General features: G+C 42.2%; 3 protein-coding genes across 7 annotated transcripts; 2 read left to right on the forward strand and 1 right to left on the reverse strand.

The window, feature by feature from the left end:
- Positions 1 to 5771: 5771 nt before the first annotated feature.
- On the reverse strand, positions 5772 to 39474 carry mthfd1l (methylenetetrahydrofolate dehydrogenase (NADP+ dependent) 1 like; the record flags this gene model as incomplete). 2 transcript variants are annotated; one of them, XM_084001074.1, is made up of 27 exons in its annotated part: positions 5772 to 5861; positions 11498 to 11650; positions 11759 to 11866; positions 12942 to 13119; positions 13330 to 13433; positions 15378 to 15419; positions 16518 to 16657; positions 22624 to 22735; positions 25996 to 26064; positions 27370 to 27510; positions 28859 to 28935; positions 30746 to 30848; positions 31554 to 31628; positions 32149 to 32256; positions 32858 to 32904; positions 33355 to 33491; positions 33737 to 33910; positions 34003 to 34100; positions 34206 to 34273; positions 34646 to 34757; positions 35277 to 35413; positions 36590 to 36690; positions 37357 to 37481; positions 38119 to 38172; positions 38277 to 38327; positions 38444 to 38528; positions 39239 to 39474. In XM_084001074.1, 27 exons carry the CDS (start codon positions 39472 to 39474, stop codon positions 5772 to 5774), a joined length of 2925 nt encoding a protein of 974 aa, XP_083857200.1. The 2 variants fall into 2 exon arrangements, with proteins under 2 accessions (XP_083857200.1, XP_083857199.1); XM_084001073.1 differs by having other exon boundaries at positions 35253 to 35413.
- Positions 39475 to 43333: 3859 nt separating this feature from the next.
- stx11b.1 (syntaxin 11b, tandem duplicate 1) lies at positions 43334 to 47530 on the forward strand (the record flags this gene model as incomplete). Its single annotated transcript, XM_084000256.1, has 2 exons — positions 43334 to 44219; positions 46641 to 47530. 2 exons carry the CDS (start codon positions 43334 to 43336, stop codon positions 47528 to 47530), a joined length of 1776 nt encoding a protein of 591 aa, XP_083856382.1.
- Positions 47531 to 51937: 4407 nt separating this feature from the next.
- utrn (utrophin) lies at positions 51938 to 225502 on the forward strand. Of its 4 annotated transcripts, none has more exons than XM_084001333.1 (79): positions 51938 to 52069; positions 53919 to 54062; positions 70274 to 70335; positions 71303 to 71395; positions 72722 to 72799; positions 74162 to 74254; positions 75041 to 75213; positions 76793 to 76908; positions 77638 to 77804; positions 81046 to 81276; positions 82980 to 83161; positions 84201 to 84351; positions 84647 to 84766; positions 85070 to 85171; positions 85395 to 85502; positions 85705 to 85884; positions 87243 to 87406; positions 87499 to 87622; positions 87727 to 87814; positions 88513 to 88757; positions 89620 to 89788; positions 91027 to 91154; positions 92614 to 92751; positions 92846 to 92959; positions 93113 to 93268; positions 93484 to 93654; positions 93757 to 93948; positions 94793 to 94927; positions 96553 to 96702; positions 97685 to 97846; positions 98246 to 98377; positions 98641 to 98814; positions 98990 to 99145; positions 99264 to 99434; positions 99938 to 100117; positions 100833 to 100961; positions 101838 to 102008; positions 102110 to 102166; positions 102483 to 102647; positions 103418 to 103555; positions 103718 to 103813; positions 103928 to 104098; positions 104230 to 104402; positions 105422 to 105572; positions 106594 to 106769; positions 107145 to 107280; positions 107727 to 107876; positions 107995 to 108147; positions 108269 to 108370; positions 108604 to 108724; positions 109256 to 109473; positions 109583 to 109700; positions 109929 to 110134; positions 111041 to 111195; positions 111333 to 111522; positions 154625 to 154797; positions 156333 to 156489; positions 165519 to 165648; positions 168066 to 168334; positions 169568 to 169714; positions 173896 to 173974; positions 175361 to 175421; positions 182374 to 182435; positions 184046 to 184120; positions 186980 to 187181; positions 189517 to 189602; positions 191104 to 191261; positions 194587 to 194753; positions 197111 to 197222; positions 200635 to 200771; positions 205479 to 205517; positions 206034 to 206099; positions 208754 to 208819; positions 215799 to 215960; positions 217034 to 217271; positions 220940 to 221015; positions 221274 to 221357; positions 222912 to 222937; positions 224126 to 225502. In XM_084001333.1, the coding sequence occupies exons 2-79, from the start codon at positions 53990 to 53992 to the stop codon at positions 224132 to 224134; spliced, it is 10635 nt and encodes a 3544-aa protein (XP_083857459.1). In that variant the 5' UTR covers positions 51938 to 52069; positions 53919 to 53989; the 3' UTR covers positions 224135 to 225502. The 4 variants fall into 4 exon arrangements, with proteins under 4 accessions (XP_083857459.1, XP_083857461.1, XP_083857460.1 ...); XM_084001334.1 differs by having other exon boundaries at positions 51970 to 52379; XM_084001335.1 differs by lacking the exon at positions 205479 to 205517.
- The last annotated feature ends 40247 nt before the right edge of the window (positions 225503 to 265749 follow it).

Raw genomic sequence — 265749 nt, forward strand, 5'->3', positions numbered from 1 at the left:
CTCTCCATTGATGTTGAAGACGGTATCTCTGGTTTCAGTTTGTTCCAGTCAGCTTTGTAAATTAAATGTATACTCAAATATGTAATCTATCCCGTCATCTGATCTCGACCAAAATAATTGTACTATTATATGCTTGCTGATACAGTTTGCAATGGTCCACTGTACTTATAGTGGCTCATGAGGAGTGGGAGTGTGAAGCATCTCTACCTGCTTTGATGGGATGGGGGGGGTGGTGGGGGGTGTTCAAGTTTAAATGTTAATTGCAGGTTGGGCTGTGTATTTTGTTTGGAATTTGAGAACGCACAAATTACAGCTTTAACGCTCAAAGCCAAGTTCACACAGGCCGAGACTGAGGATCCCCGACGCTGAAACCAAAACCAGAATCCAAACACACGGATCAACACAAATTCAGAAGAACATCTTGGTGGTTTACAACATGAAAGGAACTTGACCTGCTTCAGAAGTAATTTCATCGAGACTATTTTTTTAAGGAGAAAAGGAAGCTGGGTGGCACAGTGATGCCTTTTTTTAATTTATTTTTTTAGCACTGTTACACACAGCAAGCAAGGTTTTGGGTTCGATTCCTCGTCCTGCAAGGGCCTGAGGCAGTTTGCTTGTGTGTTCTCTGGCATTTGCCTCTAAATTGCCCCTAGGTTTGAATGTGAGTGTTCGTTTCTATATGTGAGCCCTATAATCGACTGGAGACGTGTCCATGGTGTCGCCTGTGGATGGGAAAGGGAGTTCCTTCAAGCAGAGCTGGGGATTAACTCGTTTTCACATGTTCACGTGGCCATTTGAGCCAAATAACCTTGAGTGCAGTGCAATGGACTTGAGACATGAATCAGACTTTAGACATGTGATGTACTTGACTTGAGTGTTCACTTCACTGAAATTTGACTCATTATCATGTATCTTTTCACTCTTAGTTGGTTCAGTTAGTTAATTTGTTACAACAAAATGTGTTTGGCAGTCCCCTGTAGCAGCAAAAACAATTAAAAAGTTAAAAACATAAAGTGCACCAAGGGTCAATAAATAATTGAATATCAACAGTATTAAAACATAATATACAGCAGGCAATACCAATTGTGTGCATAAATAAAACCAATGGATGCTGATACTGTCTATTAGGTCAAATTTGAGGTGAGCAGGACCCGGTGACATAAAGCTTTCTGAGAATTTACTGTTGAATCTAATTCAGTACTCCCCTCAGCCTTTTAACTCCAAAAGAGTCTATAGCTCCCTCTATCTCTACAGTGTTGACTACATTAGTATCACTGGCTCATGAAAATCTAATTATATGTAACCTGTAATGCTATCATGTCAAACTAACCACAGACACATGATGAGCTAATAGGAGTATGGGATGCACACGATCAATGTCCAGGCAATATCCGAGAAACTCTCTGTTCACTATTTTCCCTTCATCTCTGATGTAATAGTTGGTCTGTTGATCTTGACATGTGCAGCTCTAAGTCAATGAGCCAATGAGCAAGCAGGCAGCAGCTGGCTCCTCTAAATATACCACAGGTAATAATCTGTTCAATATGAAAGGTTTTAGTTGCATTTGTGTTAACGCCCTGGTCCATTTTTTTCTTTTTTCTTTATTCAAAACCTGTTGTGTTTTGTAAACAACTAGGTTTTGGTTGGATCTCCTATTTTTTTTTTCTAAGTTAAGTTCATGATTCATGAGATGACTGAATTTCTCTGTTTGTTTAACAGTCAACTTCCTCAAACAGCTACAGCAGAAATTAACAAGAAAGTGCAAGTGTATGCAGATGACACCTTTGTTTACATTAGTGTCAGCAAATTTGGCAGGTCATCGATAGCTTCTGGAGTTATTTCATGAAATTACATTTACAAACACATATTTCAAGTGTGCTGGATGCAACCACATATAGCTACATTAAGATTATTATGTATGTGTGATATTTCCACAGGAATGTAACAGATAAAATAAAATGTTGTTGTAGTTACATCACTCTCACTTATAAGTCCACAAAGCAGCAAGTTTACAGTTTTAATTAAAGATGTAAATAGGTATTGGTCAATTGGTTAATATTTTATAGGACGCATCAGAAAGTCAAACACTGACAGCCTTTTAGCGATTCTTTTAAAATACGCTGAGATTTTGGACAACAAAAACTTGTCAATCTCAGGGAGTTAGCCTACTTCACACACAATGTATTTAAGTGTTAATAGGAGAATTGAAAGTACAGTCAATGTAACTCCACCGACTATTGTTAAGACTGCTCTCCGCTCCAAATCCTCATGAATAAAATGCCTTTGTGCCAACAGAATGATCTCAGGCTCCCAAAGTAGCATATTGATAATTCATTATTCAGTCTGCTCATGAAAAATTACAGTATAATTCCAAGCAGAGGAGAGTGAGCTAAGACTGGGAACCTCATTACAGTTGTACAGTACATGTAGATCGATGAGTTAGACAGTGACCTTCAGCATGGCGGGCCTGTCAGCAGTAATGCTGATGTCATCTGAAAGACAAGGGGGTGGGGATGGGGGAGAGGTGTAAGGTGGGGGAAGGAGGAGGTCCTCATTAAAGTGAAAGCCTTACTGGACAGGTCATGATCTCTATTCAATAAAACAGTGACGTAAGGGCACATTAAAGGCATGTTTATACACACACACACACACTTAGAGGCAGTGGTGTCACCGACCTTCACACACAGATACTTTATTTCTATCACGCTTACTGTTACCGACTAATCGCCTTCTGATGGGAATCACTTTGTCCAAACACAACTGGCCTATTATGCTCTGCTCATCACTGGCAATGAAATTAATTCAGAGAGCTTCCAGTCGATACTGTGACTGCACATTTAACAAAACAAGTGTAACAGTGAAATGTCGGGAATTGCTTGTGTTTTTCAGACAGACAGGGTTTGCACAAGAATGTGGCTCTCAGGGGCGGTTGATGTCTGGCGAGGGCAGCGTGCACGAGGGCCATACACAGATACTTTGTCACAAGGGCCCTACTCCAGAACAAAATGAGTGAAAAAAAAAAGACTGTTTCAATGGTTGTGATAATTGTTGAGACCAAATAAAACATTCACACAGACATTTTACCTAAAGATGGCTGAGAATACACTTTTTGAGAAAACATATATTTAAATTTTTCAGCTGAATGCTGTAGTTATCAGGTCCAAGGAATGTGAGGGGTGTTAGAAAAACTTTAAAAACGACAAGGAGCAAAAATGTAAACCTAGAATGTCACATGATAATATATGGTCACACATGTACTCATTTGGCCCAAGACAAGCAATTCACACCTATTAAGTAATAGCCCATCCCCCCCCCCCCAATACACAAGGCCAGGTTTCCTGTGTCAGTTTGTCTGTGATCATTTGATGAAATAAAACTTTATTTTGAAATAACTGACCATGTATAAAACATAAATAAGGCAACAATGTAATATGACAATATAATCAAATCAACAAAAAGCAAAATGAGACACCGATTCTGAGACGTTTTCTCACTTTGTATTCCAGCCTCGACTCATTGGAGCTATTTTCCAGCCAGAGTGACTCACACACATTCAAAGGGACCTGTCCTTGGTACTGAAATTAGCCAGTCTATTAAATATGAGTGCTAAAAGACAAACGCTTTAAGAACCCAAGGCTTCAAGCAGAGCGTGTCAGAAGCTCAACACAAACAACTCCGACATGACCAAACCCGGGACTTTCCAGCACATTACGGAGCAATGACGAAGCCCCCTCCTCATCAACACCACGTCTTCAAATCTGTCATCAGCTCAAAACAAGAGGATTCGCCCCCCCCCCCCCCCCCCTCTCTCTCTCTCTCTCTCTCTCTCTCTCTCTCTCTCTCTCTCTCTCTCCCTCCCTCTCACACACACAGTAAATATGCCGTTGCAGCTCCAGTGTATAAATGAGAGCATTCCTGCAGCCTTGACTGTAGTTAAAGCACCAGATCCTGCCTGGCGAACACAGGGAATAACAGACCGAGCAGGTGTGGAATGCCAGCTATGACAGACACACACATGTGCACACATGTACATTGGCTCCATGTTGCAAACCCAAACACTTCATAATGACAGATGCTGCACCCTGGGGTGCTGCACGGGGGCCCGATCATTGACTTTTGGGCACATTTCCAACACAGGGGCCGCCCCCCCCCTCTGCTTACAGGAATAAAGCCAAACTTGGGGGGAAAAAAACACAGGAAAATTAATAGGAAAATGAAAAGTTGTGATGTGGAGTGAGAATTAGACAGAGGAAGGTTTCTCTTTTCTCCTTTGAGATTCATGAGAAAACAGGAAAACAACATATGTCAAAGCAACAGATAGGCCGAGCCACAAGTCAGCTGCTGGGTGTAACAAAACAAAAACACTGTTTTGGAGTGAAAAAACGTTTTATTTGAAAGGCTGTTTGACCTCTGAACCAAAATGTTGAACATATTAGAGCAAACAGTGGTTACTTTCTGATCGAATGTTCAGTTAAAATCACAGTTTTGGTCATATTTGACATTTTACCTGTTGTTCATCTGTTGACAAAGCGGCCAGTTTGCATTGAAAGAGCGTTACATTCGGCAATCTGGATGCAAACCAGCCACAATGTCCGTGTAAGCAATGCACAAAGGTAACTGTATTAAGGCATATAATCTGTGTTTCTCACAGTTTTGACAGCAGAGGCCGGTGACCTCGCTTGAAATGAAGACAACCGCTTCTAACAGAATAAAAAAATTAGTAAACTTTCATGAAATAAAGCACCAACTTTAAGAGAAAAAAACAAACATGTGCTATATGCTATATGTAAAATAGCACATGCAACATATCAAATTAGTGTGGATACTGTTACTGGAATAAACCCTGCAATGCAAGTTGTGACCAATACAACATGCTGGATATATAGAAATATACCCACTGTATAAACTGTACTTATAGCATCACATAAATTGTTAAAACTAACAATTTCACAAAATGGCTTCAAAGATATGAATGTAACCTGTAGTGACTTTCACTTGGGCAGTGCAGCAGCTTGGACATTTAGCAGAAGGTTCGGACACTTGAGCAGTCGTACTCATAAGAAAGAGATGTAAACACCATAATGGCTTTTTGTGCGTACATCAGCAACGTAGTTAATAAATACACAAACTGAGCCCATTCCAGTTAAAAAAGATTGAGATGCATATAAATATTGCAGCACCGTATTAAGACATTGAACTTTTTTTCCACACGCAATCACATAAAAAAGACATAAAATTCATTATGATGAAACTAACTTTGTATATAAAGGTCAATATACAATAAACACCATATGGCTGTAGGAGGTTATCTTTGGCATATCACACACACATGTGCAAACACAGCATAAACTGGTTAATTGTTTGTTTTTCAGAACGCGTTGTTGTGACGTGGGGAGAGTGTGAGCTGCTGGGAAGGGCAGGACAACATTTCCCGTCAGCGTTGCAGCGGATGGATGCGTTTTATGATGCACACATGGAGATGGAGATCTTGGAAACAGAGCACAGAGCCTGCGAGGGGGAAAAACAAGATGATGGATTTGAGTGAGAGTGCGTGTGCGTGTGCCGCTTCGCAGACCAGAGCCTTGGCAGTGAGTGAATGTGAGGTAGTAAAGTGAAAACTCCAGGGAGGACATAAAGTTTCATGTAACAAGTTGTACAATAATAACTGCTTGTAAAACACGTCTAATGACTAAACGCCAACTCCTTTAGTAACTCTGATTGAATGTGTGTTTATGACAATACCAATATGGATTTCTTTAACTGGAGCGCGCTCAGAAGAGTCCAGTGATCTCCTCCGTGACCGGGTCAAGGTCAATGTCGTAGAAACAGGGTCGGGTTGGCAGCCCAGGCATGGTGCTCATCTGGGGGAAAACAGCAACAACAACAACAACAATGGAGGGTCAGAAGTTTGTTTAAAAGCTGAGAAATAGAAAGTAAAACCAAAAAAAAACAAGTTGCCTTTTCATTGCAAAACACGTATTTAATCCAGCTATTGTCACAGGTTGGTGCTGCCAGGATTAGCTGAACAATACTCGCAGCTGTTTCATAACTATTCCGATAATAATGCCAGTGACAACAGCGCTAAAAAAAGATTATAATGTATATAATAATAACTAAAAGCTCCATTTAAAGCCTTTACCACAACACAGCTGTTCTACACGGAGAGAGAACCCATTCAGATTTTGATTTTCATACTTCAACGTATACGGGAAAGACGGGAGTGAGATCAACGCCCTCAGGTTCAATGACTATAATCTAGACTCATTTAACCCCAGAGAGACAGATGAGCAACATGTTGACAACCTCCACTTTAAGCAGTGATGAATCTAGCCACAGACAAAAGTTGCCTTGTTCTTTTTTTTTGTCTGCAAAATATAGGAAACAAAGGCAGCCTTAAAGATATGAGGAGGTGTAGGCAGTGGTAATATCAGGAGGAGAGGGATTCATGCTCTTCTGGCTTTTTTAAGAATCACACTGAGTTTTGATTTTGTCCAGTAAGAAGCTTAACTTTGACATCCTGAGAGCTTTTGATCCAGCACAGACATCCCAGTGTACAATAACTTAACAGCAACTGGTGTCTAAAATTGTTTAAATTCACAGTGTTTGAGTTTGTTGAACTGACAAACAAAAAAAATATAATATAAAGTATTTCGTATATTTCCAAATTTGTCAATTAACGCTCCCTGTATGGACCAAACTGCAGACAAAACTTTAGTGTTCTCGTATAGACTGTTACATAACACCGACTCCATTCACAACAAATTTAAAAGGATGGCGTAATGGAGACTTGTCCCCGTGTTTTTTGTCCTCTACAGTTTCTGTCTGTCTGTGTGTGTGTGTGTGTGTGTGAGGGAGACAGAGATAATGCTATAGCCAGCTTCCATCAGGGAGAGAGCCATGTGCAGCTGATGGCGGAAATTCTCTGAAATGAAATTTGTGACTCGAACAGGATCGAGCATGTGAATGGAAGCTCACAGATAATGAGAGGGTCAGATATCGGCTGAAGGTTCCGTGAGTAACGTTGTAACGTTGTAATTAAAGTGTTTTCTTTCAAGTTTCACGCGCCAAAAAGAAATGTAAACCTAGATTTTCCAGTCAATAAATGTGTCGCTCCAGTGTTTGTTGTGTGACAGATTAGAAAGAAGGAAGTGGTTTGCTCACTACAATTGATCAAAGGCGACTGTGTGACTCATAAAAACACTTTCTTGTCCCAAAAACCCGGTCGTATCATCCCGTCTGACGCTGAAAAGTAAATTATCTTGCTCATTACACGGGGAGCGACATTCTTTGCGTGCCTCCTTGCCTCTGACCCAGGGCCAGTTTTATGGGCCCATTAGTGGAAATGAGACAGGAGGAAGTGACCAGCCAATTTCCTGTCCGAGGGAACGTGGCTGCGCAAGCAAATGAGGGGACAGAACGAGCGGTACATGCTCGGCCGGTGTGACAGAGCGGATGTTATCTGCTCATTGTGACTGAGGTTACATGACACTGAACTGACCGATGGGGCTGTAACCACAGATGACTCAGATGATGAGCGGAGTTAAATGAAGTCAGTATCACTGAATTACATTCTCTAATGTAATCAAATATAAACTGTTTTCATAACTACTTCATTTGGATATTTTAGCAGAATGATGTCCGTACAGTACGAACAGGAGTCTGTGATATAACAACTTGTTTTATAGGCAATCAATTTCCACAATTTCCACACTAACACTATGATACTAGCAGATTAACTTTTAGGATTGGATGCAAACACAGGATTTTTTTAGGAGTATTTAATTCGACTTTTCTTGTGGAAAATCCCATTTTTATACGTTTTGAAAAATCTCAAGGATCCTGTCCAACCTCCTAAACTCATGAGAATATTTTACATCGATGGAGTCTGTTCAAAGTCTTTCTCTAACCACAACAGCTTTTGTTATAGACTTCCAACTGATCTCTCCTGATTGAAATTTGCTTCATTGTTTAGATCCTCGCTCAGTAATTACATCATGTCCTTGTGACCCATACCTGTCAAGCCACTTTATGTCCAATAAGACTAGACTATGCATGGTATTTGTTATATATCATAAGTGTGTTAAATCCAAACCGCAAATTTAATTATTCATCATTATTTTCATCATTATTTCATAATGATGAAATCATCACATTTCATGTTGAAATTTGGTTGTAAAGCATGACCTGGTGTCTCTTATCTTTACACATCATTAATTACAGTAATAAACATCCATGTACAGTATCCATCCTAATAAAGAAAAGTACGGCTGCAAGTGAGAAGGATCTTCAACCGCTCCTCAATGAGATCACTTCAAATGCTAAAATGAAATGGACGAGGTTTACAAACTGACTCAAAACAAAAACATTCAGACTCACAAACAGCCTTTTTCTACACACCTCTTTATAAAATAAAATGTTAAGCTGCGTATTTAACTATGAAAAGATGCTAAAACATGAAGACAAACTGTCGAGGCTGTGAAAGCAACAAAAGCCGCTCTGTTCTGCTGGACCTCCTCTCAAGCCTGAGAACAAGTTGGCACTTGCAAAAAAACACATAACACTCCGTGGCTTAAGTTGGAAACTCCACTTGGCCAAATAAGTCCCCCCATTATGCCCACACACAATGTGCTTTTGTCGGGGAAAACCCTGGAGGAGACAATGTAGCTGGATTTCTACCCCCCGTCCGACTTCGGAGAAGAGTTGCGGTCAACAAAACGGCACAGTCGCTAAAGCTGAGGATTGAGGAGATTATGAAATCAAAGTCGTGAGTAGAGACTTTGAGCCATTTGAGATTAATGGCCCGTTTGACGGAGGGGAAAGTGTGAAATTAGGCAATTCAATCAAAAGTCAAAGTGACGCTTCTCATGTTGACTGTATTATCTAATGCAGACACATTCTTGGCTCCGACTCATCGATGGATAAACTGCCTGGTGACTTGAAAGGTGGAGCTGCAGGGATGAGACTGGAGAGTTCATGGGTTTATGCTGAACTCTCACCTGTGAGAGTCAAACAGCTTCCACCGAGGAAGCACTTTGAACTTCACAGTGACAAGCTGAAAACATTAGTCTGTTTTCTGAAAGACAAAAGTCGTGTTTAGGATGATAAGTGTAATTTAACCGTTATGTACACTGTGGAAAATTGACTTAAAGTAGGTATGAGATGTGAAGCTGCGGAGACGGAGACACCTGGTCACATGAACTGTACCCTGATGCCGTGTGAATTGTTACGCATTAGTTTTACTGTAACTTAGGATGAAAGCCTCCGAGATACAAAATAAGCCTGGGTTAACGGAGCTTGACACACTTGACTTTATTGACCAAAGTCAGGAAAAATAAACTAAGATCTTACTTTTATCTCATGTGTGCTTTCTTTCATATACAGAATCACCGCCCTTTAGCCAAATGTACAGCTTGTTAACCATTATCCAGCTGTGTGACCATGTGGAATAATCAGGAAGGGGCTTTTTATAAATCTGAGCTGGTGCAGTGGAGGTTGCTCTGACGGGATATGAACTCTACAGAGATCTATTGTTCTGCCTGCGACCCCTCCCTCACATATCTGAAGAGTGACATCAGCCCCTTCCTGATTCTTCACCCTGTAAAGACCCTTAACCCAGCCCTCCATCTACAGCCCCCCCTCCTCCCCTTGTACTCACGCATTCACCGCCTCAGGAGTTTTGCAGCTGAGCTCTTTCCACATCTTTGAGTTATATTAAGCATGACCTTTGGGTCTGTTACCAATATTTATTGATAAATGATGATATGAAATAGCAGCTACTATCATCACAGAGACACAAAGTATAAATGAAACCTTCAATCAAATCGACACTGCCTCCTCTGTGGCAGCTTCTCCTCCACTTGCTTCACATTTTCTCAAGGAGAGTTTTTCCTTTATTTGCATGTTCTACAATGAAACTTTGATACCTTATCATTTTAACCACATTTCTGGCTGCAGCTAGAGATGGGAGCAGCCCTGGATACTTGGCTCTCTCTAACTCTAAAATGGATCTGTGGATCAGTCTGCCAGACAAGAGGTTACAGCTAAAGAGTTCAAATAACTATTTGGAGACTCCCGTTTGGGTTATAAGTCACAGTTCAAGGGTCGTCAACGTGCCAGCGGCTCCGTGGGCCACAGCAGATCAAAGGCTCGGCGGGGAGGCACACCAGGACGCCGCTACCTCTTCCCAGCATGCCCCAGTGTTTGACAACGCAGCCTCAGCCTACCAGAGCCTCGCCCTCAGGGAACGCTGGTGAAACAGCGGGAGGCACGACGCTCAGGAAGTCGCTTCCTTCCTGTCCGGCCCATCATCATCAACCAAGAGGCTGCAGCGAGCCAAACTCGGCTCCACAATAATATGGTCTGCAGGAAAAAGCAGGGGACGGACTAAAACCATAAATACTGCTCAGAGGTGAACTCATGGGAAGGAAGAAGGATGAGGGGATGCAGCACCTGCAAGACCTAATGATCGTCTGTGGACAAACGGCCACAAAGCTGTCAGGAGTGATTGAAATAGCATTTCTGCAATGACATAACTCTGAAAATGTGCCTCAAATCAGACACAAACCTCCTCTCCTGCAGGATGCCTCAACCCCGCAGCAACAAACCACATCCACGTTTAACAGCACAGAGGTTGTGATTCATCCCAGAGCGTCGATTGGAGCTTTACATTAACTTTTCACCACGTGCAGCCGAGCTCAATTCCTGTCCACAGCCCCCAGCGATCAAAGAGAGTCGCAGGAGATATCAGTGTTTGAGCTTGATATTACAGTAACGAGGTAAAGGAAAGGGCGCCAGGTTGATTAGATTAGGTGAGGTAAATTAGATTTACCGTCTTGTGCAGTAAATAGCCGTTCATAGCTGCTTTGACACTTGGTCACTCAACTATATAGACGCAAAGTTTTAAACACACACTCACGGAAACACCCCAACAAACATCTGTCCATCCTTATCGACCAAGAAATTCTAATTGTATTTATCCTCAATTAATCCAGTTATCCTTATCAATATTTAAGGAAAACATGGGTGTAAAAAGAAACTAAAATAATTGGCTCGGAACTCGGAAAGAAATTAGTTTTGACTCATGGGAATTCATCCACAAATCATTTAGCCCTGCTCCTAATATTTGATTTGATATTGATCGTTAAATGTCTAAATGAATACAACCCTAAAATTATCCTGGGAATTTTGAAAAATGAATGAGTTATGCTTCAGAAATTCATAAAATATTGAGTACCGATATAACGACATAAATTAGGAGGTTGTAATCAAATGATCCAGTGAGTATTTGTAGAAAATGCAGGATACTTTGTTCCAGAGTGTGATTGAAGACTCAATAATGCTCTTGTTTCTATTTCTCACTCGACGGTAATGGCACAGACACTTGATTGTAAATCAAAGTATATTTTCAGATGAAACATGTGGAATGTGACCGTGACTTATGCACGGACAATGAAGTTAGCATTAGTCTGCACTTTCCGTGCTGTTGCACAACACATACCGTTCCCACGAGCGGGTAGATGAAGCCCGCCCCGACGCTGGCTCGCACGTCTCTGATGGGCAAAACGAATCCGGTGGGCGCACCCTTCTTGTCAGGCATGTGGGACAGGGACAGGTGGGTCTTGGCCATGCAGACGGGCAATGAAACATAGCCCTGGATATAGGGGGAAAATGATTTTAATGGTTGATGTGAGTGGGAGAGAACGGAGATAGAGCAGGATAATCCCTATCTTGCGTGAGACGGTCGCAGCAGTGATCTCACCTGTTGATTGTAATAGTCTATCTTGGATTTGGCTGCTGGAGACAGCTCGATGTCGTCAGCCCCGTACACTTTCTGGGCAATCGTTCTGATCTTCTCCTCTATTGGCATCTACAAGGCAGACAGTGCATCAGAGACAGGTGGAAACACATCAGCAGAGGGAGGGAAATGGGGGAAATTAGATTTAGCGAATACACATTCATGTGACTTAAGGGTTAAAAGAGTTTAACAGAGTAAATTGAATCACTCAACATGTTTAACTTGCACTCATTGACTCTTATCTGCGGTCAGACATCAGCAAGATCAGTCGCTTCAATGGAAACATGCCACGCTATATCTTTAGAGCCGCAAGATCATACACAATAGTATCTGCAGCCATGCCTCTCATCTGGACATCAAGAAAGCTGCAGTGTGCATGTGAGAGAAACAAAACACACAGCACACCCACCATCCCTTCACTACACACACTCACTGTCAGATATAATGCTGGCCAGAATGGTTGTGTATGTGTTTGTTGTGTATATATATATATTTGTTTGCATTTGTTGACACAGAGGCCACTGGCAATTTCGTTGTATTTTCTTTTACAATGACAAATAAAGCTTCTATTCTATTCTATATTCTATTCTATTCTATAATGGGAAATACAGCTGCTATTAAAACGCTATCACTCACTGTGCACCATTATTAAGGCAGGGTATTGCGACACCTTTCTAGGATCAACATGGTGTGCAACGCTGCACTTAGTAATTCTCTCAGTTCACTGAATCTGTTTAACTGGACCTCAGCTGGATTCATTAAATCAGACCTGGACCCGCTGCTCTCCACTTGTTGGATTCTTGGTATGCAGGCACATGCGTTCTGTCAATAGGTGCACATGAAGACGCGCACAAACGTACGTCAGTGTAACAGGATCAGTTCATTTACGTCACGCCTTCCCGAACTCACTAACTCAAACCAGCTGATGTTTTCTTTTTAACCTACACATTCTCAGGCTCGGCTCCTAAAAACAACATCGTCACTGACGGCAAAATAGCAAAGTCAGTAAAAAAAAAAAAAAAGAGAAAAAAAATGATGAATGCAGATACTGACCACTGCATGTCGCACAGGAATCAAACAAAGATATCAGATATGAAGGACACAAACACATAACATGCAGTTTTGAATTTACAGCACCAGCTCTCACCTCTGTGTTGTACAGGAACTGGAAGTTGCTGGTTCTGCTGGCGGCTTCGTTCACAGCCTGGGCCAACTTTAAAGACCCTCGCCCGCCCTGTGACCAGTGGTGACATGGCACGGCGTCCGATGCCCCACTCTCTTTTGCAATCTCACACACGAGGTCGATTTCAGCCTGGGTGTCCGTCCTGAAAAACAAAACAAAAACATAAGCAGTGCTTAGCAGCTATTTCATATTATATCGTGTGTATTTGCAGACTTAGCGGTGGAAATGTGAGAGTCCATTAGCTCATTGAACCGCATTGTTTGGTTCTATATATCAAATTACTGTATACTCAATATACTCTATATTGCAGAAGTACTGTGTTTTTGTGGATGTGTGTGTGCATGCATCTCACTTGAAGACATTGACAGCCACCACGACCGGTACCCCAAACAGATGTGCGATCTCGATCTGCTTCCTGAGATTGCTACGGCAGCCGCCTGCAACCAGACTCAAATTCTGGGAGGAGGAGGAGAGACGGAGGAAAAACAGACAGGGCAGAGGTCAGGAATGCATGATTGTAATTCAATTGAATTTTAAAAGACCTATAAAATATACTACAGCTGGCAGTCGGCCAAAGGCGTCCAACCATCAGCACATCATGATAAAAACTTGGACAGGGAACTGCAGCATCAGGATTCCTCCCACTTCATAATTCATTAATCATTACCGATAAATCAGCGCCACTTTTTCTCCCACCAGTTGACTCCTGTCACATCTCTACGGTCCAGGCACATAAATTCCCTTTAAGTTACTTAACATCTATAGAAGTTCCTCTTATATTGAACAATAAAATCTAAAATTCTTCAGTGTCACAATGAAAAAGGCAAATGCTACAGAAAGTGTTTTTACAGAAAAGCAGAACACTATTAAAAACCTCTTTTATTATAAAGAAAATACATTTACTGGAGATTTCTACTTTTGCTCTCACCGCTGAGTAGTTTGCAGAGATGTAATTTGGAGGGTATGACAGGAAATCCGTAATTCCAGTGAAAGGTTAGTTAAATTGACCTCATTTCCTATTTCCCCATTGAGTAGAAGCTGTCCAAATTAATGGTTCAATCCAAATATATGCCACCAACTACTTTGTAGTGTTAACTTAACAGCATCTTTTGATGTGGTTTGTTGTCGTCTTTGAAGTCATTGAACTTGGTCTGGTAATGTACTACACTATAGAATAAAGCTGTCACAGTATCCTGGTATGCACAGTTACTCATTAATCCTTCTCATATTTTAAACCACAACGTGCAGAACTGCAGTTACTCCAAAGCACATTAACAGCATATTCATTCAACTACTCTGAGATTGACCACAGTAATCCAATCTTAAAACCCGTGTGTGTATGTGAATGAGCGTGTGCGTTAGTGTGTGTGTGTGTGCAGCCGCAGGCTCAGAGCAGAAAGGCCATACAGGTCCCATAAATTCATTTCCCTGGCTCTGTTTTCTCCAGTACTTCTGGTTCTCATTATAAGCTACACAATTAACTTATACTGCTTCATTATTTACTCAGCTGAACCTGCCTCAGAGACCAGTGATTCTATCCAGATATGGACATATACATACACACACACACACACAGCGAAAGAATCCCACCTCCACTCAGCTCGGGCCCACATACCCGGAAGAGGTTTCTATTTGTGCTGTTAATCGAATGAACGCCCATAACCATGTTAGTGGGCGATGTATTTGTGCATATGGGTGGGGAATTAAATGTCAGCGAGAATACAGCTGGAGGCCCGAGGCAGAAAGACCGAATACAGTTTGAAACTTCCCTTTTATTGCATCACACGCTAATCTCTCGATACACGTGTCAAATCATGGCTCACTTCCCCAAGTTCGTCCTGACCCCGTACCGAACACACCACAAAGGATGCACTCACTATAAGAGATTTGATAAGTGAAATGTAATATTGTGCTCACTGTGTTGCTGCACTCCCACCTAACGGGCCGGCTCATGTCTTTACAGACCGTCAGGGCAAAGGAAACCCTCAGGGAATTCTGGGAATGTCCACGGCCACAAAGCTACATTAAAAGATGTGGTGTTGCCACCCATGGCTGTCCTTGTGGCTACCAGTTAACTCAAAAAGACAACACACAGACCCACCGACAAACAGCGTTATCTTAATGAACACATGATTGTCTTATAATTGATGTCTTGCTAGGGCCAATTAGTTTAAAGAGTTTTAATTGTCTAGCAAATGTCTTGTGCTTTACCGCTAAATGTAATAAAAACAGACAGAGCCAATTAGCATAAGTTGATTGGAAGTGATGACACAACTCACCAAATCCCCATCTTAAAATATTCTCCAACTTGTTTCTTTTTTATTTCAGTGAGTGTTTGTGCATGCTCTTATTGTTGTATATAGTGTCCATTAATGAGGCTTTACAGTATATGGCTCTTACCTCATCAATGTACTCTTTAGGAAGGGGTGCGCCTGCTGACACCTGAAAAAAAAGACAAATAATCACATACTTCAGAAAGGTTTCTTTGCCGTTTACTTTTTTTTTTATTGACAAGTCTATAAATAATTTCTTCTCTTCTTTTTTTAACGATTCAATAGAAAAGCCAGTAACTCCTGCTGTTACGTGTTGTGGCATTGATTCATTTCAGTGAACAAGATGCACGCTGGTAAATACCAAGAAATTTTAAGCAGATTTCTGTAATTGTTTTAATTTTATGAACGTGGTTGGTTTCATGGGGGAATGCAAAAAAACATCTGTAAGTCTCAAAATCAAACCAAAATATTTAATTGTCCCACATGTTTGCACTTGCGCAATGCACATACAGTATAGGCCTACTGTCCATATTGTTTAAATAGAGGAGCAGCTGGTCATCTGGTCTGTCAGCAGGTCTCTAATTGACAGATCTCAGTCCAGATCCATATAAAACCTATAATTTGTTAAGAATCATTACATTTCGACAGAGCATAATTCAACCAGCACAGCTTTTCTAGATCCTCACGACACTGGTCATGTGATGCTACTCAACCAATCGCTGCAACTCAAGTCAGACACACACTGTGAGACATGACATTGGAGAAATAAGGGAGGAGAGTGGGAAATATTAATTGTTTATCATATATAAAAAAAGCTGAGTGCTTGGTAACTGTAAAGAACAAAACAGAAAAGACAAATTATCTGTATATTACTATATAAATATATTATTGGACCTCTTTTAATGAAGTTTGAACACAAAAAATAACTTTAATTGACTGTATAAAATGTCTGTTTATTGAGTTTTCAATAAATTCAGCAGCTCTTGTGAGTGACCATTAAAAGTATGTTATGGGTTATGTGGGGTGATGTGATTGTTACTGTGATAATAGTGTCACATGCTTGTCTATGATGTTGAGCACATTAATGCGACCGATTAGTTAATTCCACTCCATGAGGGGTTATGTATGGCTCCACGTTGTGCTATTTTAAGACAGAATTACGGAGGGAAAAACACCAAGAGGAAGGCAAAGGTGGCCTTGTCCAGTATAATACATATACGTCAGTGAGTGCAGTGTATTATGGTATAAAAGCGTTGTGGGAACTTACATTCGGACCTCCTCCATGCATCTTCAGCGCACGGACGGTTGCGACCAGCACCACCACATTAGGCCTCAAACCTGACGCTCGACATTTGATGTTGAAGAATTTCTCCATCCCGATGTCGGCTCCAAAACCAGCTTCAGTCACTGAGGAAACAGACGAGATAAAAACACTATAATGCACATTCATATACTCACCAATATCTATTTATGCATTACGAGATGCTGCAACATGTAAACGTAAGTCAGTTTTAAATATATTATATTTGCAGCACCGCTGGCTCTAACTATTTAATGTATTTCAATGTCATGTTATGACTTCAGATGACCTCACAACACCTCTTTACACATGCGTGAGCTCAGTTCATGGGAATCATGGGAATAAGGAGTAGGTCTGACTGTGTTTGTGTCTGTACAGTAATGCTGTTTTTGAGTAATGGGTTCACTGTAAGGACTCTCAAGGAGACAGAGGGCCCCTGAAATGGACGGCCCTACACACAGGCCTCTTGAACATGCTCCAAACTAAGCAAATAGTCCACCTGGTATGACGGCCTTGTTAAGATAAGGTTTCCTGTTACTGTTGTTATGCATGTGTGTGTGTGTGTGTGTGTGTGTGTGTGTGTGTGTGTGTGTGTGTGTGTGTGTGTGGTGGGATTGTGAGTATGTGTGTGTGGCACCATTGTTCCCAAACTCTCGCTGGGGGCCAAAACGAGAATTTCAGAAAAAAGCCAAAGCTTAATGTCACATTTAATTTGTTTAGTGAGGTTTTAACGATTTCTGACGCATTTCCCATTTATTGCATTTACTGCCAGCTTAACCGGATGGGAACGCTGTCATTGGAGCCTGGTGAGGAAAAAAACAGACAAACTGTAAATATGTTTCCAGAGAAAAAGCTTTTAGTGCTCGTTTGGTGTTTGCTGTACAGAGATGAGACACTCATGTGACACCAAACTAATCTGAATAAACTTAACTACAACATCCCAATTTCTTCCTCTGGGCCACGATGGTGATAAATACTGAGTGGCAGATTGAAACAGTCTGAGCTTCATGAACTCTTTATGACCACCAGAGAAGACCAATAAAGCTGTCAAGTCCAGTCTGACTTGCTGTCAGACTGAGGAATAAAGTTTGTTTTTATATTTGCTAAATAATGTAGATGAGTTACTACTAGTCCAAATGACTCATGGTATATTGGTAACAGCTGAACCCGACGTGGTCGAGAGCTGAAATCTTTTGCTTTGCTACAAACTGAATGAAACAGACTCTTTATATGTGAATGAGTTTTTGTAACACTGTAAATCACACAATGTAATCTGTTTAAAAAATAAAACAATAAAAACACTTACGTACATGCCTTTAACCTTAACCTTGTGTGATTTATATATACTTCAAAAGCACAGAGAGGAAGAATCATAATAGGTAGATAATATTAAAGGAAAGAATCTGGGAGGTGGTTTGTTTAGAGGATGAGGTTTAGTACTGATATTGTGATTTTATTATTGTAATAAAGCTTGACTTGCTTTTAAGTTATATCCCACTTGGGAGGAAGGTCATAATGTTACTCACTCATCTTGTTATAAATTACAGACAGACAATCCTCCATGACTGTCTGTCTGTCTCTACTGGCAAAGGTGTCTGCTGTGCGTGGGCAGCCTGTTTACAGAACTCAGCGACCAGCAGTAAATTTGATTGAAAGGATGATAATGAAAGGAAGTCAGGAAACAAACAAAATTAAAGTGATAAATGATGCATTTGTCATTTTCATTTATGTGCATGGATGCACAGGTTTTTTTTTCTGTACAATAACTACACAGTGCATAAAGCATAGTTACACTCTCCCAGCTGCAGAAATAAATTGCATTAATTCTTTTCCATTTTTATCGATTCTAGATGTAAAAGAATTAAATTGAATGAAAGAAAATCTAATTAGATCATATTTCTATTGAAGCAAGTGGTCTGAAATAGAATTACTATGAAATTCAACAAACAAGAAAATGACTGAAAACATTCATTGTTTGACTACAAGAGAACATCATACATACGAAGCCTTTGGTAAGAAAATAACAGTTCATTAGAGCTTAAAGTGTGACACATGATAGATCACAAGTCTTTGAGGCTTCAGTAGGAAAACAACTGTTTCCATGCAGAAATGCTTGATTCCACTGTTTTTGCATTTCTGTATTACAATTCAATTTATTTCCCCAGAGACAAAATGTTAAAATGAAAAAAAAAAAAAGACTGTAAGGGAGAACAGAGGTAGAAACAGAGAGAGGAAATGGAAAAGTAAATTACAAACTTGAGAAATTCCTCTGGGGGTAAAAAAAAAAAAAAAAAGGATAAGTGAAAAATGAAAAAAACATAAATTTATTACTAGGCCGTAACAGTTTCTGCGATTGCAAAAGGCACTGTGAGGCAGAAAATGTGGTTTGAGGAGCCTTGGCTGCATCATCTCCATGATCCCAACAAGGCTTTCTGAGTAAAGAGCAACAAATAAAACCTGAGGGATGAGCACAAGAATGTAAGTCGACTTTGTTTGGCCACAGACCGCTGACAGAGTGTAGTGTTTCTCATTAGCACCACACTGGAGCTTTGGCTCTGTGTGCAGAAACCGCCTGCCAATAAAAACCAAAGTCTTAGACACACTGTTTGTGGATATTTCCATGAATTGTGTGATCACAGGCGTACACTCACACCACACCATGCAAATTGAGCCTGATCGGAGCACGTTCAGAGAAGTAACATTAACGACAGCAAAGACAATAAAAACACGGTTTCTTTCTCCCGCCACATTACACCCGGAGCAGGAGAGTGACCCCAGAGGATGTCATGAGGAAACACTTGCAAGCTTCCTGTTCTGCGTGACAACCTTGAACTGCCCAGAGAGCATGTGGGGGAGAAAAGGTCGATGTTGTTGGAAAATGGTTCCAGAGAGAAAGAGAGAAAGAGAAAGAGAGAGCTGAATGGTGTCAAAGAATTGGTACCAGCACCAGGGCCAAGAACAACAGTAACAGAAACGCTGGAAAGTAGGCTAGATCAACACCTACTTCCTGTTAAGAATTTTCCACAATAAGCTTCATGCTGTTCCTCGGAGTGAGGGCTACAACTCATGTTTCTTATTGTTATTGATTAATCTGTTGATTGTTTTTACAACAAATCATGGTTTATCTTTGCATGTTATGGTTTGTAATTGTTGGTCAGACAATTTACAATGTAAAAAAGTGATAAAACAGCAAATCTGTATATACAGTCGGTTCTTTCACCTTGACCTCCAGCTTTAATCATTAATTCGAAAAAGAAGTTATAAACGCCGCCTTTTCTTGTATGGTGGGAATTTAGAAGAAACAGCGATTCAGTATCAGTTAAGTTAGGCTAGTCCTTACCCCACAAATAATTAATATATACATGCACTCATTATGTGCCAACTCTGATTTACCTACCACACTGTAATTGTCAAATCCCAAAAGAGTTAATGACCAGTTGGACTAAAAGTATAACAGATACATTTTAAGATTTCCCTGGACTCATTTGGTAGTATTGCAAATGCAATTCACTATGTTGAAACACATGTTACAGCTGTGGCTGCGTTTTCACATCACTATGATTAAAAACAAAACTTCTGTGGTTGAAAATACTTGAGTAGCCTACGTGCTGAGTTCTCGCCATTTCTCAGCGGCCACTTTTCTAAAAGCCCAGAGGATTCGTCCGCTCTAGCTTGGGGAGGCTTTGCGGTGTGGGAAATCTTACACTAAGTCGGTATCAGGGGGGTTATCTGCGTTCAATACTCCAGACTGTTAATGATACAGGAATCCTTCACATCTGGTACGAGGAATTCATCCCCGACCAGCCCCCTCTCCGATAGCAGCGTTTCTCCATTTTAAAGTCCAGATTCCAAAGTGACTTGAAAAACCCCCACAATAATACCGAGCATGATGAAGCATGGCCCTGAGTATGTTCATACACACCCTGACAACCACTCACCGAGTTCATAAAGAGTTCATCTGCTTCCTTTGCCACATGAGAGGAGCTTTTTGACATAATTAAACTGAAGTGTACACTAATTGGGAAAACACTGTGAAGAGTGATTGGGTCTATTTTTTGTAATTTCACTGCCGTGTTCATTTCCATAAGAACATCATACTCATCAAGTTGAAATCTAGCAATGCGATCTACATCAAGAAAGAGTAAGATGGTGTCAGGAGACAGGAGCAATTGGTCTACGATACAAGATTTTTAGTGCGGAGAACAGGAAACCAGCTGTTGACACTCTATGGAAGTATCACCTTACAAAGTTGACAGGGAAAACAACTACATACCTCGTGAATACAAATCTGATACTTAGACACATTTTTTGCTATTGTTTGGTCTCCACCAACTGCTGGGAAAAACATGTGGCTCACTAACTCTAAATGCTGATCTGAGCATGTAGCCTGTACAGCATTTGGAAATTGGATGGTTGAGATCAGTGAGGGTGGGAAAAAAGACTTGCAAGAAGTCAAACTAGAACAATAAGAGGAATATCTTCAATATTAAAAAGTAATGTGTTCATATGAAAATACTGATTAAAGACGTTATAAACAAACCTCCACATTTGTTGAAGAAAACTAGTTGAACTGGGAAATAAAAAACAAAACCAAGTCCATTGTACATCTGTTACATGTATGTGTTTTCCTGGTTGAACTTGAACCTAAAGGACTCCCTAGAATAGTTTGTGCTAAGAAGAGCACAATACCTAACAACAACACACTACCAAGTTTCAGTTTTCCCCCATAAATATGGTAAATTATTTTAATGTTTTCTTTGTGTGAAATGGCAATTATGAATGTTTTTGGGGGGGACAAGTAGAAATTAAATCATAACATGGGCATAAAGCCCAACTTTAGATCACAATTATCATATATTATACCTTATTATATCATATCATATACAGTGCTGATTTTTCAGCACTCCTTTCACTGAATGAAATTAATTGATAACCTTTATATGGTGATATTATTTCTGGATTTTTTTTTGTTGATATTCTGTCTCTTTCTGTTAAAATAAACTTACATTAATACTATAGACCGGCCATATCTTCGTGGGGGAGTAAACTTACAAAATCAATCTTTATTACTAGTTAGTCATCAGTGGTTCCAACTAAGAGAAGGCAACGTCTGTAGCATCAGAGAAAAGAAATGAGGGAGTGTGAGACAGAGGGGGGGGGTCACGCATCCCAGCTGCCAGAGGAGGAAAAGGAGGGAGGCTGAGTTCCTGGCATACCTGAGAGTCAGGTAACAAACACACAGACTGGGAAGAGAGGGCAGGAGACAGACAGATGGAAAACAAGCAGGGTGGAGGTTTAAAAACACGTACGAGCCTCCCCGCTCCCCCTGCGCCAGTGTTGTGAAACCCAACTCTCTGCCCACGCTGCCTACACATTTACCCAACTCATAGATGACAGCCTGCGTTAATGTCACCCTGCTCCTTTTACCTGTTATTACGCACAGAAAACATGTCTCGCATAAATACCAGTCTCGGCGAGATTTGCATGGACATCGAATGCACTTGACAAACCCCACAAACCCGCACACATAACGCATTCCTACCATATTTCTGTTTCCAAAATAAAAGAAGACGGGGAGAGAGAGAGAGCAGCGGGACGGATGGACAGATAAAAGTGGAAATACTCAAGTATGCTTTGACGTTGAAGGGATTAGTGTGGTTTACTCTAAAGCATTCCACGGGCTCTTAAGATTATCAATCTGCTTCCTTCCTCTCGCCCGTGTTTTTTTATGCAATCTTTTCACCAGTTTCCTAGAAAGTTGCGCAGGAACAGGAGCAGCTGAGCGGTTAACCAGAGGCAGGTAGAACAGAACTAAGACGAATGTAGGCCAAAGGTTGCAACAGCAGGCGACCAAGATGAAGTTCATGACTGAATTAAATGGTAAATTATAGTTTAATCTGCCTTGCTGTGGAATCTCAAACCTTAAATCCTTCCACATCTGGCATTCCTTGACTGTGCACTTAACGTTTTGTTGTCCGTCATCCCCCGAAAGTTTTGCGGTTGTGCATCTGCCTTGGCTCATGTGTGTGTGTGTGTGTGTGTGTGATCTGTATGCACAGACGTGTGCTCTTACCCACAAAGCCTTCCCGTCCGACCAGCTTCAAGGCCAGCTTGTCTGCCAGCACAGAGGAGTTGCCATGGGCGATGTTGGCAAAGGGCCCGGCATGGACAAACACTGGCGTACCCTGCCACAATAAGAGGGGGCACACAAACATACAGGAGGAGGTGAGCAAACAGCTTAACCCACAGCAACCCACGCCGGCAAAGTTAAGTAAGGACCAACCACTTCTTTCATACTAAATTCAACATCTTTCAGTCAAACACCCAGGATAAATATTGAAGTGTGGATGCACTTTGGCTGGCACCGTGTTTGTCTAAACAGTAGGCACAAGTTAAGAGGCAGTGGACTGGCATGCCGACTTGACTGTGGGCCAGGCTTCCTTCCCCTGCTGCTCTGGATTACTCCCTAAGGGCCGGAGTGGACATACACACAAACTCAAAGAGCACTTCAAGTGCAGGTGTCTGTTAACTTGCAGACGCTCGGGGCAGCACAATTACTTCCAGTTTACATTCACAAAACGACTGACTCTGCAAGTATGAACATCGATATAACAGCAGGACAATGAGGAAAGTGACACATAGCACATGCTCATAAATGTAAATGTGAATCTATTATTATATCAAAAGTCGATCATTGATGATTTATAGACCTTGTCAAATTCTGTGAAGGCTTAAAGCTGTTTGCATTTGCATTAATACCTACTTAGAAAGATATATCTTGATCTCAAATATTTATTTTTGATGTTTTTTAATATATCATTTGAAGGTTTTTAACCAGTATAAACAAAGAAACTAAGGATAAATTGCAGTGATGACAACTCTGGTGAAATGTATTTTCAGTTTTATATCAAGAACATTAATATGTTTTTTTTTTTTTTTTCATTTCTTTCACATCTTGTGGGATGTCCTGTGAACCACGATAATATTGTTCCTTGGGTAAGTCAACTCTTGTGGACGGCCGCTGCACATGTTTTTATTGTTGGAGTTGTTTGTGTTACTATCCAAAGATATGCTACAGGGTGCACCCTTTACTGTGCATGAGATGAGGCCTCAAAGACGTTGAATCTGCTCCTGAATCACAATCCTTGCTGTATTCCTGAGACTTTAAAAAGGGAAATTACTGTGAAGAGTGCTCAAGAAGAAAATGGGGGGGAGCAACTGACCCATTGTTGCATTGCCTGCGAATTCCTTGAGAAGGAGGAAAAAGGAAGGATGGGAAGGCCTTGTGCGATTTTCTAAGCTTTTGTTTGCATACCTCTCCCTCTGGCTGCATAAACAGCCTCCCATTGGGGAGTAAAGCCAGCATTTCAACAAAGCCCTGTCAAATGTTGCCACTTGTATATTTGTCTTATGTGAAGCAGTAATATGGATTGGAGCAGCATCTAACTGCAAGAAAACACAGAAAATGTGTGAGAAAAAAAGGAAAGCAACGGAAGGATGGCACCACATAATGACAAAAGAAACATCCTTTTAGTACCGTTCAATAACAACTTTTCTCACCTCCAAAGGAAAGACAACACACGTCATTTATTACGTGTATTCCCACTACTGAACTTTAACTCGACCCCATATATATAGGATTCACTCTTTCCACATCCGTACATGAGGAGATAAATAAGCTGCAACAGGGTGATGACAGTGGAAATAAATGAAAAGTGGACAAGAGGATAATAAAGGCTGGGAAAGGGGATGAACAATAACAGGAAGATGGAGATTATTTCACTATTTCCTCTTCTAGTGGATCTCTTGTGCTGCTGCTGACCATCGTGCCAGCACAACAGAAGAGTGCCACATTAATAAAATACTCCCAGCTGAGATTTTCATTGAGCACAAGGACCCACGCCTGAAAGACTGGGCTGTCTAGACTATGCTCTACTCCCACTCCCCAGGAAAGATGCATTATGCCGTCGCTCTGTGGAACTCCACGTAGGCAGGATGTTTGAACGACGCGCAGAACGACTGATGTCGTCTTAATAGACACGTACACAGGGGGTTTGTGTTCAGAAACTGCTACGACTCCTCCAAACCCTGCTTCAGATGGGAGAACATAGAAACACACACTCTCTCTCTCTCTCTCTAACACACCAGCTTCTCTATTCCCGTCCATGTCCGTTCAACACGCACAGTCACAAGCGGAGAGAGGGCACAGAGAGCATGGGCGGTCAAGCTCCATGGAAAATTCTCATGGAGCTCTGAGGCCCCGTTGGTCGCGATACCAGTCCCCTGACCAAAATCACAGGAAACCCACACAGGAAACAGTTTCACACAACAGGGCCGCAATGCTTCCTCCGAAAAAACATAAAGTAACCAAATCTCAGCTGAATGCAACACTCCACCCCCACTACACCCTTGAAAAACACTAAATCTGGGACAGTCTATTTACTTTACCCACCCAATAGCCATGTAATCAAGCTTTCTGTTCAAAACCAACAAAGAACTAACAAACGCAAAATAGCTCTGCAACAACAAAAGAAAGACAAAACTGTTATCAGAAACATGATAACATTTTTTAAACTGACCCCCCAGTTTGGGAGCCACTGTCAATATAACATTTACACAAAATATGATGCAAAAGTAAATGAGGCGACATGCAAGTCTGTTCATAACTGAAACCTAAAGGTGTCAATATTTCATCTCTTAATCGTTGCATGTAAAGGCTACTCCTATTTACGCTCGCTAGCCGGCAGCAACATGATTGATTACTTTGAAGCCCACACTCTCATCCCTTAGTTAAGTAAGTTAATGGGCCAGCAGTTCATAAACTTGTTTCTTCCATTAATGGGGCTCCTGCTTAATAGAAAGCAGACGAGATGTTGCTGGTTAATGCAATAACCTTCAAACTCCGCTCCCCCTCCATTTCTCCATCCATCACACCTTGAGGGTTGGGTGTTTTCTTTCTAGTACAGGGGGACAGCCTAGGGTCAGCTATGTGTATGTGTGCGTTTTGTGCACATACAAGAACTGTTTATGTGCCTGTGTGATCACATGTCCGCTGGTCTCTCAGGCTAAATGAAAAGCAGATGCTGCGAGAGGCGGGCTTATGGTATAAGTTGTCACACCCAAATTGAACCGTTTCCTCGGGACAGTATGTATGAATTTGGGAGCGGGCGGCCTCCTGTCTCGGAGCTCCGTCTGCCCTCTGCACACTGCTAAACTGCTATTAAGATAAGGAGCCATGGGAGGAAAAGGTTAATCTATCATCCTTTCTTAAAAGCCATCAGTGAAGCACTTCTTCTGGCAGCAGAGGTAGAGCAAGGTTCAGTGCATGGCATGCTTTCTTCTTCCGCCTGGACTGGCAACCAATTAATCCTGACACATATTCCTCAGAAGACGCCACCTTGAGCAGGATAATGACTTTTTAATTGGGGTTATGTGCGTGTCTCACCTCAAGGGTCTGCATCAACGTGGGTTTGATGGCATCTTTCATTAACACCGCCAGAGCGCCGCTCACACCCTGACGGGAAGAGAGAAATATGAGGGTGGTGGCTGAAAACGAGAACAGGTCATCAAGATCCAAACAGAAAAATTAACCTCACTAATAAGAACAAATGATATCGATATAATAAAAGCTTAAATGGTTATAGATGATAAATGATAACCCTTTATAGGGCAACACTGCAAGTAAAGCTTGTGTTACCAAGAAACTGCCGTGTCAGCAATCTGGACCCACTTACACACATATATAATGTACACAAAGTCATACATTATATTCCCACTGGGTCTGGCTCTTGAGGTGTGGTGGCATTTTTACATCGTGACTAACCAGACTGATGTAAGTTAATAGGGGATCCTCCTGTGCAGCTCTGAAATAACACAGGCTGCAGTTTTCTGTAGGGAAACCACAGCCAGCTGACCCCACAGACGGACCAGGCAAGAGGTGCTAAAAGTCTGACGAACATCTTAATCACAGGTTACACCTAGATTAGACACCGTTTGGTAAGTGGGAAGTGAACAGTGTTTGGAGCAAGATTGGAAAGGGGGAATTTTGTAGGTTAAAAGGTTGTCACAAAATTGCAGAAAGGATAATAGATGAGGACTTTTTGTACACACACTGAAACACAAGATTTGTCCTGATCACTGCCTGTGTCTTTGTTACTCTCTAAAAATGTGTGACAAACTAATTTTGAAATAAAAAGCAAAGCAAGTAGACAAAACAAGTGCAAATTGAAAAAGGTGTTAATGGTCAAAACTAATTTAAGAAATAAATTCACCAATTTGCAAGGAGACAAATCTATTGCCTGTATGTTTTGTATTCATGTAAGTCATACTTGACATAACCTTAACACAATTAAGTTTGATACTATAACTACATACTGTATGTTTGGGCAGTTCTTTCATTATTATCAGAGAGATAAACGAATAAATATTGTTAGCCGTGTTGTAGTATGTTGGAATTGAGGGATTTTCACTAAAACTGGGTGAAAATGTTGCCGTTTAGCTGCTTCTGCCAACACCCTTTTATTATCAAATTAAATGTGATTTAATAAAAACTACTGAACCGACTCTCATCTCAAAATTCATAACAGCATATACGCTACAACTTTTAATATCAAAAATGTAGCGCGGGTCAATGCATAACAAGTAATCTTCACGCTTCTTTCTGTATTTTCATGGATCTGAACTTTAAAAAGATTAAGTGGAGCAGATTCAATATTTTTCTAGAAACTCTGAGATGTAGTGATGATAAGCCAACTGTGAGACTTGCCAGAGTTAAAATTCCCACACTTCCTGAATGAAAAGACCACACAGTTATACACACCAGGTCCTCTGTGGTGATGGGCTGTCCAGAGCGGCTGGTCCCCACCACCATGCGCGCCAGTCTGTTTCTCATGTCCTCCAGGCCGTCAGCCAGAGCCAGGATGGCCATGATCTCGCTGGCCACGGCAATGTCAAACCCAGTCTAGAGTGGGAGAAGAGGAAAATCATACACAATGTAAACCACAGGGAAAACAACAAGAACTTTTTGTGCCGTGCCGTGGCCACTGCAGCTGCTGGATCTACAAAAAAAAAATCAAATTTCACTTGAAATGAAATAGATAAGTAGAAATTCTGTAGTTTCATGGCTGTTACTGTGGGAGATCATGTGAAGGCTGGCACCTATTTTCCAAATAAAATAAATTAAATGAAATGTCTGACCTCTGAGTAACTCTTCAGACCACAGTGCTATAGTGATTGCACCATGTGAATACAAACTGGCAACTTTCCACAGGGACTGGCAGATGGAGGATAAACTGTACACAATAGTCACCAGATTTATGATCACATGGCCAAGAGAATACAAGTCTTATGAACACACGGAGAGTGATGATTTAAGGGGAGAAATTAAACTAAAAAACATGTTCAATTCATTTTTTTTGATGGGACCTTCCCTCTTGATTTACATCAAAATAACGGAAAGAGAAAGAGACAAACAAGAAATGAAAGAAAAGGAGTGAATGAGAGCTACCCACGGGGATGCGTATGGAAAACCAAAGAAGTCTCCATTCCACACCAAAAAAAGAAACATTAAGTTAAACCACATCAATCCACCAAGGAACACAACATTTCTATTCCCACTCCCTGTGATAATACCCTGAGGGGCTATAGTGTATCCAGTACTGGAGGAAGGTGGAGGACTCAGGAATGAAAGGGAAACAGAGTGGATGAACTGATGGCGGTAAATGTAAGCATATGCTGACCTAGCTTAGAGGTTCTTCCAGGTGTGTGTGTGCGTTGTGTGCGCGCATGTGTATGTGTATGTGTGTGTGTGGATGGGTGGGTCATTTTTCCCCTTCTTTAAACATTTGCTTTCACTAAGGCCTGCTAGCTTCCCATTGAGGTGAAGTGTTTATTTACAGGATTTCATTTAGCTGTCATTACAGACATGTGGGTAAAATACATCTGGGCTTTATCATGGGCACGAGGGAGGGAAACTGAGAGGAGCATGTGTGTGTGTGTGTGTCTGTGTATGTGTGTATGTGTGCATGTGTGTGTGCTTTCAGACACAACCCTTCATCATTTTACTGTACAACTATTGAAAAACACACATCTGATGCCATGTTAATAATAATTTTACACCCATGTTAAAGACACAGATCAGGAGAGCCTCTGCAGTGACTGTGGAGGCTTCAGTCCAGATCGGATACAGTGCTCATACTCAGTTTATCATATACAAATACACAAAACCAAGCATGTGAGTGAAACATATTTTTTAAATAATGTTGTAAATTCAGAGTTTTTGAGATTATAAAGGCATGGATGTTGCATACCTCTCTGATCTGTCCTTTTTCAGTGCTCGCCTGTCCAACTGTGATCTTCCTCAAGAAACGGTCGTTTGTGTCAACAACTGAAACACAAAGAGAAAAAGTCAGTTTCATTTCCTGCGACATTTCTCATAAAATCGTTGGCTTAAAGTTTTTATGACTGAATAATATGACCTGCTCTAGTGGTTAAACTGCCAAAACATACACAACAGACAAGACATGAGCCTTAAATAAAGTAGTAAAACTTAGTGTGATGTGCCAGACATGCACAAGATTTAGCAGCCTGAATGTGACAAACTGTAAAAATCAATTTCCACACGTTGTTAAATGGATAGAAATGCACATCCACAGGCTTCAACGCAAATAAAGCCAGTGACTGACAAAGGGAGAGATTCTTATCTGTTATTGTGAGTAGGTGGTGACACACACAAAGTGCTTATTGCTACAAGGGATTGGCTACTTTAAAAATTCTTTCACTCAGCACTGAACCTATTCTCAGATAACAAAGTTAGAAATCAGTTGTTCTGGGACTTTGCTGTCGTTACAACCATCCACGAAAACCACAACAGTCAAACATCATTCTCATGCTGGTTTGATAAAATGAAAGGGAGAGTGGAAAAACATGGTTTGTCTCATGAACACACAGACGCACAGTCAACGCCCACACAACATTAGGCGGTAAATCTGTTTTTAATCTCCAGGGTTCGTCTCTTAAGAATGCCCCGTGGAGCCCCCGGAGTAAATACCACATCAGTCATAGCAGCACCCGGCTGGTTGTTCTCACTAACAACTTTAAACCAACACGGCTACCACCGAGGTGGCTGTTCCCACTCATACCATACCAACATCTATCATCCCCTCACTTATAACTGCAGCGCTTCTACATACTATGTATTCATTCTACTATAACATAGCGACATAAAGGAGGTATCAATACCAATTTCCATTGATGACAAATCAAAAAATATGACAATACTCATTTCAGGACTGAAGAACATTACTTCTAATTTAAGACTGTATAATGTGACCTTCTTCACTAAGAGACTGACATTAGGGCTGTGTTTGTCTTTGATAAAAGCAAATTAGATTTGGTCAAAAGTCATGATTTATTATGTCAAAATGTCAGTTATGTCAAAATGTCATAAGTAAAAGAATGCTATATCAAAATGTAAAAAAAAGAAAAAACAAACGAAAATATTATGACATGATCTGCACACTACCTACTGCTGTAACATGTTATGTCAAATGTCATAAGTAAAATAATGTTATATCAAAATGTAAAAAAGCAAAAACAAAAGAAAAAGATTATGATATGATCTGATTATGAAAAAGATTTTATTCTGTGGGTAATGGGGGCGGGACTAGATAAGCTTTTGCTTCTCCCGCTTTCCCTTTCGGCCATGTGTATTGTATTACTCGAACTAAGATGAAGTGTGATGATGATGATTTAAATTGACATGCCCGAAATAAACAAATTGATTGATTGATTGATGATATATCAGTATTGAGTATGAGTAAAATTTGGCTCTCTTAAAGAGTCAATCTCATTCATATCACTGTCCCTGCAAAATCTCCATAATTGCAAAAGGTCAGTTTGTACCCGTTTAATTGTGAACCACATGGCATCTGTGCTTCAGTAAATAAATAAATATGTCACTCTGGCTGGTCTGTGTGACTGGTCCGCATACCCCAAATATCAAGGTGAGAAACAAAAGTAATACAATCTGCAATCTGTGATTTGAACATGTGTGAAGTTGCAGATGGAACAAAAACATTGACTGTCTGATGATTGATGACTGACTGGAAAAAAGGGGATTCAATAATTATGACACATAGAACTGTTTTTTAAAGTTTTGGATAAGGGGAAAGTGGTGATGTGTTTCACGTTATTACCTCTCTGCCAGGTGACCTTGGAAGGGTCAAGGTCAAGACGGACAAAGGCGCTGACTTCCTCTGGTGTCAGAGATGCTGGGTCTTTTTTATTGATGCCGAGACGCTGGAATCGAAGAGCAAAAAAAAAAAAGATCACTGAATTATTTCTAAGAGATTTTGGAGAAAATTATGCTTAAGTGCAATTTTGCCTTTTTGCCTCTGTCTCCAGATCTCAGTCCCAACTGTGGCCGTAATGCTAGACGCAGCAGTTTATTTGTCATCTTGTGATAATGGTGATACTTCAACCACTTCAAATCAAAGTTGGATGCACACCATTATCCAAGCATGCAAAAACAAATCCAGACCAAATGACTATGAGGCAATCAACCCACAGTCGGGTTCAAAAGGTTCACCAGGAGTGCTCTGTTTAAAGCCACAGCTCTTTATCTCTCAATTTGTCCATTAAGATCAATAAATATTTTATAGTCTTTTTAACTTCTCATTCCACAGACCGTTATCAAACAACACAGGAAAACAACAGAGATGACATATGTTGTATCTACTCCCTTTTTATCTATGTAGAAAAAGGTTTGTGTTTTATCTGTTAAGAATGATGTCACGCATTCTTCATCAACAATAAATAAAATGGCATTACTCACAGTCATGAACGGAGACAAGAGACATAAATATTTGGCAATGAGGAGGAGTGTGGAACCTTTTAGAGAGGCCAACTGAGGTCACATGGTGAAGATACAACGCGACAATCTTATTGGTCAGTAACTGCGGTTCGCACCTGTGGTTTTGGTACTGCAGAGTTTTAAAGACTTACATGAAGCCTGGAGATCTGAATGGGAGAAAATCTTCGGACTCCATTCACAGAGGGGACCAGTCTATTAAACAGAGCCTTGGAGGTATAAGAGAAAACAATTGCATTAGTGGAGGACAGTACATTTAACTGCATCTGGGAGGAAATTCAATTAGGTTCATTATTTGGATGCATCAAATTGAATACACAATCGTACCAAATGAAATTGTATTTATTGGTTAATAGTCATTGTATCTGTTCCATGTTTACGCTGTGAATATTTGTGACAATGACACGATAACATTGTTTTGTGTGCGCATACAGAGGATTGCTGACTGAGTTCATGTGTGGAGCAATAAGAACTAGTCATATACACCTGATCACTGAAATTGTACAATGTTCTTTACATATGATCGTTTAAATATTACGTTTCATCGGCTACCCTCTTCCTTCTTTTCTTTTGAGCTTTATTTATTTATTTGAGTGCAATACTCATTTACAGGCATTTTCCTTTTGTGTCCTTTTGTCTGTTTTTACAGTTTATAAATACTGTTGTGCATTTTTTTCACAGTGTGGCGTAAGAATATGTTTTCACAGAATGACATCATCACATGGTCACCTTGTCTGATTGCGTTGACTCATGGAGCATCCTGGCATCAATAGCTGCCGCCACCAGGTTGTTGGCAGCTGTGATGGCATGAATGTCCCCAGTCAGATGGAGGTTAAACTGAAGGACAAGGTGAGAGGAAAACGAAAGAACAAATTAAGAAAAGGAAAAGAAAGAAATGGAGGCAGCAGTAAACATGTGAAAGTTAACAGTGGAAATACTGTAAAACCATCTACAGCAAGAAGGCAGTAATTTTGGTATCACATGGTAAATGTGGCTTCAAACTAAATTATCCTCTAATAGTTTAGACTCTGTCCCTTTGGTCTTGGAGAATATCATAACTCATATTCTCTCCGTCTGGCAGGAGCCTTTTCGATTTAAAGGAAACAAAACATGATATCTTTTTACACAAGTGCAGGGAAAAGATGGAGGTAGAAGAAAAAAACTGAAGGAAAAAAAAGCTGGTGTTTTGATATGAGGAAAAAGAGTCTGGAGCTTTGAAACGCCTCTTGCCCCTCCCTCCCTCTCTCCTCTCTCTCTCTCTCTTTTTATGGACTGTGCCTTTAGTCACAGGCGATGTTATGCCACATCTCCAGGGGTTGTGAGTGCGCACATGTGTGTGTTTTTGTGCAAGCCGATGGGAGTCCCTGCACGTCTCAAGTCTTTGAAGCGAGTGCTAATCCTGGTAGGGGAGCACTGGGAGTCTGTCTGTGTGTCTTACCTCCTCCATAGGAATGACCTGGGCATATCCCCCTCCTGCAGCTCCCCCTAGGCACAGAGAAGTGGTAGCACAGTCAGAGGCAGACAACGGGACAGGGGACACACAGAGGAGGAATGCTGAGTGGTGGACTCTGGGTGAACTATTGCACCCCTGCACGGAATATATAGCAGGGTATGAAACGCTAGCCTCACACTGACAAACATATCTTATCACACAGTTATTGACACATTCCTAAATGCTACATTGGGCGCCGGTCTCTGGCCTTGGGTGTACAATAACATTCACTCTTTGAAACTGCTGGACATCTTTTCAGACTTGAAAATACAAGTCCTTCAAAGATTATGACTGCAGTAATAACAGTTTTCTCACAAAATAGACATTTGGAGAGTAACATAAGCTTTGGAGTGAACATCCTCAAAATGAGAGTATTGTACGGTATAGCACAGAGAGGTGAAGGTAAACGTTTAAGACAGGATATGGAAGTATTTGTTGCTGACCTTTAACCCCAAAGGTGGGACCCTGAGAAGGCTGTCGGAGGCAGGCGAAGGAGTTGAGTTTCAGATGGGCAGACAGAGCCTGGACTAGGCCAATGGTCACTGTGCTTTTACCTTCACCCAGTGGGGTGGGAGTTATGCTGCAAATACAGAAAAAGATAATGCTTTACAATTTCATATTTCTTCTTGTTGTGGGTAGTAATACATTTATAAATCTATATGCATTTACGTCACAGCCACAGTTATCCTGCAGCCAATGTGTAAGAATATATGAACCACAAGTCATAATTCATAGATAAATCACCACTGGTGATTCACCAGTGAGGAAATATGATAATCAAAGCAAAAATAAATAAATAAAGAGTAGATTGAGAGTGAAACTCACCCAGCAACCAGTACATATTTCCCATCAGGCTGTGCATGAAGGCGGTCCAACAGGGAGAGTCGGACCTTAGCTTTGGTCCTGCCATAGGCTTCAAGCTCTTCTGGGAGCAAACCAATTTCCTCGGCCAGCTGATCCACTGACTTGGGTATCTGAGCTCTGGAAATCTCTATATCACTGAAAAAACACAGAAAACATGACAAATCATTCATGATATATTTACACATACACATAAGGACAACATCGTGTAGATGGATGGTGGTCTCTACCTTGGTACAGGCATCAGGGGCTGGAGTTTGAGACTGCGCAGATGCCAGGGACGATACTGCTGCCCCTGGATCCACCGACTGCAGCTACGCACCACGTTCTAGTAGATCAACAGAGGAAACAATGAGAACAGCAATGGGAATGAAAAAGACAGATCATCATACAGAATTAGGGTGAGAGCGGAGGCAGAAACAAGGAGATGCACCTGTGCTCTGTAAGCTGCAGTGAGGGACCCCAATCCAGACCCTGAGGAGATCTCAATATCAGGTTCATCTATATGAAAAAAGATAAGATCAATATTCATGTTGAGCAAAAATATGCAGGTGGACAGAATTTGACCATTCAAAAAACACAAAACACATGCTGTGTCCCACCATATGGTATACAAACAACCTCACAACCACATCTAAATGATCATACAGCTAGCTACACTGTAAACAGCAAAGACTGCTGTAAAATCTACTCCTCCTATTAAAGACCTGGATGAATGCTTCCTGACAGGAAAGTAGCAAAGAGGTTTGAAGAAATAATTCATGTGCAGTTGTGAGGTTTACAGCAGTCAAGGGTACGATGGTGTTCCTTTAGACTACAGCTCAGATCCACACAGAGTGATTGTTAGGACTGTCACGATTCAGTCAACATTACCTGATGACAGGGTGAAGTCACAGTGAATGACAGCAGCCCCCGGTCTAAACCAGGTGGGTGGCACATCCGTATCCCCTCCCCCCAACAGGACCACGGCATCAGCCTGCATCACCTGGAAGAAGGGGAGTAAATATGAAGAGTTTAAAAAAGATTGATACAAGAATGGTAAAAAAGAAAAAGAAAAATCATCGAGATAGAGCCTGGGGTTTCAATCATATAGATGTGTGCTATGTATGATAGACATTATTATCTGTCATGAGTCATGACGCAAAAAAATCTCAGGAAAAATATATCTTGTTGGACTCAACTTTGTTACAGCTGGTCATATTTTATGACATTGCGTAGACTGACCCCATGTGGTGAACCAATAAAACTGCAGATACTTTAACTGATGTCACTAAATAATGACAGGAGATAGTTTAATACATAAGATAAGACTTAATTATATAAAAACAATGGTATTAATAGTATAGCAGACCCCTAAACAATCAAACTCAAGCCTCAAACGTTTTACCAATCAGGCCAACAGGAGGCAGGATGAGAATGATGCTTATACACTAAGGATGTAAAAGTGATAGAAAATGAAATGACAATATCACACACACACACACACACATGCATGCAAACACACCTGTCTCTGCAGGCTTTTAGGGTTCCAGTTACTCTTGAGAGCCACCATGCCACGTCTCTCAATCAGGCACTGCATGGCCAAGCTGAGGGGTCCGTCTCCTCCGACCAACAACACTGATTTTCCCTCTAAAGGAGCATCTGCAGAAATGTTTTAATTCAACTTTAGGAATTGAAAGTTTCTCAATTCATCAGGTGATCTGTGTCAAGCTCATGTGTTTATGGTTAGTAGTTAAATGCTCATCTTCTGGACATGGAGGACAATAAGGCCTTCAAAGTAAATCGCCACAGTCTTTATTTGATAATTTAACACCCTATTATTGCAACTACGTCATAATTTTAAGACATTATCATGTATGTTGAAAAACTGCACACTAAAGAATCTGCACTACTTGCATCAGGGACACTCAAAATAACTGTGACCCCATAGACGCTTACTCTTCTATGACATTTGACCCTTACCCTCTTAACCCCAGCATGCGTCTCAAATTGATTCCTAGTTCAGTAGTTAGACAGGTTAGGCAGCCATTTTCTTGGCTGATCTCTCTTTTAAAGTTTACAGCAAATGTGCTCATATAGACTGTGATGTTAATAACTTTAACAATAACTATTAAGTAGTAAGTAGCCTATCAAACCACGACCAGCAGCCTGGACTATTGACATGAAGCAGGTTAGACAGTTAGAATCCATTCAGTCGATGCGATTGGGACACGGTGACAATGTATCACTAGTTTTGGCAGCTGTAGATAATAAAAAATACTAGTAGGTTTTGCTGGGCTGCAATAACTTTTTTAACTAATTATTTCTTCCAGCTACAGCTGTGGTTCCCATGCTCTGATAGCTCTAAAGAGTCACCACAGATGTAAAAACCTGACGTTACATACAGACAAATAAAAAAATTACATGGAAAATGCAAAAAATAAATTGCGAAACAGGATGACAGTGCCCCCATGCATAGGTGCGAGGGATCACTGAGTGGTTTCATGAGTATGAATATCATGTGAATCAGATGATACTGCCTACACAGTCACCAGATCTCAACATCTAAGGCAGATCATGGTCCAGTGTGTCTGTGCTCCCCACCCCAATCATCAAGACACCAGATGAAGAGTTTAGAGACTTGTGGAATCAAAGCACCTGGGGGCTCATCGCATTACTGTGACACTTGGTTGTTTTTGCTTTATCTTGTCCCCTAAGTGTTTGTGTAGTTTGTCCTTTTTTTTGTTATGAGTCATGCCATTTTAAGGAGTTACAGTACAGCCATAAAAATTCAAAAACAACCAAACATGGGACCAATTTCCTTTAAAAGAGACTCACCATGTTTTTCCAGTAGATCCAGGACAGTGTTGGCTACAGGTGACACAAATCCTTTGCTCAAATCTCCTCGTACCAAACGACCTATATTCAAATCTGACATCCTATTGCAAGACAAAAATGGACATATATCTGTAAATATATCAAAATGAATTACTTAGTCATCTGCCAGAAAGCTAGTCACCTTTTATTGGTCTGTATATTGACATTATTTGTAAACTGGATAACAGGGTTGTGTACCATCAAAGACTTGGAATAAAAAAAGAATAAGCACCATTCATAGATCATTTATGCATTAGCAATTCAATTTAACATGTTAAATTATGTATTATAATTCACCTTAAAAAACATAAACCAACATAAACTAGCTTTCTGCAGTAAATTACAAGCACCATACTGTACATTTCAGCTTTTTTCTACATCAGAACCTAAACTAATTTGTATGAATGTGCCTTACAGATCGACCTCAGCTGAACCAGTTCTCTTCAATTCCTGATGATTGTGAGGGGTGCCTCGGTAATTTTCTCATTCACTTTGTCTTAATTCTCTGCAGCCCCTTTTGATTTGTGCAGAAATTTAAAGCACCACGAGAGTAAATGCATTTATCTCTGCAGAAACATACACTGCTGATGCTCTTTACCTCTCCAGCAGCTACATAAAATCATCCACTGAAACATTTGTTCCCATGAGGAAGTGATATACGTACTTCTAAGTGAAAACAGGAAACTTAGCTATCATATAGTTTCTCTATGACCTTATATGGCCTTTACCCGTCTATATCCTTCTCAGGTTTCAGAGTGTCAAGCACTCGGCTCGTGAGTGCCGCTGGAGGAAGGTGGAGGTAGACACCGTGCACCCTGGGATCCTCGTTCAGTTTCAACACCTCCTCTACAATCTGCATGAACACAGATAAAAAAAACAGATACAGACCATAAATTAAAGAGAGATTCAGTATAGAGCTTTTCTGCTGGCTGAGCAAGAATAAAGATGGAAATCCCAGAAGGATGAAAAAGAGAGGTGATTTTTGGGGGGAAAGGTGTGTGAAAGTAGAGCAGTAGATCAGTAGAGCAGGAGAGTCCTCCAAAGGTCGGGAACCGTAATGTAAATCTTTCACTGTCAGATGAAATTCCTGAGCCATTCCCAGCTGTTTCCGCTTTCTGTGAGCATCAAGAGTCAGCTTCCAGCTTGGAAAAGGAAGCCTACAGCTGAGATGGTGATTCCTATGTCCAGTTATAATGTGATGGAAAACATTTTTTAAAAACATAACCTATGAAGAATCTATGGAGTACACGAGTTGGGAAATGGAGGATTAGTCATGCAACAGTGGAGAAATACTGATTTACAGTTGAGTAATTGTTTAATGGAATAAAGCGTGTGTGAGACTCTGGATTATCTTGATTGTTCACACAACCACTGTGATCACATGTGGGGTTGACAAACTGCCAGAGGGAATCGGCAAATCATGCACTGACATGCTAAACAATCACAGGGTAGTAGGAGTTTGTATGAGTAAGAGAGGCAGTTTAACTTACTTCATCCTCACTGCATTCTTTACCCAGACAAATCTGAGTGACGTTCAACCCAATCTGTGGACATGTAAGCGGACATATGTTGAAGTGTTCGAATGGTTTGACAACACAGAAAAAAATAAGCAAACAAAACAAAAACACAGCAGGAGAGAGCAAATTACCTTTCCTGCTATTTTCTTATTGATCTCCAACAGGTTGTCGTCTTCACCTAACTTTGAGATTAAATCGGCACAATGAGAAAAACACACAAACCTGATCATACATGCTCCAATTATGTCAAATGGTAAAGTCAGTCACAAAAAAAAAAACTGTGGCCTTATCTGCATACCTGAATAATGGCCATCAAAGGTTGGATTGATGGACTTCGTCTCTGCAGGGCCACCATGGCCTCCTTGGTGCTCTGAACCACTTCCCTGTGACAGAAGTCAAGCCAAACAGATACATGAGGTCAAACACACAAGGGGATTTTACTATACTATTGTCACCACTGAAATTGTGGACTAACTGGCAGAGAAACATGAAATAAACAATTGTAAATTGAGCCCAAATCTCTCTCAATTGCTTCATGTAAATAAAATAACTGAAATTAGGACGTGGCCATCCACCCATAGGCCATCCCTGTGTCCACGTGACAAGATGAGGTGGAGTTAACATACTAACCTATTGTTCACAATGTAAACATGAACTACAATAAATCCAACTGTAGCAGCAACAACCACCACATGCAACACAAATGACATTAACATCTAATTCAGTGGAGTGTGACCCTCTTTAACAATCGCCCATTCATTCAAGAGTGTTTTAACCCAGTTCCCTACATATTCAGCCATATTTTTTACACATCGTATGTCTGGCAACAGCGACGTGAAGTTACATCAGCTGGCCGCAGACCCTCTGATGTTACCGGGGACACGTGCAGATCTGGCCGCTTGCCAAGAACCAAAACGCGGCAGAAAACCGACCATCGCTTTGTGTCAATTCAGCCAAAAATACTACTACTAAACAATGTAAAAAATGATAACAAAAATAACAAAAAAATGTGGAAAACAACACGTAGAGACAACGGTAACTGAGTGATGCATGATTTTTGAGGGATGTTCAACACTATTTTTTGCTGTCTTGCCTCAAAGAAGTGTCGCATTCAAAGGCATCCTCCTTCCGGGACTGTTTCCCAAAGTTGTCGGCCAGTTTTCGGCTGGTTCCTCGGTTGGTGGCGTCGCTCGCTGCCCGGAAAATCAACCGGCTACCGGCGGCTGCAGGACCAGCGGCGGGTAAGCATCTCCTGGACAAGCCGCTGACCCTGCTCCTTGGCTGCATCCGGAGATTGCTGCAAGCACTGCGGATTATAGACAACTTCATGATCGCTGTTGCTGTTGTTGTTGTTGTTGTTTTACTTCCAAGTTTGTCCTCTGTTTGTTTCTGTTGTTGCCGTAGCCGGTGAGGACGTAAACCCCCTGGGAGGAACAAAAAGAAAAGTTGTGTGTGGAAGAAGGCGACGGGGTCCTGGTGGTGGTGGTGGTGGTGAGGTGCGTTGACTTCAGGGACAGTCGGAAATGTGAACATTCAGAGGGGTTGGCGCTAGTTAAGTGAACAACCACCATAAATAGGCTGCAGAGAAGAAAGAGGCGGCATATGAAACATCCATGTGATGTTTTGGGGGGGTCAGAAAATGTGCATGTCACGTTCTTGAGATAAGACCTAGGCTACTAACTGATTTTAGCGATTAGCCTACACAAGAAAAACGCTGCTTTAACGTTTCCTTCTCGGTTAAAGGCCACAATTTAAAATACCCACCACCTTTTCACAGGGTCTATACCTTATTATTAAGTAGGGGCATGGAGATACTCGCTTCTAGTTGCCTATTACAGAGTCTCCTGAAGGACTGAATTTGTAAATCAGAGTTGCACTTGAACGCATCAGTCTCAAAGGATGGAAGCTGCACCAACATGCGCAGTCACGTGATACATTGACACAGAAAGAGGGTCAGTTCAGGACACCTGGGTTCACAGTATGACCTGCATTCATTTGGACTATGACCTTACAAAAGGCTATGTTTTTTACTACCTTGATATATTCGCCCAGCGTCAGATCCTCTAGTCTGATAATGTAGCCTGCGTGAGAAATGATGCAAAAAGGTTAGGGGCTGGCCCCACAGAGATAATTTAGGCTGAATTATTAACTTCTGGAAGGGGGTCCTTTGAGGATAAAGAGTGTTTACAAAGATCCTTGAGGCAAATATGTGATTTCTGCTTGGAATGCTTGGATCCATCTATTATCTGTACATGGTCATGGAAGGCTGGAGCCGACTCCAGCCGAATAAGACTCAGGACAGATTGCAGATTCAGCACAAGACCAAGATAAAAAAAAAAATAAACCACCCGACTCACTCACTTAAGAGTTGCCATTTTATGTAGCCTATTAAGGTGTCTTTGAGATGCAAACTTCACACAAGACGTCACTAGAGCATTCTCACTGTGAGGCCACAGTGCTAACCACCACATACTGAGCCACTCCTGATGCTGTGATAGATACATTTGACTCATGATTTGACTTTCCCTGATGTTAAAGGATGTATTCACTGTGTAAATAGTGGAAGAGAGACAACTGAAAGGGTGGGGTACTTTCCTGGAGGCCCAACAACCACAGTGCTTGCAGTAACAGAGTTTTGAGAATTGTAATGGGTTGTGATAAGAAATCTATGGAAAAATGTATCTTTAGAGGATTATATAAATGCCTAAGATTCATTCATCTATATGTAAATACTTAAAGATAAAATACTTAAAGTGTTTTTGTGTGTATGTGCTGTGTATTACAAGTATGTCTTTTTGTATTATTATCTGAACAAGTGTTGCATGAAGACACTTACCAAAAAATAAAAAATACTACATTTTCCACAATTACACTGCACAATCTCTGCTGTGCCCTGTTCAAGCTGAAAAGGGACAGCTTAAAAATACAAAGCAACAGTAAAACAGAGCAAGGCCACAGTGAAGAGGCTCACTATGGAGACAGACTGGGTCAACTAGAGGAGGAGGCCATGGGAGAGGACATCCAGCTTCTGATGCTGCATCCAGGTAGCTACATCACATCAGCTGTTCATTTTGACTGAAATATAACTCAATGTGTTGTTGAACTGTAGGTATTGCATTGCATTTGGGTTTCTATTATTATTTTTTGCCCACCCCATTTATAGGGATATAGGCTAATAAACAGAATGCAATAATGCGAAACAATTCAACAGCACCACAAACTACATACCGGTACTCCAAAATGATCAAATCAACACCTCTCTGAAACATTAAAACAAAACGGTATAGACTCTGTGCATGTAGACTGAAGTGCAAATCAAGTGTGTCCAGTTCCTACATTTTAAGATAACAAATAGCCTAATAATAGGCTACTTGCATTATATTTGGGTAAAAGGTTATTTATTTCAATTTACTTTATAAATCCATGTTACCAGTGGGATGTGGGCATATCTGGGGGATGTGGGCGTGGCATTAGAAAACTACACATCATGGCACCGCCTTGTCTCACTCTGCTCCTGAACAGTCAGGTATCTATTCTGTCTCAACACTCGGATAAACATGTCCTCAGCAGCGACTTTAGACCAGGGAACAAAGACGCTGTGATTGGTAATTGAAAGTCGTCATCATGATAACTTCACAGAGAGAAGTCTCCAACAAAGCACGTGTCCTGAGCTAAGCAATAACTACTTATTTTTTTCTACCCGTGTATAAAAAAGAAAGACATGGCCTGTGTGTTTAAATTGGCACTCACTCGACACGCACACACCCCAGCTGTTCACACCCCGTCTTGTCCAATTGAGACGCAGCGTCACTGCAGGGCCAAACCGACCGGGCCTCATTCCTGAAGTCACATCATTACATGGCGTGGCCCAACGCATCAACCTGACAAAGCCACTGTTGAACACGGGCTGTTGCTCCAAAGATAGCTGCGTTACGCATCTAGGGCCTCTAGTTTGTGCTCACCTGTGTATGATGGTGCTGCGGCCCCGCGGCCACCTTACATTCAAGGACAGCGTTTGATATCTGTGGACATCTGAGCGACACAGGTGAGGATCTATGCCTTAGTCATGCCGTCATGAATTAATTTGAGTAGACTTGATGAAACTTCAGCCAGCTGTTGATAGTAGCCACATGAACTGTTGGAAATGATCATGATGTTGATGTGTTGATGTTGCAAATCTGTAGAGAAGACAGACACAAGGCTATGACCTAAATATATAGTGAGCTAAACTTGTAAAAGAAAAGAAAAAAAGTAGAACCTTCTTTTGTAATTTCTTTCAAAATAACCCCAGAGGAGATAGCTTTTACCATATGTCCTGAATTTACTTCATCAAGTTGAAAGGTACCCACAAAATGCTTATATTGCCTGTTATACTCGTTTTTAATATTTTAACCATGAGACCATAAACAGTTAGCCCACAGGTCATCTGAGAAATGACTATAAAGGCATGAATGTTTTCCTAAGAGTACTAAGTTGTTAATGTTGCAGTAGTCTTGAACAGTGATTTCCAACATGTTGACTTACATCTGTGTATCAGAATTGGTCAATTCCAATGTTTTATCAAGTCGATTTTAACCCAATGAGGAACTGTTAATGGATTGTGTTATTGGCCAGCAAAAATAGCAAAATAAAACACCAACATTAGACAAGAGTTCCTTATGTTTGGTCTAAATAGCCTTTCAAATGCCTTCTAATGATGTCATTAGGCTCATTATTGCACATAGGAAAAGTTTTAGATAGATAGACGGATAGATAGATATCCAAAGTCTGACTTGTATTGTCCGATGCCCCGGTTAGAGATGAAGAGTTAAACTGGATGTGTGGGTGAAGACGTCAGACAGATCTAAAGTTAACAGAACTAGTTTGGTGAGAAGCAACACCTTGGACTATTCTTCAGGGAACCTGTTAGGCCACTGACTGGTACTGGGTGGGATGTATCTGAAGGAAGAAAGAACATACCTTTGAACAGGCAAGGCAGCTTGAAATAGACAGAGGAAATGTTTGTTTTGTAAATGCTGTCTGGATCTGGCTTTGATTTTGTTTCATTAATCTCTGCATAGCAAAAAGTCAATTCCAGCTCACTTTTATTTATCCATCTTTACTTTCGTGTGTTAGAAGAAAGATAAACAGACAGAAATCATCTCAACATCTGAATCTATTTTTTTTTACTTGTTCTCTAGCCCTAACCATGAGGGACAGACTGAGCCACCTGCAGGAAATGTCCAGCAGCTATGTGGAGCCGATGGAGTACGCAGAGTCCACCGTCTCCGACTCCTTCAGTAATGTGGACCTGGAGGAGGAGTTACCCCATGAGGCAGTAGTGTTTGACAACAGCCCTGCTCTGGTGGAGGTCTTTTCCCAGACACAAGAAATCCACAGAGAAATCCAACTCATCCGTTTGGAGGTGAAACGGCTCCGTGAGCAGAACGCCCGCATGCACCAGGGTGTCACCACCATGAGCACTATTAAAAGGGACTCCAACGCCATAGGTGCTGATATCAAGGCTCGGGCTGAGAATGTTCTAACACGTCTGAAGGACATGGACGGTACAGCCCACAAGCTAGAGGAAGCTCATGGTTCAAATTCTGCCATTACACGTATTGCTAGAACCCAGTATGCTTGTCTTAGTAATGGCTTCCGTGATGCTATGTTTGACTATAATGAGGTTGAGATGAGCCATCGGGACAACTGTAAATCCCAGATCCAAAGGCAGATGGAGATCGTTGGCCGCGAGGTGACAGGAGAGCAGCTAGATGACATGATAGAGAATGGCCAGTGGTACGTCTTTAATGACAACATGGTGGCTGAAGGTAAAACGGCTCGATCAGCTCTGACTCAGATTGAGAAACGTCACCAGGAGCTGGTGGAACTGGAGGCGCGTATCAACGGCATCCATGAGATTTTCCTGGACATTGCCTTGCTGGTTGAGCAGCAGGGTCCCATGCTGGACGCCATCCAAACTAACGTTCAGAAAACTGATGAACACTTACAAGTTGCCCTTGTCAAACTCGGCAAGGCCAAACGTCATGTCAGTAACAACCCATTTAGAAAGATGTTTTGCAGCTGTTTCCCATGTGTTGACTAATAATCATGCAGTATAGAGATGGAGAGAGGGATGGGAAGATATGCAAATTACTGTCCAGGTAAACAAAGACAGAACATCTTAAGGAAATACGTCATCTGTTTGTCACTAAGTATTTAACAGCATGCCATTTTTCCAGGAAGTAAAATAGAGAATGGAAAAAAAAAGTTAAATCAATGACGTCTACCTAGATTGAGAGACAAACACACTCAGATAAAATATTTTAAAATTATATTTAGGTACTCCCTCTGTAGTATATTTATGAAAGATTTGAGGCAGGTATCTCAAATCAGAACATACTCCCCTATGACTGAGTGATGCAAATGAAAATATTTTCAGCATTACCATATATAAATTATGAAATTCATGAGTTGATAGAAAATAGCCATTTTGTCCATTATTTTCTCATATTTATCATCTTTTCTGAGGATACTGGTGACTAACAGCATTTTGTCTTGAGATCTATTATCAGTCTTGATGTTGCGCATTCTGTCAATGTTCTGTTATGTATATAATCTGATTCTTCACTGCCTTTTTATCACTGTATGTCTTGTTTTGTCTATTTTTGTGGTGTCTTGTATACAACATAAACAACTGTATTAAAATACAGCATGAGCGTGTTTGTCCTTGTTGAAATCTACATCAATACATGAAAATAAAGACTTAAAGGAGACATATTATGCCCCCTTTCCACAAATTAAAATAGTTCTCAGGTGTCTTAAAGACATATCTGTGACATGCTTTGTTCAAAATACTCCAAGGATCAAACATCACATCTCTTTTGATACTCTCAAAACAGCCCTGTTCAGAACGGCTAGTTTCAACGCCTGTCCCTTTAAATGCAAATGAACCACTGCTTGCCCCACCCCACCCATTCTACCAGTCCCAGGTAGGGGTGGGATTATGCAAATTTGAATCCTAGTTACATCACTGGAAGACAACTGAGGGTACAGCTAGTAAAACCACGTGGATTTCAGCCTAGGGAGCCTGCACACAGATTTTTTTTTGTCAATTCTCACGTTTTGGGGGCCAGAAGGCAAGCCAAACACCCAAATAAAGAGCCAAATACCCAAATATATGTTAAAGAGCCTTCAAAAAGTTATATTTCCATAATATGTCCCCTTTAATGAGTTTCACTCTAATTGTATACTTAAATTTTAAATTCTCACTCTGATACACAGTCACACCAGGTTTACAACTAAAAATGTTGAATATGGTAAAAAACAAACAAACAAACATGCAGGGTCCCTTCATCTCAATTGACATCCCCATTGATCCAATGGTGGACTGTCAAAAAGTTTAATTTGTTAGATTTCCAATCAAAATTTTTCAGGAACTGACCTGGTCGCATAATTTGAAAGGAATGCCGTTGTACTTGTACTGACCCCTGTTTCCTTTAGTGAAAAGAATCTGGAGGAAGAAAGAAAAAGAAAAAATGCATCTCTCTTCAAGGAAGTACTCATGTCATGTCACAATGGGAGGGCCTATCTGTCACCTGGGAGTAGGAGGCGGCAGTCACACTCACGCAAACAGCCAGCTTCTTTTGTCAGAATAAAAAGATGCTTTCCTCAAACACATTGGACCAAATAAATGAGAGAAGGAAACACTGAAGGATTGTGTTCTGAAACTGTGGGAGCCAGTCTCAACAGGTGAGATCTTTTTTAATTTCAGGCCCGAGGTCCATTTTAGGTCCATGAGTGGCATTTGATTTTGTTGCTGCGGAGACAGCTGGTGACAAGTGGATAATTGATAGGGTTTGATTGATGCTACCACTGCTTAGACAGAATGCAAGGTTAGTATTGATTCAATGGCAATCATGACAAAGTTAAGACAAGGTTGAATTGTTTTGTCATGTTTTGAGACACCTTTCGAAAGGTTTCCTGATCTTTTACCAGTGTGAGGCATAAGGAATGAGGAAATGGCTTTTCTCTGTAAAGATTGTATGAGACTGTGTAAGAGGGTAAATGTCAATAATATAGGCAAGCCACACTACAATGTTGAACTTCTCATTCACCGTGAGACTGACAAAATTAATATCCCGTGACAATTCAGACAAACATATATCACACATGTCTTCTGGCATTATGTTTCTTTTGTCTAAGTTTCTAAGTGTCTTCCTTGTTCCTGGTTTTAATGACTACCTTCCACTCAGGTGCGAGAGCTCAGAGCTGTCATTGTTTTTCACCATAGACATAAAACCCACTACAAGTAAATATTGTGGGTTGTGGTTGTGCTACAGTTATACAGTTACTTGTACATAGTCAGCCAGTATAAATTGTTACCATATCAATTTCCATGTTGTGGGAAGTTGTGTATCTTAAAGTTAAATGCTTATGAAGATAATGCATGAAATCAAAAGTTAGAGTAAAAATGAGCCCAATAACAAACATTTGGTTTTCACTTGGTCTCTCAGGCAGAATGCGGGACTTGCTGGAGAGGCTTCAGACCATTAGTGAGGAGCAGGACAGCTGTGATGAGGAAGACGAAGAAAACATCATTCAGTCTCAACAGGCAGTGGTGTTTGAGAACTCCTCAGCTATTGAAGACATCCTGAAGGATGCCCATATCATACGCAAGGAAATCACTTTGCTCCGCTTAGAGGTTGAGCGTCTGAGTATACACAATGAACGCTTTGGGACCTCTGTGCGGCGCCTCACCCTTCTCAAAAAGGACTCTGACTGCATCGCCAGGGCGATCCAGCAACGTGGAGAGGCTCTTCATGTCCGCCTGCAAACTCTAGGTAAGGACAGCAAGCAGCTGGAAGAGCAAGAAGGTCCAAACTCAGCTGTTGGCCGCATTGCCAGAGCTCAGTACGACACACTTACCCGTGCCTTCCATGCTGTCATGAGAGACTACAATGAGGCTGAAGAGAAACAGAGGAGTACATGTCGGGGGAGGATCCAGAGGCAGGCATCCATTATGGGGTCTGATATCAATGATGAACAGCTGGATGATCTGGTGGACAAAAAAGGTGAGGGATGGAACGAGCTGTCCCAGAGTTTGCAGACACAAGGTGCACGCTCACACCGCTGGGCAATGTGTGAGATGAAAGGCAGACACAAGGAACTGGTGGAGCTGGAGGCCAGGATGAAGGACGTCCATGAACTGTTCCTGAATATGGCCATGCTGGTAGAAGAGCAGGGATGCATGCTCAATAACATTGAGAATAATGTGATCAGAACTGAAGAATATGTTGAAAAGATTAATGTTGACATGAAGAGGGCGCTTCAGTACAAGAGGAAAAATCCTTTTACTCAGTGTTGTCCCTGTCTGCCCTGTTGGAGACACAACCAATTATTTTAGACATGAATGTGGACATTTTATACGGATGATTTCAAATAGAAATCATTTCAAATATTAACCTGTGTAAAAACAACTGGCAAGAAGTGTTATGCAGTGTGTATTATTCATGGTAAATCTAACCTTTACAAGGACACTCAGTTTTTCCCTTTGCAAAAAGAGAAGCAAACTGTATCACTCTACCTGATGTAAGGTTTGATGTTACTAGCTGTCTGAAGTTTAATTTATAGTAAAATAACTCAATAAAATTAATCCTTTGTGATTGTGGGTGCCAGAGAGAGGCCTACATTTTGAGATGAAGTAACTTTAATTTATGGTGAAATAATTAACATTTTAAGCAGTATGGAAAATAAATTCTGTTTTGACAAATGAAAACCATGTTGTTGTCATTGGCAAAATGCCAGTTTAGTTGGATGGGTCATGCGGGAAAGAGTTTCAGAAGAATTGGAGTCATGAGAGTAGCAAGCAGCAAGAATGTAAGGAGAGTTGACAAAATGCAGTTAGTGGTGCAAAATGAGATGCATTTGTGGCAACTACGCAGAAATGCAGCAAAAAATAAATCAAAGTTATAAAGAAATGTCATGGTGCGGTGACCTATGGGCACACTTAAGCGGAAAACTTCTCCTGGACTATTGTACACTTAGAGGAAGGAATTTGAGGCAGACAGAAGTAAGAATGTGAAAGCTGATACTGCTAAAGATGGTAACAGGTGTGTCATGCTGGTTTTAAGACTAACCAGTTAGGTTTTATGATCAGATGGTTAGAGACACTGTTGTGGGCTGAGCAGGATATAGGCTAGGGATCTCAAAGAATAGCAATATGAAGTTTTTCTTTGGGTGCTAAAAATAGACACTGACACCTCATGGCCAGTTGGAGAAAGGGGGAAATTCAAATCAACTGGATCGTCCAGATTCTTAAGAGCCACACATGCTGTTAAGCTTTACCACCGGGGAATGCCATCTGATCCACTGATATTAGCTGATGTACACTGTAAAGTAAGACAGTTGTGGAGTCAGCACTGAGATGGCATGCCAGATTGTACTGTGATCCAACAGAAAGTGAAATTGGATCAACAGCTGTCGAGGTAGGTTCAGGGCGCCCAGATCCAGTAGTTTATGTAGTCTATTACGCCGTTTCTGTTTCTGTTTTAATTTGAAACTGCACTCGTAGCATGGAATTTATGTAATACATATGTATTAAAATGAATGAATGATGACTTGACTGCGTCTGTCTTGCATAACAGACTCTCTTCGACAGGCGCTGAAACATCTCGAAGCAGCGATAGGGTCACTTCAGGTTGTCAAAGTTTTTGCGGACTTTACTTGATCGCTTCTGACTCCGTTAATGACTACATACTGGTTCTAAAAACAAACCAATCCGAAACTATTGCTTCGCCATCGTGCATGGTGTAACGTAACGTTAGTGATAGCCGCACTCACCGTCATGTGTGGCTGAATCGTGCAGAGTCTCTAATCTGCTGAAACTTGTGCTGTATCACTTAGCATAATATGCTAACTACACGCTAATGTTATTAACGTTAGCTGCTGGTTCTAGTTAGTTATCTAGGTCAGCTGTTTATCTGTTGGCATTTTAACTATAGGAAGGGTTCTCGCAAGCCAATAAACTCGTTTGTGGTTTGTTTTACCACAGCCTTTTTATTTATATATATATAAAGGTAGTCCGGTAGTTTGTTGAAACGCTGCACCATTAGCAAGTGTGCTTCGGTGCTACTTACCAAGTTAGCAGCTAGCATTGCACTAGCGTCATAGTTGCCGTAGTTGCCATGGGGACACGGAACCACGACGAAGAACATTATGGGTCAGCGCAGTTGTTATTTGGTATTATGAAGATAAAATGTTTTCCACATAACCTAGATGAATGATTATTTTTTTGAAGGGAAAGAACGATAGGAAATGGTGTATGTACCAGGATGGCCGAGTGGTTAAGGCGTTGGACTTAAGATCCAATGGACATATGTCCGCGTGGGTTCGAACCCCACTCCTGGTAAACTGTTTTGATGCTGTCACCTTCATGCAAGAGCCGCAGGTAAACACAAGAAACATCTTTGTCGCAACGGCATGATAACACAGCAACACAAAGCTACGATTTGTGAGGTGAATGTAATCTGTAATGTATGCTGCAGACTCCCGTGAACCGCCACATGTATGGCAACAGCAAAAATACACACAATATAGGCTATGCATAAATCGACATAACACTGTCAAACTGTCTGTTGTGATACGAGGTATTTTCCCCTCTATTGCGTTGGACACTTTACAACACTGTAAACTGTTCTTTTATGTAACTGTTATATGTTTTACTAAATAAATGTGGTTAATGTTTTAGGGGTACTTGCATATATGGGACAGGAGAGGGCACTGCAAGCCCTTTTTGCGCTCTCTGGGCTGGAGTCCAGCACTGGCTCACTGGAGGCCCACACACTCTCATCCCTATAATTTCTCTGCAAGGGCGATGCCTTGGACTCATAGATACCCAGTCATCTGAGTCTGCCACTGGAAAAGCTTCTCAGAAAATAGCTGCAACAGCTCTTCTGAAGTAGCCTAGTTTTCAGAACCATAGCCTCATAGATAAAAAAGTTGTTGGGTAGAAAAGTTATCTTTTCAAGACTGTTGAAATTTCATAAAGGTCCTACAATGTTTGTATGTCACATATTAAGTAGTTTTGTCACAAAATGTATTGTTTTACCTTTTGTATGTCTGTGAATTTCAGGTTTAAGTTCCCACTTGTCTTGTTACTCCCTCTATTACAACCCCCAAACAAATATAGTGTCACTTGATCGGTGTTCGAAGCCTAAGAGAGCACTAATTTGTGAAACTGAGCTCCTTGTTTGTACTGTGTGTGGAAGTATCCACAAAGGAGCCTGACAACTGAGAGGAGGGAGGGAAAAGGATGAAGGCTTACAATGGAGGATCAACATCTCTGCATCTCCAAAGCCACAGAGACTCTTTCCAAGGTGCCTTAATCTATTATTCAGTCCCCTTATGTACTGGAAAAGTTGTTGCTTTTCAGGGAAACACACAACACAGTATAATAAAGGAAATCTGATTCAATTGAAGGGGTTTATGGAAATTGTAATTATTGTATTTTATATTGTAGTTATCTTTTTTTAATATGTTGTAATTCTGTTTTCCTATACCTTTAAACATATTTGTATTTCCAGTTGTCTGCTATTTAGGGGTTTTTACATTCTGTATGTGACTGAGATGTGATACATAAATAAAGTTCATTAATTTTAAAATAACTTAAATTACATAGAGTGGATTTATACATTCTGTATTGTATGCAAATCTGTGTCACTGATGTTCTATTGGACTAGTTTGCCATGGTATAAGAAACGTGAAGATTTTAGATTAAATCAAAACCCATTTTTAATGACCTATCTTTTGTTTGCCCAATAATTTACAAGACTTTCTGTTAAATAGTGTTGGAAAGTAACTCAGTATGCCAGATTTGTTTAAATGTACCATACATATACATTACATTAGACCAAAAAATACACAGCAGAAAGTGGTTAATCTGTTTTACCAACAGTATGAAGTAGGTCAAACTGGGCCACTGACCTGGACCAGCCACAGCATTGACCCTAAATACAGCTTACATGTTCATGCAAGAGTATTAACAATCCAATAATATAGGTCTATATAAGCCTACTAAAGTTACTGACAGGTTCTGTGTCTCTTACTACATGCAATTGAATGAGCACCATTTTGATGCTTTAACCAGTTTGCAGTACCTTTGCTAAGAGTTTTTTTCTTTTTCTTTTTGAAACACTGTGGCTTTGCTGCTTGTTTATAGTCAATTGTATTTATCATTCTGGTGAATACAACTTTACAAAAATATGACAATAAAACGCATGGTTTGGTGCAAACAATCAAATTATAGTGCGTTTATGAGGAAGAGTTTCAAAAATAAATCACTTGTCCTTATAAACAGCAGTTATTGTTCCACACAGTTTTTTTTTTTAAAGCTTTTTGTATCCCAGTGGGAATCACTGGTTTCGCTGGTGTTACGTCACGTGACGCCCACCGCGCCATGTTTCCATCTCCGCGTCAGGAAAACTTTTACAGCCAGAGGGAAAAGCTCAAGTCCACTGTCAAGTCACCCTGAGTGAGTGCTATGCTTCCGGTAAAAACCTTCAAAATAAATCTGACTGACGCGACGGTTTATTAAAAATAGGCAACAACAATAAGAAAAGAAGCCTCCATGTAATTAAAGTACTACATCACCGAACATGTTAACATATTGAAAAATTACACTACTTATCAGAAAAGCGGCTGATTTTGCCAGGGGGTTCAACTTCCTAGTGCCTTTTACTTTGAAAGGCACGTCGAAGCGTTTCCGCCATGTGTGGCTAACACCGCGACGCTTGACCGAACAAGCAGTGGAGAGAAAGAGTCAAGTAAGCAACAGGAACAAAGTTGTGGGACCTGAGTCCACGGGACCGCGGTGTTGACGCGTGAAATGTAATAACCATCTCTCCGTTTCCAGGAGGCAGCCTGCTGTCAGCTCCCCAACACTACGGTACTTGTGCTTTGTGCTTTTCGTGGCAAAAAAAAAGGCGTCTCAAAGCTTTTTTCCCTTTTTTTTTTCTTAATAGCACATTGTGGATACTGGATGCGCTTGAGGACGGTTGTCTTTAGTCAGCAGCGCGTTAGTTAAAACGAATGCCTCGTATTTCGTAGGAAAATGCCTTAAATTAAGCGAATTGATGTACTTTCTAAAGTTTTTCAACTTTTCCAAACACACTTGGCCGTATCTGTGTGTCCATACTCCACACGTTTTGGACTTGTTGTGAGTGAGCACGTCTCCTGACTCCTTGGTGACAGCAGAGGTGAGTCAGTGTGGGACTTGGATCCATGAAAGGCTTTAGACCTGTGAGTGAGTGTTGAGTATCTGATAGTCGGATTTTGGGTCCAAAATTAAGCTTTTTAGGAAACAAACAAAAAAGCAACTTAGAAATAAACTACAAAAATTAATCATAAATGTTTGTGCTGCACGTAGCTCTTCAGGTAAGCTCACATAGCCTACTGCAGTCATAGCCAAGTAATAAAACAATAACTATAACAAGGCCACTTTAGATTTACTGTTTTAATGTCCCTTTAAATGCTTTGTTGCAGGATCAGTGTGTGTTTTTTCTGTCTCTCAGGAAGGCGGTAACCCAGACAGAGATTAATACAATGTAGAAGTGTTTTAAATTCACTGAGCTCAAGCCAAGGCACTGACACCCAGGTATTGTTTTGTAGGCTGCTACACTGTGTGCTTGTGTAAATGCACTACAGCTTTAGAGTCAAGATTAAAGTGACTGTGTCTCTCCAGTTGTTTTGCCTTGGTTGTCAAAACCAGTCCTTTCACAGTGAGAGGAACCGAAATTGTAAAGACACCAGCATGATGGATCGGACTGCCTCTTCCCTTAGTTTACAGTTGTTATTTTTGGGTCTTGCATCATCCCTCAAGAACACTGCTTGATAAAAACTACACATAAACTCCTTTCATGGTCAAAGCGAGCTATTTTTGGGAAGTGAGGGTGATTGGGTCTGAATTGAAACTGGCCACAAGCACATGCATTGAGGCTACAGTAAAATGCATGTTTCAAAAACTGCAGCAATTATAATCCATAACAACTATAATCTACTGCTTTGGTCAAAATGATCATTTGGAGATTTGTTTCATTTGAGAGCTAACTGACAGTATCGTGTATAGGAACAACAGTACCGTTTGTACTGAAATCTAATTGTTCATTCATTCATTCCTTAAAGGAAACTCTCTTAACTTGCACCCGTTCAAAAGAAATCAATCAGAGAAGTGTCCAGGGTCTTAGATAAAAGAAACTTTTGTAAGAAAAAAAACAACAGACTTTCTATTTCCTTGCTTTGTGGGTGTTTCAGGCTCTTGAGATAATTGACCACTCTGTTCCTGAGCCTTACAAAAGTCTTTAGCAATAACTGTCAGCTTCAATTACTATGACAGGAGTCGTTTTACACATAAATCAGTGCTAAGGTTGTCATGGTGTGAAGCAGTTCCCCCATCACCTCTGAGTGGACATCGAGGTGTGTGAAGTCTCAAGCAGCTGTTAGTGTTTTAATGACCTATGTTGTTCCTCATCAAGTGCCAGGTCTTCCTGTGTGTGTGTGTGTGACCATGTTTGAATGGTTTGTGTGTGTGTGTGTGTGTGTGTGTGTGTGTAGCTCCAATGCATGTGACACCTCCACTTTCCAGGCCTCTCTATGAGATTAGTTTCCACAGCATAAGGTCATACTTTCAAGCAGAAAGGCGCCAGCAGAAGCAATGTGTTTTATCCTTATAAGTACTGATGGTAGGTAAGTATGGAAGAGAGGGATTTTGACTTTAAGTTTTCTATTCTTATTTACAGGTTCATCTTTGTCTCAAGAGGTCTGACGCTCTATCACACAATCGACACTAGCATTGGATTAATTGGGAATCATGGCATCACACGGAGACACTGCAGAGGGAGGAGTCAACGAAGAGTTCAATGACATCATCAAATGGAGATCTGGTATGTCTTTTTTTGCGAACTTTGTTCAAGTGCGTACGTCTGTGTGTGTAGGTGTCGTCACATTTCCTGGGATCTTTAACCAAGCTTGTCTCAGAGAGAGAACTGTATGCTGCTGTACGTGCACGAGAGCAGTCGGTGAAAGGAAACACTGACACAGCCAGAAATCCTGTTGTGCATAGTTAACCTCAGTTCCCATGGAGGCAAGTGGGGGGGGGAAAAGGGACAGAGGCAAGAGCAAGCGACAAAGGCACAGGGAGAGCAGGAGGTGGGTTGACTGACTTGACTGTAACACGTTCGCTCTGAGGAAGAGAAAGTAACAGGGACGGCGGCGACCAATGGCAGCAGAGAGAAAGGGAAGACAAGAATGCAAGGGACGGGTTTAGACGGCCGCACCCTGTGATCCCTTTCTCTGCGGATCACATCATTCCATAGGTTAATCCTTTGTGGACGGAGAGAGACACACAAACAAGTTGTTGTTATATCTAGCAGGAGGACAGTTGTAGATGAGCAGACCTTACACACTGAAGGTCAGGACACTGCGTAGAATCTGTACTTGTTATTCTGTGTCCATCCTCTGCCCAGAGCCATCCAAAAATAGTTTGTTTTATACTTTCAACCACCGACCTTCTTAACTCTCAGGACTTCAATCTGATAGCATACAAAGGTGTGTTTTACACTTGGTATTCAGTAAAACAACCTGAAGCTCTGTGCACTGAAATTTCGTCAATAGATTTTGTGAATTGATTGAAGTTCCAGCCTCTTTGACGAATTCTGCCTCTCACATCTTTTTTAAATTAATCAAAACAAATGTATGAATACTTTTATATCAGGCGGAATACATCAGTAAACAACACCATGTTTGCAAACCTGGGTGAATTTGAAAAGTGAGTTTGGTAGATAATGTGATAATGATGATAACGCTGATTTTTAATAGTCAATTGCTGAATTGAATTGAGTGTCGTCGACAAATCTCTGCCCGGCACATATGGGACTGTTTGCAGCACATACAGTAGCAACAGATGAGAGGCAAGCCAGCACATGGATACCATACTGTACCTGCCTAACCCAGCGTATTATAATCCACAAAGTAATTGTATGGAAACTTGAGTCATAAATCAAAGGAATGTGAAATCATGTAACCTCCATTAGTTCTGTCATGTTAACTGTTATGTGCAGGATGAATTCAGCAGCACACAAACCCAGGCCACCACATCCCACTCCCCCCCTTCCATGCTGCCTCCGTCTCCCTCCCTCCCCGTGTGTCATAAACTGTAAAATGCAGCAGAAAATGATATAAAGAAAAGTGAAGATATATATTATCCATCCTGTGCACAGTCCCGTGTGCCAGCTTTCCCCGCCCGCCTCAGCCTCAGAGCGCTGGCCGACTCCGTGCCAGGAATTCCACCGTGCCGATGGAGTTTGTAATTTACAACGCTTGTCTCCAGACCACAATGCTTTTCTTACAAAGATTCAGGTTTCCCTAGCAACCCCTAAAAGTAATGTTTTCTTTCATGGCGAAGAGGGGAAAATTTAGCACGTAACTCAGCCGCTCACTAAAACAACCCAACGAAATTCAGCAGAGCACATTAGTGTGGAGGTAACGCGCCGGCTGTGGCCCAAATGTTTCTTATCACCACTTTGAGGATGGATTTGAGTTCTGCGTGTGTGTAATTGGTGGGCTTATAGAAATATGGCTGAGCTTATGTGTGGTATTTCATAATGATGAAGAGTGTGTGAACTCTGTAAAACCCGGTTAAATCAGTGGAAACAGCTGCTAATGCCACAGCGATACAATTCATAGATTTGTAGCCTGTGAGAAGTGATTGACAAGCAGGTGAGTGTCTGTATGTGTGTGTGTGTGTGTGTATGGTGGGCAGGTGGAAGGATGTTTTCACAGCTGAGACAAGCCTTGCGAGAAAAGCGCACTGCTGCACTTGTTCCAGTGATCTCCAGGCTGGCTGTCATGATGAGGGTGTGTTCAAAACGGCTTGAGGAATTTATTGAAAACGCCGGCACGCCCTCTTTCTTCTGTCATCGTTACCAGCTGACAGAAAAAGTTATCACTCCTTTCCTGATCCTGCGTTTTACCGCTCCAGATGACTGAATTCAGCTGGTGTGTGTGTGGATCCCGTTGTGTCTACAGGCTGCAGTGACTGTAGAAGCAGGGGGTATGTGTGTGTGTGTGCATGTGTGTTGTGGATGTGTGATGGAGGTCAGGGAGCCAGACAGTCTCTCTCTCCCTTTCACAGACATATGCACTCTTATGCCTCTTGAGGGGCGTGGTGGTGGTGGTGGTGGTGGCGGTGGGGGGGTTAGCTCATGTTTTCCAGCGTGTCATGTTGTTATGCAAGTCTCCACAATGGACCAGGGTGGGGGAGGAAAAAGGTTGAGAGGAAAGATGCAGGGTAGAAGCATGTGAAGATGGTAAAAGTAGAGCATATGGAGATAAATGACTTTGGGCCTGCAATCTATCAATTTAAGTCATTGATAGGTTAAGTTTAAGCGTTACCACGTGACCAACATTTACATCTTTTCTCCACAGAAATGATCCTCGGCTATTGAACATTGGGTTGGTGGGATGTAGCATTTTTGTGAAGCCACTGAAAAAATGGGCTAAAAGGAGTTTTGACTCATCAGGAAATGATTCATCAACAAATTGGATTATAGATAACTGTGTCAGTCTGTCATACTTTGAAAAAAAAAAAACAGAAAAAAACTTGTTACTGCTGGACGACTGTTCCTTTTTTTTTTTTTTTTTGCCATTTTTAATCATTATAAATTGAATATCTTTGGGTTTTGGACTTTGGTCAGACAGAACAAGCTGTGATGGGCAAGATTATCTGACATTTAGTCGACTAGAAGATTATACATTTCATCAAAAGATATCATCTACAGACAATTGGTGTTAGCTGGCAGTCCCAACACTGACCCGATAAGCTACAATCTGTAAGGAAACCAGATGTGTGTGCTTTACAGCAGTTGTGAAGAGGCTGCTGTGCCTTCAAACAGTGTTCAACAAAGTTCTGGTTGGATTATCCTATAACTCCTCCTGAAGCCCTAGCCCACCTATCCTGCGCACTTCCCCCCTCCCCCATGTCCATTCCAGAGTGCAAACAAATGTGAAAGGTCAAATATCATCCACAGGGTTACAGGCTGTTGTTTAACAGCCATTACACAATAATGGACACTCACCTGACCTTTTCCCCCTCGCTGTTTATTTGTCATCTGAGAGCTCAGCGGTGGAAGAGCCTCCTCAAACCCCACACTTCTGCGGCTCTTGTTACCTGACCTGGTCTTGTTCTTGTTCTCCCATCTTTCTTTTCTCTGTTGTTTCTTGCCTTTTCTTCCCTCTCCGCTATTATTCAGTGTGTATTTGTGCTTTTTAGAGAATAACAGAGGCAGTCCGAACTAGCAACATACTAAATAAAGCCTTTGCTGGGTGATTTGCAGGTCTTTTCAAATCGGTTACCGGTGCTGAACCAGAACAATGAACCTTCTCAGCGTTACCTGTTGAGCTGACCACAGGAATCGTCTGCCTGAACCTTAGCTTTGGGCGTGACATGCTGAATAATAAAAGAAATATTGTTTTTATCTTGCATCAGGAATGCAACTGTCGCCAAAGAGAGAGGGTGTGGAGGGTGTGATTTGTCACCACACAAGCTAAGCTACATGTCATGAATCCTTAATTCTTGACTTGGCGTGTTGCAGCAGGGTGGACCGATGCACTTGGAGATAATTCAGCTGCTCAGTGTGTGGATGTGTGGAAGGAGATCGGATTACTCACTCAGAAATGATCAGATGAAACATTAAGGCCATCGGGACGGGAGTGATATTCACCGCCCTCACTGTGGCATGGTAGAAATGTTTTGTCAGACCGTCTGTAAAGCGCAGTGGCATGCAGCATTATGCACAAACATAATAATGGGTGTGTGCATCTGCTGATCTGCATGTGTGGGTAGCATCGAACACAAATCAAAACAAAAGGAGCTTTCACTGTGGCCGCCCCCTTCGTCCCAAGATGTCATGACCTGAATTTGTTTTTGTTTTTACTCCCCCTTCTCCTCTGATGTTCTAGCTTCGCTTTACTGAATGGGTATATACGCTCAGTGTGAGTTCTCAGGAGTGTGTTTCAATTTTAAGGATGGAACAAGTCCACGGGGAATGCCGCTGGGTGTGTCTTCAGGGGGAATAGGCTATATAGACACAAGTGTGTGTTTGTGAGTCTTTTTTTTTTTTCGCTTGTAGCTGTATTTGGCTTCCTGGGAAGTGGGAGGAGGAAACTAAAACTCTGCAAAATCCTGGCTGGAAATCTGGGAATGGAAGCAGTGGCCAAAACATCTCCCCTGGGTGCGGCTGTGTGTGGGACTCTTTTGCCTCTTTGGTCCATGTGCGAGTGTGTGTGTGTGCGTGTGTGTGTGTGTGCATCCATCAAGCAGCATTGCAGACACTCCACCCAGCCCATGCAACATTTAAACTCCTCTAGAGGAGGCTGGAAATGGCAGAAAATGATCAGTCTCTAACGGGCCTGTGGTTGTTAAGCACTATACAAACCAGTCTCCTCTTTCCGTGAATCTCCCTTTTCCAAAGCACTTTAAATCCCCCTCCTCGCCCCCTTCCCCTAGCTCATTAGGGCTACAAAGCCATGTTGCCCAATCTACCTTCTGACCCCTCGCATGACAGGATTTAATAAAACAAAAAAACAGACTGAGGCCCAGAGAGAGTTTAGCTTAACCCTTTAAAGCTACAGAGGTATTTCACTACCGAGTAAATAACTTGATGGAATTCATCCCTCTATTGAAATTCCCACGTTCCCATTGTGCTGACTTTTTTTTTTACATGCTATTTATTGGTTCAATTCATTCATTTATTGAACAGGGACAGTGCACATTAATTAACATGTCAGTTTTACCATCAATGTAAATGTGCTAGAGTTAGCCACAGTGGCTAATTTTCATTTATAATATTGTTCTAAGACGAGACATACTGCCAACATTTTAAAACTTTTGGTGCTGAAAGCGATATTGATATTAAAACCTCTTCTTTCAGATTATTACACTTAACTTTGATTGAATACTGTTCCACTGTTGCTGGTAGAGTTACAGACAGTACAGACTCAGGACTGGATGTTTGAAACGAGGCTCTACGTTCTGCACCTCTACAAAGATTTTGAGGGTTTAGATGTGGAAATCTACTTTTTCAAGGCCTTGGGTGGAGGCTTGGCTTGTGGCATTGTGGAGGGAAATGTGCAGTTTCCATTTCTTTCCCTTGGATGCTACTTGGACCACTGACTCATCTGCCCTTTATGGATGCATGTGTATGTGTGTGTGTGTGAATGAAGCCCATCCGTGACTGCCAAGATTGTTTCTGAATGGTATTTTTAATGGAAAAAAAATCCACATACAAAAGCAGTTCAATTCCATATTCTTTGAAATCTTGGTAAGCGACGTCGGGCTGAGAGAATAATCATTACACGTGTGATGATTGACATGGAAGTGGTAACCCCCCTCCAAAATGTACTAATGCCATGATGTGTTGCTGAAACAAAACATGTTGAAGTTTGATTAAGGCGTGGGACCCTCGCTGTTTCGTGACTAGTGAGGATAACAAACTGAAATCAACGGTAACTATCAGGAAGGAAGGCTAAAAGGAGGAGGGAACAGCAAAAAAAAAAGAAGTTAATTACAACATTTTAGCACAGAGTCCTGCAGCACACTGAGTGACAATACAGCACAAGTTTCCTTTAGCTACAGTGAAGTGAAGCTGACTAAAAAGGCACAGGCATGTGACCGACCTTCATTCTAAGTGATTAAGTTCATGTATGGACGGGCCTTCATGTGGTTTCATGGGTTTATGAGAGATGAAGCTTTGGTGGTCAGTCAGACCAGGACATCAATCTTTTCTTTCACGACCCACTCCATGGCAAATTTTTTTTTTTAATTTCCGTGAGGCTGTGTGGCACACGGAGTAGTTTCTCCTTTTCTCAGATAATCTTTAAGTGTTTATCTAACTAATTAGTGCAGTTCAAATACCAACCATGAAGTAAACAAACAGCTCCGAATGTCATGTAAACTCTGCCGATGTTTGTGGCGAGACGTGGAAATAAGAAGTTTCACTCATTTCTTCCAGCCATCCGTCAAGACGTTGGCTGCGGATTTGAAGAACTACCCTCGTCAAACAAAGTGTGTGTGTGTGTGTGTGCATGTGCGAGTGCCAGACAGATGTAAACGCACTCGCACGGCTTCATTCAGCTGGAGCTCGATGATGGACGCTCTCGGGGGGTGGTGCGCAAAAAACTAAATGACAGAGGCGCGGTGGGGGTGGGAGTGGGGTGGGGGTGGGGGTGTGGGGTTTGCCTTCCCTCGGGTTCATGACTGATGCAGCCCAGTGGAAAGTCCCTTTTTTTAGGCTCCGATTCCTTCAGTCGGTGCCAAGGCCGGCCTCGCCCACCCCGGCTCATTCCTCCTGAGTTGTGAGTGGACCAGCTGCTGCAAGTCTCCACGGAGAGGAAGTGGCTGTAATTCAGTCAGACTCTGGAAGCTGGTCACGGGTGGACCGGGGCTGGTATTCCTCCTCTACTTCCTCTTTGTGGAGGAAAGGAAGAGAGAAAACAAAACACAGGAAGGAGAACTTTCTCTCTATGTTTCCCCCCTCCCGCCCCCTCGACCCTCTTCCCTCTTCCCCCTCCACTCTCCACGCTCCGATCTCTCCTCTTTTCCCCCCTCTCTCGCTGTGGGAATACAGTTGTTTGCTCAGTTGGTCCTCATTGACTAAATATGTCAATGAGCAAATGGACTCGGGCCTTTACCCTGTTCGCTCTTCCACTGCGCCGCCCGGCTCACCGACCTGCATTAAATGTCAGGAGCGATGCCACAGTTTTGACTCTGATGTATCCTGTAATACGGCTGTGATTGTGTGCCTCTTTTTTAAATTTCTTTATTGTCATAGTTTCACTTTCATGTAAACATGAGCAAAGGAAGTGGCTGTTGTAGTCGGCAGCTTGTTTTATAGTGTAGGTCACTGTGGGTCATGTTTATCTGTTGCTTTCTTGCAACGTGGGAGAGCTGCTGGACTATTTGTTTTCAATGGGGTGAAATCAGCTGTCAGTTGCAGCCACACACACACACACACACACACACACACACACACACACACACACACACACACACACACACACACACACATTGACACACACACACACACACACTGACACACACATCTGTGTCACCTGTTGCTTCGATTTTAATTGACAAACCGAAACAATCCCTGCTCTTGTCACTCACTTTTGTCACCCTCCTATTGAGTGAGTGTGTGTGTGATGTCACATCAGACAAGTGCCGCCCCAGCACCCCAAATAAACACTCGCAGTGTACTCGATAAATGCTCTCGCACCTCTACTTCCTCTTTCTCTCTCTCTCTCGCTCTGCCACCACCTCCACCACCACCACCGCCACCATATTGTCTTCCTGTTCCGGATTTGTTGTTTTTTTCTGTCTCTCTTGTCGTCTTTTCTCTTTTTTAGTAAAAAAAACCCTCTAGTTCTCCGTCATGAATATAAGTAAGTGGATGTCGTGGAGGAAGCGTAACTTTTTCAGAAGGAAAGGGAAGCAGGAAAGCAGTCTTGATTTAGGTGAGTGGGGGAGCTCATCTGTAATACATCTGTGAAGGAATTTAACATCGAATTCTGAGAGTAATTACTGGAAAACTAAGCTGTTTAGGCACTTAGCTTACATATTGACCAACTGCTGTTTTACTAGTTGATGGGTAATTAAAACCAAACTCCAGATGATGCTCTGGCTATCTTCAGAAACTGAGACTAAACGTACCAGTTGGTGACTAAATCCCACCTGCAGCAGTAAAACTCTGCTTCTACTTTGCCTTGAGTCACATGTTTCATCCAAGCTGCTTTTTGTACTGTTGTTTTAGCATGCATTATTTCAGTCGACCTGCAGTGTATTGTTTTGTTTGCGTAAATGTGCTGTGCTGAACCTTGAGCATCACTGCTGTAGGTGGTTTACACAGTACATCCTGTTGTGCATCCATCATGGAGCAGCTTACGTCTTAACAACAGAGAGGTACCTATGGCACTGTATTGTATATGATTGAGGAAAGAGGCCCCGACTTTGTTGCAAAAGAAACTCAAGAGCCTGTTGTTGAAATGTAAAAATGCATGTGAAAGTGAAAGTGAAATATACTGTGGTGGAATACATCTGTCATAGGACTGTTGGTCCCAAGGTCTAGTTTCACAATTGTTTCATGTGTTTCTCTCTATTTTCCTCTTTAAGTTTTCTAGTCCAGGCCTTTTTTTTTTATCTCTATGTGTAGGTTCAGATTCAAATTCAGACATTTTATTGATATTCATTAAGAAAGAAAAATATGTTACAGATGAGCAGTTGCAACAGATGTACATAAAAGGGAGACCCAAAGAAGCAAAACATGCTTATAAATAGGGGACATGCTTGTGTCTTTTCAAACACAAGAGTGTGTGTGTATCTGTGTGTGCACACGTATGCACATCACTTAACAATAAAACCTTTCTCCCTTTCGCTGAATGTTTGATTGCTCTCATCAAGCTCCTGTGTAGGTGTCAGTATAAGATAGTGTATGTGGCGATGTGGATCAGATGAAGGTGGGCGTGTGTTGTGTTGTGTCCCAAACTTTGAGCTTGTTGTTGTAGATTTCCGGCTCACGCAGATGAGAGAGTTAAAGCCGACTCCCCACCGCATCGCTGCCACCATGGTCCTGTGTTGTTGTGTCTGATCTTTTCCTGATAGACTCTTCTTTATCTCTTTTTTTTCCCCCAATCTTGCGCTGGCATTTGGGTACCAAACAGTGTTTATCTCTGTTCGTCCCCTATTCCGTGATGCATTACGAACCCCCCGCACACCACCACCACCCCTCCCTGCTTGCCCTGTCCTGTTCTGCTCTGCCCCCAGTCTGTTTCCCTTTCATTGGCACTGTCCCTCTTTCCCTCCCCTCTCACTCTCTCTCTCTCTCTCTCTGTGCTGTTGCATTCTTCTGATCTTTTCCTCCCTCTCTGGTCAAGGAGCGACTGAGACAGAGGAGAGGAGAGAGGAGGAGAGAGGGAGCCAGGAATGTCAAATTCAGTTTTGTCCTGATACTCCTGGATTATCTCCTCTTCCCGTGCTTGTACTTTTTTTTTTTTTTTTTGCTTTTTTTTTTGGTCCAGTAAAAGATGGCACAGCATGGGCTCAAACTCAGAGGTAGGAAATTTGACAGGTGTGTGACACATGGCTCGGTGGCAGCTAAGTGTACCACAGTGGTGTGATTACAGATACTGGTGACAAATTTGATTGTGCTGCTTAATTTCCTACAAACTTCAGAGCTATAACTTTTTAAAGATGCTTTTATGACATTTCCAATAAGTTGTTGATAGATTCATTTTTAATTGTCATGTTCTGTCGTCTTTTATAGAGAAGTTTACAAAAATGCAACCTCTGTCTGTCTTCATACCGAAAACCAAAAGCATGTTCGTCTTTAACTAAGCCAAGCCAATAGCTGGATAGAGATGTTTCGGTTAAAGGCAACTCACCCTTAAAACACATGTAATGCCAAACAATGGTTTTACCGAGTTGTAAGAAATTGCCCACTCACATTTTCTTTATAGTTTTCTCTTCCCTCTTTTCTTTGCCCTCTCATTTTACAAGCTGCCACAGTGATTTACAGTTGGCGTGTTGTGTCTCTGGTTTGTGAGGTGACCTGACTTGCCGCTCGCTCACAGTTCATCTGTACGCTCTGACTTCACAAAATTCCACCACCTCTCACCTCGTCAGAGTTATTATTCACCCGGTAATTTCACCCAGCGCACGCACCTATATGCCCAATACAGGGGTGTTTTTTCAAACTGCTAAGTGGGGATATGGGCTAATCTTTCTGGACGTTTGCAGTGTTTTCCTTACAAATTCCCAGATCTTGGCAAGGGGAAAAGTGTCAACAAGGCTGTGCCGGCTGGGGCAAGCTTAGACAAGTGACCACTGGAGGGAGGAGGAAAGAATGCATAGGAATTCATAGGAATTCTATGCATTCCTCTCAACCTACACGGTCAAAATAATGCACATCTCCACCAGCGATCTGTGAATAGGGCCGAGTTGTGTACTTTTTTTTTGTGTGTGTGTGTGTGTACATATGCAAGGAAAGGAGAAAGTTTGTCCGAGAGCAGGTTAGTTGAGTGATACACAATGGTTGGCTTGAAGGCCCCATCAGTGCGATTGTTGTAGGGCTGTGTTGTGTATGTGTGTGTGTGTGTGTGTGTGTGTGTGTCCTGTTTAAGGATTACGGCCCTCCAATAGGCTGTGGGTGGTACGTTTACTGAAAGACAAGATAGCTAACAGCTGAGCCTCTTTCCAGACAGCCGTTAAGGTGAAGTTAACCCTGAGAAACGTATTTACGAGTGCAGCCTCATCTTGAGAGTGGTTTCGTTGCCAAGTCAAGTCAACCCTTAAAAATTCAGCTCCAAAGTCTAGTTGCTATATAAATAAATAAAGTATATAATAAAATATAAAAAAGTATCAAAACACTTAATCCACATGGAACAACAACAAACACAGTTCATAATGAGAAAGCATGCAGTAAAATGTGTCGTTAGGACTTCTGTAATTTTGTGATGTCACTATTATAGCCTCAGCACCGTCCACCCTTCAAGCTTTTTTGTTGTTGTGTCTTAACTTTGTTTACAACAGGATACCACACAATAATTCTGTTGCTAAGCTACGTGAGAGAAAAATCTTGCCAACAGATTATTGCACAGCCTTCCCAGGGATATTAATAGCAGAGATCAATGGCTAAAATGTTTTTGTTATGAAATACTGGAACATTTTAACCCACATTCAGCCATTGGTTTGCCTGAGTAATTTTCCTGCTCGCCGGCCATCACCACTCGCCTCTACTGGTGAGTTTTCACCAAGCTACAATCCTGGCCCTGTGGTTGGCTTGTGTGCATCACTCTGGAAATGGTCAGCCAATCAGACGAGAGCTCTGAGAACACAAAATGCCCTGTTTGTTTGCGTGTTGCTACTGTGAGTGATCACCTTGACAGCTTTTAGACACATCCCAGTTGGTATTCTGCCAATTAAATTTCCAGTCCTGCCGGTACCGGGACTGAATGTACCATCGATCGCATTAACTGCATTCAGTGGCCACACATGCTTTTAAAGCTTTAAACACTAACTTGGTCAAAGGTAATTGTTCCTCACTGGTTCAGGCAGCTAAACTTAAATATCTCTATTTGTCCAGCCTCTGAGCTCTTATGTTTACTGTGTGATGCTGCTGTGGAAACCCTGATGGTTTGTTTGATTTTCACCTCAGTGCCTCCCACTGCTCCCCCCTCTCTCCCCCTCTCTCTCCCCGCTGTGTGGTCACAGCCTCTCTCCACCTGTGAGATGGAGGGATGTACTGGGAGACCAGGGCTGTATATTTTAAGTGCCTGCTCTGTGTTCACAGCTGGCTACTCTGAGGAACATGAGTGTTTCCGTGAATTTTTTTTTTCTCCCTTTCTCACTTATGTCATGATTTGTTTGCGGTTCATTTTTCTCAGTTTCCTCAGTGCTGTTAACTCTTGGTTATGTAATGTTGGTCAAGGAATGTTAGCTTTTGACAGACGTTGGTTGTGTTTAAGAAAACATATTTTTTTCCTCCTCAAGGTCTGATGTTCATAGAAATCTCTAAACAGGCTGTGAACATAAATGTCACAGAAATACTCGTGGAAAAGTGAGTTTGTCCTGTTTGTCAGGAAATAAACCCTGCACACTTGTGACTTGAAACACAACACTCTGGTCCTCTCATCCTATGGAGCGAGAATGTGTGTGTGTGCGTGCAGTATATCGACAGCATGTGTGCGCTCACTGAGCTGTGTGAGGATACCAGTGGGATTTACTCTTCCTGATGTAATCACTACTTCCTGTTTGGCCCGTTGTGGAAGCAAAACGCGTGTTCCTCAGCACATTAACTGTACATGACTCGGCACTGTTTGCGCCAAGTGTCGTCCCTCTGCTCACACCGAGGTGTGTGAGCGCGTGCGGCTAGTTTATGTGGCGTATGATGACTGATTATCTGACGGGGGTTGAATGATTGTTCTGCAAACAAATGTGCCTGTGACTCTCTGCCTCACTGTGCTGCACGGTGCAGTTTGTTCACTTCTACTCACTGGGCTGATAGGATATCTTTATCATATGACCAAGTGACCTATAAAGACTGTTTTCCAGTAAAAGCCTGTCAGTATGACTTAACTGCAGCAAGTTGCCTTGAATAGAACCAGGAAAGATTTCTTTTTACATTTTTAATATTCGTGGAAGCTCACATTCTGTGGCGGCCATAAACACTGATCTTTTTTTGTTTGATTCAGTGATAAATTAAACAATATTTATATGATAATGCTTTCCCTACATACGACAACCAATGACCATGATTAACTGGTTTCCTCAGTAACATTGAAAGAGGAACTATGCATGATTTGCACCATGATTAAACAGCTTCTGAGTAATTGTGATGGTTAAATGACTTGTTACGGGGAGAATGGAGGCTCTCTGCCTTCCACCTAGCCTCTCTTGGCCGAAAAAACCAACCCCAGAGAAACATGGACTGCTTGACGGCACTATGACACACACACGCCCATTAATCTGTAATCTCTTGTTAACGTTACCCACCTCGCTCCATGGTTTGCCTTCTCTCCGGGTTCATTGAAAACAAATGCACATGGCCAGGGGGGGAAGGACGGGGGGGGGGGGGGTAGCGGTGAGTTTTTACGACAGTGAAAATATGCACTCTCACAAACTTTAGGGGGAGCTCCGTAGAGGAAAAAAAAGCGACCAAAATATTCACTATCTGTGCTGATACGTTCTTTTGGAATGAATTCACACCAGGCCAAGCACCAAGATAGAGCCACATTGTGTTTAGTTTGTTATCTGTAGCAGTTTACTCTTACAGGGGACCGGGGTCAAGGTTAGAGTAGTGACAAAACTCACTGTTGATCTTTTTTTTTTTTTCATTTCTGACTACTGGCATGTTGCAGAAAAAAGCTTAACCTCACTGTGGGAAAAATCAGTCAATATGTAGTTTTAAAATAAGACCTTTACCTGCAGTTATTGGACACCAAAGTGTGGACGTCCATGATCCTGCAGCTTTTATCTAATTCCAAAAAAGTAGCTTGACGCTAAAACATGTTGAATTCGAAGTTGAAACATATAAACCCCAATTACTGGTCACACAAACATCAATTTAGGACCACAGCTGATGTGACGGACATAGTTTATGTGTGTGTATGTTTTCACAGTTATATAAATGTCAGCATGAGTGGTACGTAGGACATATGGGACATCCATGACTGAAGTACTTGTGTGGCTGAGATGTAAATAGTTGTAAGCAAAGTGACATTAAGTGGACATGTAATGGTGTATAAGTGTGTGTGGTGTATATACTGACTTCCCTTGGTGAGGGTATTTTTTTTCTCTCTTGCTGGGTGCTGACACACAGTCTTGAACCCACTTGCGCACACACACACACACACACACAGAGCACCGTCGCTGCTTTGATCCATCCGGCAGTAAGACATTCCTGTGCTGTGGTGAGTAGGGGCAGCAGACAGATTGAGGGGGAGCTGCACGTATGAATCAGGTGTATTGTCCTGTTAAGGTGGTATGGTGGAGTGCCCCGGAGACCTGAGCCCACCGGGACCCTCCTCTCAGGGGCCTCTGAGGCCCTCCGCAGGGTGTCGATAAGACTGTACGGACAGGAGGCCTCCATATGGGGCTTTTTATGAAGGGAAAATTGATATTGTGTTGAAAGCACACCTGTACTATACCTGGCCGTCGGCCTCATTATTATTGTGTGCTGTTTTCTAAATGTTCCTGGCAGCAGGTTTCTCTCCCTGTGGCTGTGTTTCTGCATCTTTTTATTTTTTTATTTCATTTTGTGGTTTGCCTGTCTCTTGCCTTATCTGTCAGGACATGCTCAACCATTCCACCGTGATTGATTACCATCAGTTCTTGCCCCCCCCTCTCTCCCTCCCCCTGTCATGGCACCTACTCTTTGTCAGTCATGCTGTCGTTTTATTTTTCAACACAGCCCCTCTTTTTGTTTCCTGCATTCTTCCCTGTGTCGACTTCTTCATTCAGCACCACCTTCAACCGTCACCTTTTTGTCCTCTTCACCTCCTAAGCATGAATCCTGAGGCTATTACTGTTGCTCCCAAAGATTTATGTGGAAAAAATGTAGATTTATGTGGGTCAACATCAACATACTCTCAGGGGAGCATTTAACAGTCTTCTGGGTCAATGCACTTTAAAGACAGTGGCAAAGAGGAGGATCCAGTGCAAGTGTATATAAGTTAACCAGACCAGGTAACGACGCGTGTTTCCTGCTTTTTTCCACACACATAACTAAATACTTGTTGCTGTAGTCCCATCTCCATCTTCACGTGTGACATTTGTGGTAAATTAATAAAGTGCAGAAATGACGCATGTTCATTTCCTGAACAGAAAAGCTGGAGATGAAAACGTCCAAAGTATGAAACAATGTGATGAAATGGAAGTTGCAGAACCTTTATTCATACAGCTGAAATGTATTGGCTTTATAATCTGGACAACATACATACAACTTCAACCACCATTTAGCTCATCCCCTCACCTCTCACCCCCACCTCTGTACATTCTTGTTTTTATGCTCCTTCTCACCCAGCCAGCGGCTACACACACACACACACACACACACACATGCACACTCCACACATCCCAAACAAAGAAGCCGGCGACTGCTGGGGCTGGTGATCATAACCTTTGACCCTTTGTTCAGTTCATGGTGCTTTACACAGCGGCCACTTGAATGACAGTGGCAGTTAAACACTCATACACATGTGTACCACTTCTCTGCCCCTATGTATTACCGTCTTTGAATGCAGTCGTGTTGTCAAGAAGCAGATGTGAAACTCTGACTCATTCCCTCAGGTGCACAAACCTGAAACAGACTGATGACTCGATGAACTTGTCATTAAGGAGGCTACAGGAAGGGCATGAGAGAAAGAAGGTGTAGTTTGTAGGTTATGCAGTCTCTGTGTGTTTGCCTTCAGTCTTTTAGACTTCAGATAAACTTTGGTTGTGATTCACGAGTCTGATGAACCAAACTGTTTATCCTCTGTCTGTAATACGAATACCTTACAGAATCTCTGAAGGCCTGTCCTGCTTATTTCATTTAGTTTGAAGTCTTATAGCATCTTTTCTCATTGTTTTAGATTATTATTTGTCTTCACATTAAAAATGCATTTATTGTGAACCCATTGTGAGCAACAGCATAGTGCATCACAATTACCTAACCAGAGTAACTTAATGGTGCTTCACAGAAAAAGTCAAAAGAACTTAATGGGTATTTCTCGCATTTGAGAAGCTGTAACCAGTACATTTTTTTGAATCATTACTTTGCAAATTAGTTTTTATACATTCTGTTGATTAATCTAGTCTCTCCACTGATTGACTGTCTGATCATGATCGTATCAGATTTCTACCTTTTCAGTTATCATTGTGTACTCAACATCTGCAGAGGCCGCTAAACCTGATGGTCAATTATGGTTTACAAAACATTATGCTATACGTTTTATTAAAGTAACTTGTATAGATGGTTTTCCTCCTTAGTGAGGCAAAGTTCAAAGTAATTTTCTGAGTGAAGTGTAAGGTTTTGCATGAGCTGCCATGTTCATCACTCAGGCACATCAAAGCAGCTGAGGCACAATGAGGCCTTAGAAGACAGAGCCATGTTGGAGCGAAGGCAGGAGGAGCAGGGAGGGAAGAGGTCAGGTGGGATGAGAATGTGAAATATTTGTACAACAGGCTTCAGAAAAGCAGGGTAGCTACATGTGCAATTAGTGTTTTTCTTTTTTCTTTTGACAGAGTGTTGTGTTACCTTTATCCCCGACAACCTTTTTGACATTTTGTACCCCACAAATAACACCTGTTTTACCCACAATCTGTTGCTGTGATTTTCTGATGTTCCAGCCACATTGATCACGGGGGCTTTTAAGCAGCGGTGCCTCCAGCTACAATTATGTCATTGAGAGTGATTTTGCACAGTTCCTGGAATTAAACGAGTGGAAATGGCTTTTGATGGTTTACAATTTTCTGTGCTCATAACGAGGAAGGTACTGACTGTCGATGTTAGGTTTTTGATACACCTGTCAACCTTTCTGAAAGCCTCTTCTTTCTGTTCCACAGATGAGCACGATGCAGTACAGAAGAAAACGTTTACCAAATGGATAAATGCACAGTTCTCCAAGGTAATGTAAAGATTACTGGTTGGTAGCCACTTGTTAAAACACATGATAAGATGCAACTGTAATCTGAAATGTCAAGACGGAAAATGGGATGTTTCATCTGCCTAGAGGAGTAGACGAAACTGACTAAATATTCATTATCATTGTATAAATGTTGTAGCACTTGAAACTGCAGATGGCAGGAAAATTACACTTAATTTGTGAAAACAAGGCACAGAGCCTGATTGCAAATGATCAGAACAATGAGCTAACCAACACATTACTTTTCTTTTAATGCCTGTCTCAGTCCATTATTCCGCCCAGCAGCAGCTTCTGTCAGAGAGCTAATGGCTTTTATGTGTGTGGTCCCGTTTTCTTTTCTTTTTTTTTACATTTCACTGACTCAAAAACACACCACTCAGAGACTTGTGTTGAAATATCTTAGCTCCATTATGCTAACTGGTCCTGTTTAAATATTTGCAGAACCAACACAATCATTAAAGCTCTTCAATGCTTTTAGTTTCACTCTCAATTCTGTCTCATGTGAATGATGGCGGGTTTTTTTTTTTTTTCACAATCCGTCAAACTTTCTCTTCTTTCCTATATTTGACACTGTTTCTGGTTCCTGTCAAACAGCCATTAAAAGAAGCTGCATCATATTCTGCGTTAAGTCTGGACTGGGTTGTCACATACATTCACAAAATCCACGTTAGACTCGGAGAGAGTCACTGAGACAAAACCGACCTTTGTTGAACACTGATTTCAATATTATTTTTTGTAAATCTGAGTTGCTTACATGCATGCAAATATTTACATAACTGCCATAAATATATACAAGACGTTTAACACAGTATGAGCTTCTTTGTTGAGCACTTGTTTCAACAACATCTGGAGTACTGCTCCTGGGCTGCAGCCACACATCTTTGTGTTGTGTTATCAACAAACAAATCACAAAACCAAACTTACTCGTTGTACTGTTTTCTCCGATCAGACGGGGAAGACGCCCATCAAAGACATGTTCACTGACCTGAGGGATGGGAGGAAGCTGCTGGACCTCCTGGAGGGTCTCACTGGCTCTGTCCTGGTGAGTTTGCAAAACCTGCAGATTTTTTTTGTCACAGAAGTTAAACTTTTTTTTTTTTTTTTTACAATGGCCTTTAAAATTCCCAAGATATAATCAGCTTCAACACTGCCACATGCTATGAGGCAGAAAAACACGTTTGCCACACAAAACTTTAGGTTATTTACATAACCCCGGTTCTCTGAGTAATATGAGTGAGATGTCTCACTATGGGCTGCAGCGAGGCGTGCATCCCATAGTGAGACATCGAACGAAATATTATGAAAGAGAACCGACCTTAGTTGCACACTGATTTCAAGGATGGGTGGGGAAGATTATCGGCTATGCAAGTAATGAAATTACAGCAGTGTAGTGTTTTTAGAGCTGAAGGGTGACTGCTGCATCCCCTCAAGCCACATGCATTACCTCATTTAAACTCCACCTCCAAGCTAATGTAAACAAATGAGCCACTCGGGGGGCCTCAGCAGATGTTTTTGGGTCCCGTAATAGAAACTGTTCAATTGAAAACAAATGTTTTGCAAACACATCATATCATAGCTCCCATTTCGTTAATTATTCATACTTAAATGAGCTTATATTATTTAAACCATTGCTACTTTCTGTATCTTGGTATTTTGTGCATGTGTGTTGCTTCTAGTTTGTAGTTTGTTGTAGTTTTTCCTCTGCAATAGTTTTGCTTGGTTTAGTTGGTCAGATTAAAACAGCAACAACAGAAAAAAGTGAAGAGATAAATAATAAGATTACATTTGCGTTTTCACAGACGAACCACACTTATGTTTCACAGGATATGCTTTTTTTTTTTTTATCAGCGTCACCTTCCTGTCACCTCTTTAACAACACACACATACACACACACACACACACACACACACACCCTCTGTGATACCAAAATACTAATTCTATAATTGGGTGCTAATGGGTGGTTGAGCTATGAGAAGACTAAAGAAGGATTTGCAGCTGGCAGCTTTCCATCCTCTCATTCTTTCCATAAGTTGACCTGTGGGCACTGCTGATTGGGTAATGGGTGTGATGAATGTTTGGTGAGAAACACCCTGCTGAGTGATGACATACTGTATCTTGCTCACTTTCATTTTTGTACATTTTACCCCCTAGTTTGACAGAGGACAGATACTGAATGCTTGCAAATGAATATGTCACAGGGTTGTGGTTAACGTTAAAACCAGTTTCTTTGGAATCACTGAAAAACATTATACACATTACTGTGATGATTGTATGTCAAAACTGTCGAAGATTCCTGTAGCTTTATTCCAGGCTAATGAATGGCAAACGTGTGGTCAGGTGATCTCTGTTGTATTTCCTCTTCCTCAGACCAAAGAGCGAGGCTCCACCAGAGTGCACTCCCTCAACAATGTCAACAAAGTACTTCAAGTCCTGCATCAAAATAATGTGAGTACCTGGTCGTTTCTGCCATTTTGGTATCGTCAGCATCAGATGTGGTTTGGTGGATATCGCTGCATATCAGTGTTTTTTTTTTATCTGGTGTGATTGAGGCTAAGCAGTCTGCTGCATTTTTATGAGTACAGGACAGTCCAGTGAGAAAAAAGATATTGAACTGTCAGATTATCTGCTCTTGTGCTCTCTCCACAAATAGTTTGCCCACAAAACAATTTACATTATTCCCAGCTAAGGTAGCACTGGCTTGATCAAAGCAGAAACACTTCCTGAATCTATAACGGACTAGACATGCTCTCCTTTGGCTGTTAATCTGAATATGCCAGTTTGTCTACATTGTGTTCTGTATTTGTCTTTGTCTCTGTGCCTCCTTTGCTTCTTCCCTCTCTTTTCCCTCCTCCTCTCTGCGCACAATGGTTGCTCTTAATGCTTTGACCTTAACAGTGGGAGATAAGGGGCAGGACATGCTCATGGGAAGTAACAGAGGCTGCAGTTTGCATGCAGCCCCTGCTGGTTTCTCTCCTGCAGGAGCCAAAATCTGTCAGCTGGCTGTGAGGAACAAGGTTCCCATGAGCCTTTCTGCTGACTGTGGAAAATGAAATAAGGACTTAGTTTACTTTAGATAAGTAGAACTCATAAAATACATGATGTTTCCAATTTAAGTATAGAAACCACATTTATCATTGAAATGTGCTGGACTTTGAAGTTATGTTTAGCAGTGGAACAACTCTCCAGTGCACATTTAGCTTATAAATCTGTGTCCAAGGAGCAGCAGTAGCCACAGGATTGAACAATGTGATACTTTCAATGTTGCAATGCAAAACAATAAGTAATGTTTTTGGCTTCGGTGGTTGAAAACCACTTGGGTGGCACGGTCGTGGATTCCCTCTGCTCCGTCTCATGACCTGAAGTTACATTTGTGCCAAGGAGAATTGCTGCTTTTTTTGGGAACTCGGATGGAAAGAAAAAGAGTGGGAAGTGGTGTTGTGGTGGGGGATGAAGCTAATTGGAAACGGAGATACTCTTAAGGTCAAAGGTCATATGTGTGGCAGCCAAGACAAGTCACTTCATAGTTTGACCAGACGCTTGACCTCATGTTCCACTCTGTGCCCTGATCCTCTCCAAAATATTTATATGTAACCACACCACATTCAGCCTCACCTCATGGTAATTGCCTGACAAGCCTGCAGTCACACTTTATAGGCAATGGCATCTCTGGAAGGCCGTAGTTCAGATGGTGCTGGTTCATTAGAAACACAGCAACAGAGTGGTAACTCATTTGCTTTTGAAGCAATGTGATTTATAACAGTTCTGCTTGTCTTATTAAAGTATTCATCGTCTGCCCCTCTCTCTCAGGTTGATCTGGTAAACATAGGAGGGACAGACATCGTGGATGGGAACCACAAGCTGACTTTAGGCCTCATCTGGAGTATTATCCTTCACTGGCAGGTGAGCGCGCACACACACGCACACACACACACACACACACACACACACACACACACACACACACACACACACACACACACACACACACACACACACACACACACACACACACACATACACACACACACACACACACACACATACAGTCAGTCAAGTGCTGCTCCTTCTATCAACCCACACCTTGCACATGCACACACACGCACAAAGACTCATTAATGTTTGCTGACTGAAACTCACTGATGTTCCCCAGGGATCAGAAATACAGATGATGGAAAATCATTATTGTTGTGCACACATGCGTGTATGTAAACATCCTTATCATGCACTGCTCTGTGCTTGTGACCCGTTGAAAATTGAGGCAGCCACTTCAAATGTAAATAGAGGTTTGAGCACTGCCAGGTCTTTCAATATTAGTTTTTAATTATTCTTTCATTACTACTAGTTAACTTTAATGTCACTACTGTCGCTGCATGTAAAATGTGTGTGTGTGCGCGTGTTGTGCATGGTAAAAATATAAATCCTGCAGAATTTGCATATAATTATAGACCGCTGAAGTGATAGAGAGTACTTTTTGTCGCCTCATTTCTTTTCCATTGTGAACATCTGTGCCAATCACAGTGGGGATGAGGTTTTAGATGTACAGATATTGTGTACCAGATGACTTACACATTACTTGGCAGTTTAGTTTTGTGGAAAAAATATGAATTTTATTAAAGGTCTGCAAGTTTAAGTTCTTGTTTTTCACCGACATTGACGTGTGTTCCTCCATGTTCTTCCATTGTGCAGGTGAAGGACATCATGAAGGACATCATGTCCAACCTGCAACAGACAAACAGTGAGAAGATCTTACTGAGTTGGGTACGCCAGTGCACCCGCTCATACCCTCAAGTCAATGTGCTCAACTTCACGACCAGCTGGGCCGACGGCCTGGCTCTCAACGGCATCCTACACCACTTCAGGTGAGGAGGGGGAGGGGGAGGGGGGCACACCCAGGTGATGGGAGGTTGGGATAGAGGGGGAAGAGGAAGAAATGTGATCATGGTGATAACATTTTCACAGCTGTGACCTGTTACCTTTTTGCATTCGTGCTTTTGTTTTCAGGACATTGTGTTTGAATTGTGTTGTGTTGACTCATGCCGGCTTTTTGAGACTGTATTTTCCAAACTCTTACCTGCCATGTTGTGATATTACCTACGTGAGATGAAGCTTCTGCTTAAGGTCGACACTAGATATTTGACATGTGCCCTTTGACTCTGAATGTAAATCATACTGAGCACAATCTGAGACCTTCAAATGCTGTCAAAAACCCAAGGCCTGACATTTGTGTGTCAGAATCTTTCTGCGAGTGTGTGTGAGACTGAGCGGGAGAGACTGAGAGGATACCCAAGCTGCGTAAGTGGCGGAAGGTCAGGTTGACAGGTCACCGCCTACAGGGTCTGTGTACACTGCTTGACGTGGTCTGTTTACGCCTGTCATGTCACTGTTTGCACACGTTTGGTGTATGTGTGTGTGTGTGTGTTGTTGTGTGTGAAAGAAAGGGAAGGAGAGGAGTGTCAGGGGTGTTTTCCCCCCTCCGTAACCCCTTGTCCTTACTGGTGACATGTGTGCACAAGCACACACGCACATACACACACACACACAGGCCTGTGAGCTGTGAGAAAGGCCAGTGTTGGTTTAGACCTGGGCCAGGGTTTAGGTGGATCACTGAACACACACATTCCACACCCAACCGGCCTCAACACAAGTTCCCCTATGCACTAACTACTCAGGGACGAGTCGTCTATATGCAAGGGTCATATATGGGTCTCAAATGCAATCACATCTGTGGCAGAAGCTGTGGTACTAAAAATTATATTGAAATGAATCACTCAAACACCCAAGTAGAAATACACTGCCCGTCCAAAACAAAAGTCACCACTTGGATTTAACTAAGCTAATAGATAAGAGCCTCTCATTGGATAATTACTGTATGGATGATTATGTTTCAGCTGGCAACAACTTCTCTAACCCTAACTGATGGAGTCTCATTTCTTAAACAACCATATCGGAAGACACATCCTGTTGTCGTGGAAAATAAATATGTTAATCTGTTTCAGAAGGGTCAAATTATTGGCAACAAGCAAATAAAACATCTAAGGAGATTGCTGAAACTTCTAAAATTGGGTTAAGAACTGTCCAACACATTATTAAAAACTGGAAGGATAGTGGGGAACCATCATCTTCAAGGAAGAAATGTGGTCCAATGTGACCACAGAGTCCAGACCTTAACCCCATTGAGAATCTTTGAAAAATTAATGCAACTCTGGACGGAAATAAATGTTGTGACATTGCAGAAGCTTATCGAAACGATGCCACAGCAAATGCATGCTGTAATCAAAGCTAAAGGCGGTCCAACAAAATATTAGACTGTGTGGCTTTTTAGGGGGGACAGGCTGTGTAAGTTTGTTTGAATCAGTGGTGAGTGAATGATCTCATATGGGCTTCATTTTGAAAAACTGACCTTGCTGACCTCATCTCTTCTGTTCTCTGTGCTGTCAGGCCGAACGCCTTCAGCTGGGATCAGGTGGTCAGGCTGAGCCCTGTGGAAAGACTGGACCATGCCTTCACTGTAGCCAAAGACCAGTTGGCTATTGAGAGGCTACTGGATGCTGAAGGTACTGAAGCTGAGTCAATGTGAACACTTTCCCATTATTGCACACACACTGGTGTTTATCTTGGACTGAATGACTGTAAAAAAGTTTAATAAAAATGACAATTGGTGATAAATGAAGATGCATCAACTACCTTTTATAGTTGTACCATAAAAAGATCAAAGTTGGCTTTGGAACGACTTTTCTTTACGGTCCAAAATTCCCACATCTTTAAACACAGTCTGTGCTCATGAAGCCTACCTTCATGTCCTGCCAGCAGTTGGATAAACCCACCGTGGAGCAAATAACCTGGTGTTGTCTTTGGCTGGGGATTTGTAAGAAACTGTGCTGGCTCATTATGTTTTTCTACCTCATGAAGCACCTGTGGCTGCTCCGTGTGCACGTACTTGAGCTGTCTAAATCAGACACTTCTTGTTATGTCATGACCGAGGGGCAGTCACACCTGACCTGTGTCAAAGCCATGTATAATCAGTACAACCTGCCTCAACCTGCCTCTTTCATTCCCCACATAATCTCCCCCTGTCACCCTTTACTGCGTTCTCGCTTTATCTGCCATGCTTCTTTTCTCTTCACGCAATTTTCACCTCTTTACCCCCCCCCCCACCCCACTCATGCTTAATTTGTATCTTGGATCTTTCTGCCCCACATCCATCTCCATCCCACCATCTCACACCTAACCTCCTCTGTCTACTTCCCTCTCTCTCCCTCTCCCTCTCTCTCCTTCTCACTCAGATGTGGCGGTGCAGTTGCCAGACAAGAAGTCCATCATCATGTACGTGACATCGCTGTTTGCGGTGCTGCCCAAAGAAGTGAGCATGGAGGCCATCAGAGAGGTGGAGACCCTGCCGCGCAAATTCAAAGCGGAAGCTGAGGACTCGGGTCCAGGCCTCAGTGCTCAGGTAAAATATACAGTATAGTATGTTACATGTGATATGATACAGGAGGAAACAAGACTAGTTTTTAATTTTAGGGGGAAAAGAATAAGTTGGGCGTGTGGGTTTAGGCTGAAGGGAGATTCACCATGCGTTTCTCACAAGCTTTAAACCTACCTAAGGTGGCCACCGGAGTCTGCAGCTGCATCTGTTTTTCAAAGAATTCAAGGTGCTCTTTCATGTGCAAACTTCCACAGCTGGTAACCAGCAATGTAGACAGAAGCACAGTGGGTCCAAACTTCAGGAATTTATGATTGGAATTTAAAAGAGTCTTTCTTAGCAAATAGTTGTTTTTACTTTTTTGTAAGTTTGGAACCAGATGCAATTTAAAAACAAACTTAGGTTGTGGTTCAGGCTGTTTTTAGCCCAGCGGGGGAATGCATTCGGCATTTTCTTTCTATTTATTTGGAGAAAAAAAAACTTTAATACTTTTCCTTGATTATTTCAAGTAAAATATTTATCAGCAAAACAAGCAAAACATACAAACATCCCAGCTCCTTTTAAAACAACTAAAAAGCTCAGCTCGCACAAAAAAAACCCAACAGCAAAAAAAAACCAGATCACATTAACCCATAAATGCCTGAAGCTCTGCTGCTGTGCTGCGTTTCTGATAACATTCAGTTTGAAGGCCACAGACTCTGTTATGTGCAGGCATACGAAGTATTGCAAAGTGTCTCATTGTGTGTTGCCAGATAGAATGAGTCACTCCCACTCTGAAAAAGCCATCTCCTTCATTCTCTCCAGCACTGCTCATGAAAAGCACAGCAGGCGCAGGCAAATAGGGAGCAGAGCCATGACTCACCACTCTGACATTAGCCAACAGACCGAACTGCATGCTCCTGGAAACACAGAGCTGTAAAGGGGATGGAGGGAAATGAGGGAATAAATTGGTGAGAACGGGAGTGTGTGCATTGAGTTGACAGGGAAGGTTGTTTGAGCATTAAAGATGTCTATGTGCTGGTGGTGAACGAGTGGCTGCAGTATGTAACTTCTGTGCACACAGGGTGGTCTTTAAAGCTTCAACTTAACTGATATGCACTTACCTGCTGTCTGTGATTGTTATCTATGCACTATTTAGTTTCGTCCTGTTCATATTCTTACTATATACTTCATAATAACTCCAAGTCCAGAGCGTACCTTGTTCAAATCGATAAGAATTTAATGTGTGCACTTAAGGTTGTATGTATTAGATGCATTTGAAGCCTCTCCAAGCCCGCGGTGCTCGCAGCTTTCAGTTACATTGCCGTGGGGCAGCTCGTTTCGGAGGTTTTTAGTCAGAAGTCAGAAAATCCCCAAAAACCACCTCTTAAGTTTTTTATTGTCCATGGGCACATACTTCACACACCCTGGAACGAGTGCTGGAAAAGTCTTTTTTAAATAGTGCTCTGATTGGTCCAACACGGGGTTTACTTTCCTGGCACGCTTCCTCTCCCCATAGGAAGAGATGCTTAATGCTGAAACTTAGTGGAGGAAAAATAAAGGCTCTTTGTTTCGGATGCCTGTGTTCGGTTTCTCCCCTTAGGTTCACAGCACTGGTTTGTGAAGTTGTATAGGTGTTTTTTTTTTTTTAAATGCCGATTTTAGATAATGCTTTTAAAAATTCATGACAAGTTTGGTTTGAGGTGCAGTGAAATGTTCATTACCATCTCTAGGGTTGGAATATCACTGATGATAAGTGCACTGGTGTGTGCATTGTAGTAAATCATATGCCCCAGAATCACAGCTGCAAAAGTGATAAATGCACAGATTGAGTTGAGCAAATCATCTGGTGATAATAAAATGTTCTGTTGAGCCAGACCACAGCTATTTTACAGCCATTCAAGTCAATAAATAGACCAAGGCTGCAGTTTTCTCTCTCGCTTGTTCTCTCTCTCTCCCATGCCTCTCTGTCTTCCCTTGTCTGCCTCTGCCAGACAACACTGGTCTGACATAAGGACTTACAGTATTTTTGTGGCTTATTCCAAAATATCCAAAAGGTCGTTGAATATTTTCAGCAGGTGACCTTTCCCTGAGTTTGCTACACACACACACACAACTGCTTTGTGATTTCAGTCCGGTAAACAAAGGTCCATTTGACTTGTTGCACTGGTTCCTACACACCCATTAGCATTTCAGTCATCTTCGACTTGGCATGGCAGCCACAGCAGAGATTTTATCTGCTGTTCATTTCAGCTCCAGACAGATTTGTTGAGCTCCTTCAAGCCCCCCTTTTCTCCATTTCCATCACCAAATGGAAACCTGGAATAGTTGAGTGCTGTAGTCGACGAAGGACATCACACATCTACAATATGAGGTGTTTTTATTGATGATATCTCTGCTTTGTGTATTTCGTACGGGTTGGATTTTTGAAAAGCATGGTCAAAAGAAAGTCGATGAAGGTAACTGTACCATCAGGACGACTGTCACCACAGGAGAGGGTAGACTTCCGATATAAATCAAGTCTGTTGAGTCATTTTGAAGTCCAGTGTATGAAGTATGAGGTCAAAGAGACTTGATTCAACTTTAAACAACCCCCCTCCTCTCTCTGTAAAGTCAGAGTTGTCTCCTCAAATTCAGTTTTTGACTCCCTCCTGTCCTTTGAGCTGCTACCATCCATCTCTCTGAGTGCACACCCAACTTTCCCCTTGATACGGGGTTTGTTTCAAACTTACTGCTATTCCTAGAATGAGGATTGACCTGCGCAGCGTGCCAGGGGCACCTCCCAGCATCCCATAATAGGCCAGCAGTTGTTATTTTTTTCTCTTTCTCCACTGAGTGGGGCAGGTCGCTCTGCATGCTCCAGAGCAGCACAGGCCCCTCCTAGATGTCTGGTTCTATTTTAAAACTTGCCAGCTGATGTTAACAAATGAAATTCAGAGTAAAGGACAAGTGAAAGTTTTGGGGAAACATCATGTTTCAAAGATATTGTTGTGCTCACAGTTTTAGCATTTCAGTTTTGTGTTGTGAGTTTTGATACAATGCGAATGTGACATATTATAAAAAGAAAAAACATGTTTTCGTTCCAGTTTAAAACTTGGCCTTGTATAATAATAATAACAACGTTACAATGAAAGACTACATTCCTGCTGTACCTTGTTATCTATAAAGGTTAGGCTTTGTGAAGTACTTTCCTTTTTTAGTATTTTTTAAGAAATAAATACAGTGACGACCTCACAAGGCCTCTGAGTGTCTGTACCAGTGATCTCATCCTCTGCCTCATGTTTCTCAGCCTGCACAGACGGAGCGAAGAGGCAGCAGCCCCCGACCTGAGACCCCGAGCACCCTGACGGAGACAGAGGGGGAGATGGAGGGAGGCTTCATGGAGGTGGACCTGGACACCTACCAGACCACGCTGGAGGAGGTACTGACCTGGCTGCTGTCGGCCGAGGACGCACTACAGATTCAGGATGAGGTGTCGGACGACGTGGAGGAAGTCAAAGAGCAATTTCACACACACGAGGTAAGAGGAGAGTCAAGCACACACCCACATGTAAACAGAGGTTTCCAGAAATTCCTAACTGTGTAAAATCTTAGTGGCTTAATTAATTGTTTCCTAAATGAACATACACTGTATCAGCTGGGAATATGACATTATATTGAGAAGCCAAACATTTCCCACTCTTACAAGCACAATATCTCAGTGCCGCTGTGAAACAACCAAAACATGGCACGGACATTCGCAAGGACCCAAGGATGAACTGATGGGTGGGCAGGGTGATAACACTATTTTGGTTTCTGTATCTCTGTAACACCCTGAAAACATTTCTTCAAATTTGGTACAAACATTCACTCGGACTCAAGGACGAACTGATTACAAGGTCATGGTGACCTCATAAAACAAGATATTGGACTTGTGAACATCCCATCGCTCAAACTTGTCAAGTGAATCCTTTTAAATCTCACACACATCCACTTAGACCAAAGGATGAACTGATTAGACATAGTAGCCAAAAGTCAAAAGGTTAAGGTCAGGGTGACCTCTGAAAATACTTTTTTAGCTGTTAGTCAGGAATTTAGACAGAAATTATGACACAAATGGTTAGTATATGGCTCTGATGCATGATCGGTGGAGGCATAATGTAGTTTGTCTGTCACTGTCACGCTCCATGTTGGAGACTGACAAATGTTTCCCAAAGATAGAGGCCTCCCACGGCCAACAGTACATGCTCCGAACATGACGGGAATGCCAGGAATCCTGCTTAGAACAGTAGCGTAAAGCACCCTATGGTGTCCTGGCCCAGAACTCACTGGCTTGCTTGAGAGGGCGTATTTTCTGGGTCTGCGTTTTGTGTATGTGTGTAAAGGGGCTTTGGCTGGATTCCCTTGGCTGAAATGTGAATATTTGAGAAGTCTAATGTCTGGAATCCAGGTCAAAGCAGAAAGCTGGTAGTGAGACTGAGCGCAACAAGACCCAAAGCCTCTTTAACAGCCAGGCTTTTCAGGAGATCTAAAAAAAAAAAAAAAAAAAATCAGTCCAGTTTGTTTCTGCCTGGTTGTTCATGTACTTACTCCAGCTTCTCCGGCAAAGCCTCATCAAAAACAATGTGCTCAGAGGTGCCGTCAAAAATGCTTACTCATCCAGAGAGCTCACGGAGAAACAGACAATAACTCAGTTCATTGGCCTTCATGTCGCTGAGTCCAAGAACCAGTAAAAAGCACACAGGGTTCAGAAGCATCAAACTCCTTCAAATGTACTCTTTTTTTCTTTTTCTTTTTGAGTCATTTCTCCTCTCTTCTGTACAATTTGCCCCTGTTGAACACTCGACAAGACCTGCCCTTGAGTTTGTGTTCACAGCTTTGTCCTCACTAACACAATTAGGTGATGCTCAGTTTTTTTGCAAGATGTTCTCAAATGTTAAACCAGGTGAAATAAGAGGGAATCCAGATGTTAGTGTGTAGGTGCCAAGTGCCAGCACAGAGCCCAATATTATATAAACAACGGCAGGCCAGGGAGTTCGACTGGATCCTGATCATGTTTAAGGTCTTATACACTGCCCCCTTTAATTTAACTCACCTTTATTTTTATTCAAATAGATTATCCCATCTTTGTTTTGCTCTAGCACACAGCCTGTCACACACTCAAAGATTGACTGTGTCACTAACTGTAAGAGATTTCCTGTCAATCTCTATCATGACCATTTAACTCCTCTGCTCCCCCTGAAGGCCTTTATGATGGAGCTGACAGCACACCAGAGCAGCGTGGGTAACGTGCTACAAGCCGGTAACCAACTGATTGCCCAGGGGACCCTGACGGAGGAGGAGGAGGAGGAGATCCGGGAGCAGATGAGCCTCCTCAACTCCCGGTGGGAGAGCCTCCGAGTGGCGAGCATGGATCGCCAGGCCAGGTAGATACACACACACATATACACCTGCCTCAGTCCTGTGTGTGTCCTTGTATCGCATTGCCATTACTGTTACTATTAGGGCTGTGTTTAAAAAATAAATTTTCCGATTCATATCTATCTTCATTTAAAGGATTTGATATCGATTCATAAAATCCTTAGATCGATCTTTTAATGTATGTCACCCACAACCACACTGAAAAGTTGCACTGTTTACTTCTGTAGTGGGTCATATAGTTTAGTTATGTGAAAATCTCTGTCATAATTGAGCAAAATTGGTACTAAAACTGAAATTTCTCTAAATGAATCAATATCGAATTGGATCGGAAATTGGGTTAAATTGGGAACTTGTGAATTGGATTTGAATTTATTCAGTAAATCAATAGCAATACCCAATATTTGCAACTGGCAAATATTACCCATCAATTTGTGTGAAAAACAAGTAGCCTAATATAATCTTATTTATCCGTCTTTTTTTTTAACCTTTTAAGAAAAATACAGCTTAGAACTAGAACAGGTTTTAAAGTGTAGTCTGCAGGGATATCGGATCATGAGCCACAAATTATCCAGTAGAGGTAATTTTTCTTCGAGTGTCACTGTTTGACCCTACGCGTTTATGGGTCTTTCCTGTGAGGAATGTGCAAGGCTACACACTTGTGTGAAGGTGACACCTGATAAGACTCGTGTCTCCCGCGGCCTAAAAAATCTGATGCTTAATCTGTGTTATCAAGGTTTATGATGCTTCCGACACACACACATACACAAACACACATTTATGCAGTTGTTTGTATTTGGTATTCATAATGTCCACCAGAGTTTGTTTGTTGACCCTCATGTAAAAGTATATGTGTCTGTGTGCAATGACTTACCATTCATACCATCTCTATATAGCATTGTCCCTCTCTCCAGTGTCTGTGCTACTGTGGGGCGGTGAGATAACCAGCTGAACAGTTAAAGTTTATTCTACTGATAGCTGTCATCTCCTTTGTACCTCTACACACACACACACACACCCTTCACTGCTCTGCTTTTCTCTCTTCAGACTCCACGAGGTCCTGATGGATCTTCAGCAGCAGCAGTTACAGCAGCTCTCTGATTGGCTGACGCAGACCGAAGACCGGATCAAAAACATAGAAACAGAACCAGCAGCTAAGAGCCTGGAGGAGTACAAAGAAAAGATAGAGCAGCACAAAGTAAATACAACTCCCCATCCAAATATTTTCTATCTTCCGTGAATCTAGTCAGTGGAGAATGGATAATTGATTTGACATGGACAGGATTGGACATGAAAAAAGGCCGTCTTCTATGTTTAACCTGTTACTCATGTTTATCCAGGTTGATGCGACACTGCGTTTGTATGAATCAGATTAATATGTCATCCTGCAGTTTTTCTCGTCATCGAGCCGAGTGAATCTTTTTTCGCCGGCTCTAGTTAATGGGTAACAACATGTGACCTGCGCTTAATGCACAATTTGTGTTTCGCCTCAGACGCTTCAGAATGACCTGGAGACAGAGCAGGTGAAGGTCAACTCTCTGACACACATGGTGGTCGTGGTCGATGAGAACAGCGGTGAGAGCGCCACCGCCGCCCTGGAGGAGCAACTACAAGTAAGTTGTCAGCCCTTGTGAATGTGCTTGACTTGACTGAGGAAAGTTATATTCTACAGTAGTTCATGCAGTTGACCCTATACAGCTTTTATTTCTTACTCTAGATTAATAAAATAGGACATGTTTGCTAAATCATCATTGCACATACTGCTGCCATATGTCTTTATCTGGTAAATGCTGGCAGTTCGTAAGAGCCGACCTCATTTTGTGCCTTCTTTCCATCTCTCTGAGCTTTTATGTAAAAAGGTCCATTCACCAAACCTTTGCTTCTTGTATTAATTTCTGTCTTTATCTTGCCTTCAGTCGTTGGGTGAGCGCTGGGCAGCTGTGTGTCGGTGGACGGAGGAGAGGTGGCACAAGCTGCAGGAAGTCTTAATGGTGTGGCAACAGCTTCTGTCAGACCAGGTAGGACTGTCCTACAAACACATACAGACATATGCACAATAAATAACTGTCTCACTCTAATTCTGTCTTGTAGTCCCTACATAACCTCAAAGACCCTACTATTTGAGTTGGAAATGTGTCTGTCTCCGAATGTAGAGTTGGACCTGATCGCTACAACAAGACTTTGTTTTGTAATGTTTACTCAGTAATTCAACTTGATGCTGTTTTCCCACCTCTTCTACAGAGTGTGTTCAGAGAGTGGCTGGCAGAAAAAGAAGAGGCATTGAGTGAAGTACAGACCGGCAACTTTAAGGACCCAAGTGAAATGAATACTAATGTGCGCCGATTAGCAGTAAGTAGAGTGCCAGCCAGCTCTCTGTAGTTGCTCTGCTGCAATTATAGCGTTCACTGTGAAATATAATGTTGGTTGTTAATGCAGTGAATGACTTTACAGCCCCTTTACTCAAAGGGGAACTGTTTTACTCTTAGACAGTTCAATACCAGCTGTAACAGACACTTAAATACTTTGTTAAACCTGTCATTCAATCATTTAGATTTTAAAAGAAGACATGGAGAAGAAGAGGAGGACTCTGGACCAGTTGTCCGATGCTGGACAGGATGTGATATCGCTGCTGCAGAGCCCTGAGGCACAATCTAAGATCGAGGCAGACACAGAGGAGCTGGCACATAGATGGGACAACCTGGTGCAGAGGCTCGAGGATTGCTCCTTCCAGGTGTGTGTGTGTGTGTGTGTCAGGGGTTAACCAGTTATAGCAACAGAGGACATGTGAGCTGAAATGATTTTGCCAAAAGAACAAAGACAAAAAACACATGGCTGTCGAGGCTCACAAATTCAGCAGGTGCTACATTTCAGATCCCCCGGTCATTGTAATGGTAATAATAATAAGTAATTTGAAAGTCTTGGCTGAAAGCCACAAGGAAGAAGCTGAAGTACAGAAAAGCTCCTCTAATAAAATAAAGTTCAGTCGGCAGGAGTTGCTTAAAAACACGGCTCAGCTTCCTTTCTAAAGAAACCTTCAGACGGGTTCACATTGTCGAATGTGAATGTGTTATTTTAGCCTTTGCAGTGGCAGCACAAAAGACAAACAGGGGAAGCAGAGGGAGGTCCATTGGTTCGCTCAAGGCTCATTTGAGAGATTAATCAGAACAAGATCTAAAAAAAAAAAAAAAAAAAAAAAAAAAAAATCACCTGCATCTATAATAAAAATAGTTTGTAATTTTAGCTGACTGACAGACTGAGAACAAGCATTTGCAACTTGAATTTAGTCCAACAACCAAACTGTCCAAAGAACATTGTAAACTGTCAGCTAAATTTACTGCAGCATAGGGAGTGTGCAGAATTATTAAACACCAAATTGCAATGCTGATTTAAATGTATTTGTTTCTCACCGACCCATTCATCTGTAGCTTGTCTTCATAACTTGTTTTTTTTATCTGTAATACTCGCTCCAGCCTTAGAAATCTCAGTGGTATATTCGACCAAAACACCAATGCACTTGGACAAACACATCAAGCCCCTGTCCCGCTGTTTTCTTCACCTCAGAAATATCGCCAAACTCAGATCCATTGTCTCTAACTCGGAACACAAACTGGCTGTTCATGCTTTCCCCTCATCTAGACTGGATTGTTGTTTATTCAAGGTCCTGGAAACCACTTTCAATGCCCTGCATGGGGCCGCTTCCCCCCCATAAACCTCCGACCTCCTACAGCCCTACACCACCAGCCAGTCTCTAAGGTCTGGCTGGTGGTCTAAGTACTTAAGAGCCTCTGCCTCCGAGAACATCTTCAAGGCACAGCTAAAAACCAAACTGTTTGGGTTGGCATTTGAATAGCGAGATATTTTATCGTTACTTTTCCCACTGTCGCTCATATGTGATCATATGTATGGTGTTTTGTTTTATTACTGTTACCTTGTTATCCTGTGTCTCATGTATTCTCTGGAAGCACTTTGTGACTCTGCTGTAAAAGTGCTATTGAAATAAAGAAATATCATTATTATTATTATTTTATGGTTTAGTAATCGTCCTTGATTTCTATCCCATTCTCACTGATACTCTCACTCACTGCTAAGGTAATGGAGGCTGTCACAGACGCTGGGATGACTCAGGTGGAGGAACAAATGGTCGTGGACACAATCGCTGTGGCTGCGGCTGCTTCGATCACTGACCAGGACTTGGCCCCACCTGCTCCCCCTAAGAAACGACTGGTGGAGACGGACGCAGAAGTCAGACGAATGTAGGATATTGGACGCACGTGGACAGACTATGCATCCCTAAAAGACGGGCAAACACCTCACCAATACGCACGTTGTGTTCTTTGTTCTGCAGGTATGAAAATAAGATCTCTGACCTCCTGAGCTGGATTAAATCATGGAAGACGTCCGCTCAGGCGCTGGCCTCCTCACACCCTGAGACTACACCTGACACAGCTGACATGCAGGAGAAGCTAAAGGTAAACCTTCTGAAGATGAACCTTTAAAATAAACTAGTTTAACTTTATATTAACTATATATTTTGAGAATTGTGCATTAAAGATGCATTGACTGATCACTTTAGGGCTTGGAGTTGGACCTGACAGCCAAGGAAGCCACAGTACGTGAAGTTATCCAGGAAGGACGAGGCTTGATGGATATCTTGGAGAGAGGTAGGGGGAGAAATTACTAAACACAATAAACCTATTTCAAACAAATCCATCCAAATATTGTCAAACATCCTGCTTCTTCTTTTTGTCCTTCTTCATCTGAAGTGTCCTAAGACGCTCGCTCGGTTTTATCGTTTCTTAGAGGCTTTAACACAAATCTTCCCTTTCCCTGTTAAGCTGTGTTTGTCTTGTAAGGCTTTTACTACTTCTCTGCAGCAGCTTGGTATTGTCTGTGTGTTTATAAGTCAAAAATGTTATCATCATTCAGTTTTTAGAAGTCAGTTATCGGCAAACGTGTTCGTTTGTGTGTGTGGACTTGTAAAGCTCTGTCAGCCTGCAGGGTGGCTGACTTCATATAACTGCTCAATGAAATGAAGAGACACTCAGGAGTTTTATGAGTTTACACTGCTCTGGAGGCAGTGAGAGGTAGTGAAGCAACGCCACGCGCTAAAGTAGATTTGTTAAACTCAGCTTTGTTTTATTCCTTCGTATTTGCTGTTTTCTCACCCGTAGTGTCTGTTTTCCAGTTTTTATTTAACCATCAGTGTTTTAACGCTCTTCAGGGTCCCTTTCTTCCATCTAAAACTCCCAACACAGGCTGCGCACTTTCAGAATCAGTGATGTAAAAATGTAATAATTGTTAAAGTGCATTTACGGTGAGCCTTAACCTCTCCTCTGTTGGCCTGCGTGTCTCTCTGTAGAGGGTGTGTGTGTGGACTCTGTGAGGGCAGACATAGACCTGATCCAAACGGAGTCCGATGTGTGTGCGAGGGAGCTGCAGGCAGCCCGGGAGCGAGTTCACACCCAGACCCGGGTCAGAGCGGTGTTTGCAGAGCTAACAGACCTGGACCAGGTCTTGCAGGAGCAGGACCAGTGGCTGGATTCTTCCTCGGCTGTAGAAAAGCGCGACCAGGCCGAGCTGAGGAGCCTGAGCGGAGAATGTCAGGTAAGATTCATCGTCTCAGTACGAGTTTAGCCTGATCTCATGTGTGTGACTTTAATCCTGAATTTCACCTTCTAACCCTTTTGTCAATCCTCTTAGATTCAGCTCATGCAGTTGCAGTTACGTTGCAAGTATTTCATGCATAGATGAAACATTTTGATAGACAGTAATACATCAAAAAAAAAAAATCACGGGGACAAATGTGTGGGTTGTAGTAAATAGAAAAGAAGTTCAGAGTTGCCTCAAATACTTTGAAAGTCAGTGAAAAGTACACTGTGTAAGACGGATAAAACCCTTGCCGGTGTGTCCTGGAGTGTGAAGTTGAGATTTTTCAATTTGAGACTAATATGCTTGGAGCAGGCAGGGGAAACCTGTCAGTGTAAAGCATGACTCCATTCAGTAACCTGTGAATTTTCTCCAGACTAACTTGTATTGTTGCAGTGTGTGTGTGTGTTTGGTTCTTCAAGATGACACTGACTGTGCTTAATGGCACACATTGAATAAAGAACAAGCAAAACAAAATTGCTGAAACACACATTTTCCATTTTGTCTCATCATTCTGCATCATTAAAAAACAGAAGTCAATGAAATGTTCAAGAAAACCACTAATCATAGAGGCTGGAACTGTAGCCCCAGCTGCTTTCAGTTCATTTAACGTCATTATTCAGATTTAGCTGGCTCATTTTTAAGTCGAGGGAATAATTCGATAAAATTCCCCCTTTCTGCCCCCGAATGTACAATGATTGCAACAATGATCCCTGCTGAATTATCCATGCACAGTTATCTACTTCTTTCACTGGCATCGCAAATGTTGATAACCCCTCATTGCATCAGTGAACTTTCCCCTTCCTCTTGTCGTCCTCAGTCCCGACTTGCCCAGGTCACCGCGCTGAGCCTGCAGCTGGAGCAGCTCTCTGCAGAGGCAGGATCACTGGGAGCTGTGCCCGCTCTTAAAGACAACACGGTGGTGGTATCTGCACATCACGCCTCCACGCTGCAGCGGCTACAGAGTGCAGAACGAGAAGTCAACAGAGGTACTTCTGCTGATGTCATTTGTTATGTCATCACGAAAGGAAACCTGCTCCTAAAACCTGAGCAGGATCGTTTTGTATTAACAGAAGCATATGCCTGTTCCCGGGACCTGACAGCTGTGAGGCATTTTCTTATTCCAGACAGTTGCAGGACAAGAGATTTAAGCCTTCCTTAAGACAAAGACCAATTTCTCTCTCCTTGCTCATGGCACAAAGCTTTCAGGTTTATAGTGGGGGGCACAAAGAGTGATAGCTAAGTTCAGCAGAGCTCAGTCCCACAGCGGTTGTTTAAATTTGACATTAGCTTTTATATGAAACCTTGGCCAGCCACAAGTAATAGATGATGCCCTTTTATGGCCTCCAAAATCTCCCAGATACGTCAGTGTATGCGTGAGCGATTGTGTGTGTGAGATCGTGCCCCTCTGCCAGCTCCGTGTCTACCTGAGGACGTGACTTGGACCTGGAGCAGCCTTGAAAATCAGTCACCGTTTTACCTCTGGAATTTACACGCGCAGCTCTGGGCCAGAAACAAGCCTGTAAAGAGAGGCTTAAATGCACTTCTCCTTTCCTGGCCATAGGTGTGTGTTGGTGTCAGTGTTTTGCTGTGCCTCTTGGGCTTTTATGACTGTGAAGATTTGGATGAGAGCCAAGGAAAACCATTTTGTTTCTGCTTGAGGGCAGTTTACCTCTTGCCGGGGCCTCCCTCTACCCCCCCTCCACCCCCTCTTCTTCTCCTTCTTCTGCTCCATCTCTGCTCTTTGTGTATGTAAACACAGCCAGATTATGTAAGCATTAAATCACCTGGTAATTAAAACGCTGACTGAGAGGGAAAGGAGAAGGGAGACAGCTGAGGAGAAGAGCAAGGAACAGATATGAATGTAGCCGTTCTGCATAAATTAGATTGAAGCCGCTACAAAATTGACATTACTTAACTTTTATTGTACAATATATTAAAGCATGTATTTAGTGGTTCAGTTGAAAAGTATATTCAAAATATGTCTGGCATGATGATGGACACACATCTGTTGGTTAATGGAGCTAAACTGACTTAAAGAAACAAGCTGTCAAACACCAAGGATCCTCTTACAGTAAAACACACACATGCACAGAGTGAAATCCCAAACCAGCTCACTGCCCCCTTGTGGTAGAAAACTTGATGCTTCAGATAAGATGATGTGAAAGTTTTGACTCTCTTTTCTCTCCCCAATTCTACACAAATGCCCCCCCTTGTCTTATTCCAGCCTTGGCGTCCCTTGAGGCCGGTCAGATGGCACCATGTCCAGTGGAAGGTCTCGAGGCCCGACTGGCCACTCTGAGAGAAGGAATAGCAGACATCCCCACCACGGAGAGGGCGGTGGAGCGGGCACAGGTGAGCGATAACTGATAACTTATTTCATGGCTCTCATGGGTTCATGGTTAACTGTCTACAAACTTGCAACTACATTTAAATATGTGAAGTACACATACCCAGATTTTTTTTTTTTACAAATGACAAAAAAACAACAACATGAAGTCATATGTGGAGGTTACAACATGAAGGATGATCAGAAAGTCACATTGGTTATTTTTTGAAGGTGTTTAAGAATTATCTTGTTTGTTTTATGCTTTTATATTGTTTTTGAGGTTCCACTTGCAAAATATTTCCATTGAAACTGAAATATTTTCACTGAGTTTGCAGAATATGAATTGGCAAATCTCATCCCCTTGTTTTTTTATTCTTCATATTGTTTTGTTTGCCACATTGGTGTCTAAGTTTGGACTTGTTGCACATTTTGTGTTATCATAGTCTTAGTCAGTGTTTCATTATTGCTGCTGCCTGTATTGTCCAGCCAAGTATTTTTAATCCCAACATATCACAGAGTGTTAATATCTGTCTGCTGTCATTTTTTTTGCGGTGCACAATAGGCCCTTTATCAGCCAGTCACTTCCCTCCGCACTGTATCAGACCTCTTTGTAGAAGGAAAAGGGTGTGGGTGCGTGCGTGTTTTGGTATGTAGTTTTGAGATATGCGTGTTGTTGTGTTGGGTGTGTGTGTGTATGTATGTGTGTGTTATTGTGTGTGTGTTTGTGTGTGTTTCTCTCCTCCTCCTCCATCTTTGTTGGAATGTGGCTCAGTCCAGCTCTTGTTATCGTGGCAGATAGGGCACGGTGCCGGTGAGAGGAGGGAGGGAGGGTGGTGTGGGGTGGTGAGGGGGGGGTAGGACTTGGCACATTCTGGGCAGCGAGCCCATGCATGCAGCATGGAGCTCCCAACAGCTCAGTGTGGAGCTGCTCAACCAGTCAGTCAGCCTGACAGACACAACATACTCCCATGACAACATCCCTGAATCCTTTTAGCAATTAGCCTAATTATGGAAAATGATATTCATCCTCTTTAGGCTCAGTGTACACAAATGTGAATTGTTTTAAACGTGTGAAAATTGTTGCCTGGAGTACCGTTATTATCACGAATGTGTGTGTGAACCTGTGTGTAGATGTATGTATCAGTATGTACTCCACATGACCGAAATACTGTGACAGGATTTGATTGTATCCTTTAGCACACAGGTGATATAATATTTCATACTGAACAGTTTGTGCTGGTTACAGGTATGCAGACATTGATAATATTGAAGGAAATCGAATTTGTGGAGAAAAAGAGATATAGACATAATTGTCTTACTTTGATAACAAAGCCCCAGTGAATCAAAGACATTACGGATGACCTCTCCCCATTGTCAGTGTAAATTGTGCAGAGCAAATTCCTTTACTGGCAAAAAGAGTTTCTTTGGTTTATATACACACAGCTTAAATATGTCATTTTAAGCCTGAACTCTTGTTCACCTCAGGGCCTGTGTCTAGAAATTGAGCAAACACAGCAAGCCTCCGATCCTGCAGAACTACAAAGATGGAGTCAACTCTCCTCCAGGGCTCGTGAGGAGCTGGGCACTCTGCAATGCATCCTGGGTAGCATGAAGGACTATCAGGTGCAGTAGTTCAATATAAAATGATAAGGTTTATTTCTTTACTGTGTGAGTCATGAATGATAATAATAACGCACCTGTTTAATGCTGTTGTCAGGTGTGTTTGGTGCAAGTTGAACGTTGGTTAGATGCGGTTCAGGAGCTGTTGTCTCGTGATGCCACGGGTTCAGGTGACGCAGAGAGTCTACAGGAAGAGCTTAACCAGTGCAAGGTGAGAGGACAACAGATTAGAGCACGCTGACGAAGATAATATGATAATATACTGCTGTTTTTAAAACAGCAGAGTTTTGACAATAACCACAATCCTTTAAGTATTATTCCTTAAGGTGTTTCTACTTCTTTCTTCTTTCTCTCTGATAACAAGGAGTATGTGAGTGAGATGGAGTCAGTGGAAGGGTCGTTGAAGCAGATGGGAGAGGATGTGAGTGCTGTACAGGCAGCTACAATCCCAGGACTGGCCAAGTGGGGGCAGAATAAGTTTGACGAGTCCCGGGGCAAGTGGGACACACTCAGCAAACAGGTGAAGGAAACTCATCTTCATCTGAACATCTGTTTGTGTTCTTCACATAGTGTGTTGTTGTTGTTGTACATACATGTATTTATTCATATAGTTGCAATGATACATCATACATTTGAGGCTTAAACACAAGGCGACACAGGTCTTAGATTATAAAGTCTTATTTAGATTATTCTCATGCTTCTTTGACAAACCTGTTGGCATGTTCTTCCCTCCAGCTGTTGAGCAATCAGGAGCGTGTTGCAGAGAGTCAGGAGAAGCAGGTGAATCTGAGGAAGGACTTGGCGGAGATGCAGGAGTGGATGACCCAGGTGGACGAGGAGTTCCTCATGAGGGACTTTGAGTACAAGGGCCCCGAGGAACTGGAGGCTTCGCTGGAGGAGATGAAGGTTTGTGTTGTTGTGACTATTTGACTGTTGAGCACCTCGTTTCTGCACAGGGATGTGATGTCATCATCCAGCTCCTCTCACCTCTCCCCGTCTCTTACACAGAGGGCTAAAGAGGATGTGCTACAGAAGGAGGTGAAGGTAAAGATCCTGAAAGACAGCATCAACGTGTTGGTGTCCAGATCATCGCCACCCGGTGGCGGCCGCGGGCAGGAGCTCACGTCAGAGCTGGATGGGGTACTGGCCAACTACCATAAGCTTTGTGACCGCTTCAAGAGCAAGTGTCACACCCTGGAGGTAATGTGTGCGTGTGCGTGTGTGTGTGTGTGACGTTTTATAGTTTGCTTTTGAATATAGGCACCTCTGCTGTTGTTTTAATAATGTACTTGCCCCACAGCTTCACAGTTTTCATTATAGACAATGCAAAAAAAAAAAAGATGCGCCTGGTCATAGTGGATTAAAGCTGCCTTTGAGTTTAAGGTTAAAGTCCTTTTCTTGTATAAATAGTTGCTGTGACACATATTCACATAAAAATAATTCGTAATTTTATGCATGAATGGCCCAATTTGTTCGTCACCTTGCAGCTCCCATGGTTCAGCATCTGAATGACAAGTCTGTTTATATGGTGTGTCATTTCTTCAGCTCCCTTTTTGTTAGTTTTAATGCGAAGAACAAGAGAGGCTGGAAGGGAGTACTGGTGATTCTTACTTTCTGTGCTAATCTGTGAGTGTAAAATCATAGTTTGGGGCACTGTTTTTGATTATCATCCTCCAGACTTTGCAGGATAAAGGTCAGACAAATCACAGAGTAGTGCTTACGCTCGTGTATACTCTTTGCCTCAAATCCATTAGTCACTCACCACCCTGTCTTTGTCCTCAGAGTTCTGCTGTTTAATTCGTCCATAAGACTCTTTAACATTTTTTTTGTAAAGTGCCTCAGTGAATTTTCTTTTTCTTTTTTAAATGTGGTCCTTAATATGTCCAATACTGAAAATGAGGACACTGTCGATAGAGCTGTTACTTTTTAGGAACATAATTTGTGTTTCCCTGGCTGTGCATTTAAATACCTGTGTCCTTGTGCGTGCGTGTGTGTGTGTACGTGTGTGTGTGTGTGTGCGTGCGTGTTGGGATGTACTTTGTAGGAGGTTTGGTCCTGTTGGATGGAGTTGCTTCAGTATCTGGACATGGAGCAGACTTGGCTCAACACTGTGGAGGAGAAGGTCCAAGCTACTGAAAACCTACCAGAGAGCACTGAGACAGTCAATGAAGCTCTGGAGGTACACACACACACACACACACACACACACACACACACACACATACACACAGTGTAATCACATCAAATTCCCCACACTCCGTTTCCTTTATCACATTTTCCCTTCTTAGTTTTCTCACTCTTAAAGGGCAAAGGACTAAAGCTCTGTTGAAGCCTCCCTCTGGGCGCAGCCTGGGGGAATTTTAAGGGTGACATTAGTCATCTTAATTCCACTGCTGGATGCCTATGGGATCAGTAGCAGCAAAAAGGATAGAGGTTACACAGTCCTTTGATATATTGGCTACACAGTGAGTTATTTAGTTTGGGACAGCAGGACGAAACCCTCCTCACCAGTCGTTGAGAACTGAAGAAGCCTCTTGGACGTGAGGTGAAACATCTTAAAGCGCATCACGCTTTTCTTGGATCACCATTAGTTCATGTTCAACAAGATTATATGCAAAGTATCACACACTTTAACACAAATGCTATGGAGCTAACTACTCGTTAATGCATACTCACTATACCTTGCTGCAGGCGCCTGTCAACAGAAAGTAAATAATGAATTTGACTTATTTAAAGCAGCAGTCCATATCTGACTTGTTTTAAATTCATGCTTTATTTCTTTACTTATCTCTAAACCTTGGAAATGTAAGTAGCTGTGGCAAACTGTCACCCCATCACTAAATGTATAGTCAAAATGCTTTAAGAGAGGGGGTAAGTAACCCGATGGTCCGTTTAATATGTAACTAGATGTTAATAACCTCATTGTCTTTGACTTTGTCATCTAAATATCTTCTGCTTTCTTTTGCTCTGCTGCTATATCTGTAGACTGCCTCCAGCAAAACTGTCAAAGTCACTTTAATCACAGTGCAGCCTCTGTAACATCGCATAGTGATGAAGGAAATTGAAGACCCTTGAAGACAATGTTTCTCCTTCTCCTCTTTGTCCTTATGTGTTTTTTGAATGTTTTCTGCCGTCTCCACCCACTCTCTCTCTGTCTCTCTGTCTCTCTCTGTCTCTCTCACTTCATTCCCCTGAACCTCGTTCTCTCACCCTTCACCCTTCCCCAGTCTCCCAGTTTCCTAATCAGACTCACCCCTCTGGAGGGGGGCTGTCACACTGTCTGTCCGTTACCTCCGGGAAGGAAAAGCACATTTAATGACCCCGACATAAACAATCTCTGTTGGTTCCAAATAAGTGCCGTCGCTTGACAAGCCTCTCTCACTTGTCTCTCATTTCGCATCCCTGCTATCATCCTCTTTTTTGGTTTGCTTCCATCTGACACACCCAGCCCAGCAGTTTCTGCATCTGCGCTCCATCTGTTTGCTCAGCTTTTCGGTCCTTTCTCAATCTTTCACGCATATAAACACACACTTTTTGCTCATTTACTGGATTTCTTTTTTCCTATTTTGGGTTTTGGGTTTCTAGCTTTGATCTGTGTTTTTACTTTAGTTTCCGTGCTAACATTTTTGTACCTGTGAAGCTGCTCACCTTTCTTCTGGCTTTTCAAAAGGACTATTTTTTTTTTATTTGTCCTCACCTCATCTCTCCTTTCTTTCCCTTTTTTGTTTGATGCTTTTCAAATTCGTTGCGCAGATATTTACCTTCTTCTTCTTCTTCTTCTTCCATCCCTCTGTTCATCACCAGTCTTTGGAGAGTGTGCTTCGCCACCCCGGGGACAACCGCACGCAAATCAGAGAGCTGGGTCAGACGCTGATTGACGGGGGCATATTGGATGAACTCATTAGCGAAAAACTAGAGGCCTTTAATTCTCGTTACGAGCAACTCAACCACCAGGTCAGGACCTTGTCTTTGTGTGTTACATCTATACATTTTCTGTACGCTGTTTCAGTTTTTATTTTAGAATATGACTTATGTTAATAAGTGCCACAAATATGCCACAGTGTCATGTTTCTCTGACGTACTTGTGGGCTGTATTTGTGTATATCGTGTTGTGTGTTCATCATAATACCCAATACTTGATTGGGTTCATTATTTCTTTGTATTGATATTCATTCATTATTTTCAGTATTTTACATTTAATTTAGTTTAATTTTTATGATTCACTTTGACGATACAAGAAAAATACGATGGACAGTCATATCTTATTATAATAGGAGCTATGACTGCAGTTCGCCTTTAAGCAGCGTCTGCTCAGAATCAAAACAAGTTGTTAATGAGAAGAGGTGTTGATATACAGTACAGGCCAAAGGTTTGGACACACTCAATGCATTTCCTTTATTTTCATGACTATTTACATTGTAGATTCTCACTGAAATTCCACTAATGAACCCTGACTAGGCACACATGTGAAGTGAAAACCATTTTCAGGTCAGGTTCACCTCTTGAAGCTCATCAAGAGAATGCCAAGAGTGTGCAAAGCAGTAATCAGAGCAAAGGGTGGCTACTTTGAAGAAACTAGAATTGGTGGGGGCAGAGATAGAGGAGGAGGAGGAAGAAGGAGAGGAAGAAGAAAAGAAGAAAGAGAAGACAAAGAAGAAAAGACGTGTTTTCAGTTATTTCACACTTTTTTGTTAATTCCACATGTGTTCATTCATAGTTTTGGTGCCTTCAGTGAGAATAAAGGAAACACATTGAATGAGAAGGTGTGTCCAAACTTTTGGCCTGTACTGTAGTTGTGTGTATTATGTTTAATAACAAGACACATACGCCTTTTTATTCAGTCCCACTCTGAGCAAATTATCTTATTCTTGTCAGCTTCCATGCTGAATATCACAGTAACAGAAACATTCAAACTCCTGACTTCGTACCCGTCCAGGCGGTGAACCGGCAGATCAGCCTCGAGCAGCAGCTGCAGACACTGAAGGAGAACGAACAGGCGCTCCAGTCGCTGCAGGAGTCTCTGAGCCAGCTGGACCACACGCTCACATCCTACCTCACCGATCGCATAGACGCCTTCCAGCTCCCTCAGGAGGCGCAGGTATACGGGGCCACATGTACAGCACAAACACATCCACACCCAGACAAGTTGCCAGACAAGGTGCGACACTTGAGGAGGCACCCAAGCTTGATGGATCACCTCGCCCGTCTGAGGTTTCCTCCCTTGAGTTGTTGCCCGATAAATAGTTGGACTAAAATAATTATATAGTAGCAGCCTGAAAATCTCCTAAATGAAGTTGCGTTTAGTGATGAAACTGTCTGGTTTGTTCCTAAATATGTCATAACCACACACTAAATTGGTCCCTCTCAACATATAATCGTAGTACTTAACCATATATGTATTTTATATATCAAAACTCAGCAAACACTCAATAAATGCATAAATATCCACATGGATGGACACTCATGCTGCATGCCCCTGTGTCCACTTCTCCTTCAGACCATCGGGTCAGAGATCGCAGCACACGAGGCGACAGTGGAGGAGATGAGAAAACGGAACGTGGCCAACCTGCCTCCGCCGGCCACTGATGGCAAGGCGGCCCGCGGTGGCACCATGCTGGATCAGCTTCAGGTAACACTGACTCCTACTGGAGAACACCTGAAACTACAGAAAGTGATGCCGCCACTCCATTACCATGACATTAATAATGCAACACTCCCATTAACCTCATGCTTGAAGTATGAATAAGGAATGTGTTATACTAATTTTAGTCTTCCTGGAAGCTCGTCATTACAAAGTGTTTACATGTTCTTGGCAACGGTGTAAAAGAATTGTTGCAGCCGCTTGTCATCAAGGATGTATAACTTTATTAACTCTCCCTTCGCTCACCGCAGAGGAAGCTGAGGGAGATCTCAACAAAGTACCAGCTCTTCCAGAAGCCTGCTAACTTCGAGCAGCGCATGTTGGACTGTAAGAGGGTCCTCGACGGTGCCAAAGCCGAGCTGCACATTCTGGATGTCAAGGATGTAGAACCGGAAAAAATTCAGTCGCACCTCAGCGGCTGTATGGTGAGAACCAGACCTCAGCTCAGTTTTATATGCTCTATTGACATTGTTTATTTATAGCTGATTGTTGTAGTTTGTGCACATTATAATCGCAAAAACACAAACCTATCTACTGTATGTAAACACAAATACAGAGTCTATCTCACTCATACTGATTTCCTGTCGTTTTGCTGTGTAGAAATTATATAAGTTGCTGAGTGAGGTGAAGCTAGAGGTGGAGACCGTGATCAAGACAGGTCGCCAGATTGTGCAGAAACAGCAGACCGAGAACCCCAAGGCCATGGACGAACAGCTTACAGCTCTCAAACTGCTCTACAATGACCTTGGTGCTCAGGTAATTTATTTCTGGGGGAAAAAAATCTAATTAGATTAATTCTCCTTGATCTGCAGACAGCAGCTCACGTATGACTGTAAGTTATATTCACATTATCTGGTTTTGATTCACTTAACAGGTAACAGAGGGCAAGCAGGACCTGGAAAAAGCTCTGTCTCTGTCTCAGAAGTTTCAGAAGGAAAGCGCTGCCTTGCAGGAGTGGCTGACCGCAAATGAGACTCAGCTCCAGCAGAAGAACAGCTGTGGAGACATGCCAGCAGACATTGATGCTGAGATTGCATGGGCTAATGTGAGCAGCTGTCCTAAACATTTCATTATACAGTGTCATCTCAGCAGAAGCAAAGACCGTGCTCGTGTCTCTTCTGGCCAGTAGGTGGAGCAGAGGAACTGTTTGAAGTTACTGAGAGCTCCAGTCCTCTGCCTTCCTCTGACCCTGTGAAAAAGACTGAACATTATTTTATATGGCCCCTCACACTGAAGCCAAAGATCAGCAACAGGATCATAACTGAAGCTGTGTGATTTTTAAATGAGCTACAGGTTCACATGAAGTCATCGAATGGGCCACTGTGCATAAAAATATGCAGGTGTCTTCAAATACTCTATATTTTTACCAAATGTATACACGCAGTTTATTTTATATTGGTTTATGTTACACCAATTTGACACATTATTTATATCATTATGTGTGTAATAAATCCCGAAGACAGGTAGTTGATGTAGCAGTAGGTTATTGAAACATGGAGACCATCACTGTTTGATATGTTGTACCTAATGTTTATGCTGTTCCACCAGGGCCTGCTGAAAGAGTCAGAGCGTCGTAAGTCCGAGCTGTCCAGCCTGATGGAGACCAGCGCCGGGCTGCAGACTCTGGTGGAAGGCAGTGAGGCTCAGCTGGAGGACAAACTCTTTGGACTGAACGAATCCTGGGGACGCGTCCGCACCTGGACTGAGGACTGGCTCAGCGCTGTGCTGGTGAGAGCAAATATTTTGTACAATAAGGCTTAGTAAATGGAGATTTGCTGTGTTTTCTTATTCTGTTTTCTCTTAGTAAGTGCATTTCCCCATCTGCGTTAAGTTTTCATAGGCATTAGCAAGTGAGAAAAGGCTTTCCTTTAGTAAATAAATGTATTTTTTTAATCTTACCTGTGCCTTTTAGCTTTATTTTAATGGGTAATGAGAAATCGTTAAGCAGTAATTCCTTCATTTATCATATTAAATTGATACTGAAAGTAATCAAATTCCAAAAGGTTAATTACATTTAAAAATGTTGTTCTTGCCCTTGGAAAGATTTAGAAAATATCATTGCAAGGCTATTGCTATGAAAGATTCACACTCCAAATAAAACATTTCCTCAGTTTGCTGAATAAGTTAAATGATTGCAGTGGAAAGGAAAAGAAATAAAATTCAAATCAAGAACAAAACAAAGGTATGCAAATCAACTCCTCAACAAAAATATATTTACCACTTCAACAAAGAGACTGAAAAATGTTTCTTGTTTCTTGTAATTATGCACTGCAGCAAGTCATGTAAAGGTTATGGCAAACTCTCGTAATCAGTGAAACGTCTTTGTTTTTGATTAAGCAGAAAATGCAGAAAACACAGGGGGACTAAAGCAACGACAAAAGTTTTCTTAATGTCTGCATCACAACACTGAGCCTTTTTTGTTTTTCTTTTTGTATTTGTGCAGAGTCACCAGAATGAGGTGGAAATTTTTGATGAGAACTTGGCTCACATCAGCACCTGGCTGTATCAGACCCAGATCCACCTGGACGAGGCTGAGCGGCTCGCCCCGACAGAGAGGGAGAAGGTGGTGAAGGTAAGAGAGAGAAAGAGAGTTGAAACACAGTGGGCAGAAGGAAAGAATGACCGTAGACTGTGGACACAGCACACCTTTTACATAACGGAGTAGTTACCAAATGATTTCTGTTGCCATTTCAGTTATTAATTCTGTCTATTTTTCACTGACTGTAAAGTCCAAAAAGAAATATGTAAGAATAGACCGGGCCTACACCACGACAGGCATAGAAGTAGCAAATAGTAGTTTAGAATTGCTTTATGGAAATCAGTGCCTCTGGCAAGGAAATGCATTCTGCGACAATCCATCAAGGAATACCTCTGCTGTTACCTTCTGGGACGGAGAGACTTTAATGCGTTTTCACATGAAAAGATTAGTGTGGTAATGATCAATCATTACTAAATATCCCATTTGGATTGTCATCTGTTGCAGCAGAAATTTATTGTGCTCGGTTAGGATGGAAATCTTAAAGATGCACACACATTTGGACAGTATTAGGGCATTGCTGTGTAGGTCTTGGATAGTAATTGCCCACTGTCACCATTTTTCAGAAGGTAGAATGGAAAGAGAGTGAGTGAGAGCCAGGTCAGGGGCAAATGAGGTGTGTTGAGGTATTGGTGGCTAAAAAAGAGACTTAGAAAAGAGGAGAAGCCGAGTATGAAAGTTTGACAGTGTCAAATAATATATCTGACACTGTACTAGATTAACCCTTCCCTTCCTTTCTCCCTGACAACTGAAGGTCGCCACTAAATATCAGTTGGTCCCCGGGCCTGGTAACCTTGATCAGTACATGTTGCGCTTTGCTCTCTGTTCTGACCCAAGGCTGCTCCGCCACCCAGTCTGAGAGAGAGTGACTGATAGTGTAAAACCTGTTTCTGTCCTCTGGTCTGTCCTCAGAGCATGCTGGAGGAGCTGGAGGACATCAGTCTGCGCGTGGACAACGTGAAGGACCAGGCCATCATCCTGATGACCAGCAGGGGGCCCGCATGCCGAGACGTGGTGGAGCCCAAGCTGGCCGAGCTCAACTGCAACTTCGACAAAGTCTCGCAGCACATCAAAACCGCTAAGGTACGAAATCACAAACCACAACGCCAGTGTGGACTCAAGCTGTCGCACAGAAAGGAAAAGCGTTCACTCGGTTTATCTGTTCCTCGTCTTGTTGCTTTCAGATGATGAGCTGTCTGGAGTCGGGCGGCGTTGAGATGAACCAGCAGGCAGCACAGCAGGTATAAAAATCTCACATTGAGCCGCCCTCAAGGTCAATTAAATAATTTTCCTTAAGTAAAATCAGTTCCCTTCAAAATACCCAGTGATAAAAGCATCTTAATGAATTGAATCCAAACTGGATTAAAAGAGCTACCAAGAGCTTTTTGATATCACACTGCATGGCTCAATGTGGAGTCGCTGTCATATCACAAATTACACCGAGCTGATCACTCTCATTGTGCACGCGGTCAGATAATTACATTCATCCCACCGGCTCCGATAGCTCCGACTGCGTTGCCTGAGGTGTGTTTTTGCTCTCTCTCTCTCTCTCGTCAGGTCGTTCACAGCCAGGAGACCCGAGTGGAGAGTCAGAGTCATGCTCTTCCTGCAGAGGCTGCGGTCCCCAGCGAGGTGAAGGACCTTCAGGCAGAGCTACAGGACAGACTGTGGGCTCTGCAGCAGCAACAACAGGACCCAGTAAACATCCTGGATGATGAAAAGGTAGACAAGGTCACCTCTCAGTTTTCGTCGATGGCATCTGCAATTAGTTTTTAAAAACTTTTCAGCAAACAGTACCACACAGAAGATGATTGATAATAATGCGAGATTAATGAGCAGCGAAATCGGAATTGCCTCACTAGATTGGAGCTCTAAACATTTGTGTTGTATTGTGGGTAAGTGTAGGCACTCTTTCTGTAGTCTGGTCCAAAGTGTCCCTTATGGTTTGCAATCTCTTGCAATTTTCCAGAGGAATTTGAAAACGCACACACAGAAAATTGCCCCAGGATGCTTATTATTGTCTGTCTGTCTCCCCGAACCAGAAGTTTTATGAGATTTCCTATGAGGAATATGCCAGGTTACCAGCTATATAATGCTGCCAGCCGATAAGACTAGCTTTGATTGGGCAATTCAAGGCCAAACAAGTCTGGAATTCAGTCTTTCTTATCAAGGGTTATGACGTTAAACACACCGGCTGAACAAATTTGACCAATCCAAAGCAAGGTCAGCATGCCAGTAGGGAAACTGTTGTTGTGTTTTGAACAGTACTATCCTGAGAAGTGTGGGCAGCATCTCAAATCTAAGCGCCTTGTTGCTTGTCTAGCAAGGGAGCAAAACCAACAGCTAATGTCTTTTCTGGATGTGTAAGTTTGTTTGTTTGTTTTTTTCATGCCCACGGACTTAAATGTAGATGATAGACAAATATAAATGGATCGTCTCCAAATCATGTTCGAATTGCATTTGACCCGTCACCCTCTGTCTTTCTGCGCCAGATGGATGAGGAGAAAGCCGGCGTGGAAGACCTGCTGAGGAGAGGAGAGGAGCTGCTGCATCAAACTTCAGACGAGGGCCAGAGGGAGGAGCTGAGACTTCTGCTGCTCCGGCTGCAGAGCCAATATTCTGCTCACAGGGTGAGATGCCTGAAATATAAATTGTGTCTTCATAAGCAGGGCTCATGTGGAGTTTTTTTTCTTTTTTTACCTAGGCAAACAAAACTGTCTATTCTATTGTGTTTTCTGTCTGTGGACTCATACAGTTTGGTTAAGTTGTGTTTATGTGTTTATCTACTTTAGGAGCTGAGGGTGCTGCGAATCAGGCAGGTGGATGTCTCTGTGGACTCGTCGTCTTCTTACACCTTCACAGAGCAGACAAGAGAGTTTTCAGCCGAGGTGAGATTTGCATATTGACACACACACAAACACAAACACACACAGACTAGGAAGTAAGTTGTGTCCTTCACTGTAGGTTTATAATGTTCATGTGGTTTATAATTTGTGTTGCAGGAGATGTCTGCAGCCGAGCGTAGCGGTGCTCCTTTGCTGAGTCCCTCCGACTACCTGTTGGACATCAACAAAGTGCTCCTCGCCATGGCGGACAACGAGCTGCTTCTGAACTCGTCTGAGCTCAGCGGGGGGCTCTACGAAGACTTCTCAAGCCAGGAGGACACACTGAAGGTGAGTCATCTCTCACACACACAAACTGTTGTATCAAATGTCACATCGTCAGCCTGTTGGAAGAACTTTATGCCACTAATTAAGTCACTTTAGTCACTCTTTTCCTGTGTTGTTCATTTGTCTTTTCCTAGAATATCAAAGTGAATCTGGAGCATCTGGGCGAGCAGGTTGCAGGGATCCATGAGCAGCAGCCTGATGCCATCCGGGATGCTTCACCTGCTGAGGTGACTCAGGTCGGAGACGCCCTAACGCAGCTCAACGCAGAGTGGGACCGCCTTAACCGCATGTACAACCACCGCAAGGGGTACGTGCATCAACCCCATACACAACACAGATTACAAATACCTTTATCAGTTAGAAATAAGGGTTTGAATAAGACTTTCACAGAAAGTGTTGTGACAGGGGAGAGAAGTGGCCAAGCTGCTGATTTCATTTTGTGAATGTGGTGTGAAAGTGTGTGTCAGGATATTTGGTCAGAGCTGCGGGGACATTAAATGCCAGCTGTCTGCTACTCAGGAGACAGCAGGAACAGATAAAGAGATAGACCAGGGCACACAGTCAAGCTCCTCGCACACTCTTAAACTCACAAAGACACACACGCACATCGACCTTGAATACCATCCAAATAATTCCTTAGGCATAAACAATCTCATGCCTATTCACATATTCACTCACTCATTCACTCACACACACTCACTGGCTGACCTTGACTGCCATCAACATTTTTCCCCAGGCATAAACAGTCTACATTTTGCTGAACACAGTGTGTGTGTGCACATGCTAGGATAAAGAAGTGGGCTAATTTTGAAGATTGCACACAAATGCTGACGCACTATGTGTGTGTAATCCAAGTAACCTCAAAGTATCATTGAAAAATCAAAGAATAGAGTGTATTTTTGTAAAGTCACTCTCCCAGATCTCATTTCCTCACATTCTCTCCCTTCAGATTTGTCCTGCTCTAAGAGATGCTATAAGAGGAAATATCTGTCACACAGACCATCAGTGTGATAAAAGATCTATTTTTGTATCGGGCATTTTAAGTAATCAGCCCTTTAATCAGCCTTTGCTAATTTATTCAGTCGTGTCACGGTGAACTTTCCAGTGTTGTCAGGGGTTTCTGATTATTATGACATTTTCTACTTTTTAATAGAGGTCATCTGTTCCATTCTTCCTTATCAGAATCTGTGGAATTTCTCAGTTGATGCACATACCGAGTTTTATGCTTAAAGACCAGCATACCTTGATTTCTTTTCGCCCATTTGAACTGACTTAAGTACTAGTTGACATGCTTTGTGTGTTTGTGTGTGTGTTTCCTTATGATAGGAGTTTTGATCGTGCCATTGAGGAGTGGGGACAGTTCCACTGTGACATGAATGACCTGAGTCAGTGGCTGACTGACACCGAGACGCTGCTGTCTGAGAGCGTCGGCCCTGATGGACAGCTGGACCTGGACTCTGCACGACAACACCAAGAGGTCAGTGGAGGGTGATGCATCATGTGAAGGTCTAAATGGACATTTTGTCCTCGTATGTGTGACCAGATTTCATATGCATACCTACCGTACTTGGGTATTTCACATTGTTTTTTACATCTGCATTCATCACTGCAGAAACCTATACAAGTTTAACAAAGAAGAAAATATGCAGATAGTTTTGTAGATAATTTTTGACACTATAGAAAGTACTCAAGGCATGCTATATTTCTCTAGATGAACCAGTAATTAGTAAAATATAGATTGACACTATGCCATATGTTTATAAGTTGAAAGCAAGATTATTACTTTCCCAGGAAGCCACAGTAATGTGCTTGAGATATTAGTAGCTGGATGGTTGGAAATGTCGAGAGAAGATAATTGCATTTTGTTCCCCAAAGGAAAAAAAAAAGTCAGTGCTATACTGTACCTGATAAACAAACACTCTGCACATCTTACTGTTCATTATGCAGAGCGAGAAATGGAGAGAAGTGAACTGAAGAGTGAGATGAGAAGAGGCCTCTAATTTTGCTTTGTTTGATTACTAAAGCGGCGCTTTCATTTCCGAGGGGAATTAAATTCTCTGAAGCCGCGGCATTATCGCTGACAGCACTGCCACCATTAACACCTTTTATCAGTGTGATTTGCAGAGGCCCAGCTACAGTCCCGTCTGCCTCGCTCCTTTACACGTTGTCATAGTGGCTGAGAATGTGACCGGGGGATCAAATGGACAGGAACTGAAGAGATCAATTAGCTGACTCACCCTTTGGTGAACGTTACAATCACTCACCTCTACTTTACGGGTCTGACTTGGAAATCTCTCTTGGAGGAAGTAGACAATTGGCAGCTTAAATCTCGATTTGCCACAAATCACGACTGTCAATCTGAGTTTTGCCCGGAGAGATCGACTTGAGCAGGGGATTTGGTCACGAGTCAATTGGCTTATTGGCTTATGCTCTCTGATTGATCCACCTTTTTTCTGTTTTTCTCTGTCCACTCTGTCAATCCTTTATCCACATTGTAGGAGCTGGAGGAGGGCCTCGCCAGCCACCAACCTGTCCTGACCGTACTGACCCGCACCGGGGAGCAGATAATTGGACAGTTGTCCTCACCTGATGGACCACTTCTTGAAGAAAAGTTAGACACTCTGGGTCAGCGCTGGAGAGCTGTCAACCGTCAGGTCGTGGACCGGCAGCGCAGGTACTGTATCTATGGAAACATGTCCTGTAGGATGCAGTGGCATATAAATGAGGCTGCAAGGATTGAAAACATTAAGGAGATACGGTCAAATATGGAAAAATGTAATACATATCTTTGCCGTGTCTTGATTATGTAACAACTTGGTTTTACAGCACAATGTAGCACGGAGGTTAGCGCCTACTCTACATCTACGTCAGACTTTGTTTCTTTATCAGTGTTTGGCAGGTTAACATTATCAGCGTGGTCAATCAGTCCATAACAGTAATCTAAATGTAAATTTTTAGGATTAGACCTGCAACCTGCAGGAAATGGAGATCCTTATCTTGAGTATGTAATATACAGTATATGTGTGTATGTGTGTGTGTGTGTATGAAGGCTGGCTGGCGAGGACCCGGCGCTGACAGACCTGGTGAGAAGACGCGACGAGCTGGCTGTGTGGCTGGAGCAAGCGGAGAGCGCTGTCAGCTCCCTGCCTGTCACAGCCACCGACAAAAACCTCAAAGAGCTCAAGGTACAGTACAGTGAGGCCTAAAACATGCTAAAGTTAGCGCGATTCATGGGAGCGCAGAGATTTCTATTCCTGTCATGGAGCTGGTATTCAGCTATTTTTAAGGTCAGCTCTGACTGTGTTGATGCTTCCTTTGTTCTTTTTTCATATATGCCTCACTGTAGCCACGAGTTCCTCTCCGCGTCTCAGTCATAAGCAAAAACCTGTGAACCTCAGCAAACATACACACAGAGAACTTCACTTTCACATCTCTTGCTTTGAGCAATGCAGTTTTTTTTTTTTTTTTGCAACAGCTCTAACCAAACTTTTCAGCCCGTGGAGACACTTTGTGAAAAGTAGGATGTGACATGACGTTAAGTGGAGCCCCTGTTTCCCTCCCGCTCCCTTCTCGATTGCAATAAAGCAGTCGTCCTTTGTGAAATTAAGGGTCAGTGCGTGTTTCGTTGCAGGCGCTGGCTGAGGAAATGGATGCACAGAATGAACGTCTCGGTTGGCTGAACAAGCACGCCCCTCAGATCCTGGCCAATCCCAGTGTGAGCCCTCAGAGCAGAGACCAGCACGTCGGCAAACTGAGAGCCATCAACCTCAACTGGAGCAAAGTGAGAGTTCATACATCTTATACAACTTCTAATATGACCTTTTTTTTATTACTTTGCCTCACTATCCTCCTGTCTTTCTCTTCCTATCCTATCATTTTACCCCACATTTACCTCCCAGGTGACCCATGAGCTGTTGGACAAGGTGGGGGAGGTGGAGGCCAACCTGCAAAGTCACGCACAGTTCCAGGACAGGATGGACAGACTCACTGACTGGGTCGTAGTCACACACCAGACAATCATGACCAGAGGCCTGAATCCTGTACAAGCACAGGTAGATCTTATGTGCTCCCAATGCACCAACTACAACAACTAACACCCCTAACCTCACAGCAAGTTCAGTCTCCGTACAGTACACGCAAATATTGTCTAAAATGAGCTCTAACTCATCACAGGCGCTGGAGGCTTCCATGAAAGACAGAAAAAAGGACCTGGAGGAGCTGTTGGCTCATTCTATAGAGCTGCAGAGACGGCAGCAGCTGTTGCCCCAGGAAAAGGTCCCAGTTTCCATAGTAATATAATTTAATAGAGAACCAGTTCTAATTGTAGCATTTAATTATACCATATTGCACTGTTGAAATGCCACTACCCCACTTTGGGTAACCCAGTTTCCTATAATTTATTAAGGATTAATTGGCTGCTTTATTCAAATCTGGATAGACTCTTGCTTCCTGCTGCTAATATCTTGTACTCAGACATTCATCATACGTATGTGCCTTCATGTGTGTAGAGTAAGGTGGAGCAGCTGGCAGCTGACTGGAAAGCCCTGGACGGCCGACTTAGGGAATCTCTTCAGCCGGCCGTGTCTCCGTGGATGCAGCAGCAACATGTTGTCCAGCACCAGCAGCTTGGTAAATATTTAGAGAAATGCGCTGATAGAAATGAGAGTAATAATAAATATATAACAGTCCCTCTATCTTAATAATACATCAAGGGTATGTGAATGAAATGAGTCACAGTCCCAATGAAGCAATAAGCCTTTAATAACACAGGCAAAATTAAAATTTTGAGTCTTCTGGATCATTAACAGGATATGACAGATTTATAAACACACACTTTTATGAGAGGTAATAATAAAGGTACTCAAGTGGCAAATTTGAAATTCTTTATTGCCTTATCTTAATCTAAATCACAAAAATGCATGATGAAATAATGAATAAGAGGTGAGCAACAAAGTCCTGGTTGTGCACCACGAGAACAAACCATGATGCCTCATTCATCATGATTTAGTGTGATGCCACAATCCTCTGAGAGCCATTTGGCAGCACCTCCTCTCTCACTCTAACATCTTAAATGCTCATTGCATCATTTCCTTTTAAAGAAGCTCTATATGTCAACATTACTTGCCTTGAGTTCCTCTTTTACCGCCCCTTCCCTCGCAGTGTCTGCGGTCCCCTCAGCCGTGCAGATGGCCAGCCTGGTGAGCGAGGACCCCCACCACCAAACCCCGCACACACCAGACACCGTGGCGCCCAACGACCTCAACGAGACGGCCACCGAACTGGCAGACTGGCTCCTCCTCATTACGCAGATGCTCAAGTCTAATATTGTCACCGTGGGGGACACAGACGAGATCAGGACCACCATGGGACGCCTGCAGGTGAATAGGGAGGAGAGGAGGACATTTTTTTTTCCCACTGGAAGAGGATGTTTTTTGTTTTAGCCGCCACTGTACAAACTGTGAGTGCGTGTGTCTTTGCGTTTACTAGGTGACTAAGAGTGACTTGGAGCAGCGTCACCCACAACTTGAAGACATTTTCACCCTGGCACAGAACATCAAAAACAAAACGTCTAATCTGGACGTCCGCACATCCATCACTGAGAAATGTAAGTACAGCGAGGAGGCATCACATTTGAAAGAATTAGTAGGATTAAAAGCTCTGAAGACAACAACAAGAATTTGGTTTTTTGGTTTTTTTTTCGAGATACTACTCAGGATTGGTGTTTTTTTAAATCAGTAATTCAGTTTTGCTTGAAACTGGATTTTCTTTCCTCCTGCCTCCAAATCAGTTTAAAAGTGTCACTTTCGTTTTGCCCATCTGTCTCCGTCTCTAGTGGAGAAGGTACGGAGCCAGTGGGACAGCACTCAGCATGGTGTTGAGGCACGACTCCAACAGCTGGATAAGATGACTGGCCACAGCAATCAGTGGGAGGAGCAGAGGAAGGAGGTGAAGGCCCTTATTGGGCACAACGAAGGACGTTTCCACAACCTTCTTCAGCAGTCCAGAGATCCCCTGACTAAACAGCTTGCTGACAACAAGGTTAGGAAAAAGTTTCACTGCTAAAGTTTCTCTCCATGTCCTCTGGGTGTCTATTGCCTGTCCTTCCTGAGGTCATTTACTGTGATTCTGTGTCTTTGTCATAACGGCAGACTACAAATTTACTCAAGGGAATGTGCTAGTCACTTTCCTAATAGAGAGAAAAAAAATCTTAGACTAAATCAAACTTTACTTCATAAAGCATTAGAGATCCTTTATGCAGACTCATAAGTGTGTACAAGGTGGGAATGAATTAATCACCTCTCTGTAGTTTCACTTTGAACCTTAATAACAGTCGTACATCCACGTCATCCATCATTTTAATTCGAGATGATGACTTGGCCGAGAGAATCTGGAAACGCAGACTGCCTCATGAGTGTGTCTGGAGCACTTCGGCAACCAAACACTAGAGGGCAACTGAGTTTAACAGAATCCAGCCCCTTAGATATACAGCTATTTACCCCTGGTTTGTGTGGTCTTGTAATCATGAGTAATTGTCCATTTAAAAATGTGAAGTGTACCTTTTTTGTTGGCAGAATATGAGCCTCGGGTTCATATATGGGTGATTTATTTGCTAATGCTAAATTATAATAATAATTCGGCTTGAATAACAGCTGAGTCTTATGTAACCTTGCTTGATTAAGTAGAGGTTAGACAAACAATGTCAGAGGGCTGGGCAGCAGAATAACAACATTTTTTTTTGTTTTTGTTATTAATGCCTGAAGTTTGAATTTATTTTACTAAGTGTAGAGAATATGTCATTAATATCCTTGCGAGAGGATACCAAGCCAACAAACAACTGCAGTAATGCCAACAGGGCCTGTCCACAGTGACCCAGTGATGTTGGTCTGTCACATTTTCACTGTCATGACGCCCCCATTCAGTGTCACCGGCCTGATTGCTTTACAGGTCTTCCTCCAAGACCTGGGCCGAGGCCAAGGTACAGTCGCAGCCTTCAACGAGCTGTCCGGTCACCTTCTGCGGGAGTACTCCACTGACGACACCAGGAGAATCAAAGAGGTCACAGAGAAACACAATGCTGCCTGGAACAGCATCAACAATAGGTGAGCACGACGCCTCTCCGCTGGATGAGAAGCTGAAGTTGCAGCAGTGTTTAATCACGTCGCGGCTGCTACAGTACAGTAGTTGCGCATCTATAAATCACGTGTCACCTATTTGACTCATTAATATTGATTTGCAGAGCAAGTGACCGTTACGGCCAGCTGGACAGTGAGCTGAAGGGTCTGCAGATGTCTCTCAGGGAGCTGGAGTCCTTCCTCAAATGGCTCCAGGAGGCGGAGACTACAGTCAACGTCCTGGCCGACGCCTCCCAGAGGGAAGACCTGTCGCAGGACTCCGCCCACGCCAAGGAGCTGAGGCAACAACTGGAGGTAGGGGCTGCAAATAGAAACTATGAATCCGTGCACAGGTGCTAGCCTATTATCGTAGTGTCATCCCTCATTAATGCATCCTTCACCAGCAGAGCTGAGCACTCACTGGGGTGTGTGTGGGTGCATCCATTTGTACGCTGCTGGTTAAAGGTGTGTGAATGAGAGGGCATCCAGAGGGCGTGTGAGTGCTTGTATGCATCAAGTGCAGCTCATTGATCGTCTTGTCCTATGCTGCTTAGGAATTCAGTACAAGCAAGTGTGTGTGTGTGTGTGTGTGTGTGTGTGTGTGTGTGTGTGCACGCTCTAGTTTTAGTGTGTTGCTCTTCGTCTCACTAGCTTGTCATTTACCCAGACCTTCCCTCAGGGATGTGTTGACACATATCATCTTGTACTTTATGTAACATTTTAATCCCAAAATTACTCCTACACCTCACCTTTTCAGCAGATGAAACGGACACTAATCTTCCTTTTTCAACATCTTATTTGAGTTGAAAAGTCTTTCTATTATAAAAAACTGACCCTGTCAGTCTTTTCGGGGTAGTACACGGAGGGGCTTTCATTTGCAAAACCTGCCAAACCTTTTTTTAATCGAGCGGAACAGTGATTTGGTGTATATTCGTATATAGTATATATCCAAGCTTCCTGTCACTCTTTGGATGAACTCCTTGTCCTTTACAAAATGCTGCAGTGTCATACATTCTTCAGGGCTGAAAGCCCCACTTCAATAATAACATTGATGTTTCATTGTCTTGAATTAATCAGTGCTTTCACTGCCATTCATAGACTCCACTTGTTCAAAAACAGGCCAAGGTTATAGAGAAGTAGAATTGCCACCTTACAGTTTACATTCATACGTCTGTTCAGCCTCATGTAATATGTGACGTGGAGACTCTGAAGGAATTTAATGGAAGGTTTTAACATGATATGAGGTGAAGTTGACCTTTCACCTTCTTGATATAAAAGGCTGTCACACATTTGTTAAACTGTGTCCTAACTAGTATATGGATTATTGAGCTGTGGCTGAGTTCAGCGACCATTGACCTCTGACTGCTAGATTCTTTCCTGTTGAGTCCAAGTTGTTTGTGTCACATTCAAAGAACATCTTTCAAGGTGTTCCCGAGGCCTCATTCATGAGAGTGGGAAGGATGAGCGGATGGAGGCATAAAAATGACAGTGAATCACTGCTTGAATGGCCACAAAGATTTCAGCGAATTCATTAACTTGGTGTGAAGGTGAGGATTAGAGACTTTTGCAGCTCATTTTGTGAAGCCTGGATGGATTTCTGTCTAATATAACTCTGATAATTGGGAAGAAATTGATATTATTATCTCATTCTGCATTTATTATATCAAATATAATCCATCATTAAAAGCCCTTTCAGAATTTTAAAGGGCGTAATATACTGTATGCTGTTGGACTTTATTCCCAAAAAGTCTGTCAAAGTCATCTCAAAGGCCCCCGTATGCAGTAAATGTGGTGAAAGTAACCGAGTTGGAATTTAATTTAAGTATCAGTCAAAAGGCTAATATATCAAAAAAAACACTGGAACGCCATCGTACCACTGAACGTGAATTAGTTGAGTCTCGTACGAGGCTGAGCCTGATGGATGATGCTGTGTAGAAAGTGGGTTAATCAAACAAAGACATTTTTTAATGCATCTTTATTATTAATTATTCATCCATCATATCCTATGCACATGTGCAGGGAATTGACATTTTCACCTTGTAGAATATGGTGTGTTGTGGAGCTGATATATTGCACACACACACGGTGGAGGCTATAAGCAATAACGGCATCCTCCAGAAAAGTGCAAAGGTGCCAACAGCATGAAGAGCTGCTTTTATCAAGCCTGCCTCCTTGTGGTGTGCGTGTTTGGCCGTGGGCTTCACACTCGTCGTGTGTTGTGTGAGTGTGTGTTGACCGTAGCATCGGGGGCAGCAGAAGCATACATCCCTCCTACAACCTTTTAGCTGAGACCCGGTACTGTCAGTGCCATTAACACTGAGCCAACACAACACTCAGTCCTGCTTGTAATTCCCTGTGAAGCAGTCGATACTCAGTGGAATGACTTGAAATGTACGCTGTAGCCAGTTAAACCTTGTCTAAACAGAGCTCTTCAGTAAGCTCATCATGATCCCCCTCTTTCACTTGATGCAAGTGTGTATATATATATGTGTGTGTGTGTGTGTGTGTGTGTGTGCTCACGAGCCTGCCGGTAAATGGTGATTATTCTAGCCGGCTGTGTAGGTAAGCTGCATGTTGGTTTGAAGGAATGTATTTGTATTTGTTTCTCCTCTCCTGCCTTGGAGTCTCCCTACATCTGTATAAACTGACACTGCACGCAGGGACCAAGTGCTGTAATGCATCCCCACAGCGCTGCACTGAATATACCAGTTGTGTACATATATATACATATACATATTTAAATGTATGAGTCAGAGTTACGGGGGAACCGTCGGCGTGAAGCGTGCTGCTCTCGGGTGATACAGAGGTTTTCATGCTCACTTCAAATAAAATGCCTCTTGTCTTTTTGGTTGGTTGGGAGGAAGAGTGCGTTTTCCAGCAGCAGCACTTCAAATAAAAGTCCAGTCATAGAGAACGTGAACAGGTTCAAAAATACCCACCTGTATGTGAGAGACTGTGTTGGTCAGTGGCTCTGCAGGAGCAAAGCAACTCTTTTATGATAATCTCTGCTGATTGTGCACCTATCTCCGCTCCAACCTTTAGCTTCCTCTTATTCATCCCCTCCCCTGTGTCTCTGGTTGTCATCTGTGTGCTACATGTGCCTCCAAAAGGGTTATTCTTTAAAGATTTAGCCGTTTCCCGCGCTGATAAAAGATGCTTTAAAAGCCTTTTATCTACGCCTGACCTTGCTCTCCTACCTCCTCTCCTTCTGCTCCACTTTTCCTCCTACTCTTCTCTTTCCGTTTCTTTTATCTATATTATTCTGGCAAGGCTTCACTCATTTCCTCTCCGTTAAATCTGGAAAGTGAGTGATTGGACACAACACACATACTGTACACATACACAACATAGAGGTGGAAAGCAGGTGGAGCTTTCCTTAATGCTTTCCTCTGTGCCCCACTGTCTCTTGTATTATTAAACCATACTGTAGTTTTTTTTGTGGAGCCATTAGTTTGAAATAAGATATGTTGGAGATTTCTGGAGTTGTCAAATGCAGCCCACAGTTTTTTTCTTTGTGCAGCCGTCACTCCGATAGCACAGACAGGAACAGCGATCTGATCCGATACGATCTGTGAGTGTCACCTGAAAGTAGAGCCCCTATGGTGCCATCTATATAGTGGTCTGTGGTTGTCATGGTTACAATATGGGTTAAGCTTATGGAACATGTGTGGTTTGGTTCTGCTTAGGGAACAAAAAAACACTTGGTTAAGGGGAAGATAGTGATTGCTGGGATTAAAATAAGTTCTTCACTAGAACATGTGGCACAGGCAGGCGTGATGATGAGAAATGAGTTTTCTGAGTGAGAAGGAGCAGATTTATTATTATCTGATGCTCTGATGCAGGAGAAGTTCCTGCTCATCTCATCTCATCCCGTCCGTGGAGACGTCCCAGCTGTCAGTCACTAACGTTGTCAGTGCAGAAGATAAACGGAAGTTTTACTTCCAGGAACCCCGGGTGCCTGAAATAACTCCTCCTCCTTCTCTGTAATGCTATTGTGTGTGTGTGTGTGTGTGTGTGTGTGTGTGTGTGTGTGTGTGTGTGTGTGTGTGCGCGCATCTCATTTTGTTCTGTCTCCCTCTCTCTTTCTTTCTGTTGCTCTCTCTCTCCCTCTCACCTCTCACTCTCTCGCTCATTGATCTGTTGGTTGCTTTGCGTAATGTCACTCTCCCTTCACGGCAGAGACAGTGTTTTTTCTTCCATCCCGTACTCTGCTGTTCTCTTTCCCTCTCGCTCCCTCCCGCTTCCCTTTCTCTCTCTCTCTCTCTCTCTCTGTGCGTCTCTCTCTCTCTCTCTTGCTCCCTCTGTGTCTCTCTCCCTTTCTTTCTCGTACTCATTCCCATCTTTTCCTCCCTCTCTGGATCAGTGGCAGTAAAAAGTGAGCCGCGTACGACCAGCGTTTCTCCTCGTCCAGTGCAACCCGTGCCTTCCTCTCTCCTTTCCTCTCAGCTTGCCACAGCACTTTCTACTCTTTTCTCCCTGTTGATTTTTTCCCTCCTTGTTCTTCTTTTTCTTTTTCTTCTTCTTCTTCTTCTTCTTCTTCATCATCTTCTTCATTTTCTTTTTCTCCGTAACGCTCCTCTGACTCTGCAGGGTGCCGTCACAAGTGATTTTTGTTGTTTGATTCTCTTCTGGCTCTGCGGTCGGGGTGCGCGTGTGAATGTCCGCGTGGAGGAGAAAGTGAGTGTCTCGTCTTGTCCTGCTCTCCTGCATCATCATATGTGTGTGTAAGTGTGTGTGTATTTGTGTGTGTGCATGGTGAGTGTCTGTTTGTAAAGAGAGAGAGAGAGAGGAAGCTGAGGCTGCGCTCACTGTGTAGTGTGTATGTGTGTGTGTGTGACGAAACGTGGGGGCATGCTGAGAAGCTGAGCTGAGAACGCTTTTGCGAGAGAGTGAGTGTGTGTGTTTTTTTTTCTTTTCTCTTTTTGTGTGTGCATGTGCGTGTGTGTGTGCGCATCACGTCAGCTTGGCTGGGGTCTGGTCGGCTGGCTAGGGGAGGGGGAGAGGGGAGAGGGAGAGGGAGAGGGAGAGGGAGAGGGAGAGGGAGAACAATATGAGCGGGGTAGGGCAGTGCTAGCATGCGGACCAGGAGCAGGCTGCTGCAGACTTGTAGCATTCTTAAGATGATGGCCATGGTCCGGACCTCCCTCCAGAAAGTGGTGGTCTTCCTACACAGGCTCCAGAGGATGGCCATCTCCTCGCCGCGCTACCAGAAACTCTGCAAGGTACGTGGACTCCAAGACAGAGAGCAGCCTGGAGGACAAGAGTTTCTGTTTTTGTTTGTTTTGTTTTTTTTCTGAATTAGATGGAAATGTTTGAACTATTTTATGTAGCTTACCAAACTTTTATCATGTTTACATGACTTTTTTTTATGAAGCTTTAGTATGTAGTTTTCATTTTTTCCCCCCGCTATTAAAAGGCTGGTAGGGTTGTGTGTACTTAAAGTATCAGCACATAGTTTTTACAAGGTATGTGTATCAACTCTTCTTTTTTCTGTTCCTTTCTTGTTCTCTCCTTTGCAAGTTGTCCGTCTTTACTTTGCCCATTCTTTTTCTATTTTTGCTCTTTTTATTCATGAGTCATTTGGTTGTCAAGACATTTTGTTCCAGCTGATGTTGTTTTGGGGGACTCTGTCACCTCCACAGTATGGCGTTCTCAAATATATATTTATATATGTATGTATATGTGTGCACACCTCACTGACTCTAAGACTTTTGGCACTTTTTCTGCATAACAAATAATGATTCCAACTGTTGTGGCTTGTGTGTGTGTGTGTGTGTGTGTGTGTGTGTGTGTGTGTGTGTGTGTGTGTGCGCGCTCCTGAGTTGAGCATGTGCTTTATATATTTGTCGGCACAGTGTCAGTTTTGAAGCGAGTTCTGACTTTATAGTGGTGCAGGCATAAACAAACTAACAAGGCTATGTGTGTGTGTGTGTGTGTGTGTGTGTGTGTGTGTGTGTGTGTTTGTGCTGTCGCTTTTGCTTTTATGTGTGTGAGAATGAGGATATATTGTCAGTGAGAGGAAACTTGAGTTCCTCAGTGGTCAGAGGAGTGATGAGTTTGCGTTATAACACCTGCGATTAACAATTAAGCATCTTAATGAAACTCGTTAACCGACTTTGTTACAGTTAAGTAATTAATTTAAAAGCTGAAATCACACACGCTGATGAGCATGTTTCTGCCACGCACATTCATTCGGAAAAGAGCTGCACACGCTGTGCTCTCTGTGTCTAATGAACAAACAAACAAACTGTTGTATCACTCTAACCTGTTACGGCCGCTTGTCAGCCGCATTGATTTCACCTTAGAGGAAACGACGGCCGGTGTGTGCGGTGCACCTGGTGTCATTTTGTATCCTTGTTGATCATTATTGATCGGCCGATCTCCTCTGCTGTCTCCCCCCCGCGCTGCCCAGCATTGACCCGCTCTCAGTCAGAGGGCAGAGGGGACCAGCTGTTGAGATTTGACAGCGCTGTGTGCGACGCTGTGAGAGAGAGACACTAATGCACCAGTCCAGTTTTCAATCATGCCCCGACAAACATGTGGTGCTCCAACTTAATCCATCACTAATCCATAAATCCATCTCTCTTTTGTGCTCCGCCCTTTCCCCCCACCCACTGTGTGTATTTGGTTGTTTATCAGTCTTTGTTTTTGTTTACGAGTGAGTGATTGTGAGTAAAGTCTGTAACAGCATTTCACGGGCATTTCTAGTTTCTAAAAGAGAGAAATGCAAAAAAAAAAAAAAACAGTGGAGACAAGGCACAAGGACAAGACCTGTGAAAAAAATGAAATGCTAGAGAGAAGGGCAAACAGAGCTTTGGGTATTGATAGTTTTCCTCCTTGCTCTCAGTTATTTATCTTCCATATGCCATGTTTGATCCTGCTTGTTTTGCCAATTCAGTGCAAAACAAGCCATTTTTCCACCCTCGTTTCTCCAGCCTTGCGCACGTCCAGTATCATCTCTCGCTCGTTCCTTCATTATAAACGTGTTCAACTCTGGAGCAGAATCGCTCATTTGGCTTGGTTCGGCCTCCTCGCGGGCTCAGACCTTCCCTGGATTGCGTCCCTAACCGGTGGGAGACATCACTCATTCCACACTCGATTACCCTCCCCTGGGTTGCATCAGTCATTCCAGCTTCGTTTGGCCTTCCCTCGAGGGCGAATCGGTAATGCCGTGCTTGTCCTGCCTCCCAGGGGCGCGCTCACTGGCCGCCAGACTGGAACACTGACTTCTCGATGATGGATTTGCCCGGGGCTCACCCTCTTGGGTCTGGCGATTCTTGCTGTTTCAGGAATGCGCCGATCCAAATACAGCTGCCCATTGTCTTACTTAGTATATTAAGCACTTGGATAAAACTACTGGTCCTACTTTAAGCAGATTTCACATTGATTAATACTAAATTAACTTCTGTAATTACAATGAGTGAGGGGAATTGCTCGAGCACAGTTACGTAAAGCATCTTTATTTTTCGAACAAATTATATTCATGCTGTCGTGGAACTGAAAGAGAAAATCACCAGCAGTAATTTTCGAGCTGATCTGACCGACCAAGTCAACAATTCTTCTTGTCACAGGCTCGCTGACATAAAGGCCTTATATTACATGCAGGCTGTATTTTATTCTTGGCAGTCCAATTAAAGCTGCAAAGCCAAGCTTATCTTCTAAAACATATTGACCTCGATCATATTGGTCCTCACTACGTCTAACGGTGGCAGCGCGGAGCAGAGGAGCCGCTGTGCCAGCTCGCCACGCGATGACGGATGGGAAGTTTCTAAAATCTATCGAGTCATAACCTTTTAGTCGTCTTTTCTTGTTAATAGTGCGCCGCTGGTAGCTTTTGGGCATATGTGTGTGCATGCCCCTTTAACAGCACTCATTATGTTGATGTATAATACTGAGCTTTGCAGTCTTTGCGAGCGGGTAGCCATTTAACTTGAACTGTTTAGAGCTGCATCTATTATTCCCCGCATAAATTGTTTTCTTCTTCCACTTTCAAAGCCATTCAAAACAATAATCTTTAATGAGGTTGTACGCATTTAGAGAAATTTCTCATCTATACAACGGCCCCCAAGGGTTTGTTTATGTATATGGTCCTACTGAAACAGAATTGCATTCATTCACACCAGAACGAGAGTTTTATTCCATAAATACAAAATAGAAGTTCACGTTTCTCTTCCTGCTGAGCATCCTCCTTGAATTGTTTACTGGTGAAGCTCACTTGTGAGTGGCACGGCTGGTTAGTTTGTACCGAAGCAAACATAGGGGCCCCGTGGGCTCATTTCATCTCCTCCCTTTTGCTCTGCTCTGTCTCTCTGTGTGTAATCACTAGCTGAGAATTGGCTGAAGGGCCCACCTCTCTCCTGAGGAGTGTCCTCCTACTCTCATTACTGTAGCACTGACTCCCACTGTGTGTGTGTGAGTGTGAGTGTGTGTGTGTTCCCAGCCAAAGCCCACTTTAGAAACAGCCCTTAAGCAGTGACAATGTGGAGTCATGCCTTGTCTTCTCCACTGTTTGTCTGGAAAAAATGCCGTCCACCTCTGCCCCTGGCTCACCGCTACCCCGGGACAGGTGACTCAGGCACATCGGGCACGGAGCCCATCCTGTCTGACCTCCATGTCCTTGAGCTCCACCGGGGTCCACTGGGTTATTAGCAAGTGTTAGCATTAGCAGTTAGAGCCTCAGGTGCAGGACGAGACCCCCCACACGCATTTTCCCCCCAGTAACCTGGCTCAAACTCAAATCACAGATTTTTTCTTTCACACATGCTTTCACTCATTTAGCTCACAGACACACAAGCGCACAATGCACCCTCTCTCTCTCTCTCTGCCTCACACACACACACACACACACACTAGCCTGAGTGATGAGTCACGGACAGCAGAGTGATGTGGCAACAGATTCATAAATGCAGATCACTTAAATTCATCAAGATGGTATTCGGAGAGAGAGAGCGAGGGCAGTAAAAAGAAAATGAAGACAGGATGCTGCTCCCAATCAACATTGCATGTAAATCCCCCAGATGGACTTCCTATTGGCAGCAGTCGTGATCTGAAATAGCACTTAAATCACCGATACAGCCCAGAGTTAAGCTGCTCTCCTGGTCTCAATTGCCATTACTGCAGAAAGTGACCATTATGAGATGAGGAGATGAAGACTGAGAAAACCCGCCTTCTATTTGACCAACGCTACCTGGGATTTTAAAATGAAAACGTGTAATAAACTACATTTCATATTAGTAGATGCAAATATAAATGGAGAGTAATTCCTCGCTCCTCCTTTCTCATTCTACGCTCCACTTTGTCTCTGCCACTTCCAGTAAGCCCATTTATTGAGTGAGTAATGCCCCGTGTGTTGTTTTTGTGTTGTTTTGTGCACTATAGCGATGGATTTTGTGCACACTCTTCCATTAGTGCCTTTCAGACGGGCCCTAACAGCAAGCTAAACCCGTTAATGCCTGCGCGGTTTATCATCAGATAGACTTTATGGTGCTGGAAAGCTCTGTAGCCACCCAGGCGCTCAACATGCCATGGTCAGAGTAAACAACAAGTTTGTGGCCAGAAAAGAGAAAGAGAGAGAGAAAAGGCCAAAGAAAGCGTCCTGTGTATTTGTTATATATTATGATCAAAATGTTTGATTACTTGCTTTCCAAGTAGTATTTATTACTCTTTATCTCTTTGATCAAGGAACAAACAACTGTGTGGGCTGACGTATTCAGACATTTTATTTAATCTTTTGAGCTGGATTTTCATTGGAAACACTGTGGTGTCTATAGATTTCCATTATAGAGACTTTCCCCAGAAACCAGGAGCTATGTGTGTTTTGACCGCAGCAACTAGAGTCTGAATTTAGTTTTCATATAACCCCAAAAAGTCCCTCATCGGTGGGTTGAACATTTCTGACTTGTTGATCACTTGCTGCATTTAATTTCACCCTCCATGTTTAAAAGCTGACAGCTGCAAGTCAACGGCTTTGTTTTGGTTTGAGATTAGAAACAAATTTCACACTGTTTTTTCTTTTTATCACCTCTTAAATTTTTGATGGATTTTCAGGCTATAGAACGAGTTACCTGTATTTAGGGATGAACTCAAGAGGTGATTATCTTGGCTTTGCATAAAGGAGCAGGTGTGAACTTTAATCAACCAATGAAATTCACAAATTAAACCTTTTATGTCTCGATTCTTATGTTTTGCTTCCATCAAAACCAGGCAAACTCTTCAAACAGCCATACGAGAACAAATACACAAGGATTTGAATTAGAAAACCTCTTGCCAAAGAAAACATGAACAAGGCATCACAGAGTCATTAATGCTTTGTTATTATTTCTCTGTGAAACTTCAGTACTTTACTAAAATCTACTGAAATTTAAGATTAGCTGGAGGACTTGTTTGTTTCCAGACAGCGGCCTCAGCCAAAACTCCCAAACTCACCTGACACCATGATCTATGGCCGGCCAAGACTTCCTGCGCCGGATCACACCGAGTCCAGACAGGATAGAGATTGCGATGTCCTGCAGGCTCAGTGGACAAAAGGCACATGCTGCATAGTGACACGTTTAACTCCACACCCCTCCTTCTCTCTGCTTTCCTTCCTGCCGTGATCTGCTCAGCCACTAACAGAGCGCACTTGCTGTGAAAATAAAGTTTGAAGGAACAGACAGACAAGTGTGTGGAGCGTTATACCACAGAGAGAGAAGGGAGGGAGGGAGGGAGCCGCCAGCTTGAAGTCTCTCTGACCTTCCAGCTCCGTGTCACCCTCCCTTCACCAAGTCAGGGTGTCATTCAGGGGGCGACCTAAGTGGGGGTGGGGGTGGGATAAAATGAGGGGCGCAATCATTTTTCTTTCGCTGCTCCTTCTATTCTTGGTCTGACGATCAATCAACGGGGGACAAGGCCTGAGCTCTGCACCCTGCCAGTGTCCCACCCTGCCAATATCTATGGTGAGCTCACAAACGCACTGTGCTGACTCACAGCCCATATTGTGTTTTCCCTCACTCTCTCTCTCTCTCTCTCTCTGTCTCTCTCGCACTCTCTCTCTATGCGAGCGTCTGTGTCTCTGTTGTGCCGACAAATATCAGTTTGAGATTTGAAGGAGAGATGACGGTGTGAAAGTCTCGCACGCAAACACACGCGGAAACACTGTGTGCCTCACTCACTCAATCAATCAGCCTCACACACAATCGATAACATTAGCCCAGGATAATAACAAGAGGACTGATCCAATTAATGTTCAGTAAATTTTAGCTAGAATTTTTTTCTCCTTCTCGGTGTCGCTCTCCTTCTTTCTGTTTTTGTCACATCAAAACACCGCCTTTCTTTTTGTGTGATTATCTTCTTTTTTGACCATTTTCCCTCTCCTGTCAAGGGTAATTAATTCTTTCAGAAGAAGAAGCACATTCACTGAAAGATAACGTCTGCTCCTGCTACGTGTCAGTGGTTTGCTGTTTCATTTCCGTGGTGCAACTGAGCCCAGGTGTTTTTTTTTTTTTTGTGTGTGTGTGTGTGTGTGTGTACTTCATCTGTTTTGTGGAAGATGCAGTGCACATTTTCGGTGATTTATCACTTTTCAAATCTCATATTCACAGCTGAGCAACTGTGTTCATTTTGCTGTCGGTCTGTTTCTCTCTGTGGAGACAAATATCCAACCCCGTCGGTGACTCCACATACTCAGAAGAAGGAAAAAGAAGTTTGATTGAGTGAAGCAAACTTTATTTTTTTCTTTAGCTGTTTAAGTATGAACCCTCACTCTGCCACTGTACCTGTCTCCTTCCTTTCCTGACTGTCATAACTCCTCTCAGCACCAATTTCCCTAATACCACCCCTCAGTAAGCCACACGCAGCATATGCTCCGGCTCATATCCTCCTCTTTCTATTTATGCCGTCATCTGCTCTTCGCATGCCACTCTTAAATCATTCATGCTCTCCCTCTTTTCTTCCCGTCCTCCTGAAACTGTCCATCTCTCTATCCTCAAGTCTTAGACAGATGGCTTACATGCTTGAGCCCGCCTTGATGCCACGCTTATGAAGCAGATCATTACATGCTGATAAAACATTGATCAAATGCTTTTCTCTGACATGGCAACATTTAATCATGCAGGGTCAGATCCTTGGAGGGCCAGTTTGCCTCACCGAAACTACACCCACTCACATCTCATACGTGACTCGCCTTAACAGCCCAAGGTTGGCTGTGTGTGTGTGTGTGTGTGTTTGCGTTTCAATCCTGGATCTTTTGTGTGTCTGTGTGTGTGAATGTGTGTGTATATGCGCATGCATCTCTTACTGTATGTGTGCACGCACTTTGCCTATTAAACAGCTTGCTTAGCAGCCTCTTCAAGGAAATGTTTCCTTCTTCTGTTCCTGAAATAAAGCGCTACCTTTCAGGGCAGATCCCTGACTCGGGGCCGTCAGTGGCCTAAATGAAGAAAAGCAGAGAAAAAAATGAATGAAGGAGGAAAAAGTGGAAAGGAAAAGACCAAGAATAACAGGAAAAAAAGGTCCCAGAGAGAAGGTAGAGGGATGATGGAAAAGCAGTGTGCACTAGTGAAAGGAAAGAGGGAGGATAGTGCATTTAGCATGCCCTCAGAGGTAAATACTGTGGTGCGGGAAAAACAAAGAGCAACTGAAAATGGTTTCTGCTGTTATATCACAGGGAGATTAAAGATAAATCGTGCTATATATAGTCTGTAATCTGCAGGAGGGAACAACCAGCAAGAGGAGCCAGAGTCAAATGCCACGGTAGATATACAACTAAGTAAAACTGTGTGGGGGAAGAAGAATCGGATGTATACGGTATAATGGCTGCTCGGATTTGTTTTACAGAAACATTGAGCTGTGAGTTTGTTAAAAATCTTTGCCCTAAAGGAGCCTCCCTCCACTGTTGACATGTATTTTCAGCTCTGGGCAGCTTTCTGTAAAACTAAAAAAGACACATTAAATCAGAAATGTCCTTTTCAACACAACATGGTTAAGAGATTAGACACAAGACGGCTCCATCAAATGTGGTATATTCAAGAAAGTTGAGCGAGGGATCAGAGATGATGGCAGGGGATCAGCGTGAGCGATGGAAATGTTTGTGAAAGACAACCCCAGTGTAAGCCTCAACTCTGCTCGAGTGGTACCTCCACACATCGGACCGTAGACATCAAAGAACGTTCAGAGCACTTAGATGTGAAGGGGAATAAAATTAGATTTACTCCACTGCTCCCAGCGTGGGTGTTCATTGGTTCAGCATATTTTATAGTTATCACCCAAATGTCTGAGAAAGGGGACATTTTCTCTCATCAGCCCCGAGGAGACGAGTCTGAAAACGAAGCGAGAAGGGCAGGAGAGCAAGGAAAAACATATGGCAGAAAAGAAAATGGCTGCCAAGTGTTGTTTTTTTTTTAAAATAGAGGGATAAAAAACACAACATTGTGGGACGTATGAGCAAAATGAAAGGGTTTAGGAGGAAACAGATCTTGAGAAAGGGTGGGAAAGATGGGGAGATAGAGTGACCAGAGAGTGACAGAAGAAGAAAGGGGAGAGGAGGAAGTGGTCGATAGAGGCGGACGATTGTCTCCTCTATCTTTGATGTTTGCAGCGCCTATTTAAGGGTCGCTGGAGAGACAATCACACACACACACACACGCACACACACACTCTGTCCAGAATCGATCTGAGTGTTCATTTTCAGCCTAATGGATATTCTCAGATTGGGCATGTGGTGAAAATTCATTTGTTGCTTCACTACATAAATGACTTGATTTTCGCCCTGCATTACCTCCCACTGAGGACAAAAAGAGAAATATCAACAAAGCCTATTACACATTTGTCCAGTGTACATACAGGGAGGTCTTGAGGAATGTCTCCTTCTTATATAGTCTCTGTCCTCTCTTCAGTGTGTGTGTGTGTGTGTGTGTGTGAAAGTGTGTGTGTGTGGTGGTGATGGGGGGGTTGCCAGTTTGTGCCTGCTAAATATCATTGGGATTAGCACCGGGGGCTTAATTAAAAAGCAATTACCTTTGGTCGCTGTGGGCGACGCTTGGCGGAGAGTAGCTCGACTAATCTGGTGAATGGTGTGAGGGACCCTTGGCGTGCAACACACACGCACGTACGTACATGTACACACACAAATACGCACACAAATTGTGCAATTGTCTGCAGAATTAAAGGAGGATTAAAACAATTGTTAATTAGTGAAGTGGGGTGGTGGAGGCTGAACGGATAGAGGAGGGGTCGACACACCGCATTCCCCCCCTTTTGCCTCTCAGGCCTCTGTGTGTTTATTTATGAGGTTAAAGAGGAAAATGATATACCCAGGACCTAATTCATTTTCTTGCGATGCACTTGCGAGCATGCTCTCTCTCTCTCTTTCTCTTTCTCTTTGTCGGCCTCCCTTTCTCTTTAAAATCCTAAAATAGGTTAGCACAGTTAGCGCCAGAGCTAATCTTTTAATTTTAAAGCTCCAATTAGATGATGCTAATGACACTAATTAGATCATCTCTCTGAGACTCACTGCGAAGTGCCCTTGAAAAACCCTGTATGCTTGAGACAACAGAGGGGAATCTGCCAAAAAAAAATGTGTGTGTGCGAGCGCAGGAGTACTGTATGTGTGTATGTGTGTGTCATTTCCTTAACTATAACGCAGACAGAGGTTTTCTGAATACAAACGATGCTCTGAGTTCACTTGTAAAACTGGGGATTTATGTGTGAGGATTTTAAGAATTTGGCCTCGGCTAAAGAGTGGGTTAAGATTTTGGTGATCCGTTTTGTAGGAAATGTATTCACTCACCTATGAAAAGACTGTGTGTGCTCCTCTGTGGCTGTGAGGTCGCCGCGTTCTCATGGTAATCATCAAAACAAGCTCCATTCAGATTGATTTTGTTGCTCTTCGTTTAGACTGAGTGGGGGCTATTTCTGGGTTTTCTGTTAAACCTGAATTGCAGGGTTAATAAAAGGCTTTGTGATTGAGGAAAAACCGAATTTGTGTGGAAATTATGTTTTTTTGTCCTCACAAAGACAGAGCTATTAACAGGATGCGTGTGTATGTGTGTGTGTGTGTGTGTGTGAGTGTTTTGTGCGTTTGCCCTCGGGTTCGTCGATTTGTGGTAGTTCATCAAGATTTAATTTTGGATTGATGTTTTCCATTCCACGGAGAGCGACCATTAATTACCTCTAACCACTCTGGGAAAAACACACAAACACAAGCACATACACACACACACACACACACACACATCATTGTTTTACTCTATTCATGGGGGACCTGCTATCAGCACACTTCATCCCTTGCCCCCTAAACTAAATGTGCAACCTTAACTCCAACCCTAAAGCCAGGTCTTAGCCCCCCCAAAACAGCTATTTAAACATTTACACAGCTCTCATAGTGGCTACCAGGGTTTAGGACACCACAAACACACAGGAGCGCACCTCTACCTCTGTCACTGGCTGATGTATCATAATTGTCCTCTTTCCATCTTGCCTCGCTCTATTTATAGCCCATTTGAGGCCCCGCCCCCGCAGACAGTGCCATCCACGGCAACTAAATGAGTGACAGGACAATCGACGAGCAGGCTCCGTCCCTCTGTCTCTCTCCTTCCTCCTGCTGACCTTCCCTCTGACATCACTTCTCCCTCCCTGACTGACTGTCTCCTTTCACTCTGTTACTGACTTTGACTGTGTGTGTGTGTGTGTGAGATCATAGCTGGGTTAGCCAACACGGCCTTTACGCCTCACTACTGAACGTCCCCTTCTCATGCAAAGATGGAGTACCCAGCTCTCAGAGGGGATGTGGGTCATAAAACACACACTTACTCACAAATGCAAGCTTGACTGTACTTGACTGTGTGAATTACGCACTCTAACTCCTCTAACCTTTGTCTCTGTGTATTAGTTAGGCTGTCACATTTTGTGTGTGTGCAAAAAATGACTTACAATAAAAAGGAATAGCCACCACTTCATCATAAACAAAACACCATATTTACAAGATCTCTAACAGACACAAAAAAAACAACACAAAAACATCACAACAATTTGAGCTGTGTAGCGCAAATATATAATCAACGGCAAACTCATCTACGGAAGCGCCGGTAGTGTGTTAAATAAATAAACAAGCCAAAGCCTGCTTTTAAGTGGATTTGACATTTTCAGATAAGAGCGACAATAAACAGTTATTAAAGTTTGAATGGCACCTGTCAGGTTTTTTTTTTTTAATCTCAAGCCTCATAACAACCACGCTGCTAAATTCAAATATATTTTCACATAATTATAAGAACTAAATAGCCCCGAATCCTATCCTTTTGTTGTCATTGTGGATCCATTTGGGCAGTATTCTTGTTCCTATCTGTCTGTCTCCTTTTCTCTTTGGCTGGAGGATGCACCAGTGGCCTGAAGTTTAGCTCAACACGTCACCAACTCGTAACCAGTGCCTCCTTCCAATCTCCTGGTTGCAATATACAGTAGAGACTAAATTCCTATTTCATCCACCATGAGCTCTAGTTTAGACCTATACACTGCGTTTGTGTTTGCTTTTCTATTGTGCGTGCTCAAGCGGTTCAGTAAAGGCTTATGCTTCTTAATCATTTCAAAATTAAAAAAACAACAACAAAACTTTAGTCATCCATGGAAAACAAAGGAAGTGGAGTTTTTTCCTCAAGCATCTCTCTCCTCAGCCGTGTCCCTCAGCTTCTCCAGAGGGATGCTGAGCTGTTCCCAGGCCAGATGGGATGCTTTATGTAATCCTTCCAACATGTTCCGGGTCTGACCTCGGTCTCCTCCCAGTTGGAAGTGTCCCCTTTAAATACCTAGTCATGTAGATGTCCCAGAGGCGCCGTAATCAGCTGCCCAGAGCAACACAAAGAGGTCGCAGTTGTATTGTTTGTGCAACCGCGTGACACCCTCTGAGGGAAACTAATTTCAGCCTTTCGTACAGTATATGTGATATTTTTTACTTAGGTCATGACCCAAACACGTGATCCTTAAAGCTTGGAATATACACCCACTACACTGCCTATACATACGGGCTCAGCTTTCCCTTTACTGTCATGTTCTTGCCTGAGGTTGCAACAAAAATACAACTCATTGATCTTATACTGGATTTTTATTCCCCCGCTGAACAAGAAGTTTCCTCTTGAAACAGCAGCTCACTTCCGAGCTCTGTAATTTTCTTGGGCGCACTTAACATGTTGTGTTTGAACGACAACAGTGACAGCGTTAACAAAAGGGTGGGCTCTGTTGTGTAAGGGTTACATTTCACAGCTAGCAAGCAAGAACTTGAGATACCGGTTGCCATGACAGTGTCACCGGCAGCCTATTGGAGGAGAAAAAGCGGCAACAAGAAGGCAGGCGAGAGGAAATGAAAAGGGGAAGAATAATGAAGGAACATGAAATGCCATCTCATCCTACACATAGTGATGCTGCGCTGAGGTAGTTTGGTCACAGCTTAAGAAGCACCAGTGTGTGTGTGTGTGTGTGTGTGTGTGTGAGAGAGGGAGAGAGACGGAGGTTGCAGTTTCATAATATACAACTGGGACTAAGGCTAATCACACCACACAAAACAGTTCTGACACAATCTGCGTCCCTCGCTGCATCACCACTGCTTCATGAACCATGCTAATGCTTCACCAGTCCTTTCAGGCTTGATGCCCTCATGGTCCTCAGCACAGCGTTATCTAGCTGTGTGCATGTCATAACAAAAAGTTGCCCTTGATTTGTATTGCACGCAGCACTTGGGTAACTTTTTTTGATGTTAGAGTTGAAGTAAGACAACTCAAACCACTATTTAAATAAGGTTTGACTAGGAGTGTACCATAGGGAAATGTATGTAAAATTTGAGTGCATTAATTTTACACCTATTACAGTTTCAACTGGTCCAGAGCAGGAGTAACATAGGTTAATCAAATTAGGCCTGAGTGCATGAAATCTGTCCAACTTGGATGATCAAGGAGTCTGATGATAATAAGAAAGTTTCCATTTTTAGCACAAATATCAGTCAAATTAAGAATAAGAGCCTGACTGGCAGTAAATGTTGTTTTTTCTTACTTTTAGAAAGGACAGGCATCATTCATAGCCATTTACAGTCTGGCCTCAAGAGGCTGATCATTGTTCATTTCCAGTCATTGAAATTTCTGGTATAGATATTTTAATGGCTTCAATTATGATAAAACTGGCCTGCACTAAATGGGCATGCATTATAGCGATTGTATTTGGCTTTGAGATTTAAAAACTTACTGACCTGCTCACCCTTTCTGTGCTTATGATCTGTTATGATATGAAAAGCAGATTGTAGTTTTCAGAAGTTGGTGAAACACCTCCTGCTGATCTCACTTGTTGTGTGTGTATTCACGCTGAGCAGCGCTCATCTTTGACGGGAATTGATGAGGCAGTTCTGTGCTGCTGCTGTAAAAAAATACAATACTACAAAAGAGTCATAAAAAAATCCCACAGCTGAGTGATATGTAATGCACTTAGTACTTGGATGTGAATTCACGCTGAATGGAAAAGTCCAGCCAAAACTCTCTTGGGCATTGCCGGTTTTATTGCTGCCACAATGCCATTTCATCATATGAAACAGTTGTAAGTGATTGGATGGCTCCCAAACACCGGAATTGTATTTTCCCAGTAGTGTGAGTGATATTGGGCTGATGTGCTTTGTATTGCTTCTGGAAAATGCATGTATAAAGGGACTGAATTGGAGGGGACAAATAGTCACTGTAATGGAAGACGCCTTGGGCCATGTCTGTGATGTAAGTCTGTTTCTCCCAGTCTATTGTGAGTTTTATTTACTTCTATTCTCCAATCCAGTACAGAACAATCATATGAGGTGGTGCAGATTTTTCTGCATTGTTCGTCTCTCGCTCGCTTTTCTCATTTTTTACAAGTGGTTCGTCGTGTGAATACGCTGATTTGGCTCAGTGACTTAAACAATTGGTGGTGTGAGACTGCAGTCTCTCTCTCTCCTCTGTCTGAGCCCACCTGTTTCCATTTACACACTTGTACTGACAGGCCCGGGCCTTTTAACAGGTGCTAAATCAATTTAGGGCCCCAACCTTTCCATAAATGTGCCACTCATCACCTAATTGCTAAGTTCACTAGTTTAGTTTAATTAACTATCGGACACACTCACACACACACACACATCTATATATGCCCACACAGCAGCTGTGCCGCCCTCTCCAGTTTGTCACAGAGCAGACAAGATTGATAAATGGCTTCAAGACTGGACGTGCTCACCGCTGTTTGTAACCCTAACACTGATTGGCTGCACAGTTAAGACGTCACATGCACACTGTCTCTAACTCTGTTTTCATTGTTTTTCTCCTTCATCCCACTCTCTCTCTCTCTCTCTCTCTCTCTCCGCCAGTGGACACAGTGTACTGAGTGCCTTGTTAATGCTTGAATGACATTTATAAGTGGCTGCTTCCTTTATAATGATGAAGTTGTTTCAGACCGTGATGTACTGGAATCGCTAAAACAGCAATTATATTCCAGACGTCAGTTCTTTAAATGGCTTATTATAATGTTTTTTTGTTTTATTTTAGCGAGATATGTACTGAGAGGATAAGCAAAGTAAATCTTGTCATACTTAATTATTAACCTTATTTTTAAAAATGCAAGCCCTTGTAGTTTGTCAAAGAAGCCGTTACATGCATATTAATGAGATTTTGTGTTTATTTTCCACGCATGATGGCTGTGTCTCAGCAATATACACTGTGTACTCTGGGAAATCTTGTGATTAATTTTGACTTACAAGTGTGATTTGCAGCATCTCAGATGTTCCCCCCCCCCCCCGTTCGTGTGTGCATTGCTTTATATTTTATGGAAATCAGTAGGGAGAGAGAGAAACAGCCCACAGCGGTGCTGCCAGCACAAACAGGAAACCAATCCTGAGGAAAAAGCTGTTTGTAATGTATATTTAGCTGAGTTTCTACGGTCCAGTGTTGCCTGGATCTCCCAGACTCAAACTGTGGCAGTAGTTATGAAATGAAATAAAATATCTCTTTAAAACAATGTTTATTTTAATGCTAATTTTCATGTTTAAGTGCTGGTATGTGTATAGTGTGTAGTTCTGTTTGCCAATAACATAGTGACTCAGTGTTGCTCCCTACAACGAACAAAAAGACCTATTTTCCTTTTTTAGATCATAATATTGAGTCTCATAGTATCATAGTATTAATCCCTTTCTAAACTTGGCTGCCCTGCTTCTTTTACTCAAGGCCTCTTCATCCAATTGTTTCATAGTCTCCTCCTCCTTTTATTGCTGTTGTAATAATTCCCTCAGCGAGGAGAAAAATCTGAATTGATCTGCCATTATTTCTTGTTTCAGTGTTGTGGTTGCTCACAATTTTCTTTGATGTCGACGCTTTGAGTCGAGGTGAGATTGTTTGTTTGATTAATGCAGTGCAGGTTCACAAGATGGTCTGGTCTTAATGATAATATTATAAGCTGTGTATTTCTGTTTGGCAGGAGACTTGCTAACGTGGTGGTTTTCATATTTCATCAGTTGGAGTAGGATCTCCTGCCTGCTCTGTTGGGCGTTGAAAAAACTCTCTGATCTTTGTTTTTCTGATCGGATATTTTTAGAAACACCTTATCACCAAGCAACAAACAGGGCAGATGATTTTTGCAAAGCTGATATTAAGAATATTAAGTGACTAATATTCTTATATATTCAATTTTGTACATTTTGATGTAAGATTCATATCTGTGTTTCTTGATTGAATGTGAAGTAGAGAAAATATGATTCATTTATCTTTTTTAAGTCATTTATTTTCTCTTTTTTAAAGTTTTGACTCAAAGGGCTTTGATTCTTCTCAACTTACTGAACTTACTTCAGTGAAGTTGGAATTAAAACATCCACACATTCACACATACAGAGTATATATAGATAAAGGAAGCACAGTTGTCATTGCAGCAACAAAGAAGGAAAAAAAAGAGGGGTTTATGTTTTTTTTTAAGCTGGCCAATTTAAAGTTGTATAAGAAGTGGATGATCTTGAATTTCTCTTACAACAGTTTATAAACTCAGAAAATAATGAACCATTACAATTACTCAATCACTTTTGTAAAAAAAAAAACCAGACACAGTCTCCAACTTCAATTACTGTGAGCAGCAGTTTTTTTATGCCACAGTGCCCCGGGCCGTTCATATGCCCAGAACAGATGTTCTGCCGTCAGACACGGGACTGGCATATGCCTTGTGTTTGCTCCACAGTGCTGTGATACGAACACGAACCTTCCTTTGACCCCCCGAGGATGTGCTGCGGTTCAAAGTCACATCTGGGTCGATGACAGTGGAGGCACATTCCTACACGATGAGGAGGTCATCTGAGTAAAATCTACAAAGTGGAGGAGAAATGTCTCATTAACATAAGCTGTACTGACATTGTGCTCCCACTGCCAAGGCAACACACACCCCAGAGCTATTTTTATGTTGTCTTTGCAGGAACAATGCTAACAGAAGTACCAGCACAACTCACTGTATCCTCCTCACTAAAACCACGACAAGTCACCAGAACTTGTTTTTCAACCGGTAACGTTCGTTGTTAATGCACATAAATTAAACATACACAAATCAACCTAAACATTTCCATCAATTCATTCGTATTTTTTTTTGTGTTTTAGGGCTGAAAGCAAAGTCAGTTTTTTTTTCTTCTCCAATCCCTACAACAATATTACTGTACCATTCAACAACCTAGTATTGATTGATTTTGCATACAACCACATACATTCATCACTTACATATTAAAATTACAGTAGATATAGAAAAACAAAAACAAATAGATAAATGGATTAAATAGTAATGGTACATGATGGATTCAGAAAAAAAGTACAATACATAAATCATTAAAACTTAAAACTGGTCCTAATAGGTTCCAAATTATATACAATACATGGTCAGTCGTATAAAACACCAATTAAAGGGGATGTCTTATTATTTTTTTTAGCACATTCTCTCGTAGAAGAGCTGGATCCTTTCAGTTTAGCTTCACCCATGTGCAGCTTTTCTCTGTTTACTTTTCATATTTAATTTCCTCCCGTGCCACGTCCTGTCCCTTGGAGGTTGTCACTCACTAGCCTGCAGGGCTACTAGTCTCTGTATTCCTGTGTGCCTGTCTGTCAACATTATAAAGCCATCATTTCCAGATTAATTTTCATAGATTGATGGTAGTGATTACTAAATATCCAAATGTCAACCCAGTCTGCATCAGTCTGACTAATTGCACAAAGCTGACCCTACCTAATGTTTCAGTGTTGAACACCATGTCATTTTCCTCCCAAATATTTATCTGGAGGCAGAAATGGGAGCTTATTATGTGGCCTCATTGTGTTTCAATAGTGGCTTTTTGCCTCTGCAGGACCCACAGTATGTAAAAGCTATAAAGAAATAAACAAGTAGAGAGCAACGAGCCTCACTGTACTTGTCCCTAAAGCTTTTAGAGCACCTCTTTTGAGTTTGAATCAATACTGGTTGCTGTGGAAGAGAAACTATTTTATACTGATGCATTACTCCGGACCACTGCGTTTAGCACATTTACCCTGTGTGAAATATACTTGTATGGCGGCTTTTTGGTGGAATGTGTGTGTGAGATAGAGATGGAGGTATACAGAATGGGCTGCTATCAGTGTTGTGTCAGTTTTAGGCTGGGTAGCAAACTAACATGTCTAAAGAGCGCTGTATCAGGGAGAAGTGGTCAGGTGGAGAAAAATAAACGTTAGATGGTGTGTGTGTGTATGTGTGTCTGTATGTGTATGAGTATGTGTGTGTGTTGCTTGCAACAAGATTTAGAGATTGGGCTTTAAGTCAAGCCAATTACTGCATCACAGCTCTCCCAGTCAGGGTTAAGTGGACTAACAGAAAGGCATGAGGCGTAAATCACATCCCGCCGTCAGACTCCAAGTGGGTTTGATGACAGCCGTGGCGGTGGGGGTTGAAGAATAATGGAAAAAATAAGTGCAGACTTGGAACCTTAAATTTGGTTATAAAAGTATAATCAAGTAATGTTCTTTTATGAAGTTTCACCCAATCACATTGTTGAGTGGAGATAGCCTCGGCGTCAATGGTAACTCAGTTGTTTTCTTTCTTTTCACCCGCACTGTTTGTTTTATATCTGACTGGGTCAAGGCCATCACACAGAGAGTGAATTTTTTTGGAAAAGTGTGTGTTTGGAAGACTTGTGATGGTAAACATCTATCACCAGGATGTCCTGGATTCTTCAAAGCATGGCATTATTTCATTATTTTTAGCCTGGAAAAAAAATCGGATCGCAGCCACATACTGGGTTCAATTATAGAGGCTGCTATCATCAGGGAGGACGGCTCAGCAGTTCAGGCTTCATTAAAAACAGGGAACTATATTAGTATTTTTTTTTTTGACTGCCAGTCAGGGACATGCATTATGCTAATATACAGTGCACAATTGCACAAGCAGTTGCACTGCTGTTTGCAAGAACCTGTCCTGATGACAGAGAGCGGACCGAGCTTTTATGGTTTATGAAGAACACGGTCAACCCTTTATAAGTGCAATCACTCTGATAGACAGTAAGATCTGCCAGGCTTTGAGCTTTAATTTACATGCTATATTATGAATCTATTCCATGTGAAGTGGATTTGAATACTTCCATTTGGTCAGCTAAGGAAGATTTGGAGAATTTATTCCAACAGTCCTCCCACAAGTGATTAATCACCTCATACACAGTATTTTCTTGACTTGAGGCTTTTTCTGCTTTTCTCATTCTCTCCACCTTCTACCTCACTTTATTATGTGTGTGATAAAATGAATTTTAAAGGTCTCACGATGCAGCCACCGCAGCCTCGGTGCTTTATTCTTTTACTTTGTTGTTGTTTTCATCCTTTTATTATAGGATGTGTGTTGGCGCAATAAAGTTATCAGTTCCCATCTTGCCTGTGGCTGGCTGCTGTTGTCTCCAACCATCTGTTGCGGACCACTGAGTCTGTCAAGTCGACAAACAAAAAATGAAATAGTTTTTTTCAGTTTGAATCGGTTGGGTCTACTTCTGTGTTACCGCTGATAAAGGTAGAGCGGGCTACTGGAGGGTTAATTGAGTATCAAAAGGTGAGCAGCTGCTGACACCACTCACACCCGCAAGCACTAAATAGATGCAAATCACAGCCATGAAAATGGATCTTAGCAGTGACCTCACTTACCCCAGATGGATATTACTGCCACTTAAAAGGATCTGTATGAAACATCCTGACGCATTTCGTGGTCTGTTCTACTTACCATTGCTGTTAACAATGATGTATAACATGAAAGATGATGATATGACATGAAAGGTTATTTCATTTATGGAGTTTTTCACATTGGGAGAGGCACTAAGGACACGAGTAAAACCACTAGCCGCCTATCGAGCAGTTTAGTTTTACTGTGTGGTTTTAGCCACGGTAGCGTAGGGAGGGAAATGCCAGCCATGTCGGTCAGAGCGGTCGTCCCACCGCTTCGGATCAGACTGGAATATCTCATCAGCTGTGCAATAGATTGCCATCAAATTTTTTGACGTTTGACACTAATGGATCTTTGGATGAAGCCTAATGACTTTGGCGTTCCTCTGACACTACATTTGTGTTTTTATTGCCACAAATATTCAGTGGGTTGTGATGAAATTAGGGACAGAAGTTAATGGCCCTCCTCTGGATGAATCGATGAGTGCTCGATCATTAATTTAGCACGACTATCAGGTCAAAAAGTGTCATTTGTTCAACACTCTTAAAGTCCCACTATGTAGGAATCGTGGTACTGGTTCTCTGGTTGTTACTCTGTAGCTCAGCGGAGCGGCGGTGTACCGGGACCACGGTGTTCCTACCCACCCAGGAAAGTTACATAGTGTAGTTGCAGCCGACGCGACCTCGTTTAGGCTGCAGCGGCCGCACCATTCATCCTATCAACCGTATTTTCTACCACTTCCATGACTTTAGAAACATTATTTTAAGGTTGAAAAACTACATAGTGGGGCTTTAAAGACAAATTACTGTGAAGCTAATCATATTCTCATCATGCTAAAATGCTGAACTACAATGGTTAACATATCAGTAGCATGTTAGCACGTTAAGATCAGAATTCAGAGCTTCTAGTAATAAAAATAATTAAATTGAAATAATTTGTAATTGGTTACTGATCATTTGTTGTATCATCAGTATTACCAAATACCAAATACAAAGAGTCCCTTGAAAACGCAGCTGTTTCAGTTTTCTGAGGGAATTTGGCTTTTGCTCTATTTAAAGCGTCTCCGTGTATCTGTAACAGCAGAGGCCTCTGTGATTAGACAAGGCTTTGAAACAAACCATGAAATTAATGACAAGCCAACAAGTAATCCAGAGAATCCATTCAAACAAAGAACAATCCATTCAAATTAGGCATAAAATCAATGCCACGCCAACAGTAGGAACTTATCTTTGGACACCATTATAACAAGCCGTTCAGTGTGGATCACTAGGTTACTATATATCTTCATCTAGTGTTTGAAGGGGGATCAGATGTTTGTGATATTAAATGAGGTAATTTATTGTATTGTATGGGATGGTAGATATGTTTGAGTATAACCAAGGAGATTATAGAGTAAATAGAGGATTATTGCTGCTGTGAAGACACTCCAGTTTGTTATCTGTCCCCTGGTTTGTTAGTTAAGTCCTGAACATGGATTCTACCAACTGATCCATGCTGCTGTTTTTCTTTGCAGTCGAAATGCCCTGTATTAATCACGTGTCAGACCGTGCCTTTGAATGATTAACAGGATTAATTTATGATTCCTAACCTCCACGAAGCTGCGAACGTGTCGGCGCACGGACGTTTCGCAGCGTATCAAACTAATGTGTACAAGTGTTTATGAACAACTGCATATTTCAGAGATCGCTTTAGTTCGCCGTAATTGGACAGGCCTTTCATCTCTCTTGCTCTCGCTGCTTTTGAATATGCGTTTCCTCATCGAGGCAGATCAAAGGCACCACTTACAGATTTAAAAAAGACAGTATAAATGTGTGTGTGTGTGTGTGTGTGTGTGTGTGTGTGTGTGTGTGTGTGTGTGTGTGGGGATGATGCGTCCATACTTGTGTGCTTCTGAACACTCATCATAAAAAGAACATCTGAGGGAACAGTGATATCATCCCCCTCTTTTCTGTGTTTATCACTTTCTATCTGTTTGTCTTAATCCTTATCTAACTGAACTGCACAGCTACAAAGTCAAATTATGACATATGTGGAAGAAAACCCCACCCTGGCTGATGTTGGATATTAAAAACTGCGTGGTGTGGTGGGATAGTGACCACTAGGGCACAGAAAGTAGACTCAGAGATTCTTTGATATATTTTATAAACTTGTCAAGTTCTTAACACACAGTACAGGCATTAAGCACTTGACAAGTTTACTGGGTGTGGAGAGCACGTCCATAATTAGCTTATCTTCTAACTCTATTTTGGTCCTCCAGCCTTTCTTTGGCGACTCAGATGTTTGTGTCTCTTCATGAGCAACTTTGACTTTATGCCATTTAGCGACAGACTTGAGGTAAACAAAAGTGTGCGTGCTATGTGAGTTTGTGTGGAGGAACTTGGTCACGGTTTTGACAGCTGAAATGTTTTTTTTTGACTGGGTGTCGACTCTCAGTTGGATTTGTTGTTGTACTTGAAGAAACCATTTCATGAGGGAGTAAAACACTCGATTTGTTTTTGGTATTAAAAAAAAACATTGCTCAAGGAGCTTTATATTTATATTGCTGTGCAGCTCTGTTGGTGCCTGAAGCTTAAACCACACCTGTACCTTTCATGCAGCACATGTAGAAATGTTGTCATACACCGGTAGCTACATTTGCACTTGGAAAAAGAAAACAAGCTCCAGTGTTGTTTTTATTATGTTTTAGAAAGTATGAACCTTTTCAAATGAATGGCACGGTCAGGTCAATAAAGGAACATGAAGAGTTCGGTTGCTCGGTAACAAAGCTGCACAGTTTGTTCTACCTTGTTAATGAGGCGACCTGACTGCATTGATATTGAGCCAGTGGATAGACAAGGTCCAAATCTAGCTATTTCATTTTTGTTATTCTAATATATTTCTTTTTTTATAATGATAACACTTATTTCTGAATGTCTGTTCTTTCCAATTTTCAGTGGTATCTGGTAAATTTGTTTTTTGTGAACACTTAAAAATCTGCTCGACAGGCCAAAATCAATATTAAGTTCAGATGCAATAACAATCTAAAAGTTCCTGCTGGTGCATCTATTAGTGGATTATTCTCTGCTTCTGGGAAACTGACCAAGAACATTGGCTCAAAGTGATGAGTAATCGTCAGAAGTGTGGATATGAAACATGTTAATGCTGTTTTTTTTCTTCCGATAAAAAGATATGTGAAGATACCTGAAGGGCAGTGATTCAGATACCATCTTTGCTAGAGGATATCTGTTTTTCTATTTTCCAATATTAGCTTGTTATGATTTTATCTGCCGTACTTGCTGTTGACTCACTTATTATTGTCCTAGGAGTTCAGGTCCCCATATGGCCGGTCTGTACTTCCTGTCATCGGCTCATCTCATGACCCAGCGTGACCCAGCACAGACCTCCCAGGCGCGCGGAAATTTGTTGAACATGTATATTTGCATCCGTCTGCGGCTTTGAAGTCACAAGGCATACTTACATAACATTTGTGTCTCCTTCAGAGCTGTTTGAGAAGTGCATGTTGTAGCCTCCACGGGGCTGGCCCAGTCTCTCTGTGTTTGTTTGCCACCGCTCTCGCCCTACCTATCCCCCCCCCCCCCCCCCCCCCCCCCCCGCTCTCATCTCCGTTTGAGCTGCTGAGCTATGGCAGAAGCCACAGCAGCCCAGGCGAGCACAAACAAGGCTCCTCTCTCTCCCTTTCTCCTCACCTCTCTCTCATTTTCCTCCCACTCCTCGTGTTCCTGCTTCTTGGTGACGGAAGCAGCTGTTGTTTGTTCATTAACTTCTTTGAGGTAGCGCACACATCCCCACAGTGTTTTAGCGGTTGCGCTTGTTCAATAACACATTACCAGAAGAACACACTAATGTAGGCGCAGAGTCTTTCCCCTCCTTTTAGCACACCTCTCTCTCTTAGACTTGCGTTTGCGCACTCATTGTTTGTGTCTATTCGTCTAATTAGACTAATTGAGTTATCTTTTCTCCGAGGAGCTGCTCTTGAGAGCTTGGCTTTTGTTAGATCAGTCAGAAAGGCTGATGAAGAGAAAAGGCGCAGACAAACCAAATTGGCGGCTGAGGATATTTTTTCGTGCAGACTCAAAAAAAACGACTTCCCTCTGAGTGAATCAAGGCGAAAAGGAAATGTCAGTCTTTTCAGGCCACACACTGTCTCTCTGATCTTTATGCCGCTCTCCTCACCTCCCCTGTCCCTCTTGCAGATTCATTTGAATAACCCTCTGGTGTACTTGTAAGTGCAAGTTCAAAGCTGTGTCACCATGTCCTCTGCTCACACATTTGATTGAAAGCGGATTGCATGTGCCCTGACTTCCACAGCGAGGTCACGTTAGCGTAATGCATACGGAAAACAACAAAGTTGGAGGGCGTCGTACTTTCATCTCTTTCTGTCTCTTTGTTTGTCTGAGCTATCTTATAAAATTATAAGCAGATCCGCACAAACTTTCTCGAGACGAGGGAGGAAGAAACTTTTCTCACTGACGGATGAAAGGAGGGTGGGACTTCTGATTAAAAGGCGTGTTATTTCACAACAGATTAATGTAATGCCATCAATCTTTGTGGGCCTGTGCACGGGAGAGGCAAGTCTTCTGTAATTGGCCCTGTCAAACCAAGTGTGGCCCCTAGAGATCTCATTTACAGTCTGCCAATTCTGCTCACATTCGATATTGTATAGTGCTTCAAAACTACCCTTAATGGGTTATACTGAACAGAATATGAGCTGATTGGGCATGTACTGTTTCAAAATCACCCAATTTTAACGGTAAGGACAAAATTAAAGTAATTGTACAGCTAATGTCCAATTTTTATGCGCAGTCAGTCATAGTCAGGGACAAAGTACAGTGGGTGGTGGCAGCCTCAAAAATAAATCCTGTTTCCTGAAACCTTATGGCCATATGGTGCCTTTACCTTCTTTAGAAAGAATCTACATGAAAGAAGTAGTTTTGAAAATGAAGCAGTCATTCCCATGATTTACAAGTCTGTGAGAAACGTGCTTATTTTTGATATCACCCCTAAAAAATGCCATTTCCTCCAGATTTCAACAATGGCTGTGTTGACACCCGTATAATGGATGACAGATGATAGTGTATTCTCCGAATAGATGCATCTTGCACCATAGCTATTTATTTGAATGATTTGGGTGTTGAATATATTAATGCTTCTGTCTTGATCCGGCATCTGTTATGCGTTATGTCTGTGTCCTCGATTATCCTACAGTGACCTACAGGAAAGTGAGTGATTGAGTTTCATCGTGAAACGTGCAAACAGCCCCTGTGTGTGTGTGTGTGTGTGTGTTCAGGGTGTGGTCATTGGAGGAAATGACAGCAGAGTGCAAAACAGTGTTTGACTCCTATATATATTTTATGATGCGAGTTCAAAGAGCAGCAGAGAAAAATGACGTTCAATTTATATACTTAAAAAAAAAGGCAAAAAAAAACTATGTCACATAAACATGTCAAACTGAGACAACCATTTGAGCAATAAAAAGATAAAGTGGTGAGGCGAACTGTCATGACGCTCACACTGTGTAGCCACTGAACTGTCACTGAAATGTAGCTGTAATAGCACTCTGTTGTTTCAGCTGTTGTGTCACAGTGAGTTAATGGGCTCTAAATACTGATAGGCTGTCAGATTAATGATGCCCTGTCACAGCCTCTCATGATTGAGTTTCCCTCTTATCTGTTTGATTGGAGTCCGTAGGTGGTTAAAAAAAAAAAAAATTGGGGGGAGGGGGACAAAAGGCAGGACACCAAAATGATGTTCGGAGTTATTCTAGCTCAGTGAATCTTCATAACTGTGTCTCAGTTGATGTCTCACAGAGTATGTCTCATTAGTGGGAGGAAACGGTTGTCTATTGAGTCAAGTGTGAAGCTAATTGGTGCAATGAATAATTATCTCAGTAATTGGACAGCCCGTATAACTAATATCTTTGGAGATCCTCGCCCATACTTCAGTTTTGAACACAACATCTGAAAAATATTTCTTCTCATTGGCAGTTTACCAGCGTTTGAGGGCTCGGGAAAACTGCTGAATACCGCGCGCAGCTACAGTAGCGTTGGTGGTTGACTCCTCTCAAAACTGCAGTGGAGGTGCGGGTTGAAAAGAGAGAAAAAGATCTTTCAAGTGATCCTGATTCCTCCTCTGGAGGGAGCAGTAACACAGGCAAGTTTGGAGGCGTGTGCTGTCCTGACTTCAGGGTTTACAGTTATAGAGCTGGATGGATCTTATCCCTGGAGAGAAACCTGATGAGGCCGCGAGAAGATAGAGAATATTACCTAAGCTGACGTTATTCCCCTATGTTCTGTCTGGATGAAACTCAACAGGGAACATCCAAGGCCGGTGTTAGTGAGAAGGGAGAAAATTGGCTAAAGATGACTCATTTAAAGATAGGGATTTTATGGAGATGACAGGAGAACATTGCTTTTGTCTCCAGTGAAAATGAGACATGTATCTCTGGAGATGAAGAGCTTTGAGAAAGAAAGCATGGGGACAACAGAACTCTCTCGCCTTTCAAATTTCTTATTTTCACCTTACGCCCTGTGGAGAGAGGAGAAAAAAAAGGTCTCAGCTCTTGTCTAGAGGAAGAAAATTGGGTGTTGGCGTCCGGGTTGTGCGCTAAGTTGTTGTGCGCTGTGCAAAACCGTCTTTGGGGAGAAGAAGAGTGGTGCTGTATGCTGATGATATTCATCAAAACTTGTAATGGATTCACAGTGGGGGACTAAATATTAAACTCTAGGCATGTACATGAGAATCGAAGCAGCTTAGACCGGGGTAAAAATATTCTGCTGAGGCAACTCGGAGTCAAATCTGCTCTAAATCTTGATTACACTGGATATAAGAGTGCTGTAGATTACACAGCAGAAAATTAGCAATTTCACTCTGGAGTGGCAAATAGCCTCGAAGTTGTGCTGTGAAGTAGCAACATACAGCGCATGTTAAAACCAAATCATAAGTAGAGAGAGAGGAAGTGAGGGAAGTAGTAGAAAGCAAAGAGAGTGGAACAAATGAAGACAGACACTCCAGCTTGAGTGATAGGTGGAGTAATTTAGTAATTTAGCACAGCACGACGGGAAACGCTGCAACGCTATAGGCCGAGCTCCTACAGTAAACAATCCAGGAAGTAATAAAGCCAACCATCAGCCCCGTTGTCGTGGTGATGAGAGGAAGGATGAGCTCAGCGGGAGGACGACCTGTGGAGGTTAGATATCTCACTCACCTTCCCTGGGCAATAAAGTAACTAGGAGGAGGAGACGAGAGAGAAAAAAAGATGAGTAGGATGAAATAGAGGTGCTGAAAGCAAGAGATAGTAGAGGAGGAGGAGGAGGAGGAGGAGGAGGGAGAGCCGAAGAAAGAGGAGTTGGGAGTTAACAGGAGCAGTGGAGGAAGACGAATATGACTCAGAAAAGGGATGAAAAGTTTATAAGAGGGGTAGGATGGAGAAGCAGGGAGCACATATAGGCTGTATAACCGCAGCACTACGCTGCAATAAAAAGAACTCCTCACACACTTTGCACCCACAATGTCAGTGTCATCGCTTCCTCCTCATAGCCTCCTATTATGTCTCATTGTGTGTTCACTGTGAGCGCTGCTGGCTTTGTTTTCATCTGGTACCCTGGCATGGTTCTAGTAGTGTTTTTGCAAAAAAAGACTTTGTCGTGTTTGTTTGAATGTCCCTGGGGTTTGACTTATAAATCGAGGAAGTAATCACAGCGAAGAGCTGGAAGGAGAAAATGCGGCATGTTCTTGTAAGCGACAAACCTTTACAAAAAAACAGTGTTTTTTTTCGCAGGTTCAAAAGCTGGTATTTTAAAAAGGCAGCAATCAAATTTGGTGGACTAAACAGCCTGGCTTGCCAGCGTGATACACACAGTGTGCATTATCACATACTCATGTATCTTAACCTTCATTTCAGCTGCACTTTATGGGACATTGACTCGGTGCCCACCAGGGATTTACCAGCTATTTTGATCCTCATGAACATCTTTGCCGACAGCCAAGCAGCCACTATTTGGCTCGGTTGAAAAGGTTTTAACAATCGTGCCTCTTCGCTTCACTCCACTCTTGACCTCCTCTTTGTTCTTTTTTTTAAATCAAAACTTAGTTTGCTTGTTTAATCCATCTGAAATGTCCTTGGTGTTTCTTCACGAGTAAACAAATGTCCTTGTACTGTACAAGCTACCAAAGGATATGAGGGAATCATTGCTCTGCAGAACTGCAACATGAGTCATACCTAATGTTGTTTCTAATGTACGTTTAATTAGTCAAATATTTTATTTATACTTAATATCTCTATTGCTGTGAGTTTGGTTTGGTGTTTGAAAATCTTTCGTTATTTGATTTATTTGTGTTCGGCGACTTAATCCCCTCACCCTCAGCCTCCAGGGCACCCTGAGATGCCCCTAAAAATACCCTCCATTGTAAAAGCGCTCAGTAGTCCTATTTTTTGACTCGGAAGGGGGGGGAAAAAAAACTCTAAATCTCCAAAATCAAAATCACAGTCTTTAAAAACTCCAGCGTCTTATCTTTCCCTGGAACTGCAGCTCTGTTTTGTGTCCCACCCAGTGGTTTGTCCCTGAGGGGCTGCACAGGAACTCTGTCTGTAGCTTGCAGGCAGTCGCACACACACACACACACACACACACACATACACATGCATAAACTGCATGACTTTGGTTTTATCTATCCCAAATCGGTGCTTCTTGTTCCCTGTCTGACACAGTATTTACAGTCACTAAACTGAGACTGACGCTGTGGGCTGTGGTGATCGATCCAAACGATGTTCAGTCAACGGGAGGCATATTACATATAGATTTTTAACCATAATGAAGTTCTAATTCTCACGCATCCATCGCCTCAAAATCCCAGCTGGGCCGTCTGTAAGATCAATGGAGGAGGTTTTTTTTTTTTTTTTCTTAGGGTGAGAGACTGTCAGATTATTTCATCTCAAAGCTGGACTCCAACCAGCAGGGGCCAGTCCAATTGGAAAGCTCTTCCCCTTCATTGAACAATGTGAACTCTCAGTAAATTGTCTCACAGACAGAGAGAAAAGTATATGTCACACCAGGGCTGAACACAAAGTCTGAACCCTCAATAAAAGGCCAGTTGTAAACAATAATGTGAAGAGCGGGTCAGTTTTTATGAGTTCACAGAGATTTTAAGGTTATCCTTGTGTTGAATAGTTGGTCTATTTGCGTTCAGACCTCCGCTTAAAGGCATAATGTTTGAAGTTGTGGGTGAAATGCAGGACAAAATGAATATTTATGAAGCAAATATATCAGGAAAGCGTCCATTTTTTCTTCTTCTTTAATGCCATCTATGATGCCGTTGAGTTGATACAGGGAATATATTAAAGAGCATGTGTGGGCGGCAGCGGTGATGTTGATGAATATGTGACTTACCCGGAAAGTATGTTATTACCAGGTGGATTTTGGGCTTGTTATCAGAAACTTCAGTGGAATGTTTTTTTTTTTGTGTGTGTGTGGTGGGGGCGGAGGCACGGGAGGATTTTGAATACACCCTTTCCCACGCTACCTGTTATTCATCTATCTTTATTCTCTGCTGTCGAAAACAAGCAATTCAAATGAGCGAAAAATAACCTAAGGTAATCCTGTCATGCCTCTGTGACTAAACGCTTCACTTTCTGCACATTTGTCTTTTGCTGTTGCTCTTCTTGAGGCCATTTCCAATGATACCATCTGCACTTTTACTGATATTATTGCTGTCTCTCTTGCTTTTTCTTCATTTTCCTTTATTACTTTTTTCACTTCATTCACTTAAGCGTGTAATAATTCATCATCATCTCCTTCCATCCATCAGTTTCATTTTGTCTCTTGCGTGGCCGTCTGCTGTCTTTATATCATAATGACAATGTCTACCTTTTTACTCCAAGGGTGTTTGAGTGTGACTGTGTAAAAGATATTGTCTGCCTTTTTAGTTTTTCTTTCATCACGAGCAAAGTTTTTTTATTTCTGTCCTTCCCCCCAGCCGGGACGTCTTATGTAGTTCTGTTGGACCATTATTTTGACACCAGCTCCATGACCATCAGTTTGAGTTTTTGTTCACACAGTTGGTTTTCTACAGCTGGAAGCAACACTTGATTGGTGCAACACGCTAATTAGTCCAGTCACGTAACCTTTCGATGGCCGGTTCCCCCTCATCAAACGCAGCAGGTTGTGGGTTGGGGGTGCGTGTGCTAATTGTACAGCCACCACCACAGCTCATGGTGGAGAGGCGACGTGATCAGAACTGATCACGTCTCAGCTGCTTTTTTTTCTTTCTTTTTTTTCTATAACTGTGGAGTAAGTGTGGCTACGTGCTGACAGACCACCCACCATGGTCAAGAATCTCACTTCCCAGGAGATGCCGCAGCACTTGCAATCGTTGTGAGGAGAGCAGCGAAAGTGAAAGAGATGCCCCGCTGGAGGAAAGTAGTGATGAAAGGAAATAGGGAGGGCTGAAGTCTTTGAACGCCAGTGAAGAGCAGAGTGATAAGAAGTTAGAGGGCCCCCTCAGCAGGACCTCTGGTTTTTAAATTCTGTCCATTCAGCAGGTTCACTGTATTCACAATTCAATAAGTGGAAATCTTCTTCTTCTTCTTTTTTTTCTTTTTTTTTACTTAAAACGATCTGGTATCCAGGAATTAATTATTTCCTGTTGTGCAGTAATAGAGACCTCAGTCTTGGTGTTAAATGTATAATCATGTTTAAATATTATGAAATATAAACCTCATTTTTGTCACAGTTAGAAGTTAGAATTAACTGAAAACGATGCATGCGTGTAACCAAGATCCCAAGTGTCTTGTATAGGCACACAAATGGCCACTCCCCCCCGGATCAATAGCTGATTATCAGCCAGCAGCACACAGTGCTCCTAATCAATTTCAATTTCCCTTTTTAAGAGCTTGCATATGTTCTTTTTCTTACTCATGATCACACAGATGTGCCTCGAGGTTCATTATTAAATCCTTGGAATAAGTTATGACTGTGTCTGCATGACCTTTGACCCCCGTTGTCCTCTCCTCTCTCACATCATCGGAGGTCAGATGTCGATTGACTGTCGGTAGAGTGGTTTTTGTAAATGTGCACATTTTGCGGTTTGCTTGTTTCAGGGGGAAGGCTTTTATTGCTTTGACTTTGCTCTTCATGTTATGTTGATTTCCATTACACTTAGCAAGTTCTTGTTTTGTTTTCATGTTATCGTGGATTTGATCTCGATCCAAATGGACATACAATTGCTCTGATTTGGACAGAAACTAGATTAGCGAGGCCTTCGCTTAGAGTCATGTGGACAGGCTTTGTCAGATGTAACTATGTCATCCTGGCAGTGTGAGCTCCGAGACCGCAGCATGAAGAGAACGATTTCTTTCTGCTTCATGAACACGTTTGTGCCGTTAGCTGGTACAAATACTACTACTACTATGCGTATGCGGTCCAGGTAAATCAGATACCACTTTCCTCCCAGCTAAAATATGCGTATATTATTGTGTTACAGTAAAACACCAGCACCAGATCTTTTAATATACAGGAACAGTTCTTTCATCTCTAAACCCCCACTGCGATTTGATCCAGAGTTTGTTATCCCGCCAAATTAGCAGCAAAGAAGAGCTGCTCTGTCTGCCAATTACAAACACATACACAACAACAGACACAACACACACACACACATCAGGGGCCGCGATCTCCCCAGAAAGGTGCTGCCCTCCAACAGGAGGAAGAGCATCAGCGATAACCCGAGGCGCAGGAGGTGATCTCATTGGATGCGGTCTATTTGAAAAGGCTGAGAATTACAGTGGGATCCTACGGCTACATTGATTTTTGCCTGACGCTCTACATTGTAGTGGCAGGGAACCAGGATTAGACGGGATCGGATGAGTCTTTGATGATCCGATGTGGGAATAGCTACTGAGAGTTATACAGTACCATGGTAGCGAGGCCTGCTATTAGAAATGGGCTACGGGGAAAGAGGAGGAGGTATTTGTTTAACTGTGTTCATTTGGCCGTATCTTGTCTTTGCTCACTCTGGTGTTCAATTTCTCTGTTTGTCGTCCTGAGATACCGTTTCCCCAACTTTATTCAAACAGAGCGGCCTCTGCTTCCTCTCGACATCACCTGAGACAGCAGACTGTTTCGTTTCTGCCTCCTCGCCTTCTGCTGCTGCTCTCTGACTCATGTTTTCTTTTTCAGCAGTTTTCTCTCTATTTGTGTTTTTTTTAAAGCCAAACTGGTTCATGGTGAGATGAGGTTAAAGCTATATTTGAGGATTTAATCAAATATATTTTAGATTCAATATACCTGTTCTTCTCTTTTTTCTTTCTCTCTTCTTATTTTCAGTGTCCTTTCTCTTTAGGATTTTATTCGGGGGAAAAATAAAACACTTGTTGATGAATAGAATTGAGCAGAATGAGTAAAAAAAAAAAATCAGAGGGATGTCTAATACAATTTGAGAGATTTTGGTTTTGTAGGTGAATGTGAATGGACTGTTTGAGTTAGTCCTGGTACACTGAAGTGGAAGTGAGCACAGTTTAGTTGCCTCAACTGGCCTCTCTCTTTCTCTCTCTCATTGCAAAAACATCACTTTCAATTATTTGTCAAAGAACTGTCCACTGTTCTACAACAACAAATGATTTTTCTCAGTAAGAATTCATTTGAAGTCCTGCTTTTGTCAAATATTCACTCCTGTTTTGGCTCTTTTGTTGTTCCCCATCCAGCTCCTGACAGAAATATCTGGGTCTTTAGCTGCTAATTGCTCATCAGCTACATGGCGTCTCTGTATTTTTTGTTGTTGTTGGGCAGATACAGAGTACATTTGGTTTTAGAGCTCTTTCACAATAAACAACATGCTGCTTAAATAAGGCTGATAATAGTGGTGGGAGAACAAAAAAATAAAACTGTGGGCTGTGAAAACAATACAACTAAAAGCTAAAACTGAACCGTTCTCTCAGCTCTAATTGTCTGCGGGATCATCACTAAATGAGAGTTGCTGCCCACGTTACACAGACTAGTCGTTTAAACCATCTTTCATCTAAGTATATTGCATTATGCAGCTATAAAGGTGTGAGTAAATAAAACGTCTTTGTCCATTTCGAAGGCAATTAAGACTGAGTCATCCTGGACACACAGCTGGAAAAGTGCAGAGAAACCAGAGCTGGACTAAATTATCATCATTTCATCTTTCTGTCTCTTCACTCTCCCTAACTCTCTTTCAGCTTCTGACAAGTTTTCCTGCTCAGCCCCAATGACTTTTTTTTATTATTTATTTTTTGGGGGGATATTTTCACCCTTGTCTTTCACTTGGTATAAGTGTTCGTCCTCAGATCTCATCTTTTCTGTCTCTTCTTCTTATTCAGTCAACTTAATTTTTCCTTCTTCTCTCTTTTACTCGTTTTGCCTGAGGGACTGGAAGCGTTACATTCTTACTCCTGTAATGGTCCTAATCCGCTTAGTTTAGTAATGTAGCCTGACATTAACCCCCGACGTCTCCTGCCTTAAGCTCTATATATGTGCGTGTTTACATTCTTAACAAGTGTCTGGTTTTTTTTGTGAATGACAGTCCCGGTTTTTAGAAGTCTGAAGCTTCAGAACCCTTGGTTACCCCAAATTGTCTCACCAAAAGGTTGTTTCATCCTGTCTTTTTTTTTTTTTTTTCCTGTAATCTCAGTTTCCACTCATTGTTGAATTAGTCATGCTCATCAAATATGCCAATTCCAGCCAGTTAATTTTACATCCTTCTCTGGAAAGCCCTCAAACAGTATATATTTGTCACCATACATCAGAAATGCTGTTTAAGTGCCTTGGGTATGTAAATATTTTTAATTAGCTAAGCGCACTTCAAAGTCTTTGTCTTATGAATATGCAACATTGTATTGTATTTTTTTTTCCCTCACTTGACAGCCATCTGTCTGCACGGCTTTGATGCACACCACATGTCTGCCCTGCTGTTCAAAAATGCCAACACACATGAGCACGAGAGTCGACAGTCGCACAGTTTACACACACACACACAGGTTTAATGTATGGAAGGCATTTTAATGTTTGCATCTCTTTATCATCGCCCTATAAGACCACAGCTGGTACCGTAGCCGCTCCAAACATGTTATCACCTACTGCCTATAGACTTCAAAGCGTTTAGCCTCTGTTTTATAGTATGAACTTCAGATCTTGCCTGTTGCAGTTTGCTGAAGGCAGATGGTATTCAAATAGCGGGATCAGAAATGTAACAGGCTCTGTAGCACAAGAAGGTTGAAACTTGACTAAGAGCAAAGCAAAGGTGCTTGTTTTATTGATTAAAATGCCTGAACGAGTCTCTCTCTCCTTGCAGCAGATTATATCTGCCTTGCCTTACACACAGTCACACCATCTTTAATATACCACTTTCTTCACCCATTCTTTATAACAGCCTCGTGTTTTCCTCTCTCCTCGGCTGGACTGGTAAAGAAGCTGCAGTAGCGAAGCTTTGCATTTTCTTACTTTCATGACTTTCATCCTGTAGCCGCTCTCTGAATAATGATCCTTTTTTAAATTACATCTAAATTTGACTTCTCTCCCTCTCTCTCTGAAACTCCACTCTTTCTACCATCCTCCCTGCCCGCACAGGCCTCAGGAAGTGGGTGTGTATAGTGTGTTGAGTTAGTTTAAGGGAGAGAGAGGGGGAGAGAGTGAGAGAGGTAGAGAGAGGAGGGGAAAGGGAGGATACTGATTAAAATAATAAACAGCTGTGTGGAAGAGTGGGGCTAGTGGCCAGAGAGAAGGAGAGCAACAGAGGGAGAAGAAGGAGAGATGGGGACACCACCCAGGGCGTTAGCATGACCCCCACCAGGAGGGAACAAAAGGCTAAAGAAGAAACATAACTTTTTAATAAGTTTCCTCCTACAAGGAGGGGACAAAGGACGGGATGAAGAACGGATCAACCCATCCTTCTTCTCAAGGGGAAAAGATAATCAGCAGAGCTCCGGCTCAAAGAGGCCGACGAGGCAGACTCGCTGCCCGGGATCAAGACGTCAAACCCTGAGGCAGCTCCCTGCCAACACGTGGCTCTGGAGAAAGAAGAAGGCATTCTTTGACTAAGTGGCCCAGTCATGGCAGTGATTAGGAGGGTGTGATAGAGCGAGACCAGACCGGGGCTGCAGACCTGAGGGTCAGGGGAGGAAGGCAGACACTGAGGTGACTGTCTCTTTGAGCCCGTGTTACCTTTTACTCAGGGGAAGGAGACGGCAAACTGTGTGCCTCTTTGTGCCCTCGTCTCTCCTGCTTGAAGTGTGGAGGGTTGTGTGACTGGCAGGGATAAAGTGCTTTTTTTTTTATCTGTGCAATTGAGAACAAACGCCCCGGCCCTGCCCTGGGTTGGGCTGCCGGACAACGTGTAAACAGCTTCCTTCGTACCCAGAGGGGGGGGAAGTGGAGGAAGGGAAGCATAGCAGCAGAGTCGAAGGAGGAGGAGAGCCAGACCTGTCCTCCTCGGCCACTGGGCAGTTTGCATCAGCCTGCCTTGTCCCTCAAGACACAAAACCGTTATCTCCGCTTTGCAGACCTCCACCCAAGATTTGTTGGATTTCCCTCCCATTTTCAATACCCCGTTCCTGGCCAGAGGAACTCCGCTGTCAGCCTCCAACTGCTACTTTGTCAAATCTCCAGTGGCACCAATCGTCCCGTTAATCCCAGTCCCAGCACTGAAGCATGACTGCGGGGTAGCTGTCAACCTCCACCACCACCACCGACCCCCCGCCCGCATCCCCCCACCCCACCTTCAGCCTGGCTGCCCGTCCGAAGAGGATGCTACGAACATGTGGCGGGATTGGGCGAACACACGCGCTGGCATGCATGCGCAAGTGCTGCCACGGGTTGTGTGAAGTGTGTAAACCGCCTCTTTTGGGATTGCGACCTGGATTTGACCGCGTTGTGTTTGATTTTTTGTCAAGAGCGGGACTTCTCTGCAGCCGGACTCACGATCGTTCAGACTTTGGATTTGCCGTTGACTTGTGCCTCGACCTTGAGGGTTTTGACCACAACCACTGGAGGACTTAGCGACCTTTCACCTGTACGACAGTAGGGAAGATGTAGTGACCGCAGCGAGTGGGAGGAGTCAGAGAACACGCTCCAACATGATTGGCTTTAACTTCAGCCTGCATGAGCTCCTCAATAAGTTTGAACAGGTACAGATTCAAGGAGCTGCTTTTGGCCTTCAGTCTGCCGGTGCCTTTTGAATGCAGTTTCAAGCTACGTAGCATGAATACAAACACAACCCTCGTCTCCCCTTATGCTGCGGCCTAATGTAGTCCGCTTTATGAGGTCTGAGCAGCCACTGTTGGACTCATTAAAATGGAATAATCGGTTCTGTCCAGCTTTGCTGCTTATTAGGAAGCTCTGTGGTGCAGAGAGAGAATCAGCACAGAATGAAGAGCGTAGACTGTTGAATTGTTGACCTAATTGGTCAAAGCAGACCTTTACTGTAACTACGTTTTTACGACAGGCTCAAAAACAAACAAGGCTTAGCCCTGTTAGGGTCATTATTGTTTGTCAGTATAAAGTAGCTTTTTTTCTGGGCAGCACATTTGTGTGTGTTTTACTTCAGCCACAGTGTAAACATGTGTTTAATGTTTTCATCCATCTTAAAGCACCGAGTAGTAGCTGTGACTTCAGTTTGGAGGGAGACTAGCGCTGTCTTATCTATGCTCCAACGAGCCCAGAGCCGGCAGAACTCCATCACTCATTACAGTGTGTGTGAGATCCAGAGCCCATTAACCTTTCTGCTGCCTTTCTACCCACACTTACACTTCTGTGTGTTCCTGTGTGTGTGTGTGCGGTAGCATGCCACAAAAAGCTGATTCTGTAGCTATTGGTGCTTTTTATATGTTTGTTTACCTGGTGTACTCACAAATATGTGTCACACGCTTCCGTGGTTACAGACATGTCTTCATTGTCTTCAGTTTAGCCTTAAGCTAAATGTTGCTAGTTTGTTTCTGTGAGTGTGAGAGTTGGAAAAGGACAAATTTGAGATTCTTTCCCACATATTGAAAGTTTTCTATCAATAACCCGTGAAACAGACCATGGAGGAGTGGCATGTTGGTGCTCACATGATGACCTGTGGCGCACAAATGTTGTGTGTGTGTGTGTGTGCACGTCTGTGTTAGTGAAAGAGAGCGAGAGAAACAGAGTGATCAGTTACCACACTTAAGCTCCAGGATACAAGTCGACATACATAAACTTGTGGCTCAAAGTAGCCTTTCACTGGGAATGAGATTTGAAAGGAGGCTTTTGTAAGTGACTATATGTGCCTTTTGTATGGCTGCACAGCGTGTGTCTTTTCTGTGTGTGTGTGTGTGTGTATGTCCTGGTGTGTGCAGTCAGTGTGATTTTAGCAGAAGTAGAAGTGCTAAAGAAAAACAAAAGAGAAGCACTTCGGTAATGACTTGAAATGCAGCCAGCTGGCTCGGTGGCAGAATGACTTTCTGTCTTTCACTCTTCGCCTGTCCTTCTGTCTTCCTTGTTTTTCTCTCTGTCTGTCTCTCTGTCTGTCTGCCTCTTCCTCTCCTTCTCCCTACCGCGACCTTTCCTTTGAGTCGTGTCAAGAATCCAGCAGGTGATTATCCTTGCAGATCACAGTGAGGGATTGACTTCAGCTTTTGTGAAATATCTATTTGCATTCAGTGCGTTGCGGCGCGGCGTCGTGGAGCGCTGTGGTAATTGAAAGGTGTTTTGTGTGTAGTAGTCTGGTTCTGATGTTGCTGGACTTTGTGTTGTCCACTTTTTTTAAATTTTATTTCCAAGAACAGTTTCTAGAATAGCTGAGCTGCCGTCACATGTTCCACTTCATGTACACATGGTATGTGTAGTCATGTGTATCTAACATCCTCTACATGTGTGTCTCCCATGTGTTTTCCTACATCTTCACTGTCTTGCCTTCATGCATGTGGGAATACATGTGCAATGATGGTTTGATGAGTGTGATTGTGACTGATGGTGTAGTAGCCGTGTTAATACTCCTATAGAAAGTTTCCATCACTGCCCGCTGTACGCATGAGTATTTTTTTTTTCACAGTGTTTTATTCTGTTCTGCAGACTCAGAACAATCCCCTGCTAAATGTTAATAACTTCTTTTAATAGTGAAAAAAAATGTAATTGGCCGTTTATTTTAATAATGCAGAGACTACAATAAAACAGTGGAGCAACATTAAAAGATTTTTCCTTGATAAGGCAGTTTTACAGCGATTGTGAAATGAAACTCGGTTAATAGCGTCATCCATAACACTGCAATAAGAGGGATACACAACAAGTAATAACCCAGAGGCACTGGAGGTGGATCACGTTGTGCATGGGGTCCAAAGTTTTATTACTCCACTGTTGGAGACCATAGGTACCAACTACGTCTCATTTTGTCCCATTTGCAAATCTGTCTCTGAGCTGCAGGCAGTGTTACACCCCATCCACACGGTATTGGAGTCTCTTCTTCATCTGCAGTTGAAATAAGTTGAACGGAGGGGAGTCCCAGTACAGAGAGAGAGAGAGAGAGAGGGAGAGAGAGGGAGGGAAAAAATGGAGCAGTTTTACACATCTAAAAATAAAACATTTGACAGGATCCTCTGCTTGCGTCAGCCCCCCTTGTGGTTCAACCCTCACACACACACAAACACTCATACGTACCCTTTGAGATGTTGTTGTGTAATAGAGGACACACACACGCACTCACACACACATATACATGAGAAAATCGTGCTTCGTCACAGTACTTAACGTGATAGCCCCTTGTAGCCACACTCACACACACACAAACACAGTATTTTGAAATGGCACCTCATTACATTAGCATTGCATACTGTATCCCAGCATAAAATTAGCAGAGCTTGCCTCGGAGTTGCCCTGGTATAACTTAATGCGGCATTAGTGCGGAGGCAGATATTTCTTTGGGGCTTGCTCCTGGTTGGACTGGGCCTTCCAACTCAGTGAAAGGGTACAAGCTAAAATCTTTTTTTTTGGCAAAAGAGTCAAAAAAGTACTTTAAGAACATTTCGAGAAAATATAAACTTCTCTGCCCCTGTGGAAATGTTGTGAGCAGTATAGCGTGAACTCCCCCAAGACTAGTCTTTGTGACAAAATCCAATGTTATTTTCGGTTCATGAATAATCAGCTGTGACAGTGTAGAGGACTGTGACATCCAATTTTGGGTGCTTGTGATATGAACTTACTTCTGCTGTCCTTGACCGTACAGTACAGTTTCCACAGGAACTTTCCCTGGCGATATGCTCAGCTGTGACAATGCTTCTTTTTTCTCTGTGTGTTTGCAGGACATCCAGGCTGAGATCGACGCCCACAATGACATCTACAAGAGCGTGGACGGGAACAAGTCGAAGATGGTCAAGGCTCTGGGCAGCTCAGAGGAGGCGGTGTTCCTCCAGCACAGACTGGATGATATGAACCAAAGGTGGAGCGACCTGAAGGCCAAATCAGCCAACATCCGGTAAGACCCCATGGAAACTTAGAAATGGAAATGTTTTATGTTTATGTTTATGTTACATTTTGTCCCCACTATATTGGATTTTGCAGCTCATATTTCAGCTGGATGCTCTTTTTTGCTGCTCTCATCTCTGCAAAGAAAAAAAATTTTTTGGCAGGAGGTCTTGATCATGGCAGTCGTTCAAGTAGGTCTCTGCTTCGGTTTACTATTTTAATCACCCAGTGAATCACTCAAAGCAAAAGTTAGTTTCAAAGAGACAGAGTGAGATTCTCATTTGTCAAACAAGAAATCACCCAATCATTAATGTATTTTTCCTTGCTGTTACTATACACCACTGGATCAATACTGACAGCTCCTGAACAGAAAACAGTTGCGTCCATGATGAAACACACACACAGCAAAGCACATTGTAGAATATTAATGTGAGTTGTTGTGTTTCCTATCAGCTGTGCAGACACAGTAGCTCCTGTTTTTCCACTCTGTCCGCCACGGGGAGGACAGGGATGAAAAAGGGACCCGAGAGCCACCACGGCGGCACATAAACTTCTTAGGACAAAGCCAGCGCAGCGTCAGCCACATCCTCGACATAAATAAATATGATTGGTGACGGGTGGCGGTGTGGAGGATGAAGAAAGTGAAGGTGGAAGTGAAGCTGACGGGACCAGATGGAGATGTTCAAAGACAAAGAGGAGGGGAGGGGAAGCGGCTCAGAAGCACAAGAAAGCTGCAGAGGGCAGGGGGAAAGGTTAGAGCGGCTGAGGAGAGATTGAGGGAGATAGATTTTTTTTTTTTTTTTTTACAAAACAAGTGTGGAGAAAGATTCGGTGCTGAAACTAGTTCATTTTGAGTGGGAAAAAATAAATGGGAGTGAGTCAAGGTCAGGCAGTGCAGACATAATAGGCTGGACTTGTTCCATAGGAACACAGGCGAGAGAAAAATAGACAGGGAGAGATCAGTTTGTGTGCATGTGTATACAGTATGTGTGTGTGTGGGAAGTGAGGTTCTGTGTGTGTCGAATGTATACAGCCCATTATGCCTTAATTGCAGTACACGTGTAATTAAGACTAACTTGGCGAGAGGCAATAGGACGTCTCTCTGTACTCAGCGTTCAGATACATTATGCCCACAGGAGAGGAGAAAAAAACAGAAGTGCTCATCAACACATTTCGCACGTGTGTGGCACCACCCACACAATTAGCAGCCAGCTGTGATTCCTTTTTGCAGATAATACCTTCTCCAGTGGGGCAGCAAGCCTCCCCTGAGTGGTCAGCAGCGAGGTCTTTACTGCGGTTTTGTACTTAGCTAATTTTTCATAAGCTTTATGTCTTGTTATATAATACGTTTACTAGAAATGAAATAATATGGGGCTTTACTCTTGCATGAGAACAAACCTTAGCCTTTATAAGATGCTACTTCTGGAATGCAAGGAGCAATGCTGCAGAACAGATTTGTCAATACAAAAGCTGTGTCTGTGTCAGCAGTGAAATCTGTAAATATACAGTATAATAACAGTTAAAGTGGATGGTGTTTGTCGGCAGAGCCCATCTGGAGGCGAGTGCTGAGCGTTGGTCCCGTCTGCTGGGCCTCCTGGAGGAGCTGTGGAGGTGGATCTGCATGAAGGATGAGGACCTGGCCAAGCAGATGCCCATCGGAGGAGATGTGCCCACCTTGCTGCAGCAGCAGAACCACTGCACGGTGAGTACGACTGCCTCAGGCGCCGTTCCTGCCACCTGCTGCAAGATTTATCATGCCTTGTCCCTCATTGTTTTCATCAAGTCTCCAGAGGAGTTTTTGAATCCGTTACAGTTTTGATGCTCTGGAGAAAAAGCGGAGTACAGATTTATTCTGTGTATAATTCAGCAGCTTGATGCATTAAGCAGCATGTTATCTACTGCGAAAGTATTTTCTCTAATGGACTGTGCTTGATTGACATCTCCCTGACCCTTCTATCCGTTTTTCGCTACTGTAGGGGTTGAAAAAATTGATCATTGCCATTGATTCACGGGGCTCTGTCTTCGCCCGGAGCAGAGGCTGAAATAAACATTAAAGCCTCAGTGGGTGTATTTGGTCTAAATTTAAGTCAAAGGCAACAGGGGGACTGAGAATTTTCATTACATGCATGCATCATGTTGATAAAATGACCACTGTCACATCTTTGGATGCACAACCACTGTCATCCTTTGTGACTCAGGAGGGGGGGAGGAAGCTCTAGTGTGGCTAGTAACTTTAACAGTGTACCATTCAACTCAAGGATCCCAATAAACCATGACAGTGCGTCGGCTTTCACAAAACCAGGACTGTGAAACTGAGGCATCGTTGGCTTTATTTATTTATTACCTGTGTTGCCTGAAAATGTCAAAATGTCTTCTATGTTAAAAAAAAAAAAACCCATATATACAATACATCGACAAAAACACACTCAACGCTTCTGTCTACATAATTAAGCATCATTCTGGTCCCAGACTAGACCAGTAACAGCAGCGTCTGACACTAATAATAGAAGAAACACTCATCCTTATCCTACCTGTGGTCTACAATGCTCCTGACCACGGTGGAGAACCAGGGAGTGTTGATGCACAGTACAGTGTATTCAGTGTCTCTACACTTACAGTACAGTACGCCAGTGAGATGATACCGTGACTTGGAAGCAGTTGCAATAATCACTGTGACATTTTCAAACGTCCGACTCATCAGCATTGCGGTTACACTACATCCATCTAAACTGCACGTTGCAGCAGTCGGGCCCAATCAGTGTTTTATGTCTCCATGGTAATTCATCGGCAGTGTTACAGTCACTGGGCAGCAGCCGTATGCAAAAAAACTCACATCAGCAGGAGAGTTGATGTAAAAAATAATGTTTCATTCTTTAAATCATCACTTTCCCATCACCTTTATGCCTCACTGTGTTGCTTATTCTGAAAAGTGATCAGTACCGTCATTGTTGCCGTGTCTCATTCATTCACACCTCCGTCATCACTGCTTTCCACTTTGTGCGATCCCCTCTACATTATTTATTCCAACCACTGGTTATTGTGATGGTGCGTTGAAGTGTAATTGCTTTCAGATAGATGACTCACCCCGTGGCTACTCCCCAGTCCTCTGGCCGCCGCCGCCGCCGCCGCCGTCAATGTTGCTCTTGACATCATAATGTGTTTCTCCGCACCTCGTTCGCCACACTATTATTTCGTCGCCCAAAACGCTCTGAGAGTAAACACACGTGCAGCCATGCGTGGGCGCAGGATCACAAACACACTTAGACAGATTGGCAGACTTGCTTTTGGATGCGCGTGGCGTGGCGTGTGCACACGACCGACACAGACACATTCAACCTCCTTTCTTTCATGCCTGTAAGCGTGTGTGTGTGTGTGTGTGTGTGTGTGTGTGTGTATTGCGTGACGGCAGCTAGACCTTCGTATAGCAAAAGCAAAACTGTGCATCTGCTCGAAGGATGTGTGAGGTTTCGTTGCAGCGTGACAAATTTCTAAGCTTTTTTGGAAGATGCAAAACCAGTGAAGACTGATCACACAACTGCACAGGTAAATTTGTTTCCAAACAAATAATGAAATGAGATATGTCCTCAATTATAAAGAGCTGTATCAACACAGTTACACTGAAGGGGAAAGAAGTTAATGACAAAAAAATGAAAAAAAAACAAAACAATGACAGGAGAACAACAAAAGAGAAAAATGGATACATTAGAGAGACAATTTCATACTCCACCCGGACACATTGGGTGCATTCTTGCTGCCACTTAGAAAAGAAAAAATATCGATATAAGACAGAGATAAGTGATCAGCTGTGAAGACAGAGTCTGGCTCTTTCTAACGGCAGATGATCAATTTCTTGGCTGCATGAATATCTGCTTACGGTAACACTTTATAATACTGTAAGTACACACTACTAAGCATTAGTTAAGCATTAATAAATACTGAATTCGCATGAATACTCATTAGTATGTAGTTTATCAATACAGTTAGTGCTTATCAATTTCTAACTGTGTTTATAAACTACATACTAATGAGTATTCATGTGTTATAAATGATAAATTCAGTATTTAATGCTTAACTAATGCTCAATAATGTGTAGTTATGTGTTAAGTGTTACCCTGCTTACTGTTGTCCTTTGATGATTATCGAGAACCGTCATACATACTAAACTTTTAGCAGTTGAGACTGTGAAAACAGAGTTTTTCTGTGCCTGAAATGTTTTAAAAACAGATTACTGCAGCCAGGACTGTGCCACACAACCAGGGAGCGAACGGTATACAATCCAGTTTGAGAGATGGACTCAAAAAGAAAGAGATAATCTGCCGTGTTGTTTCCCCGGCGCTGTGAACCTTATATCTTTCTAAGTTTTAGTTTCACCTCTGTTTTGAGAGATGAGACATTTACAGGCTGGTCCCGGTTAATCAAAATTTGTCCTCTGAGGTCTGAGATGATGTTGAGGCTCCCTCTGTGTTTTGTACCTACCAACCTGATGGAGAGTGGAGACAGGCTTCAACCCAGCAGATCAGACAAGCTCCATTAGATAAGGAATGGGGCTGAGAGCGCACAATAACCTCAAGGGAATACAACCGTCCTGCATCTCCACTTTCACCTTCCTTTTCTCATTACCCTCCTTCAGCTCCTCTGTCATTCCTCTCTGCATCTCCTTTCTTTACACACATCCTTTCCTCATTCCCATCTCACTCTACCCTGTCTCTATTCCCTCGTCCGTCTCCAGGTCTTCGGCTTTCAGAGCGCTGGAATAAGAAATAATGGAACAGGGGAGTTGAAAGTGAGGCAGGCTCACTTTTCATTTGGACTATGTTATAGTTTTCCCTCTGCTTCCGTCTCTGTATTCTTAATAGATTGGCCTGGAGGTCTCTGCGACCCTGAGAGTTATGAGGGGGCTGAGCAGCACAAAGAGCCGGGGCTTTGAACACGTCATGCTCTATTACTTGCTTACACCAACAGGCACACACATTTGAGTCCCTTGTGCTCACGCAAAAACATAGACACACACTTCAATCACTCAGCGGTACACACACACACGCACACACACACGCTCATGCCAGCTGCTCTGTCACAGAGATGAAGGAACTGTGTACAGCTATATGGAAATTGGTATCTATGAGGTAGGGAGGGCTTAGAACAGCTAAGTGGAAAAACCTGCCTTTTTTTCTTTCTTTTTTTCGGGAAGACTCAGAGAGATAAAAGAGGAAGGCTAAGCCACTTAGCCCAACAGAGAGAAACGGATATTGCTGTTATTAAAGAATCAGAGGGAAGAAAAATATGAGGAAGCAGTGGTCCGAACAAGGAGACAAGAAAAGTGACGGACAGGAAGCAGAAAACAGAAATACACACAGATCAGGAGAGAAGAGGGAGGATGGAGGTTTATATGAGGAGGAGAGGCGGCTGTGTTTGTTTTAGGATATTCTGTTTCCCACACAACTGTTGCATTAACTTCTGTTTACTTATGCGAAACACCCAAAGAATGTAAAGTGTGAGAGTGGGGGGAGGGGAGGGGAGGGGGGGCGTCTGTCCTGTATTACTGTCTATTGATCTGTGTCTTGTGTTTTTCCCTCTGCTGAAATGGCCACAGTAGCATTTATTAATCGCACATTCAATTATCCATTAAAACGCCCTTTGTCACAATCCATCTGATTAAACTCATCAATCTGCTCTATTAAATGAACGGCTTTTGGATCAAGGAGTGGGAACGGGAGACCAACTGCTCGTGGGCATTTTTAATGACTCTTATCTTTCAGCAACAGTTGGCTTTTTGTCGACGTTATTAGGTCCGTCCAATCTGGTCTTTTTACAAAGCTCCTTCAGATGATTCACACTGAGTAAATATGAAGACAAACAGGCAAAGCGTGAACATATTTACATTCAATTTTCTTTCTCAATTGTCTGAATTTGCCGAAGTAATGTACATTTACCCTCTGCAAAGCGAGGAGGCCCACAGAACCCATCTTAATCATTGTGCCTGAATGATTGATTAGCACCATTTGTACCTGAACGGACAGGTCGTAAAGGAGAATGAAATAGATTAAAGTGCTGTGCTGGACTTAACCTTATCTCTTCGGAAAGCAAGGACTCTTTTTTTAACTCACTTTTGCTTCGCTTTGATTAACTTTTACATTTTTTTTGTCTGCTTCCTCTACACGTCGGGAGCTGTTCTTGTTCCTGTGTTAGACTTGTGTCTGGGCGGTCTGTGGCCTTGTCATTGAATGACGTCTTTGTTTTAACTTTGCACACTTGCAAAACAACACAGCATTATTGTCCAGGGAAATATGCTTCAAGTACACCTCAGCAATATCAAACATAACAACAAAAATATGCAATAATGTCATTTCATTTTAACAATAACTCAAAAGACGACGAACCCTTCTGACTGCAGCTCCACTGAGCTGCAAGGTCATTGGTTTTATTCTCAGCTATTGTCATCAGCTTTGTTTGACAACATGTAAAACAATCAGATTGCAAATCAGTGTTGTCAGTTGAAGTAATGACTAGTAGTAACAAAGAGGAGAAACATCTCATGTAGCTTGAGGTTTAAAATTCCAGTTGCATTGGAAGTATGGGGCTGCTTGAAAATATTCATTTTTTGCCAGAAGCATCAGAAAATGCCGCTTCATGTTGTGTAATATGGATTTAAATCAGTGCAGTGGCAGCATCACAGTGTTGTAAAATAAACATACCCCATACATAATTTAAGGGGAATCATAAAAACAACTCTGTTGTCTCACTGATGAAACATATACATATATAAATTATTATTTAACTTCCTGTTTTATTAGCTGCAAAGCTGACATCTCAACACAACTGTTGGCATTTTACAGCCCTGTGGGTGTTTTACTTATTTAAAAATGGCCAAGGCTGGAAGCAGTAGATTAGTAGAGCATGTCAGAGAGCATGATTTCAAACAAGCACCACCTATCACTAGCTTTTAGCTGCTCGAAGATAACAGTGGATGCTAAGGGGCGAAGGGGCAATTAAATTCTTAGGCTGAGTCACTGTGTGGCTCCTTCATGAAGTATGCAACTGTGTGAGGTTACAGAAAGTCTAAACTAATGCCTAAAAATACTTTGTTTCTATTAGCGTTGTTCTTATGTTTGCTGGAGGAAAAGTAGAAGTAATCAGCTGCTTGACAGTTTGTGATTTGTTTGGATTTGACCTCCTACTTTGAAGGCTCCTTGAGTCCCCGTCAGGTGCTTTTTCTGATGCTGAGAGCTGAAGTGATTTAGTGATCCTTTCAGGCGGCTTATTTAGTTCCTGGAAGAAGATGAGGGGTGTGGTAATATTGCAAAGAGGCCGAGATAGCAGGAGGTTTGAGAGCGGGAAGAGGGATGTTTGGCAGAGCCCTGAAAGTAGCTGTGTTGTGATGTTATCTTATCGGCGCCACAGCACAGGGGCACACAGCGATAAGGCTTTGCTGCGCCGCTACGGCCACACACAAACGCAGACGTGGACACAACCCCCCCCCCCACACACACACACAAATACACACACACAATCATTCAGACACTGATACGCACACACACATACACACATACACATGGCCAAGGTCACAGTCGCTGTGCAAAATAGATGCCCTAAGTATTGTGGTACTGACAAGAGTCTTTTCTTTCCCAGGTCTTAACAAATCACACAAACCCCAGACCACGCTCTGATGTGCCAATGTCGAAAGCTTTTAAAAAAGCAGCGGAGCAAAGTGAAGACCTGCCACTTTTTATATCTGACAAAGACGGCCATGTTTTATCACTCACAGCCCTGCTGGGGATTTCTTGTTTAAAACCTGCTTTATTCTTAACCTGAAAGCCGTACACGTGTTTGATATTTACCTCTCATGCTGCCTCTGAAGTGCAGGTCCCTGTGTGACGCTCTGATAATGTGAGAGCTCGCCGAAAGTTTCTCTAAAAGTGCTTGTTTGAGTTTTAGCAAAAAGGTCTTTGGTGTCGCCGTCTGTCTGAACTGCAAGGATACCCAGCGGGTGGATGACAGGCAGAGTGGCTGTCGCTAAACGTGGGAAATGAGTTGGCAAAACTTGTGTTGCCGTCGTAACAACTTTCACTGGCTTTGTTTGTCTCTTTGGGTCCAGTTAACACTGAAGGGCGACGTCTGGGGGAACACTACTGTGATCGATTTCAACATTTATTGTAATTGACATGTGATACAGTTAAATAGGGCAAACTAAGGCTGGGTAATTTCATTATTATGTTATTCAATTTAATCTTCAGAGTTCATGCTTGACCTTGGAATCAACAGTCGACTAAATAATCGGACCACAACGTACAGTGAGTAGCTGTCCCTGAGCTTTTAGTCACATCACTCAGTCTTCATCAGGAGATCGAGTTTGTGCTGTTGTCATGGAACTGTAAATGTAAACAAAATAGCACTGAAAATAGCTGTTCAATGCAGCCTTACTGAATTTTCAACCAATTGTCAAGCAACATTGAGCAGATTAGCTAGAAATGTTACACAATGTCTTAATAACCCATACTAAATAGCATCAGAGGACTGATCCAAACATAGAAGAAGCTGTTGCAAGAATTATTCACTCTTACTGTATTAAGGTCTTGTGTAAATGGTCGTCATTCATATCAAGTCCAAGCTTTTTCTGGAGCTTTAAACTTCATCTCTTGCAGTGGCAGTGCAGTTTTCTCCATTGTCATCCATCTGTCATTTTCATACAGCTAAAACAGAGCTCTGTTACAATAGGAATTGGGAGGAACATATTGTAGAGCAGACGCTTGCTGGTTTGATGTTGTAAATATCAGTTCCCCTTAGATTTGGTTGTAATCAGGCGTCTCTGATTTATCCGACCAGAGATGTTTCCTCCACCACCACCAGGATGTTTGTTTGTGCTCACACCGAGCTGCCTATCTGTGATGTGCAGGGGATGCATTTCACCGTAACATTACAAAACCGATTGCAGAATATTTTACCTGCTAAACACCGACAACGTGCAAAAGGTGTTCGTGAATAAACAACCTCCTCACACTCGATGCGGTTGCCTCTTAAGCCTGATTCGAGACACACCACAAATCTGTGAGAGCAAAACAACAACAAAAAAACACAAGTAACCAAAAAGTTGGATGTGACTTGTCGCTGTCCTCACAGCTTAGTTCCCCACCTTCCTTTTCTTATCTCTGCTGCCCATACACTCCTCTTTTGCTCTTCCTCAATCACCTCTCATTTAGTTTCTATCTCTCAAGGTCCCCTCTCCGAGCTACCTGCCTATTATGGTTCCTCCATGTGAGTGGGGAGGAAATCATTGGAACGGAGGAAACCATTTATTAGCAGGGGTGATTTAATTTGTGTTCAGCAGGATGCTCCATTTTGGCATGAGGGTACATTTGTCTGCAGTAGAGTGTATAAAATTGTCATTGCAGTGGTCTGAACTTAACTTTTCCAGGACCCTCCTGCCTTCAGTTTGCCTTTTTATTTAGTAACTAGAACAAAAAAAATGCTTCCCCGTCTCCTCTCATGTCTTCAGATGCCGCTGTGTGTGTGTGTACAGTGTCATGCAGCACAGCATGTTGTCAGTCAGTGTTGTGCGTGTGAATTTTTGGCATCTCATCTTCACTGCGCTCGTCTGTTTGATAAAGTCTGATAAGTGCGAGACTTTATCAAAGAGAGTCGTCCCATCTAATCAACGTGCCTCGTGGTGCCGTCAACTGCGTTGCCTCCTCACAAAGTAATCACACACTCCGATAGACAATGAAGTCCCCCGGGGGTCACGCTTATATTAAAACAAGAATAATTATACTGTTACATGCACGCTCACTCCCTCTGTCGAGATTTATCGCCCGCTGTGAGCGGCGGCAGGGCTCAGCAGTTGACGCAGGGGTAAGAAAAGTGTCCATCAAACCGCTCTGCAAACTTTTAATAACACACAGTGGATGTGTAAAAGCATATGTTTGTGTGTGTGTGTGTGTCTCTTGCAGTATGAGCTGCTCTCTAAGCGGATGAGCAGGATATGTGGTATTGCTACTGTAGCTGCCTGTGTGATGATAATTCCTGCAGGGTTGTAGCACCCAGCATCTCACTTTATTCTGCGGATCACTCAGCTAATTTCACACCGACCCCAAGGAAATGCCCGGTTTGACCCCACGTTCCCGCTTTCAATCGCAGCTCTGTTCTCGAATCTCTCGCTCCCGCTGACCCTCCGCTGCTCTCTGGCTCTCCCTCTCTCTGCCTCACCTCGTGCTCTCCCTCTTAATAAAGGAAGACCGGGCAGGGAAAGTGGTTTGTTATGCAGCAATCACCTAATTAGCGGTCGAGAGTGTTGTTTATCTCCTGCATAAGCTGAACATAAACATCTGCAGTCGCTCGGTGGTCCTGTGTGTGTGTGTGTGTATGCATGAGTTAATCATAAGAGCCTTTCATAATATTATGAAAGAGGAGCAGATTTAAGCAGAACTGGTTGATTAGTAGATATTTTGTTGGAGGAGGGGAGCAGAAATCAGGATGCAACACCATGTTTTAAATACTCCAGGTTCATTTCTAGTTCATTGGAGGATAAAAGATCAGGAAACATGCACACACCTGCAGAGGAAATGCATTAATTACACCTTTTACAATTGTTTAAAAAAAAAATTCCAGGAGATGCAGGAGCTCACTTGGAAAATGCTCTGTCCATGTGGAACCATTAGGATCATCACACAGTGCAATTTACCTCTAATGACTGATGTGTGATTGCACGTCTTAACTCCCTTCTCTGTGTCTCTCCTGCAGACGCTACGGTCAGAACTGAAGGAACGTGAGCACTTGGTGGCCAGTACTTTGGATCAGGCTCGGATGTTTCTCGCTGATCAACCGATCGAAGGTCCCGGAGAGCCACGCAAGAACCTGCAGCCAAAGACTGGTGCGTAATAACCGTCTTCATATTTATATAAACTGTTTGGAAAAGAAACAGAAGGACATGATTATGTTGTGTGAGAGAACAGCTATATTTCATCACGCTGTAATTTAAATGAATGAATTCAAATTAATGGCTGAGGTCTGGAAAGCAATTTTGAAATAAGAAATGTTATTAAAACTATTATTGCTGCACCACTTATAGCTCATATTAACCATCTTTTCCTCCTCCCTATTATGGAAAATTACATTAAATCAGAGCTCATATTACGCCCCAGGTGGTCTCGTCTTGCAGCAGTACATTAAGTCCTCCAGTATAAAAGGAGAGGCAGCTGATTGTATGTAGTCTTCAAGCACTTTATCCATTAAGCTTTACCATTTTGACTGACTGGTGGGGAGTCCCTTTACACTGTCACTGTCTGAAATCACCATGGTAACCACACTTACCAAGCTTTGCACCTGTTTGTCAGATGCAGGTGTCGAGACTGGAGTCACAGTTTGTGTGCCATTTATGCAACTGTGTGCACTGTGTGTCTCGCTCCTAATTGCACATTCATTTACAGGAAGATCTTGTAAATAGGAAGAGAACAGGCAATATGGGTGATTACTGTACAGTAAAGGTGGATGGGGAACATTATGATTTGTATTTATCAAACTGGAATTTGAATTTAGATATCAACTCACTAGATACTCAAGCTAACCTTTCTTTGTTTTGTAAAAAATACTGCTCTGCCTTTTCAGGGCGTTACATATAGGACATAAAGTTCATACCCAGAATTCAGACTCCTTAAGAAAACGACAGAGGGTAAAAAATAGTGCTTAGGATGACTCAAGAGAGATGACATCACCTGGCCTCCTTCCTGTTTCATGATGCGAGGGGTATCAGTTATTAAACCCTTTTGTTTCAGTATTTGGAGACATTTGTTGCCCTCAATGGACAAGATACAGTCGATAGATAACAGGAAATGAAGGCAATGACACGCATCAGAGATTCTTGGCTGGACTTAAACCGCAGGGACACTGGATTACCTGTTCGCTGTCTTACACCCTTAAGTCACAAAAATGCCCCCGTAGAGTCCCGTTTTTGTCCAGTTTGTAGCTCTAGATCAAAGATGTCTCTCGCCCGGTACATTCTGTACTAAAAAGCGCTTAGACACAGCAAACCTGTCTGGTTGTCTTCATCCCAAATGTGAGGACTTATTTGGCTCAGTTTCAAGGTTAAGTACCAGTCAGTAAAATCCCAGCTGGTTCTAATATCAATATATAACAAGAGCTCAGGAATCAAATATGCGTCGCCTCATTCAGCATTTCCTCTCAGTCTCTGTTGGATGCAGCAGGGAAGTCTTGGTTAAGTCAGCACATTTCCCTCCAAACTAAAAACCCTACTGTGTAAATAATTAAACCAACCCAAGGGGCTGTGTAGAGGTGTGGCGAGACTTCAGAGCACAGACCGATAGGCTTGTTGTCTGTGATCTTTGATACGGATATCAAAGCAGCGTCTCATTGTATAAATAGATAAAAAGCTGGTTTAAGATCACAGGCTGTGCTTGTTGTGTAATCAGAGGAGACAGGATTTCTCAGAGTGACGCTGCGGTGAAGTCTTAACGATTTTAATTGTCCTACATTCCTGTACTCTGTTAGTATTTTGTTTTGTCACTGCTACTAAATTGACTTTCGCTGCGTTGTTTGCTCCCCACATTCTTCATTACAAAAGACAAACACCATCACATTGTGTGTCTACACGAGTGCAAACTGCTCTACGTCTGGCTGATGTTTGCCTCGTGGGTCTAAAGGGGGAAGGAGGGAGAAAGTGAAAAAAAAAAAGACTTGCAGAGGTGCAACAGGTGAACATGGTATTTCAGTCATTACCCTGGAGATGAGACCTCAAAGCTCATAAAAGCTGCTCATCTTTTTTTTTGTAGTTGGAGAGCAGGTTTCTCTGCCAACTCCTCTCTCTCCTTTTTGTCTGAATCCTCCTATAAGTCACAATTACCTCGTCCTCTCACCTTTCATGCTATCATCATTCTCTCTCACACCTTATTTTCTTTCTTCTGGTCACTTTCATCATGCCTCAGCTGCCTCCACGCCCCCCCGCCCTGTAATTGATATCCTTTTTTTTCTCTTCCTTTTTTCCTTTTGGTCTTTTCTTCTTCTTTCCCTCCTCATTTTTTAACTTATTTTGCCCAAGCAATAAAATAAAAAAAATTTAAAAAGCACATAAAACACAAAACACACAAATAATACAAGATGACATGCAGGAACAGGGAATATGTGGGACATTAACATAAATGATTAAAAACAGCACTGAGAAATTATGTTTGCAGATTATGAACAAAATAAGTCATAAATGGCAAAATTATACAAAGAAACACAGTTTAAATAATGTTCTGTATGATTTTAAGGAAGTAATTTCTCTCCCTCCAGACCTCACGCCAGAGGAGAAGGCCAGAGAGTTGGCCCGGGCCATCCGCAAGCAGACAGGCGAGGTGAGGGAGCGATGGGAGCGGCTGAAGGGACACGTGGGCGGCTGGCACACGCAGGTGGAGCGAGCCTTGGAGCGGCTCCAGGAGCTGCAGAGCTCCATGGACCAGCTCGACCTGCGGCTGACGCAGGCAGAGGAAGCCAAAGCTACGTGGCAGCCGGTGGGGGATCTGCTGATCGACTCCCTGCAGGACCACATCGAAAAGACAATGGTGAGACAGCAGAGTAGATGTTTACACTAGTAGACTATCACAGGGTTTCCAATGCGTCCTGGAAAACCTGGAAATTGGTTGACCGATTTCCCAGTCATAATTTCTAAACATGAAAGAGATTATTTCATAAATTAGAGCCATAGACTGCACATGTTTAAATCAGACTTCTGGGGGTGAGAGAGGAATTCACATAGGTAACCAATTATGTACAAAATAAGGTACAACTGTCGAAATGAACACATCTCCAAAGCATGAATGGGATAGGGGATGTATTAGTGTATGGTGTGATATGTGTCTGTTGTGCTTTAGCAGCTGAAAATGTTCTGGGAAATGATTTAAAGAAAACAGTGGGAACCCTGTATCATCATCATCATCATCATCATCATCAAGAGAGTTAGACAATCCTCTCCTCTGCATGTCAGCTTCAGTCTTATATTCTTTTACTCACAAAATCTAAGTTATGGCCATTCACTGTGAATCGTCGGCGTGTAACACATAAATTACTGATTCAACCTCAGTTTGATCAAGTAAAAGTGAAACTGTGCATCCATGAAATAAGTGCGTGCAGGAATGTGAGTAAGACTTTCACACATTTTCCACTCTACTCAGTTTTTTTTCCGGACCAGAAGAGTGTGTGATTTGCTGATGCACTGGCTTTGATTGTTCTGTCTCATTTGTCCCATCAAAATTAAGAAGGTCTTTTCACCTGGCCTCGAAAAAACAGGCAACACATTTGGTCAATCAGCAGAAAAATGACAGCGTGATAACAAACGAGCAGTAGACAAGAAAAGTTGAACTGAGCGTGGTTCTACAACCAGCCCCTGGATTCAACTTAGCTCGGATAATCATGACCCGGATGACTCCACAGTGAATGAAGGAGCGATAAGGGAGAAGTTGAGGACAGATGAGAAATAGTGGCAGCAGAAATAATCAAATCACGGTTCACGAGGTCGTACGAGGAAACGCAGCTGCTGCATTAATTTGGCCGCGTGTTGCACCAACTCAGATCTCAATAGCTGACTCCCTGTCCAATTACATCTCTCAATATCCATTAATAGATTACAACAACCAAAGTGTGTACGAATTGAGCTTGATATTGACAGCCGAGGTAGAGACTGTAAATGCAAATTGTAGTACAACAAAACACAACTCCCTTTAGGCAAAAAAAAAACAAAAACACAGTAAACAAAGAAATGTCTTTCACCCTGCAACAATGTGAAACTTTGCGTGCAGGCCTTCAGAGAGGAGGTCGCCCCGTTACGTCAGGATGTAAGACTCGTCAACGAGCTCTCTGCAGAGCTGACACCACTGGACATCCAGCTGTCCTCCACCGCCTCCAGACAACTGGACCAGCTCAACATGAGATGGAAACTGCTGCAGGTAGTTTCAATCCCCCTGAATCGTCTGCAGATGTGGAGGCAGACATGTTTCCACACACACACACACACACACACACACACACACACACACTGTTGCTTCCTGTGCCTCTTTCCCTCCTTCAGTATTTTGTCCACACTTGTCTAGATTAATGCTGTCTTCATTGTCTTCCTGTTCCGTCATTCTTCTCCGTCTGCCTGCCTGCGTGTTATTACCTCCTCTGTGTCTTCTTCCTCTGTTCGCCTTCGGTTCCTCTCACCGTGCGCATGCTGATTTTACTTTGTGTCATCCAAACGCACCGGGGGACTGAGAGTTGTCCCTCTGCCTGTGTACCTGCTTTATTTGAACACCGCGCTCAATGCGACACTTTGTCACTAAACATCAATGGACACTATTCTCACTACACACCAGTCACATTTTTGGCTCTCTACTAACTTGTCTTGGTCTTGATTCCACTGTGGGACTCGCTGAGTGTTTCTCCGACTGGAGCATGTCTCAGCCCTAGAGGGACAGTTGTAGAAAAGTCTTCTTTTTTTTTTTTTTTTACAAGTCATCAGAGGGAAAGTGAAGAGAAAGGATGTTGGTTGTGAATCAGGGAATTAAATCCTTTATGTTAAGCGTGCAGGAGCACAGGTGCATAGCGAAATGCAGATTTAAATCTGCAAGTGAGATGAACTCTCTCAGATACATCCATGTCACAAAAAAAGACCAACTCTGCTATTTTTTCTTTTACAGTTGCTTGCGTTAAAGGGATAGTTCCCCCAAAATTCAAATTTCACTGCTCTTCCTGGTCCCTCCAAATCTTGCGCAATTTGCATTGACACCCAGTTCACGGCTCCACAAATCGCGTGAGATTCCGGCAGAGAAACATTGGGAGCTTCCGCTACAAACAAGCTTATAACCTATACTTATTAATTTTTTTTCGGAACAATTTCTCATGTTGGGGCTTCAATACAAGAGGGACATTACAGACCAGCACTATGGAGGTATTTGGATGTTTTTTGGTGTGTCTTTTTGGACGAAGAAAAGTGAGCTCCGTTCGCAACCGTCATATGGACACATGCAGTGCTGCGCCGAGCCCCCCTGTAACTCCGAGAAGGCACGGATGGCTCTGAAACTTCTCCCAGCCCTTAGTCGACATGAGGTTGAGTAGATAATGAGTGAAATTTGAATTTTGGGTGAACTATCCCTTTAAACGTTAGACTATGTAAATATCAGCGGCCTTTCCTCAAGACCACCCTGAAGAAGTCATGTGTGAAATCAGATCAGATCTACAGGATCGAAACACTGGTGCAGTGGGGTGTCAAAGTATTTTTCTCCCTCATTACTGGCTGTGGGAGCCCATGAGACCGTTGACGAGGTGATGCCTCTGATGTCCACCGAATACAGGTCAGGCTGCCCAGCTGTCATGGCACCAAGTTGAAGGACAGCCACAGAGAGACTGTGATTCCAAGGACACTGACATGAAAACTCTGCTTGTAGTGGACCTCATTTAAAGGTTCTCTTCTATGTTGCAGTAGATAAATGAGTGGGGAGTGTGGGCATAATAAAGCAGAAGAGGAAGTTATATGTTGAGACAGAGAAAAAAGAAAGGAAACCTGAAGTCATCCCTTTTCAAGTGTCACACCGCCGCAGCGTGAAACTGGGTAGCTGGGCTAATTTGTAGCCTTGTGATATTTCCCATGTAGTGTACAGACAGCCACTAATAGTCTCTCTGCCTGGAGAATGACCATAACTCAAATAGTGAGTCAGAGTGACGCAGGGTTTCAGTGGACTGCACACTTTATCTCTCTATTGGCCGCTCTCTTTACTTATCTCGGTCTGCAGGACGGCCGGGAACACCTACACTAATAAAGCAGGTCTGACTGTGTAGTTTGATGATGTGGTTTTCATACACTGACAGCTCCCATCTTCCTCTCGGTAGGATAGTGACCATTACAGCCATTAGTGTCCAGAAAGAGGCCGCGCTATCGTCCTCTCCGTGCCTATTTTCAGGTTCCCTGCGTGGACAGCTGTGATCTGACCGCCTTAATACCTCGAGGTGTGTGTGTCGGTATTATCAGACCGCCAGCGCTGTCTCTCTGTCCTGCTACTGCAGCAATCCCACGGCCACACAGGGCACAGGTGCACTGCCTGAGAGGTCAATACACAGCTTTCACAGGGGTGCAGGAGTAAATGTGTGCGTGATTGATAACTCTGTAAAGCTTTGTGAAGTTTCACCTCTCACTGAATGCATTGCACTGCAGGTGAACTAGCATTATTTTAGGGCGAATCGGTTATGCAATATATAAGTAATAGAGAGTATAAAAAGAAAAAGACATTCTATTTTTGGGGTTTTGAGTCTTGTCGCGGTTTTGATCGTATTGCTTCAACGCTGCGCTTACATTCACACAATTCCAACATTATTCAGGTTTAAGAGCTGTGCATCACCGCTATCATTTTTTATTCCTTCATCTCTCGCTCTCTCAGCTCTGCACCACTTCAGTTACCTCAGCGGTGGCGGTAGACGAGCAAAGTTTGGTTTCTGGCTGCCTGCATGCAGCTGCGCTTACCGCTCTGCCCCGATTGAGGCTTCTCATCTTGTCGCCAGTAATGGAAGATGAAAGCAACAATACAATTTTATCCCCTGCATTCTTAATGTCAGACTTTGACTCGCATTTCAGTGTAGACATCAAAGAATCATATATCATCACATTTTTATGCCCCCACGTTGGCGACAGCCATGACCAGTGGCATTATGTTTTCAGCTGGTGTGTCCCATTCTGGTGAACACAGAATCTCAGCAGCGGCTTGAGGGGATTTTTATACAGTTTGGCACAAATATCCACTCAGACTTAAGGATGAACTGATTGAGTTTGGTGGTTGAACTCACAACACAGTTCTTGGCTGAGCCTCAGGAATTCATACACTATTTATTTTCTATATTGCCACATTTATACATGTATTTATATTAGGGCTGTCAGAGTTAACGCGTTAATCGCGATTAGATTAATTAAAAAAATTAACGCGATTAAATTTTTTAATCGCGGTTAATCACGGCCCATTTTGTCCTCTGTCTGCTGGACTGGAGGACTGGAGTGTGGGACCTCCAGTCCAGTAGGTGGCGGTAAGGCACCTTCAAGTTGGTTGCTACACAAATATACACAGTCTAACATATATCCACAGCTCCATCCATTGATTTTTTGACGGCTTTGTTGTAAACAAATGCACATGGCCATGTATTGATTTTTTGACGGCTTCGTTGTCAACAAATGCACATGGCCAGGCAGAGGCGTAGCAAAGTAACAGGCAATTTCCACTGGATGCAATTCGTTTCAATTCTGTGTGAGTTAATGCATCATGTGTTATGATTAGGTAGGCCTGCTAGGTTTGGTCTAAAAGTTGTTTGTCTAGAGATTATAACACTTTTGAGTGTTGAAAGTCCAAAGCGCCATATATAATATTTTTAATAGAGATTAATCGCGAGTTAACTATGGAAAAAATGCGATTAATCGCGATTAGAAAAATTAATCGTTTGACAGCCCTAATTTATATATATTTTCATTTGAGTTATTTATCTATGTGACCCTTTGAGCTGTGGAAAGTCTTCTCATTTATCAATGCTATTTTACTGTATGTATTAGTTTTCTGTTGGTTGTTGTGCTTCATAGGGGTTGGCTTGTGTATCACTATCATCCCATTATGAGTATTACTCCAGTAAAATGGATGTGTATTGATCCTATCCAATTGAAGTAGTCTTTAATGACTCTAAGGGAACACAACAGAAAGAGCAGCTATTGTTAAGGCACAGTGGTTAGTGGGGATCTAACTGATTAAATAAATGAATACAAATGAAATTAATACACTAATATGACACAATTTAGTAATTAGTATTAGTATTTTCTATTCACTGGTGGAGAAATTGATTCCAGTTTTTCCTTTGCCTCAATAATTGACCGAGCTGATTATGCACCTGTGCTGAACTGCTAAACAGTAAAAAGTCCACTCTGTTTTTGTGCCTTTTGTAAGGATGGAAATGTCCTTTAGTGTGGGCTGTTACTGCAAATCCACATCTCAACTTAATTGCACTGAAATTGAGTTCATCCCAAGCATGACGCCGGCTTCACAGCCCATGTGAAGTTCTGTCACTCTCAGGTCCACGGCTGACTCTCCTCCTCTCTCCTGTCTGTCCGGTCATGGTGCAGGTGGCGGTCGAGGACAGACTGAAGCTGCTTCAGGAAGCCCACAGAGACTTCGGCCCCTCCTCCCAGCATTTCCTCTCCAGTGAGTACAGAGACAATTACCTCTTTTTTGGAAAAATAGAAAATTCAGGGGTTTGTTTCCACTCAGTTACACTGTTTCACATCCGTTAATTCGTCCTTTTCTTTTTTTTTTCTTTGCACGTCCCATCTTCTCATCCTCAGCATTACGCCTCGACTGTCATGCATGCTCAGTGGATATGTGGATGCACGCGCTAACTCTCAGTTTGCAGACGAGGCCCTTTGCTCTTGAATAATGCAAGCTTAATTACAGCTCTCCACTGACTCTCTCCTCTTTCTTCCTCTTCAGAGTGGTCATTAGCTGAAAGAGAGGGGAACAGAGAGACAAAGCTAGAGAGAAGAGACAAATGCAGGAGTGTGAACATTAACCAAAGTAGCCAGTCTCTCCCTCTTTCTTTCTGTCTGTCTGTCTCTCTCTCTCTTCCTTTCTCTGTCTCTCACTGTGTATTTCTTCTGCCGTCATTTTCTATAATCATACAGACATTAGCGTTCTCTCCGCTCCACCTGATTTGCCTTGCTGGCTGTCAAACACGGACACAAAATGGACAGTTTGTGATTCAGGGCAGGTGGCGAGCTTGGTCCGCTGCGCCGTGTCACCGCTGGACTTGAATTTACTAACTAAGCCCCGCTGAGAGCTCTGCCACTGCGCCAGACAAAACACCACTCCGGCTCTTCTTTCATCTCCCTGGCACTATGACACTATCTACTCCATCACATATTCGCTCTCATTACACTAGTAGTTTAATATTCCCTCAGGGATCAATAAAGTACTGCGGTCTTATCTCGCCCTATCCATCTCGTATATCTTCCAATCTCGCTTAATCTCTTTCTCTTACTGTCTTTTCATCTCTCTATCTGCGCATAGAGCTGTGTCAAGGAGGAGGGAAAGTGGGAGGGCGATAAATCAAACAACATTTGTGCTCCGTATTGCTCTTGAGAGCGTTTCTAGTCTCATATTTGGCTGTTTTTAACACTGTATCGGCTTGTCATTTTAAAGATTTCCCTGGTCTGATAGTGTTTGTTGTCTTCTTTCATATGCAGAAAGATGAACACAAAGCTGGTCATATGGCACCTCCACTCAATTGTGTTTCATTCCCAACTGTCTCCCTCCTCCTGCTTTCTTCTAAAAGAACAATACCCATTTAAGTTTGTTTGTTTTTTTTGTCCCCACAATTTCAGCAGATAGTGAGTGTCTTCCTTATATAGCCAGGCGTGTGTTATAATGTGGACGTGTTGGATTGGAGAATTATTCCACATCAAGCTCCAAAGACTAAATGGATTACTATACTGCATGGTAAAATTGTTTATTTAGATTGAGTTTTGATTTTGACTCTTCTCTCGTCTCTCTCTCTCTCTCCATCTCTCTCTCTCTCTCTCTATCCATTTGCAGCCTCTGTTCAGCTCCCCTGGCAACGTGCAGTATCTCAGAATAAGGTTCCATATTACATCAAGTAAGTGGCTAGAAATTGCTTCAATAGGCCTCTTTGTGCCCCTGGAAATTGTTCACATTTGTGTGTGCATGTGTGTTAGTGTGTGTCAGTGATTACCATACACTTGAGGCATTCAAGGTAGAACACTCCGGATAGTGTTTGTAAAAATGTTGTTGTTTTTAACAACACCACCTTCGTGGTTTTTTTTGTTTTTTTTCCTGTATTTATCTCCATCTCCTATGTTAATGGTCTCTAATCTGTTTTTCAGTGACTCTTTAATGTGGCACTTATTCATCTGTATTTTAGAGGTCTGCAAAGGTCAAATCTTGCACTACTTAAAGAGAGCAAAGGTTGTAGAAAAAGTGAACAGAATTTTCCACAGCTGAGTTGGGACTTCTTTTTGCATCTCTTCTCCAAGTGATTATCTTTTGACCTCGTATATTCATCATATGACCTCTTTTGGGGGTGTTATCCTCAGGTCAGTAATGACTGTCCTAGACCGGTGATTCAAGCTACTGTCGCCCTGCATATTCCTGTGGATTGTGTAAAATCTGTAAGAAAAATCCTCTTGAACATCTCTTATGAGTTATTGACTGGCCGTGACATGTAGTTTTTGCAGGTGAAAGAAATCAATCCAAGTCAAAATACTGTAAAGACAGAGATATGATCTTTTATTAATCTTTGGAAGGAGGGTAGATTTTCTCCTCTATGCACAGTAGATTTAGATGTGGGAAGCGCTGTGGTGGAACTGAATTTATGTTTTTGATTTTGCATTTCAAAAATGTTCCTACTCGACCCTGAAAGAGCCCATTATCTCAAACATTTTTTGGCCAGTCTAATGCTCTTAAGTGCCTTTTAACCTTTTCACATCAGGGCACCGATCTCTAGTGACCTCAAACAATTGGTCAAATGGTGGCTGTTGTTCTATGTATATTCCTTACGCATACATAATTCATTTCGCTCCCACGCAGGAAATTCTTTCTGCCGATTTTGCTGCTCTCCGCATATTAAAATTCAAACTGTTTCACCTGCATATTTATCATTCAGTCCAACATAAGTAGCTCCTTTTTGAATAGATAACACCTGACCAAGTCCCAGGACAGATCCACCCATTGTTCTAATAGTCACGATAAAACTTCAGCTTGATGTGTTGCTTCCCATCCTAATTTGTACCAAATCAGGCCACACTGCAGGTTTTATTTAAACAAGCCAAAGAGAAGATCTGCGCAGCTCCTCTGCTCTTCAGGATGTGACAGTTTTGAAAGTTTGAAGGACCTCATTATCCAGAAATAATGTAACAGTGTGTCAGTGAACTGCTGACGAACCAAACCTGAATTCAACCCTCACTTTTTTGGCTGGTAGTTGGAAAAATCTTTGGATAGCAGTTTCAGGTATCATTTGTCAGTCCTGCTGTCTCCGTGTGTCTCTCTCTCTCCTTCCTGTTGGGACGCTGTTATAGCCTGACTGTGTGATTTATGCTCCTAAAATGGGTGTAATTTTTAGGGTAGTCCCCTTTTAATCGCTCTTTGCCCTGAGTTTAAATGTCACTGTCTCAGTTGAGTTGTCAAATGGTCATTATGCCTCCACCATGCCAGCAGCAGCCAGGGCCAGAGGCATTACATTTTCGGGGTGGCGGTCCATCTGTCCCTCTGTTTCGCCCCATTCTTATGAATACAATATCTCAGAAACGCCTTGAGGGAATTTCTTCAAATTTCGCACAAACACTCACTTTGACTCAAGGATGACATTATTAGAATTTGGTAATTAAAGGTAAAGGTCACGGTGATCTCATACAATATCTCTGTAAGGGCATCCCTTCACATTTAGCACAAATCTGTCACAGTGATCACGCATATTCCCTTGTGGGGATTTCTTGAACTTGACTTGGAATCTAACATGAACTGATTAGACATTAGTGGTCTAAGGTCAAAGGTCATTTTCACCTCAAAAAACATGTGTTTTGATTAATTCATACAGAATGAATGAAGTGATGATATTTTATACCCAAATAGTTAAGCGTGAACTTCAGTGTGACCTCAAAATGTTCTGTGAAAACTTCAAGCCTATTACTCCATGCTGTAATGTTGTAGGGGGAGAATGTGATTACCCTGCAAAATAGCTGGTTGGTGAAAACATGCAGTTCTCTGTAGCTCGAGTCAAGAAGTTTGGTCATTTCTTTAAATTTTGTCGTGCCACTAACCGCTGAGCAACCCGCAATAAAAGCTACAGCTACAAAGGTTTAATTTGCCTCCAAAAAGTGTGCGGCAACCATTTTCCAGAGAATTTACATTTATGTTTAATGTGGTTGGGGACCTGAAATTTTGTTTACATGGGGAAAAGAGTCCACTGTTTTTGAAGACTCTTGCTTTCATGGTGGTGCGTTGAAATGCTACTGAAAAACTAGTTAAACAATTTATCTCAAAACAACCAATTAAAAACAGTTGATTCAAGGTAAAGTGTTTCCAGACGGAGGGAAATGAAGAAAAATAGGATTCAGACAAAGAGAGAGGGGGAGGGACACCTGCGTTATGTTTGGGCCTGCGGCTTGGCACTACAGGGGGATCAGAGATGAAAGCCGGAGAGAGGCAACGACTCAGAGGACAGGCTTATAACTTTAAAGTCAACAACAGCCTGTGATCACAGATATGCCCATGCAACGAACCTGCATCCTCCCACTCGCACAAACAAAGCAGCTGTGCACAAGGGCATTTGCACACCAACAATACACACAACTGCATTTAGACACACAAAGATTTACACTCACACACTGGCAAAAGAGACACACACACACACACACACACACCCAAAGATGCATATGAATGGTGCCAAGCTGAAACTTGCAAACCAAATGCACACGCCACATGTTGTGTCGATGCCTCTAGGATGGTTGGACTAGTAGGTTTTCCCTCTCCATGGCGGCTTTGCCACCCAACCCCATGTCGCCTCTCAGAAATGGATGGCAAAGAATCTCTGCTTTCACTTGAGCCACAGTGCATGGCGTTTCCTTCATTTCAAAATGATGGTTTTCATGCGGCACATTGCCCTTTTCCAAATCTCCCTCCACACACAAATACACATGCATGCAGACCCACTTAATTTGCAGCTTGAAAACTGAACTCTAAATCCATCTCCAGGAATAATCATAGGTCGCATTCAGTGCAGTGACATACTTGGGACACCCGCATCAGACTGTGGCACATTCATTTCCTCCAACCTTTCCTCTTCTGCTTCTCCATCTCTTCTCATATGCCGACTCTTTTCTCTGGGCTGACAAAGGGCCCGTGATTAAAACTGCGCCTTGTCCACCCCCTGTAGAGAGGAGTTCAAGCGACATATTGGGGAGGGAAATCAAATGGCTTCACACAAGTGTTATGCCAGCAGCCTCATGCTGGTAAACCCCACATGCTGTCCCATTTCACCCATTCGGGCACTTTAGCGAGTCTTAAGGGCTTTCTGGGAGGAAATAAAGCACGACTGAATCCCTGTAAAGTTTGGAGATCGTCGCCCTCACATTCCACTGCTTTTCTGGTTCGAACTGTCTCTTTGTGTTTTTGTCAGAAAATGTTTGGCTGCAGGGAAGTCTTGTGTGCGGTTGGTTGTTCCTAGCAGAGCTGACAGCCTTCATATATACTGTACATGGCTGGACAATGTGCATCCCTTCCTCAGGATTAAGAAGTTTTAAAAGGAGTCCCAAGTTTGAACTGTATATCAAAAGCAGGATACTGATACTGATGGGAGCGAGGAGGTTCATTTTTGAAAGAGCAAAAAAAAAAAAAAAGAGAGAGACAGAAGAGGAGAGGTGAGAGCCAGAAAGAGACACAAGTCAGGTGGTGAACGCCGGCACTTATCACCTGTCAGAGACACTTTGTGAGATGTCTGGCAGGTTGCTGTCACCAGGAAAAGTCCCTTAAATCTCCCCTTTGCTTATTCAGATATTTAACTAATTCTGTCTCTTCGGATACCCAGATACGCTAGTAATCATTCATCTGCACGCTCATGATTATTCATGGCGGCCCCTGAATGTTTGACAGTGACAAACTCCCGGCAGCAAAGAGAAGTGTTGTGCAGATGCGTTGGCTGGTTTGCAGCCAACTGTTTGATGGGATAGATTCGCCCTTTTGGCCCCACGGGGCAGGACGGGGTGAATGTATCCCAGAGGGATTTTGTCATTTACATTTTTGCTCTTTTGCTGAGCAAAGGTAACATTTATTATTTTGTCCTTTTTGTATGAGCAACAGCAACGCAGGCATAGTTGCTACTTAGTAATGGGGAAATGTGGTTATGGGATATTATGATGCAACACAGACAAAGTGAATAATTAGCAAAACCACTTTAACCTTCCACTGGACTGTAGCAGCTGGGAATGGCACTTCCACACAGCAAACGTCATAGGAAATACCAATTATTTTTGATAAGCGTAATTGTTATCGTGATGATCTGTTAGTGTAAGAGGGTCAGACTGGATTCAACTGCCTGCTCCTGTTGCCCGTTCAGACAGAAATCTCATAAAAAAATGTCTTGCAAAAGGTTATTTTTCCCACTCATGGTTCCCCAGTGGCTACATAAATTTCATCCCTCTCTGCCTGCCGCAGTATCCCCCTCTGTGACCCCATTTCATTCGCTGATTCTTACTGTGGATGTCATTAAATGATGTTTATGAAGGGAAATGTCACACGCATTACATAAGACCCAAGTGGCTGCATCCCCAGACAGACTCGCTCACAGTGAGCCACCTCCGGAAAAATCAGGACAACCTGAAAAGAGATATGTTAATTGGCCTGTTTTCGTTTTTGTTTGTTTTGAATTCAAAGAGGATTGGAAGACACATGACCAAGGAAAGTATTGTCGGTTCTCTCAAATACAGAGACAAGTGGGCCGAATTTAGCCCAGCAGTCGATCCTGGTTCCTTTTTCAATTATATTTTCATCTATAAAATGTGAAGAAGAGTCTAACGTATTCATGTTTAAGTTCTGAGAAGAGCAGTTCTTCAGATTTTCTGACCAAATATTCACTTCACATTGATACAAACCAGAGAAAAGCAGCAAATCATCTCATCTAAAAAGGTCATCGTTTTCCTGTTTTCATTTCAGCACCACATGTGTCCTTGACTGACTGTGGAGGTTTGGTTGGTTGCTTTCACACCTCACCTGTTTGGTTCAGTGAAAAGGAAACCTGCTGTGTTTGACCTTTCGATTCGATTCATTAGCCGTTACGAAAGTCGTCAGTCGTCACCGGTCTCAGACATTTGGAGCCATGAGTTCAAGCTTACGGCTCTTGAGCACAAACCTGATTATAGATACAAAAGCAGCCTCATAAGCACCACTGTGCTGAGATGGATCTCCAAGAAACTCTCACATATCTGCCAAAAAATCTCAGTTTGCATCCCCTGCTCTTTAATATATTCTGATGCCTGTCCCCTATGGATATTTCCCACAGTGTTATCTAAACTGTAGCAGCTTTGTAGTAAATGTGTCATCAGTTTTTTCCTCTTGCAGGACAATAAAAAATAGCTCAGGCATTACAAAGGGAATTCAATGAGGGGGACAGCGCTGAGGACAGTTGGACCTGACAATTCAGTTGTCCTCATTATGGCATTCATGAGCTGGTGGATATAAGCACAAGCTGCCCAGTCCTTTTGAAGTAAATGCAGCCTGCCTTGCTGATGTGTGTGCACATGGATTCGATACAGATTTATGTTGTGATTGCACATCGCATCGTTGTACTGGCTCGGTCTTGTCCGTGATGTGCCCGTCTACACATGAATGACAAAAAACGTTTTCGGGGTGATAGCTGTCAGCCAATGGTTTCCTCATGAGTATCCGGTATTCCTGTCGTTATGTGTTTGTGTGAAGCAAATATCAGCAAATCCCCCGACTGTCTGACTGCTGTCCATGCAGCCAAGCCCTTTGTTGCCCATTTACATAAAAACACAAGCCTGTCCCCCCAAGAACAGGGACGTCCAGGCATGTGCAGGGGTGCGAAAGTCGTTGAATACAGATGAACGAACGCGTGCGGACGAGCAGGGGCTTCCGTCGTCCTCTTTGCCACCTCAGTTTACTGTCAGCACTCGACTCCACTTCCTGCCGCCTGTCAGCAGAGAGCGAGCCGTCACAGAGACCACAGGGGACCCACTGCCTTCAAAAAAAAAAAAAAAAAAAAAAAACACCTTCCAGAAATCTTCTCAAATATTCCACACAGATCTGAGTGCAGCTTCTGACAGCCAGGCGCCTTCTTGAAATATACACACAGAGGAGCCACAACACGGCCAGCAGAGCTCAAATAGATGTACTGATTGGCAGCTGCAGCCTGAGAAGAGCCAGATCCTTTGCTGTGCGATGTGCGGATGAAACTATGTGTGATTGACTTTAGCACAGTTTGTATTTTATTTATATTCGTAGTGTTGGTTTTTCTTTACATTTAGTTTGTTATTGTTTTGTATGTGAGTGCGAGGCTTCTCTTTGAACTAGAAATGTAAGTGGGGAGTTGAGACTTGGTCCCCTTACATTTATCTCCCATGGTTTTTTTGTGTGGAAAAGACAGATGCCAGGGCGATGATAGGGATTCACAGCATGTGGCCATTTGTGTGTGTGTGTCTTTTCTCGCGGTTTCATTCTGGGGACTTACAGTTGTCATTTATGATTTGTGGAGGACTCTGCCCCCAGTTTGTGTGCGCTATGAAAAGAGTTGGTAATAAAGCAATCCACAGTGTTCGTACATGTCAAATAGTGGTGACGATAATAGTGATGTAAGCTTGCGCGTTCATTCTGACACATTTGTGTTTACCAGTGTTATTTTGAAGGTGAATCTTTTTCAATCACTGTGTTTTTCTTTCTTCTGTGATAATCCTTGAAAGTATGTATGTGTGTGTGTTGAAGTCAGCGATTCTTGTTCCTGTTTGTGTGTCAGAATATGTGTTCTTTTTTTATTTTTTTTCAAGTCTAATGGTTCTCTCTCTCTTTTTGTGGTTTTTCAGTCACCAGACACAGACAACCTGCTGGGACCATCCAAAGATGACAGAGCTCTACCAGTCACTCGGTAGGAAACAATCACAGTCTCTATTGTTGTCTTAAATGTCATAGGTTATATTTTCAGAAGTAAAAAAGGTTGGTTCGCATAAATGTTGTATTTTGGTCCATTTCCTTTGTGGTGCTCCAGGTTTTAAAAACAATGTCAGCTCAAAGAATCAACAGGATCCAGACATTGTGTTCCTCAATCGCTCTGGTTGCTCCACAAATGACATTGTCAATGTCAATCTCTGCTGTCGACTGTTTTTATGGCATTTCTGATGTAAAAAGTTTCAGAACAAACTTTTCACTACAAATACATTGTCCAGAGTAATGGTTCTGCTGATTGTGAAAAAGAGATGCCGCTGAATTTCTTTTGTGTCTCTGCACCGACATTGTTGTTTTCACGTTGCCAGTCCATCCTGTTCTTATCGATCCAGCGCCAGTGTGACAGAAACTTTTCAAACTTGGTGCAAACGCTCAAAGATTAGAACAGATTAGACTGTGGTGGTCATAGGTCAAAGGTCAAGGTTGTTGTGGCCTTGTGAATGCGACATCTCAGTATCGCCTGGAGGGATTTTCCACCAAATTTGGCACAAAATTCCTCTTGTGGTGGATCAAAGGTCAAAGTTCAAGGTCACTGGGATCTTAAGTTCTTGTAAATGTGACATATCAGAGAGGGAATTTTATTACCTCAGGCACATCGTAACGCTTTTGGCCATACCTCACAAATTCATATGACCGTCACCACATTTCCTTCAACTTGGCCGGTCGGCAGAGGCAAACAACCGCGAGGTGGTAATTCTAGTTTTAGGTAATCTGTCAATGCCCTGAGCATCACATATTTTCAGAACGTGGGCAACTAAACTCAAAACTATCTACATGGCCAGACGACTAAAGCCTGTTTCATGGCGGTTAACTGGTCTTTTAAAGGACTGGGGGCACATTTCAGAAAAGCAATCTGGGAGCACCACTTACACTCAAGATCACAAATGGCGGCAGCGGCGAATGATTGTCACACACAAAATTAACTTGAGAGGAAATTATTTCATGTTGCAAAATTGCAACTTGGATGTTGTAATTTGGTGAAATGAGCTTCTGGTGTTATGAAGGCTGAGCTCTGGTGAGGGATCAGCTCCATCCCGCACATCTAGTATTCCTCACTTGTCTCGTTAGTTTGTGTTTTACATTTTACTCGATGAAAATTGCACCCTGATCTTTTTCCCACTCTCCCAACACCAGACTAATATCCATATGCGTGTCCGTGTCCCTGTGGGGCGGCCAGTATATCTGTTCTTTAATGAGCAACTGGATAAGTAATAAGCTGTGAAACTTTGGGAGCGTTTGCTGTAGGCCAGCAGCTCAACAAATAGCACCAGCCCCCACTGAGACAGAACTCACTAACCTAATTACACAGTCCACATTGCCCACCCGCACCAACACCACCTCCACCGCCCTTCCCCCTCGGTCATCTCCATACACAATAACTAACAGGAAGCCCGGTTTTTCATTGTTGACACAAGTCCTGCTCGTGTTGCCCACTAGGCGAATTTTTGTTGCACTTTGTTTTCTGATTTTCTGCCTCCGTTTTCTTTTTTGTCTGTCTACCTTTCATCTCACTGTCTCCATCCCTGCCTGTAGCGGACTTGAACAATGTGAGATTCTCAGCATACCGAACAGCCATGAAGATCCGCAGACTACAGAAAGCACTGTGTTGTAAGTAAGACGCACACACACGCACACAAACACAAACACACACACAGACACACCTTAATACCTACAGTCCTGGTCCATTTCTTTTGAAGTCTGGGTGCAGCGAGGGGATGCAGTAATGATTTGAAGCTTTGCCAGATGCTGTGCCAGAACAACACGGCTATTTTGGCTTTAAAACCGCAGCACACACTGAGTCGGTGTGTGTGTGTGCATGTGTATGTGCAGCTGGTGCTTGTATTACGCCTGTTGAGCAAAGCCTCATTTGGCGTGCGCAGGTGGGATTTTTTTAGCCTGTACTTTTTTTTTTTTTTCCTTTTTTAACATTTTTGACAAAACACCAGAGCTGCTGTTTTCTTGTTTATAATGAATGCTTTTGATAAAGGCAGCTATTACTGACAGTCTCAGGCGGCCATCAACCCTTGTCTGCACACACACACACACACACACACTTCTACGCAGACTGCAGGTATGTGCAGACTCCACCCTTGTGGGCCGGCACCGGCACAGTGTTAATAATGGTGACAAATGTTAACTATTATCCAGCTGGTGACACTATAATAGCAACGCACACTGCTCATTTACATCCCGCTGTTTGTAGGAAGTTTTGTTCTGTGTGCCTCGTCTGATGTAGGTGTGTGAGTGCAGCTCGAGACGTGTGTGTGTGTACCTGTATAATCGTGGGTATCAAAGTGTGTTATTGTGTTTGTTGGTTGTTAATGAGTTTGAGTGATGTAGGCGTTTTAGTTTGCGATCTCATATTGCCTCTCTGATCGCATGCGTGTGTTTGTGACGGGAATGCATTAGCCTGAGTGATTTCGACTAGGGGCACTGCAATTCAATTTCATCCATTAGATTAGAACAGTCCCAAAACTGACTGTGTGTGTGTTTGTGAGTGTGTGTTTGTGTGTGTGTGTGATCACAGTCACAGCAGAAGGATCAGTAGTTATTAGTTATGAGCCTGGATTCATATGGAATCTTTGCTTGGAGACCTGAGTGTGCTGCGTGAATGTGTGCGACTGTGTGTATACATGGTGAATCATGCACCCACACACACACTCACACTCACACACACATACACACACACTAACAAACATGACAGGGATACTATAAAACGGCTAATTGGGTTAAGTCTGTGCCAGGGGGTTGGAGAGGCACAAATGAGCTTGCATGGCACCCCGCTAATGTGCCACTGCCCCACAGCGTCATATCTGCATTTGTAGTGAGAAGAAGTAAAGTTTTTGCTTTCTGACAGCACCACTGCCCCCACTGTGTGCTTCCTCCACATGGATACACCACAGTAATTAGTTCTGTCTGGGGCGCAGGGGGGGTAGCATAAGGCAATGAGGGGCCATGGAGGGGGTAAGTGATGGGGCAAATGAGGAGATTAAGTGAGGAGAGGAGGTGAGCGCAGGCTTAAATTTTGTCAGGGGAGGATGTGGAGACGGAACCGAGAGTTCATACATCATAAAAACCTGGATTATACAGTACTCAATGATTCAGCCTCCTGTGTTTTAATATTTGTTGGATAATACTCGACTACAACGATAGAATAACCAGATGTAGAAAACACACATAATGACTAAATCAAATAAGTTAATAAACCTTCTGCCACCTTGAGCTGTCGACATGTTTTGAACTCATTCAGGATCAAGTGGTTTCTACTGGACCTTTAATAAACCACTAATTACTGTAGGAGTCAAATCAGGATCTGAGTTGTTAGGTCTGAAGATTCACATTAAAACACTGTCTCCCAAAAGCATATGATCTATTGATCCAAGCCATGTTTTGAATATGCAGCACATTCACTTTTAGTTAAGTTATTTCATCCCAAATCTGTTCTTCAAGACTTCAAGGAGCATCAGTATCATGATATGAGACAGGATTTTTTTTTTTTTTTTTGCTTATTTGGGGAAAATAATATTTTAGGAGTCAATAAGAGACTGGGGAGTTTTCAGTCTTCAAACACTATAAACACCACAGCTTTTCACACCACTGACCGTGTGTGTGTGTGTGTGTGTGTGTTTGTACGTGTGAATGGCTCTATCTGCGGCGCAACAGCTGCTGAGAGCGTCTCATATTTTATCTGTTTCTATTCCTCTGCTTTGTCACGCTGTGTTATGTGTTTGTATGTGTGTGTGTGTGTGTGTGTTTATGCAGCTGGCGACTCTGTTTATTAGTGTTGTGCCAAACAGGACCATCAGCCTGTTCTGTGAAATCCTCTCTCTCTGTTTTCCTCTCTATCTTAAGATACATAAGGAAAGGCTCAAGTATAGGAGGCGATGGAAGTATAATTGAGATATTGATATAAATATAACTTTCTCTTTTTCTTCTGTCATTGAAGATGTGGCCAACAAATTAAATTAGAAGAAACTGGGACTGATCTCAGTCTGCCTCTCTTACATTTTCTCATTTGTCCTTCTCTGTTCAGATTTCTCTCTCGCATTAATATTTTACCACAGTGATCAGTCAGCTCTGTCTATGCTCTCCTCAGACGTCCCCACTTGGTTGTTTTGAACTATTTCGGACAAAATATCAGTCAAGTCTGCAGTTTTTAAAGTGCCTCTATGAATAGTCTGCTACTGAAAGCTCAGTGAACAAGAAGGAAGGGTTACTAATGGTTCTAACTTGTTCTTTCTTTCTCTGCCTGTCCCCCTCTTCTATTCTCCCCTTATGGGATTTCTTGTTCTTCTTTAACTTTGTTTCTGCTGTCTGTTCTTGTTAACCTTTGTCTGCTCGCCTCCCCTCTTCGCTTCCACTTCTTCCTCCCAATAATTGTCCCTGCTGTCTCCTCCCTGTTTCTCTCTCTGCTGTCCCCTATTTTTTTCCCTTTTTCGTCTAACTCCTCTCCTCCCCCACCTGCAGTGGACCTGCTGGACCTCAGCGTGGCCCAGAACACCTTCGAGCAGCACAAACTCACCAACAACAATCAGCTGCTGTCCGTTCCCGACGTCATCAACTGCCTGACGTCCATCTACGACGGGCTGGAGCAGGAGCACAAAGACCTGGTCAACGTGCCGCTGTGTGTCGACATGTGTCTCAACTGGCTGCTCAACGTTTACGACACGTACGTACGACATCTGCTTTGCATTCAGGGCGAAGGATCATCCATCCAGCACCAATTTGTAATTTTTTTTCTTTTACAAAATTGTGGAACTGCATGTTGATACCTGCAGCCTGGCCTCATGAGAATTAAATTCTAATGTGCTTTCTTGTTTATATAGTGAAACATGTTCTACAAAATATAGTGTATAAAATTAAATCAAATCAGATTGGATGAAAGCAGCAGAACTGAGGCTTCTCTATGCTCTTGAATTTTCCAATCCATCTTTGTTGGTCTTGTCTATGCATAATGATTATGCTTTACATATTTACACACTCATACTCGTATATTCCTTATTTTCGGATGTTGTCCTCATGCCATACACATCACCGAGAGCTCTGCTTGGCATACAAATTGCTGTTACACACCATGTTTGTTTGGGAATAGAAATACAGAGGCACATGTGCAAATATGCTCTGCGCTGGCCTGAAAAGCACAAACATACAGTTCTCTCTGTTTAATCACATGTGTGTTCACATGCTGTAAAAACCACCGTGCTTACTGCTCTGAACATTGTTTGAGGAGACACAGAAAAGGCAATTACAGTCTCACCAGCAAAAATAAAGCCATAGGAACACACACACATTTCAATGTTCTTCTCTTTCCAACCACATAATGATTTTCTGTCACTGCAGGTGCATTTAATTCAGATCTACACTGAACTAAATGCATATAGACATACTGTATACATAGCGGGAAGAAAAGTGAACCCTTTGGAATTAAATTCAAATATGGTCAGATCCTAAAACACACAATAACTTGCTGTGTAGCTTGAAACTAGTTCACAAACCTGGAGTTCAGCCAGTGAAACCAGACTGGAGGTTCAGGTCAGCGTAGCTTTGATTTATAAAAACAAAAACAAACAAACAGAAAAAACCCAAACATTTTTAGTTTTCTGTTCACAAGAAGCATCTGCTGGTGTGAACCAGACGTCTCAAAAAAAAAGAAAAAAAAGCATCAAAGATAGTTGATTCGCATGAAGCTGAAAGGGTTAGAAAGTTGTCTGAGAGAGTTCAGATATTCAGTCCTCAGTCTGACAAAACTGTCTAGAAATGGAGACGATTTAGTTCTGTGTCTCCTGCTCTGAGGAGAAATGGGCTCCCCGCTAAGATGACTCCAAAAGCACAACACAGAGTGATCTGTGAGGTAAAAGTGTAACAGCTAAAGTTTTGAAGGAGTCATTGGAGCTGGTTAACATTTCTGTTCATCATTCTGTATCATGGAGCATCCCCGCAATAGTTTGCCAAAGGAGCAGCTTGACACTTTACAACACTACTGGGAAATGGGAAATGTTTTGAGGACTGATGAAGATAAGGTTGAGAACTTGCAGCTCTGTATATGGTGCAAAAAAAGGGCACTGCATTGAAAACATCAACCCAAAGGTGACGCTGGGGGGAGGAGGTGCTCTGCTGCCCCAGAGCCTGGGCCAAGTTTATAAGGTCTCTTGCAGGATAATGTCAGGGTGTGTGTCCACCTGCTGAGGCCCAGTCAAAGCTGCAGCAGGACAATCACCCTAAACATCAAAGTAAACCTACTACGGAGTGACTTCAAAGAAACAAAATCCACCTGCTGGAGTGGGCCGGTCAGAGCCCAGAACTTAATCCAGTAGAGATGCAGTGGAAATGACCTGAAGAGAGATTTTCACACCAGACATCATCCTCAAAATATAGCTGATCTGAGGCGGTTTTGTTGGGAGACTGCTCTGAAATTCCTCCTGAACATTGTGCACATCTAATTTGCTGCAACTAGAGGAGCATGTTTGAGTTTATTGCTGCCAAAGGAGATTCCACCGGTTATTGAGTCCAAGGGTTCGCTTACTTTTTCCACCACGCTGTGAAAGCTTAATGTCTTTTCAACAGAGACTCAGGCTAGTCGAAGTCTATGATTATAGCATTTGTGTGTTTTCGGCGTTAGCACATCGTGTTTGTCCAGACTTGATGATCAGATCACATTTCAATGAACAATAACAATAAAAACCGGGTTGTTCCAAAGTGTAAGGTAACTCTATTTGTACCAGGAGGTAGATTCAGGTTACAGCTAGTGAGAGGGCTTACTCCACACAGACAAAAACATTCAGGATTTAGCACATAATGAGCATAATAAAATCTCAACCAATGATGACAGATGAAAGTGCAGTGATGCATCCTATCGAAGGACAGGGGATCAAGAAATAAGTTAATAACATAGTGTTGACACTTTTTCTTGGCACTGCATAAGAACACAAACCCACAGTAAATGTAATGACTCATTGCCACTGTGTGTGTGTGTGTGTGTATGTATGTGTGTGTGGGCTCTGCAGTGGTCGTAGTGGGAAGATCCGCATCCTGTCCATGAAGATCGGCCTGCTCTCTCTCGCCAAGGGACACCTGGAGGAGAAATACAAATGTAAGTGCCAATGAGAAAAGTAAGATATCTGCCGACGCACACACATAACACTGCAACAGGCCAATATGTGGCGAGTCCATCCCATACCGCTCCGGCACGACCGTAATCCCACCAGCATTAATCAGACCCAGCAGAAAGCAGGAGAGAAAGGTGGAGAACGGGTCGTCTAATTGGATGAGAGACCTCCTACGCGTTCCCCCTGTTCTTTATTTCATTTTCCATTCTGATTTATTTTGAGGATTAGGGAGCGTGAATATAGGCTTGCTGCACTGGGAGGAGGCTCATTTTGGTTTCTCGCTCGGTGTTTTCTGCTCCTTTATCTCTCTCTTGTCTATCTGCCTCTGCTGTCACTGCTCACACCATTGTTCATCTGTCTAACTGTGCCACTTTGTCTTCTGTCCTATCTTACTTACTCTTGCTTCCCTTCGTTTCTCCCCCCTCCTCCCCCCCTCTCCTCTCTCCCCTCCTCTGTCTCTTGCCATGGCATGGTCTCCATCCCTGAGCCTATTCGTTCCACTGGCAGTTTCTATTAGCCTGAGAAGGGTATCAAGCACGGTTGATTGCATCCTTCCTCCTCTACTCCTTTAGAGTGTCATTGTCTGTCAGTCGCATGTATATAGCTGCACAGCAACACACACACACACACACGCACACACACACCTAACCAGGCATGGTGCTATTTGATGCTTGTTTGACAGTTGCATATGTCAAATGTAATCTTGTTTCAGGAAAGTAGCATGTTGGAGATGTGGGGGTTGATCAGAAGGATGACATAAGAAGTTTGTGGGGAAAAAGGAGGTTGTGAACACATGTCGCGACTGGTGCATATTGTTGCATATTCTCCACTTACACACACACACACACACACACACATGTGTCCGCTCACATACACACATACATAACAGGGCATGGCATCAGGGCCCGGCCTCACGCTGAGATCAAAGTCAGCTGTAAGCAGAGCAGAAAGACCTGTCATGCCCCCCCCCCCCCCCCCCCCCCCCCCCTCCCTCTCTTCTTTCTCCACATTACCCTCTCTGCTCTCGTTGCACAGTTTGTGCATGAGCTCTGAAGATGTTTCGTAACTTAATCTGAAAGAGATAACGCCGGAGACGGGCCCCGCTGGACGAAGGCTGCGTGCCACCGGGCAGGTGTCCACGTCCAGAGCAGCTCTGTCAGTCTTTTCTGCGAACGTGGTGGAGAGCTGGACGCAGGGAGGAAGAGATTAGAGGAGAAAGAGCCTGGCATGCAAGGAATAAGGCAGAAAGATTAAAAATGTATCTTCTCCCTCATGTCCTCACTTCTACCTCACACCCACATATACTCACGCTATCACTTTCTCTCCCACTCGCTGCTATTATTCTGTTATTCTTTCTTCTTCTACATCTATTTATGCTGTTATCTTTTTATTTTAAACATCACCCACATGCTTGTGTCTCTTTTTCTCACTCCCTCTTTCTCTTTTTCTCCTTCCTTTTGTCTCCCTATGCCCTCCCACCCCCAGACCTCTTCAGCCAGGTAGCGTCGGCAGGCGACACCTGTGACCAGAGGCAGCTGGGTCTGCTGCTTCACGAAGCCATCCAGATCCCGAGGCAGCTGGGGGAGGTGGCCGCCTTCGGAGGCTCCAACATCGAACCCAGCGTCCGCAGCTGCTTCCAGCACGTATGTTCACACACAAACACAAACACACACCAGCATCCAGTGTGCATCAGACACATCCACATTGAATAAGTAAAGAAGCTTGGGATCGGGGGTTTTTTTTCACACTCTTGAGTAATCGCATAATATCATTAATACTGGACGGATTACTGACAAAAAAAAAAAAAAAAAACGGATGCATGATTAACAATTCACATGAAAATCCGTCATAATAAATTCATGTCAGTCTTAACATATTTTCACCCAAAGGCAGTGTCAGATTTAATGACCAAAATTTGTTCTCAACTGGAAAAAAAAGTATTAATTACAGAAAAAAATTGCATCTTGATGTAGTAGGAGCTAATTAAAAGCTCACAAATCTGGCCCAAACAGAGCAAATCAAGACTTTTGGACAAACCCAAAACTTGACCTACAGTTCACATTTCTGTTTCTCATTTAGTCGTCGCTTGGAAAAACAAATTGTAGCATATCTTGATTTTCTGGGGGATTGTTGGTTGTGCAGTCTGTTGGTAAGCAGGATTCCCACTGCCCTTGTTAAACTTCTTTTCTCTGAGCCTTAGCTTCTTAAAAAAGATGCTGTTTGTTGTTGTTTTTGGGAGTAGGGTTCTTCCTAGGTTATGTACAATGTTTGCTGTGTGCACTTGCAGTATACAGTATATATGGATTAGGTTTATCCCCGAGGAGAAATCGATCCTTCTGCTAATACACATCCCTAGTACCTAATGTAGCCTATAATATAAAGTCTCAGTGTCTGCTGTAACTAAACAGGTAACTGCCAGATGTTCAGAATAGTCACTCTGGCAACTTTCCTGATAACAGTAATCACTTCTGTAATAGATGATGTTTTGTGATGCATCTTCCCCAAATCTAATCGTCATTAAACACCTCGGTCCCCTTCCACATTTCCCAGCCATCTACCACCTGCTTCTGTCAATGCTGTAAAACAAAAAAGCTTTAATATTTAAGCTCTGCTGACCAACCATGAAGCCTGGAATGGCCTCTAGGCTTCTGCTGGCTGTCCTCTAGTGTTTTACTGCGTCCAGCTCGCCACTTTTCCCCGGGTTTATCTCTGGACGATACTGGCGTTTAATGATGTCTTCTTCCCCCGGGACCACTGTTTCATTTTTCTCCTTCTTTCTCCCCTGGCTCGTGCTTCAGCAGTCATAAATGGGAGCCAAACATTAAAATTGGGAAGCTATAAATTTCACTGATTTCCTGTGCCGCACCTCCCAAAATAGCAACGTGAGGCAGTTTTAAACTTTGCTTCTCTCTCTCTTTTTTTCCCCCGTTCAAAATAATGCAAAAGGCAATGGGGGTGAACACCTTGCTGCTTTGCCTATAATTCACTCCTTTGATGACTTATTAATACACACACGCGCACACTAGAGAGGCGAGCGCGCAGGAGTACACACACAGTCGCGCGCGCAAATTGCTCACAGACGTGATCATGAATTGCTGTGCCAGCTGTAGTCCAGTTGCTCATTAATCATTCAATCATCAAACCCAAGTTGGCAGATAGAAACCAGGTGCACACACACACACACTCACACTCACACAGACTCACTAATTTACACACAAACACACACACAAGCCCTGTCCCACCTGTGTGTCAGTCTGCCCTGCCAGTGACAGTGCAGTCACCCAGTCCATTTGGTTTAATGGGCTCGTGATGAACGGGTTGCACCGCCATAAATATGGCTCCTTTGCCGTTCCTTTGTGACTCTCCTTCATCTATCCATCCATCCGTCTATATAGTCATCCTCTCAGCCGTCTCTCCCCATTAATTAACCTGGAAGTGCCATAATTCTGCCGTTAGATGGTGGAAGTGGAAGGAGGGAAGGTGACGATGAGACTGATGGAGAAGTGTTCTGATTGTGCAGGGGAAGGTCAGATGGAAGAGTTGAGCACTTTTTGGGATGTCTGCCGGATGAAAGTTTCCTCTGCGGTGTTGTCACTTCTCCACCACAAAACTTAAAGTCCCCTTTTTATCCTCCTAAACCCAATTGACAGACAGCCACACTTTATTAACACTTTTAAGAAATTATAAACTTTTTTAAAGAAATTATAAACTTTTCATGAGACAAGATGAGTAGAAATCTCATTAGCTGTTTGATGTCACCATGTTGGTTTGTAACATTTTTTGGAATATCTGGCGCTCTGAATTCACCAAAGCTTCTTGTTGAATGTTGTTTTTGAAAGCCAGTTGTGAATATTAATTTAGTAAGCCGATCCCTGATCCCACATCTCATGTCAGTATGTGCTTCCTTTTAGTTTGTTTTGCTGCGTGAATAGTAACATTCAGAGGGATATGCTAATAAAATTGAGACACTGTACAGTCTTATACACCTTAAGCTTTGGGAGAGGATCAAGGGAACGTGCTCCCATACACACACACACACACACACACACACACACACACACACACACACACACACACACACACACCATATGTTCTGGATTCCTTTTGATTATTCACTCGTTTTATTTCAAATGTATTCAGCCCTTTGGTGCATTTGTTGCCCTTTTTGTCTGTCAGGGATGATGGAAAGGTCGTCTTTGATTTGTTTAGCGGTAACAACAGCCGTGTCAAAGCCGCTCAACCCGGAGTTGGCTTTTCGAATGGTCTCATGATAATCTGCAGCCGAACAAAGATTCTGCCTCGGTGTATTTCGTTGATGCCGCCGTATCAGGGAATGTTTGTGTCGGTCGATAGGTCGTTTTTAAAAAGGGATGGAAAGTGGATACTAGAAGGTTAGAAATTGTTTCACGATAAGAGCGTTTAGAACAATTGGTAGCTCTGTGCGAGTACAAGTGACATGAATAATTATACCCCCAAAAGTGCAAAGCAGCAGGTAGGAGTTTTTTTTGGTTTTGGTTTTGTTTTTTCCTTGAGCAATGTGGCTAACGGCGCAGTACAGCTCGGGCCATTCACGGCTGGGGGCAGTGAGGGTGTTCAAATCAATGTTTATTGTAAGATATTTCAACCAATAAACATGAGTAAGAGACTCGTAAAAGTTATTTAGTCATGTCCACAATTCAACACCTTAATGTGCCTAAGGGACTCAGTTTAATGTGGATGGTCATCTTCAATTTGCCTGCATCTTTATTAGGCCTCTGGTAACAAGCAAAGAGTTAGAGTCTCCTCTTCATCACAGGGAATGCTGTTGTGCATGTTTCGGTTTCATGCTCATGCCTTTTACAGTTTATTAGCTGTCTTTGTTCAACTTTTATAGAAACTGTAAACTTCACATTGTTTATTGTTTCTAAACTTTTTGATTGACAAAGCTAACCTAATGTTTGTTCCACTGCCTTTTCCCCCCTCGTCCAGGTGACCAACAAGGTGGAGCTGGAGCCCAGGCAGTTTGTGGATTGGATGCGTCTGGAGCCTCAGTCCATGGTCTGGCTTCCTGTGCTGCACCGAGTGGCCGCGGCGGAGACGGCGAAACACCAGGCCAAGTGTAACATCTGCAAGGAGTGTCCTATTGTTGGCTTCAGGTAAACGCACTCATCTGCTCACGTTAGCATTTAATTCGACATTAGTGGAACACTCATAAAAGATGGCGGTGACAAGTATGCAGCACAGAAGACACACACACACACACACACACACATACGCACACACACACACACACATACAGCAAGTGTAGCACTGCTCTGAGTTGTGCTCTCTCCTGGTTGAGCATAAAGGGCAGATCTGCTCTGGAGGGCAGGCATTTATCTAAATGTCAGCGGCTGATACACCACTGACTAAATACCATCCGGAGGTTTACAATGAAACATACACACGTACACTCACAAACAACACAGCCCCTCGTACACACAAACATACACGACACCGCCACATTTACAAAGTTCAGAGGGAGGCGATCACTCGGCAAATATTCTATAACAGACCACCCTCTGATACTCTGAAGGACTCACAATAACCCAGACACACATATATATATATATATATTTTTTTTTTTCTACACAAACACTCTCAATGCTCCCCTTGATTCAATTGGTTCCTGATCAATTACACCTACACAGTAACAACAGGTGAAGAGAAGTCTGTGCCGCTGCTCAACAGCTCCAGTCAATTTTTCATAAAATTCAGTTTTTCACCCACTGGTCGTGCAGGCGGAGGCTTTTTCTGCGGCTGTGGATGGGTTTAACGCCGTGGTAAGTGAAGGAGGGTGGCAGAATTGTCCGCTTCAGATCTGTTGCTTTGCCAGCAGAAAGAGAAATACAGTCAGACATTTGATGAAGCACGCGTCTCCCAGGTTCTGGCATTGATCGATGAGAGAGAGCCAGCGACGGAGGGAGGGAACGGCGGAGGGCGAGAGGGATAGAGGAAGGAAAATGCATAGCAAGCATTTTGTGTGGTCTCGAGACATGATACCAATCGTGTTACACTGGCAGATATTTTTTTCCCCCCTGTGAGGAGTAGTAGCTCTTCTCCCTGTACATGGGATCGTACAAAAGATTCAAACTGCATTTAAAGGATGATGTCAACAGATGTGTTTACATGTGACAAATGTCAACCCAAGCGCCTCTAATTAGTGGCATTGTTAACAAGCCACCAAACCACATTCAACATGCACCATTTCCTGCGCATGTCTTCCATCATATTTACTTGCAATGTTGAACCTGTCGGCAACAATTAAAGCTTTATGGCCTTTGCTGCAAAATGCCAGTGATACAAAAGACCCCTATTGTGTTTTTATGATAATGTGCGGGATGAATAATGTAAAATTGGACTCTGACCTTTATTTCTGATCCGGCTTTGTTTCTCTTCCTCTCATTTTAAACTCTCTCTGGTCATGTTATTTACTTTTGCTGCACAGACCTGAATGGCTTACTGTTTACAGCAGTTTAGGGAAGTGTTGTGGCCCTCTGTGTGTATTTCATGAATTTATGCCACTTCATTTTATCCCTGCAATGTTTTAAATTCATCTTATATTGATTTTTTTTTTCTTCTGTGTTTGCTCACCCAAAGGCCAAAGCAATATGTGTAATTTGTGCGCACCATATCAACATTTCATGTTCACACAAAGTGTTTACACTATGTGATGGAGTGTTTCATGACAGGTGTTACATAAAAACAATTTTTTAATATGCGAGACGTTCTCACCCCAGAAGACCTGACACACAGGTTCCATTATTAACGAAGTTGTCGGTGGGTAAACTCATTAATTAAGGACCGTCTCTGCACCTTTTGCTGTGAAGGTGAATTAACACCCTCTCCTCGTAGTAATATGCTACATGTCAGCATGTAATGGCACATTTGACTTGGTGGTGTCTTGCGCGCTGTTGCATCCTTTTGATATATGACTCTCTCTCGTAACTCATCAGTCAGCTAACCTTGGGAGAGCCGGAGAGGAGAGAGAGATAAAAGACTTAAGCTATTATGTCTGAATGGCTCCTGTCTCAATTTAGCTGTTAAATGGCCTCCTGGCTGCAGCTGCTGCTGAGGACAACATCCCGACAGTTGTTGTCAAGTTGTTGTGTTTTGGTGGAAATCCAACTGTCTGTCACACTGTCAGCATATTTAGGGTGTGTGTGTGTGTGTGTGTGTGTGTGTGTGTGTGTGTGTGTGTGTGTTTGTGTTGTTGTAGGAGGATTGTGTGTGACTGTGTGGAAATCCATAGCTGCACAGAGTAGCCTGGAGATGAGTCATGATGTTGTAGTGCTACATACATTCACTCTCTCACCCAAACACACACCAACGGGCACCGACCGGCCCTGAGGACATAAAAGTGACATCTACACACACGCCGCACACTTCCCAACTCAACTCATCTCAGTTTTCACCTCCCTCTCCCTCTCTCTCTCCCTCTCTCTCTCTCTCTCTCTCTCTCTCTCTTTTTCAGGTATCGCAGTCTGAAGCACTTCAACTACGATGTGTGTCAGAGCTGCTTCTTTTCTGGGCGCACAGCCAAGGGCCACAAGCTCAACTACCCCATGGTGGAGTACTGCACACCGGTGAGGGAGTAACACACACACACACACACACACACACACACACACACACACACACACACACACACACAGACACAGACGTTGTTCAGCAGCTCATCTCGTATCTCTTTTCCACATGCGCACACACTCCGCTCATCCATTTAATGAAGGCGTACGCATTCACACTTACAGACTGTGGTTAGCTCCTGCCCCATCTTTCATTAATACTGCCCCTCTCCTAATGTCACATAAACCACTGACTCACTCTTCCAGCCCCTGAATATTCACACTCATGTCTCAGGGACTTCTTAACTATTACAGCCCTCAATTATGAGAACACGCTGTTGTCTTAATGACCAAATATTTTGTAAGTCAATGATGTGCGTATGAAGTTCAAGGACATGAACATACTGTAGTGTGGACCTTAGCCTCGTCCTGATTTTGCATTGTGAACTTGCTTTTGCCCTTCAATGTAACTTTATGAGCAGATTTTTATCTTCTCACTGTGGTTAATACAAGTTGACATTACTCTTGTCCCTTGCTTCTATGTCCCATCCGCTTGATTTCTCCCACTTGGCCCATAATCAACCCTCTTGACAGACCTCTGGCTTCATTTGAATTTTTGTGAATAAATGTTCAAACGGTCATGGCTCTCTGAGGTCTTTTTATAATTTCCGCCATAAAGCTATATTTCACTTTACTACCAAGCCGAGAGAAGAATATTAGAGAAGAGAGAGCTCGGCGAAATTGAACATCGCTCTCTTTCTCATTTTGGATCGCACACTAGCAGGCCAACTCCCTTCAGTATTGCTTAACATCAAACTTTGAGTGACTGGAGTGGGGACGTTTCTCATTTCTGTCTTTTAATTTGCTTTTTCAATTTTGCAAATGGGATAGATATTGACTTTGGAGGAGCAGCTGAAGGAAGAAGTGATCACTCTTTCCTGAGTTAAGATGCCCGGCAGCTGCCTGCTATAACTTAAATAAAAAAAACTCAAAACATTATCTTATATTCAGCTTTATTGCAGCTGAAACTGAAAATGTTGGTTAAAATTTCATTTTCAGCCAAAGGGTACAATAATTACTCAGGAGTTTAGTGATGATCAGCTTTATCAGGGAGGGAGGAATGAAACAACGACTAAAGAGTGGAGTTGTTTCCCTCTTGATTCTTTCCACAGCTTGTAGTGTAGCTAAAATCTAAATTATATTTAATCAGTTTTTTTCACAATGTTTATACAATAACACATAGTATGAAAGTTTGTTCATACTACAATCATGTAACCAATAAAAAATAAATACCACATATTTCATTTGCTCAGAATTCAGCCTCAATGTTTCAATTGAGGTTTTTCAAATTCTTGTAAATGGTCTTGATGTTTCTTCTAGAGCCTGATCGACTAAGATTCACTAGATGTGAGCACCAATGAGTTGTTTACATCCAGGCATCGTATATCGGTGTGTCTCTTTGTTGCACAGTAATTGCATCTTTACGTTGTCCTACACTCTCTTAGAGCGGACATCAAACTGACCGGAGCAGCCAGGCGAGGCCGACTTTGTTTAGATGACATTTAGCTGAATTTAAGGGCCTCGCTGATAAAACTGCTCCGATGACACATCTTAGCAGCAGAGATGTGGTCTGTTTGGCAGTGAAAGGCGTTCATGACAGCAGCCTGGAAGCTGCATAGAAGCCTGTGAAAGATGGAGAGCATAAGACAAAAGATTGTACGCACTGATTAGAGGAATATTTGAACTTATCTGCCATAATGTTAAGCTCTTCGCCTGCCAGAAACCAGTCACAGCTTATCACCATCACCGCTTTGAAGAATGACTGGGACAGCAGCACGCTGACCGCAGGCTTTTCAGCATAAACAACTGGGAGACATGTGAGGATAAAGGAGCCAAATACAGGCAAATTATAGAGAGACAGCTTGTGTGGCAGTGCCAAACACCTTAGACTGGAGCAACGGCTTCTGTTCTGCATGAACAATGATGTAAAGCATACAGCCAGATCAATACTCAAATGAATGTGGAACAAAAACCTTGAACAGTTCCTGCTTGAATCACACTAAAAAGCTGCAGTATGATTTCATTATTGCTGTTCATGAACGCTGAATATCCAAACAAACCTACTGTATCAGTCCCAAACTATTAGATGTGTCGAACACCTGAATGTGTAATTCCTATCGGGGTCTTGCCGGGGAAATCAAATAAAAACTTGAACTGAATCAGCTCCTTGTGATATTTTAAATCCTGCAGTTTAACTTTATCCAACCCTTTCCTTTCAAAGTTTTATATTGTTTCTGTTCTATTAAACATAATTACATTTGCCCTCCTCTCCATGTTCAAAAAAAGGGTTTCCATTTTCTATCTTTGAAAATAAAAAGTAATAGTGAATAATGTTGACACAAAAAAAAAACAACAACAAACAAATAGACTTTGCAGAGAGGTACAGATGGGGAGTGGTTTTTGTGAAACTCTCCAATCGTTTATTAAGAAACGTTCTCTCATCTTTGTTGTACTGTTCATTTTATGGCCACAATATTGCTTTTTTATTAGGTTGAGATTTTTATGGGAGTGACATTTTCATAGTTCCAGAGGACTTTGTCAGGGTTATTGAAGAAGCCAGATTTGGTGTTGTGTTCCATTTATTACTGTAATTTCAATCTTTATACCTTTTTTCCTGAGATGAGACACTTGGACTGACTCGTGTTTCCGGTGTCCTTTTTGTCAGAGTGAACTGAGTTGAGTTGTCTCAGCACATCAGGTGGAAACCTGGTGACCTAGTGGTTAAAACAGACATCACAAAACACCAAACTATCTGATTCCACTCAGGCTGGAGGCTGTTAATACATGTCATCCCCACAACTTTCTCTTTCTCTCCCATTGTTTCCTGCCAGAATCTACACTGTCACTATCTAATAAGGCAAGAAAAAAAATGTCCCAAAAGAAAACATATAAGCTCAACAGGAAGGAGCTGACACAAAAAGACACACACATACACACACATACACATCTTCTTCTCCAGCTTTAGCAACATTTTTCTGTAACTGCTGTTAGTTTGCTCAAGCTACCATCCTAAATTATGTGGATTAGTCAATAAGCCAAGTGAACTCAATAGAGTCTGTTCATTCATTCACACATAGCTGTCAACTGTGGGTGTCGTGTGTGTGTGTTCAGCGGTGGTTGTCTGAATCCTCTGCAATAGGATTTTCTCGCCCTCTGGACAGACTGTTGTGGTAATTTGTTGTTGAGCTTGCAAGGCAGATACCGCTTCTGGCAGACAAACACTTTGTTAAGCATCTAATTAACAAAACACGAATGCATATGCTGCTCATGTGTGAATAAGAAACACAAACACCGAAATAAATAACCCCTCTCTCTCTCTCTCTCTCTCTCTCTCTCTCTCTCTCTCTCTCTCTGTGTGTGTCTGTCGTAGACGACGTCAGGTGAGGACATGCGTGATTTCACCAAAGTGCTGAAGAATAAATTCCGATCCAAGAAGTACTTCGCCAAACACCCTCGGCTCGGCTACCTACCTGTCCAGACGGTTTTAGAGGGCGACAACATGGAGACGTGAGTAAACACCCGAGTGTCTTTATGAATGAGAACTGATCTGATTAAATAGAACACATGAAAAACTCATCACACACAGATCGATGTCAGAATCCGTATTGTTTAGTTTTATGTCTGGAGGCAGGTAATATTTATTTACACCTTCCAACTGTCCTAATGCCGCAATAAAAGGAAGGAGAGAGCGTTTCTATCCTCTGCAGTGAGACATACCTGTGAGTGAAGGATGTGGGTGAGGTTTAGTCATGAGAGGAATTTCATTGCTGGATTAGAAAGCAGAACATGAGGGAGGAGGTAATAAAAAAAGAGCAACCCCTCACTCTTCTGTTTTGTAAATGTAAACACATTTTTATTCAGCTGTCATTCATGCGACAAGTGTTACTGTTCTGTATTTTAAAGTTGCACTGCACTGATTTGTTATTACACATTCATAATAGGTCTATATGTCTGGACTCAAGCTCCCAAAAAACAAAAAGATCCTACACTTCCCAAAGTGCAACTTGTTTGTGTCTCTCGTTAAAACCTTCCTGCTTGATATGTCTTTTTTTGAACGTCACGCACCCAGGGTATCTCTTACAACATTTTACCCTCAGAGGCAAGATTATTTAAGCGACAAGTGTGGTTAATATAAATTTTCTTCAACTTGTCAAAGCTTCTCGAGAGCTTTTCACAGTCTGCCCTCTGACTGTTAAATTGACTTGGCATGTAAAATTGGTAGAGTGCTCCTTTAAATATGTCTTATTGTCACATCACCCACTCTGTCATGAATATCCTCAGGTCACAGGTTGTGAAAAGCCTCATGTGGGACGCTCGGCAGCACACACTCACCCCCCTGTGTGTTTCAGAGTGTTAATTGCTGTGTCCCTCGTGCTCTCACACTGTCACCATTTCTTACTTTTTTATGTTTCTCCTTCACTCTGTCATGTCTCTGCCTGTCAGCTGTCACTCAGTCACTCGCGGTGTTACTCTCTGACACCCCCCCCCCCCCTCCCCTCATGCTCCTCCTATGCGAACAAAGTCGTTTTGCATCTTCCGAGCTCTCGGAGATACCCACGCGTACGTTACACACAAACCAAGCGACACACCTGTCCGCCGAGGATAGATTTTCCCACAACATCCAGCCGCACGCAGTCGCCCTCTCAGATGGATTGCACTCCCTCTTTCATCCCTCCCATCCTCTGCCTGTCCTCCTCCTCCTCACCTCCCACCTCGCCCCATTCTCACTTCCTCTCCGCTCTGAAAAATGACTCCTGCAGAGCTGCCCGCCTGATAAATGCCTCTGAAATGCAGAGGAATTGCCGGAGAAACCTGGAGATCTTTTCAAAATATGGCAGAAGGGAATGGAGACTTAGAGAAATTCAGAACTATTTAATGGCTATCATTTTCCTGTCTCGTTTACCATGTTAGGTCTCTGCTGTGAGCTGTTCTCTCTCCACATGTTACCACAGGCTGTGTACTTAAGAGACGGCTTTATGTGCAGAGAGAAGCCTGTATGTGCAATTTTTAGCTTTTAAGCTGTCCATAAGATCAGGCTTAGGCGTATGATCAGTACACCCCATTCATTTTAGACCTATATTGTCACAGTTTATGGCTCTTGTCATCTTCATATGAATGAATAACACTGTGACCTAAATTGAAATGGATTTTTTCTATAATTGGTACAAGGTCTAGTCCCTGCTTAAGAAGAGGAATTATACAGATTAGGTAAACATCACGTTTCACATTTGCTGCCATGTTGCTTGTAATAAGAATGTGATTGCTCCCAATTTTTCAGCCTCAAACGCAGAATACCAACGAACTAAAGACTGGATATCACACTTATTCCAGTTTGTCTCACTGTGTACAACTTTGAATAATATTAAGAGATTTCTTCTTTCTTTCTTTATTTCTTTATTTTATAAATATCCGCCCCAAAACCTCTTTAATGCCTTGTCAGGGTCCATTGGTCGTCTTAACAAAAGGAACTTTTAAAGAAGTTATAATTTTTAAAGTAGTGTAGCAGCAGAAGAGGAAATTAGATTGTCTGCTGTATAATTGGCCTCCCTAATGCACTCACTCCCCGTCTCTCTCCCCTCTCTGCTCTTGTATCATCATTTCTCTGTTTTAATTCCACCCACTCTGTTTTCCTCCACCTTGAGAGAGCAAAACACCGCCCACTCTCACCTCCCACTTCAATCTTTGCTTAATTTCACACCATATAGGATTTTTGATTTGTCACAGCTAAATTTGATAATGTGGAAGAACTATTCTAATGGTTTCCCACACACTTTTTTTTTTTGCCTTTCACCCTGCGTTAGGCCTCGCAGAGAGGTTAATGGGTTTGAATACGGATTAGAAAATTAGAGGCTGACTTTTTTTTCTTTTTTACATGTGCACTTTAACTTTTTGTATATTCATATTTAGTACATGTATTGGTAGATTAATGTACTGAATTAAGGCAGGTAACCCAAAAACATTGGTTAGTAGCAAATTACACTGATAGATTGTATATTTCCCCCCTCAGTCACTCACTCACTCACTCACTCACTCACTCGCTGTGAAGATTGTGTTTTGTGGGGAGGGGGAACAGGGAGAAACGGTGCTAACTGAGACAGAGTGACTACCACAGCATGATGGATCAAATTGATTTTTCGAAGCCTTTCAGGGCATTCACAAAGACCCCCTTCCACCACCTCCACCTCCACCTCCCCTGAAAACACTGTGAAACACATACTGTATGCTTTTGACAAATACATAAAAAGATGAGAGAGGACATCTAATCTTTTGGCAGTTTCTTCACTTTCTTCTGAATCAGTGCTTCAATTTATATATTATTTTTTCAAGTAGCCAGGTGGAAACACAGAAGTCCAAGTAGCAAGGTTTGGTGACATTGTATTAGCCAGTCTTTCAGAAGAAAAAAAAAGGCCTCTTGATGGGTTCTTATTGCTCATATGTTTCCATTTGTTTACTCCAGTCACCATCTTTAGTGTCGACTGATCCTTTGTGAACTCATTCAGATCTGTATTAAATCCAAAGGCCGAGATGGAGAAGCACCACATTTTTTTCATTCTGCAGACCACTGACCTTGCTTATTCATGTTCTGAATACTTAGATTTGGACATAATAAGCCACCAAAAGCATTTTTTTCATAATTGAGGCATTTAAAAGATATTAATAAGAGCCAGACTGATGGTGATCTCTTATGAAGAGTATTTTTAATTTTAAATTCATTGTAGCCATGAATTTCGACAGCAGCTGGCTGTGTTCAGACTTATACCGCTACTAGTGGAAATGAAGCTCTGCTCCTTTATTGTACTTCAGCAAGCACATGCAGCCACATTTATCAGACCCCAACTACTCTCAAGGCCTCTACTGTTGTGATTTACCTCCCTCACTCTCACCTTTCCTTCACTCATTTTTTTCCACATTCTTCATTTCCAGTTCCCTCTCCTTCCCATCCTCCCTCTTCGTTGCTGCAGATTACCTCTGAAGTGCACTCATCTGATAGATAGAATTATGTCATACGTCAAGTTATGTGGGACAAATTTGGGTGAAAGGAAAACAATCTTCACACCAAAAAGCTATCAATTTTTGGCAAAGATGAGAAACGACATCACCCTCCTGAAAAACAAAAGGAACACACTGACTGTTCCCTCTGGCGAAGATGTCGGTGGGGGCGTAAAATGCTGCAGCTTTAGCTCTCAGTAGTTAGCTCAGTCTGCCCCGACGACCCCGATTTCTCTTTTTCTCTCACTCCCTCGTTTTTTTATAAACTCCTTTCTGTCTGGATCTCCTGCTACATTTCAAATTCTCCTCGCAGCTACAGAAGTGTGACTACACTGTTGCCCTGCTGTGAGAAACATAACCGCCGTGCCACGCGTCTCCCTCAGAATTTTCCTGCTTTAATGTGGGAAGAAAAGCGTGAGGCGAAAGAATGTCAACCTCGACTGTTATCTTACCAATTTCTAGCCAGCCTCCTCCACAAATTTCACACATTTCTTTGTTTTCATGAGATAAGAAGGTGTCCTATTTGTTTACAAGTAACAATTTATGCTGTGCTTCTCCAAGAATAGCAACAATTACCACAGACTGGAAACTAGAAACTTAAAAAGACTTGATGAAACTAACGCCCGCATTCTGCTTTGTCATATTTTATTTCCAAAAAAGAGCAGTTAGCCTCATTTTCTGGGATCTCATGGTGTGTTTCAATTCTACTTTCATCACATAATGGACTCAATAAGAGATTAACCAGAAAACAGGTTCTGTTGTATGTATGTTTTTTTCTGGCACACTATTTCAGTAAATCCCACCGTAAATAAATGAGAAAAAGGAATGAATTTGGGCCATATCATTCTGTATGCAAGATAAATTAAAAAAACAATTAAATGAAATGTGTGTGTGACTGCAACAATGTCAGCTAACACACTCAACCTTTTCCATGCGATTTGTGACACACACATACGCACACAATCTGCCTGTCAACCTACATATTCTGTGTCACCGGTCTATTCTGAAGGATTTACGTAACACAAGAAGAGACCATGTGTTCCACCTGCTTTTACATGCTGTCCCTGTGTGAGAGAGTTACACAGGCTCTTCCTCCACATGCTGTGTTTTTGTTTCTGACCCACTGAGTGGATTTGACCCCCTTTAAATGTTTTGTGGTACCTTTTTACTCCCCTTCCCTCCTTCCCTTGCCTCCCTCCTTCCCTCCCTCCGATTCTCTTACAGTCCCGTCACCCTCATCAGCATGTGTCCGGAGCAGTATGAGTGAGTATACACGCCACCAGAAACTACACCTCGTCCCCGGACTGGAATGCCTTTTAAGAAACACCTCCTTTTTTTACTCTTGTTCTCTCCTCACTCACCTCCCTTTGCGTCCTCCTCACACTAACTAAGCCATGACTGCACTGCATGTTGCCTGCCTTCCCACCCGCCTGCCTGATCCACTGACTGTACGTGCAAAAAAAAAAAAAAATACCCAAAAAACCCACTCACCCACTGTCTCTTCACCGTCACCACCTTCTCCTCACTGAAGCATCCAACTAGCTTTCAGTTGCTCATCCCAGCAGCGGCTGTCAAAAACCACCCGACCGCTCCGTAGATCATCCTGCTCTCCTATTTCTCTCCCTAGGATCATCAGATTTGTTTTCTAGGTGATGTTGAGAAGGGTCATTAGGTTGTTTGCGAGCGACTGTGTGTGCATGTGCCTGTGAATCTGTGTGCTAATGAGGTTGTGTGAGCATGCCGGATCTCATTCATCTCCATTACCCCATTCATTTCCAGGCTGTCCCAGTCACCTCAGCTCTCTCATGATGACACCCATTCCAGGATAGAGCAGTATGCCAGCAGGTATGCACTGCACTGCATTTCCCAATCATCATCTCATCATATCAGACGCCATAAAGCATACACATAAAGTAGTGCTAACTGCATTTAAATGCTTCACATTAAAGTTTTTTCAAAGGAGGTTAAATCGAAATTTAAATTAAATTAAATAAATTGAAATACTATGACCTGGACAAATGAGAATATGCACCGGCCTCTTCACATTAAAGAAAATCTCAGGAGCTTCATTATAGGAGGGGAAACACACTTTAACACTTTAACGGCCACACCAGTGTTTTTGTACATTTTAGATTTACTGAAAATAAATAAATCTTATAGTTCAAGGCCATTTTCTGTTCTGTTTTTAAATATTTCCATACTCCAAGCCACATTTGCCTTCAATCTGCATTTAATGCAAAACTATGTAAGTGCAATCTGATATTGACAACAATGAGCCAGGAACATGACAACCAAATCAAATTTCCACACAATGATTTTAAAAGCATGAAATACACAGAGAACAGCGGCAGCGCTAAAGCTACAGAAAATCACATTAAACAAGGCTGTATTATGCTGTATTAAAGGATCAGCAGAAATGTATAAATGTATAAAAATGTGGTTTGCAGGAGATGGAATGACATCAAATGAAAACCAGAAACTTAATTTAGTGTCATTACATGTCTCTGTTGTGTATTATTGAACTGTGGAGCTGGGTTGTGTTTGAAGTAGTTCATGCGATGCTTTGTGCGACCCTGTCGGAAATCAAATGTGTTTACAGCTGTTCTAAATGGCCACAGTAGAAAGCAAGGTGAAAAGCCAACAGAGCTTTTGAGCGTTTGAAAGTAGTAGGTTTTAAAAGCTATTCACTCCTCTGAACAACACTCCTGAAGACGCACACTGGCAGCTTTATTCTGCCCAGTATAGCCTGAAGGCCGTCATATAAACAGAGATACTGTTAAGTATCTTAATTAGTTGCTTCTGCATTATATTTGATTGTGGTAAATAACTCTCTTTTCTTAAGCCACTCTGCTTTTTGCTTTTTGCTCATTACAAAATGAAACTGATCTCACACTGACACTTGAAGCTCAGAATGGAACACAAACGAAGCCTGTTCTGCCAGCATCTACCAAAATATCCTGTTATTATTATTTTTTTTTTTTTCAAATCTGTGCTGGCTCTATTGAGCTGAATCATTATAAAGACAGAACAAGGGAAGTATATGGGATGCCGTTTGTTTTTTTCCACTAAATTGGAGAGGAAAATAAACATTTGTAAAGTGCAAAATTTGAGACCAGTTTCACCATTCAGTGATAAGTCTGGAGTTGGTATTGTTGTTGCAAAATTATTATTTTTTTAAAGCATAAATCCATCATATGAACTTTTTATTATGCTCATAGTGGAAAAATGCATAGAAACTTGCTATTTTGTGAGTTCTGAGTGCAAAGAGAAAAGTTGTCAACAACAGCAACCATAAAATACCCTGTTAAACTTTGTGCATCTGCTTTTCTCTTAAGTCTTCCCATACATTAAATGTCGGATGACTGTCAAAGCTCAGTGAGAGAACTCAGAGAACACACAGCCACCCACCGCTACGGCTGGTGACATAATGGATTTGCTGCTGAGATCAGAGTTGCAACAGATCGGCCCAAAAGCTGTTTTCAACCGCCCACTTCGAAATGACACTGGCGCGCACATCAACACACACCCATGTACACACGGTGTATGAGCTGCATTTAATCACTGCCAACATCGCACAGACTAATGCTCCCCTGCACTGAGACTGAAAACCTGTCATATTTGATTTTAAGATAAGTCTGAATATAAAGATCCACAAGTATCACAGTCACATAAATCCCATCTCGTCACTGAATGAATCTCTAATAAGTCCTGAGCTTATCTTCTCTGAACCGGGCAAGGGTTACCTGTGTCAGAACAGACCCCAGTGTGTCCTTCCACACAAGGTTTAATTATGGATGGTCTTGTGATGCACAGAGCTGCTCTGTGTGTCCTGCAACCTTCCACCGGTCACACACAATTAACCTTCGCTCAGTGTTTCCTGCTGCGTCGTTTTATCAGCAATGACACAGGCATGACTTACTGTTTTAACTGAGCTTTAGATGCTGACATTATAGATTGTGGCATAGCCTATAGATTTGCATGGACAAATGCGCACAATGATAGGATTTGACTGGTGAATCTCTTCCCAGCGCCGCCCCCCCTTACAGTATATTCTGTTGTAGTTCAGTTTCACCCCAAAGGATATTTTGTGGATCATATTATTCATCTGCGGGACAACCTTGGTGCTGCTGTATTATAGAGTTTGCTGAATACAAGCTGTGATCAGTGGGAGTCTGCCTCATTAGCATGGCTCCTCTGTGTGGATCTGTGACCAGAAATAATACAAAAACGCTCCTGTGGACAAAATGCATTCACGTATTAGTACACAGTCTTTGTATGCATGAAACGTGGCCATTGTAATCTTGTTTTTGCAAAACAAAAAAGAATCATTTGTCATTTAACCTGCTTAGAGACGTCACTAAATTTTTAAAATCGTAATTGGGGTCCTGCTGAGGGACCGAGATCCTCATTTGTTTACACTGATGTTCTGCATTTTAATGAGGTGAAACCAGCTTTTAAATGTTTAAATTTTAGTCCCTAATGCTGCTTTTCTTTCCTAGGTTGGCCCAGATGGAGCGCTCCAACGGCTCCCTGCCCACAGACAGCAGCTCAGCCACAGGAAGCATGTAAGTCACCGTTTGTTATTTCTGGCGTTTTTGATTTGTTTATTTTTGTTTTTAACATTTTTGAAGTTTTCTGCAACACCAGCACATGTTCCCTTCCGCATTCTTTCGCAAACACATTCACACAGATTTCTTTATTTTTACAAATAAAGTTTATTTACAGTGACGAACTTGTTCCAAAAAGTCAAGAGAAATTCTCTTGTACATGTTATTTGATATTTCCTTTCATTACAATGCTAAGACAGCTGCAGCTTCACTGTTTACCTGTCAAAGACCCCAATACATACCTTCTCTGGCTTCCGTGCATCAAAACCAGTCAAAGCAATAACAAGGTGGCTTCCTGAAAAGAGATCAAGGTGTGTGTGAGGAAGCTGAGAGAGAGGGAGGGAGGGAGGTTTTGATAGTGGGGAGAGAAAAAAAACAATGGGATGTGGTTGAATACATCGGGAAGGAGAGGACTTCGGAAGAAATGTGATGGATTAGAGTGCCAACAATGAACAGTGAGAGTGATCAGTTTCAGGATTTCCAATAACGACCAGTTATCTTTGATCAGCAAGATGGGAACGTGGCGGCTAACTTGAAGAAGGAAAGAATGAGAAAAAAGGTGTGTGTGTGTGTGTGTGTGTGTGAAGGCACGTGTATGTCTTGCACAGACCATTCAGGCTGAGGAGAGCATCAGTTTCTTTTTCTTAGCTCAGATCCTGATCAGGGGAATGAGCTCTAGAGGCTCAAATACCCTCTGAGAGCACACACACACACACACAGGCAGGCAGGCACACACACGTGACACACATGTTCTTGTCCTGATCTCAAGATTTCCCAGATCATAGATCATCTTAATAGATTTGAACATTATCCACGTGTGTATGCATGTGTGAAATTAATTTGTGAATTAGAATGTAACAGATACAGAGAGGGTGTGGATGATTTATTTATTTATTTATTTATTTATTTATGTATTTATTTATTTATTTATTTTTATCTTAACATCAGTTTCCAGTAGCACAAAGAGAGTACCACAAAAGAGAGAAGGAGAGCAAAAAGATTCCCTGTATGCCTCCTTAAAAGAAAGGAAGTTTTGCGGCCTTTAAAAAGGAAATTCATTAAAAAGGAATATTGACAACACAATGGTGGAAAGGCGCAGGGGACGATGGTTAAACCTCCGAGAGTCTGCTCTGAAGATGAAGTGGAGCTTCATGCGGTTGTAGGTTGCCTCCCTTGCTGATGCGTGTGCATCATGTGGACCACTGCTCCCACACCACACCTTCTTCTCACCTCGCCTCTTAGCTTTAGAGGCGGAAGGTGTTCAATTCAAAGACTCCCAGAAGGAACAGGTCTGCGCTCTCTCTCTCTGTGTTCAGCTGATCAATAGGAGGACAGAAGAATAGAAAGACAAAAAGTTTTTGGTGAGCAGAGGGAAGGTGGAATCAGATGTGGATTTATTTTCCTCTCAAAGCTTTCGTAATGCGGGACAAACACATTATCCCCACTCCTCCTTCCCTCTCGCTTTTGTGCTTTGTACTCGGGCTTATTTAAGAGAAGAAGCCATTATCTTTGCCGGCTCTGAAGCAGCGCTGACTCTGGTACACTGAAGTCTCTATAGCACTAATGAGGTGAGGAAGATGAGGGTTTGATGAAGGCTAATGGTTTTAGCGGCAGAGGAGAAAAAACAACCGACTAGGGCGCATTTAGAGCATACAGTAATCATAGTTCTCCCGCTTTCTCTCACGTCCACATCAGTGTCATTTCTCTAAGTCTTGTACAGTACACCACTCGTCTGCAAAACAACAACAGCTACACAATGTACTGTAGCTGTGAAGATGAAAAGAGCACAGTCCCTCCAGAAAAGGGAAATTTAAATGCCAATCATAAAAGATAACTAGGACAAGAATATTTCTCCAGAACATCTTTGACAAGAATGGCTTTGTAGTCATAAAGGATAAAGCCCAGTATGGCACCTATGTGTGTACAGCAGGCTTTAAAAATGCATACAATGTCCTTTTTCTGCAACACAATACCCATATCTGATTATTAGGTCATTTAAAATGAATAACCAAGCTCTCCATGGGGAGCTCTGCAGTCTGTAAAATGATATAAACTTTTTTTATTGTGCTCTTAACAGTACTAATTGGAAAGGAAGTGAACTACGTCCAATTTGTCTGCTGTTTTAGATTGTTATTGCTCTTTTTGTGCAGGATAATTATGTTATTGCTCTTTTTGTGCAGGATAATTAACTTATTAGAATTGATTATCCACACTCTGGCTCTTAATTTGAACAAAGAGCTAAATAATGTTGAGATCTTTGTGATGATTTTTTTTTAGTGTTGTCAGTACAGCCAACTTATTCTCCTATAATAGTTTTAGAGTATGGTTAATATAGATCTCTTAGCAGTGTTTTATCATAAATGTGATGACATTTAAAAAAAATAATTAATTTGCATTAGATTTAAAATTAGAACTGGCTGTTCTTAAAAGGCCATAATCAGCCAGTAGCTCTGGTTTTACACTCCAATGTGTTCATTAAGGCCGACTTTTAAGGAAAAAGTAACTTTGTAAAAAAAAAAAAAAAAAAAAAAAGAGTTATTGTGCTTTGTAGATACGGCTACAGTAAAACACCACCCCCCAGCCATATCTCTGTTGAAAGGATGAAGCTGTACGTTGCACTGTCAGACTTCTCAGCTAAGAAATAACTCGCCTTCCTCTTCCTATTTTTTTAATGCCTTTGGTTTGGAGTGTTTGATTGTCTTTCCTCTCTTTTCGTGAGATTTATTCTTTCCCGCCTACAGCTGATTCCACACAAGCCTCTTTTGTCTATCACCCTGCTCCATCTGGGTGTTTGTGAGGACACACAGACACACAAATGATCGCCCCAGTGTGTGATGGCCGGGACAGTAGAAGGTGTCTTCCTTGGCAGCGTCTGGTCACATAGTGTAACATGGATGGTTGCGTTAGCCAATTACATGCATGTTTGACTTTTGGCTTGTATTTCCTCATCTTTCAAAGCCTGCAAACACTGATGTGGACTCGCTGCCAGCTGTGCAGTGATATCAATAATTAGTGTGTGTGTGTGAGAGAGAGAGAGAGAGAAAGAGCGAGCGAGCCCCGGAGATAAAGTGTGTGAGTGTGTGTGTGTCTGCTTACGTCATTTTTGTCCTCCCTTATCTAAAAGGGAATCCTTAATAAGGAAGTCGTGATGCCTGTTTTCTCTGACCTCCAGCACAATGTTGTCATCAGCCGAGGACCGAGACTCCCCTCATCCTTCTTTTCACTCTTTTTTTGTCCGGTTATCTCTCGCTTTCCAGTCTTTCCCCCAGTGCTGTCCCTTTTTGTTGTCTTTCATATTTTGTCCTTTATTCCTGTCCCCTTTAATTTCTCCAGCCCCTTTTCTTTCGAAACCTCCCTTTCATCAACCCCTCCCGCCCTCTCCCTTTCTCTTCTCCTCCTTTCATCATTTTTAGCTGTAGTCTAATCATGTTTTATCTTTTAGCCCAGGCAACCTCAGATTAAACACTAAGCACAGAGGTAAACACAGAAATACTATTTTTTGAAGCCCTGTGTTGTAAACAAGACACCTCACAATGATCAATCACCAAATATGGGAGTCTCATAGAAAGAGAGGTTTTAACATCCCACAAGAGGGGAATAGAAGTAGCTTCTGCCCTCCTTTCATCCTCTCCCTTCTTTTTCTCCCGTATTGCCAATTTCCTTGTTTCTCTTTCTTTATCTCTCACTCTTCCTCTCCAAGCTCAGTCTACATTGATATGCAGTGTGAGAGGCGCCGCTTGCTTTGCGATATATTAGCGCCCGGAGACTATTGTTGTTGTGTAAAGACTGTAAAAAGTTCCCTGAGCTGTGTCCTCCGCTCACCCTCACCAAACACAACACTCGTCCTCACAATGCATCACAGCTAATAGCCTCTCCATTCATCGCCATTATTCACATTTAATTCCTCTTCCACACGGATGCTCTCTTCCTCTATCATCCCTTTCTTCTCCCTGTCCCTTCATCTTCCACCACCACACTCTCTTAGCCTCCAGTCCTTTCACTGTACTTCCTCTTTGTCCCAGTATTCCAGTATTAGCCAGCCAGCTCGACCCCCTGTAGTCCCCATTTTCACATGTAATGATCCCCTCCCCACTGTCCTGTGGGCTCTCCTGCCTGCCAGCCATAATGTCCTCTGCAGCATCCTCTTGCCAGGGACCTGCCTAATTGGTCACTCACTGTGGAGGACCCCCCTCCCCCCCTCTACCTCCTTAATCCCCTGGCCCCAGCATGCAATACTGCCACCTTTTCCCAAACCTAACGTTCTTTAAAGCAGCTAAGCCTTTCTTCATCATCCCTGTCAGTACAGTGGCAGTGTGACATCCAGCTTCCTGTCTCTGCCAGCCTTCTTTATGTCATTTATCAGCAGCTCAGCAGTCCCAGTGTGGCTTCAGTCTCCACGTTCAAGAGAGATTGATGAATAACTACATTCATCTGTGCTTAAACTGTAGCTTAAGATATGAAAGAGTTTTAAGAAAAACTAGAAAAGTTAGAGTTCTGTAATAATAAAGCTATACATAAGTTATGACTGGGTGAAAAAAAAAACTCTTGGAAGGAACTACAGTATATGTGTGTGTGAGAGCTACTGGTTAAAGGAGATTTAAAAAAAAAAAGAAGAAGAAGAAGAAGTTAAAGAGGAACTCTGCAGGATTTGTATCTTAACTATGCTTCATTTTTTATCTTAATTAAACAGCTTTGGAGTAATTGTGATGGTTTAATAAATGACTTAACTTGTTCAGAGGGAGAATGGAGGCTCTCTGCCTTCCAAGTGCGAGTCACTTATTGCGTCTCTTGGCTAAAAAACAACTTTGCAAGATAGAGGCCGCCCCCCGGTGTGCCAGCTCTCTTCTCCGTGCACTGCGACACAAACGCGCCCCGTATCCCATAATCTCTTGCTTATGACAGATTAAACTACACAAATATACACGTTGTAACATCCTTTATGATACTGTATAACGTTATCTACCACCCTATTGATTGATTTCTCGCTGGCTTCATTGTAAACAAATGCACATGGCCAGGACGAGGGTTAGCAAAACAGAGGAAAAGCGACCGGACTCAGTTCCTTTTTAAATGTTTTTTGTTTTTAATGGAGAGTTCGGAGAGGTCCAAAACTTCTTTCAAAGGTGATTTTATATGTTTTTTTTTATATCAATGGTGTCTTTCCTATTTGCAAAAAAAAAGGAAAACGAAAAATTTAATCCTAAATGCACATTTGACGTAAATCCCACTCTTAAAAGAAAGAAAATACTCAAACTTGTGCTTCAAATCCCAGAATGAACTAAAAATCCCTTTCCTCTTCAACACACATGGCTTGGCATATTGTTCCTTTAACGTGAAGAGGTGAAATCCTCTTTCTCTGTACCTTTTCATTAGCTCTACGCTCCCCCCAGTCCTTGGTCACAAAATAGTATAATTACTGTCAACGCTGAGAAAAAGCTTCCTATTCGTAATGACTCTTATTATGTGTGTGCTGATAATGACATTCTGAATATTTGCTGAATACTCATTGATTGTCTCCCATGGTGCAGTTCAAGGGTGTCTTATGTTAAACTTCACGTTCCAGTTTGTCAAACTGCTCTCCGGAGCGTATTTGATTAACTCACTCATTATAACTAAGGATTATGCACTCAGTTATGGTCTCGCCCAGATAAGAGTGAGTGAACTTTATAGCAAGTCGATGTATTTTAAAAGGCGCTTAAAGTACACTTATATCAAAAACTTGTAGCTTAAAAAAATACAAATAAGTGCTTATTCTTGATCATGTTTTGTCTGCTTTTATGTGACATAAGGGAAGTTAATCTACCTAATCAAATGGTAAAATTATCACTGAAACAGCTCATTTTATTTTACCATAACACGCACAGTTGTTTTCTGTAATGATGAGTCATAAGCAGTATTTTTGATGTTGCCGTGCTCCCAGATCTCAGCAACCTATTCAATATTTCTATGTAATAAAAATATATTGCCTCTACTTTTAGTATCTGAAGCAATAGCAGACAGTACATTCATCACCAGGTTTTTGGCTTCATGTTGATACAGATATATTTGTGTTAATGCTGCATAATCGCAGCATATAAATGCTGAATGACAGTCTGAGCATAGGCGGGCATTTCAACTGGCCGGATTCATGAAAAATGTCAAAATAGAATTAGTATTGGATAGAAAGTCACATGTGGAGCTACCATGCCACTAAACTGTCTCACCCAAGTCTATTTCAAGCTGTCAGGCTGGGTGTGGAACTGGCAGTCACTTTAGAAGTGGAAGGGACTTTTTAAATAACCTGCCATCCTGTTTTTTTGTTTGTTTTTTGTTTTTTTCCCATGTGTAAGGTTTTCAGGATTTAGTCTTCAAGGCTCTGGTTGTGTTTAAGAATGACGGTGACAGCGGGGATTTTGCATGACTTGCTAGCCTCCTTCAGATAACTTAGATAACACATAAAGAGACAGGCAGACACACATGAACAGAAACACAAGAGCAGACACCACACCTCCTCCCTCCACATCTTTCCATCTGTCTGCTCCTTCCACCATCACACCGCCTTCCTCTTATTCCAGTTATCAGATGGTAAAGACTGACACATCTATGTTCCACCAGGGATTGTGGAGCTTATAACGTCACAGACCTACAATAGCTGAAGATCTTCCATATCGTGGCAGCTCGCGCAGTCTTTGTTTAGATTACAAGCTTGGAAGCTGCTGTTTTTGTTTGTGTTGCTGTCTTCTTTTTTCACATGTGCATTTGCTATAATCTTATGCTTTTTGATGTGCTGTGAACCTGGTTGATGCAAAAGATGACAATGGAAACCCTACTGTGGCATCGGTTCATCTATTTTACAAGAAATAAGTGCTGAAATAAGCCTAGGAAGCGAAGTGATGCAACAGGGACAAAGACGACTGGGTCCTCAGCGCTCACATAACTCTTGATTTCTTTCCCACAGGGACGACGAGCATGCCCTGATCCTGCAGTACTGTCAGACGCTGGGAGGGGAGGGCTCCCCGTGCAGCCAGCCTCAGAGTCCTGCTCAGATCCTCCAGGCTGTGGAGAGGGAGGAGCGAGGCGAGCTGGAGCGGATCATCGCTCGTCTGGAGGAGGAGCAGAGGTAGGGCATCAGACTGAGCTGGGCTGAGGCTTAGGAGACAGGGGAAAGAAGTTATGTTTGGACAACCTTCAAGATCAAGAGGAGATTATTAACACTGAGATTACTGAACTCATTTCTGCTGTACGGAAACGTGGAAATGCTCTGGTTTTCCTTTCATCATCACTTTTACTGTTTACTTCACAGTTTCCTGGTCTTATCTGAGTATTTTTGCACATTCTGTCACACTTCCCGTCTCGGAAACCAGGTTCTTTCCCCGGTTTGATTAGTAAATGGACATGGCTTAGAGACAGAGTCACTGTACGACGATCCATTGTTGCAGAGATGCTTTTGCACAGCCAGTGGCTCGACTGGAGTGATTTAACACTGATTATCCACATACACAGGCGCTCCGGGAGAGCGAGGGGGAGAGAGAGAGAGAGCGAGCTTCACTGCCAGGCTCATAAATGCCAACTTAAGTAAAGCACTGCAGCTTATGGTTCTGCACTGGGAGAGTGGGTGGGTGGGGGGTGGTGGGGGTGGGGGTTTGGCGAGGGGTCCCTTTGTGTTTGTGTATCCACTTCAAATGGGATTTCACTGAGAAAGAAGAGGTAAACATGAGAGGGGTGTTTTTTTTTGTGGCACCCCACTGTTGGAGCTGTTTTGAGGAGGAAGCATTTGAAAGCTCTGTTTGAGGGTCCTTCAGGAATTGTAAAAAATAAACAAACAAACAAAATAACGACAACAACACTGAATCACATATTTGTAATTATTATTTAATCATAGGAAAGAGAACATGAAAGAGGAATCCCATCAGGGGCGAGTGGTTGCATTATGCCCAGGCTCCTAGGAATCTAACACTGTCAAACTAATGTTACAAATGACTACAAAGTCCTTCTACTTAACAAGTATGCAAAATATGATATAAATATATTAATTAAATTAATAAAAAATGTATCTAATGAGCTGAATGTAAACAAAAATATACAGTGCATACATCTTTGTATAAAAATAAAACAAAATGATCACATACAGTATGTGGTGTATATGCATACCTGTGACACATATGTGTTATGCTACCACTCCTTATTACCCAGGACCCTGCAGAGGGAGTACGAGCAGCTGAAGGAGCAGCATGGCCAGCGGGGGGCCCCTGCTGGAAGCTCCTGGGAGTCCGAGGGCCAGTCCGGCCACCCAGACGAGGCCGATCTCCTAGCCGAAGCCAAGCTGCTACGACAACACAAAGGCCGCCTGGAGGCCCGGATGCACATCCTGGAGGAACACAACAAACAGCTGGAGTCTCAGCTCCACCGCCTCCGACAGCTACTGCACCAGGTGACATAACATTGATTTGTTGGACGGTTTTATCTCTGAGAAGCCACAGGTTGTTGCGGAGAGGGGGCACAGATAGATATACATAGACTCGTGTGTTGTCAAAATAGTCATTCCTCAGATAGAAAAAGGAAGCACTCGGGGTTGTTTCTTGGTGTTGTGCATTTCTCTTTGACAACTGCAAAGTGGGCTGGTTGGAACTGCTGCGGTGAAGAGGCCATTTGCAGAAAAAAAAATGTATGTCGTGTTGTTGCTCAAGAGACTGAGAAGAACATGAATAAGGACTTAAGACCTCAAGTGGCATAATTGTAATACCATGATATAAAGGCTGGTTAGTGGCATTTGTCTGCTTTAAAAGGAGGTCTTCGTAAGTGAGTAACAACTAAAGTAAGCGCACTTTGGCTAGATAGTTTCAAAGTTGCACCAATATCTGTCAAAAGCAGTATCAACACAAACAGTCACAAGTTGAGACGAGACAAAACAACAATGCAGCTGCAAATTAGCAGCAAAAAGGGAAACTGAACGTTATTGCATAATGACAAGCTAACGTAATATAACCCGTCTTTGTTGCAGGGTTTTTACGGGTGATTCACATCCACTTGCACTTTTGGATACATAAGTGAAAAATTAATTATTGTTTTCTTGTCGAACTACCATTTTGCAGCCTTTTAGCACAGCACTTATACAACTGTGACTTTGTAAGTTTATGTCTGCCATTTATTTTTGCCTTTTCTTTCAGTTCATTAGGCGTGTTGTTGAGGAGCAGCAGGGCAGTAATCACAGTTCACAGACTCGCAGTCGCACACAGCAGCTGGCAGAGCCGTTTCAGTGCAATTCATAGAATAAGTAAAAAAAAAATTAAAAAAAAGCCTAATTTTAAAAGCGAAACACTCACACAGGCCTCCAGTTAATTGAAAGGAATCATTCGCAGTCATTCAAATAAATCATTGACGTTAATACGTACTGGAGCACGTATTAATCCTCACCTCAACAACCACACAAGTCCATAGGCGAGACGTGCCAGCCCATCAGTTTTTTATCTTTACTGTTTTGTGCCTTTGAACAATAACACCTTCTCATCAACGGTCAGATTAGATCCTAATCAAATCATTACCATTCCATGCAGGAGTCCTGCAGCCGTCTCCCGTCCCTCTATCAATAACTTCCAGATTTGTTTATGCGCAGCCTAATTGCTCATTGAGGTTGGACTGTTTGTGCCAAGTGAGAAATGCACAACCCTCAAGCCAAACAAACAGCAATCCTGACAAATCAGACTGAGCAAACACAGGGGCAGGTATTGGCTCTCTGGAAGCTGTGGAGCTGAAGGCACAGTAATAACTCACAACAAATATGGCCCAAGGAAGCCTGCTGATGTGACTCTGCAGATTTTTAATGGATGAAGATCAACATTTTTGACAGAGGTGGGGGGTGAAGAAAAAGGTTTTTGGTTCACCCAGCTTGGAGATACTGCTGCTCTATTTTTAAACCGCAGATAACTGTACACATACTTATTTGTACAAACAGTATGTAATTCAATATTTTGGATAGTTACATAAGTACAATTAGAAGTGCTTCTTTGTAAGTAAACATATTGAATCTTGAAAAATGAGAGTGCTCATTAGGCAACATAATGTTCCCTGTCGGTATTATACTGTCGTAAATTTTACAGTACTATTACGACTGATTTATTAACATTTAAGCACTAGCTGGCTCAACTTCAATAAATTTAATTTCTTTTTATCCTGTCAGTGCAGATTAATATACGTGTAAATGTATAATAGATAAATCATAGGTGCTATTTATTATTTATATATGCAGTTTTAATCTGGAAAGTAACTAGCAACTGTTACACACACAAACACACATATGAAATACAATCACAGAGTAAGTTAGTGTTAGGGTTAGATAACAGTACAAGTCTGTTGGTGTTAGATTACAATAAGCTGTCACCGTGTCTCTGTATATAAAATAATGCCTCCCTTTGTACATTATCTGTTCCATATTGCTGGTTGAAGCGTTTCTGCATCAGTGCCACCACATCTTGACGTAATGTGATTCTGATGCTAATACTGAAAGACAAAAAGTGCAAACATAATGGCATGCACGACTATCTGCATCCCCACAAAACATCCCCACGCTAAATAAGAACTTCTGTTGGGTGACATTTGAGTCCCCGGCGTCCTCCTGACGATATGTCAACATGTCTTTCCATCAACAGCAGCATTACCGCCAAGCTGCAGAATAATAAACCCAGCAGACTTGATGGCACGCTTTAAATTCACACTCCTGAAGGCTGACCAAAAGCCCTGACCCGAGCTATTCTCAGACGAGCCTCAAGACACTGGCTGTGCTCTAGAGACGTTTCCAACGTGTTAGCCTTTACTAGCGCCGGGGGCACCAGGAGATGAAGAAGAAGAGGGGTGACGCGGGAGGGGAGTGAGGAAACATTGATTTGGTTTCTTTCAGCTGAAAAGCTAAAGGGGGAGGAGGGAGGATGTGGTATTCTGCTGTAAATGTCACTGGAACTCAAGTATGTGATTCTGTGCATCAGAGCTACAGACCAACCGATCAGCTGACCATGGTGTTTTAGCTACAAAAATCCTCATTTCAAATTGATTAAGTCGAGTTTAAGTGACAAAGTGTTCGAACAAATTGGTTTATTTAGACCCTTAACAGTGACTTGAATTTGAGATATTAATTTATTGTGCTTATTTATCTCAATAATAGAAAAATGTGATTAGAATCTCTACTGTATGTACACATCTAAAAATCTCTCTTTTGCCTGAAACAGTCTTTTTTAGTGATGGTGAAAACATTCACTGAGTCCTCTAAGTCACTATAAGCTCAGTGGCTGATATCAAGAAGGGGCTGCAGAGCAGGGACATTGCACAGACAACAGGGGACAGCATTTCGAACAAGAGGAACAGTGATGCAATGTATTACAGGCAAGACCCTGTCAAAAAGCATCCTGAATATCAACAATGTTTTTTTTTGTTTTTTTTATTTAGATTATTGTAGGTCATCTGTATTCACTCCCTGCTACTGTGCCGGCTGCATTGATGTCAGACACATCGGCCCCGGGAGAGATGGATTTTCAAATGAGAGGCTCAGCCACAGGTGTGAGGGCAGAAACCTGTGGAGAGAAAGACGAGACAAATATATGTCTTCTGTATCCAGGCAGAAACTTACATATTTCATTACACAGTGTGCAGCATAGATTATCATAGACAAAGGAATATTTGCGGTTGTGTATTTGTGTCTCTTGGCTGCACATCACGACCTTCATTTTAATCTGTCATGATGGCGCTACAGGATTTTTCTCTCCACTGTCACACTCCCTAAAATCCCTCGGCTCAATTAGCTGAAACACTCAAAAAATCTATGAAAATGTCCTTTTGAATGTGACGCGCACTGCAGCGTGTTTATTATTGTTTATGAGAAATGTTTTTGTACACATGACGACAGCCTCATTGTGCCGCCCTCTGGTATTCCCTGGTCTCCGCCTGCCGCAGTGAAGCACGGCTAATTTTGAAGTTGTCAAGCGGCAGCCAAGCAGAATAATTGTGTTATAATGATGGAGTTTTCTTTTTTTGTTTTCTTCCCTCTCCATCTTTTTCCCTCCCCCTCTCTCTCTCTCTGTCATGCTCCCTCTCTGTCTCTCACCCTGTCAGCCGGATGTGGACTCAAGGGTAAACGGAGTGTCCTCTCCTGCCGCGCAAGATCGAGGGCCACTTAGCGAAAACTCAGGTGAGACATTTAAAAAGACTTGTATACTCAAGCTACCACTGATCTAGATATATGAAGGCCTGTCCCCTTGACTTCAATCACTATGGCAGAAGATACATTTTTCAACACTTATACATCAGGTACAATGAAAGTTTGAGCGTTACTCACACTGTTACTCTGCTAATGGAAAAGCGTTGCTCACTGTGATGTTGAACCGTGTCTGTGTGGCAACTAAAATTCAGCCTCTCTTTGCATATTTGTGTGTGTGTGTCTGTTCAGATGAGCTGCTGGACTCCCACAACAGCAGCTCTGACCTGGCAGATGTAATGGAGCAGATTAACAACTCCTTCCCTGCATGCAGTCGTAAGTTTCCCGCTCCTCCTCCTCCTCCTCCTCTTCCTCTTCTTCTTCCCCCCACCGTGTCTCCCCAGCCTTTCTGAGGGCAGGTTTGTGTTTTGCCACAAGGTCGCTGGTCAGCAGAAAAATAGTGCATGCCATACTGTATAACTCTTCATGGCTCATCCCTCGCAGGGAAAAAATCATGAGTGTGAGCAAGGCCAGTTTGTATTTGAGTTTCTTTTGTGAAAAATTATATAATCGACCATAATACAAAAATAGTAAAGGGATTCATCTACACGTTTTTTGGTCTATAAAAGACAAAAATAGATCACAAGCTCACAGTTTTTTCACCACATCTTTCAAAAATACAAAGTGGCATCTTTTTTATCCTGACTAACAGAAACAGAAGATGTTTAGTTTACAACCATATGTCACGAAAAGAAGCAGCGAATCATCACAACTGAAAAGCTGGAAATGGAAAATGTTTGACACTTTAGAGTGAATGTCGCTGAGGCGATTAAGCAGTTATCAGAGTTGTTGCTAATGAATTTTCTGTTGATCAGCTACAGTAGTTTCACTAATTGTCTCAGCCCAACAGAACGGCTGTTTTAGGATTTAATCTTTGTTGCTGTTGTCTCAGCATTATCGCTGTAGCAGTACAACGTGGCAGAAATAAATGACATTGAATCAGAATGGAGAGAAACTGGTATTTTCCTGATACTATCAACATGATTTATAATTTAAGCGCGGTTCATCCTCCATCTTTTGATTGTTGTCTTCACTTCCTCCCACTATTTTCAATCCCTGTCCTCCCCCTCCTGTGTGACTGTCTCGCACACAACTGCTCTGCATCTTTTTTGCGCTTTTTTGTCATTATTACGTCAGCTTTGTTTGTTTGTGTGTGTGCTGTGAAGTGAAGTGCCATGTATAAATAATGGTAACTTGCGCAGCTGTGCACTCATCTGTAGTCATGAATTCAAAAGGTCTTGTCCTGTGTCTGGGTGCAGAGTGGTGTATAGCTTGTGCTGTGTGGTGTGGGCTGGCTGCTCTGCATTACTGTATGACTGTGGTTTTGAATCCAATGAAATGCTTTGTCAAACATAGATTTTAAACAACATCCTTGAGGGTTTTTCTTTTTCTTTTAAAATATCATTTCAATTTAGCATTTGATTTGATCAGGAAAAACCTTAGACCCTCATTACTCTTTATAACAGACTCTGAAAGAATACCCACCTCTGGAGGCTATAATCAAATACAAAAATAAATAAAAATCTTCAAAAAGTGAGTGAGAGCTCGCTGGCTTAAGATTGCCTTCGAATTTTTTAGAGTTGAAACTCCTATGAGGGCTTTAGTTAAAAATCCATTCTAATCTGCCAGACGCACCAGCAAGAGCTATTAGCATTTGGTTACTGCACAGCTCCGAGGCACCGGGGGCCGAGCAGCACAGAGCAGAGTGTGTGTGCATGAATATGTGGGAGGGACCCAGAGGCTGATAATTTAATGTAGACTTATAAAACTGAGAACTGGGGAGTTCAAGTGTTAAATGACTCAATTGTCTCTTTGTTTTTTCTCCCACAGCCTCAAGCCTCTCCTCAAGACCACAGGTAAGACGCAGCAGCACTTCACCACTTTTAGATATTTTTTGAATCGGACTGCGTATTTGCAGCCTCTGCAGAAGCTCCTGTTTTCCTTTGTGTCTGCTCCGTTGTGTGTCAGTTTTTCGGGGTCAGTATTTTAAGTCATTTATAAAGCCGTGAGAAGTTGGAGAGAGCAACACTTTAGAAGTAATTACAGCTTCTGCCACAGAAGTCCTCTCCTCTGTTGCCTTCACCTGCCTCATCCCTCCACATTTTGGTGGCCTGTGAGAAAGAGACAGCTAATGGATCTCCAGGGAGCGCCATTAGCGGCTCCTCTCACTCCCCTGGTCCGAGGCCAAGGTGCATTTTGGGACAGAGTTGTTGTGAAAACCGTTGTCACTGACCTCTTCCCCCCTGTAATTATTTACCACACCCTGGAGCTGCTCTGCTCGCTCTGCTCCCCCTCTCTCACTGTGACTTTTTAAGCTGCTGTACTCGTCACACACGCCAACCAAACTTCCTGTTTGCTATGAATCCATGCGTGGTGGCTGTTACATATAATTTCCCTTGTGTACTTTCTTCCCGACTCTCTTCTTTGAAGACCACTGCGCTTTGACTTATCGCTTTTACATTTTACACCTTTGAATTTAATGTGGGATCAGGTTGATACTGATACTGTATAACACCCATAATATGTAGTTTGAATCCAGTACATGCAGGAAATGAAGCGAACCACAGTCTTCTTTTGCTGGTATTTAAGTCAGCCTTTTCATCTTTCCCTTTTCGCTCCGTCCTTGGCAAATGCTGTTCACAGTACACTCTCTGCTGATTTTCACACAAAGGCATGGGTGAATAGGTTCAAGTACCTAATTCCATTTCTAAGAAGACAGCTATGTTTTGTAAAATCTTTCCTGCATCATCCGCGCCCGCCTCCTCTCTTTCCTCCACACCGAGCTCCTAATGGACTGTAACTGGCTTGAGGGACTGCAGTCCATTTACCAGCTTTCAAACCCGATTACTTTATTTGAACTTGTGATGTTTCCACACAGTGATGTCTTGATGAAGAGAAATGAGGCAGGTTCACCTGCTGCACCTTGAAATACTCTCACTGTGTCCACTTAAACCCAACCACACTGTACCTTATTCTTGAATTTGTTTTACTTTTGTCATGTGATCCAATTTGATTATTTCCTGTTTGTGCTGTCTGTTTTACAGGTGATGTGAGAACAGTCACCACACAGGATGGCGTGTGTGTGTGTGTGTGTGTGTTGGAAGAGACAGGACCATTCCCAAACAAACAAACAAACCCCTAGACCCTCAATCCCAAAGACGCACAGGACCGGACAACTTAACTACTTTTGCCACCTTGTCTTGTACTATGCAAACTGTACATTTTATGAACTGTAGATTGTACCTGAACTTGGTTCAACATTTGTCAGTGATTTGTTTAGATATGCAGATGAGTATATGGACACGGGGCTTTGTATAGTTATACATGCTTTTTGATTTTCAGAGGGTGGTTTGGGATTTATGTTTTGTTTTTGTTAAGTTCTGCCTTCACTGGGAATCAAACTGTTAATTTCCTGTTTGTCATTCCACTGCTTTGAACCCTCCAGCCCCCAGTTGCTTTTGTCAATGGAAGTAGCCACAGATTATCCTCAGTATCTGGGAGCACGCACATTTCTTGAGTAATAACATTCAGTGGCTGAAAGGATCGTTTTGAAGACATGGACAGTCACAGGCGTATGTTTTGTTTGGAGGATCTATCTTGTAGCATGCTTGATGTCAAGTTCCCCTTTAAAGCATTGAATATGCCGGCAGACTTTGTGTCGACTGCGATTTGTTAATGTAAAGTTTACCCCTTCTGTGCCTATACAGTTAGTCATTCCACAAGTGGAAGACGAGAGTAGATGAATTAAAGTGGGACTGTGTATAAAGAGAGACGTTTTGGAAAATACAGATTTAAATCTAAAGTTGTTCTGAATCTGGGTTTGTAAGAGGCCTGCCATCATTATGTAGAATAGATTTTTTAAAAGATATATGTTCAGAAATCAGAGGAAAGCCATGATTGCCTTGCTACCTCAGACTCATAGACACAGTTTTGTTTTTGTGGTTCGTAAACTTGTTTAAAACAGTTGTGATCATTTACAGAACATGAACAACCTGGTTTAGCATTCGAAGCTTTAGCTTACTGTATTTGTGTACACTGCAACGAGGAGATACCAAGTAAAAAAAAAGAAGTTATTATTACTGTACCACAATGGGTGTGTGGCCTGCTGAAGCTGGCCACCCGTGACGAAGAGTATTACTTTATCTGTTGTTGGTTTTTCCACTGGCCTTCTAGCACTGGTCCCTCACTGCGTTGTGTTGTTGTGCTATATGCTATCCTGTAAAACTTGTGAGACTGAACAACACTACTATAACCTCCTCTGACTGTAGACTGATGACAATGTTGGTGATAATTTTAATGATTACAATCATGATGAACCGTACCATGGCAGAACTGTGTCGCTTCTCCTGAGGTATGTAAAATAGATTGACCACACTACGTGTAATATGGCTATGTTGTTTTATTCTAAATAAAATTTTTATAACAAGTACGCTTTTCCCCTTGGCTGTCTTTTTTTTTTTTACTTACTGCCTGCTCTGTTTATTGCCTTGTTAGGACTGTTATGGTTGATCAACCCTGTAAATATTTAAAGGTGATATATTTGAATCACTTAAGGGACCCGCTGATTAGAAATTCATCCCACTACTTTTAAATGTTTCACATGCAGGACTTGCTCCCTGAATTTAAAGCCATCGCATACACCCACTCCTGGTTTGAGCTGTATAGAACTCATTATTGCCAATTCCTCAGTGTCATCCAGCCAGGACCTTAGCTTTGCTATTTATCAAGGAATTGATCACATGGTGTGAGGTTACGTCATTATTACATGTTTGCGATGAACATGATGGGATGTGCTGAACTCCAAATGAATGATGAAAGGCAATTAGCCTTTTCACTCTTTACTCCAGCCCTCCAAACACCTTAAAACAAACTTTTTTAATTTCAGCAGTGTTACTCACTTGTAGCCACATTCATTAATTATTCTTAAAGATTGTGTGATGTTCCATTAGAGACATTTACCTGGGTCTTGCTTGGCTGTCCTTTCGCCTGTTGGTGGTTATAAATCAAACCTGACTGCTCCTCCCTAATCCTACACTACTCTCTTTCATTCTCTCTTCATCACAAAATGTCATCATCATTTTGAAACTTTTCCTCTCTACAACGGTTCATTAGAAAAGCGATAGCTGACATATTAGTCCCCAGATCCGTTTCAATCATCTTTTGTTGTGGCACCTGTGCAAATTCAACACACAGTAATTCAAGGAGACGACTTCTCCATGCTAGATACGGTTTCTCTTAATAGAATTCCCTATCATGCATGGTCCAGTCGCTCCATAACACACTTCAATAATGCAATGGTAGCCAAGCGTTAGTGCACCCTAATTGGATCTGGGGCTACTGTACCTATTCCAACTCCTTATAGACAGTGTGCTCACATCCTCTGGGCTCCCTGAGGTGCTTTAATTAGTTTACTACTCCAACCTCTGTAATCCGCTGCAAGAATCAGCTTGTTTGTAAAAAGGCAAAGAAGTTTTGTAAGTAACAAACTAGCATACCCAAGGGAGAGGTGCTTCTTATTCCTTACTGGGTCCCATCCCAAAAAGTAGTGTATTGTTTTTGTTATTAATATTAATGAGACAATTAGGCTAAATGTGATGGCGGATTTGGTTTAATTACTTAACAATCCTGTGTTCTCATGTGAAACTTGGTCAAAACAAGACTGTGTTATCAGCAATCTTTCCAAAGTATTTTAATCCTGCTCAGAGGCAGCTCTATGTGACTTAGCACATTATTAGACTGTCAAGCTCCAGTGAAGTGCAGTCTGTTTGCTAGACTGAGTAAAGATTAGCATAAAGCAATGCAACAAAAACACAATGCATATAGAGGATATTTTAATAATCATAGACTATAGAAACAATTTTTGGAGAATATTCCTGCCCATCCAAATGGCGGTCAAAAGTCACACTTAGCTACAGCACACTGCCCCCAAGGAACTGGTTGGAACTGATAAATGTTTGCTGACTTGTTGGGAAACTGAACCTTGGGGACACTACTCAGCAGCATCCCGCTAGATGTCCTCAGTCTTAATCAGACAGCAAGACAGCAAATACCTGACTCTGTAAAGCAATTCAACAGCAAAATGATCCAATATCCAAAATAAACATAGGTTTAATAAACACTGTTTTAAAATGATTTCAATAAAAATAAGAATCAGGATTACATTATTGATCCCCAAGGAACAATTCTTTTGTTACAGAGCTCCCAATAAAAATGGAAATATGAAATTAAATATACATAGGAGTTTGAGGAGCGGACGACGACACAGAAATGGGTAAATAATAATACTTCAAAGAAAAAAAATTGCATCAATGAGTTATTTATTTCAAGACTGTATAAGGCAGCATAAACTGTGCTTGTTCCTTAATTATAGTCAATTATAGTAAAGTACCTTATTACGTTTATATTATGAGACCGTGTCGTATTGCTGTAAGTGTAATACATTGTCCGACCGTTGGGGAGCGCGGGGAGCGCAGCGAGCACAGCGTGACCTGAGCGTGACCTAGGATAGTCCGCCATCTTGGATTTACAAACGTCTCCTCCTTTTAATTAGATTTAGTTGTTTTACTGTGTCCTACACCTGCTAGATATACATTTCTCCCTATTTAAACGCAGTTTAAGAAGTTTCTTCACAGTTTGGATGGCTTTTAATGGTGAATACTTAACACACGGACTTGAAATCCGGTTTATTTTGGACCGTGGTTGAACGCCGTCCTCCAATCAGCGGAAAGTCTCTTTAGAAAAAGAAAAAGAAAAGGTAAGTTTGCGCAAGGTTTCACAATACCACTACAAAAAGTTTATTTTCAATGTGTCCTCGTGCGGTCTGGTGTTGTGTTGTGTTATTGTGTTTAATGTTAAAGAAGACAGGCTGTTTTCTTAACATGCTAACTGAAGAGCGAAGCCAACCACTAGCTAGGTGGCGTCCGTCGTCCTCTTCTTCAAAGGTGCTGCAGTGGAGGAGGCTCGTGTCCTCCAAAAACACTCGGCCTGTAGTTGGGCCTGCTGCTGGGTGGATTTTTTACACTTGAATATTGTCATTGACAACATCCCGAAACAGCTCTCAGAGTGCAATGCACTTCCACATACCTCTCCTGGCTTTTTGTTTGTTTGTTTGTTTGTATGGAGGATTCCTCTCCCTCACATTCACATACATGGTGGACCTTGGTGATGAGACTGGCGGGGGTGAAGCGGGGAGAGGACGATGAAAACAGTTTTGGACTGAGACGATGGAAGATGTTGGATCTATTATAAGAATAATACATCCATGGAACCTGGAGCCGTCATCAAACCTCCGAAAATATTTTGTAGAAGGAGAAAATACATACATTTTAGACGTAAAAATATTCTGATTTTTTTAACAATTAACATTTGGATACAGGATTAAAACATAATTACGTGGGGTTTTACACTTTATACAGTTATTAATGGTGTCCAGAAGATGAAGCTTAGTAACTTTACTGGATATAATTGACTAAAACGTGTAAATCTACTGATATTCCCCTTAACCTCAGCATCATGTGTGTTTAGCACCAAAACATGTTCACCTTGGTCATGCTCTTCTTGAAGCACTGGCTTGTTGGCATTGTCACTATGAGCATGTTGGCTTTCCTTTGTGCTGACATGGCTGCAGCCCAGTGGCTATAACGTTAACTGTATTCCTTACACACATTGCATTCAGTCTCTTCAGTCTATTGTTAATTCCCAGTTTCATCATTAAAACAAAACAAAGTTAGCCAAATGGTGCAATGGTTACATACTGGTGTCAGGTAACTGCTCAGCTGTGACTGATTTGAACTAATTATTTTTATTTGATACATTTATTGAAAGCAAAATACAGCAAGTATTTTGTGTTGTGTTTGCTCTTTTGGTTCAATGCTTTTCTGAAAAGAGTCATGCATGTTGAGGCCAAAATGTCAGTCGCTGCTACTAATTTAATTTAATTTAATTTTATGTAGAAGAACCCAACTGGTTGGAAAGACAGCAGTTTCTTTCATCACCCGAACTTCAAACAACACAGATTTTGCTGCAAGGTGTAGAAGACTAGACCTATGCAAGCATGCAAAAGGTACGTAACTAAGCAATTAGCCATGGGGGACGCAACCATAAAACGTGGGGGCCACTTGAAGAGCTTGTCAAAAGGTCTGATGTAATGAATGTCTTTAATCTGTCTATTCTCTGTCACTTTTAACACCTTGAATCATCCAGGGATCCCACTGTTCCACATTTGCCCCTGGTACCTGCTTGTCAGTATATGTGGCTTCATTGGCAAACCAAACCTGTACTCTGCTCTTCACGCAGAGTTAAACTGTGCTTCAGGTTCTCTCGTGTGTGTGTGTATGAGTCTTTTTACAGGATACCAAACAATATCCAATCATTCAGTTCCCTTGTCCTCTTGTCCCGATACCCCTCTGAGCATCACCATCTGTGATCTGCTAATTATTCTCTTTGCTGAGGGTAAAAACAGACTACCATGATTCCTCCAGGCTTTGGGCGTATGGCTTCAGCTGTCCACAAGCAAGCAAACCGTTTTTCTGGATGGCACGGCGGTGGCGATCGGGCTCGATGTTTATTTTTTTCCACCCTTCCTCTGCCTGTTTCTCATTCATGCAGCAACACTGGCTGGCATGCCGATCCAATCGACAGCTGTCCCCTTTGATCAGCTGCTTGGCAGGCAGCGACAGAGCTGGAACCGATGGTATGGGTGTCTTGGCGGGTAGTTGCCCCTGGCACAAGGCGAGGATAGGGAACAGATGTTGACGAGGAGGGGAGGCAGAGCACTGTGGGACCTGTATGGGAAATGGGATACAGACTGGACTCCAGAGAGATGGAGTCAGGGAGAGGAGAGCAGAGGGGATGAGTAGTACAAGGCAAGCAACCTAGAGGGGAGAAGCTAAAAGAAATCAGGAGCAAAGCCAGATTTGTTTTTTGTTATTGCTGTTATGTCAGCACTTGAATCTGTGTGATGCTGCTGACACTGTAGTTCTCTGAATGTTCTAGCTCACACAAACCTTAAGTCAAATTTCCTAATGAACCTCCCGGCTTTAATCGCTCCATTTCAATACTTATCTGCAAAGGTTTATTGTCCTCAGTGCAGTGCAGATCTCCAGAATATGCTGAGTACACACACATGGTGAGTTAGCATTAGCACCTTATTAGCTCTCTCTTTGACAATTAACTTTAAGTAGCTAACTGCCCTCCACCTTCCTCTGGCAGGACATCGACCTACAGTTTTTGTGCTGGATGCTTCAGGGAATATTCTGGGCGTTGATCCCATATCATTTTCTTCCCTGTGCCTTTAAAGAAATAGTAGTCTACTTTGTTATATTGCTGTTGTTTACTTATAAGGAGTCGGCTGTAGTTTGAAAACTTGTGGTTGCTCTGTGGCATATCCTAAATTGTTTGTCCTTTTACTTATACAGTAATAGTTTTTTTTTAAATGCATGTTTTTATATTAATTTTCACTTTTTTCTCATACTTTTCCCCTTTTCATAGCATCCTTGTGTGTTAATAGTTGCCTGCCTCTTTTTATACTTATATTTCAAGGCAGACATTGTTATCATTTGCTAACATTTATCATTTTCACACTTGCAATGGACTCTTTTTTGCAGCCACATGTTAAAATAATTTATATTATCATTTCCCTCATCAGTTTACACTTAGTATTATGACAATGTGAAAATAAGATTTTAGACACTTTTAGACACTGCAAATTTATCTAAAAGGAGAAAGTGAAATATGTAGTGGTGCTTCATAGAGGCAGGAACAGGTCTGAGGGTAGGTCTTCAGGTTGAGGGGAGGCTGCACAGGGCAACTCACAAGGCTATCTTTAATGAAAGCCTGGTCTAAAAGGCTCAGGACCTCAGACTGGGGGGAAGGTTCACTTTAATAACCAACAGTGACCCAAAGCATACAGCCAGAGCCATTCAGGAAAGGCTTCAGGACAACTCTGTGAATGTCCTTGAGTGACCCAGCCAGACTACTCACTTGAACTCAATGGACCTTCTCTGGAGAGATCTCAATATAGTCATCCATCAGTGGTCTCCATCCAGAGAGAATCTGCATGGCAGAAAATCCTCCAAAACCAGGTGTGCAGTGCTTAGCGTGTCACACCCAGAAGACTTGAGGCTGTAATCACTACCTAAAGTGCCTCACTGAGTACTGAGGGAAGCGTCTAAATATCTATGTGAAGGTGAAATTTCATTTCTTGGGTTTTTAATAAATTCCTAAAAATGTCAGTATGGGTTGTTGAGGTTAGATTGATGAGGGGAAAAAATGAATCCCGTGTGAAAAAGTGAAGGGGCCTACTTTTTCATAATACCGTATATGGTTGTAACAGATACACTAACGCAGATACTATACAACTACACTCGAATAGAGTACATCTTTTTCACATGTCATTCGCTCCAAAGCTAAAATTATTGTAACAAGCAGACTGTTGAATGCTCCACACCTGCGACTGTATGTAACAGCCTTATTCATGATGCCTGGTCAGGGCCAAGAACTAATGAAGGGAGACAAACTGAAATTGGTGTGTCTGAAATGGGAGCAGTGGGAGGCGTGCAGGTAATCAGTCAGTATCTTCCCAGTTTCATTACAGCATGGACCATTAGTTCCAGGCAGGTCATTGGCATTCCTGCCCACAGTATTTAGAGCCCTGCTGCCACCATGCCAGTATGAACCAATCAGGCCACTTGTAAACACAGAAGACGAGGCGCTAATGAAATTTGATGGCCACTCTGTATTGGCTGCCGAGAGGTTGCTGAAAGATTTCTGGAAATGAACTGTTGTAACATTTCGCTGCGTATAAGAAAAATAATTACCATTCACAGTAGGTACTTCCAGTTTGTGCAGACTGATAGCAGTTTGATTTACACATTTCACATTGTGGGAAAATTTCCTAGGTGTTTTTCCTCACACCCTTTTATTTTCATAACAACCCATCTGCCGGAGGTAAAGCTAATGCTTATGACACCTCTGTGCCTGACAGGCTTAGGCTGATGCACCACACTCCATTGCCACCTTGCAGATTGTGAATGAGAAACACTCTGAATTACTAAACGGTTGCTCTTGGTCATGGTTCTCAGGTCCCGGTTGCCGAAACACCAGCATATTGATGAGAGTAAAGCACTGAATGCAGGATCCAAATTACAGGAGAATTGGTTGAGTTTCAGAGGAGCCATAAAAAGGAAATTGTGATCTGGAGGTGTATGGTTCATAATTTGGAATTAAAGTGGAGTGCATGCAGTGAAATGGCAAAAAAAAAGTTTCAGCTACTGCAGGCACTATAATATTTAATCACTTTTGCATAATGATGTTTGTTTGGTATGCAGATGATTTTCTGATGTTTAAATGGGGCTGAACTGTTGGCGTACTAAATATGCTTTCAATTGTTTTGCTCATTGTCACCTCCATAAATTGCCCCAAAGAACAGTGATTGAAGTCCCGGCTTTACACAATGTTGTTCATGTTTATGAAACAAAATACGCCTGCTGGTTGCAAATCCAATAATTACACCTGCATGCCAGACAGGTTCAGTTACACGCTCCAAATTAGCCTGAGGACGAGTATATGAAATGACATCTTCTGTGTCTTCTGAATGGTTTTCTGTAGTAATAGTACAGATTTATTAATAATGATGTTTGCGGCTTACAGTCCATCTTTAAATAATGAATAAGATGAAAAATAGAGATAATTTCCATGGACAATAGATCATCTGTATTTTTAACTCAGTTTGTTGTTGCTGTGTGTGATTGCTATAATCCGACAGGACTGAGCCGTGGGGACTCACCTGTCATGTAAGTGCATGACCAGCCACAGCTCAGCTGTCACTCTGTCATGGAGACAAAGCTGTGTGCAGCACCTGACGTATATATACTGGACAAGATGCAGCAAAAGCATTAGGTCTTTTTCATATAAGACATTTTGACATGTCCCAGCACGACATGTAAAGAGGCAGAGTTTCATGATCCTTGTGTTGTTCACACTGAGTGACACATTGTCATATTTTACCATTTCAGCCATTGCTATTTTATTTTAGTTCCTTCTTTATAAAAAATAAATGACAGATTTAGATGTTGTACTTGGTCATATTGCAATTGTTGATCATTTATTTCTTTAATTGTTGAATCCTCATTTGTAGTGTCAGGAATAGTTAATAGGTGAGAGCAGCACGCATTAAGTCATACTCAGTGTATCTGACTCCTCAACAAGAGAAAATATGTTCCTCAGAGAAGAGGCTGCAAGGGATACAGCTTTGCTCCACATTCTTTTTAGATTATGCATATTTCTTTTTGAGAAATGGATTGTTAATGAACAAAACACAACTCACAGAGGCCTTTAAAGAGCCTGTCAAATTCAGCTGGCAGGCTGATGGGAGGAAGGGGAGTTGTCATGTGTCAGAGGAACAGGTAGCGTACACTTCCACTCGAGAAGCAGGGGAGAGGATGTCAGTGAACTGAAGTAGGAGTTTTGCATGAGAGTGGTTTGAAATGCTCATTTGACTTGTCACTAAAGAGCGTGTAGGGCGGTGTGGGTGCGTTTTTGAAAACCTCAAAGCTTCAATTTTGTTGTTTTTTTTTGTCTAGTTTTAACTTTATCTGATAGACTCAAAGCTTCTCAGTGAGCTTCACTAAACTCGCATCGTGATTCCTCTAGAAAGAAGGCTCTTGAGATACAACTTTTTCACCTGACAGTTGTAGCGAAGAATAGCAATTAAATTGACAAGGAAAAACCAGTGCAAAAAAACGAAGAAATCGTAAAAAGAACAGGATGGAAAGTAGTTATGACTGTGTACGGTATAAGCAGAATAGAGTAGCAGAAACCAAAGAGAAAGGAACGGTAAGGAGGGATATCTAACTGACAGCTGGTGGCAGCCACTTCTGATTTAGCCCATCTTCATCAGAGTAACTGAATACTGAATAACCTGTTTCATATTCTAACTCATATTCCTGACTTTGTAATAAAGTATGTGAGCTGAGACAGTTCTTCTTGAGTTTCTGATAGTAACTGAAGAAGTAATGCTTTCAATTATTTGCGAGTGAGCACAGGACCTATCCATCATTAGCCTGCGTTGTTTTCATTTTCTCTAATTGGCATTTCCAGGGGCTGCTGGTTAGGAATAATTCTGTCTTGCTATTCTGTATGTCCGTTGCCTCTCCTTTTTCCTGCCTTTTAGCCCCATTCTTCATCTCCAACCCACTCTGCTCAGATATTCCCAGGCTTCCTTAAGCGCTCATATTTAAACATAAGGTTCCTCCTTAAGCCAACTTGCATATTTGATTGAGCGTCTGGATGTTTGTTCATTTCTTTCATCATCTGTACTGTATTTCCTTTCCTTCTAGTGTCCCTATCTATTTCCCAGTATTACATTTTGATGAGGTTGATGACCTACTTAAGATTTTTCTCAGTTCACTGTCCTGTAGATCAAGGGCGCCGGAATGGGGGGGGCCAAGGGGCCATTGGCCCCCCCACTTTACGCCCCTGCCCTGCTCTGCCGGTCGCTGATCACCATAGGCCGCTATCCCGGTTTCAATAATTCCCCCGGTCCCACCCACATCAAATGAAATAAAACAGTAAAACATAGAAGAATCTTTCATTTTAAATCAAATCTAATGCTACTCTGCCTGTAGTGCAGCCCAGTAAATAGTCCCAATTCAAGTCTCTCCGGCTATATGGTGCTCACGTGAATGCACAGCTGAACGGAGCTTCTCTAGCTTCCGTCGTCCTCCCTCCGCTTATTATCACCTTCACCTTCGTCACCTTCTCATCCTGTAGGCTTCATCCACAAACACTGTGGACCTAGTGCACCATCTCAGAAAGTGCAACTTCTGCTCTGCCGGTGAGCGAAGGGAAGTTTACTTTGAAAAAATGCGAGGAAAAGATTAATTAACCTGACGTGTTAATAGCCTAGTTCAGCTTTGGTGATAAATGCCTTTAGTTATTATCAATACCAGGTGATTTACAGTTGTTACAGTTGTTTCACCTGGAGATAGCCTACACACCCACAGAGACAGGTGATGAACCGGACTACAGCGGCGAGAGATTTATGACGTTACGTAATTCAATAATCAATATTAACGAGGGCGAGTATGGTGTCTGCTTATTTCCAGCATGTCACTGTCTGTTTACAGAATCAACATCTAGCTTATTCCTAAAGTTTGTGAAGTGTGTGTGGAGTGGTTGAGCGGACCTGCTGACAGATGTGCAGCTGACAGCCATGACATCACTAGACCTGAGCCACCAGCTGATCCTCCCTCGCGCACGTCCTGAGGACGGGACAAAGTCTCCTGGATATTATTTTTTCTTTTCCTTCATTCATTTCTAACTGGCTCGTTTTTCCAGTAAAAACCATAACTTGTGAGAAAAAGAAGAAATGCGCGAAAACAACAAAATTGAAACATTGTAACCACAGCTGGCCCGAGTGGTCTATAACAGCTGTCTATATGAAGCGAGCACAGTCACGGACTGAGACAAAGTTATTTAGCTACATAAAGTCCAAACGTCTGTCTTAGCAGGCGTTGACCTTAAGCATTGTTCCTATTATTAAAACATGAATGACAAGAAAAGAGGTGAAAAGTAGCTGCTGCAGACTGATGCGCCACAGACCTGAGTGCTCATAAACTGTTACTTCGGCTTTTACAAAGGCTGATTTTCTGCTTGATCCATGATGATTAATTTACCTACAGAAAATCTAAATGCATGGTAAAAGTAACATTAGCCTACTAATATTTTAGAGATCTCAAATTCACAAATGATGTTTTCTATTATTAAAATTCTGATTAAAAAAATTGGGTCAGGTCGGACCACGGGCTTCTTTTATTTTTTTATTTTTGCCGTGGTCCAGCCGAGAGACTGCTTGCGAGTCCGGCTGCATCAGGTCCAGGCTTCAACACCTGGATCGGACCGGGTCGGGTCGTTGAGAACCTAGCAGTTTAGAAACTGCTCAAAGAGGTGTATTCACAACATTTTATTTACTCAAACCGGCAGCCAGACCAGAACAGGAGACCGGAGTACAGGGCTTTCTTTTTTTTTGATAAATTACGGTATCATGAGGGTCTGGGAGACGCTGGCGGAGGAGGGGGGTTACGCATTATGCTGGTATTACGCATCACGGCCGGACGCTACAATATGACTATTGCACCGACAGTGAGTGTGTAAATCTATGCCCCGTAACAACCCAACCTCCATGGCCCCCCCACCTCTACAATGAATCCGGCGCCGCTGCTGTAGATATTTAAATATTATTTTGTTTGTCAGGTGTAACAATGCCCCATGAAATAAAAATATTATTCCTTTTTAGCAAGATTATTGTACCAAGTTTGATTAGTGCTGGAATTTGGAAGCAGTCGTTGATCATGGTAGCCTTTACAAACAGTAAATTCATTGTTTTGATCGACAATAGAAAAGTCCACAGCAAACCAATACAGTATTACTGTCCTAAGGTGTGGTGAGGAAAAGGTGTGTATTATTTTAAACGTAATTGTAAACATCGCGTCTGGAATCTCGGTTCAGTCTCAAACTCTCAATCCCAGGCCTTGTCCACACGAGCCCGGGTATTTTTGAAACCGTGAACATATGTTCCCGGTTGTATGTCCTGTCAACACGCAACCGTGCTTTTGGAACCCTGAAACCGTGGTTTTTTGAAACCGGAGTCCAGGGTGGGGTTTTCGGCCGGGGTTGGTTTCACCGGGTGCGTGTGGACACTGCAACCGTGATTGTTTTTCTCGTTTTCGTCATAGCTGCACACGTGCTGATGTAAACACTGCCAGCCCGCAGAGGTTGTTTGCAGCGGTTTCCTGAGTTGACGTGAGCTCGCAAAAATGGAGGTGACAAAGTGGATTTTTATCACTTTTTAAAAAATTTTTTTTTTTTACATAATATAAATGCTATTTGTACTATAGTTTTTCGATGAGAAAATATAACGAAACGGTCGTCAGGGCGATCCTCTTGTCAGCTCCAAACTCACCCTCAATCACAGACCACAGCTGGTTTTCCACACAGCATCATTTACAGTAACAAGTGACGCTACAGATCAGCGGGGCCGCTGCCGGTGCCGGTGTGTTTTTAAATTACAGAACTACAGTAGCGCCGCAGTTTCTTTTTCCCCACCTTGTTTGATTGAGAGTTTTTCGGGATGATTTTCATGAATGAACAGGCAATAGCCTATGTCACTGTCAGACCGGGTACGACGGGGGGGCTATGCGGAGATGAACGGAACGAGCCAAAAGCCGAAAATGTATACGTGACGTCCGCGGTCGATATAAAGTGGATATGTTTCATTCATCCATGTTTTGACACACAACAGCCAGTGATAAAGAGTTGCGCCGCACCGACAGTCATGTGGCTCAGCAGCCAGGTGATGCACACAGCACAACAACACAGCACACAACAACACACAGCACAAGAGTCAAGACACAGCGCAGCAACATGTGCAGGCTGCTGCAGCAGTGCACGTCAAAGGGACACCGCCGAAAATAAAATAAATAGGCTACACGTAGTTTTTAAATTGTTTTTGCGCATGTTTTCATCCATAAAATGACCAAAAATGAACACTATAAGCGGATTTCTTGATAACAAATTATTTAAACAGCATTTGTATAGAAATGATTCCGTCCCAAGCCTTTTGATCCATAAGCGGTTTCCACTGTATTTTGATTGGTTAAAACAGCCTTCCACACGTGCATTGCGTCACTTGGTAGCGGATTCCACGGTTGCGTGTGTACGCAGTGTTTTTATTACACCACTCGTATGGACGCGGAGCAAAACTCCGGTTTCAAAAATACCCGGGCTCGTGTGGACTAGGCCCCAGTTTCACTCCCTCACTCCCCCTACATGTATGTATCCATTATTCATGCATGACAAGAGATGCTAGGGAAAGTGTTGCCCCACTTTACCCCTCCCCACCTCTCGAAACATGTTGAAAAGTTGAAACCAATTTGGCTTAAGGTCCTCTGTGTTTCCTTATAGCCCCATTTTTTCCATAGCTGTAGACTTAATGAGAATTAGCTGGGAATCAGGCTTCTCCCTGTGATACAGATTGCAGTTGGAAAGCAGGTTATTCTTTCACAGGAAGAGGCTTGGGATGACACGACATGCCACCTTGTTTTTGTTTCCAAATCCGCAGGTGAACAATAGATGCTGTGCGCTGGCATCAGCTGAACCAGAGCTGCCAGCCCTGTCTTCTCTGCATACTCTGTTTTCTGCTGACAAGGGACAAGCCAAAGTGCAAAAGTGGAGCAAACGGCTAAATATAACATAAACCTTTTAATGCCCAATGATCGGTGATGTACCCTGGTGTGAATGCATCTCCAGTGTGTCTGGCTGCAAGTAGATCTATGTCTGTTTTATTGCTAGAATTAATATAAACATAAATGCAGTTACAGAAGCGTATATATATTGTGTGCTTTGATGCAGCCTGGGGCTTTGTTTAGCTGTGTGCATTGTGGGCCTGAATATTGTTAGGGTGTATTAGACGACTATAGTACGGGGATTTTGTGACTTCTACTCTGGGATATAGCTGTTCAGTTTTTTCATTAACTATTGAAAACAACATCTGCTTTGGAGAATTCCTTGTCAAGCTCTGGATCAAGAATCAGTGAAGAGGTTTGAAGAACCATTTGATATGGTGTTCCTGTGACTGAGCAGTCAAAATGCACAACTTGTGGCTTAGGGAATTTTTAAAAAAGTGACACATACTAAAAGCCAAGAGGTGTCGGGAGATGTTCTCAGACAAAAGTTTGAACTTACAGGTTTTATCTTACTCAAAAACCAGCAAAAGTTTGTTGACCATTTTTATTTTTTAGAATTTCTCTCAAAATGCTGATCACATGAAACACACAGCACTCAACAACCGAGTGGGAGCAGCTTGGAGGAACGTGTATCCGAGTGACCTGTCTGAGCCCCTTCCACTGCGTACTGTAGTGGACAGCCGCTTGCTAACTGTCTGACAGGCTAACTGTGCGTTCACACCAAAAGCTTCCAAAGCGTCAAAACGCCGGAAGTCAATTCATTTTCAATGAGAGCCCGGCGACACTGAGCGTCCAAGGCGTCACCAGACGAGAAGTTGAGCCATGGTTAACTTTAGGGTAATTAGCTATGACGTGGTTCGGCAGCAACCGGCGGCAACCTGTCAGAATAGAGAGGTCCGTCGGCTGCCTTTTTAAAAAACAATTTTTGTATTTCGGCTCCCCAATGACCAGCGCAATCGAACTTTGACGTCAGTCACGTGACAAGCGGCCAAAGCGGATGAAAATATTTGCCGTTTTGGAAGCTGTCTTGTCTGAAGCCTACCCTCGGGCGTTTTTGACGCTTTGGAAGCTTTTGGTGTGAATGCACAGTAAGAAGCACAGGTGCACATAACTTTTTTAGTGAGTTACTCAGATGAGGAGATGGTGTTTGGTATGCACCCAATATGGAGGCCCCTTTCCGTGCGGATCGGCAACCTGATCCTCTATTAGCGATTGAGCGATCTTTTTTTCTTCTTCTTTTTCTTGCCATTATAAAACACACACACAGCTGTGCAGCGCCACATCCACTGTTGCTCAGAATGCAGTTAGATCTTCACATATCTTCAGCTGCAGGTGAGCATTGTTTGTTTGCCTTACTGGGAAGGAAAATTATTTTATTTCATCTATTGAAATATTTTAGTTTTGTGTTGCTGTTATGATTCCTGTGATCGGAAATCGCATCTGCCCCCAAAAAATGCTGATTGGACTGGATCATCGCTTGTCTTGATGGCTTCAATTTTAACATCAGCTGATTGTCTTCAAGAGAGAGCTTAAATGGATTTCTAGGGAGGGCTTTGGAACATGATTTCAGCTTTGTAATTAAAATTTCATCAAGCAATGATGCAAACCAATGGCTAAATGAGCATAAAGGTTAATCATCTGTTCAATAGCAAGAAGGTCAGACTTTGTGTACTTTGGATTATGTGCAATATTAAGTGTGTGAAGGCTGCTTATTGGCTGTGCGCTGACATGAAACTAATGGACATGTAAAGTCTGATCTCTGACAAGCATTGTCAATGAAAGGTTAATTGTTAATTATCACAGTGTGAGCAAGAAACTCCACAGCACAAAGGAAACAAAAATTGTTGATGACCTTGACACATGGTGAGAGTCACTGAGGAGGAAAGAAAGTAGGAAGTGTCCATGTTATGTCATCTATGTGGCCAATACTGTATGTCTATGCATGTATTTAGCAGAGAGATGGTCCTATTCCCTCTGTGTGCTGTTTGCCATGCAGCCTCTGTGCCTGTGATCAAACCTACTAGGGTAAATGATTGCAGGTGAATTAGTTGGCCCAGAGAGTCTTATTGAGAATCACCTAATGGGCCATATCCATCCACCGCATTAATGAATCTCTCTGTCTTTTTTCCCTTTACACTTTCCTCCACCACTCTGAGACTCACATCTTTCCCCCTCTCTTGCTGAAATTGTATTCATCCCTCTTCCACATTTCTCTCACTCTCTTGCACTGATCCCTTCATTTTCCCCACATTTTCTCTCTCTCCCTCAGTCCAGCTCTTTCTCTGCCTCCTTTTTCCTTCTTGTCCTCATCTTGCCCTTCCATGCGTGAACAAATAAGGTGAACAATAAGGTACATAGTTAGTCTCTTTGCGTGATACAGGTGGAAAACCTATTCATTCGTCCAGACCTTTACATTGTGTTCCAAAGAAGTAATGATGTTCCCAAGGCCCCAAGATGTGTGTCCTATAAATGTCTTCAGAACCTCTTAAAATACTTGTTTCCTGAAATGATGCCCCATTTAACTTTGAATGTGCATTACATAATCACACAAAAATAACCTACTGCGATTCAAAATGTAGCTTTGTCATCAGAAAGTACAAACACATTCAAACATGGTGGGAGACTTTGGTTGTTCTACTGAAGGTGTTATTCGTGTTGGCCCAACCAGCAGTGCCTCTCTAATTGTCTGTTATGTTATCTTTACATCATTAGCAAAAGGGTAAATGAGAGGAGTGTGGTGATGATACATTGCATGTGAGAAAGCTTTGTGTTGACTGCTATTCCTAGTTGTAGTAGTAGGTGCTGTCAGCCCGCCACTCCTTAAAAAAATCCTAGTGGAAACACTGGTTAGCGTATCAATGACGATTATAAGTTTGTGCTGTGAATTTAAGAGTGTGTATGGTGAATGAAAACTTGGAAGTCCCATTGTTGTGTGGCCATGATATGTGCATCAGTGCTTGTATGGCCGGTTTCAGCACCATGGACAGCTTAGTTTTTTTTTGTGTGTGCGTGCATGCGTGTGTACCTATACAGGAGCTGTGCGATAGACAGAGAATACATCACTCAGTTTAATCTCGTAAAAAAAACAAACAATAGGCACAAATTTAATTTTCCATCCATTGAAGGGAAACGACATCCAGGGAGGAGAGAGAGAGAGAGAGTGCGAGCCGGGTGCACTCAATGAAAAGGTTGAGCACCCACTGTCATGTTTCTTTGAAAATAGATTAGAAAACAAAGAAATTTTATGTAAAATTCAAAACCATGTTTTGTGACGATTCGACGACGAGGTTGATAGTCAAATCAGACCTCTTGAATTTTTAACTGGCACATTCTTTCACGATCTAATAACTTTCATTTTTACGCATGATTGATGATCTGTTCTGTTCTCATGAAACAAGCCGACGACACAATGGATTTCAGGTTAGAGTCTGTGACAGAATGTGAATCTTCCTGTTGGGGATCCTCATTTGTTGCATAACAATCCACAGATTTACCTCTGCATCCTGAAAGCTAATTCTTCCCCCTTGATTTCGCAACAAAACCTGGGCAAAGGTTCGTGTGCACCTCTGTGAGGTAGATGCCAGCTGCCATAACATGCACACATTGTGCGGCCATTATTGATTTAGGCTAATCCCCCCCCTATGTAGAGGATTATCTCTGTCTGACACTGTACAAACCACTGTTTACCAAAGACAACAGAATGCATCAGAAAGCCCAGTTGAGTTCAATCAGAGCAGCAGCTAACACTAACACTGATCCGTGCTAATCTGGCCAATGACAGGGTCTGTCAGTGCATGTTGTCATGGTGACACCTGATATTCTGGGATGGAATTGATAGCTTTTGTTCAAAGGGGATGTATCTGTGCACAGGTATTTTGAATTTGATCCAATATGCTTCTGATTACTTTTTAGTGCGTGACAGAAAATAATTAACCTTTATCTGCTAAAACGGTAAATAACTCAAGCGTAAGCAAAAGCCTCAGAGATATACACAGGAGAACAGACTGTACATACACCCACACATAGTTTCATGTGGTTGTGTGTATGTTAACATCCAGAAAAAATACAGAAGGCAGACACACATATTTGTAAAATACATGCATATTTAGCTTACATATGTAGAGCCTCTCCACTTTCCCTCTTGCTCACCGACACCAAATGACAAATCGTTGTATTTTTTCTCTCATCTGCTCTCAAATACTTCACGGGCTGTGCGTGATGCACCGTGTGGAGCAGTGGTGTTCTGAGCAGTGTGAAAATCTGCACACCTCTGTGTTGGTGTACTGTTTTTGTTTTCCAGCCAAGTTATGGAGTAGCATGGGACTAATCCCTGTGTGTGATGTGTTCTGAGAGGCTGGGAACCCGCTGTTGTATTTTGCTGTTTTTGTCAAAAACACTTCCATGTTAATGCAATGTTCCCAGACCTCCTTACTGCCCATTTCAGTTGGAAAAGATGTACCGATCTGAACACACCTCCGCTCCCCTTGTACACCTCATTCCTCTCCAACAGCAAGATCACTAGAAAGCGAATTCATCGTAGTTTAGTTTTGCTTTCCGAGCGACTGTGCAAGTAGGTATTAGGGGAGGAGCGGTTCACAAAATCCACGGATCGGTTTGTATTGTGGTTTTGTGGTCACAGTTTTCGATTTGGTTTGGTTTAGTATACATTGTTGTGTGTCAGGTCTCTGTCTTTATGGTCTTGGACTTCTTGTTTTATTTTGTAATTTGTGTTCATTCCTGTTGTGGTTCATCACTTCCTGTCGAGCTCCTTTGTTTCTGTTCCAATAATCTCCACACCTGTGTCTGCCTGTATTTAAGCCCTATGTGTCACGCCCATTCTACGTTTGCTTTGCTCTCTCGCGTTTGTGAAAACCATATGACCTGTTTTTGTCGTACTGGTTTTTGGAGATCTGCCTTGCCCTCTTCAATACACAGAACACACACTCCGAATGAGACAGTTGAACCGAAGTGAGTATATATCGTATGTGGGCCACAAAAAATGATAGGGTTTTTCCCCAGCTTGATTGTGTAACCATGTCAATTATTGTTCTTGTTTGTGTGGAACCAGATATCTTACACAGTGAGGTGCATTCTTCATAATGGTATGGTATCACATTGTGATGCTTTAATCATGTGGAAGATGGGCCTCGGCTGAATTAACAACACCATCCTCCGCCTGTACATGAAAAGAATTGACTGAATTTGTTTTTGCTTGGGAAGAGAAAATTGATTAAATGTCTTTGCAAATTTTAGGATTGGGATGTTAGACATGGAGATGGTATAATAAAGTGCCCACTAATTGCGTATTCAGTGTAATAACTAGAGATTCACTGATCGATTGACTGGTGATCTAAAAAGGCCAATTCTCAGTGGTGATAGGTAATGATCAGTGAGATGGCTGATTAGTCTTTGATATTGGATTCTGTGTTTCAATTTGCAATTTGCCTCTGTTGACAGGACCAGCATCCTGAAAATCATGGAGATGAAAGTAATACAATGAATTGTTGGGCAGTTGTGGAAAAGATTATGTCTATAATAGTTACAATACAGTATTAAAACTAATTTCCAAACAGCATTGTTGTGGACAGTCAGTGGACCCCGAGCAGAGGCGTTGTGTGTGTGTGTGTGTGTGTTGATGGCACTGCTGGTGTGTGAAGGTTTCAGTATTGGTCATGTTTGTTTTTGCTTCATACGTCATGAGAATGTTGACGTGTGAGTTTTTCTTTAAAGTGAGCGGGGGAAGTCTGGGAGTCCGGGAGTTTAGAGCTGTGTACTTTGCAAATTGCAAAGATGTTGCATCATTGCTTGAGAGAAATTATCTAAGTAAACATTAGATAATCTGATCTGATCAAACATACTACAAATCTTTACAGTGTTTCCCCTAGAATATTTTTTAGGCCCGGTGGTACCCAAGGAAAAATCCTGAATCCTGACGCGCATGGGACAGCACGCACCCCCCTCTATTAAATATAAAAGGAGCCCCACATCAGGGTGCAACGTTACGTTTTTTTTCCTACTTCTACGAGTACTTCTCAAATCTACTTGCCCCATCTAAATTCTTACTTGCCCTGCCTAAGAGGTTTTTTTTTTTCCTGGCTGTGTGGTGCATACTTTCGCTCATGACTTATATCTTACTAAAATCCTTCCTGTTGACTATATACAACACTACACAACACTTCTTTCTTCGGAAAGCAGTATTTATCATTATTTATAATTACATTTAAATGGCAACCATTGCAGACATGTAAAATTAAATGCTATTTCAAATTATTTGACCAGTAGCAGTTACACCCTCCGTCCCCTATCTGAACAGGTGAGCCACCTGTTTAATGCCCGATCACAGTTGAAATTTTGAACTGAAGGGCCTTTTAATGGCTAAAAACATTAACCTGGACAACATTTTAACAGATAGCTGGCTCCTCCAATCAGATTTTGCATTCACATGCTGCAGTGGACAGTGGACAATTTAGCTTCAGTATTAATTCAGTATCTAAAAATAATAATATTAGAAAGGAGCAACTTGAAAAAAAAAAAGATTTTTAAGATGAAAATGTTGGCCTTTTGAAAAGTATGTCCATCTATATGCTCTCATTTTGACATTGAAATAACAGCGAAAGATGATTGGCTATCTAACAGCTGTGTAGTTCGGTTGAAGCACCGTCTCCACGTGTTTATTGACAACAGGGTTATAAAAAGGACACGTTAGCTCGTCGGTATGGTAACGGTAACAGGTGATCGTTACTGTGTGCGTCTGCCCCGAGTCAGCGGCGGCGTTAATGAAGCAGCGTCAGGCCGCTCACCGTCACTGAAACGCTCCGTGAAATCGCCGATTAAATACGACGAGCCGCGAGCGACGTACAGCCTGTCTCACCTGGTAGAGCACCCGCTGCAGCAACTCAGTTCGATTTCACCTGACAGTCCCTTTGCTCCGCGTCAATCCCTCCTCTCACTCTCTCTCCCAGCTCCCCTGTCTGTCTCGCATGACGCGCGTGCGGCGTCTGTCACCGGCGATATTTTTTCTTTTTTCCAAGGCACCGTAGTTTACTTGCTACAAACCTCAACATCCCATAATATGCTCGCACACTCGCATCATTATAGGCAGCGAAGCAGGTTGACTCGCGTTGCAGAACAGCGCTGCACAGAGCCTCCTAAACAGAAATGATTATTGATTTCTGATTTCTGAATGAATATGTCGCTCATTTTTGCCATATTAATTTTTTTTTTTTTGGCCTGGCGGGGGCCCTCGTTGGCCTGGCGGCCCGCCAGGCCTGTACAATGGTAGGGGAAACACTGCTTTATGTTAAGAGTGTTTTTGCTAATAGTTGTGATTATTGGGTGCATTTTTATAATCTAATTAGAGCATCACAAGATTTTTCAAAAACACATTTTTAGGTGCACATCTTTGGTGTTGCTGTGAGGGTCCACACACACTAGGCCTTTGGGTCTCCTATACACCAACATGACCAAATCCATTTCTCATCTTCATATTTACTCACTTGCAGACTCAAGGCAGAGACATATTGAATGCCCTTTTCTTTGCTCTCCCAAGATTACCTGTCAGGCTCGTCATGGTTGGCTGATGTGGACATTGTTTCAATTCTCTCTTTGAATGTGGAGTGTGTGTGTGTATGTGTGTGTGTGCCGTTGCTCTAGCAATCATGGCTAGGTGGCATTCTTTATCTACATCTTCAGACAAGTACTTTGGGGTCCCTTGGTTACAGACCATGAATAGATCCTACCACGCTTAGTCCGAGCCTGGTAACACTGCACAACAGCAGAGATCTCTTGAGACTTATGGATTATATAAATGATAGTGTTATGTTGCTGTTATTCTTGAAACCAGGCTATATGTAGCTTATGCTTAAATGCACAACGAACAAGGAATCCCTCTAAGTGAGGAGGGTTGAATGTTCTGCATGAGGAAAAGATGTGATGGCTTAAGTGGCATAACAGTTTCAGTTTCCTGAGGCACTCATCTCAAGCCAAAGCACTCTGGTCTTTGGTTGTGCAAAGCTGTACTCAAGTACTGTAAGTTAAAAGAATTTCTTTACTCAAGTAGATGTAAAACTTTTTGTGTAACTTTATTTACGCAGATAAAAAATATGTTAAGATTAATATCAGGTGTTTTTTCTAAGGTATGTATATACAGTATGTATTCAGGCGTATATGTGTTGGTATTTCCATGCACATGAGAAAAAGCAGCTAATAAATTCTAGTTGGAAATTTTGTAGTCAATGGATACAACAAAATATACTCAGTCGAAAAACAGAAAAAAAGTTATTCTTTTGGAGGATGAGGTGGTCTTTGGTACAGGGGTGATGAATAGTAACCAAAAAAGAGGATGACAAGGCACTCTAGAGGTACAAAAGTAAAAGCCTTTATTGGACACGGCTACAAAGAGTAAATGCTGCACCTACTTGTTGCGGCACTTGATGAGACACAGGTGAAGCTTATCAAGATAATCACAGTTATAGCTCCTGGAGAAACATGATGAGGAAAAAAACAGCAAAACACTAAATTCACACTTGACAACAAGCAACAGTAGATTTTTTTACAGAAAAGGAGAATAATCAATTTCTTCATTGAGTCCCAGACAAGTCATTGCCTTCAGTTTGAAAATCCAAAACGTTTCCCTCAATGGCCATGACTTTCAGAGCCTAGTTTTTTTGTTTTTTTTCCCCCTCATCCTGTTTCTCCAGAAGCTACAGTATAATGTCACTCACTGTGATTATCTTGATAAGCCTCACCTGTGTCTCATCACTGATTTGTGCTGATGTGCCCTATAGGTGCAGTTTTTGCTCTTGTCCAATAAAGGCTTTTTACTTTTGTACCTCTAGAGTGACTTTGTCATCTTTTTTGGGGGTTGAAAAATATATACTCAGTTGACAGTTTACATATCAAGCTAAAATATTAAATATAACAATCCTGCAATAAATCCTCCCTTTATATTTTGCATTGAGGATGAATGAGCAGAGAAAAAGAAAGAGATATAATCAGACCGCTAAGCTACTGTCTCACTGCGCTCCCAAGTCTTAAACACTGAACTGAATGAGCTCCGCAGTCACAACAGGGAACATGAAAAAACAGCAGAAAGGTGGTGCACACTTCACTGATGGTTGAAGTGAACGTTGAAGTCACAGCTGAAGGATCCACTGTCTGTACTTCAGCTGTTGGCGTTTAGCCAGACTCAGCAGGCACCTGTTGGTCGGGTACCTTGGCAGGTGTGTTTGATTTGAAACACTTGCTGTGGTCTCCGGGTGGTGGATCAGACGAGCTTCTTCCTCTCTGCTGCAGCTGCTGATTTGGCTCTTTCATTTGCGGTGTTCTCACATGGTGAATTATAACTTCATCATGTGGCTTGTTTTTTCTCTGTGTGACTTTTCAACTTAAAATGTAATGAAGAGAAATATTAAAGATACTAACTAAACAGGAAACTTCAGATTTTTAAATATACTTGACGGATGGAGATGGAAGGACCTGGTATTGCCCCCTTTGTTTTGTATTTCCATTTAAGAATATCCCGTTTCTGTTCTGTTTGAGGAGGAATTACGGGTGGGTGATATGGGCAAAAAATCTTGATAATTTTACGATAACGATAATCTGACGATATCCTTTAAAATGTGATCGTAGACGATATCTATCGCCCACCTTTAGGAGGAATTCTGTTTCACACCAGTTCCATTGAAAAACAAGAACTCAAGATGTTTAGCTGATACTGTTTTATGACTGTTGTCAAGATTAATGGCAGCTTTGCAGTTCGGAGAGTGAGCCTAAGGTTCTGACTTACCTTAACAATCCAATTTACTTTTATGGATGAAGGCCAAAGTACATCATTGCCACTTACTGTCTGCTCTGTTTGTATCTTTTTTGGATTCCCCCAGCTCTTTCCTTTTTAATGAACAATTTATCTGCAAGGTAGCAGTCTCCGGCTGTTGATGCAGGGTTACTATTTCATATATTAAAAGGAGATCAATCCTAATAACATTCTTATTTGCAGGCATCATTGCAATTTTCTTTTGTTTACTACTTTACTCTTAGCTGGTGTGCAGCATCAGTGACAGGAGGCTCAGAGAAGACTGGTCTTAATAGCAATATCATTCAGTATGATGTCCTGTTCTCTCCAAAGACTATAATACCTGTGGCAGCTGCAATGATGTTAAATACGAGAGATTTAAAGAATAACATCACCCTAAAACATTTAATATTATTAGGTGAAATATTATACATGTATTTATTGCTCATCACAAACAAAATAAAACAGTGGGAGTCATTATTTAAACATATATTCAGTTTGTGTGTACTCACCAAGAAAAAGCATCTGTCTGTGAGCCACCTAATATTGGAACCAACAGACAGCATTCAGTTTTAGATGATTAGGTTGACAAGACTAATTGCACTAAAGCACATGATTTAGGGAAACAATTTGTAAATTGTGGTATTTTCCATAATCCCTTTTCAGCTTTGAATGGCTTTTGCCCTGCTAACTATGTAGGAAAGTGGTTTTGAACAGCGGCCAGAAAACCTCTGTTTTTTAAGATAATTTAATTGGGTACTTTGCTGGTAAGCCTTCACACAAAGCCAGCAGAGAGAGGCTGCTGTATATGAACAAGAGCTTTGTCTTCTGTGGCAGTAAATGAAACGTGAGCCCACATCAGGCTAACTGAGCATCAGCATCTTGAGCTTTTCCAAACCATTAGAGTTAAGTGACAGTAACGCAACAGCTCTAAGAATAGTATGTTTTACAATGACTATGAAAACTCACTCTGGCATGTCACAGATATATCGAGCAAGATTTTTTCCTACGAGATGTTATTCTTTCTTCAAGCACAGGTACCTTTTATATGGTCCCTTTTCCATTAGCGACTCAGGCTGTAGAGGTGCACTTACTGGCTGCCATGTCGCCATGCATTCCTTGTACAGACATTTACCCATCAGTGGATGCTCATTGATGTTTTAGATCCTCCCAGGCAATCAGGTCTTGACTATGTTACCTACAATAAGCTGCACATGCTGAGTCACATCTATGTAATATAATAATAATAATAATCATCATCATCAACAAGAATAGTCATTTTACTGTCTGTTTGTGAAGGTACAAAGTCTTCACAGGTATAATGCCATAAAAGTAACTACCTGTAGAGGTATTGGTCATATTGGTCATATTGTTCAGCCTTAACCATTAAAGGGAAGAAAACACAACATTTTATCGCAGGTCAATATTGTACAATATGCAATTTGCAGTTTGCACATTCAGTTCTTATTGTGACATTTTCATTCTCTAAAACAAGAAAAAAAAACTACAACAATGTACATTTCATTTATTTTATGTGATCACTCAGCATAGAAGCTGTTTTGCAGCCAAAATAGCTACAGTGGCGATTTTCCTGTCATTTCTGTTTAAAAAAAAAGAGCCACACGTAAGAGTATAAGGGTAGTTGTGAACAAAAAGCCACCAAAAATTGTGTACACTCAAACAAACTGTTGGAAGCTTTATTATAGCTCATAGCTCTGTTTTTTTTTTTTTAGCAATTTAAGAGAAATATAAAAACTATCAGGACTCTAAGTAAGCATAGCAAGTGAGGTCTGATACAGCAGCGACTGTGTAAAAAGCATGGTTAGGTCTGTTTTATTCATCCCTATAAGAATTCTCAACAGCCATTTTACCCACTTAAGAGTTAGATAGATTACTTCCATTAAATGTCATGAATAAGTAATTACAATCTCTGCCGGCATGATGGGGGAAATTATGAGGAAATTGAATTTATATGAGCATACGCACATAAAAACATATTTTAATTGCATCTGTTATGTGTTTGAGTCATCCAACGTTTCCTAGGTCACGACAGGCCAGTGAAATAATATAATGGGGTGGGTCTCATGCTCTCCCCAACACTTCTAACCCTGTGATGGCAAAAAGCAGGTAATAATTACAATGACTTTAGTGTACTCACTTCAGACGTGATTGTGGCCAGTAATGGCATTCCTCAGACATCAAACAGCTGTTCTGAGGGCTGGATGCAAAAGCCAGCCAGCATCCACCCTGTTAACAGCCCCAAATAGGTTCCTAATGCTACTTTTGGACAGTTTAATGAGATTCTCTGAATGTGCCAAACATGGCCAACCACAACTATGCGACTGCCTTCACGTGGTGTCTGTGCTGTGATGAAGCGAGACGGGTAAATAATGGCTGGTTAAAGTTTCGCGAATAGAATGAAACATTTTCATGGCAAACTTGAGCCTTTGGTGAGAGCAGGACAAAATTACAATGCCAAACTCGCCTCTAATAAAGTACTCTCATCCTCCCAGATGTCCTTTTCTCCCTCCATCTCTAAATATAGTCAGTTCCACCCACTGTGTGAATCATTTTAGGGACGCTTTCACACTCGCTGATCCATATCGTGCTGGAACAGTCTTCTGAGAAATGATGCGCGAGAAAAACAAAATGCCAGCAATCTGCTGGTGCACTTCACATAGTGGCTCAGTCAATAATGAACTAAGCTACTACCTGTGAAGTGAAATAACTTTTAAAACACTATGCTCTTTAGTTATCAAGTTTCTTTTATCTTTTATTTTTTAGATTTGCTCTTCCAAAAGTTGCTGAATAAACTCAAAGACAAAAGCAACTGATAAAAAATAATGGGAGTGACACTTTTTTGGGAATCCACCATATCTCTCATCCAAGGGGGGGAATCGTAGGCGTTTGGACACCAGCCCACTAGGCCACAGAACTAGGGCAAGTTATTATTATAGCGCTTAGTGCTTAGCTCAACAAGTACAAGTACAAACTGACAAAAACATGTCAAAGCCTACATTTTTCAAAATAAGCGGCTACGTGACCAGTATATTTACTGTTCCATGCAATTTTTTTCAGGCATCCACAGTATTCATGGCTCTTGCTGGTCTAGTAACTGAAAAGTTTCTTGTGAGCATGCTGGCTAATCTTTGCAAAGACCTCTAACAGGGAAGTGTAACCGCCATATCTTCTCCAAAGTAAATCTAAATAAACATTTACCATTTTGTTTTCACTTTCATGTTGAGGACAGGGATTACGGAGGCTTACTTTGTGATGCCATGTAAAATTTGTGGAAATCCTTGCATAATTGGCTGGCCCTATATGGATTAGATTTCTTTTTTCTTAACTTAACAATACAGTAAGCCAACCCCAATTGTGAAATAAAGTAAAAGTTAATTTTCTCTCCTTTGGTGGATAAGGAAGGAGTACTTATTTTCCATGTGTTATAATTTAACATGGTCATCTATTAAAATCTTTAAGAAAGTGCAATGGGATTCATGAAGGTTTTGCAGGTAGGAAACAAAATTATTTTGACTAACTGCAGCCCAGGCCTATAGTTTAGCATCCAAATGGAAGATTTTTGCATTATTTTGGTCCACACAGTTAGAGTGTGTGTGTGCAGTGTGTTCAGGCCTGGCTGCACAGAAGTAGTTTCTGGTGCCCTGAGTTCATCTTTACGTGCTGGGTGAAAGTAAACTTATAGTTTAAGTTAAAGTTTAAGCTTGCTTCATTTTGCCTGACTGGCTGAATTGCTTATCCCTCTCTGGCTTGAAAAAAGGAATACATTTATTGTAAAGGTCATTTACTACCGGGATAAGTATTGAATTCCACTGAACCTTGCCCTTTTCCTTCCTCCACTGCCATAACACAACAAAATACACACTCAGACACATACGCGCCTCAAAACTGAAAAACACAGACACATCCCGTCTACTGCCCTCACATCTGGAACATGTCCACACTGAACTCTGAAGAAAATGTCAGTTTTAGAACGTACGACAGGAAAAGCATTAGCCTGACCCTTTTGCTAATGAATGTAGGAGCAGACTGCATGAGATGGAAAGAGGGCAGGTCGAATTGAAGGCGTAAACTCTGACAAGCACAAAATGAGAAATTCAGGAAAACATTTCAGGCAGTAAGTGACTTGAGGTTCTGAATATACAGGAGAGAGGAGCTTTATGTCTCAATCACTGCATCAAGATTGGACAGTAAAGGACCAAAGGGACTGCAAAGAACAACAATGTTTCTTCATGACTGCGCTTGCTGTTTGTCCCTGTCCGTTCTCGTTCTCTACACAACCTTGTACGTCTGACTCACAGCTTGTCCCGTCGCAGTAAATCTTAACATGTGTCTCAGCAAATAAACTTGATGAACATGTTACCAATGTTAACTATGAATGAAAGAGAAAAGAAACAAGACACTCACACACTTATCTCAGATGCACTACCCACCAACTCCTCCAGTGACTGTCTGAGGGGTATGACCCCTACTCTGCATCAGTTAACCTTCTTTCCAGAGCTTATCTGCTCTTAATGAACACAGCTACTCGTTAATTCCTGACAAATGTACACTAGGTCGCCTAACGAGCAAAGAACCACATCTATTCCCAGTTGCACATATTCACCTAGCTAATGATAATAGCAAGGGAGCTGTAATGAGGGGTCGTCTTGCTGTCTTGCAGGATGTGCTACTGAATATGCTGCCTGGTGTAGAATTCATAACAAGGCCTGTGGTTCACATTCTCTGTGTTTATGATAAATACAGTACAATGCACCTTTTCATTCTTCCCTTTTTTTTCAACACTGTTTCCTCTGTCTCTTAAAATGAGTTGCAAGCCTATGTGAGTAATGTTAAATGGTCCATGCTGATGTAACAGGGTAATACAGGTTCAATTACTGCATGAGGTGCTCAAGTTGAATACTAAACAGACAGCTTATTCACGAGCTGAGTGAGAAATACTTTACAAGACGGAAAAATCAATGTATGTCATTTATATCCAGACCAAGACCCTATCTGCCATATGCAGCATTTCCAAATGAACCAATTTACCCCGATGCTTGAAACTGAAGTCAAACCTGCATGTCGAACCATTTTCAAACTGTGCGCCTCCGCACACTGCTTTCACCTGCACAATTATTCAAGGTGGAATGGTTTCAAATAGCCCTCTGATGAAAGTGGCACAGGCTTTAAGCAGAGGGGCAAATCAAAGGAGTAGAATGAGAAATCCAAGTAGGGCAGCAGCTGGCTGCAAAGAGACGGGGATCCAAGCGGAATAAAGAGATCCTGTCCAGGGCCTGAGGGTGAGAGCACAGCCACTGTCCTGGAACCGAAGGGTGCTATCACGACAGCGGCACGCTGACTTGTGCTTTCATTATTCCATGGGTGGAAAGAGAGGTCGGTGCACACAGACCCTGAGATACCTATGGGACGATTAACAGCACCCTTCACTTGGTTTTTAATAAGACTGTCTCCGCTGGCCTGTGCTCACTGTACCCCAGATGTCTCTTTTCCCCTTTTCTACTTCTCTAGGCCCAAACTGCAGAACATCAGCTGTAACTTTCACACTTTGAAGTGACACGAAAGAGTGGGCACCAATTAGGCAGTGCTCTTTGTGATCATGACTCATTCTTTCAAAGTAATATCACTAGCTCGAAATACTTAGTAGAACTTACAGTGTTTCCCATTAATTTATTTGTAGCAGCCCACCACTACTGACATTGACTGCCACATAATATATATATATATATATATATATTTTTTTTTTGCTATTTCGAATTGTAAGAATCCTAGTAAATCTGCAGAGCTGTGCACTGCACAATGATAAGCTCAACCCCTCCTTGACCTGCTCTTTCTCTTTCTCCCACATACACACAAACACATTTTCGGGCCGGTGGGCCATGAAATAAATCCATAAAGTTTTTACAGTCCCTTACTGTGTGTGTGTGTGGTCAGTGAGCATTGTTATTTGTTTGGCACAGTGCGAAACAGGGATCTGTATATATTATACAGTGATGTATTGTTCCACAAACCAGAGTAGTAGCTTGCATATATTATTTCATAATTAGGAAAACACAACTCAGCTCAGCCACTGCCACAAATAGTGTAATTACACGGGAAAGACTGGTTTGTTCTGAACATTTGGGAGTAAATTGTTGCTATTCTGAGCCTCCCCATTGCTGCTTAGGGCATTCCTGCTCTCTCACTATTTCTTTACTGTGGGCCATCAGAGTCATGCATTAAAGTCAGTAATATAAGTTTTTCTGTTCAGTGTTTCACTCCAGTCATGAAATGAATATTTTACAGAGAGTCAGCCATTTCAAAGTAATCAGTTGTGGGGCTTTGGGCTTCCCTCATCTTGTGTTGGTTTAACTGTCACAGTTAAGACTTTCAAAATTGACTTCACCTGACTTCAGTAAACTCCACTAGTTCGACGTGATCTTGCAGTGAGATACAGACGAAGAACAGGAAAGGACTGGAATCAGTTAAGAGCAAAAATAATTGGAGCTCTTTACTCTTGCCGCCCATGTTTGTTCTAATGCAAGCGTTTGGTGAGGCATACAGGATCTGAATCCAAGATCAGAAAGTTGAGCCAGAGCCAGTTTATTTAAATCTGTGAAGAAATATATTTATTCTATCTGGTCAAACACTTTGTGGGCACCAAGACAGATAATCACTGCCAGAGACAGTGATTCATTAGTCATATAGAGAACAGAAATAGTTTGTGTAAATATACAAGAAATTTGTCACCCTGACATGAATTGTGTCTGATGAGGATGTATTTTAAAGTTCATCATTTTTCCAGCGTAACTGCAGAGACCTTATTTACAATCGTATAATCACTTGAGATTGCTCTTGCAGGTATACTATGATTTGCACCTCCGAGGATCTTTGTCCTTTTAATGTGAAACTGAAATTACAGCTTCTGCTGTGCTTGTCGGTGATGTTTCTATTCTTTATGCTCTTCAATGAGAGCCAACTTCTGTGAAGAAAGAATATGTATACAATTCACAGAAGCTACTTTTATTTGGTAGCTCAATTTATTTTACTTCAAGATGTTCTTTTTCTTGTTCATCAATGGTTGGTAATTCTAGTTTGTTGAAGAAATAAATTGTTTCAGACTATTACTGAAGTTTAAAGTGTAGAATTAATTGTAGAATGTGTTGGATTGGTTATACGTGTTTAATTCAACAGTGACTGTGTTGTGAGAGTTTGTTTTGCAGCCTAAAAAGCAGCTTCAATTGATTTTCTCAGTTTGGATGTGATATACACATGAATTCAAAAACTTTGTTGGCAATGAGGTACTTGAATGATCTTGCCTGAATCATTGATAAATGACTGTCTTTGTCAGATGTTACATTTGCAATATCAAATTTGACATGAGAATGGTTGTACCCCTGCTCTGTGCCGTGAAAGAGTTTTGAATAGCCAGCTCTTTTGGGTCTCTTATGATCCTCAGGGACTACAGTAAATGAATTTCCAGACTCTGTCTGCCTTCAGTTTGCTGATGTGAGAGAATATTTTGCTTAATTTAACTGGGTGATTCAGACCCGACATTTCCAGCTTATTATCACAGTGTCTCGACTGCTTGGCATTCACAATTCCTGTTTCTGAACATATTGGCTCCGTGAGAGAATTTTCTCTCTGAGCAATCATTTGACATATAACCAGTTTCACAGCACAGTCTTAGCTCTCAACTTATATGATTATTTTGTCGGCTGATATAAATGATGTAATAAAATCAAGATATCAGCAGCTCTGAAATGGTTTTGACCAGTCACATTTAAGAGAAAATACTTTTAGATATTGAGGTGCGTGGCTCTTCATGCGTCTTCACATGGTTCTGCCTCAGTTGAAAGTCTAGGTGTTATCTAGGCTTATGATTGAGAGTTGTGTAGCACAGATTGCAGAGGTGCATGTTCTCAGAAAATGATAACCTGCGTTCTGAATCAGTGATGTTACAAGACCGATATTACTCAGAGATTATCCTCAGTGCACATTGCACAGCAAAGATGATCGGCCTTTACTTAAGCCTCACAATTACTAGATCAATGATGACTTCATTCACGCATCAAATTCCTGGTGCTATGGCTGTTTGCATTCAGTTCAGTGCACGAGCTGGTGTCCTTCCATTAAAACGAGAGACGTGGTGCGTCTGCTGCCAATAGGGTTGTCTATTATTCAGCAGCATCCAACATCAATTCCTGGAACATATTCAGAATTTCGTCCCCAGAAACCATAAAATATGATTTCCCATATCTTCTTTTTTTTCCTGCCCTGGTCGCTACAGAACATGATTGAGTATTTAAGGAGCCTGGGGGTAAAACAACAGGCTTCACATAGAAGTCAGTTATATGCATTGCTGCAGAGCTCTGACTGATAGGATGCACCAGGGGGTGATTTGTTGTGGATGCCAAGATTGGGACTGTGTGCCAACACACATTAGTCTGTCCGTTTCGCAAAATGTAAATGTTAAAATACTGAAACAATAAACTTGAAATATTGTCATATTGTACATTTGCATCAGTGTTGCTCATCAGAAAGGCTGATACATCATTATGATTTGGTTTTAAAGACCAATACCAAACATAGAGGTCTTGTGTCACATTTGATCACACTTTCTAAAATCTGAAATTGTTGTTTTAAGGTTAAAAATATATTTTTTAAAGCATTTTTCAATATGAATTCTATAGCAGTTTCTTTCGTCTTTTGTAAAGTATTACTTCAATTAAAAACTCTTTCTTTTTTACGCTTTTTTTCTAAAGATTTTCTCGGAATCCTTCCCCTTACAAAGGATTAGATATTCTATAAACTTAATTATTGTTCTTTGTCTCTCTCTGACAATATGTCAGCATCCCTGCACAGCCATTGATAAAAGCCACACTGTTGCTGTGGCATTGTCAGGGGTCTATTCAGCTGTCGACATAAGTGTCAATCGTACAAAAAAAAAGCTCTAGTTTTTGTATTTCTTATCTGGCATAAAATATGGCTTTTATCTCACCCTTTTATTATCTTTTCACTTTTTTCACACATTTCTAAAATATTCATTTATGTGTTTATCCATGAAAATTACCCTCTGGATCTCGGTGTGTCTGCTGCGTGTTTGCTCACCCCTGTAATGACTAGATTGTCCCTTTTTTAAGCTTATAAGAGGTTTTTGGGCCATTTTCCGCAGCCTTTTTAGTTACCATAATTAAGAAGCAACCAGCTCAGAGCAGCTAAGTGGAATGACTTTCCATCCAAAGCCAGAGTGTTACACTCTTTTGTGTCTGAACATTAAAGCATGTATTTTTGTCAGGGGAAAAACAGAGAGAGCACAAGAGAAATTAGTTGAATGTTCTTGCTTAAACAAAAACACACTCAACAGAATACCAGTATAGCATTGAACAGAACAGAACTATACTATACTAAGATGCCCAGTGTATGGTGATCTTCTCTTAGGCAATTCATAAGGTGAAGGAGTCCTTTTCTGCATTTTTATCCCACTTTAAAGGCCTGTGGGCAAATTATTACAACAAGCATTGCTCAAAACAAACCTTACATTTAAATATTAATTAGCTTCAAGAGTAGATGCAGTATTCCCAACAACAGCAATTTCATGCATTCTCCTGTCTGTAATTTGGTGTGAAATTGAATTGTGCAATTGTATTGCAATGTATGTTCTTATTTAACTGCTGCGTTTTAACGTTTAATTATCTAATTTATGTTATTTAATTCACCAAAGCCGGTTTCAGATCGGTCAGATCTGCCCTAACAGTGATATTGTATATTGAAAAGGCTTCAGGCTGTACTGACAGACCAAGCAAACTCGGTCTGTTAGCTATTCCCACTTTTATCAGTAGCCTACTGTGTAGGGCTGACCCCCCAAAAAATCGAAGCTTCGCTCGTTGCCATGGTAATTGATCATGAAGTCGGTGATCGTTTTTTTTAACTCCTTTTTGACACCGGTTCTCATCGGCAGTTATTACATTGAAATGAGTAGGCTACTTGGCATCCTGGAAACCTGCCTGATTTTGGAGACATGAAGTGTTTGTTTGCCATACATTCATTATGTCCTCCATGGCCCCCTTATGTTTGCGAATAATCGATTATCTAAACAAGGTAATCGGGACAGCCCTAGTAGTGTGTAGCTTCAGTCAGTATTTCTTATCTTTATCTTTAAAACACAATATAGTTATAATACATAGTGGCACACACAGTTTGGAAACTTTTTCGCATTGAAGTCAATGGGAAAACTTTTGACTGGCGCTTAACGCACTTTCCAGTCGTTAGACATAGCTAATCGTTGAAGGTTTTACGATTTTTAAAGAAACACCAATAAATGTAATACCAGCAACATGCTGAAAAGAAAAAAGGATACATGTCAGCAAATATCTTAAAACAATTTTTACATACAAATACTAATAAACCGTTACTTACAATTTAAGACGAATTAGTAGTATCGGCATTGGTCTCTATCTGTGCATTAATCAGTCTCTGGTTGTCGTGACCCTGTCAGTAGATGAGGCAGGTGTCTGTCCCATTGTTTGCAAAAGTCTCAGTTTCTTCCTGTCTAGACGGCAAAACAACCTCAGTGGTCGATGCCAGGCTGAAATGTAGCAAAACCGATGTGTTTTAAAACTAAAAAGTATTTGTGTGGAAGTAGCTTGTGCTTGTATCAATCTATCGCCATCTTTGCTTTGAGTGACTGCGAGGGTTAGTTGGACCAGACAGAGACCTGTGGCTCGACTTGAGGTACACGTTTGATTTTTTTTTTTTTTTGTGGTTCATGAATGAACACACTGGGTAAAATATCAACTGAATTAGCCAACATGAGCAAAATTAAGTCAGCGAATGTCCAGCCCTACTAAAAAGCTTCATTTTATTCTTGTCAGGGTCAGAAGCCGCTGAAGCCTAACGGCCAAAGTCCAGACCATTTTTGACCTAAGAACACATTATGAAGCAGAAGATTTTATTCTCACTGACAGCTCATGTTTGCACTAATGTGTCCTACTCCTAACTAAAAAGTATAATCCTCAAACAAAGGACACAGCTACATTTCCTGCTAGTTTGTCATTTTATTGTCTGTGTAAGACACACTTCTTCTAACCTTTTTAAACCCACTAAAAAGTTTTCAGTGTCACTGAAGGAAGCTGTAAGTAGCATGGTCTAGACATCTTAATACATTTGGGGATGGGGATAGCATTTCTGTACAAAGTCATTGACATCCCCAGCTGCAGTGGTGATAGAGTACACAGACTGACTGTGATGAATCATCAGTATTACTGTGCCATTGTGTTTTCTGATACACATGGAATCATCTCTGGTGTCTGTCGGCTAATTTCACTCCCCACCCCTAAAGAAATATCCCATCTGCTCACAGGCAAACACGCAGTCTCGCTTAATTCAAGAGAGGAATTTGGGGAGTTTGGGTGCGTGTCCAATGTGCTGTGGAGTTACGGGAATTGGTGCTGATATGTGGGTGGCAAATGGGACAGATGCTTCCCTGTCTTGGCACACTCAATAATATCCTCCATCTCGCACCCATTGTGCTCTGTCCATGACAACAACCAACAGACAGATATTAAAACCTGATGCAATCACCCAGAGCCTCGGTCATCACACCCTCAGAGAGCTGAAACAGGATGACACAGATGGAAGCGATAATAAAACACTGGCAAGAAAAGAGAAACGTAAAAGCTGCGCGCTTGTTACTGATGAACCGTACTGTGACTGGAGTGCTTGTCAGTGAAAGAGACTCATTAAAATAGGCCTCCGCTGTCAGTGCATTGTATCTGTGTTTGCTTGTGGTTTCAGTTGGTTATCAGTTTGTTTATTATGTTGATTTAAATTGTATTTAAACAAAACAATGATAAAAGCTGTTTCTGATAAAACAACATACTGATTTTCTAGATTCTACATTTCTTGGTTGGTGACTGAGTTCACACTGTTTTTGACCTCATACAGGGAAAAGTGTTGTGCAAAAAAGTGATTGATTTTTACTCTGTAGAAATTTGCAAGTGAAAAATGATTCATCTTTGAATTATAGTAGCAATATGATTGCACATTACCCCATAACTGGACTATGTAAATATTTAAAATATACATATTTCATAGACATTTACATCAATACATTTACTGTATGCTGAAAAGCTGCATAAAATATTCAAAAAGCTTTAAGCAAGCAGAAAATACTTTTTGGTCTTTTTTTCATAGCTACTTAAAGGATCATAGGGCAGGATTTGGGCAGGATTTGTGAGAAAATACCCATGCGTTTTACGTTTTTTAAATAATAATGGGTGAGGAAGCGTTCAAAACCAAAAAGAACGAGCCCACCCGCGTATCTCTCCGTTGCTCTGACCGGGGTCTGTGCTGCAAAATGCGCTGCAATTCAGGGGGTGAATTTCGCGCCCTGGCCGGCGGACCTGACGTCAGCGCGTCCACGACTGCCTTCGAATGGATCAATGGAATGGTACATGAAGAGGGCAACCGCGGCAGAGCCAGTAATATAGTAACAGAGTGGCGACACTCCCCATTATATCAATCGCTCTGAACCACGGTGGATCCAAATTACTGTTACTGCCAGCAAACGACCCAGCACAACTGAAAGCCCTGTTAACCCCCCCCACCCCCCCCCCACTCTCTCTCCCCCTCCCTTCACACACGCACACAGCAGCAGGCAGGTCACTACTTACACACCCTCTCCCTCATCACACTACTGTCTTATTATTAGCCGTTAGCCGCAGCTAGCGGTTAAAAGACGACGTTATAACTTTAATAACGTTATCAGGCAGGTGGACAAACGTCCTCTTTTGCCCGGACACGTCCACTTTTCACGTCCTGGCCGGCGTGTCCGCGACGCGTCCGTTTTTATTTTATTTTTATGAAATCATGAATATGTCCGGTGTTGATTGGTTTGCATGGGATCGCGGACCCTGACAGATGCGGTCCGACACCCGGACCCGGCGCGTTAATTCTCAGTACCGGCCTGTAGGAGCCCATACAGATCCATGCAGAGGAGCTCAGAGGAACAGACAAGCAGCCCCCTGCTGCAGCACAGTGAAGAGGTGTGTGTGTGTGTGTGTGTGTCTGTCTGTCTGTCTGTCTGTGAGAGAGAGAGAGAGAGAGAGAGAGAGAGAGAGAGAGAGAGAGAGAGAGAGAGAGAGAGAACCTACAGTAAAATACCCCCCCCCCCCTCCCCAGATAGGAAAGACTGTAAAGAGTAAAGTAAACAGTGAAAAGTCTGTGCGCGCTCCCGTGCCGGTGGCTTCGCTGGTTGCTGTAGTTACGCGCAGCGGCCGTCACGTCACTGGCCGTTCTCATTAATCCTGCCCTATGATCCTTTAACTATATCACTTGAATTAGATTAAGAAGTATCACTGCCATTGCTTGCAGTGGTTTCTATAGCAATTACTTCTGAATGATATGGAAAGAAGTTTCTAACTTGGTCTGTCATTGTGTCCACGCTCTTAGCCTTTGCTACCCAAATTTATTTCCTTCTCTGTCCCTCTACTTTCCATTTTGAAGTTTCCCATTTTGAAACGTCTGCTCATCATCAGCCATCAGTATCTTCACTTAAATGAAATTGGCTGACAGCCCCAGGACCAAGCACAATCACTTGTACAAAATCGGTCCTCTCTTCTTGTTCCTCCATCTCTTCATTTCCTCTGCAGTTCTTTTTGTCTCCGTGCCTCCCAGCAATCAGAGCCTGACATTGTCTGTGCCCCCTAAATTACAGAACTCAATCAGGGCCACTTTTCTGGTGGACTCCAGGGTGGATCTCTCTTTTCAAGCACCATGCAAATGGATAAAACCAATCTCATGCTCATCGTCATGGTATATTGCTGTTGATTCTCAATTTCATCTATGTAGTGACCACCATCACCTGATCACTCATGTGAAGTGTGTTGTCATAGTTGTCTCCCTTTTTGTCCAGTTTTGTCTGCAGTTTCTCCATCTTTTCATGTTCCCGATCTTGCTCCAGTTGAGCGGCTGTTCAGTCCACATGCTCAGTTATGCTCTTGTTATTTTTATAAATCAAGGTATTAATTCTTAATCATTTCCGACCCCCACCCCCTCAAGTTTTCTGTGCTGAGGGATTATATGATGTTATGTGGTTATGGCAACACTCTAAAGTGCCATCAAAGTTTGAGTTCCTTTGAATATTTTTTTGAATAAAGTCAATCACCTCTGTCAAATTAAACCCCAGTAGCAAATTCCTAAAAGTGCTGTCATTCGCTTTGAGCAAACGCAACTGAAACCTAGACACAGAACCCCACTATTGTTCATTGTGAAACATGTGCAAAGCCAATTAGAAAAGGTGTGTTTCTTTGTTGAAAGTTGTATATGAACTGAAAGTGAGACCATAATCATAATTCTAGTTTCTACCTTCTTGTGATTTTGAAATACCAAGCTGGAAAAAATGTTAATAATCCTGAAATTGCAGACCTCTGGTGCTGTTCAGGTGACAACCAAACTGAATTGTTGCTCAAAAACTCAAGGTCTGAACCAACCGGGTTGTGTTGGAGAACCATTACACCCTTAGACTTCTAATTAAGTGAAATATATTCACAGAAAGAGCAAAAGGTGGCATTAGTGAATAGTTCAACTGATAACATCATCTTATATTTGACACAGAGACGTGGAGGTCATACAGTATGTAACTCAGCTTCACTCAGCTGCTCTAGAAAGTGCTATAAGCTGTGTGAGTTGATGAAAATTCATCCTCATCTTGAGCTCCCATCTTAATTCATTCCAAGAATATTTGATACTAAATCTTGTTTTTGTTTTAGTTTAAGCACAATAGCATATTCAGTTCCGATTAATGACCAACCTCACCACCCAAAACAGCTCTCTGTTGTTCTTTGAGACAACGAGAACTACAACTACTTAGGGAAATTCATTCAACTTGCGATGTTGCCTCAGGATATTTTCAATGATGCCACAGAAGTCTGTTTATTAAATGAAGCACAAGGCTGTTGAGAATTGTTATGTAAGAGCACGTAGCTCTGGAGCTATTGTTTACATGCCCAAGGTGATAAAAAAAACAAAAACTTAAGCATCTCATAGTGAATGTGTATATGACATTGTCCTGCAAATACATCTCATTTGTGCTGCCTCCCAGTTCTTACAAGTGACAGAGGATTGCTCTTGCATGAACACAAAGGACACAAAGACAAATATCCAGAGAAGGACAGATACACTCTCACAGCAGAGTTTCCCTTGTTTGCATTTTGCAGCAGGAGCCCAATGCTTTGAAATTAATTTCATGAAGCTATAAATGCATGACTCTGCAGAGGTCTTTTAATTTGAAATGTCTGATAATGTGGAGACATGAATGACAGCTGGCTGAGGAGGGAGAGGGGCCATCGAGCGTCGTGCAAAATCCTGTAGAGGTCCTGCAATATCAGACTCTCTACCAGCCCCCTCTGTCAGCCTGTCATTACGGGAGCGTGCTACATGCGTGGTCCAGGACTGTGCCTTTGTCAGGGCTGATCCCCACAGTGTTGGGGAAAAAACAAACAAACAAACAATGGCTCTTCATTTGTAAGTCAGGACAGCTTCTCGCACCATGACATGAGGTGTAAAAATGATCTCTCAGCTTCCTTTTGTCTGTCTCCCCTCTTGTTTCCCCAAACAATTTTCCCCTCTGATGCTGATAGGGCAGATGTTGAACTGGAGGCGATATTTGACCCAGCCGTGGGCGACAAGCACATAGAGGGGTGGACATTTCAGCAGTACGATTGCTGAAGTAGCAAAGAGCCACCCTTCACAGTGGGCCAAAGAGATCGCTGTTAGTGAGAGCGAGCGATAGGGCCAAGCGTTCTGTCAGCTCAGCGTGTGCACAGGAATCTGTATGCAGCTTTTAAAGTCAACCTACCCAACATGATAGCCTGGGTTTCTCACGCGGTGATAGGTGCTCGGTGCTCGGTACCCAGTTGGATATTGCCAGCGCTGACAGTTAAAATTCACTCCTGCAGATTTCATCAGACCAGGATCAGGATTTTTCTTTCTGTTGTGGAAGAGCGTACAGTGAAAAACACCTGTTGAAAGACAAGCGCTTCAGGAAGAAGCTTTGTTTTATGCCTCAAAAGTTGGAAGGAGGTACAGTATAAAACTTTGGTGTGTGACAAGCCCCTAGGAAAAGACAGCCAGGCCTAAAATGCATACTGTCTATTTGTTCCCACTTGTCAAGGAGTTTCCAAATAATGCAGTTGGTACCTATAACATATGGGAGAAGTAAAATAGATCTATAAATGTGGTGTTCACTCTGACTTATTTGCAGTGTAATGATGTTTTTTTTTGTTTGTTTTGGATACACTGCATATTGATAACACAGTGATTTATAACGTCTATTTTATTTTAAGGCCTAATAATGCAGATTGTAAACCCCTGCAACTTACAGTAACTTTCTGAATCTTTCGTATGGGGATTTGCATGTACTGTAGGTTGACACCATTGTTCTTGAAGGAATTTAACCAGGTCCTTATCCTCCATTCATTTCAGGCCAATTCAATCATTTTTCTGTCTTCCACATGAGTAAACAATAGGAAGGAAATGCATTTCACATTTTTCTTGGCAAAGGAAATATTGCAAATACCATGACAACCTTCATGCCAAAGAGGAAAAAATGTGTGAGTATTTGTGTGGCAATTACTATGTGTGTAGTGTGTGTATGGACGGCGTTGCTGTTGATGGGAGGGGAGGGGGTTTGTGTTTGACTGCATTTGTGAGGATGCACCATTTACTGTGTCCAGTGAAGCACAGACCCAAACATTTTCCAATTTTCTACCCGTGAAGATGCCAAACTAAATTAACAGACACAAAACAATGAGACAGTGTTGTCAGGCCTGGCAGTCAATGGAGCAGCCACCACTCTTGTGTTCTTCCTTAAATCTAAACCGTCTTTTCACTAATAGACGTTATAAATCATTTGTTTATTTAGAAAATGCACCTTTTTAAAAGACCTTTTATCAGCCAGGAAATGAATTGGGAAGTGTCTCCCAAAGATGGAGGAAAACAAAACCCGCTGATGGGAAAGAGTTAAATGTGTGAGAGGAAAAAAAAAGCTCAAGTATTGAAAGAAGGAAAAGAATGATGAGACTTTAAACGTGAAGAGAGTGATACAAGAGTAAGGTATGGGTAAAGGCAGAGGGTGAGTGAACGTGAGAGTGGTGGAATAGGGAATAAGGTTCATTGTGAGGCAGCAGAGGGCCCAGATTATCACAAACTCTTCTGCTTTAGCAAACACTTTAGCGGAGCAATTTGCAAAAAAGACCACAGAAATACTGAGTAAGACGAGGGCGATGGTTATAGGGGGATGTTGGAAATTAACAATAATGAAGTTTTGTGCAGAAGAAGAAGGTAGTTAAAGATGGTGTAACCCTGTTTTATTTATTTATGACATTTATGCTGTATTGTGATTTAGATTCATTATCAGAAATAATTAAGAGTTAGGACACGGTTGTGGATTATACAGCCTGTAAAGAATTTGTAGACTTGTTTAATGTTTATATATGTTCCCATCTGCATACAGCAGTTTCCTGCAGCACTCAGAAATGTAACACACAGCATTTTAGGAATAATCAATAATGCATTTAAATTTTAGCCTTGTTATTTTTACGCTCATGGATTGGGAATTGGTCAGATAAGCCAA

This window comes from Trachurus trachurus (assembly GCF_905171665.1).
Source record: "Trachurus trachurus genome assembly, chromosome: 24".
Taxonomy (NCBI): Eukaryota; Metazoa; Chordata; class Actinopteri; order Carangiformes; family Carangidae; genus Trachurus; species Trachurus trachurus.

Coding starts and splice junctions, on each gene's coding strand:
- utrn (XM_084001333.1), top strand. CDS start 53,990: ATGGCATCACACGGAGACACTGCAGAGGGAGGAGTCAACGAAGAGTTC. Junction 104,403..105,421: donor ATGTACAACCACCGCAAGGG/GTACGTGCATCA, acceptor TCCTTATGATAG/GAGTTTTGATCGTGCCATTG. Junction 182,436..184,045: donor AGAGCTCTACCAGTCACTCG/GTAGGAAACAAT, acceptor CCCTGCCTGTAG/CGGACTTGAACAATGTGAGA.